Below are 288,358 nucleotides of genomic sequence, written 5' to 3'. Positions count from 1 at the left end.
CTGCAGACATGGGGAAATCTTTGCGAGATCATCCAGATAACAATGACAGCAGGCTCTTCAAACGTGCCAGGCCCAGTGCCCAGGGCCCACAGGCATCTTCTCACCACAGCAACCCCTTGAGGCAGGTATCCAAGCTGACGAGAAACTGAAGTCCAAAGAGACAGGGAGACTGCTCAAAGACACACAGCAGTAAGCATTGGGGCTGGATTTGAACTCCTGTCTGCTTGATTCTTAAGTCAGCAGATTCTCAAGTCTCATTTATCTTGACCCCAAGCTGTGCTGCAAACAGGGCTGACTGAGAAGGGACACAGGTGTTTCCCACAGCACATGGGAGATAGCTAGGGGTTGGCATACCATGTCCTCAGTGTGCCCTGATTAGGAGACAGAGGTTGAGAAGTCCACTTGGGGGGCAGGGATGGATAGAGCCAGAGTGGTACAAGGCCCACTGGATAGGCAGAGGTCCAGCTGCAGAGAGAACTGAAGGGGAAAAAATGGGAAGAAAAGGCCCTATGGCCCAGGCTGGGTCAGAAAGCCTGTGATCCGGGGCTCAGCTGTACCTCTTTCTAGCTGTGTGCCACTGGGCGCGTTACCTCCCCTCTCCGTGCCTCTGCTTCCACATCTGCACAGCAAGAAGATTATGGAGGACCAGCACGTCTGTCCAAAAGTGCCTGGAGGGGGTCTGGCTGGAAGACAGGCTCAGACAAACCTGTGCCCGCTCCCTTCCTTCCCCTCCATGTCCATCCTCCCTCCCTCCCTTTCTTCTCTCCCTTTACCTCCCTTCCTTTATTTTCTCTCTCTCCAACCCCCTTTTTGGAAACTCCTTTTCAGAGGCTTTGCAGAGACCCAGTCCTTTTCCAGTGTGATCTGAGTGCTCCCAGTGGAGCACTGATTCTGAGGCCACCTTTCGAGGGTCCTGGGGGGTGGGGTGGTGCCCTGGGGGCCCCTCCCAGGTGTTCTGGCAGCCACAGAGGCCGCCTTCCAGCAGGGCCAGAAAAAGCAGGGCTCCCAATCCCCCACAGACTAAACCTAGCAACAGCCAGGGTTCCTATGGCAACCCACAATTTATTTTTAGTCATACTTTAACATTAACATGATGTGAGGGGATCTGAGACTTATATTACTCGCTTTTAAACAGTGCCCAAAAAAGGGGGGGAAGAAAAAGGAAAGAGAAAAAGAAAAAAAGTCTCTTTGGAAGGAGGCATGGACCACTGGGGGAGGGGAGCAGGGACAACAAATCCCCGGTGGTATCTGCAGGGAACTGATCTTGGGGAAAAGCAGGAGCTCTTTTCTCTAGTGTAGCCAACTTGGCTTCAGGGTGCTCGGCCACAAAGGGAAGAGGGGCTGTGACCGGGATCAGCCTAACCCACACAGAACAGCGGCAGCCCTCCCTTCCTCAGCTTCATGGCTAGAGTTGGAGAAGATGAACACAAAATAGTGCAGTCATTTTGTGAAGGACCGCGGAACTTCCTAGTGAACAGGGAAAGGGAGGGATGGAGAAGAAAAGAAAGAAAAAAGGAAGGGAGGGAGGGAGGGAAGAAAAAGAAGGAAGGAAGAAAGGAAGGAAGGAAGGAAGGAAAGACAGAAGGAAGGAAAGACGCAAGGAAGAAAGGAAGGATCAACCGTGAAGCCAAGTAACCATGTGACCTCGGATGCCAGCCTCTGGGATTCCAGCCAGACCTCGGGGACTCAGAAGGAAGGAAGAGCTGGCGTCTGCCTACCAGCAAGAGCACACAGCGATCCTAAGAGCAGTGCCTAGAAGAAGGCAGGGCATAGGCAGGCAGAGAGCAGGGGGTGGGTCCAGATGGAGGTGGTGGAGAGGACACTGGACACTGGCTGTAAAAGATGTGTCAGCCCCTGATCTGTGCCCAGCCCCATAGCAGGCATCGGGGCTGGGGAGATGTGGGGTCCAGTCCCATCTGGAGAAACTCGCATTTGGAGGAAGATGATGTGGAGACAAATAAGAGGCAGCGTGGAAGATGCCGTGCGAGGCAGGTTATGCACAGAAAGGAAGAAGCATCTGAGCTGGCTCTGGGTTTTCAGCTATTTCGCTTGGGCTTTTTTCTAGCCAGTGAGGGCTGCTTATTCCCTTGGTCCTAGATGGCATTCCCCTGGCCAGAGGTCTGGCCACTTAAAATACTGCATCCCTGGCCAGTGTGATTGGCCCAAGGAATGGGCACATGATCCAAGCACAACCAATCAGAGCCTTCCCTGGGACTGAGCTACAGGTACCAGAAGACAGTGGCTCTCCCTCCCCTGGGTAGCTGAGCAGGGGATTCTGAGGGCCTCAGTCTTGGCCTCCTGGAGGCGGCACAGCAGCAGGAGGAGAAACAAGGCCATTGGCAAAGAGAAGCAGAGACAGACAGAATGCTGGTTGGCCAGCATCCACGTGCTTCCTTTGCTGCTGGGCCCTTTGACGGGAGCCTCCCGTTTTCTTTCAAGACGATTTGAGTTTGGCTTCTGTCCCTGACAATAGAACCAACCTGGCTAATTCAAATGGTCACTGTGATTTTCCTCACAGGAGGGGACAGTAGCATCTTCTGAAGGCGAAAGAAAGAAAGGCTCCTTCCTGCACCTGCTATGAATCAACACCACGAAGTGACTTGCAGATCATTTTTAGAGCTAATGTTCACGGCCTTCTTAGAAATTCAATATTAGTGCAATATTACCCACAAGAAGCCTGGGGCACAGAGAGGCAAATGACTTGCCTAAGGGCACAGCCCCAGCAATGCCAGGCAGCGGCTGGTCCCCAGGTCATCCTGACACCTGGCGGAGCTACACCATCTTTCCTTCCCAACCCTGGAGTAGCGGCCCCAGGACAGGTTGTCTGGGTGTAGACTGTTATTCCCAAAGCATGAACCTTGGACAGTGCACATGGGAAGCACCTGGTGCTGATTAAAAATAGGTCCCTGGGCTCAAGATCTCTCTCCAGCCTCCATTCTGACCCCCTATCACTGCCACCCCTGCCCCAGCAGCCTGTGTCCCAGCCAAGCTGTTCCCTAAACACTCCTTCAGCTCTCTGGTTACCAAGCCTTTGCTGGTGCCCACCCTCTTTGTCCACCAACTGGGCTGACCTGTCACCTTCCTCATCTCAGTTTTCTGTGACCCTCAACACCCCCCTCCCCGACAAAAACATGCACAAAGCTGGCCCCTAACCCTGGCAGCATCCATGCCTTCCTGCCCTGGTTTCATACAACGCCCCTCCCCAGCCCCCTGACCTGGCCTTATTCTTGTGCCTCTGGGTCTCGGAATGTTGCCTGTCCTCAGCCCCACTCCCTCTCACACAGCTGCAAATTCCAAAATAGCAGATCCTACCACAGAGCCTGGCAGACAACAAGCATCTCTGCACGGCTGGGCTGCCTCTGACTCTGTCTCTCAGAAAGGGCTGAAATCCTCTACTTTTAATGCTATGTCTTTTAAAGGGTTAACTTCATTCACTTTTTTTTTTTTTAATGTAGGAAGCAGCTTTGCATGGGGCTAAGGGCGCAGAATAACCAGGCCTCTGGCTGGTGTGGCTTCTGTGACCCCTGGGCAAATGACCCTCCCTCTCTGTCCCTCAGTTCTCTCATTATCGGGTCGTGGTGAGGATAAAGTGAAGTGGTACCTGTCAAATGTCAGCTTTCATCGCCATCACTTCATGGGAGCTGAGACAAGGGCAGTAACACCCAGAATTCCCACAGGAACACAACTTTAGACATTATCTCATTTCATCCTCTAGATAAATATAAACAGCAGAAGCTTTACTATCATTTCACAGTTGGCGGATCTAAGGAACAGAGAGGTCAAATGACTTGTCCAAGGCCGCACAGCATGCAAGGGGAAGAGCGGCGATTTGAACATATTTGTGGCTGAGCACAAACTTTGACGTTATGCAGATGTAATCTCAGATTCTGGCTGTGTTCCTCCCTAGCTTTGTGATTAAAACAACTTGTTTCACTTAATTGAGATTAACTGAGATTTGCCACAGGGGGATTATTAGCTACAACTTGAGTGTAAATCCCGGTTCAGTAATAGTTGTTTTCCACCACAACGTGCTACCTCTCAGCTGCCAGGCACGCAGGAACAGATGGCTCTCCTACTCATGGAAACCCCTAAGTCCTGGGGTTTTCCAATCTTCCTTCCCAGGACCCTGACCCCATGGGCAAGAAGGTAGACCAGGAAGGACTGACTTTGCCTTTCTGAGCTCCTGTGTCCTCATCTGTAGGGTGTGGATGGCAGCGGCGCCCTCCTGGCAGGGATGTGGTGTGGCTCATGAGATGACCTCACAGTGCACTGAGTGAGACTCTGAAGGTGCAGGTAACACGCGCGGTGCCTGGAGACACAGCCCAGAGGTGCTGGGCTCTGCAAGGGGAGAAGGAAAGAGATGGGCAGGGAACAGAGAGAAAGGAAATGCAGGGAGAGGGCCAGAGAGAACGAGGGCCAGGGTGGAAAGGCTGCAGTGCTGGCTCAAAGTCCCTTTCAGGAGGGCACTCCAACATTGTATAGCATATGTATTTCTGTGAGTAAACCCCTCCTGATCTCTCACTCCTAATGTTTAGGAAATGTCCCTCACTCACAAATGTTCAACCAGCTTGGAACTGAGGGGGCTTCTTCCTCTGCTTCCTGTTAAATTGGGTCATTCTCAGAAATCCTCCTTCCTCCCTAGCAGCAAGGGACAAACTCCATATTTGGGGATCTTTTTCTCCTCACCTTCCCTTCCCTTTCCCTCCCTCCCTCCTTCCTTCCATCTCTCCCTCCTTCCCTCCTTCCTTCCCTCCTTTCCTCCTTTCTCTCCTTCCTTCCCTCTTTTCTTCCTTCTCTCACTTCCTTCCAGCCTCCCTCCTTCCTTCCTTTTTTCCATCTCTCCCTCCCTCTTTCCTTCCATCCATCCCTCCTTCCCTTCATTTCCCCCTCCTTTTCCTTCTTCCTTCCACTTTCTCTTCTTCCTTTCATCCTTCCCTTCCTCTCTTCCTCATTCCTTTCTCCTCCTTTCCCTCCTTCCTTCCATCTTTCCCTCCTTCTTCTTCCCTTTAACAGGAAAGAGAGAAGAAAATGTACTGGCTGAAGATTTTCAAAATATTTCCAGAAAAATTTTATCTCCATTTGACAGATGGAAGAGACTCACAGACACAGTGAGGATTGTGACCAGGTCAGCCTGTATTCTTAACTACAAAGCTCTCCTGCCTCCCTGGACAGGATGGGTCAAGGTTGTTGACCCTAAAGGGACATATAGGGCCAAAGCGGTGATGACATCCCCTCCCGCTCTCCAAACTCCCTGCAAGAACCCCAGAGTCCCCATGCTGCCTAGTCACGTGGCCACAGGGAAAGATGATCTTGACAGAGTCATTCACTTCTTTTCCTTTAAAGGAAATGCCCAGTAAACAACCTTTCTGCTTTGAATCGAGCCCAGATGGTGGGATTTTAGGCATTCAAGAGGGGGATGTCTTCAGGCCAGGGTGACGCTGAGAAGTTTCCCCAGTCACTGTCCAGGATGACAGCCTGCCCTTAAATGAACACAGTTAACCCACCGCCTTCCCTCAGAAAAACAGGACCAATGGGGCTTGGCCTCTTGGCTGGCTCCTGTTGTTCTGACGGACACAGGTGGGATGGGCTGGGGCAGGGCAGGAGAGAAAGCAGATCTCTGACCCAGGGTGAGTGTTTCCAGCAGGGCTTGGACTGTAGTACACCTGCCTCGAATAGTTCCCTCAGCAAGGAGATTTTCAGCCAAAATCAGAAAAACTTTTCCATCTGGACAATATCAGATTCTTGTCTAGCTCAGACTCAATGTAAACGAGGTGGTGGGGAGTGGAAGGGAGCACTGGGTGATGGGTAGTCTCAATCCCACCCCACCCCCAGCACCACGAGAGCACCTCCCCATGTGGAGCCTCAGAGTCCCGGCTGTGTGGTGAGCTGAGTAGACCAGATGCTCCAGAAAGACTCTTCCCAGCTCTCCCCATTAGGATGCCTGTGGTGTGAGGGGGGCAGTCTCCTGTGTGCATGGGTGGGTCCGGGGGAGGGGACATCTACTGCCTCCTGATCACTGAAGTCAAAAAATCTGAGGCCTCAAAGAAGACTGGAACATGTAGGTTTGATAGGCCATCTGAAGAAAACCTACCGTTAAGGATTTTAGGAGCCAGGTCGTCCTGGGTTCAAATCTCAGCTCCAACACTAAGATGCTGTGTGACCTTGGGTCATCAGGTCTGAGTCTCAGTTTCCACGTCCCCCCATGGTTTGTTCATGCCCTCCAATGGACAGGGCTCTGATATGACATGTGTGGGCCCTAGGCCATTGTCTCCATGGCCCCTTATTCCAGAAAAAATTATTAAAAATTATGAATGCATTGATATAGAGATGAATATATCCAGAGTACATTATATTAAGCTTTTCTTATGATTTTACAGTAAATCAAAACATTTTGCGGGCCCTACAATCTGGTGAGCTCTAAGTACTGTACAGTGCTGGGTGAGTAAGCCACCCCCAGCGCCCTGCCATGTTCCAAGCTCAGCTGTGAAAGTTCACATCCACTGTTGAATCCAGTCTAGCAGACCTGGGAGGACCTCTCTCCTGCTATATATTTTTGGGGAAACCTTGTTGAAATCAGCATGTCCCACAGCAGGCTGAACTTGAAGGCTGGGAATTTCTGAGAGTGTGGATGGGGGCTGGATTAGGGAAGGAGGGTCAGGAGCCTGCTGGTCTTGAGCTCAGTCAGATCCAGGAAGCCGGGCAGTTTGAGTTCCTGAGAAGGAAGAGTCTGACTCAGGCACATGTAGAGATGGGCTAAGGACCTGGGGTCCTGCACTTTCTGGGGTGATACCAGCTCACTCCATGTTATTTGCTGATAACCCCCCATGGGCCAGGTCTATAACACACCAAGTGCCATGTGTGTACAATCTCATTTAATGCAGGTGAGATTATTATCTCAATTTCCACATGGGGAGACTGAGGCTTAGAAGGGGCTTACCTTCTCCTTCTAACTTATCTCCCTAGCTTCTCCTGGCCCCTGATCCATCCTCTGGGCCTTTGCACATGCCATTCCCACTACTGGGAACTCCCTCACTGGTCCCTACCATACCCCTCCTTCAAGGCCCAGGTCAAGCCCCGCCTTCTCCAGGAAGGCTTCCCTGACTGCTTCTGCTCCTTGTGACCATCCTGTCCTCTGAACTCCCTGAACATTTTCCATCAGTATATTTATTTAACCCACTAAATATTGACTGTGCATCCACCCTGGGCCAGGCCCAGGGCATGTGGTTGAACTCAAGACACAAAGGCAACTTAGTATAAGCTGGACTGGAAGGAGCTCCCACCCTGTCCCATTGTGGGAGAGGGGCATCCACAGCTTGTGATGTGACAGTGCAGACAGTACAGTCCAGCACTTAGTGGCAGAAGACCCTGAGGCTGTTTACGAGAGGAGAGAGAGCCCCCAACTTGTGAAGGAGTGGACGTTGGAGCTGGGGATGGAGGATTAATCAGCATTCACCTGGCCTGGGGCAAGGAAGCCCACCCAGCGGAGGAAGGGGCATGGCTCTTTGTGAAGGGCACACTGACCTTTATTCTGTTCTGACTCCCTGAGCTCAAGCCAGCCTCAGCCCCTTTGCTCTTGCTGTTTCCAAGCCTAAAATGCCCTCCCTCCAGAGCCTCCCATGGCTGGAATCTGGTCCTGGTCCAGCCAGCATGTCCTCAAAGAGGCCTTCCCCAGCCACCCACTCCAGTACCTCTTCTGTCCTGCATCCCTCTCTGGCCACCCCTCTACTTGAGTTCTTAGCACACATCACTCTCTGAAATTGTTTCTTTATTTGCAGGTTTCGCCTGTCTCCCCAGAGAATGCCAACTCCACGGGGGCAGGAGAGACCTTGTCCATTCACTGTTGTACCACCTGGAACAAATACTGGCACAGGGTACATGCTCCATCGATATTTATGGCAGAAGGAAAGAAGAAAGGAGGGGGAAGGGAGGGAAGATGGCAGCGAGGGAGGGGAGGGAGTAAGTGGTGGATGAAGACAATGCATCAGATAGGATAAGAAAGGTAACCTAAGGTATACTCGAGCTGTGTAATCTGAGGAGCTATTTTCAAAGAGGTGGCCAGAGTGCAGGGAAATCAGCATGGCTTAGTGCAAGCCCAGAACTGGGCACTAGGGAAGCCGGTCATACCCTGGGCTGTGGGCAATGTTGCCTGGGTGGAAGCCAGCCTGTAGAGGCCCTATAGGGACACAGCTGCAGCAACAGCGCCCTGGCCCCTGCCATACTCTTGTCATCTGGACCCAGTTAGAAGCCTCTGTGCAATGGAGCTGCTATAGAGGCCATGTAGGTGGCTTCCAGGGGCTCAGGTAAGGGAGCTGAGTGGAAAGTGAGCCCAGAGCCACACAGTGAGAGGAGAGGTCAAGGAGGTCATCTGCAGAGACCACAGGGCCTGAACCCTGTTGTTCAGTTAGAACCCAGCTCAGGGCTGCACCAGGACGGGGGACACCTCCCTCCCCGGCCATCAAGGCTCTGATGTTGGTGGGAAAAGGTTGTTTCAGCGGGTCCTATCTAGTTCCAGTGTTGTTAAGATGTCACTGAGTGTCATCTGAAAATAGAATGCGCCTGGGCCTGCCATGGAAACACTGTTGCAGGAGGAGGCGTGGCTTCCCGTGGCTGTGCGGGCAGCCCGCCTGTGGTTGAAAGCGGCTTTCGTCTGAATGCCGGTTCGGCCACCAAGATAGTGCGGGCGTTTTCCAAGAGCACCCACGTGCCCGGCACTGGGTTAAGCTCATTCCAGACATCATCACATTATTTTATTCTCACTTTAACTCTCTGTGGGTGGCCTCTTCTTCTCCCCATTTTACAGGTGGAAAGCCGAGGGTCAGGTGGGAGTAACTGCTCAAGACCACATATAGGTCAGGCATGGTGGCTCATGCCTGTAACCCAGCAGTATGGGAGGCCAAGGCAGGTGGATCACTTGAGGTCAGGAGTTCGAGACCAATCTGGCCAACAGGGTGAAACCCCATCTCTACTAAAAATACAAAAATTAGCCAGGCATGGTGGCGCATGCCTGTAATTCTAGCTACTGGGGAGGCTGAGGCAGGAGAATTGCTTGAACCTAGGAGGTAGAGGTTGCAGCAAGCCAAGATTGCACCATTGCACTCCAGCCTGGGCGAAGAAGGGAAACTCCATCTTTAAAAAAAAAACCTACATCTAATAGGTGATGGGGCTGGTATTGGGATCTGTTGCCAGAAGCAGGTTTCATGAGTTCTCAAAGGAGAGAATGTCCAGGAAACCAATCAACCTAAGAAGCATTCCCTCCATCCATCCCTCCATTCCGTGCAATAATCAGTTATAAGGAAAGCCAGTGTTTTCCGAGTGGCTACTGTGTGCCTAGCCCTGAGTTGCTTTCTCACACACTTTCTCAGCTCATCCTTGTAGTAACATTGGAAAGTAGGAACAGTTCCTACCTCCACTTTCAGTTGTGAAACTGAAGCTCAGAGAGCCCAAGCAGCTTGCCCAAAGTCACACAGCAAGGAGGAGGTAGGACAGGCACTTGAAGGCCAGAATTCCTCACACTCCCCAACCAGGCCCAGTACTAGCCGGTGTCGATACACACATGGAGGATGTCTAGGCCCTTCCCTGGATGTGTTCCAGGGTGGTGGAAAGTGGCCTTGAGAATTTGGTGGCCTTTTTCTTAGAAAAGTATTTGAGAAAACCCAGGCCCACCTGCCCCTTTTGACAAGCTTCCAAAGATGCAGAGCCAAGTGGTGATGTTTGCAGAGAGGTGGAGTGTCCCAGCCCGGCTCTGCTGGCCCCACTTCCCCGTACCGGTGCGATGGGGCAGCTCATCCAACCTCTTGGAATGCCTCACCTTCCCCTTAATGGGGAGAAGGTACTTCTGGGGAAGGTGCTGCAGACAGGAGCCTGGCCTCGCTATAGCTTCCCAAGGACAGCAGGTGGAAGAGGCCATTTCCTTCCCTGCTCAGCTGTCGGGAACTGAACTGTGTTGTCCCCACATTTACACGTTGGAGTCCTAACCCCCAGGATTCCCAAATGGATCTCCATATTTGGAGATAGGCTCTTCACAGAGGCCACCAAGTTAACATGAGGTCTTTAGGGTGGACTAGGTCCCAATATGACTGGTGTTCTGATAAAAAGAGGAAATGCGGACACTGAGAGACAGACACAGGGAGATGTGAAGATGAAGGCCAAGATCGGGTGACATGTCCACAGGCCAAGGAACGCCAATTGCCAGCAAACCGCCAGAAGCTCAGGGAGAGGCATGGGACAGGTCTCACTGCCTCAGAAGGAAGCAGTTATGGCCGCACCCTGATCCCGGGCGTCTGGCCTCCGGAGCAGTGAGATGATGCACGTGTGCAGTTTCGGGCCTTCACTGTGTCATGTGCTGCTACAGCAGCCCTCAGAAACTCATACTTCTCCACAAGCACTCAGCAGGAGTGAGCTGCCTTCTCTGCGAGGGGGAGGCCTTCTTTGCCAGCAATCTGGGTTTTCCCACCCCATGTTTGAATGTTCCCTGGCAGACCACAGGAGGCAAGGAGATCCCAGAGACGGCAAGTCTTCCAGGCCAGACGGAGCCTGTGGCAGTCTCCAGCATCCTCATTCAGTCTTTCTGCCAACCTTAGAGGGATTGGTGATCGCCCCATTTTACAGATGGGGAAGCACGAAGAGAGTTCTTTGTCTAGGGTGTGGCAGAGCTGGGATTCAGGTCCAATTCCCTCCTCTTCCAGGCCCAAGATAGAACCACCATGCTCTCCTGCTTTCCAGAGGGCAGGACAGTGGCAATCCCGGCAGAGCTGTCTTTGCGCCCTGGGAAGTCACCTTAGCTGGTGCACTGAGTCCTCCTAAAGCACTCTCAGAGCCAGGTACTGACTGAGAAAAGCCACCAGCTGCCATCAGTGTAGCAGGGCCCACGAGGCTCAGGCTGGCTGCCTGCCTCATCCCTCGATTTCACTTCCTGCAGAGCCCCTGGGCCACAAGCAGCATGTCCCTATCCCTCTGCAGAGAGAGAGGTCTTAAGAGAAGTGCTGTGTCTTCAGTAGGCTCTGCATCCTTTATTTCTCCCATTCTGTCCTTGCCGGCTCTTTCCCCCAACCCAGCCCCAGGTGGGTAGTCAGCCACCAAGTCTGATGTCCATAGAGCTGGGTTCAAATCCTGTTTTTGCCTCTGCTAGCTGAGTCATTGCCACTCCAAGTCCTCATTACCTAGCTAAGCCATTGCCACTCTGAGTCCTCATTACCTTATTGGTACAACAGGGGTAATAAGAGCACCCACTTTATAGGGCTGTTGAGGGGAGCAAATGAAATAACACTCATATTGAGCTTAGCACGGCGCATCTTATCCTCATCTGTCCAGCGGGGGATGAAAACCCTCACCTACAAGAGCTGTTGGAAGACTTGAATGAGGAAACACGTATGTTGCTGCCTGGTCACTGGTTGAAATTTACAAAGAAACCAAGAGTATCTCCCGCTGCCAAGCTGCTCCCCAGCTTTCATGGAGCGGATCAAATGAAACAATGTAGGTGAAAGCCCCAGCACATGGCAGGTGCTCAGCCAGCGTCTGAACCTGAACAAATAAGCCGAGTGTTTGCCTAAGATCGTGTGTACCTATGTGAGCGCAGCTCGTGTCAGTTCACCCGCCCATGCTGCTTAGTGTGCATTTACTCAGGCAATCGATTAGGAAAGGGATCTCTCAGGGATGGTGTGGGGCCTCCCAGGCCCTGTCTTGCAGAGGCAAGACCTATTTGCCAGCAGCAGTCCCAATACAAACCTCAAAGGAGCCCTTTGGCGTGCTTCAGGGCTGGGTATACAAAGCTTGTGGTGTTTTCTTTGCTTGTTTATTTGGCTTATAACCTCCTGGGATATCCATCTGCTGGCTCTGTTCCCCCCACTCCACCTGCACATGATGGGCGGGGACAGGGGAGGAGGTTGTCATCAACTTATCTCTGTCCCCGCTTTTCTGGAATCCCTTGAGAAGGTAGCCAGTCTCCTGTCTGATGGGATCTGGGAGCGGGAAGTTTCTTTATTTAATAGAAGGGAATCTTGAGGCCCGTGAAAGGGAGTCACAGCTAATGAGAAAACGAGGCAGCATGCAAGCCCAGGGCTTTTGATCCCACAAGAGAGAACATGGCTGGACAGAAAGAAGAACTTACTGACTGACCCGAGGCAAAATGTTAACAGAGATCTCTAGGGAAGTCACAGTGGGATGCCTTTGTGGTTGGAGACAGTTTTCTCACTGAGGCTGAGAATACTAAGAAAACCACATCTGGGAGGGGAGGCAACTTGCCAGGGTCCCAGAGCCACTGGACTGTGGTAGCAGAGTCTTTGAAGGCAGGTTTCTCCTGGACAGCAGCTAAGAGTGTAGACTTCCCTGGGGTGTGACGCTGCTGGGGGTAGCCTATGCTGGCCAGGGGCTCTCCTTTCTGTTCCCCAGGTGGTTAAGTGTGGGCATGTGTGCTTAGCTGGTGGAACCCGGGTGGGTTGGCCTCACATCCAGGTTCACCTGGCATTGGGTCTCCATAGCCAGCCCCTTCCCAGTAGCCTTTAATGCTGTTCCTGGAGCTCTCGTGCTTGCTTTTGAGCCCATCCCTTTTCTGTCTAATTCCATGGACCAAACCATGACCTGAAGTCCACTTTCTCCCCTGTCAGTGCTGGTGGGAGGTCACCACCATCTTGTCAGTGTGAGTGATGCCCACCTTCCCCTCATTCTTGCTGCCTGTGATGTAAATCCATTTTAACCAGCTCATGGCAGACCAGCAGAGGGTTCACTGACTTCTTCTCTATCGCAAGGGCAGAAGAGGGTGAAGGTAACTAACACAGTGCTTGGCACAAGTGAGCGCTCAATAGCCATCTGGCCTCTGCCACCCTCTATGTCTTCCTCTCCTGCCTTTCTCTCCTGGGCTCCCTGGGCTTCTGTCTCACTGGCCTCCCCACTGTTGCTAGGCAACACCAAGCTTGTCCCTACCCCAGGGCCTTTGCGCTGTGTTTCCTCCGCCTGGTACACACTTCCAAGCTCCTCAGAGCTTCAACTTTGCTGTCTCCTTCTTGTCACTTAGGACTCAGCTAAAATGTCACCTCAAATCACCTTCCCTGACCTCCTCAGCATCCTCACTTAGACCTTGGGCTAGGTCACAGGTGGCAGCCCTGGTGGCTGTCTATCACATCACCCTGTTTTATTTTCTTTGTGCCATGTATTGCTTTCTGAAATTATTCATGTTTGTCATCTCTTTCCTCCCCCTAAATGTTTAGCTCCAGGATGACGGAGGCCTTGACTCTCATATCTACTGCTATGACCCCATATGAGGAACCGTGCCTGGTATGCTGGAGGCAATCTCTAAGTATTAGCTGGGCACACAGATGAGCAAATGCAGATGTTCTGAGCATACAATGTCAAGTCTGAAGTAGCTGGCCTTGCTAGTAAGACATTTTTTTGAAATCTTATGGTTTACCTTTAAATGTCATATGAATTTTGCATGGTCATGCATTATATCCATGTTTGTTTTAACTTTTAGACATGAGTTGAGGAAAATGAATGCTCTTGGAGGATGCATTTCGCTTCTCCTATATTCCTGTGAACTCTTGCACTGTGTTGGAGAATCACAGACCTGGCCCACATGCTGGCGAAGTGAACAGACTCTAAACATGACACATTATAGGGAAACGATCCTTCCTGCCCACTGCCCGTGGGATGTAGATTGGACCAGCCATTTAGGAGAGCAGTTTGGCAGCATCCAATAAAATGGAAAAGGTACATATTCAAAAACTGTGGTAGATTACAAAAAATCACCCCAATACCTCCACTCCCAGTGTTCATACCCTTTGCAATGTGACTTACCACTCTTGCTATCAAGAAGTGAGTTTTCCAGCCTAAGCAATATAGTGAGACCTCCTCTCTTAAAAAAAAAAATATTAAAAAGTAGCCAAGTGTGGCAGCAGGCACCTGTAGTCCCATCTACTCTGGAGGCTGGGGTGGGAGGATTACTTGAGCCCAGGAGGCAGAGACTGTAGTGGATTTTATTTTCCCACCTGTTAAATCTGAGTGGTCTCAACGTGCTTTGACTGATAGAATGGAGCATGAGTGATGGTGAGCCAATTCTAAGTCTAGACTGCAAGAAGCCCTGAGTAATTTCACTCTCTCTCAGGCCCCTGCCCCCACCACAGGAATGAACCCAAACCAATCTGGTTGAGGAAGAGGGGCCATATAAAACAGAGATGAGTTTCTCAGCTAAGGCCATCCAAGACCAGCCAGCCCCCAGCTGACCCGTCAGCCAGCCCTGAACACATAAGTAACACTCAGCTATGATCAGTTAAGCTGAGGTCAGATCAGCAGAACTACCCAACCAACCAGTTGACTGATGAGAATAAATGATTGTTGTTTTAAGCCATTAACTCTTGAGTTGTTTATCACACAGCGTTGTTGTGGCAATAGATAACTGATACAAAAACTTGATGGTTCCATTCCTTGGAATCAGCCTTGAGAAACACACATATATCAGCAAAAAAAGCAAGGACAAGGCTGTTTTCTGCACCATTGCAACAACGAAACACCACAAGCAAACTTAAGTATCCAGCAGTAGGAAAATTGATTCATTAACTATGATTCATCCTTACAATGGAATTCTAAGCAACAAAAAGAACAAGGCAGTTCAACATGTACTGACACGGCAAGACCTCTAAGAGAGTTTGACGATTGGGAAAAGCAAGCCGAAGAATGATTTGTACAGCATTTTATCATGCATGTAAGAGCACACCCATAAAAATGCACACTGGATATTTGTGATTGGGGGACATGTCTGAAATATAAAGAAGGGGCCAGGCTTGGTAGTTCACGCCTGTAATCCCGTCACTTTGGGAGGCTGAGGCAGGTGGATCGCTTGAGCTTAGGAGTTCAAGACTAGCCTGGGCAACATGGCAAAACCCCATCTCCAAAAAAAAAAAAAAAAGCCCCGCAAAAATTAGTTGGACGTGGTGGCATGCATTTGTGGTCCCAGCTACTTGGGAGGCTGAGGTGGGAGGATCACTTGAGCCTGGGAGCTTGGGGTTGCAGTGAGCTGTGATCCCACCACTGCACTCCAGCCTGGGCCATAGAGCAAGACCCTGTCTCAAAAAATAAAAATAAAGAAGAATCTCTGAGAAGAAACAAGCGGTCATAAAGGGATCCCTCAGTGCAGTCATAGGAGTCTCAAGTCTTACATAAGACATTTTTCCTATTCTTCCAAGATGAATGCATTTATGTATATTACTCATGTAATAAACCATTCCAGTTTTAAACGTTAGGAGAGGTAGGCATAGTGGCACGTGATCCTCTAATTCCCTCCCCAGTTTCCAAGGTCTTCTCATGGGAATGTCAAGGCCTTGGTTCAAGACTCCCCACATTTCATTTTCAAAATCCCATAAGAGATTCAAGCTTGTGAAAAGATACTTAACATTATCAATCTCCAGAGAAATGCAAATTGAAATCACAGTAAGATACCACCCCCTACTAACCACATGGCTAAAATTTAAAAGAGTTCCAATATCAAGCGATGGCCAGGATATGGAATAGCTAGAACCCTTAGACATTGCTGATGGGAATGTAAAATGGTACAACCTCTTTGGGAAAAGGTCTGGGAGTTCTTTATAAAACTAAACATATATTTATAATATGCACCAGTAACTCCACTGATATTTACTCTCCTGGTACTCACTCAAGAGAAATGAGAGCGTATGTTCACCCAAAGACTGGGAACAACCTAAAATGGTTATTAGAAAATGAATGGATAAATTAATTGTGTAGTGTCCACATAAATTCAATACAACTTGGCACTAAAAAGGTATGTACCCACCCAGGCATGGAGTCCCGGGCAGGTGGCTCACCTGAGGTCAGGAGTTTGAGACCAGCCTGGCCAACCCAGTGAAATCCTGTCTCTACTAAGAATACAAAAATTAGCTGGGTGTGGTGGTGTGCACCTGTGATCCCAGCTACTCGGAAGGCTGAGGCAGGAGAATTGCTTGAGAGGCAGCATTTGCAGTGAACTGAGATTGCACCACTGCACTCCAGATTGGGTGACAGAGTAAGACTCTGTCTCAAAAAAAAAAAAAAAAAAACGAAAAAAAGGAATGGACCCATGATACACTTAACAATGTAGGTGAATCTCAGAAACATTTCGTCACATGAAGGTTTCTGATGCAAAAGAGTCCATCCCAGGTGATTTCATTTATATAAAATTTTAGAAAAGGTGAAATCAACACATAGCAACAGAAGGCAGGTTAGTGATCCATTAGGGCAGTGTAGATATTGACAGATGGGGCAAGAAGAAACTTTACTGGAGATATTCTAAATCTTGAAGGGGGTGATTTTTTGATTTTATGGGTTCTGTAGGTTTTTAGTAGGTTTATCCGTACTGTGAATTTTATTATACATAGATTATATCTCAATAAAGCTGAGGGCATGCAAAGGACCTTACTCCTTCCAGCCAGCTCCATGGGTCCCAGCACGGCTGCCTCCTTAACTGCTTGCAAAACAGAAACCGGCACTCTCTCCTCTCTCCTTTCTCAGGCTCCTGGGCCAGTCTCCCAAGACAGTGAGTAATTAGCGGCAAAACAGTCTTGGATGTGAAGCCAAAAACAACAGCAGTGTCACATCAGATGCTGAGACATCTCCAGCTAAGAGCTGAGCTCAGCCCCCACACACCCCCTCCGCCCCCAGCCGCAGCCACCAGCAGAAGGAAAACAGCCCGGTGCGGTGCGGCTGAGCACAACCAGGACTGCCTTTCTCCACCCTGTGTCCGCCATTCTGGTCTCATGCCGCAGAAGGCATTGCTGGATGATTGCTATCGTGGCTCATACTAACAATAAATAGGTCCTCCCAGGGGACCCACCACCCAACCCCCTTGTGCTGGGAACAACAGAAGGCCCTTTCCATATTCGACTTCATTCTCCCCTCCTGGAGAGTGGCTCCCCTCAAGGAACAGCCACTGTCCCCAAGTTACAGGTGAGGAAGCCGAGGCTCTGAAACAGGACTGCACCAAGTAACCTGCCTGCCTCCCGCCCCAGCCCATGGAGGTCTGGAGTTCTCCTTTACAGGAATGCCCTCCACCCCCAGCCCAGTTCATTCCAACAGCCTCCAAGCTCCCCCTTCTCCATCTCTCCCTGTGGTCTGAGCCCTGTTTCCCCTGTGTGGAAGGGGAACTGGGTGGGGTACAGCAGCTCTGTTCTCTCACGAAAAAAGTCCCTCTTAAGGGCAGAGGTCCTAGAGGAAGAAGGAAAGGCTGTGTGGATTAACGGCCCCCTGGAGGACTGTCTTGGGAGATGGGTGTCTGGGAGTCCAGAGGCACATCCTGCCCTCTCTCAGGGGCCCCTGGTGTGGGGTGGGGTCTCGATGTGAGTGGCTGGTGCAGACTGTGGTTTTCCTGCTAAGTCACGAGGGCTACTGGGGCCATAGCCTCCAGATCCTGCTTACAACTGTTCTACTCAGCCTCCAGTCCAAGCCGCTGAGCACAGATCTCACGGCCCTGCACATTCTGGGCCATGCCTCCTGACATCTGAGATGAGAATGAGCCCTCCAAGAGGTCCCATATGATGTGCGGCTGTGACCAGCATTGTCTGGAGGCCGTTGACCTAGTGGTAAGTGACCAGCAGTGGGAATCTGAACAGGTCTCCTGTGTGTTCCTGAGCAACTTGCTCAACCTCACCAATCTCTGAAAATGGGCCCAATAATAGGAGCTGGGGTTGGTTGAGAGTACTCCACAGAACCACACGTGCCTTTCATGGCTCACGCTGGTCCTTCTGCCTGGACTTACTTTCCACTTGTCAGGTGCTTCTTTACCCCAGCAAGGCTCAATCAAGTGTGTTCTCTGGGAAGCTGCAGACCTCTGACCCCAGGCTGCTGGGTCATACCCAGTCTGGCTCCCATGGCCCTCCCAGGCTGTCTAGTGTGAGCAGTGTTGTGGCTGGGAACACACCTTTACCATGTTGAGCCGCTCTGAGGTTTAAATGCGTTACTACTAATTAGGATCTTAGAACGACTCCTGGTGCAGAGTGAGTACTCAGGAAAATGTGATGTCTCCTTATTTCCTTAGCAACTTTTGTCCTAGGTGAAAGGTGTCTGCCCTCCCCACCGGCCTGCAAGCTCTTCCAGGGCAGGGTGGAGCTTGCTTCCTGTCTGCATCCTGGAGGGTCCTGTGACACACATTAGGTATCCTCTCTCGAGGGAAGAGGGGCTTGCCTTTGGGACAGGGATCATGAAACTTGTGATTTAGCCAGTGTCATTTTTGTGTGTCAGTGTAACTCTGGCTTGGCTTAGCTCTGTCAAACTCAGGGGGATAAGAAGAGCAGAGCATGAACCTGAAAACACACCCCAACCCCACATCATTTCTGTTTCCAGGACACACACGGGACAGGCTGGAATAAATACTGGTGGTTGATCACAGGAAGGCTGGGCTGAGCTCAGGAGAGCGAGCGTGCACGCATACACAGCCAGCTGATTTATTGTGGCCCAAGCGAAGCACTGAACAGAGCGAGGCCATTTATCTACTTGGTTGGAGGAGAGGTCAAGAGAGAGAAGTCAGAGATTAAGCTAAATAGTTCAGTGCCTTTGTTAACTCCTGGGTGTCTCTGCGCCTGTGCTCCCAGGGAATGCTGTCATAAGCTCCGCAGGGAAGACCGGACTCCTTCCTGGGGAGACAGCCTGGCCCCAGGGAGCAGCAGTGGCCAAGGACATTCTCAGCCTCTTGGGGTTGCCAAAAGGGAGCACAAGTAGGAGGAGGGAGGCTGGGAGCTGGGAAGAACACCCCATCAGGGAAGACCTGCTGCCAATGCGGGGCTGCAGTCCCCATCTCTCCCGCCACCCAGCCCCGGTCGGGAGACACCACAGATAGGCTTGCCTTCTCCCCGCCTTCATTCAGGGCTCTGCTCAAGCAGCGCATTTGCAATGAGGCCTTCCTGCGGCAACCTAGTGAAACACCCCCATCACATGGGTCCTAGTTAAATACCCCACACCTCCATCACACTCTATCCCTTTCCCCGCTTTAGTTTTCGTCCTGGTACTCAGCACCCTGACATATCTATGCATTTGTTTACTTATGGTTGGGCCTGTTTTTGAATGAACTGCTGTCTCTGGTGTAAAGTCCAACGTGTGGCAGATTGTGGGTGCTCCGTAAATAGCCACTCAGGGAATGACGAGTTGTTGCTAATAGTTCACGACTGCAGAAAATGTGCCTAGATAAGCTTTGCCGATCTAACTGTACATGACATCTCGACAGTCCTATGGTGTTCATACTGTCTTTAGGCTCAGAGAGGTGAAGTGGTTTACCCATGGCCACACAGCTGGAACCAAATTCAAACCCACCCAGCACAGGGCCTGAGTTCTCAGCCACACAACCAAGAAAGGACATGGCCATGGACCTGTTTAGAGAAGGATTAGTCATGCCCCAGCCCACGGCATCCGGATCTGAAAAGAAATACAAAAAGCAAAGTATGGAAATATTTTTTTCTTGCAGTGATATGACTTGAATGATTAAAGAGGATATTCTAAATATCAAAAGCAAATTCAACCTAAAACGAATTTACTACTGTTTATTGAAAACTGCCGTGTACCAGGCATCGACTAACAGCTTCCCGTCCATGACCTGGTTTAATCTTCCTGATAACCCCTAGCACACTCTGTTATTATTACCATTGTAATAACAGCACGGCAGAACAAGCCTTAGCTTTTTTCCTAGGGGCACTGTATCAGTCAGGGTTCTCTAGAGGGACAGAACTAATGGAATAGATATACATATAAAGGGGAGTTTATTAAGTATTAACTCACATGATCACAAGGTCCCACAATAGGCCATCTGCAGCCTGAGGGCCAGTCCAGGTTCCAAAACTTGGAGTCCAGTGTTCGAGGGCAGGAAGCATCCAGCACGGGAGAAAGACGTAGGCTGGGAGGCCAGGCCAGTCTCTCTTTTCACATTTTTCTGCCTGCTTATATTCTAGCTGCACTGGCAGCTGAATAGATTGTGCCCACCCAGATGAAGGGCGGGTCTGCCTCTCCCAGCCCACTGGTTCCAATGTTCATCTCCTTTGGCAGCACCCTCACAGACATACCCAGGATCAATACTTTGCATCCTTGAATCCAATCAAGTTGACACTCAGTATTAACCATCACAGCCTCTAAGTTAGTGAGCAGCCCATCTCATTCCAAAGTCTGGGTCATCTCCTCTTTAACCTGCTGCTTTCATGCCTCGTTCTATTAGACATAAAGTTGTAAGCTCCCAAACTCTACCATGAATTTGGCAAAGGGAGAGTCGGAGTCTGGCTTATCTTTTTATTCTCAGTGCAGCGCTGGCTATAGGTGGGTGCTCGGTGAGGGCTTGCAGATTGGCTGGATGAATTAATGAAGGAGAGATGTGAGTGAAAGAGGCAGTGGTTCTCAGCTTGATCTAAAGCCATTGTCTCTAGAACACTGAGGCCTAGACCCCTAGGACGCTCTCAAGAACGCTGCCTCAGAAGCCTATGTGCGACTCATTAAATGTTCATATTCCTGGACTCCGTGGCAGCCCCTGGTCAGAAGACCTGAAGCCTAGAAAACTGCATTGCCAGGAGCTTCTGATGTTCGCTAAAGTCTGAGACCCTAAGCTCAGCTCAACTATCCCCACTGAACTGAGGCCCCTTACACACGGAGCTCTGGATGCTGCCGATGGGCATCTGTCTGCTGCATGAATCAAGGCCAGCTGGAGGCGGCCCAGGGAAAAGTGAGAGAGATTACCAAGGGTGAGGAAGATGACTTATTAGGAAAGATGGAAGGAACCGAGGGGGCAGCATTTGCATGAGGAAAAACAGGAGCCACCCATAAATCTTGAGGGCCAGACGGCCGCTGAGGGGGTGAGAGGCATTATACATCCTGGTGCACGGGCATTACGGGGCCTTATGGGGGCAGGGATTATACGTGAGAAACTTGAACTCTGTGCCAGGGAGACATTTATAACAGATGACTTAAACTTCTAGCCCATTATGATTTTGCAACAAGATTCATCAGCTCAGGGCCTGGAAGACCTTTACAGAACATCTAATCCACTTGTATTCAAACTTTTAAAAGGGTTTTAGAAGCAACAGATTTCTTTGTTCAAATGGAATTTTATGCATGATCCAAACATATAAGACAAATTAAAATGAAAACATTCAGCCCACCATTCCCCTGGGGCATCTCCAGAGAATCCCAGGGTCCCAAGGAACCCAGTGTGAGAGCCATTGATCCTCATTAGTGGATCCTCATTTGGATTCCTTTATTGAGTGTTTATCAAAGTTTTTTAAAGCAAATTAATGATTTCTTCCTGCACCCCAGGGAATTACCTTGCACATTCCCCAGGGTGCCGTGGTCTCATTTGAGGCTCCTGGTCTATGCTATCCTTAGGCTGGGGCACCTGTCTGAAGCCACTGCTTCTGATCTTGGTAACCATCATTCGTTCTTCAGATCCAGGCAGTCACCTCACTTCTTCCAAGAAGCCTCCTCTGCTCCAGGGCACCCTGAGTATCTTCCGGCCCTGGTCTCTCTCTCGTAATCATTTAATAGAATGTTTTAAATCAATTGTTGCATCTGTCCCCCTGTCTATACCGTGTGCCTTTCAGGAGGATGAGGCCAGAGACGGTTTTATGTGTGACCCAGCACCCACTGGTCAGGAGCTAACGCCCTTTGTTGACCATTAGGTGACTAGCACAGGACTTGGTACCTCATGGGTGATCTAAACGCTAGTCCACTGGTTTTCACACTTGAGCAGGCAGCAGAATCACCAGGGGTTCCTTACAACACAGATTGCCAGGTTTCACCCCAGGGTTTCTGACACACTAGGTGTTATGGGCTAAATTGCATCCCCCCAAAACTTGCATGTTGAAGCCCTAACCTCCAGTACCTCAGAATGTGATTGTATTTGGAGATAGGATCTTTAAAGAAGTAAATAAGGTAAAATGAAGTCAGTGGGGTGGGCCCTAATCCAATATGACTTGTGTCCTTATAAGAAGAGGAGATCAGGACACAGTGAGCCAACAGACACAGAAGGATGACAGTGTGAAACACAGCAGGAAGGCGGCCGTCTGCAAGCCACGCAGAGAGGCCTCAGAAGAAACCAACCCGGGGCCAGGTGCAGTGGCTCACACCTGTAATCCCAGTACTTTGGAAGCCCAAGGCAGACAGATCACAAGATCAGGAGATCGAGACCATCCTTGCCAATATGGTGAAATCCCATCTCTACTAAAACACAACACACACACACACACACACACACACACACACACACACACACACACACCTAGCTGGGTGTGGTGGCACCTACCAATAATCCCAGCTACTCGGGAGGCTGAGGCAGGGGAATTACTTGAACCTGGGAGGCAGAGGTTGCAGTGAGTTGAAATCGTGCCAGTACACTTCAGCCTGGTGACAAAGCCAGACTCTGTTGAAAGAAAGAAAGAAGGAAAGAAGAAGGAAGGAAGGAAGGAAGGAAGGAAGGAAGGAAGGAAGGAAGGAAGGAAGGAAGGAAGGAAGGAAAGAAGGAAAGAAGTGAAGCCAACCTGGGCAGCACCTTGATCTCATACTTTAGGCCTCCAGAACGAAGAGAAAAGAAGTCTCTGTTGTTTAAGCCAACCAAACTGTGGGACTTTGTTATGGCAGCCTTAGCAAATTATTACAGTGGGTCTGGCATGGGGCTGGAATGTTGCATTTCTGACAAGCATATGGATGATACTGATGCTGCTGGTGTGGGGCCCACACTCTGAGAACCGCTACTCTGGCCTCTGAGTGATGGGGAAGGAGGGGCTGAAGAATGAGGGAGGCCTGGAGGGGTAGAGGGGAAGGTTTCTGGCCACTAATGCTTCCCGGGCATTTCCTGGGCTCCAGGGAGTGAGCTCTCCCCGGTGGGAGTGAGCCCTGGTATAGGCTGAGGTGTTCTGAGCTGTTATTCTCTCTGCTCTTGGCTGGGGACACTGGGAAGGAAGGGTTGGGAGTGGAGGTCTCCCCAGATATCAGATCTCCCTACTGGGGACTCTGGGACCCAGTCACAGGGAAGTCCGCTTGCTCAGTCCCTTCTCAGAAAGCAAAGCAGTGCTGGGCAAGCAGAGACGGGAGGAAGCTGGTAGGTTGATGGAGTCAGCTCATGCTGAAAGAAAAGACATAATTTTTTCTCCCAAAGCTTGGAGTCTACTCATAGGGTGTTACCTTGGTCAGTCAAGGAAAAGACTCTCACCCAACTGTCTATGACCATCAGATTCTGCCTCATGAGAGACAAAAAGAACCAAAGCAAGCATCATTTGTGTTGGCTGGATTCCCCTGTCTCGGAAGCATGGTTCAAATCCTCTCCCATCAAGGAAGCCCCTCTCCAGTTCAGCATGTGAGACCTCCACGTTTTTCAGTTCACAAAGCTTATCTGGTCTCACACACCAGATGACACAAGCCAGGACTGTCTTGGTTGTAAGTAGCAGAAGCCCCCTCCAGCTAACTTTAGCCCAAATGGGCCTCTATTGGCTCCCAAGACTGAAAAGCCCAAGGGCAGAGCTGGCCTCACGGGCTCTACCATGTTGTGGGGAAGGACCTCTCTGTGTGTGGCTCTGCTCTCTGTGGGACTCCAGTCTCAGGAGGCCCTCCCCACAGGGGCAAGATGACCAGCAACCCGAGACCCCATTGTGCCGGCTCAGCCACACCAGCAGACAGAGCCCTCTTCCCCAGCCTCCAGGGCGTGGCCCTCCGAGTGGCCAAGCCTGGGTCATGGAGCAGAGGAGGGCTCCTCCAAAGGGAGGAGAAGCTGGTGGGCAGAAACATAAAGACACACTCTCCAGGGACTTTATCAGGCTTCCTGGCTCCCCTCCTCTTTGCTGTGTGACCTTGGACCCGTCACTTCCCGTCCTGAACCTCAATTTTTTCATTAGCAAAATGGGAATGACCTCCTGCCTGTGAGGAATGCTTGAAAGCATTCAATGAGTTCAGATGCACAAACTGCCTAGTGTGGCACCCAGCATGCAGGAGGTGTCAGGCCTCTGCCCCGCTCCCTGCTGTGTGCACCCATACCCAGGCAGGGACACTCTCAGCATGTGGACGAGCTGCTTCTTAAGCAGCGATTTAATTACACACTTCCCTCCTTGCAGGCATCTCCGCCTGCGGACTGTCCCAGCTGCCTTCTCTCTTAGCGCTCTCCTGAGACTATGAAGCTCTAAGTGGACGCCCCTAGAGACAGGTGATGGCAATGACTATTTATTCAACACACGTTCCCTGAGCCCCATTAGGAGCTCCAAAGAGTTCTGGGCACTGTGGATGCAGCAAGAACAAGGCTGACCCGGGCCCTGCCCTCATGGGGTTTGCACTCATCTGCAGATGTGCCTGGCACCGTGCCACCTATGTACAGGGCATCTTCTTCATCCTCCTAGCAAACATGAAGTTAACGTCATCTCATTGGCTCCTTCAAGTTTCCTTGTGCTCATTTCACAGAGAAGGAAATTGAGGCTCAGGGGAGCGAAATCCGCTCGTGTAAGTTGATCATTCAGCAAGTGAGAGGCAGAAACGAGACATTGCTTCACTCTTCCTTCCCGGATGAAGCCTAAGTCAGGCTCCACGCAGAACTCAGTGACAGTTAATTACAGTGACAGCTCCTATAAAAATCAAACAGGCCACCTTCCAGGAAGCTAGAAGAGAGGAAAAATAAAAAGACATCCATGTGCAAAGGCAGCCTGGGGTCTGGGAAGAGCCATGCTGAGTCCATACATGGAAATCCACATCCATCAGGATGGGCAGCCCCAGAAGCAGGCGAGAAGCCCCCAGCAGGCACCCAGTGTCGGGAGGAACAGAGCAATGCAAACTGCAACCAAGAAGCCAAGAGCAGACAGGCCATGCTGAAACAATTGGCTGAGCTGCCATCAGGCCCAAAGCTGCCCTTTGCAAAAGGCCTGAGGTCCAGGGGAAGGCCGCACTCTCCCTAACCCAGCCCACCAGCAGTCTGGTCCATAAGGCGGACTGGGCAAGGTCATTCCACAGCTCCAATCCCTGCATAGGTTTGCAAGGACTGAAGAGCTAACTGGCTAGTCTAAGGCAGAGACTAGCAGTGAGCAGTGACTTTGTAACCCAGTAGAGCATTCCTGGCTGTAGGACTTGGAGCAATTGACTTTGTCTCTGAGACTCAGTGTTCTCATCTGCAAAGTGGGGATGACTAATACCTGCCTTAGAGAATAAGGAATAAATGAGGCAATGGTGCAGCCACTCTACACATTATACCACACAATCCATACATTTAGGGGTTCCTGTTCTCAGCTGCACACAAAGAAACTGAGGCTCAGACAGGCCAGTCCCTGGCACAGTCACACAGCTGGTCAATGGCAGATAGATTTGGAAGCCCAGTCTGTCTGAGTCCATAGCCCAGCTCTGCCCACCTCACCTAACACACAGCAGGTCTTCGCAATGTGCCAGATGCTTTCTCTGCACAACTCTATTCCGGCAGTTTCCAGTTTAATCCTGCACATGTCCTGCTGGGGTATTAGTTCTGAAAGTGTTGGCTGTGTTTGCTTCCTGGTTTGCTGTGGAAGACTTGGGAATTCAAATATACTTGTGAAATCCAAACAGATGCATTTATTAATGGCCCACAATAATGCAGAGCCTATTTGCTGAACAAACAGACAATACAAGGCCTTCCTCCGGGCACAGAAGAAACAAAAGGCTCTTTCTAGTTGTCAGAGGCTGGGCAGCAGCTCAGCTCTTGGAGGAGATGACAGGCATCCTTGATGGATAGCCGTGGCTCGTGAATCTGTGCAAGACACAGGATCTGGATAGAAAAGTTCTCATCGTACTTCCCACCCACCACACTCTCTAAAGCCACTCACACACTCTGTTGGCTTATGCTGCTCAGGTGTGAGGGCATCAGAGGGCCAGTGTGTGCAGCAGCCTTACAGCTGGCAAGGCCTGGAGAGTGAGGGTACTGGGGATCAGAGACAGGCTGGAGCACCAACTCCCCTTCCCAGACATAGTACAGGCGGCTCCACGGAACCAATCCCCTCATCTCCTGCAAGTAAGGGACTGCACGTTAAGTCCCAGGAGGGAAGCAGAGATAGAGCTGACCTGAGCCCAGCTTTTGAGAAACACAAGGCTGATGTGCTGCCTCAGTTTCCCCTGAGTGACCAATTTTGGGGATGCCTAAAGCACAAGTTACAGAAAGATCAGGCCTTCAGCAAGTTCAGGGTTTTTGGCCATGCGGCTTCTATTTCCCCCTGGTCGTTTCTGGCAAACACTCCAAGCCTGGTTCCATTTGCAAGGGGTATTGTGTTGCCAACACAGTTTGGAAATAATGGCATTTACCTTCCCAGACTGCAGTGGGAGGAATTTAAGCAGCTAGACTCCAGCTTAACCCTTGAAGGTTCCCTGGTGTCCCTGCAGACCTGGGTTCAAATCCCAGCTCTGCCTCTTCCTTCCAGATGAACTGTGGGCGGTTTACGCCCCATTGCTGAGCCTCCACGTCCGAATCTGTAGCATGGAGATTGTGATAACAGTGCCTTGGTGGGGGACAGGTAACATAATGTGCAAAGGGCCTGGAGCAGGGCAGTCATCAGATAAACACAGCTCTTTAGGACCACTGCCAAGGCCTGCCTTTAGGGAAAAGCATACCCGTGTCTCAGGCAGACAGCAAGAACTTGGATTGAAGACCCCCACGTTTTGACACTATCCTGACCTCGCCCCAGAAATTGACTCATATATTTGATGATCTCCTGGATGTTCCTACTTGGTGGCTTAATAAGCAACTCACACTTCATACCCACAAGGTTGATTTCTTGATTTTGCCCTCTCCCCTTCCAAACCTGCCCCTCTTTTACCCCCTCCCCATCTCAGGAAAGAGTGCCTGCTCTGCCTGTTACTCTGGCCAAAAATCTTGAGATCATCTTTGATTTTCCTCGGCCACCCTGTATCTAATTCTCCCCAGCTCTACCTTCAACATGGAGTCAGAACTCAGCTACTTTCCACCACCTTTTCATCCCCGCCACGCTGCCCAAGCCCCCTTGACTTTCTGGGGGATGGTTGAAAAGCCTCCCGACTGGTCTTTCTGCTTCCTCCCGAGACTACATTTAGCGTATTCTCTGCAGAGGAGCTGGAGGGATCTGTATTAGTTTCTTGTAGCTGCTGTAACAAATTAACACAAACTTGATGGTCTTAAACAACACACATTTATTCTCTTACAGTTCTGGAGGCTCAAAGCCCAAAATCAGATTCCCTGAAAAAGGCAAGGCCTCAGCAGGGCTGGTTCCTTCCAGTGGCTTCATAGAGAGTCCAGTCCTTGCCCTGCCTAGCTTCTGGAGATCACCTGCCTTGGCTCACATCTCTCCGCGTCTTGCCACTCCATCACCTCCCCTCCTCCTCTGGACCAGCGTCTCCTTTGCTTCCCTCTTGTAAGGACACCTGTGGTTACATCAGTGGGTAATCTTCCCATCTCAAGGACTTTGACCTTCATCACATCTGCAAAGCTCTTTTAGCCATATTCACGGTCTGGAGATTAGCTGTGGACATGTTAGGGGTGCATTTTTCGGCCTACCCCAAGATCCCTTTAAAGTGTACTTTGGATCCTGTCTCTCCGTTGCTCATCCCCCACCCCAGAAGTCCCCATCTCAGAGTAAAAGCTAGGACCTGACAAGATCAAGGCCTTCTGTGATCTGGATCCCACACCTCTCTGACTTTAAATCCTGCCCCCCTGCCCTCACTCACTCTGCTTGGGTTGAGCCAGCCTCCTTGCTGTGCCTCATTCATGCCAGATACACTCCCAGCGCAGGGTCTTTGCACTGGCTCTTCCCTGTGTCCAAAATGCACTTCCCCCAGATGCCTTCATGGTTCAGTGCCCCTATCACTCCAGCCTCTACTTAAGTGACATCAAAAGGACTTCCTAGGCCTTTCTGTATAAAATAAAACCCCCTGGGCTGGGCACGGTGGCTCATGCCTATGATCCCAGCACTTTTGGAGGCCAAGGCAGGCAGATCACCTGAGGTCGGGGGTCACCTGACCAACATGGAGAAACCCTGTCTCTACTAAAAATACAAAATTAGCAAGGCGTGGTGGTGCATGCCTGTAATCCCAGCTGCTCAGGAGGCTGAAGCAGGAGAATCACTTGAACCTGGGAGGTGGAGGTTGTGGTGAGTCAAGATCGTGCCATTGCACTCCAGCTTGGGCAATAAGAGTGAAACTTCATCTCAAAAAAAATAAAAGCCCCTGTAGCCCCCATTCCTCTTTGTCCCCACATTCTGCTTTAACTTTTGTTTTGAATCTTTGTCACCATCTGAGATAGGTTTATTGGCTATTAGCCTCCCTACGAGGATGTAAGTTTTTTAAGAGCAGGAATTTTTTTTCATTGCTGTATTCCCAGTGGTGAAACCAGTGTCTGGCATGTAGTAGGTACGCCAATAAATACTTGTAGATGGATGCACCCGTGTGACCCAGACTCAAGCTCTGAGAGGATTGAACTCTAGCCATTGTATACCGTGTTGATCCCAGAGCTCCTGCAGCACTTTGGCTGGAAGACCTCATCCAAAGGTGAAAATGCAGTTGTCAATAGGATTTGGAATGTTACCGCCCCCATCTTGCTCCGCTGCTGGTTCCTGGAGGGGCTCAACCCCAGACCAAGCATAGAGCTAACAGTTGCAGAGGGCCCATGTGCCAGGACCAGTCTATGCCCTGCACGTGAATTAACTCATTTACTCCTCAGCACAGCTCTGGAAGGCAGGCACTACTGCGGTCATCCTCATGTTAGAGATGGCGAAAATTGAAGCAAGGGCAGTCGCGCTGTGGGCTAAGGGCACACAATGCTGTGCTTTCCCCAGGGGTAGGCTCAAGCCTGGTCCCTCCCTGAATTCCCACCAAGAATCCAGGAAAGGGCAGAGGGTGGGTGTTTAGAACCTCAGAACAGCCGAGAGGAAAGGAACTTGCATGTCCATTCAGCCCAACCACCCCTCCCAGGCACCAGGCTGCCCTGCAAAGGCTCAGGGCCCCAGGTCAGGTAGGAAAGGTTGAGAGGCTGGGCTCTGAGGCACTGGTCTCCAGGAGGTGCTTGGGCAGCCATGGGGATGTGATGAGATGGAGACAGGGGAGCACAGACCTCTTCTCTGGCAGGGATTGGAAGGGTTGAGAGGGATCCTTCTATAGATTCCTCTGGTTGGAGGTTAGACCCCACCCAGCCTAGATCTTCAAGACGAGAGCCTTGATAACCCATAGGGGCTTTCTGAGGGGACTAGGGACAGCAGGTGAACAATGGGGCTTTGTTTTGTGGCTGGGTGTCCAAGTGGGGGCTGCAGCCCAAATGCCAACCACAGCATAGGAGAGGCTGTGGCAGCCACCAGAAGGGCCCTGCCTTCCACGACACACGGAACACAGTCTGCTCAATATGTTGAATGGATAAAGAGTTGGGGTTGGAACGCATGACGTGTCGTCTCCTGCCCAGACATCTGTGTGCTAAACCTGAATTCACAGTGGGCTCAACCACCCCATCAGCAGTCGGCATCCTCTTCAGAGCCTCCCGGTTTTGCCAAGGACAATGCTATGGGTGTCAGGTAGGTTCCATCTGTCTGCATCTGGTGGGCAGCCAGTCGCACTCGTAAAACTTCTCAGCACCTGCCTAACCCTTGAGAATCTGAGCCAGATCAGCGTGACAAAGTAGAGGTTGCAAAGTGGACAAGGTCTCAGCTGATTTTGGTGGCTTTGGGAGGTTAGTGGGTTAATGGCTTTGTGAGAGTAGTGGGGACCTGCTCGCTGCATGGTGGCCCCATCATATCTGATGAAAACACGATGAATGAGTGAATGAATAAATGATACACCCAAGAAGAACATTCCGTATCATACTCAAATAGTGCCTATTCTCCCCGATATACTCCTCTCTGTGGCTAAGACCTTCCAACATATGTCCTCAAAGGTTAGTCTACCTCTAGCTCAAAACCTCCACTTCAGTTAAGCGGTAATCTCCTTGTTCATGATGATAAGAACCACCTATTATTCATAGCCAACCTTCCAAACCCTGTACCGAGCATTTACTAACCAGCATACTCAGTCACGTCGACAGTAGGTATTGCTAATCTTACTTCACAGATAAGGAAGCTGACATAATGAGAGGGAAAGCCTGAGGACACTCAGCTTGGAAGTGACAGACCCAGGAGATGAGTGAGACTGGTCCTTCCAGCTCCAGATGTTGCACTGTTCAGCACTCTGATCGGGCACTGCAAACCAGAGGCCTGGCCACGGCTTGCCCATGAACTCATGTGCTCATTTATCTGGCTGGTAATGGTCCACACATGCATGCTGTGTGCACGTGTGCACACACCTACACACACACCCCTCAGGAGCATAAGCTCCGTGGTAATAAGAACTTGGCATATCCTGTTGCTGGTACATGACTCAAATAGGTGCTTGTTACTGACTGAATGCCCGTGCCCCTCCCTGAAACTCATGCTGAAGCCCTAACACCCGTCATGAGTGTCTTTGGAGACAAGGCCTTTACTAAGTAGGTAAGGTTGAGTGAGTTCATGAGGGTGGGGTCCTGATCCAATAGGATTAGTGTCTTAATCAGCAGAGACACCAGAGAGCTCACTGCTCTCCCTCCACGCATGCACAGAGAAGAGGCCAAGTGAGGACACAGCCAGAAGGTGGCCATCTGCAGGCCAGGAAGGGAGCCCTCACCAGAGCCCAGCCCAGATCTTGACCCAAGACTTCAGCCTGCAGAACTGTGAAAAAATACATTTCTGTTGTTTAAGCCACCCAGTCCGTGGTGCTTGGTGGTGACAGCCGGAGCTGACTAATCAGTGCTCAATACATTTTTGTTGCGCTGAACAGATCTAGTTTGGTGCGTACTATTTTTAAAAAGAGCATTTTTGTAGCTAGAAAAGAAGAGTTGTAATGTTCCACCGCAAAGACAAGATCAGTGTTGGAGATGACGGCTCTCCTTAATACCTTGATATGACCACTACACATTGTACAAGTGTATCAAAATGTCACACGTACCCGAAATATGCACAACTATTCTACGCCAATAAAAAAATTTAAGAGGGTTTTGAAGGTTCCCACAGCCCTTCCTCCTCAGCATCCCTCATTCTCCTGCCCTGAGCCTGCAGATACCCTGGGTTTGTGGGGGCCCTGGGTTTGTAGCTGTGCTCTGAGCTGGGCTCAAGCTTTAGTATCAGGCCAGGTCCGAGTCAGGGTTAGATCTATGTACGTTTCTGGGTAGGTTGGGAGGAACAAGTGGCCCCTCTCATGCCCTCAAAGGCTCCCCCAAGGTGGGAGTTTCCAGGTATGTATGTTGGGGAACAGCTCTCTTCTGAGCCTGGGAGGCTTTCCCTACCTTGCAGCCGCTGGCAGCTCCCGGCCTTCAGCTCACTCCGCAGGGACAGGGTCTCGCAACCCCCACATGATCTGTGGGGACAGGTTCTCTGGGGACCCGCTCGCTGCATGGTGGCCCTGGTAAAGGGCCCAGCTCCAGCAGCACCCCTGGGCCTCAGAAACAGCAAGATGAGGGGAAGATGCTGAGCACTTCACCAGCCCCCAAAGGCCCACTCAGTGTGCAGCCTGGAGAGTGAGGAAATCCAAGAGGGTAACTAGAGTGGCTGCAATGCCCAGGGGAGAGACCCGCCTCTCTGCCACCTGGCCCTCGGAGTCCAGCTGCCACTCACCATCCGACTGCAAAGCACAGGTGGGCAGCAGTGGCCCTGCCGTGGCGCCAACAGGACAGTGGCCTTTCCAGCTCAGGTGGGGGATGTGAGAGTGCAGAGAATGGGGTCCTGTCCCAGCATGGTCACCAGCACACCTGAGTCAGGAAGCTTGCTTTGCCTGGATGAGCCTTGTTTTTCCCTTGGAGAGATGGTCCAAGATGAGGGATGGCAGAAGCACAAATATTGACCAGGTGCCTACTAGGTGCCCATGTTCATTCCTGGGCTAATCATCACAGCTGGTATCGCTTGAGCTCTTGTAGGGCTAGGCACTCCATACATTACAAGGGCCATACAGTATCTCACTTAATCCTCACAAAATGGCTACGGGCAGGAATTACTACCCGTGTTCAATGAATGAGGAAAGTGAGACTCAGAGAAGTCATATGACGCCCCAAGATCACACAGCTGATGAGATACAGGTTTGGGATGCAGCCAGGGCTCCCAAACACAGTTCCATATTGCCCAATGGACAGTAACAAAGATCTCAAATTTCTGGAGGGCTTACATGTGTCAGGAAATCTTTTAAGCATTTTGCATTCGTCATCCTATTTCATTCTCCTCATAGCCCTTTAAAGTAGGTACTTCCATTATCACCATTTTATAGATGAGGAAACTGAGGTACAAAGAGATTAAGTGACTTGCCCAAGGTTTGGTCGCAGCAGGATTTGAAGCCAGGCAGTGGGGCCCCAGGGTCCTAAAACCACTGGCTCTCAGCTCAGAGCTCCTGTGACCCCCACAGTGAGCCCCAAATTGTATAGCATTAAGTTCCTAGTCCAAGTTCACCCAGAGGGCCAAGAGCAAGGCTGGGATTCGCATCCAACTGTTTCTTGCTGTATTCTTACCATAATAATTGCCATTCCGATTCAATGAGTGCTTGCTACCTGTCAGGTTCTTAACGAAGAGTGTTACCTGTATCCTCACATTGAAGTGTCACAGCCACCTCAGGAAGGAGAGTGTCTCAGCCAGGACAGGCCCAGCTATGCCGTGACAACCAATAACCCTTCAGGATTTTAATAGCTTCACATTTTAAAGCTTGTATTTATTTGCTTATTTACTTCTTTGCTGACGATACATATTTTACCTAAGGGGCTTCACTCAGAGGCCCAGATTGAGGCCCCATTTATGTGCAGATTTACCAGGACACACAAAGAGAGCAGTCAATTCAAGCAGTTAAATGTTCCCCTGAAGTGTCACATGTCACTTTAGCTCACAGCTCATTGGCCACAGCTAGTCATGTGGCCCCAATGAATCACAGGGAGGCCAGCAGGTGCAATCCTACCATGTACACAGGAGGCAGAGTGCCCCACAAGCAGACTACCCCAATATTATTCCCGTTCTATGGAAGAGGAAAGCAAAGCTCGCCACTGATAAGTTACAGAGCCCAGAGCCAAACCAGCCAAGAGCCCACTGTCTTCCAACCACACAGAGCCCCTGAGACACAAAGCAGACCCCCCATGGTAAAAACACATTTAGCCCGTAGTCTACAATAGTGTTCCCACTCATTATCTCATGCAACTCACTCAGCCCTGGTGCAGAGGTCAGAAGAATCTTCCCAGTCAGAAGAATCTTCAGCTGCAGAGGAAACCGAAGTTCAGAGAAAGGCAGTCACTTGATGAAAGCCATCCAGATTTGGAAGGGTGGGGCAAGGACGAGAAGATGGTTCTCCTGACTCTGCCACCTCTTGCTTGAGGTAGCCCTCCTGCCATCCCAGTTCAGGGCAAGGAAGAGAAACTCACACTACTTTTCTTTTCTCCCCTCCCAAGGTGGGAATTGAAAAGAACAGAGTTGGCATTTTTATACTAAGAGAAGTTGGAGAGAGAAGCCAGGCACAGACCAGGGTCAAAGAGACTGACCATGTCTCAAAGGTCCCTACTCATGGCCAGGAACTGCTGAGAATCCAACCTTCATAAGCTCATCAACAAGCCTTTGCAGCCCCAGCATCTTATCCAGTCTTCACAACAGGCAGGTGCCATAGACATAATCATTTGACCTATTTTACAGATGAAGAAACTGAGGCTTAGAGCCTAACAGAGAGCCTGACACAGGAGACTCATCAAAATTTTGTGAGCAGGGGGCTGGCTGGATAAGAGGGTCTGAGAGCTTAGTTCACAGGTCCCCAGCTCATAAGGACAGGAATTGGTCTCAGCCCTGGCCAGTTTTCTCAGACTCTAGGTTTACTGAATGTGGTGAGGGTGGGGAGGGGGCAAAAATCCCAGCTCTGCTACTCTCTTGCTGTACCCTTGAGCAAATGACTTCTCACCTCAAGTTTCTCACCTGCAAAACAGAGGTAAGAAGAGATTCCATAGGGTTGTCATGGGAATTAGTTAATATCTGAGAAGCACAGCCTGGCAAGGAGGAAGTGCTCCCTGAAGGTCAATTCTTCTTGCTCTTGTGGTTATCAAGTTTCCAGTTTGAAAAGGAAAACACTTCAAACATCAAAGAATAAGATATATAAACCAACAGTGATGGCAATCTATGGGCCAGAAACAACAGACAGGAAATATAAGAAGATCAACTGGCTGACAATTACAAACAAGCACGGTAAGAATCTCTCTCCAAGTCTCTCTTTTTAAAATTAATTAACTAATTAATCTTTAAGTTGACAGATAAAGAATGCATGTACTTATGGTGTACAACATGATGTTTTGATGTATGTATACCTTATTCTCCAAATCTTTTAAAGCACACATAATTATAAATGTATGTCTTAGTCCATTTGGGCTGCTGTCACAAAATATCATCCATTGGGTACTTTATAAACAACAGAAATTTATTTCTCTCAGGTATGGAGGCTGGGAAGTCCAAAATCAAGGTGGATTGGATTCTGGTCCTTCCATTTCCCAGCTGTGTGACTGTGATCTAGTTATTTAGCCTCTCAGCCTCCATCGAATCACTTGTAAGATGAGGAAAAAATTCACCCCTCTCTAAGATTATCATTAGAGAATCATTAGTTTTCAGAAGCAGAATTCTAAGTTAGCAGGCAGTCACAATTTTAAGGCTCTTGGTATCTACTGCCAAAATATTTGAATTGGAGTACAGCTCTTCACCAATCCCAGCAGCATTGCCACCGCTACAGTCTGAAGGTTTGTGTTTTATAAGATTCAGTGTTTTATGAGGGTTCCTGGTTCGTAGATGGCTGTCTTTTCCCTGTGTCATCACATGGAAGAAGGGGCAAGGGAGCTCTCTAGGGCCTTTTTCATAGGGACACTAATTCTATTCATTAGGGCTTCACCCTCATCATCTAATCGCCTCCCAAAGGCCCCACCTCCAAATACCATCATCTTAGGGCTATAGCAGCGGCAATGTTGCTGGGATTGGTGAAGAGTTGCGCTCCAAACATTTTGGAAATAGATATCAAGAGCCTTAAAATTGTGACTGCCTGCTCACCTGCAATCACACTTCTGGTAACTAATGATACTGTAATGATAATCTTAGAGAGGGGTGATTTTTTTTCCCATTTTACACGTCTGACTGCAAAGCCGTGCTCTGCACAGCTACATTTTATGATGAGTTTACAGAAATATAAGGGTTCAGCATCCTGATTTGCAGCGACACAATTGCTCTATGGAAAATTCCAAAGTATCTGTGAAAAAGCAACTTGAACTAACAGGTGACTTTAGCAAGGTCACAGCATACAAAGTCAATACAGAAAAATCAATTTAACTTCTATACTCCATAAATGAACGATTGGAATTTGAAAAATTGTTTTAAGTTCAATTTATAAAGCATCAAAAACACATGAAATACTTAGAGATAAATCGAATACAATATGTGCAAGGTCTTCATACTGACCACCATCAAACTATAAATCACTGAGAGATATCAAAGAAGACCTAAACAGAGAGATATACCGTGTTCATGGACTGAAAGACAACATAGATGAGATGTTAATTCTCCTTGAATTAATCCAAAAATTCAATACGACAGCATTTAAAATCCAAATAGGCCTTTTTGGGTAGAAATTCAGAAGTTAAGATTCATATAAAAAGGCAAAGGAACTAGAATAGCCAAAATGACTTTGAAAAAGAACAAAATTGGAGGACTGTGTTACTTGATTTTAGGACCTCTTACAGAGCTGCAGTAATCAAGATAACATGGGGCTAGCAAAGGGATGGACCCATAGATCAATGGAACATATTAGAATCCAGAAGCAGATCTGCAGATATATGGCCATTTTTTTTTTTTTTTTTTTTTTTTGAGATGGAGTCTAGCTCTGTCACCCAGGCTGGAGTACAGCAGCACCATCTTGGCTCACTGCAACCTCTGCGTCCTGGGTTCAAGCAATTTTCCTGCCTCAGCCCCCCGAGTAGCAGGGACTACAAGTGCATACCACCATGCCCAGCTAATTTTTGTATTTTTAGTAGAGACCAGGTTTCATCATGTTGGCCAGGCTGGTCTCGAACTGCTGACCTCAGGTGATACACCTGCCTTGGCCTCCCAAAATGCTGGGATTGCAGATGTGAGTCACTGCGACTGGCTGGCCAATTGATTTTTGACAAAGGTCCAAAGTCAATTCAGTGAAGAAAGAATAGCCTTTTCAGCAAATCATGTTGAAACAGCTACACATACAAATGCAAAAAAAAAAAAAAAAAAAAGCACCTCAACTCCTATCTCATACTATATATTAAAAACACTTGAAATTGAGCATAGATCTAAATATATAAAACCTAAAACTATAAAACTTCTTGAAGAAAATACAGGAGAACAATCTTTGTGACTGGATTAAGCAAAGATTTCCTAGGGCATAAAAAGCACAAAGTAGAAAAGAAATAAATTGATAAATAGGACTTTATCAAACTGTAAACTTTTGCTCTTCAAAAGATATTATTAAGATGCCTGTAATCCCAGCACTCTGGGAGTCCAAGGCTGATAGACTGCTTGAACCCAGGAGTTCGAGACCCACCTGGGCAACATGGTGAAACCTTGTTTCTACAAAAAATTAGCCTGCTGTGGTGGTGAGTGCTTTAGTTTCAACTATTCGGGAGGCTGAGGTGGGAGGATTGCTGGAGCCCTGGAAGTTAAGCCTGCAGTGAGCCAAGATTGCTTCACTGCACTCCAGTCGGGGCAACAGGGTGAGACCTGGTCTCAAAAAGAAAAAGATAATATTAAGAGAATGAAAAGACAAGTCGCAGGCTGAAGAAAATAGTTGCAAAACACAGATTTGATAAAATACTTGTATCCCAAATATATAAATTACTCCCGCAATTCAGTAATGAGAAAATAAACAATCCAACTTTTAAAATGGGCAAAAGAGTTGAATATAACCTTCACCAAAAAAGAGATGTGGATTAGGACATGAAAAATACTTGACATCATTAATTGTTAGGTAAATGCATATTAAAACTACAATGAGATAACACTACCTACTATTAGAATGGCTAAAAAATTATTTAGATGCTGAGAATGCTAAGTGTTGGTGAAAATGGGGAGCAATTGGAACTCTCATTACATTGCTGATACAGGGCTTTGAAAGCAGTTTGGCAGTGTCTTACCAAATTGAGTATCCACTTACCCATATGACCCAGCAATGCCACTCCTAGAAATGAAAATCTGTCCACACAAAGACCCACATGCAAATATAGCAGCTTAATCCAAATGATTCAGGACATAGGCATAGGCGAGGACTTCATGACAAAAACACCAAAAGCATTGGCAATGAGAGCCAAAATAGACAAATGGGATCTAATTAAACTCCAGGGCTTCTGCACAGAAAAGAAACACCAGTAGAGTGAACTGGCAACCAACAGAATGGGAAAAAACTTTTGCAGTCTACCCATCTGACAAAGAGCTCATATCCAGAATCTACAAAGAACTAAAACAGATTAACAAGAAAAGAACTAACAAATCCATTCAAAAGTGGGCAAAGGATATAAATAGACACTTTTCAAAAGAAGACATACATGAGGCCAACAAACATGAAAAAATGCTCATCATCACTGGTCATTAGAGAAATGCAAATCAAAACCACATTGAGATACCACCTCACGCCAGTTAGAATGGTGATCATTAAAAAATCTGGAGACAACAGATGCTGGAGAGGATGTGGAGAAATAGGAACACTTTTACATTGTTGGTGGGAGTGTAAATTGTTCAACCATTGTGAAAGACAGTGTGGCGATTCCTCAAAGACCTAGAAATAGAAATTCCATTTGACCCAGCAATCCCATTTGAGTATATACCCAAAGGATTATAAATAGTTTTATTATAAAGACACACACACACATATGTTCGTTGTGGAACTGTTTACAATAGCAAAGACCTGGAACCAACGCAAATGCCCATTGATGATAAACTGGACAAGGAAAATGTGGCACATATACACCATGGAATACTATGCAGCCACAAAAAATGATGAGTTCGTGTCCTTTGTAGGGACATGGATGAATCTAGAAACTATTATTCTCAGCAAACTGACTCAAGAACAGAAAATCAAAGACCACATGTTCTAGCTCATAAGCGGGCGTTGAACAATGAGAACGCATGGACACGAGGGGAGCATCACACACTGGGGTCTGTTCTGGGGGGCCAGGGGAGGGACAGCAGGGGGTGGGAAGATAGGGAGGGATAACATGGGGAGAAATGCCAGATATAGGTGATAAGGGGATGAAGGCAGCAAACCACATTGCCATGTATGTACCTATGCAACAATCCTGCATAATCTGCACATGTACCCCAGAACCTAAAGTACAATAAAAAGAAAAGAAAAGAAAATATAGTACATATACACCATGGAATACTATGCAGCTATAAAAAAGAATGAAATCATGTCTTTTGCAACAACATGGATACAGCTGGAGGTCATTAAAAAAAAACAACTAGAAACAACCCCAACATCCATGATTTAAGATCTGTCCACACAATGGAATACTGCTTAGCCATAATAGAAATAAATTATTAATACACACAAACAACATGGATGAATCTCAAAGGTATTATACTAGTGAAAGAAAGAAGCCAGGCATAGGCCAGGTGCAGTGGCTCATGCCTGAAATCCCAGCACTTTAGGAGGCTGAGGCAGGTGAATCACTTGAAAAGGCCAAGTTTGAGACCAGCCTGGGCAACACGGATAAACCCCGTCTCTACTCAAAATACAAAGATTAGCCAGGTGTGGTGGCATGTGCCTGCAATCCCAGCTACTGAGGTAGTTGAGGCATGAGAATTGCTTGAACCTGTGAGGCAGTGGCTGCAGGGAGCCGAGATCGCACCACTGCCCTCCAGCCTGGGTGCCAGGGCGAGACTCCATCTTAAAAATAATAATTTTTGAAAAAGAAAAGAAAGAAAGAAGCCAGACACAAAAGGCCACATTTAGTGTGATTCCATTTATTCAGCTTTCTGGAAAAGGCAAAGCTATAGAAATCAGGTCAGCAATTGCCAAGGGTCGGGGCTGGGAAAGGATGAACTGCAAAGGGGCAGAATGGAACTTTCTATGGTGATGGAGATACTCTACATCTTAATCATAGTGGCAGTTACACAACTGTTTACATTTGTGAAACTCATAAAATGGTACAATTAAAAAGTGTGAATTTTATTTTACTTAAGCCATGCCTCAGTAAAACTGAAAAAACAACAGATGAGGTTGGCCAAACAAAACATTTATTTGACAACAAAAATTTATTGAGCATCTATTATGTGCCATCAACAAAATGGACAAGGGTTCTCCTCCCATAGAGCTTCTGTCCTTCTGTAATGTGTGTGAATGTGAGCCTCAGTCAGTACAATTACTGATTTCATGGGTTGAAGTCCCTCTAATTTGTCTGTTTTTGTTTGCTTTCTGGCATCTTTAAACAGTTGTTTTCAAATTTTGTCCACAGTTTATAATTGTTGTCTGTCAGAGGATTAGTCTGATACAATCTATTCCACTAAGACTAGAACTAGTACTCGGGTGAGATGAGGACATTGGTGCTGAGAAAACTGTGATGACTTTGGCAATGCGACAAATAATTCCAAAAATAAGGCACCTATGATTCCAGAGTAATGTTAATATTCAGCTATTCTAGTATTTCATAACACAACTGCAATCCTGATTACATACCGGGTTGTTAGGAAATGGAAGATAATCAGGGTGTTCCACGTTTTAATAAACATGTACATATGCATTCATTCATTCATTCATTCATTCATTCATTCATTCATTTATTTATTATTTCACTCAACAAACATGAGCTTGGACAGGGCCAGGGTAAAATGACAATTTACAGCTCCTTGTTCAAAAATCATGAAAAAAGCACCGTTAAACGTTCTTTCTTCATGGTCTCTCTCTTGATTTCTTATGATGCTACTCATTTCCTATTTGATGTTCTAAGTAAAAAATAAATAACATTTTTTATTATTGGCATGAATTTACTGTTCAGCTTTCTATTGTGAAATTCCAGTTTTAAATGCAAAAGAGTGAGCATTTAACACACAATCAAAATCACTGGAATTAGTTTGTATTATGTGGCTCAACCCCGGCCGGGGGGGTGGGTGTCTCAAGTGGCCACAAGAGACAAACAGGCCAGACACAAGGCTGAAAGGAGGAGCAGAGGCGCTCGCCCGCGCACACACACACACACACACACAGACAAACACATGAACACACACACATACACATACGCATACCCATGCACATGAACGCACACACAAGTAGATGCACGCACACATGCACACACATACACAAACACGTGAACACGCACACGCATGCACGCATACCCATACTCATGCACACACATGCATACGCACACACACACACATGCACATGCACACACAAGCAGATGCGTGCATGCGCGCACACACACATGCACATACACACATACATACGCACATGCACACACAAACATGTGAACACGTACACACACGCATGCACACACATGCACATGCACGCACACACAAGCAGATGCATACACACATACACATATGCACACACATGCACATGCACACACATACACATAAACACGTGAACACGCACACACATGCACGCACACCCATACTCATGCACACACACATGCATACGCACACACGCGCACACATGCATATGCACACACCAGCAGATGCACACACACATGCACATACACACATACACACGCACACACACACCTACACATAAACATGTGAACACGCACACGCACGCACATGAACGCACACGCATGCACACACACAAACAAATGCACGCACACAAACACACAGGCACACACATGCACACACACATACACTCATGCAGACATGCACACACATACACATGCGAGTGCACACACACACATGGACATGCACACACAAGCACACACATACACACATGTACACGTGCACACATGCATGTGCACACACAGGCACACATACACATACACATGCGCACGCACATACACATGCACACACATATACATACATGTGCACACGCGCACACACACCTACAAACATGCACATATGCACACACATAAACACAAATATACATATGCACACACATACACACATGCACACACACATGCACAAACACACATACACATATATACACATGCAAATACACACACGTGCCTGACACACACAGCCCTGACACAGAGCCAGCTGCTGGATCATTCCTTGGTAGAAGGATACTCTGTGGTATGGGGGATACTAGCAGAGAGAGGACAGAAGTTCCCAAGTGCCTGGGGACTTACCCTGCAACATGGGACATGTATGCTTGTTTGGGTCTGAGGGCAGCTGGGTTCAACCTCAGCCAGTGACTGGACTGACAAGACCTGCCCTGGCTAGGGCAGGGTCTGCGGAAGCTGAGCCAAGCATGCCTCTTCCCACAGCCTGTTCTTCAACCCATGGCAGACAGGGATCCTCGGGCATCTTTAAAGCTCCAGGCCAACATGCCCTGGGCACCTGGATCAGGGAAGGGTGAAAGGCTGGACCTTGTTGAGACACAGCCTGCACTGGCCACGCACCAGATGCACTGTGGTGCTTAACCCTGGGCCATGCCCTACTGAAAGATGCCACGAAGTGTGCAGGCCTACCCCCAATCCTCTGCATGCCTGCTGGGTGAAGGGCAGCAGCAGCATAGGGCAGGGGCAGGAGGGTGGAGGCAGAGGGATGGGTATCTGACCCACCCGGGGAGGTGACGGAAGGTAGGACTGTGAGAGCTGAGGCTCCAAGTCCCTAAAGCATGCTCAGTGGTCCCATCATACTTCACTTACGAAACACAAATTCAAAGAAAATAATTATGAAAAATTTCAAGACAGTGATGGTGACAGCACACATGATGACCAAGGCCCCATCTTTCTAGGGCCATATGTGATGGCACGGGTCAAAAGGCCAGTTGAAGCCAACCCTGGTGATGCCCACCCAGAGATGAATCAGACACAATTCCTGCCCTCTATGTAATCAGGCAACAAGCATGTGTCAGGCACTTAGGCTAGGCATCGGGGACAGAGAAGAAACCACTAGAAAAGGTGTTCCTACTCTTGAAAGCTCACAGCCTGGCTACAAGGCAGGCTGACTTCTGCTTGGTAGCCAGAAACAATGGGAGTCCAGGGGCAGGGGCTTCCAGCCCAGGGGTCCAGGGAGGGTCCAGAAAAAAGCGGAATTCATGCGGGGATCTGGATGACGGGATCTGGGTGAAGACACGGTGCAAGAACAAACAGTCCAGGCAAAAATTGGGTGTGCCAAAGCCCCAGTCTGGAGGGGACTCGGCATTTTGAGATACTGAAAGGAATGCCTCATTATTCAGAGTGATAGGCACTGTGCCATCCCACAGAAACGTCCACTCTGATTTTTTTTTAACTGTAATCTCAGCCTCCTATTTATTACCATGACATGAAGTGCAGTCGCCTGATGACCCACCTAGGATACATTGTATCTGTAAGCCTGGTAGGCGGTTATTAGAGAAAGTACAAGTGGTCCCTGACTCTCCCTGGTTTCATTTATAGCATGGTCTGTCCGCTTAAAGAGAACACATGGTCCCCCCACAGTGGCTCTGCTTGCCAGGTTTGGTCAGGGGCCCTGCTGCCCACCAGATGCCCACGTTAGGGACCAGGATTCTGCCTTCACTCCTGGTCTCCCCCCACCACTCTTCACACCAGTTGGGCTGAAGCCTAGTCCTCCTCCCCCCACTACCTCTGTGTGGCTGCTGCAAAGACCAGAAATTCTCCTGTGATGATAGTGACACCTTTAAATACTTCACATGACAATGAGGCTTGTGGCTTGTACGGGACACCTGAGCACTTCTCGTAACTGTCTGTGCTGTCTTCCTTTTTTGCAGCTTGGCTCGAACCTGGCGCTGAAACATGGATTCAGCTTTTGTACTTTTTGCAGGTTGTGTAACAACAGTACAGTGTGAACAGAATAAAATAAATGCTTGCAAACTAAAAAGAAGACAAAAGAACCTCATGGCCAGCCCTCCCAGTTCAGGGCAGGTGGAAAGACAGCCCTCTGCCCAGAAGCACCTTTTCAAGCCCCAGAGCTCCCAGTCCTTGGACCAGTGGGGGTCACGTGCCCATCACTGAACTGATCAATCATGTGGCCAGCGGTAGTCAATATATTGACTGGCAGGGAGTAGGGTGGGTTCCACTCAGAGCAAGAGGATGGACAATTCGGGAGCTATGGTTTCCTAAAATGAAATTAGAAGGCTAGTTCCAAAAAAGGGATGGATGGAGCAGCTAGAACACCCCTCAAAAGTCTGCTATCGGCCAGGTGCTGTGGCTCACACCTATAATCCCAACACTTTGGGAGGCCATGGCGGGTAGATCACCTGAGGTCAGGAGTTTGAGACTAGCCTAGCCAACATGGTAAAACTCCATCTCTATTTAAAAAAAAATGCAAACATTAGCTGGACATGGTGGCAGGCACCTATAATCCCAGCTAATTGGAAGGCTGAGGCAGGAGAATTGCTTGAACGTGGGAGGCTGAGGTTGCACTGAGCCGAGATTGTGCCATTGCACTCTAGCCTGGGAGACAAGAGAGAGACTCCATCTCAAAAAAAGAAAAGAAAACAAAGTCTGCTACCCCTGCCCTTTCCTACTGCTCATTTTCAGCCACACGGCTGCTGTAGTGGAGAGAACAGGGCTAGTCTGAAACAGAGCTGAGTGCCAGTTCTGATTTCTCTCCTCTACTGTCTGTGGGCCTCTGGGCCACACCTCCCTGAGCATCAGACTCCTCCTTTATAAAATATGTCGGTGAGAGTACACAGCAAGCTGTGAAGATTAAATGCATAGAAAGTGCCTGAATTGTGGTAAGTGCTCAATCAATGCTAATTAGCAGCTACACAAACAGTGTCTTGCACCCACACAAACACACAGCCTTTGAAAATGCTGATTCACTTTTCTGGAATGCACTTCTCTCTCTTATCAGCACATCGTCCCAAACCCCATTCTTCCACACCCCACCCACCCTCAGTGCCTCCTCTGTGCACTGTTATAGCAGGGTGGTTAAAAACATGCATTTGGGCTGGGTGCAGTGGCTCACGCCTATAATCCCAGCACTTTGGGAGGATTATAGGTGGGTGGATCACCTGAGGTCAGAAGTTCAAGACGAGCCTGGCCAACATGGAAAAACCCCATGTCTACTAAAAATACAAAAGAATAGCTAGGTGTGGTGGTAGGTGCCTGTCATCCCAGGTACTTGGGAGGCTGAGGAAGGAGAATTGCTTGAACCTGGGAGGCGGAGGTTGTGGTGAGCTGAGATCGAGCCATTACACTCCAGCCTGGGTGAAAGGGTGAGACTCTGTCTCAAAAAAACAAAACAAACAAACAAACAAATAAAACCATGCATTTGGAGTCAGACAGCACTGAGTTCAAATCCACATAACCTCTTTGAGCGCCAAGTTTTTCTTTTGTAAAATGGGCACCACGGTACTCACCTCACGAGGCTGTTAGGAGAATTAAGTGAGCACTCAGGCAAAGCGCCCAGCACATAGGATAGGTGCTCAATGAGGACGAGCCTGTGCCACTATGCGTCCCACCATTCTGTAAGTACCTTTCATATGCCAGCCTCTCAGGCTAGAATGGGAGCTTCTAGATGACAGGGGCTCTGCTGGAGTCACAGCTTCGTTTCACTTTCAACCATGACCCTACTACCTTCACGCCCAAGCAGGGGCTGATGGCAACCAGGCACCCTGGAAATGCTTACAGGATGCTTGGCTGAAAGCTGCCTCTTGCTGCAGGAAGACTGCCTGCCTTCTGTGAAGAGGGTAAGGTAGGCCAGTTTCTTCCTTCCAACTCATCCCTTTCTCACTTGCCAGCTGCTGTGCCTGTTCTGCACTTGGACGGGGATGATAGGGGGGACGGGGAGGAGGTAAAAGAGGGCAGGAGAGGTTCCACTTGATGGGGGCTGTCTTACCCTGTCCTCTGCTCGAAAGCATAAAGCTGACTCTTGTGGGTGCTTTCGTGAGCTCTTCAGAGACCCCCCACTGCTAGGACCTCAAGGTAGGTGATGTCATCTATTGTCATCAGTGCTTCCTCTATCCACAGCCTTTCAGAATCAGTTGACCCATCCAGCTTCCGGCTGCTAAGAGCTCACCTTTTTCCGGGGAGGGGGTCTTTTACACAGACCTCTTGCCCTGTGGCCCCCATCTAATCCATGGGAAATGTCCATGTTTGCCTTCCCCAAAACACTCGAGAAGGTGGCCAATCCCAATGCAGCTGCAAGCTCTTTCATGTCTGCTGTTGGGGAAGTCAGCAAAATCACCAAGACAGTATTATCTTGTAGATTTTCCAAGTGAGAGCCAGACACTGCCCACTACGGAATCCCTTGACTGCATGGGACAGGGATGAAGCCCTCCAGGCGGTCTACTGAAATTCCTCTCTCTTGACCTAAAGTAAAAGAAAAACCACTCTTGGGGTAGGATGGGGCTCCTGCCCCCAGCTCCTCTTCCAGGCTTCATTCCCTCCCTTTTTCAGCCTCAACATGAGTGAGAGGCTGAAGAGTCAGGTCATCAGAGCCTGGCTAGATCATTTCACAAGTGCCCAGGGGAATTCATCTCAGCACGTCATTTAGATTCTGATACTTGTGTCATGGAGCTTCATCGAAAATTTTCAGTTTCACTTCTTATTACTTGAATGAATAAAGGACTTGAATGCATTTTTAAGGATCAGTAGGCTGAATTTCCCCACCCAACCCCCACCAAGACGTCTGTGTTTCTCCACCCATAGGTTAGAAAACACTAAAGGAGTTCCCAGCCCTTAAAATCGGTAAACAGACTCCGGAATCAAACAGATCTATAGGTGACTTCTGGCTTCTTCTCTTAACGGTTGTGTGATTTTTAGATATCTTACAGCTCTGTGCCTCAGTTTCCACTTCTGTAAAATGAGATGCTAATCGCGTGTGCTTGACATGTTCCATGACAATTACCTGAGGAATACATGGCAAGCACTGGCCTGGTGTCCACCGACGGCTCACTGTTGGCTCCTGCTGCGGTGCCAGTGGGTCCACCCTGAGCCTGCCTGCTGAGTGGGCATCAACAGACCCAGCTCCTCTGGACCCTCCTTCAGCACTCTGCGCATACAGTGAAGCCAGATACAGGTTTGAAGGGCTTATGCACTAGCAGTTCTAACCCTCACCACTTTCCTGGGGGGTCACTAGCCAGCTCCCGCCTCTTGACATTCACTCAATGTCTCATCAATACTTTGTCCTTCTAGTAAAAATGGCAGCACCATCCCTAGTGTTTTCATTAAGTCTCTGTTGATTGTGAGGCTTCATCAAGTTGAATATTCGTCATTTTTGAGGCTTCTCAGCACCTTGTCCACCACCTCAGTTTGGGAACCTCCTTACACTGTGCATGCTCCTGGAAGCTCCAGGTCCACCATGCCTCCCCCAAATCTAAATGGGGATCTACTCTCCCTCTCACCACTCCCTGTTGAGCAGGGCGTGTGAAGTACGTCTACATAGAGCTTGGCATTCAAAACGCCAAGTGCCAGAGGCACACCCATAGTCAGGACAAAAGTGCCTAGGCCACCCTCTTCCTGATAAGGACAAGAACTAAGCAGTGTCCATGCCTCTCATCTCCACACTCCCCCATGCTACCTCCTCTGTATCATCAGGGTTGGGAATCTGAAAACTTTCTCTCCCAGTTTCCCTTGTAATGACCTTTTATTAGGGTCGGCCAATGGGACACATTCACAGGAAATTAGAAGGTAGAAGAAGGGAGAAATAATTTCTTTCAGGTTTCTGGCAATTGGTTTCAGCATCAGCAGCAAACAGCTGAGCATAACCACAGGGGGCTCCCAGCAGCATCGATGTAGTGTCAGCTGCATCTGCAGGAGTATGGCCCTGGGATTCCTACCCAGCTACAGTAATGAAGTTTTAACAGCAGGAGCAATGGCCCCTCCAGCAGCTCAGTGGGGCACATGCGCTCTCAGGCTCCAGCCCAGGGAGTGGAGGCAGCTTCCTGTCCTGTAGAAAACAGCCTTACTCTTCCTTGTGTGTCTTCTCTCTGTTGCCTACCAGCCTTTCCAACATCTTTGTAACTAATTCCTTTGTATTAAATACCTACTGTTTGATATATCTAGAAATACCTAGAGTGGTTTCTGATTCTGACTGTTACTGTGTTTCTTGGTTCTTGATCCTCACCTAGATCTATTTTGTTCTGCCCATTTATCAAGCCTGAGTCTACAGCCTCGCATATTCTATGAGCCCTGATATGCCTTCTATGTCCCCTTTCTCTTTAAAAGTCAGTTTCTGTGGCTTCCAATCAAGAACCCTCACTCTAAACGATTAATTTGATTTTAGCTTATGGGTTTACAATTTTAGCTTCCAGGTTTATAAGCATTTGCTAAATAAAATAATAGTTAATATTTCCTGAGGCTTTTCTGTGTGTCTGGCACTATGCTCAATCATATCTGTTTTTTAATTTATTCCTCACAATAATTAGGTGAGGTAGATATTATTACCAGCACCATTTTGCATACATAAAATGGAGGTTGCTGCAAAATGAAGTCATTTGATTTAACTTTTCTACAGCTTGGAACTGGTAAACCAAGATTTGAACTAAATTCAGCCAATGAAAGATCTCTCACTTTTAACTAATACAGTCTATTGCCTGGTAACACATTAAATATGCACTTCAATTATAAGATGCATTCTAATTTCAGAAACATAAACTCCCACACCATTCTAAAATACAGTATATACATACTAGTTTTCACTCTGGGAATTTGCTGGTGGGGCACTGCTGGCAAAAAAGATGGAGTAATTTTCAAGCTTAGAAGCCAAGTTTCTCCCAAGCCAAAAATACTTCCATTAAATTCCTGTCATAGTGCCTGAAATCCCCACCATTCCATCTCCTTGCATTAGGGCATTTTATCCTCAGAAGTCCCTTGTGAAAGTGTGAATATGTTACTTGATAAGACAGTCAAAAGCATATTGTCTTCAATTGTCCAAAATATTCCCCCAGGAATTTCTTCTCCAGGTAATAAATCTTAGCCCTGTTCCCCATAAAGATAGCACAATTCAGTCTGGACCAATCATAGCATTCCATTCCCTGGCCACCAACTGGTCCCGAGAAGGACATGTGACCAAAAGTGGGCCAATCAGAGATCTTCTCTGTGATTTTTATCTGACAAGATTCGCTGGAGAAACTCTTCTTATCCCTTAGGCCATGGACCTGGAAGGTTGTGAAGCCACAGAGCCCAGAGCTAGAGCCAGAGCCAGCAAGAACGGCCAAGTGCAGAGTAGAGAGTGGCACATGAGGCCCTCAGGCCTGCTCCATTCCTGGCCTTTCCTCACATTGGCTATGAGAAGCCAATAATATCCCTGTTTTTGGCCTAATCCCATTTGAGTTTGGCTTCTGTTTCTTGCAAACAATCTTACAACAGTTGGCTCCTACTGACACAAGCTCCTGAAATGGCAGAACATTGGACAGATAAGTTTAGGGAAGAGGGAAGGTATCAGGCACAGGCTTGAGGGGGACAGGGCTGAAGTTCAGACAAGACCAGGGACAAACCAAGGAGCCTCTCCACAGGCTTTTGTCTGTGAGAACCTCAAATCCAAACAGCAAGAATTTCCATCAGCTAAAAGCAACTCCTCGACCAGTAGGTGTGATAAATGTGCAGGGCAGCATTCTTAAATGTCTTCCCCTCTTCCTATTTCATGTGGAACAGGCATTTGTTGCAAGTCTCTTTCCTTTGAGAACAAGCCCTGGAGTGAGGGCACCTGGTCCAGCTCAGTTGCATGCCCTGGATCCAACCACTTCCCCTCTTCAGGACCCACCGGAAAAACAGGCATAATGGCTGCTTCCTTGCAGGGTCATTCCAGGGTGAAGCAAAATAGCACACCGGTAGTGTTACACCCCAGGAGACTCTCAATATGTGGAGGCCATTTGGAGAGAAGATTTCTCTCTAGGAAAACTATCCCAGACACACAGAATCAGGGCAGGGAGCAGGAAAGTGCACAGGCTGAGCTGAGATAGGTTCAGCCCAGCACCAGAGAGCTGGGAGGTGTGTATTTTCTCATGTTCTGTATGCCTGATGCTCTGGCATCCGTGGCCCCACTGAGTAAAGAGTGACTGCCCTTCCCAGGGCTAGCCAGTTTTTAGATATAGCAAACAAGTGTGCCTTCCTTGCAAGTATGCCTTCCAAATGCATATCAATCAATTTAGCCCAACTGGTCTTTATTTTTTTTTCCAACTACCTCCTTTATCAGATTCTTCCCATATCAAGCCCCCTCTTTCCATATCCCCCTGCCCTAATCAATCCAGGGCCAGGTATCAGACTATGAGGGGCAGTCCCTATACCTGGGAGCCCGCTTAAATTATTCAAACCGGCCAGTCCTAAACCAACTTAACCTGCCTCACCCATTTTTTTCCCATGGAAACCACAATCAAGACTTTTGGCCAACCCCTCCCCTCACTCTTTTTTCCTCTTGCCGGACCCTGGCCCTTACCCATGTGGCCCTGCGTGGCGTGCGATGCCTCTTGTTTCTAGGGACCTGTGAGTATAAACACTTTGCTCTTCGTGACAGTTGTTTCTGTGTCTGTGGGTCTTACCATACCTAATTTAAACAAATCCTGGGTACATTTTTAAACAGAAGGTCTGAGTTCAAATCCCACCTGCCCCGCTGTTCACCTGCGGTGGTACTAAGCCAAGCGTTTTCTCTCTCTGAGCCTCAGTTACTGCATTGAGAAAAAATAAGAGCAGGAATGATAACCACTCCATGTGGCTCTTGGGAGGAATCATGGAAACCACAAACAAAAGAAACCCCACACACTCTAAGCTTGAAACCGCTGTGTCCATATGAGCTGGTATTATGTAAGACTTCACCAGGAATAGGGAGCAGCCCTCACAGAGCACAAGGAGCAGGGGGAGGCTTCAGGTTAAGGTGATAGACAGAGATGGCCCCATAGATAGAGATGGTCAAGGTCATAGATAGAGATGGCCCCAAAGATAGAGATGGTTAAGGCCATAAATAGAGATGGCCCCATAGACAGAGATGGTCAAGGTCATAAACAGATGGTCAAGGTCGTAGATAGAGATGGCCCCATAGAGATGGTCAAGATCATAGATAGATATGGCCCCATAGATAGAGATGGTCAAGGTCATAGATAGAGATGGCCCCATAGACAGAGATGGTTAAGGCCATAGATTGAGATGGCCCCATAGACAGAGATGGTCCAGGTCATAGACAGAGATGGCCCCATAGACAGAGATGGTTAAGGCCATAGATTGAGATGACCCCATAGACAGAGATGGTCCAGGTCATAGACAGAGATGGCCCCATAGATAGAAACATTTAAGGCCATAGACAGAGGTGGCCCCAGCAGGAACACACCCCTGGTTCCTTCACTACCAGGAAGCAGAGCAGCCACCGAGGAAGGGAAGAGAGTTCCCAGCCACTCAGAGAGGACCACAGACAGGGAGGCAACAGCCCCAGAGTGGGCCCCAGTCTGTTCACCAAATTCTTCTTACCTGCTCTGGCCTGGCTGAAGAGCTTACAAAGGGAGGGGGCTCAGGGAGAGAAAATAAAATCAGGCTCCAGAAGGGGTATCTCAAATCCCAGGATGCAACAGCCAAAGAGAAATGCAGACACTTAGCTTTGAGCATTCCTGGCTCCTCTCTGCTAATGCTGTAAAAAATTGCTGTTGTAGATTCAGACAATTTATAATATCCAGTGTGGAGGAAGGGGCAGAGAGATAGGTACTCCTGGGTCCTGCTGGAAATTGTGTAAGTTAATATTCCTTAAAGTGGCAGTTCTGCATTGAGTATCAAAAGTCCAAAAAGGACATGTTATTCTTTGGCCAGCAATTCCACTCTTAGAATTTATCTTAAGGATTTACTCAGACAAGTGCAGTAAGATGTATATACAAGGATATTCATCACAGTGTTGTTTATAACAGCAAAATACTGGAAATGATCTAAATATCCATCAATAAGGTATTGTCTAAATAAAGTGTTACATCCCTACTATGGAATGCCATGACTTCTAAAACAGATGTTGCAGATTTACATTTGTTGACAATGAAAAGATACCTGTCATATGTTGTTGAATGAATGAAAAAATGGGTTGCAAAACATATAGCATGGGCATGTTTCTGTCAAATTCTACATGTCTATAAATCTGCATGTAAATATGCAGACTGGAGGGATGGTACCAAAATGAAGACTGGTTGTCTCTGGATGGTGATCAGGGGGCATTTTTGCTTTCCTCTTTATACTTTTGTACTGTAACAAGATACAGACCATTCCATTCAGCACAGTTCCTAGAAAGGGGTTTCTCAGCCTTGAGATTGGAGAACTCTTCCTCGCAGGAGACTGCCCTGTGCATATTGTAGGGTGATTAGCAGCATCCCTGATTTCTACTTGCAAAGACCAGTGGCACTTCCCTAAATCCAGCCCCCATTGTGACAAAAAAAAAGTTTCTGGACACTGCCAAATGTCCCCTAGAATACAAGATCATCCCTGATTGAGAACTGCTGTTCTAGAGTAAGGGAAAGGCAGACTAGATGACAGGGCTGCTCCCAGGAAAAGACTTGAAAGAAAGATTGGACCACATTGCCTTGTAACTAACGAAGAAAGAGCCTGGGACAATCTGGGGAATGGGACTGAGCGAGATGGCAGAGGGCCAGATGGCACTTGAATCTATTATTCCTCAAGTCTTTGGTGGAGTTCACAATCCTGAGCAAGACGAGTGTACTGTGAAAATTGTGATGAGGCTAAACCAAGATGGCAGACTTGGGTGAGGAACAGCCCAGTGGGGATCAGTAGGAACTGTGTGGAAGCTGGCAGCATCCAGGGGGGCTTCAGACACACTTGGGCTGTGCCCCAGAGGCTTGAGGCTGCTGAGGCAGAGCCGGAACAGCACGCTCAGCCTTCACTGACTCCATGCCTCGCTCCCTCTTAGTTGTCATGTGTGATTGTTGTCTCCATCCAAAACAGGGCTGTCTGGAGTTTGTCAGGGCTTTGTGCCACAGTGGGCCTCTGAAAAATAAAAATTACTAACATTTATTTAAGATTGTAACCACATGCCAGGCACTGTTCACTATTCGGAGCCTTTTTTTTTTCCTTTTTTTTTGAGACAGAGTCTCACTCTGTTGCCTAGGCTGGAGTGCAATGGCGGGATCTCGGCTCACTGCAACCTCCACCTCCCAGGTTCAAGTGATTCTCCTGCCTCAGCCTCCTGAGTAGGTGCGACTAATTTTTGTATTTTTAATAGAGACAGGGTTTCACCATATTGATCAGGCTGGTCTCGAACTCCTGACCTCGTGATCCGCCCACCTTGACCTCCCAAAGTGCTAGGATTACAGGTGTGAGCCACCACACCTGGCCTCAGAGACCTTTTAAGGCTGTTACTTGTATTATCCTCACAGCAACTGTGTGAGATATCATGACAATTCCCAGGTTACAGATGGGGAAACTGAGGCATGGACAGTTAATTCAGCCGCAGCCCCCTAACTTGTATGAGTGAGAACTGACTTTCAATCTGGCTCCAGAGCCTGTGGTCTTTACCACTCCACTATTCTGCATCTGAGGAAGGGCCATGGGGCACCAGAGCCAGAGTGATGACATGCCCAACCACTGTGCTGGACTGCCTCTTCAGTGCCAACACCTGCCCCTTGCAATAGAAGGTGCTTTACATACACTATTTTCATTCCTCACAGCAGCCATATGAGACAAGCACTATGACTACTACGCTCATTTCACAGATGGGGAAACTGAGGCTGGGTTCCTTGTCCTTCGTGCTAAGTTAGTGGCCCTTTGATTCCCATGTTGCAATTGCTCGTGCATCTGTATGCCACCTGGTGGCAGGAGCTGTGCCTGACTCTCCTCTCACGCTTGGTGCCCAGCCTGGAAGTACCACACTGCAGTCTGTGTTCATCACTTTTTTGTGTGCCCAACATGTGAGCCCCTTCCTGGGTTTGAAGAAACAGTCACTATGTAAGTCCTATTGAGCTCCTCCTCTCTCTACAGAAACCAAACTGGCCAGACATATGTTTTCCTGGCCCCTACAATAGCTAGCCTGTCCAATGACTCCATCTGGGACACGAACATGTATGCGGGACAGACTGAAGCAGAAATCCTTCCTATTTCATTTCATCATAAAGTTGGTGGCATCTGGGACCTTGAGTGCTGGGCTGCAACCGAATGGAGTTGCAAGTTCAGTGGACCAGTGGCCAGTGGCAGCCAGGATAGCAGTAGCAGTGTTCCAATCAGACCTGAGGATGACCTCTCTGTGGGTCCTCGGCCCAACAGCCTCTTCTTCAGTCCTTCTTCAAGCTGCCAAGCCAGGATCCTTGCAATAAAGCTTTTTTTTTTTTTTTTTTTTGCACAAGTAAGTCCAGATTGATTTCTGTTATTTGCAACTAAGATCCTAATACTAATCAAAAGTGAAACAAAGAAGAGAGTCCGGGTGTGGCGGCTCACACCTCGTAATCCCAGCACTTTGGGAAGCTGAGGCAGACAGATCTCAAGGTCAGCAATTCGACATCAGCCTGGCCAAGATGATGAAACCCTGTCTCAACTAAAAATAAAAGAAAATTAGCCAGGTGTGGTGGCACATGCCTGTAGTCCCAGCTACCTGAGAGGCTGAGGCAGAAGAATCACCTGAACCCAGGAGGTGGAGGTTGCAGTGAGCTGAGATCATGCCACTACAGTCCAGCCTGGGTGACAGAGTAAGACTCCATCTCAAAAAAAAAAAAAAAGAAGAAGAGAGGGCAGGAAGAAAGGAGATAATGCAGGAGAGCAGGAGGAGGGAAGCCATGCATCATTTTCACCCTGTAAGAATCACTAGGTCAAGTAAACTGTCACCAGCGGTTTCTACTCTTGCCGCTTGAAGCATCGGATGGTCTGAGTGGAAGCACTCACTTGTGCAAACTCCCCAACCAGCTGCAGATGTGGCTATCAGACGAAGGAGATAAGGGAAAAGATCACCTTTAGGGGACTGAGCCGAAGCCACTATCAGGAAACCCTATTCCTAATGAAACCCCACTCTGAGCCAATCTAACTATAGAAATAGCCTGAGATTATTTTATTCTAATTGCTCCTGCAATTCAGGTATTGAGACCTCCCTTGTTCAATGCACTAAAGGCGAAATTGGCCTAAGCACCTTTAATTCCACACCCTGTAGAGTCCAGGATCCCAAGGTTACAGTGGATGAGTCAGCTGGGAATGAGTCATGTGATACTAAATATGGCCACACCAGCCCAGAAGATGTCCCAAAAAGGCAACCAGTACTGACACCTTGGGGCCAGACAGTACAGGCCAGGAAGATAAAAAGGGCTCTGTTCTCTCCTTTCTGGTTCCACCCTTATCATCCCTTTCCCTTGGGACCTTCTCTGCCCTTAGCAAGGAGTGGTCAAGGAAGCCTCAATTTTTGTGATTGTTAGGTTCATCCTGGCCTCTAAAGTTCCCCTCTTTGCCCTGGCCCTTCATTACTATGGGCAGAGCCCATCCAGATATAGAGCCTGTCAAAAATCTTGTATTTCTGCAGGAAGAATCCTTAATGTGGACAGGATGAATAGAGCCCTCATAGACACCTAGGTATGCCTCCCTAAATAAAATTGTTAGTTTTGCCTGCTTTTTTAAAATAGTTTTAAAAATGGATTCATACTATATTCTTTTATGCCTTACTCCATTTTGCTCAACATTCTATTTTTAAGAATCAAGGTTGTGAGTAGTTGTAGTTCATTCATTTGCATTGTATGAATACACTACAATTTATCCATTTTACTCTCAGTGAATATTTGGGTGGTTTCGTATTAGGGCATTACAAATAATGCTATCTACACCTGTGTATTCTTAGAGCCTGTTTTATAGGAATTTAACACAGCTACATCAGTTTTGCCTTGCTCAGCACTTCTATAGTATTTCATTTTCTATCTTCTTAATGATTTTTAATCATTCTATAGTCTTATGTTTTAAATGTGACCCTTATAAATAGCATATAGTTAGGTTTTGTATTTACTCCCCAAGTCTGAGTGTTAATCCTTTAAGAGAATAATTTAGTCCATTTACATTTAATATAATTATTAATAGTTCTTTTTTTCTGCCTATAACTGTTTCATTTTCTCTTATGTACTAACTTCTTTTGGATTTTTTTCTTCTAATTTGGAAGTCATTTACCTTTTTAGTGCTTACCCATGCATCCTTGACTTATCAGTGTCTAATTGATTTGCATTTTTATCTTCCTCACGAATAGTAGAAGGACTTTAGAACATGTTAGCACCATTTGTCCCCCTCCTAACTTTGTATTATAATTGCTGTGTATTTTAATTCTGCATATATTTTTAGGGCTCCATTGGTGTTCATTTAGACTTACCACTTTCTTTGTTATTCATTCCTTCTTTCATTTCCTTTTTCTTTTGCTAATGTTAAGGTTAGTTTACCTTTTGAAAACAACTTAATTGAACTGTCATTTACATACCATAAAATTCACCCACTTAAAGTGTACAATTCAGTCGATTTTAGTGTGCAACCATCACTACAGCCAATTTTAGTAAATTTAATTACCTCCAAAAAAATTTGTACCCATTAGCTGTTACCTCCTATTCCCTTCCATTCCCCATCCCAGGCCTAAGCAACCACTAATACACTTTCTGTTTCTATAGGTTGGCCTACTCTGGACTATCATATGAATGGAATCATATAATATGTGAACTTTGATGATGGACTTCTTTTACTTAGCAAAACCATTTCAAGGTACATTCATGTTGTAGCATGTATCAGGACTTCATTTCTTTTTTTAAAAAAATAATAAACTTTATTTTTAGAGCAGTTTTGGGTTCACAGAAAAATGGAGCAGAAAGTATAGAGATTCTCATTTAGTTCCTGTTCTCGGATTTCTATACACTACCTGTTCTCACCCGTGCAAAATTTTCCTTACTAGTGACATCCCACACCACCATGGTGTATTTGTTACAATTTATGAACCTACACATCATTATCACCCAAAGTTCATAGTTTATATTAGGATTCACTCTTGAAGTTATACATTCAATAGGTTTTGACAAATGTAAAATGACATGTATCTACCATTTTATTATACATAGAAGTTTCAACTGCCCTAAAAAAAAAAAAAAAAAAAAAAAAAAAACTTCTGTCCTTTGCTATTCCTCCATCCATCTCCATGGGCCCCTGGCAGTCACTAATCTTCTTATGGCCTCTATAACCTTGTTATTTCCAGAATGTCATGTAGTTGGAGCCATGTAACATATAACCTTTTCGGATTGGTTTATTTTGCTTGGTAATATGCATTTAAGCTTTTTTCATGTCTTTTCATGACTTGATAGTTCAAATATTTCTAGTGTTTAGTAAGTATCCCACTGTCTAGATATATAGCAGTTTTTATATCCATTTACCTCCCAAAGGACTCTAGGTTGCTTCCTAGTTTTAGCAATTATGAACAAAACTACCATAAACTTCCTCGTGCAGGTTTTGGATGGGCATAACTTTTCAGTTCATTTGAGGTTGTACCAAAAAGTATGACTGCTGAATTGTATGGTAAGAGTATATTTATTTCTGTGAAAAACTGCAAAATTTTGTCTTCCAAAAATGGCTGTACCATTTTGTTTTCCCTCCAGTAATGAATGAGAGTTCCTGTTGCTCCACATCCTCACCAGATTTTGGTATTGTCAGTGTTTTGCATTTTGACCATTCTACTAGGTTTGCAGTGGTAGTATTGTTGTCTTAATTTGCATTTTTGTAATGACATGATGTGGAGCACCTTTTCATATGCTTACTTGCTATCTATATATCTTCTTTGTTGAGATGTCTATTCAGGTCTTTTGCCCATTTTTAAATTGGGGTGCTTATTTTTGATTGTTAAGTTTCAAGATTTCTTTGTATGTTTAGTCATTTATCAGATGTGTTTTGCAAACATTTTCTTCTAGTCTGTGGCTTGTCTTCTCATTCTCTTGGCATTATCTTTTGGAGAGTAGATGTTTTTAATTTTAATACAGTTCAGCTTATTTCTCTCATGAATTATATATATTTTTGGTGTTGTACCTAAAAGTCATTGCCATGCTGAAAGTCACCTAAATTTTTCTCCTATGTTATCCTCTGAGAGTTTTATAGTTTTGTGTTTTATATTTACATTTGTGATCCTTTTAAAGTAGTTTTTGTGGGAGATGTAAGACTTATGTCTACATTCATTTTGTAGCATGTGGATGTTCAGTTGCTCCAGCACAATTTGTGGAAATGACTATCTTTGCTCCATTGTCTTGCCTTTGCTCCTTTGTCAAGTATCAGTTGACACTATTTATGTGCGTCTATTTCTGGGCATTCTAATCTGTTTCATTGACCTATTTGCCTAATCTTTCACCAATATCACACTGCATTGATTGCTGTAGCTTTATCACAAGTCTTAAGGTCAAATAGTGTCAGTCCTCTTACTGAGTTCTTCTTTTTCAATATTGAGTTGGCTATTCTGGGTCTTTTGCCTCTCCATATAAACTTGAGAATCAGTTTGTCAATATCCACCAAATAATTTTCTGAGATTTTGACTGGGGTTGCATTGAATCTATAGATTAAATTGGGGAGAACTGACATCTTGACAATATTATGTCTTTTTATCCATGAACTTGGGGTATCTTTTCTTTTATTTACTTCTTTGATACCTTTCATCAGAGTTTTGTAATTTTTCTCATATAGATTTTGTACATATTTTATTAGATTTATATCTAAATATTTTATTTTTCTTGGGGCTAATGCATATATTAATTTTTAAAATTTCAAATTCCACCTTGTTTTTTGCTCAATATAAGAAAACACTGGACTTTTATATATTAACTTGGTATCTTGCAGCCTTGGTACAATTACTTATTAGTTTCAGGAGTTTTTTGTCAATTTTGGGGGGGGAATTTTCTGTATAAATGATCACATCATCTATAAACTAAGATAATTTTATTTCTTCCTGCCCAGTGCATATGCCTTTTATTTCCTTTTTGTCTTATTGAATTAGGTAGGACTTCCAGTATGAAATTGAAAAGGAGAGGGGATACTCTTGCCTTGTTCCTCATCTTATAAGAAAAGTGTCTAGTTTCTTACCATTAAGTATGATATTAGGTGCTCTTTTATCAATTTCAGTAAGTTTCTCTCTATTCCTAGTTTTCTGAGAGTTTTTATCATGAATGGGTGTTTAATTTTGTCAAATGCTTTTTCTACACTTATTGATGTGATCATGTGATATTCCTCTTTGCCTGTTGATTATTTTTTGAAAGTTGAACCAGCCTTGAATACCTAGGGTAAATTCCACTTGGTGGTGGTTTATAAATTTGTTTTTATGCATTTTAATTCAATTTGCTAAAGTTTTGTTGAGAATTTTTGCATGTATGTTCATGAGATATGCTAGTCTGTAGGTTTTTTTTTTGTTGTTGTTGTTGTTTTTGAGAAGGAGTTTTGCTCTTGTTACCCAGGCTGGAGTGCAATGGCGCGATCTCGGCTCACCACAACCTCCGCCTCCTGGATTCAGGCAATTCTCCTGCCTCAGCCTCCTGAGTAGCTGGGATTACAGACACGTGTCACCATGCCCAGCTAATTTTTGTATTTTTAGTAGAGACGGGGTTTCATCATGTTAACCAGGATGGTCTCGATCTCTTGACCTCGTGATCCACCTGCCTCAGCCTCCCAAAGTGCTGGGATTACAGGCATGAGCCACCACGCCCGGCCCGCTAGTCTGTAGTTTTCTTTTAATGTCTGTCTGGTTTTGGTATTAAGGTCATGCTGATCACATAGGATGAGTGAGGGAGTTAGGAAGTATTCTATCTAGCTGTATCTTCTGAAAGAGATGGTAGAGAATTTGTATAATTCATTCCTTAAATGTTTGTAAGGAATTCCTGTAAATTGTGGCAGATTATATCTTTCAAGGAATTGGTCATTTCATTTAGGTTATCAAATTTGTTGGCATAGTTTTTCATAATACTCTTTTATTATCTTTCAAATGTCTATGGAATCTGGAGTAATGTCCTCTCCTGCATTTCTGATATTAATAATTTGTATCTTCTATCTTTTTTTCTCAGTTAGCCTGGCTAGAGGTCTATAAACCTCATTGATCTTTTCAAAGAACCAGCTTTTGGTTTTGATTTTCTTTATCGATTTTGTATTTTTAATTTTATTGATTTCTACTAGAATTTTTGTCATTTCTTTTGTTTACTTTGGATTTAATATGCTCTTCTTTTTCAAGTTTTTTAAAGTGGAAGCTTTAATTATTAATTTTAGATTTTCTTTTCTAGTATATGTATTCAATGTGATAAATTTTCTTCTAAGCCTTGTTTTTACTGTATTCCACAAGATTTTGTAAGTTATATATTCATTTTCATTTAGTTCAAAATACTTTTTAAATTTCTCCTGAGAACCAGGCACGGTGGCTCATGCCTACAATCCCAGCACTTTGGGAGGCCAGAGGGGGCATATCACTTGAACCCAGGAGCTTGAGACCAGACTGGTGTTCTGTGAGCTTTATGTATTCGTTGTTTAGTGTCTGGCATTAATTTGGGGGAAATTCTTAGTTATTATTGCTTCAAATATTGCTTCTGTTCCTGTCTCTTTCTTCTCCTAATATTCCCACTACATGTATCTTACACCCTTTTGTAAGTTCTTCATAGTCTTATTGTTGGTTAGTGTGTTCTGGGTGGGTGGGGGGTGGGGGTTGGTCTTTGTTTTCTCTTTGCCTTTCAGTTTTGATAGTCTCTGCTGTCCTACCCTCAGTGCAGAGATTCTGTCCTCAGCCGCATGCAGTCTACTGATGAGCCCACTGAAACCATTCTTCATTTCTATTACACTGTTTTTGATGCCAGTCATTTCTTTTTTATTCTTTCTTGGAATTCCATCATTCTGCTTACATCATCCATCTGTTCTTATATGCCTTTTATCTTTTTCTTTAGAACGCTTAGTATAATAATCATATTTTTTAAAAATCTTTGTCTTATAATTCTAATATTCCAGGCTTATTTAACTCTTGTCCTGATGTTAGTCCAGTCTCTTCGAAATTTGTTTTTGCTTTTTAGTATGTCTTGTAATTTCTTGTTGAAAGGTGGATGTGATGTACTGGGTGAAAGTACCTGCAGTAAATCGGCCTTTAATAACACAGTGGTAAGGTGTGGGGGAGGGGAGGCATTCTATATAGTTCAATAATTAGGTCTCAATCTTTTCTTTTTTTTTTTTTTCACTCTCGTTTTCCAGGCTGGAGTACAGTGGCATGATCTCGGCTCATTGTCACCTCTACCTCCCAGCTTCAAGCAATTCTCCTGCCTTGGCTTCCCAAGTAGCTAGGATTACAGGCATGTGCCACCACACCTGGCTAATTTTGTGTTTTTAGTAGAGACAGGGTTTCACCATGCTGGCCAGGCTGGTTTCAAGCTCCTGACCTCAGGTGATCCACCCACCTCAGCCTCCCAAAATGCTGGGATTACAGGTGTGAGCCACTGTGCCTGGCCTAGGTCTCAATCTTTTAATGAACCTGTACCCCTGGATTGTGAGCTTCAACGCCTCTCAGTTTTGTTTTGTTTTTTCCCTCTATGTGTGACAGGATGGCTAAGGCTGGCTGGAATTGGGTATTTCTCTTTCCCCAGGTCAATAAGGCTCTGATATATCCCAGCAGATTAGAGTCTGGTAAAATACTTTCTTCTGCAGCCAGCCCTTGTTGAGAAGAATGGAACTCTCTGGGGCAGTGGTTTCCCAACCTTTTTGGCACCTAGCATAGGCTTTGTGGAAGATAATTTTTCCACAGACAGGGTTGGGCAGGGATGATTTCGGGATAAACTGTTCCACCTCAGATCATCAGGCATTCAGTTCTCATAAGAAGCACGCAACCTGGGTCCCTTGCATGAGCAATTCACAATAGGGTTCACACTCCTATGAGAATCTAATGGCACCACCCATCTGACAAGAGACAGAGCTCAGGCCATACTGCTCGCTCACCTGCCACTCACCGCCTGCTGTATGGCTTGGTTCCTAACAGGCTGTGGACCTGTACTGGTCCACAGCCCAGAGGTTGGGGACCCCTGCTCTGGAATATTTCAGAGTGGTTCATTTTGCCCTCCCCTGCTGGAAGCATGAGGGGATTTTTCTCTGATTTTTCACTGTGAGGACCTAGTAGAGCTCCTGGAGATAAAACTCACAAAAGTGTGGTGGTCCCTGTATGACTGGGTCCCCTGGAGTTTTAACTGTCATACTAAGCCTCCAGCAATTCACCAGTTACAGTTCAGGTTTTCCTGTGCTGGCACTGGCTCTTGTGGAGGTTTCTATTCATGGGTTTCTGCTCTGGTTAAGTTGCTATTCTCTATGTTCACCTACCTGTCTCTTCAGTTTGGGGGCAGCAGTTTGCCCAGTGACCTCACTTTTCTTACAGATCCAAGAGTTATTTTTCAGTTTGTTCAGCTTTTTACTTGTTAAGACAGAGTGGCAACTTCTAAGTTCCTTATGTAATGGACTGGAAACCAGAAGTTCCCTTCCTTCTTTTTATGGCCAAACAATATTCCATTGTATGGATATACTACATTTTTAGCCATTCATCTATTGCTGGACATATGGCTTGTTTCTACCTTTTGGCTATTATGAATAATGCTGCTATATATATGTGTACACGTTTTTGGGAGAACATATATTTTCATTACGTGGGCATATGCCTAGGAGTGGAATTGCTGGGTCATGTGGTAATTCTATGTTTAATTTTTAAGGTATTACCAAGCTTTTTCCGAAGTGGCTGTGCCATTTTGCTTTCCTACTAGCAGTGTATGAGAGTTCCAGTTTCTCTACATCTTGACCAACATGTTATTCTTTTACTTTATTTTGACCATTCTTGTAGGTATGAAGAGGTATTGAATGGTTTAGATTTGCTGATAAAATTGTACATATTTTCTTGTGTTTATTGATCACTTACATATCTTCCTTGCAGAAATGTCTATTCAGATCCTTTGTTCATTTTTTAATAAAGTTATTTTTATTATTGAGTTGCAAGAGTTTTTAATATATTTTAGATATACATTTTTATGAGATATATATATGATATATGAATATTTTCTCCTATCCTGTGGGTTGTCTTCTTTCTTTTTTGATAGTATTCTTTGAAGCACAAAATATTTTCATTTTTATGAAATCCAATTTACCTGTTTTTTCTTTTGCTGCTCATCTTTCATTTCTGATCTTCCATCTGGGATTACTTCCTTCTGAAGAATACCTTTAGTGAGTGTCTACTTGACCAATTATCTGGGGGGTGTTTGGTCAAAAATTCCACTTATTTTACTTCCATTTCTAAAGGATATTACCCTGGGTGTAGAATACTAAGTTAGGGTTTTGGGGTATTTTTCCCAGTATATCAATGATGTTATTTTTCTGTTTTCTAATTTCCACTGTTGCTATAGAGAAGTCAGCTGTTCTGTCACTCCTTTGAAAATACTATCCCTTTTCTCTAGCTTCCTTTAAGATCGTTTTCTTTGTGGTTTTCTTCAGATTCACTATGATGTACCTAAATAGGGATTTTTTTGTGTGTGTGTAGCCTACTTGGGGTTCTTGAATTCATGAATACTGAAACTGGTATATTTCAACAGACCTGAAAATTCTCAACAATCATCTCTTTATATTTCTCTTTCCTTTTAGAACTCCACTCCAATTACAACAGTAAGATGTTCTCACTGTATTTTCTCATTCATTCTTAAATATACTTAATCTTTTTGTCTCTCAGAATGCATTCTGGATACTTTCTTCTTATCTGCCTTCCAGTTTATTAATTTTCTCTTCAGATGTATCTAATGTACCATTAAACTGACTGTGAGTTCTTAATTTTTTGTTTTTTAAGTTTATTTTGTTTGTTAAATTTACAATATTGTTTCTCATAGTTTATTGTCACCCAGTATTTTTTAAGCATACTACACATGTTCCTTATAGTCGGTGTCTAACAATTCTAATAACTAAAGTTTTTGTGTATGTTTCTGTTGTTCTCACTCTGGTTTCTTATTTCCTGAAGTACCTGACTATTTTCCACTGTGTGCAAGACATTTGATTTGAAAATTATTTGTAAGAATGATTTGTTACCTAAAATAATGCTATTTTTCTGCAGAAAGGATTTTTGTTTGCTTTTACCAAGAGTCTGAGAACTCTACCAGCATGGAACCATCTTAATTCAAGTTCAAAGTTTATGGTTTTCTGGATGACCCAGGTGACAAGAACCTATAAGTCTATGGGAGTTCATTCACTTATGCTTCATCATAACTTTCAGAGTGGCCATTTGAGATTCCCAGCTGAAAGAGAAGAGAGAGGAACAGTTATCACAAGCCCCACTTTTGGTAGGCTTTGGGCCTTCTATTTTTTCCTGAGGTGACCAAGACCATAGCTGTTTCTTCTGGATTAGTAAATGTCCTTAGAGAAAATGCAGCTGTGCATAGTAGGCTCACTTCTCTGGGTTCTCATTTTTTACTAGATTTTAGTTAGCTAATTCTTTATTCTCTTAGTAGCTCTTTGATAATTTAAGATGTTATTTTCCATCATCCGTTTTTGGTGGTTTGGTCCTAATTCACTGCCCTCCTATATAGTGTTTCATGCAAGTTCACAGCAATTCTATTGGGTGAAAAAGCAAAAAAAGCTTTTTTATCTGAGGAATGTGAGCCCCCTTTAAATTATCAGGCCCAGGGAGGCATTGGAATGAGACAGCAGTCACATCCCACCCCTCCCTTGAACTAAGTAATCATCTCCTTAAGCCACTTGCTATTTGGACTCTAGACGCACTAACGCCCCAAAAAACTATAAATTAACCTAACGATGTTGCACATGGACATTATAACTCGTATACTATATGGCCTATACTAATATATAGCCAATTATTAATCAGTGTCATTTCTGCTAACCTACGAGAATTCCCGAGAAACATCTTTTGTAATCCCTGCCTCTCTTGATTCATCTTTTCTTCTTTTACAGCTGGGGCCTCTCGTTTATTCGCTGGAGTACTTCCCAAGGTAACTTGGCAGTGTTTTCTGGGTTGCAGTCCTCAAATTTAGCCCAAATAAAATCTCTACTTATATTAATTTTGCCCAAATTTCTTCCTTTAGGTTGACATGGGTACATAGAATTACTTACATCTTGTTGATATAGGAACTGAGGCTCAGAATGGAGAAATGACTTGCCCCAGATTGCACAGAGGATGTGCTAGAGCATGAACTGGACATCAATTAGCCAAAGTCCCATTAAGCACCTCCTTCACAAAACAGGTGCCAACAATATCTGCAAAACAGGAACAATGGATGCCCTTCTGTACCACATATCTGGGTGGATTGACTGACATTACAGTTTTGAAAGAATTTTCCAATGTGAAAAATTCTCTGCACACTGCAGAGATGAGTACAATGAAATTTATTCAGCAATGACAGTGTCCTTTTATAGAAGTGGGTTTGACACTCGCTGGGATCTACATTTTTAGTTTAGGAGTTGAAATTGGGTTTAAAGCCACCTCCTTATTCATTGTATTCATACCTTTAGCATGTAATTAACGTCTACTCTGGGCAGACCTGTGCACAGAGATCTCCTGTCTCAGGGAGAATTGGACCAGACTGTATGACATGGTGTGATCAGTGCCTGGAGAGGTGCTGGGAGCAGTAGTTGGACAGCAGTGGTAGTAAACAAAACAACTAACATTTATTGGGCAGTTACCATGTACCAAGCATTGACTGCTCTGCATTAGATACACACACGCGCACACACACACACACACACACACACACACACACACGGTCCTCAAACGAGGTATGAGGGGGTATACTGGTCACTTACCAGCTTGTGAGACCTTGGATAAGTTATTTTACATTTTTGAACAATGAGACTAACCATAGCCCCTACCTCCTAAGTGTGTCAATATAAAGATCTTGATAAAGGCAGCTATTGTATACTAGCCCTGTGGTCTGATGAAAACCCCAAGGCTCAGAGAGTTTAATCCACCTGCCCACCTTCCATGGCTGATGAGCAAACACTACTGAGTACTTGCTGTGTGTGGGCCACGGTGCTACGGGCTGGCCGTAATCAGAGCAAACATGGCCCCTTTCTCAGATGACTGAAACAGCCCGGTATCCAACTCAAAAGGCTGTGACTTTACCCCCAGCAAGGGCAGCAGAGCATGGACAGGTCATGGCTTCCCTAGGGAAGTTCCTCCAGCTGGTTTGCAAAGCACAAAGAGGGGTTTTGCAGATGGAAAAGCTGAGCAGGACTGTTTCAGGCAGGGAGAACAAAGCATGCTGAAAAGGAGAGCACAGACCTTTTTCTTTCTTGCTCTGTCTGGGAGGAGCACATCCTTCACCTGCATTTTCCATCCAAGTGCTGACGCAGCATCCTTGTTACAAGGAAGTAGGTCACATTTCCAGTCCCTCAAAAGGAAACTGCTACCTCCATTGTGATGGAGTGTGAAACAGCCACCTCCGCTGCCTCCCCCACGTGCCTGTGGTCCTGGCTCCCTGGAGTCTGCTATTCCCAGAACAGCTTTCCTCTTCCTGACCGCTGAGTGAGCCTCCCAGGGGAATTCATCAGCAGCCCCTGAGATGGCCCTGATAGAGGTGGGGGTGTGGTGGGGAGAGTCTGAGGCTGGTGTGGGTGCCACAGCCCGCCCTCTGACACAGCTGACTTGTACCAACAGGGGAGTGGCTTTTCCCAAGGGAAAAAAAGGTCAGGTAGTGAACATTGCAAGGAAGTGGGGTCTCAAGCCCTACCTTGCCTATGATCTACTCACACGGAGCGAGCTTTGGAGCCTTCCGTTAGAGGACTGCAGAGACTCAGAGGACATCTCTGTATGAGAGAAAGCCTAGGCCTGGGCAACAGATCACACCAAAGACCTGTGGCCATGGGCTTCCTGTTGCCTGCACCTGCTTTCTGGAGCTGTCAAGGAAATTATTGAGCCCAGGCGCAAGCCACACAGCCAGGTGTTAGATTCGAGCTAAGAATGTTGAGTTCTCTGGGAAAGCATGTGATGTGGTAGAAACAGTGACAATTTGGAGACAGATGAGTATCATGAGCAGAGCTGTCTGAAAAGGGCCCCAGAATTTCATTCCATGTTATCTAAGCAATGAGCAACAGGAGAATCTGCCTGTTTCCATAGATTAATGGCCCCCTCTTCCCACCACCATGTCAGGGGAACTATAATATCCCACTGGCCCCTGGGTGCTGGCAGTCAGCATCCCCAAATGACCTCTGCAAACAGCCATCTCCCCAACACCACTCTGCCTGGATCCAAGCAGCCTGTGATTCTCCAGGGACTGAGCCACTGTCTCATGTTTGCCCTTTCAAAGGGAGACTCCAAGGAGAAAAGGAGGGGAGCATTGGGAGATTCCTGGCTCAGAAGGCTTCAGACTGGGCCACTTCCCACCCTCAGTCCTCAGGGCCCCTCCACTCCTGCCTCTGTGGGGAGGGAATGAAGCCCTGGGTGTGGACAGTGCCCTCCAGGAAGGGCTCCACTGGACAAGGCCCTTCCAGCTGTTGTTTTATCCAAGTTTTTCCTGTATTAGTTTCCTACATCTGCCGCAACCAAATACCACAAACTCGGTGGCTTCAAACAACCGAAATCTATTATGTCACAGTTTGGAGGTCAGAACTTCAAAACTGAGGCATCGGCAGGGCCAGGTTCCCTCCAGAGGTTCTGAGGTGGCCTCGACTCGGGCATCTCTCCCAGCCTCTGGTGGCTGCCAGCAGGTCTTGGTTTTCTTGGCTTGCTGCTGAGTTCCTCTGCTCTCTGCCCCCATCTTCACATCACCGCTCCTCTTCGTGTTTGTCTTCTCCGCTGCATGTCTCTTTTAAAGACACTTGTCCCTAGATTCAGGGTTCACTGGACAACACAAGATGATCTCATCTCGAGGTCCTTAACTTAAATACATTGACAAAGAGGCCTTTTTCTCTATTTTTGTTTTTGAGATGGAGTCTTACTCTGTCACTCAGGCTGGAGTGCAGTGGAGCAATCTCAGCTCACTGCAACCTCCGCCTCCCAGGTTCAAGCGATTCTCCTGCCTCAGCCTCCTGAGTATCTGGGATTACAGGTGCCCACCACCACGCCCAGCTAATTTTTGAATTTTTAGTAGAGATGAGGTTTCACCATGTTGGCCAGGCTGGTCTTGAACTCTTGACTTCAGGTGATCCACTGGCGTCAGCTTCCCAAAGTCCTGGGATTACAGATGTGAGCCACCTGGTGCCCAGCCCAAAGATGCCTTTTTCAAGTAAGCGTTCACTTGTAGGTTCCAGGACTAGGATATGGACTGGGTGGCCACCATTTGACCCACTACAAGCCCCTTCCAGTTTCTCCAGAAGATGTAATGCGTCCTGTTTCACTCTCCAGAGAGATGAACCTTATGTGTCAGGTACTTCTATGCTGACTATCTCAATGTTTCTTCCAGCAGCTCACCAAGCTGAGTGTTCCTATTCCCTCTTTCCAGATGAGGAAATAGAGGATTGGGGATGTTAAGTACTTGTCCAAGGCCACACAGATAAAACCTAAAAGTTATCACCAGGTCATGAAACGCCAGGTCTACCTGTGTCATACAAAGGAGTCCCTTCTGGGTCTTTCCTGTTGCACGCCAGGGCTCAAGACGAATTCTACAGCATCGCAGGGGATGGGTTAAGATACCTTCTTGGAGAGAGGGGCACTCATGAGCCAATAGTCAGTGAAAGGTAAGAACACAGGGAGCCCCCCAAAACCTCCCACCAGTCCTCAGAGAGGAGTACCAGGGCCAGGGAGCTGAGGACAGAGGTCAGAGTGCTGGTGTTGAGAGAGCAGAGGGCAAAGCTCTCCCGGTGAAGGGCCTGGTGGGGAGTGTGCATTTTCTCAGGGTGTGGTGGTCAGCCATTGCAGGGTTGAGAGCCAGTGAATAAGAAGATCTATACCTTTTATTTATTTATTTTTATTTTATTTTATTTTTGAGATGGAGTCTCGCTCTGTTGCCCAGGCTGGAGTCCAGTGGCACAGTCTTGGCTCACTGCAACCTCCACCTCCCGAGTTCAAGCAATTCTCCTATCTCAGCCTACCAAGAAGTTGGGATTACAGACACGTGCCACCACGCCCAGCTAATTTTTGTATTTTTAGTAGAGATGGGGTGAAAAATTTTGTATTTTTCACCATTTTGGCCAAGCTGGTCTCGAACTCCTGACCTCAAGTGATCCACCTGCCTCGGCCTCCCAAGTGCTGTGATTACAGGCATGAGCCAGCACACCTGGCCTCCCATACCTTTTAAAAGCTCACCGTGTGAGGAAATATTAGACAAGCCCAAATTGAGGGATGTGCTGTGAAATTAGTGGACTGTACTCAAAATGCCAAGGTCGTGACAGGTGAAGACAGCTGAAGGTACTGCTCCCAGGTACAGGAGACTGAAGAGGCAGGAGGACAGAAGGTGATGCGTGAGCCAGAGGCTCCTGGGAGACAGGCAGCAGTGAACAGGGCTGTAGAACCACTGCCGGGACCGCGTCAGGAGCGCTGCTTTTGATCACTGTGCTGCGGTCTTGTGAGTATTTAAGGGCAACGGGGCATCATGTTTGCAACTGACTCCAATGTTCTAGAAAAAATATGTCTGTAGATAGAAAGAGACAAGCAAATGTGGAGAGTACAGGGAAGGCTGTGTGGGAAGCCTTTGTACTATTGCCATTTTTCTGTAAATCTAGGATTTGTGTTAAAAGAAAAAGGTGAGGCTGCTGTGTGGAGAGCTGACTGTACTAGGGGCGAGAGTGAGAGCAGGGAGTGTGGGGAGGGGTCTGTGCAGCAGAGAGCCGGGACCATGGTAGGGTGGACCGTCACAGTGGCAGTGGAGGTGGGGAAGGGTGAGATCAGAGATACGTGCTGAGGCTGGAGCCATCAGGACCTCCTGGTGGGTTGGATTTGGGGGCTGGGGGGAGAGACAATAATCCAGATCTTTTAACTGGGTACAAAAAAAAAAAAAAAAAGAAAGGATGAGTAGGACCTGCTATTCGATAGCACAACAGGGTGACTACAGCCAATAGTAACTTAACTGTACATTTTAGAACAAGTTAGAGTGCAATTGAATTGTAACTCAAAGGATAAACGCTTGAGGAGATGAATACCCTGTTCCCGATGATGTGATTATTTCACAGTGCATGTCTATATCAAAACATCTCATGCACCCCATCAATATATATACCTACTGTGTACTCAAACACAAAAAAAGATCTTACAGCTGAACAAAGACCCTTTCCGCAGATGGGAGGGACTGGGGTTGGGGGTGCCATTTAGAGTAATATCAAAAATCTGTGATCAGCAATGGCAAGGGTGCCTGGTTTCAAATGCCATCTCCAGAGCTGATGTCATGGAATGGTGTTTAACGCTGGGGAAGAGGACAAGCCCATCCAGGGAGTCGATGCAGGGAAAACAAGAGGCAATGGAGTCTCCTATATTTAGAAGTCTCTTGAGAGAAGAAAGAGGGGTTCATTTTAAGCCCTAGGGGTGAGCAATTTACAATGACAATTTGTTAAGTGCTCCCTGAGTAGCGGGGCAGTGAGCAGGGCATTTTCAACTTAGTATCTTTTCCTTTTCTCCCAATAGCCTTGTGAGATGAGCCTCAATATCCCCATTTAAAGATGATGCTACTAAGGCTCAGGGAGGTGAGGTGACTTGCCCAAGGCCACACAGCCAGCAAGCGGCAGAGTTGGGCTTTGAACCCTGTCCATCCCCTGCTAGAGAACCTGCCTGGGAGTTCCTGTTTTCCATCACGTCTTACTCTGCTTCCCCATAGGACTGAGGTCTCACCTCTTTGAAAGGAAGCCACACAGCTGTTTTTTCCTGACAGCTGTGAGGCTACTTTCCAAGGGAGGGAGTCTTTTGTTGCCAATCCATCCCCTTCCAGGAAAGAGTCCCTGAACTGCAGGATTCCACCCACCCTTGCTCCTCTGACACGCAAAACTAGACCTGGCCGCTCCCAGGGCAAGCCCTTTGGCTCCCTGCATTCTCTGTTCCTCCTCCTCTGATAACAGCTCCCAAGAGGGTGAGGCCCAGCATCCTGGGGTCCTGGTCCATTCCCTGGACGGATGCAAATTTTCACTCCTAAACTTGTGTCATTTTGTTCACTTGTGTCAATGGCTGTGAGTCATTGAGAACCTACTGTGTACCAGGCTTTCTCTGTACATTGAGTCTGATTTCCCCAAGACCAGGTAAAATTGATATTTCCATCCTCACTTTCAAAACAGAGAGCCTGTGGCTCAGAGGATTGAAGGGGCCTTTCTGAGGTCACAAGGCTGGGAAGTACCTAAGGCCAGGATTCAGCCCACAGCACAGAGCTGCCACACCGGTGCTCAGTAATGACTTCTTCAATGGACTCAAGTTCTCCGGAGCTTCTGACCACAAAGTTCCATCCAGCTTGTGAGCCTCAGGGTCATGAACACAGGCCAAGCCAAAAGGCAAAAAGGTTTTGCTTCCCTGGATCCAGCCCCTGCTATAGGCCCTGGCTTTCCAACATCCATGCCTTCTGCCTGCTCTCTCTCTTCTAGCACAGCCTTACCCTGCCACACCCAGCCCAGCCCAAGCCAGACCCGGCCTGCAAAACACTCTGTTTCTCATCCCACCTTGAGTCTGCTTCTCTTCTGGGCAGCCCCAGTCTGGAAGGAGGAAAAAGTGGGAGGTAAGGGCCAGGTGCAGCTGGGCCAGAAAAACAAAGAGAACTCCTTCTCGGAGGGCTGGAAGGCTTGGCAGCCTGACTGCCTTGGGGCCAGATGAATTCCTCTGCACACTGCACAGCCTAGGAGAACAGGCCCGTATGTCCAATTCCACAGCTGGGTATGGAGAGTCCACCACATCAGCCAGGACTGTCTAACTGCTGTGACCAACGGCCCCTCGTCTCAGTGGCTTAGCACAATAAAGCGTGTTTACATTTTGGTTTTGTTTACCCTTGTCCATGATGTCTGGCAATTACTTTAAAATACTCCAGCAAACAATTTTAAATGGGGTCAGAGTGGTAAATTAAAGAAGACTTGGAAAAATGTTGATAATTTTTGGAAACTGAATGATAGCTAAGATGAGTTACATTAGTGTGCTCTCTGCTTCTTTTGTATATTTGAAGCCTTTACATATGTTTATTTCTCCCTGATACAAAGTCCAATGATCGTGTCCCTGGCTTGTGACTCTCATGGGTGGTTTTCCTCCAGTAGTTGCCCTGAGACACAGACCCCTTCTGTCTTTCTACCTAGGCTCTTCTACCATCTTGTGATTCCAAGGTTGTCCTGGTGTCATCCTAACAGCCGACTGGGAGAAGAAAGAGAAGATGGCATAGTCACTACTTAACCCCTCATCCTGACAGTGCCCAAATCCCTCTGCTCACACTGCATTGGTGAAAACTACTCATGTGGAAAGCAAGGGGTGCTGGGAAATGTAGTTCCTGGCTAGGCAGGCGTCTACCAGACTCACAACCAGACAGATGTATAAGGGGAACTTGACCCTATATTGGTCAGTTGATCTTCTCAGCTTCATCCCCTGTGTGTTGGATGTGGTCATGTCAAGGATGGTGCACTAGGGAAGTGGCCTGGGCTCCTGTGAGGAGATGAGAAAGGGGTTGAACTTGTGAGTTGCCTATACAAGGCTTCCCAAACTTGTTCCATTATATACTTATGAACAGTCTTGGCTCACAGAGAGAGGGAGGATGATGGGAAGTAGGAAGCCCTCACCAGAGCTCTCTGGGCATCTGTCCTTCAACATACTGGTACCCCAACCCCCAGCCCGGCCCCGCTACCTCCTTCTCAAAAGCAGTAAATGAATCATTTTACAAAATGTGACCATTAGGGAGAAATGGGCACAGGGCACAAGTGGTCCTCTCTGAGTCATTTCTTATGACTGTGAATCTGCAATTATCTCAAAATTTTTCAATAAAAAAGGTGGAGAGTAGCACAAACAAGACCCTGGAGGACCCCAAGGCACTGGAGAGTGCCCTAGGATGAACCAAGGGCCTCTTTCTCCAGTCCCTGCCTTGCCTCCCAGGTCCCCTTTGGAGAATAGTTGCTGCAAAGTCCAGATGGGCCTAGCTACTCCGCTGCCCTGCTTAACTCTGTGGCTTACAGGATGGTGTCCAGTCTCTGTCAGAATGCCTCGTGGCCTGACTCTTCCCAAGCCATCTCTCCATACCTAGCCTCTTCCCTCCACACCTGTGCCCCATCAATCACTCAAAGCCTAGCTGTTATCCAAACCCACTGTGCTTCCTTCCCCTTGGTCCCTACCATGTGCTGTCCCTTTGAGCCCCACTCCACACATGGAAAATTCCCATACATGTTCCAAGACACCCCTGCCCTGCAAGTTACCTCCTCTAGGCTCTATGTTCACCTTCAATCCCAGCATCCAATTGTCTACCTCAGTTTGTGGGTCTTTCTCTCTTGCCTCACTGTAAGCTCCTTGGGTGTAGACACTGTGACCAACTCATTTTGATGTCTGTAGTTCTCAGCATAAGGCCTGGGAAGTACTAGTTCTCACTAAAATGTTAATGATTGGCTAAACAGAGAAATGAACGAATGAATCAGTGAGGGAATGGAGAAGACAGCACTATGTCTTCTGCTTGTCTAGTAGGGTTATTGGCAAGTTTAAAATGGTCCTCAGAGGGTATCCTGGGATCACTCTCAGCTGCTGCTACCACCAAGCTCCTGTCCCACCAGCTACCCACACTTCACTTAACCCAACGGGTCCTTCTGGACTCTGGCCAGGCATTGCAGTGTGGTGGGAAAACAAGGGGACCTGCCACTGGAGAGACACTAGCTCAGAGCCTAACTCTGCCAATTCCTCGGAAGAGTTATGAAGTGTCAAGGCTCTTTGAAAAGTTTCCTTCTCTGCAAGATGGACACAGTCACTGCTCCTCTCAGGGCTGATATGAGGATTACAGGAAGTGTGTATGGAGGAACACCTGGTTCGGCCCTACGAATGTTTGCTCCCATCTGATGAAGCCCCTCCCCTTGCCCATTAGTGACCTTTCTTTCCCATCAACTCTTTGGTGGATGAATGGTGAGCACTGAACAGCCCATGGCTCTTAGTCTGGGATCTCCAGATGGATTATTAAAGCCTTAAAAGCAAGGGTCAATGGGGATTATTTCCTCTGTCCCCTAGAGGACTCAGCTCAGCAGGAAGCATGTATTAGGTTCAAGCAGGAAATCAAGGCATCATTATGATCATCTTTTCCTTGCCGGGAGAAATACCCTGGAGGGTCACTGTGACAAGATGACCAGCTGCCATTTTTAAGTACCTACTATGTGCTTTGCATTTTACATTTATTTTTATATTTAACCCTAACTATACAACAATTTAAAAGAGATACTCTCATTATCCTCATTTTAAAATTATTAATATTTATTTTCTACTAGATAATCACATGCTTCAAAAATTAAAGGAACACAGTGAGAAGTCTCATCCTGTTCCTATTACCCTCCTTTAAAGAATGATTTTTATTAGTTTCTAGTGTATTTCCCCAGAGTCCATTTATGTAAATACCAGAATATGTTCTTCAATCCCCCTTGTCTGGCTGGGCATGGTTGCTGACACCTGTAATCCCAGCACTTTGGGAGGCAGAGGCAGGAGGATCGCTTGAGCCCAAGAGTTTGAGACCAACCTGGGTGACACAGAAAGACCTTGTCTCCAGAAAAAAATTCAAAAATCAGCCAGGCATGGTGGTGCACACCTGGGTGCACACCTGGGGGCCTGAGGTCAGAGGATCATTTGAGCCCAGGAGGTCAAGGCTGCAGTGAGCTGTGATCATGCCACTACACTCCAGCCTGGGCAACACAGCAAGACCCTGTCTCAAAAAAAGTCCCCCTTTTTCTTATATAAAGGGGATACACTGTCCTACACTTTGCTCTTTTCCTTCTACAGCTTAAAAGTCTTTCTGTTTCAATACACAGAGACTGTCCTGACTTTGTCCCACTGTCTGGGGGTAATTTTAGGCTGTAAGAATGAAAGATCAAAGAGGCAAAAGTACTTGCTCACAGTACCTCAGACAGGAAGTGAAAAGGACTTGCTCCCAGGTCCCCAGGTTCTCTCTCTCCCCCTCTCTCTCCCTCTCTCAGTAGAAACAGGGTTTCTCATTCTGTCACCCAGGCTGGTGTGCAGTGGCATGATCATAGCTCACTTATAACGTGGAACTCCTGACTTCAAGTGATCCTCCCACCTCAGCTTTTCCAGTAGCCAGGACTATAACTGCCGCTAGACCTGGCTAATTTTTTAAAAACTTTTTCTGTGGAGACAAGGTCTGGCTGTCTCCCAGGCCAGACTTGAACTCCTGGGCTCAGGGGATCCTCCTCGGCCTCCTGAAGTGCTGGAATTTTAAGTGTAAGCCACTGTGCCCAGTGTTATTTTTCTTTTTTCTTTTTACACCTAGAGAAGCTTCCCTGGGTCTCTCTGGAAAACACAGTGCAGAAGAGTTATAAAGTGTTGTGGCTCTTTGAAAAGGAACTGCTTCACAGGTCAGCTTCCCTGGCTAAGGAGGCTGGCTCTAGGCACTTGGAAATACCTGAGGAGGTGAAATACCTGGATCCCAGCATTAGCTGGGTGGTCCAGAACGCTGGTCCTAGAGAGGAGGCCTGGGTTCTAGTCCTGGCCCTGCCACTGAGTGGCATATGACACCAGCCATGAGATCAAATTTCTCTCAGCCTCAGCTTCCCCATCTGTAAAATAGGAATGACAGTTGTATTAGGGTTTTCCAGAGAAGCAGAGTCAATAAGAGGTAATGGATAGAGATGTAGCTTTATTTTCAGGAATTGGCTCATATGGTTGTGGGGGCTGGTAAGTCCAAAATCTGTAGGGCAGCCCAGCAGGCTGGAAACTCAGAGAAGATTCCCTTACCACAGTTGAGGGAATATCGTTTCTTCTTCAGGAAACCTCGGTGTTTGCTCTTAAGGCCTTCAGCGGACTAGGTGAGGCCTACCCACATTATCAAGGGTAATATTTTTACTTAAGGTCAACTGATTATGTTCATCAGGTCTCACTCTGGAGCACAATGGCACGATCATAGCCCACTGTAGCCTCGAACTCCTGACTTCACAGCAATATCTAGACTAGCAGTGGACCAAACCACTGCGCACAGTAGCCTAGCCAAGGTGACAAAACCGTCACAGCAGTCATACCCCACAGGGAAGTTGTGGGAAGAGGGCTGGGCACAGCATGGAAATGAATGTAGTCAATGCAATTGAGTGGTATCTGCCATATTATTCATTGCGCTACTGGGGGGTGTTTCTGTGTTTGAGGGGGCATGAGAGCAGTTACGCAGGACCCCCTGAGCCAGGCCCTGGAGGGACAGAGATGATGAGGTCTGGTACGAGCCCTTGAAGAGCTCAGAGCAGGGGCTGAGAAGAAGAAACGCAGACACGCAGACCATAGACTGTGTCAACATGGAGATAATGCCTCTGACTGGACAGCGCACAGAAGCCTGGGGAAGCCCAACTCGTGAGAGGTGAGCCTGGGATGGCTTCTCAGAGAAGGGCACAAAAATGATTTCTTTTAAATTATTTTAAAAATAAATAAAGCAGGATTAGCCAGGTGAAGAAAGTAGGAAGGGCAAAAGAACAGAGGAATATTCCAGGCAGACCAGCAAGCGCTAAGCCTTGGAGATCTGAGAGAGGCAGGGAACTGGTGTGAGGAGGGGGCCAGGTGCTGCGGCTGGAGAGAGCAGAGGGTCCTGGTCATTCGGGCGTGGGAGGCAGGCCAAGGAGCCGGCCTTCCTCTCCACAGTAACACAACTTGCACAAGCACTCACTATGTGCTAGGCACGGCACTGAACAGGCCTCACTCTATAGGAGGTCGGGCTGTTAGCATCCCTGTCAGGTAATTGCAAAGCTGGAAGTTTGGGCTAAGATTCAAGTCCATACCACTGGCTCCAAAGATGAAGCAGGTGACAGGGGGCTGGGGGTGAACACGGGGGTGCGGGGATGGCTGTGCAGGGTCTAGATTGGTTTGTTGAATTCCAGGCAAGGGCAACAACCAAGGGAGAGGGCTCAGGAGCACTTGGAGATGTGAATGCTGGAGACGGAAATTCACACACGCCATCAGCAGTAGAAGTTGGCCACGCTCTCAGCAATTTTAACCCAGCATGTGCCAGCCTAAATCCTCCCCAAATCCCTGCAGAAGGGGTATAATCATTTTCATTCTGAGATGAAGAGACTGAGGTTCTCAGCCAAACCCCTGGCTATAAAGGAGGCTGGGAATGCAGAAGGCCTCAGGCTGTCTGCGTGACCATCCTGAGTAGAATCAGGGCTCTGTAGGCAAGGACAACTTGGCAAATGGATATCCTGTTGGAAATTGACAGCACCTGCTCCATGGAGGCTGAGAGGTCAGATATTAGCCCAAATGACACAGTGATAAATTTCTACTGGGATTTAAACTCTGTCCAGTATCATGTGCACAACCCTTCCCCGGACTCAACTGCCTTCCAGGAACAGCTCTTCACTCCTTGGCATTGCACTAAAGCCGATCATTCACTCAGGCATCCCAGCTCTTTCATTCCTTCACCCTCAGCACTGCCTGCCTGCACTGGGCTCCGGCCGTCTGCCCTTGATTCTGTGAGCACTTCCTGCCATGGGCTGTCCCACCACAACGACTCTAAAGCTCCCTTGGCCACAGTCCCTGCATGCCCAAAACTCTGATGCCTGTTTTTATCTGTCATTCTTTCCAAGTTCTCTGTTCTCCAGCCCTTCCTCCCCCGCCCCTCTTTCCCCAGAGGTTTCCTCAGCCCCAAAGGCCACAGAGAATGAATGACATCATCTGAGCTCAGACCTCACTGGGCCCAATTATCAGCCTATAAGTGGAAGCGCCCTACATTTTCCCACAGGAAAGTGCCCTTCCACACTCCGACTCCCTGCTTCTGGGATCGTGGCAGAGTCCACAGCTCCAGCCTAAAGAAAATCAAGTCCCTTCCCCATGGAGACGCTGTTCATGTCTCTTTTCTATCCACTGGGCTTTCTCAGCTCCCAAACTGGGCATGAGGCAGCTTTCTATAGAGGAGAGGCAGCACCATGGGATCATTAAAAACAGCAGTGTGGAAGCCTTTGGACCTACCTACATTGACATCCAGCTCCTCCTCCTGCCACATCTGTGACCTTGGCCAAGTGACTTTAGGGCTCTGGGATTCTATTGTCTCATTTTAAACTGGGAAAAAATAACAGTATCATCTCATTAAGTGTTTGCAACACTCCTCTGAGATATACATATTGGTCCCATTGTAAGATGAGTAACTGTATTAATCTGTTCTCATGCTGCAAATAAAGACATACCAGAGACTGGGTGATTTATAAAGGAAAAAGCTTTAATTGACTCATGTTCCACATGGCTGGGCAGGCCTCACAATCATGGTGGAGGGTGAATGAGGAGCAGTCACGTCTTACATGGCAGCAGGCAAGAGAGAGAGAGCCTATGCAGGGGAACTCCCCTTTATAAAATCATCTGATTTTGTGACACTTATTCACTATCACTAGAACAACACAGGAAAGACCCACCCTCATGATTCAATTACCCCTCCCACTGGGTCCCCCTGCACCCCACAACACATGGGAATCATGGGAGCTACAATTCAAAATGAGATTTGGGTCGGGACACAGCCAAACCATATCAGTAACGAAGGACAAAGAGTTAGACAATTGCACAAAGCCACAGTTTGTCCATGGTGGCACCAGGGCCTGGATTAGAACCCTGGCATCAGGAGAGTTCTGAAATGCCAAGGAGTGTGTGGAAGCTCATTCACTGGTGAAAGTGGGAGGGTGAGGGGGGAAGATACTTAGGTTCCAGAATTGGCTTGGGGCACAAAGTAAGTTACTTTGTTGGAGACCCAGCTTTTCCAGCTGTAAAATGGGGATGAAAGTCCTTGCTTCAGATCCAGGAGGTAAAGCTTCCTGGATCTCCACCATTCCTGCATTGCAGTTCACAGTTTTCAGCTCCCCTGTATTATTTACTAATGATTTTGTTTCTTCTTTAAACAGACTAAGATTTATTATTCAAATATATGTATTGAAATGAAACTTTCTATCACTACCATAAAAAGAAGACCAGGCACATTCACCATAAATAGAAGGTAACCATGAAAATAAATACAGTGAAGCCAAAAGTGGGGCTCTGCGGCTGCAAGAGTGTTAACGACCTGATTTCACTGACCTGCTGCCCTGCCCTGCCCTGGGTTCACTTCCCACCCCTTCCTGACTCCTGGTTGGTGCTTGGAAATGGAAACGTTAGCTCCCCTCTCCCAGCCCTGTCCCTCCCAGAACAAGCAACTCACGGGAAGAAGCTGGCCTTCTTCCTTCAAAGGGCAGAGCAGCCACAGCAGCAACTGCCAGTTACACTCAGATGCCACCCCTGTCATCACTTACGGCCTTGAAAGAGGGCTTAGGTTTACTGTTGACCATAACTAAACGTGGCATGTTGTCCCCAGCAACTGTCCTGAGACTTCTCACACTGGAGCTAAATGGCTGCCATGGGTGCCAGGAACCTGCTGTGCTCTAAGACATCTTTGGCTCCCCATGGCCCAGAGGAACAAATCCACCTCAGCTCCCCAACCACATCCTCATTGTCCTGGCAGTATATTCTCAAGCCACATTTCCCCCCTAAATGTGAACCTTCCCTTGACTATCCTATAGGCTGAATGCCGTTAGGCGAGGCACTCAAACTCTCTGAGTCCCAAGAGGGCACAGTCCCTTCTTTCATTGGCTCCTCCTGAGACCCTAACCAGAGAAGGTCGCCAGGCAGCAGGGTCCCTGCTTCCCATGGGGCGGTGTTCCCTCTGGCAATGTTAATTTGTAGTTTTTCAGCCCGCATTGATTTCCCCAGGTAGGCCCTCTCTGCTCAGAGTGCTTGTCCTCCACCAGCTGGCTCCATGATCTCCCTCATGCTCAGCTCTCAGCTCAGGGTCACCCACTCCGGGAAGTCTTCCCTGACCTCACACTGGCTCAGGTCCCTGTTACTGCGCCAAAAACAAGTGTCCCCTTCAGAACACCACTTTGATTATTTGAACTGCAGTCCCTGCCCCTAAGCTCCATGTAGCCCAGAGCTATGCCACTTCTATTGTTCCTGTAGCCCAAGCACCTCCTCCAGAGCCTGGCACAGGATCAGAGCCCCAAAATGGATCCTGTCGTTAGAATGTTGGGATTCATCAGCCTGGGGAGAATAGGTGGTGCATCCACCTCTCTTACTCCTGCTGGTGTCCAGATGGTGTGTGTCCTTCTCCTTCTTCTTCTTCCTTGAGACAGAGTCTCACTTATGTTACCCAGGCTGGAGTGCAGTGGTATGAACCTCTGCCTCCCGGGTTCAAGCAATTCTGCTGTCTCAGCATCCTGAGTAGCTGAGATTACAAGCACTTGCCGCCAGACACAGATAATTTTTGTATTTTTAGTAGAGACAGGGTTTCGCCATGTTTGCCAGGCTGGTCTCAAACTCCTGATCTCAGATGATCCATCCACCTTGGCCTCTCAAAGTGCTGGGATTACAAGGATGAGCCACTATGCCCAGCCCTTCACCTTCTCTTCCAGTACACTCCCCTATCCCATCTTGTCCCATTTGCAAAGTTTTTCTCTTTGGATCCTCACAGCCTCGATGTGAGACAACAGAGCAGATTTTCATTGGATTTTTCGACACAGAAACTGAAGCCCAAGAAGCAAACATGACTTGCCTGGGCCCCCAAAGCTGAGAAGTGGCCAGGCCTTGAAGCAAACTAGAGCCCCTATTTTGCAGCTCAGTCCTAGTTTAGGTGTCCAGCAGTGGCACAGTCATGCCTCACTGCAGCTTCCACCTCCTGGGCTCAAGCCATCCTCCCACTTCAGCCTACTGAATAGCTGAGATCATGGCACAGGTCACTGCGCCCAGCTAGTTTTTCATTGTTTGTAGATCTCCCTATGTTGCCCAGGCTCGTCTTGAACTGCTGGACTTAAGTGATCCTCCCACTTCGGCCTCCCAAAGTGCTGGAATTACAGGTGTGAGCTACCATACCTGGCCTGTATTACCTTCTTTTAATTGTATTTGTATAGCACCTGCATGATTAAACAAAGTGGCTTTTTTTTTTTTTTTTTTAGAGATGGGGTCTCTTTCTGTTGCCCAGGCTAGAGTGCAGTGGCTATTCACAGGCACGATCCCACTACTGATCAGCACGGGAGTTTTGACCTGCTCCATTTCCGACCTGGGCCGGTTCACCCGTCCTTAGGCACCCTGGTGGTTCCCTGCTCCCGGGAGGTCACCGTACTGATGCCGAACTTAGTGCGGACACTGATCGGCATAGCGCACTACAGCCCAGAACTCCTGAGCTCAAGTGATCCTCCCACCTCAGCCTCCGGAGTAGCTGGGACTACAGACAATTTTAATGCAAACTGAAACAAACGTAACTTCTAGTCATAGTAGAAACTTTTAACAGTACAGAGAAACTTTTGAATCACTGGGTTTCTCATCACCAAAAGATAAGGTTAGCATGAGAATGTACTTTCTTCCAGTCTTTTTCTATGCAGGCAGTTGTGTTTTTCAAGTATCTTCTTTTTTCTCTTATGGTTGCTCTGTTTGTCTTCTTAAAGTCACCATCTTAAATCATTTTAAAAGTATGTAAGTTTGAGCCTCTGATTGCCCTAGTATCTCATGGAACTGAGATACACATCCTTTTAACTTGTTCTCTTTTCTGACTCTCCCTTATGGTGATCATTTTCCTTGTGTAGATTATCATTTTTTATTGTAACCTCATCTTTTCCCCGGGCTGTGACTTCTATGAGACTCTCATGCACACTGGGTTGGGAAATGTTTTGAAAATCATCTTCCTCTTTGCTCCTGCTGGTGTCCTGAGCTTTTACTAGTTAAGACCAATTTTTACAGTATTTTCTTGGTTCAGGCCTCCTGTAATAGTTGGGTAGTGTACATTCAAACTCCATTCACTCACATGGTATAGGCCTGTGATTTCAAGTTCCCAAAGTATAGTTTTAAATTCCCATTGAGAGCCCAAAGTTAAGATGACATTTTGGATGATGTTTCTCTAGCCCCTCCTTCCATAGAGGGCTATGGCAGGATAGGTGATATGGTTTGGCTGTGTCCCCATCCAAATCTCGTCTTGAATTGTAGCTCCTATAATTCCCAGATGTCGTGGGACCCAGTGAGAGGTAATTGAATCATGGGGACAGGTTTTTCCCCTGCTGTTCTCATGATAGTGAGTAAGTCTCATGAGATCTGACGGTTTTATAAAGGGCAGTTCCCCTGCACACACTCTCTTGCCTGCCACCCCATGTAAGATGTGACTTTGCTCCCCCTTCATCTTACAGCGTGATTGTGAGGCCCATTAAACCTCTTTTTCTTTATAAATTACCCAGTCTCAGGTATTTCTTCATATCAGTATGAAAATGGACTAATACAATAGGTGAGATTCTGCTGTGACAATAAACAAGCCCAAACTCTTAGTGGCTTAACACAGCAACCAGGTTGTATTTCTTCCTTACACTCCATGTCCACCAGGGATCAATTGAGAACTCTGTACCCTACATCCTCCCTCAGGGAACAAAGCTGAAGGAGTAACCACTCTCTTGAACATTCCAAGTCTGGACAACCTGCACAGGCATTGACACGCTCTGAAATATTCAGTCAGGAAATCTGCCTGCTGAGGTCTTCGCTTCCTTCAGGCGTCTCACTTCTACCTGGCTACCACAGCACGTCAGAACCACATCTCCACTGTCCCTATGGGGGATTTCCTTTACTTACTTTCAATTCAGCTACATGTTTTTAATACTTTTGTTTGATCCAGCTCTTCTAGATGTTTCCATCAGATATAGCGAGGAAGGAGAAGTATCAACTCAGTTTGTCATGCTGCCAGGATCGGAAAACTTTACATTGTTTCTTCAAATTGGGAACATGCTGTTTTGTAACCCTTTTCATTTGCCAATATGTATATTCTTCAGAAGCATCTTTTGTGTTGGTTTGGTTTGGTTTGGCTTGATTTGGTTTGGTTTTTTGAGATGGGGTCTCCCTCCATCACCTAGGCTGGAGCACAGTGGCGCTATCTCGACTCACTGCAACCTCTGCCTCCCAGGCTCAAGTGACCTTCCCACCTCAACCTCCCAAGTAGCTAGGACTACAGGCATGTGCCACCAACCCTGGCTAATTTTTGTATTTTTTTGTAGAGACAAGGTTTCACCACGTTGCCCAGGCTGGTCTCAAACTCTTGAGCTCAAGCAATCTGCCTGCCTCATGAATTGCTACTCTGTAATCTATCAATGAATCCTCCGTACGTTATTTATCCAATCCCCTCATTGTGCATTTGGGTTGTTTCCAGTTCCCCTCTATTGACATTAAGGACACAATGAATATCCTTATATGCAGGGATGACTTTCAAAATATGTAGCAACTCTTATGCTCTGGGCTCAGTTAGAATGGGCAGGGGTCACAAATAACTTGTTTGCTACCCTATGTTCCCACTGCATGGACATTTATCTTTGCACACATCTTGTGATTTCCCTGGGTAGATTTTAAGAGGTAGAATTGCTGAGTGGCCCAAGAAATAAGGAAATATTGTAAGACTTTTAATATCTACTTTTTTCTCTTTTTTTCTTGAGAGAGGGTGTCACTCTACTGCCCAGGCTGGAGTGCAATGGCACAATCATAGTGCACTGCAGCTTTGAGCTCCTGGGCTCAAGTGATCCTCCTGCCTCAGCCTCCAAGTACCTGGGATTACAGACTTGAGCCACAATAGCTGGCTAACATCTAGTTCTAAATGGCTCCAACTTAATTCTCACTTTAAAGAATCACCTTTTCTATTCTCGTGGGTGCTCATCTAGTAAGGAGTCAAGAAGGCACTAGAATGCAATTTCTCACCAGAGACTCCCTTCCCTGGTCAGCAGAGTTCATAGTTCCCTGCTGGAGGTTGATAGTGCTGATGGCTTCACAGGGTGTCCAAGGTTCCTGGAAGACCTGGAAGCCAGAAGAAGAGAAGGTGTGGGGGTATAGCTCAGGGGTAGAGCATCAGACTGCAGAAGGGAAGTTGGAGACACAAGGGTCCATGGGTAAAGCACAGCCCTGCCTCTTCAGGGAGGCGTTGGGAGGCTCATGGTCTGGAGGGGATTCAAGCTGCAGACATGTCAGTGTCCTCAAAGACCTGCCCTGGGCCAAAAGCATTGTCCCAATGTCTGGGCTCAGATCTGCTCCACTTCCTGCTGCATGGTCTTGAGTAAGTCTGTCCTGGCTGAGCCTCAGTTTTCTCATCTGTCGTGTAGGATGATGGTATGTGTGTCTCCTCCCAGGGTTGTGGAGGGCCATACAGTAAACAAGATCATGTGCATATTTCTCAGGCCAGGTGCAGGGCATCACACTAAAGGAATGACAGAAGGCTAGGCATGGTGGCTCATGTCTGTATACCCAGCAGTTTGGGAGGCTGAGGCGGGTGGATCACCTGAGGTCAGGAGTTTGAGACCAGCCTGGCCAACATGGTGAAACCCCGTCTCTACTAAAAACACAAAAATTAACCAGGATGGTGGCAGGTGCCTGTAATCTTTGCTACTCAGGAGGCTGAGGCGGGAGAATCTCTTGAACCTGGGAGGTGGAGGTTGCAGTGAGCCGAGATTGCACCCCTGCACTCCAGCCTGGGCAATAGAGCAAAATTCAGTCTCAAAAAAAAAGGAAAATAAATGACAGGGATGAGGCAGAGAACAGTGGCAGCAGCTCTTCAGGTGTGTGAAGATAGATCTGAGAGCCCCTCACCCTTTCCTTCCACAGGCTGGGAGTCCCAGTTCCTCCAGTGGTTCTTCAGGAGGGAAGGAGGCCAGAAAACCAGGAATGATCTTACCCGGAAGGGGAGGAGGCCATCTCGTGCGCTCTGGGGACTCAGCACCTCATATTCCTCCTGAAGGCCCTTTCCTTACTGTGGCCTCCAAGGCCCCTCACCTCTGGCCCCAAGACCCCTCTAACCCCGTCTCCTAGCAGTCTGTATGACCTACACCACACCAGTCTCCTTGCCACACTTTGAGCACACCAAGCAGTCTCCAGGCTCCAGGTCCTTGCACTTGCTGTGATCCTGCCTAGAATGTTCTTCCTGGGCCTTTAAAAATTCAGTTCCTCGCTTCATTCAGGCCTCGGCTCAAATATCACATCTTCAGAGAGGCCTTTTCTGGCCACCCCATCTAAACTAGCAGCCTGTCTCTGCTACAGGGGTTTTTCTGCCCACTGTCCCCAACCCTCAGACTGCACAGCAGTCAGGTAAGTTGGGCCCTCAGCCCCTCTGTTAGCACTTATCCTTCCCTAAAATTCTTTCATGCATTTGTTTATGTGCTTGTTAATTGTCTGTTGCCTCACACATAAAATATAAGCCCCACGAAGGCAAAAGCTTTGCTTTGTTCACTGCAGTCCCCACAGCCCATAGAGCAGCAGTGGATGCCCAACAAATACTGGCTCCCCTTCAGAGGAGCACATTCCTTTCATTCATCCCTAGTTTGGCCATTTCATAGCAGTGAGACCTTGGAAAAGTCACTTCTCCCTGACTCTCAGTGCAGGGGTTTGGCTCAGGGGTAGACCATCAGAAGGGATGCAGAATGTGGCTCACACCCCTTCTCTGCAAGAGTGTCACCACTGCAGCATGCCTGGTGCTGGGTACAGCAAGTCCTGCTTCCCTTGCCTTCAGTGCAGATCCTCTAGGAACAGGTGACACGTGTCACCTCAATGCTTTTGCTTAGCTCGAGGAGGGAACCTGTTGAAAGGAGCTTCTCACCATCACCCCACCCTGCTCCCCAGCTGGGCTTTTTGCGCGGGTTCCTATAGACCTCATGAATAATTGATGATGCGTGGGTCCCTTTCCAATCTTCTCATAGTCCCTAGGGAAGAAAAGAAGTCTTTCTGTCTTGTTTTGATCCTTTGACTTGGCCTCCCTGCCTGCCGGTGAGTCACCCTGTCTTCATTCTGCAGCTGATCTCAGCGGGTGCCCCGAGGCCTCCCCTTGAAACCCTAGAAGCGGGGCCAGGAAAAGAGCCTCCCCAGAGTGTGGGCGGCCAGGCCTCAGGTGCAGCATGCCCAAGCTGGCCTGGCATTCTGGAAGCAATTCCTGCTCACCTGCAGACACCAGGCAGAACCCCTGTTCCCTCCTGGGCATCCTCAGACCCAGCCCTGAGACTAAGCCAGGAGGGTACACATGTGCCCAAGGATGGACCGTCTATGCCCCCATAGGGAGCCACACACAGTTCATGTGTACTGATCACGGATTGTCATCATTCTGGATGCTTCACACGTCTTGTCTCCTTCCTTCCTCCAGCTCCCTCGAGAAGCAGGATGGTTGGTATCATTACACAGCTGAGGAGGCAACAGAGAGGTGAAGTAACTTGCCTAAAGTCACACAGCTATCAAGTGGCAGACCTGTCTGGCAGGGAGACACATTGCACATTCGGGAGAGCTTCTGGGATTGCCTACTCTGTTGGGCCAGGACCTAGAGTCATGCTCGACTAGCAAGGGCCCACCACACCACCACCCCCAGGACACAGAAGAGACATTGCAGGAATGACCCCCACACACCATGGCCCACACTTCACCCACCTCCACTTAGGAGCATTTATTCACCCCCACCTTTGGTCAATGATCACACACTTGGCTGATCACTCCCCTAAGATGAGCACTCTCCTGGGAGTCAAAACCCCTGAATTCTGCCGTCAGCTCTGGCCCTGAGTTGCTGTGTGACTTGGGCAAGTCACGATTTTCCTGTTTCCTTGCTCGTACAAGGATAGATTTTGATGTTCTCTCCTGGGAAATTCAGGTTCTAAAAGCAACGATTCCCATGGGGTGATTTTTATTTTTGTTGTTGTTGTTGTTTTTGAGATGGAGTCTCTCTCTTTGCCCAGGCTGGAGTGCAGTGGCACGATCACAGCTCATACAACCTCTGCCTCCAGGGTTCCAGTGATTCTTCTGCCTCAGCCTCTCAAGTAGCTGGGATTACAGGTGCATGCCACGACGCCTGACTACTTTCTGTATTTTTAGTAGAGATGGGGTTCACCATGTTGGCCAGGCTTGTCTTGAACTCCTGAACTCAGGTGATCTGCCTGCCTCAGCCTCACAAAGTGCTTGGACTACAGGTGTGAACCACCATGCCCAGCCACCACAGGATGATATTTAAAGCATTGGGGTAGTTGCACGTCTCCTCCCTGGTCAGGTTAGCCCGGCTCTAGGGTGTGTGTGGACTCAGGAGACTCCATCCTCACCTCTGATACCCGCTTCATCTTCCAACCTGTGGGCACAGGGAGAAGGCTCCATATTCCTGTGGCCTTGGGGGCACAAGGCTTTTGTTGCCCCCTGTCCTTGGGGCAGTCAGGGAAATTGACTTACCCCACTCCACAGTGGACTTGTGACTGGCCTGGCCACCTCCAGTGCCTATGCCCCAGCTGAGCTGACCCGCTCCAGAGAGGGCCTGTGACCCTGGACGAACCATCGAGGGAAACTCAAGGCTTTGCTGGGAGTGCTGCAGAGAGCTGCCTATTCTTCCCGCTCTATTTGAATGAAGGAAGATGTAGCTCTGGATTCTGCTGGCAGACTGTCTTGGAACCACAGAGGGAAGGTCAGCCCAATAATTAAGCCCTGGCTGAAGAAGCCAACTCCTGAAATAGGTGGAGAGAAACTGAGAATTCCCGGAGGATGCTGCCTTGGACTGCATCCACCTGAGATTTTACTCTGTCACTTGCAACCAAAGAACCCTGATACTGACTGATATGGTTTGGATTTGTGTCCCTGCCTAAATCTCACCTTAAATTGTAATCCTCAGTGTTGGAGGAGGGGCCTGGTGTGCGATGATTGGATCATGAGGGTGGACTCCCCTTTGCTGTTCTCATGATAGTGAGTGAGTTCTCATGAGATCTGGTTGTTTAAAGGTGTGTGACACCTCCCCCTTCCCTCTCTTCCTCCTGCTCCGGCCCTGTGATGATGCACCTCCTTCCTCTTCACTTTCTGCCATGATTGTAAGTTTCCTGAGGCCTCCCCAGCCATGCTTCCTCCCCAGCCTGCAGAACCACGAGCCAATTACATCTCTTTTCTTTATGAATTCCCAGTTTCAGGTATTTCTTTATAGCAGTGTGAGAACAGACTCAGACACTGACATGCAGATGAATCAATGAAGTTTATTCCAGAGCTCAACACCACCATCTTACACATGGTAGGGCTCCTGATTTGAAGAACAGGTGAGCTGAGGCTGGTTAAGATCCCACAATATGCCCAGGACACAGTTTGGTACTGCCAGGTAGGAACGTGAAGTGCCCAGAGTCAGGAAGTGCTGAGCTGACTTTCCACAGAAGCACGGGAAGTGGGTTTTCCTATTTTGTTTGGTCCAGAGGCCTATTCATATCTAAAGATGGTCTCTTTTTCCCTTCCAGACTGGTTACCAAGTCTACTTTCTCCACATGGTTAGGATGCCTGATAGGCTTCTGTTGGGGAGGGCACCAGCAGCCTCCCAGGGGCTGTGACCCAAGCCCCCAGCATGGGCCTCCCCACTGAGAACCCTCAAGGGCCCACTCCCACATCAAAGCTTGCCATTTCTTCCCAAGGGATGCTCTGAGGAGTCCCAGCCCTGCCCTCTCCCCTCCCGATTTCCACAGACCTTCTCCTGCCACTTCTTTTCTCTCTGGGGCCACGTGGCCACCCAACAAGGCTCTGATCTCCAGGGCTGTTTCTCCCAGGAGTGCTCTGATTGGCCACTCCTCTCTCAGTCATACCCCTAAGCCTCCCTTCTGAGGCACCGTTAGGAACAGAGGCACATTCAGGCATGTGACATGGCAGCAGAGTGCCAGTCACAAGGTGATGCCTGGAGTGGAAGCCGGGCAGAGAGGGAACCTCCCAGACACCTGCCATGCACCAGGCAGGTGGAAACCACGAGGAACAGGGCAACAATGGAATCACCACGCAGGGCTCACAGCCCAGCAACCGCAAACTCTCATTACCCCACGCGTACAGTTGGCTGCGGTCATGTTTAACCATCCTCCACACACGCCAACCTCAGGGTCCTGTGAGTCCAAGTAACTAACTCCATATAAACACCAGGAAAAGGGCTGGAAGGATCACACCAAACTGTTAGCAGTGGTTACCCCTGGAGAGGGAGGCTGTTCAAAGCGACTTTAGCGTCATCTATGGTGTCTGCCTCTCTTCCGGAACTCCCTTTCCCATCACAGAGAATTTATTCTTATTTTATTCATGCTCTTAAAAGTTAATTTTGAAAAAAGAGCAAATATGAAAACATCATTAAATAATGAAACGAAAATTGTGCATTTTTCTGGGAGGAGCATGCCCAGGGTGCTGACTGCTTGTCTCAAGGCAAAGAGTGGGAAGTGATGAAGGGGAAGCACACCAAGCTCTGAAGAGGGACACAGGGTCCCATCCCTACCTCTAATCACCTCTCTGGGAGGTGGTGCAGCCACACAGGCCTTGCCCCCAGGGCTTGGGAATTTCCTGGAAGCCTGAAGCATCATGAGAAAAGGCATCTTCTCACGGCCTTCCTTCAGGCAGAAAGAGTTGAGTGGATGTATTTTAATTAGCATTTTTATCATTTTTCTGTATTTTATAAAATCCAATGTGTGGTGGGGGAGCGGGAGCAGTGTGAGGCTTCAGAGAGGAGAGGCCAGGGTTTCATGGAGTTTGATACCCAGGAGAGAAATGTTTTCTGGACAAACCCAGCCTCAAGGCCAAACAAGCCTTTGGAAAACAATTTTTAAAAATATTATGTATACTCCTGTGTTTCAATGACACAAGTAACACATGGAAAGGTTCTCTTAACAATTTGAACCATCCTGATGAAGTGGAGGTCCCTGCCCCACACTCCCCATCCAGTCCCCTCTGAAGGTTGACCATCATACTCCATGCTAACATCCTCACAGAACTTTCTCAAAGCCTTGATAGACATGAACCAACTCAAATAGGAAATCTTGGGTTGCCTCTGTTTCTTAAGTACATGCTGCAAACATTCTCTTACAACTTCTTTTTCTCTTAACAAGTCTGAGAAATCTAAGTCGGTTCACACAGATTTTTCGTTTTTTTAAATAACACAATGTGCCATACATTATTTAACTATTTAATGCATTGATTATTTGAAACAAAATGCTTTCACCAATTTACAAATAAAAGAAGCCTCTGTGCCTCCACCACACATGTGTCCCTCACCTCTGTTTTTTCACCTGTAAAATGAAGGCATTTTGCCTAAATGATCTCTCTTTGTGGTTTTTTGCCCAGGCTGTGATTGTAAACCTTTTCTCTGCTCCATAAAGATATCCTCGTTGAGGGTCCCCCTGCTGCATCTGGTTTCCTCTGGGACCCTGGCTTTCCCGGATCTGTCTGTGAGTCAGCCGAGGGTCCCTTCTTTCCTAGTCCTGCCCCCTCTGCCCTGACTTCCAGGCTCACTCCAGCAACAGTATCAAGCCTGTGACAGGAGAACACAGGCGCGCCCTCGGAGCTCCCGCAGCCACCTTAAAATAGCAGCTTTGTCTCACTCCATGCTCCTCTGACGCAGCCACACTTGGTCCTGTCTGGAACTGTCTGGAAATGGAAACAATGGGCCCAGCGCACCATCCCCATCACCAACTCTCATAACACGGGGGCCTGGTGCAGAGGACAAATCTTCTGCCCTGATATCCGTCCTGATCAATGCCAACGGGTGGGGGACTTGGGCAGAAGAGTGAGGCTGGAACAGGCCTGACTGCACGCTCTCCCACCTCCAGCAGCGGATGGCCAATGCTCTTCTTGTCCTTCTGCCCACCCTCCAACAGGGCTGTCTAACCAAGGCACTGAGTTTGGGTTTGACTCAGCACAGCTCTATTTCCTACGAGATAATAATATACTCTATGAGCCCATTTAGTGACACAAAAACCCTATGAGGTAGATTCTGCTGTCATCCCTACATGGCAGATAAAAACACCGAAACAAGTGCCCCAGGTAAACACATCTATTTAGGGGCAGAGCCAGGCCCAGGCCCAGGCAGCCTGCACTCCAATTCACTGTTCTATACGTTCTCCATCACACTTTGGAGGGGATGGAAAGGACTTTTCAAATTGAAAGTGGTGGCAATAAAAGGACTTACCCAGGGGGTCCATGTGGTACAATCAAAGAGCCATTTATGAAGCCTGGGTTCCAACTGCAGCTTTTTCTCACCCCAGGGCCTTTGCATATGCACTTCCCATACCTGGAACATTCTTCCCAGCCTACTCACCCTTCTGCCTATCCTCCCTTTGCCTAACTTTTCCAAGGCTAACCTCCTTTTATCTTTTATGTGAGGTATCAGCCAGTCACTCGCTCACTCGTTTCATTTATTCATTCACTCACTCACAGGGGATGTATTATGCCCCTTCTATGTGCCTGGCATTGTGTTATTGACAAGACAGACACAGTTCCTGCCCTAGAGAGGCTTATGGACCACAGCAGAGCAGGAAGTGCTCAGCCAAGAGACTGGCACATAGTAGGTCTTCAGTAAACAAAAGGCAGACTTGGAAGAGTTATGGTGATGCACAGCTGAGGACATGGAAGTGGGAGGTCTCTGTTCCTGGGGTAGCACTCCTGTCACCTCCTCAAATCCTGCCCCATGCTTCTGGGCACTGCCTTTCCAAGATGGTGAGAATGGAAACTGCCTTCCCCTCCCCAAGCCGTTTCACAGAAAAATTGCTGCAAAACTTACCAGCCCATCAATAGGACCCAGGCTGCTCTGAGGCCTCCATGCTGCAGTTGTCATGGCAGCCAAGTGGGTTCTCACCTACCCCAGCATCCTATTCATTTTGTTGATTCCCTCCAAATTCCCTGATGCTACTCTGTGCCAAGCCCCATGTCAGGTCTCAGAGATACAGAGGAAATTAGAAGCCATCCTGAATCCAGACAGAGCTCAGTAGGAAGGAGTCTCAAAGAAGACCAGTGGACTTGACTCCCATGAGCATGCATACACACACGAGCACGCACTCACACACACAAGCATGCAGACATACACCCACATGAGCATGCACACACACACACACACACACAAGAGCATGCACATACACACACACAAGCATGCACACATACACCAGCATTCAGACATATACCCACACGGGCATGCACACACACACACACGAGCATGCACATATACACACACACAAGCATGCACATATACACAAGCATGCAGACATACACCGACACGGGTATGCACACACACATGAGCATGCATGTACACGCACAAGCATGCACTCACACACACAAGCATGCACACATACACAAGCATGCACACATACACCCACATGAGCATGCACCCACACACGAGCATGCACACACACAAGCATGCACACACACACACTTGAGCAGGCATACATACACACACATGAGCATACACTACAAATCTGCACACCCCCGGCCATGCACACATGCACACTCCAGACCCCCGTGCACAAGCAAATGGAAAATCAAGGCATTCACAAGCTTGTAGAGGGAACAGACAAACAGATTATGAAACAACGCTCTGATGGGGATCTCAAGGGGCAGTGGGGTGCGCCTCAGCAGTAACTGTTGTTTGCCAGCTGTATTAGTTATCTACCGCCACATAACAAGTTACCCCAAACTTAGCAGTGCAAAACAACAGCCATCTGACATCTCACGTGGTTCTAAGGGTCAGAAATCCAGAAACACTCATCTGGGTGGGTTTGGCTCACAGTCTCTCGGAGCAGGGTGGCAGTCAAGCTCTCTGCCAAGGCCACAGCCACTGCAGGGGCTGAGGATCTGCTCCCAGGCACACTAGTGTAGCTATTGGCTGGAAGCTTCAGCTTCTGGTCACATGGGCCTCTCTGCAGGGCAGCTCAAGACATGGCCTCCCCCAGAGTAAAGAACCCAAGGGAAAGAGAGAGCACATAAGTTAGCAAGAGAGCAGCCAATATGGAAACCACAGTGCTTACAACCTCATCTCAAAAGCAAACACCATCACTTCTGTCCCATGCTGTTGGTCACACAAACCAACCCAGTGCAAAGTGAGAGGCAGCAAGGCAAGGCTGGGCATTGCAGCAGATGGGATCATTGGGAACCATCCAGGAAGCCAACAACTACACTAACTAATAACCTTTGCCCCTTCTCTCTTGCCAATAAAATCCCAATTTGATCTCTCTAGCTCCAAAGAGAGAATCTGATTGATTTGAGTGAATCATGTGATCCCATATTCCTTACCTAGAATTAGTTTAGAATGTGCTGAGGACCCAATCCTGGCCATGGGAACCTGAGGGGAAGTCTGCAGAGGGGCTCCTGAGAAAGTTTTTCCTCCCCACTACAGGAAACAAAGTACCACCCCTCTCTGGATGTCATTTTCAGATTTGTCTGGAGCTGTGGCAGCCATTTTGTCATCATGAGGGGAGTCATCACCAACAACCTAGATGGCAAAGAAGGAAGATCTCGTTGTGCCTGAATCGACAAAACCTGAAACTGTCCTACCTCCAGGTTGCTTATTAAATGAAATAATCAACTTCTCATTGCTTAAGCTTTTTGTAGTTGAGGAGTCTGTTACACACTGCCAAAAACACCAATAGAAACAGGCACCTCCCTGTTTGGGATTGGGAAGTCAGAGAAGGCTTTGAGAAGAGTCACCTTTAGGTTGGGCCTTGGTGAATAATTAGGAGCTCACCAAGTCAACTAGGGTGGAAAGCACTGCAGAGAGTAGGAAGAGCATGACAAAGTCCCAGAGGTCTGGAAGAATAGGGGCCGCTAATTCTGGAGTATAAGACATATGAGTGTGAGCAGCAGTGGGAAGAGGCGATGCGGGAGGGTGAGTAGGGTCTGGGTCATAGGGGACCACCAGGCAGGCAGGCTACAGTGGTCAGACTTTATCCAGAAGGTGATGCAAGCCACAAAGAAGGATGTGCTCAAGTGCTCTGGAAGGGCCCCTCTGGAGTCAGCATGGAGATGCAGGAGAAGCCAGAGGCAGAGATAAAGCAGGGCCCGGGTCTGCCACATGTGTGGACCTGTCCCAGGCCAGTAGTGTGGCTAGCTCCAAGAGGGGAACACCAGGCAGCACCCAGGACCCAGCTGGATGCACCTGTCCCACCACCCAAGAGACTCAAAGGAGGAATTTCGCATCACACTTTAAAATCATCATCCACTGGCTTCCCATCACACTGAGAGTAAAGGCCAAAGTCTCCCCCTGGCCTCAAAGGCCCCGTGTCATGTTTCCTCTGCCATCACCAGATCCTAGTACTACCTCATGGCACGATAGTGGGCACAGAGGAATGTCTGTTCAGCTTATGCCCACACCTTTGTCTTCATGTGGAACCTGAGGCCACTCAGAGAAGAAATCAGCCTCATCGGCAGGAAGATACCCATCAGTTTTCCCAACTCGCTGTTATGTCTAAACTGACTCCTGATAAGCAACTTAGAGTGCAGAGACTGTGACTTTTCCATGCACAGGGTCTGAGTGCAGTCCTATAGATAGGTTTTTAACAAGCACTTCCTGGTCATCCAAATCAATGATGATGATGATGACTGGTCTGACAATCATCAAACAGCTAGTGACTGTGGAAATACAGAAATCTAAGGTGGGGACCTAACCTTGCACAATTTATAATCGCAACAGACAAGCCACACAAAATGCTGATGATAACAGCACAGGACAAAGGAAAGGGCACAGGCTCTGGAGTCAGACAGGCTTTCATTTCAAATCCAGCTCCACCGTTTGCTGCTGTGTGACCTGGAAAAACCCTCAACCTCTCTGTGCCTCTTTGTTCTCACCTACAGATGAAGATAGTCACTCTTACCTCAAAGGACTGTAAAAGTGTGGCTCAGCACACAGTAGGTCCTCCACAAATGATCATCAAGATTTCAATTATAATCCTAATGACAACAGTTATGTTGTAAAAGAGAAAGCTTATCTTTTGGAGTGCCAGTTCCCAACCTTTTTGGCATGAGGGACTGGTTTTGTGGATGACAATTGGTACATGGACAGGGCAAGGAGGGCAGGAAGTGGTTTTGGGATGATTCAACAAGTGCATTACATGTATTGTGCACTTTCTATTATTACACTGTAATATATAATGAAATAATTACACAATTCACCATCATGTAGATTAGTGGGAGCCCTGAGCTTGTCTTCCTGCAACTAAACAGTCCCATCTGGGGGTGATGAGAGAAAGTGACAGATCATAAGACATTAGATTTTCATAAGGAGGGCGCAACCCAGATCCCTCACATGCGCAGTTCACAGTAGGGTTTGTGCTCCTATTAGAATGTGATGTCACCACTGATCTGACAGGAGGCGGAGTTTAAGGGGTAATGCAAGCAATGGGAAGCAACTATAAATACAGATGAAGCTTCCCTCATCACTCACTCACCCACTGTTCACCTCCTGCTATGCAGCCTGGTTTCTAACAGGTCACTGACCCATACCAGTCCATGGTCCCAGGATTGGGGCCCCCTGTTTTAGAGATACATATTATAATAGTTACAAGTAAAACTGATGAAACAAGAGTGGCCAGAAGTTGAAGACTTAACTGCGAGATCAGTGCCTTGGACTTCAAATCATATTATTCTCTAGTTTTTTATTTGTTTTTGAAATTTTTCATCATGAAAAGTATCTTAGGCCAGGTGTGATGGCTTATGTCTGGAATCTCAGCACTCTGGGAGGCTGAGGTGGGAGGACTGCTTGAGTTCAGGAGTCTGAGACCACCCTGAACAACATAGCAAGACCTCCTCTCTATTAAAATTTTTTAAAAATTAGCCAAACATGCTGTGTGCACCTGCAGTCCCAGCTACTCAGGAGGCTGAGATGGGAGGATTGCTTGAGCCTGGGAGAGAGAAACTGCAGTGAGCTTGATCATGCCACTGCCCTTCAGCCTGGATGACAGAGTGAGAACCTATCTCACCAAAAAAAAAAAAAAGAATATATTAGCCAGGTGCAGTTGCACACACCTGCAGTCCCAGCTACTTCAGAGGCTGAGGCAGGAGAATTACCTGAAGCCAGGAGTTCAAGGCTACAGTGTGTGAGGATCGTGTCTGTGATTGGTCACTGTACTCCAGCCTGGGCAACATAGCCAGACCTTATCTTAAAAAAAAAAAAAAGCATACTTAAAAAGTTATTCAAAGAACATATAAGAAAGATACTCTAATTTCCCTGTTTTTCAGATGAAGAATATGAATCTCAGAGAGGTTAAGTTACTTGTCCAAAGTCACAAATCTCATGTGGCAACAGAGTTCAAATTCATATCCAGGTCAACAGGACTCTGGAACCCAGACTCTCTCCACAACACCGGTCATCAGGAAATGAATTACAAGACAACCAAAAATCTGTGCAAATCTTCACTGAAAGATTATGCAGTCAAACAACTGAAACAAGGAACTGTTTTTAAAGGCCCAAACTGAAATGTAAATTGAAGGAAAACTTACTTCTTTCAATCATCCATTTGGGAGGAAAAAGGAAACCCTGCTCCTCTTTACCCATCTTCTTTGGTGCCTCTTTTTGTCTAAGGATGAGAGTTTGAGAGGGTGGTAACAAACAACAATAGCAATAAATGTGTCTCCTATCACGCCACAAGGCCGGTCACTCTCCTTGCATTTCCCAGAGGCTCCCTGCACAGGCCTGGACACTCCACAAAAGGCTGCCATTTTAAGACTGGTGGGGGTGGGAGGGGTGCACCCCACCATGGTTCACTGGAGCCCCACACTCTGGGTTCAAATCCAGCTTGCCCCTTCCAGCTGTGTGACCTTAACAAGTCACTCTCCCGCTGGGACTCTTGCAGGGTCCTGAGCACTGTGCTGGACAAATAGGGATCACCGAGGAAGGGTTTCCCCCCACACTACCACTGCTCCTCCCTCTCGCAGAAGCAAGCCTCGCTGAGTAACATTAAGCATCAATCCAGCACTCTGTGTGAAACCATCGTAAGTTGTGAATGAGTGGAATTGACTTACTAAAGCTGCGGCTGAATCATTCCCTGCATCTTCCCGCATCTGCGGGGGCTCCCGGCGCAGAAGGCAGATGAATGGGCAGGGCGTGCGTCCCTGACAGCGGCAGCTCCAGCGTCTTCAGGTGCCGCACGCCTCCAGATGGCTTCCCTTTCATGTGGAGTGCATGGCGGGAACTCACCTGTGTGCCTGGGGCATGTTCTTTGGAAGGTGGAGTGCCCAGCAGGATGTTGGGAATGGGGGCAGAGGTCCTAGCCATGGGCGTCTCAAATAGATCAGCTGTCTGACCCCTCATTCCACACGAGGAAGCAGCTGATTGAGAAACAAATCAGAATCTAAAGGTTTTGCCATTCATCCAAGACTCCCTCTGTCTGTCTGTCTGTCTATATGTCTGCCTGAGGATGGTTTGAAGGGCGGTGACAAAGCCCTCTAGTGGTGAGTCAGCCCGCTTCTCAGGGACGGCCCCCTGAGCACACGAGGAATAAGAAGGCAGTGAGTGCCCCCATCTGGCGGGAGTCAGCAATGTAGGACTCATGATAAAAGATCCCGGAAGAGTGACAACAGCCCCACCGTGACACCATAACAGGTTTAATGAGCACCTACTGTGAGCCAGGCTCTTTTCATATGCTATCTCATATAATCCTCATAATCACTCCCACAAGGCTCCATTTTACAGAAGAGAAAACTGAGTCTCCAAGGGGTTTACTGCTCTGGCCAATGTCACTCAGTTATTCCACAACACAATCACAAACTCAGGGTCCAGGCTTTATTTGCCAGATGGAGAAAGAGGGAAGAAAAGAATGAAAACAACATTTGTTGAGCATCATCTGTGTCCCACTTCTATGGACTGAAATGGTGGCCCCCCAAAATTCATGTTGAATCCGTAACGCTCCATGTGATGGCATTTGGAGACGGGCCTTTGGAAGGTAAGCAGGGTTAGATGACGTCATGGGGTGGGGCCCTTGAGATGGAATTAACGCCCTTATAAGAAGAGATATCAGAGAGCTTCCTCTCTAGTTCTCCATCTTGTGAGGACACAGCAAGGTGGCTGTCTGCAAGTAAGGAAGAGGGTCCTCACAGGGATCTGAATTAGCCAGCACCCCCAACGTGAACTTCTAGCCTCCAGAACTTTGAGAAATAAATGCCTGTTGCTCCAGCCATGCAGTCTACGGTATTTTGTTATGGCAGCCTAAGCTGATAAGACAGCAGATAACATGGACCTCATGGTAACAGCAGCCCTCACTTATCAAGTGCTTACTGCGTGCCATGCATGCAATGTCTAAGGGCATTACCCAGACCACTGGTTTTCATTAATCCTCACAATAAGTCTGCAAAGACATTGCAATACATATCCTGATTTTAAAATGAGACACAGGAAAGATGAGTAGCCCACCCAGGAGCCAGAGCCTGTGTGTGTAGGGGGCAGATCCGGCAGACAGAAATTATGGGCACTGCTAAGTGTGATCATGTGGTGTACCAGTTCAGGTCCACCAGGAAGTGAATGTCAAGATAGGATTCAATGTGCAAGAGATGTATTGGTGGAAATGCCTATGTAGGACAGAGGGAGCAGGAGGAGGCAGGGAGAGCTTGGGTGCTGTGTACTTCTAACACCTGGGAAAGGAGAGCAAGAAGGAAGGACCAAGGAGGAAGACTGCCAGACAGCAGCAGAGTTCTGGAAGTCATGGCCAGGCTGATGAGAATTTCCCAAGTCAAGGCGCCCATGGAAGAATCCACATAAGGCAGGAATGGCCTGGCTCCAGTATTCCCACTACGTTCAGTTCTGGCTGCATTAAGTGTGACAGCAGAGTAGACCACTGGGGGGAAAGGTATGGCCACTGAACTGTCTCGCAAATGTGCTTCCCACAGGGAGTCCTCTTGAAGGGAGAGCTGAACAGAGCATCTCAGTGGCTGTGATGCTTGGTTGTAGGTGGCATCCACCAGACCACTTAGACACTCCATGGTACCCTATACCTACTGTGATTGAGGTCATGTGTGGGGCAATTCTTTGAGACCATGTGAATATTCTATATTCCCAACAACCTATCTGTCTACTGGTTTTAGCATTCACTGATATGGTCTTTGTTTGAGCCAATTACGGGTTGCAAAATGATTTTCTGATTATTTCATGGCTTTTAAACGTATTAGTTGACGTTGTTCTGTAGGACAGAACTCTCTTCCACCTTCTTTAGCATCACTATAAGCTCATGGGGCTTTTCATTTAATGTGATAACCCTTTTCCATAACTCTTCTTTTGCTATTTCAGTTGTTCCTGAGTTGACCATTGGAGCCCCTTCCAACAGACCCTGTGTCCTGTTCGTCCGTTTATGAAGAGTTTGTCCACGTCAGTCTTTGAGCCCTTCCTTTTGCTCCAGACTCACCTTGTATGTTCCCTGTCCATTTATTTGAGGAGTTAGTGAGGGATGGTCTTTAGAAACCAAGACTTGGGAAGAGGTGTCCTCACTGCCATTTTAGTTCAATTTTAGTTATTAGTTTACAACGATTGTTCCAAATCAAATTCAACACCACAGGTTTCTCCCATGCTTTCCCTACGCCATATTTGCACCTCTCCTCTTCCATCGTGAGAACTCTGGCTGACAGTAACATCTGTGTATTCACTCCACTCCACAGTGCAAATGAATAACTACACCAATGCCACTACCAACAACAACTGCTCTACTAAGTTCATGATTGAGTGGAGGTTATTCCATCCATAAAATAAAGCCCACTAGGAGTGTGCAGTCAAAGTCCTGGAATTCCTCCACTGTCTGTGTGGTTGCCATCAATTTTACAGGCAGGTTCATTTATTTCTATTTGTATTCAAGTTTAGGGTTGCTTTTCCCATCATTTTGTTTCTCTTTCTTTCTTTCTTTTCTTTAAGATGGAGTCTCACTCTGTTGCTCAGACTGGAGTGCAGTGGCTCAATCTCAGCTCACTGAATCCTCTCCCTCCTGAGTTCAAGCAATTATTCTGTCTCGGCCTCCCGAGTAGCTGGGATTCCAGGCGTGTGCCATCACGCCAGGCTAATATTTGTATTTTTAGTAGAGATGGGGTTTCACCATGTTGGCCAGGTTGGTCTCGAACTCCTGACCTCAGGTGATTTGTCCGCCTCAGCCTCCCAAAGGGCTGGGATTACACGCATGGGCCACCGCATGCGGTCTCCCATTATTTTTATTTAATTTTTGTTATTCGGTAAATCATTTATACGGCTCAAAACTCAAAAATTATAAAAAGAAAGTGACTCTTCCATCTCTATCCTTTTCTCCCCATTTATTACTTTCATAGGTAATCATTTCCATTATTGCTGGACTTACTCTTCCCATATTCCATTTTTACAAATTGTAATGGTTTTATTAAAAAACAACATTGGAACTTCGTTGCACTTAATACATTTTGGAAACAACTCCATTCGGCTCATAGAAACCTTCCTCAATCTATTTTTTTTTAATTAAATTTGAATTACCCAAGTAAACACAACTCTTGCCTTTGCTTTACAGTTGAACATTGCATGCAAGGCTAAAGGCCTCTCAGTGCCCTCCAGCCTCCTAACCCTTCTACAGCCTCCCAGAGCTTGCTCTTCTCTGCCAGACCTTTCCCCATGCAGGTATAAACTCCTGTTTATTCTTGGAGGTTTTCTGGCATAGATGGTATCACATTGCAAAATCATTCTGGGCCAGGTGCAGTGGCTCACACCTGTAATCCTAGCACTTTGGGAGGCCGAGGCAGGTGGATCACCTGAGGTCAGGAGTTGAAGACCAGCCTGACCAATGTGATAAAACCCCGTCTCTACTAAAAATACAAAAATTAGCCTGGCATAGTAGGGGGCGCCTGTAATCCCAGCTACTCTGGAGGCTGAGGCAGGAGAATTGCTTGAACCCAGGAGGCAGAGGTTGCAGTAAGCCAAGATCGCACCATGCACTCCAGCCTGGGTGACAGAGCAAGACTTCATCTCAAAAAAAGATGTATGTATGTATATATACACATATATACATACATACATGTATACATGTATTTAAGGCTATATGTATATGTATACATGTACACATATACATACAGCCTTAATGTATTATTTATCTTGATAAGAGTCTTAGGGGGCACCCCCTTTAAATTTTGCATCTGAGACAAATACCTCACTCAGCTCACCTTAGTCCTGGCCCGCCTTGTGCAGTTATTTAACTCTTCTATGCCTCAGTTTCCCCATCTGTGAAATGGGAGAAATAACAGCACCTCCCTGACAATGTAAGTAAACTAAGATATGTGTAAAGCTTCAATCAGAGCCCAGCAGATGCTGGTTAAGGATTGTATATCATTATGAGGACTGTCATGCCAGGCACATAGAGCACACGGTTCACACAGGACAACGTATAAAAGCCACGATAGTTTGCATGCTTAAGCGTTAGTTCAGACCTCTTATAATCATTGCATCAAACAAGAATTTGCCATAATTCTTCAAGAAGTACAATGTAACCTCGTGCTTCTTCTTGTCCCACAATCGTGTGTTTCCAATGTAATCTCACAGTTGTTTTATGAAGGATAAAAAGTTCTTCACTCCAGTCATCCAGCATTCTTGCAAATCCCCATTCATTGCTGGCCATGATTACATCTCACCTCTTCCTGCAAGCTCTCCGCTGCTCGGGGATCCCTGTCCAGACCTGAGTTACAAATTAAATGTGTCTCAGTCATCTGTCAACATGCCCTTCATTGCCTGCTTCCCTCTCACATTCAGTCTAATTCACAAAGACATTTACACAAACGTTCTTTCCGCTACTTAGGTCTCCTGCCAGTGCGAAAATCTAAAAGTAATGCTCAGGCAGTCCTGCCTCCCTCCATACTTACCACCTTTTAACTCAGTCATCCATCTTTCAATTCTTCATTCGATTTGTTACATTGTCTGCCTGTGCTAGCTTGCTTTAAAATACAGCTTAATCACTTTGGGAGGCCGAGGCAGGTGGATCACGAGGTCAAGAAATCGAGACCATCCTGGTCAACATGGTGAAACCCCGTCTCTACTAAAGATACAAAAAATTAGCTGGGCACGGTGGTGCATGCCTGTAATCCCAGCTACTCAGGAGGCTGAGGCAGGAGAATTGCCTGAACCCAGGAGGCGGAGGTTGCAGTGAGCCGAGATCGCGCCATTGCACTCCAGCCTGGGTAACAAGAGCGAAACTCTGTCTCAAAAAAAAAAAAAAAAATACAAAAATCAGCCGGGCATGGTCATGGGCGCCTGTAATCCCAGCTACTCTGGAGGGTGAGGCAGGAGAATCGCTTGAACCCAGGAGGCAGAGGTTGCAGTGAGTTGAGATCACGCCACTGTACTCCAGCCTGGGTGACAGAGTGAGACTCTGTCTCAAAAAAACAAAAATAAATAAATAAAACACAGCTTAATGATTAATCTTTCTCTTATTAAATTGTTCCTTTTCCCTTCTTACTGTAACGTATTCTTTTCTTCCATTTCCCATACCTTTTCTACTTGCTTTCCATTCTGTATCTTGATGTTCTATGCCTGATTCTATTCTCTGGTCTCCTGGCCTGTTCAAATCAAAGCAACACATATTGATCTCCATTTCTGTTTAGGACTTCCCAGTTATCCCCCGTTCCATTTAATGCATCCATTTGTAAAGCCTGTATCTTCCTGGATCCACTTTCCTTTTGGTTAACTTCACAATGAGGGCCATTGCCACAGCCACAGTCACTGCCGCCCCTGGCTCCAGGCCCAGACAACTCCTCTACTTCGGCCTTCATCCCCAGCTCCTCCTGCACACCTCAGTGCCTGCAGGAACCTTCACATCTGTCCTGAACTCTGCTAGGAAAAGAAGACGGCCCTGGGGCAGATACCAGTGAACAGAGGGACCTCTAGACCCTGGCATACGAAGAAGACATGCCAACAGCTTCTTAATCACAATGAGAGTACATTTATCGATTTCCTCTTGTGTCCAAGATCCATTTAGAAGAATGCTTTTGAGGTTGTTGTTGTTTTCCATTTCTCAGTAGTTGTCTTTTTTTTTTTTTTTTTTGCTCTTTAACTTAAACTGTGGCATTCATGCCTTGATTTCATTGCTTTGTGGTAAATGGACATGGACAATATATTTTCTGTCTTTTGTATTTAATTTGACTTTTCTTAGTGGCTTCAGATAGCGTTCACCTTTGCACTTGGTCCACAGGCGCCATAAAGATTTATTCTTTACTTGCAAATACAAAATTGAATGTGTGTCCCTTAACTCCACCTTATAGTGCCAATGGTAACAGCCACCATCCACTGAGGGCTTGCTGTGTACGTGGATCTGTGCTGAGCCCTTTCCATGAATTTCTCTCATTCAGTCCCCAAGACCCTGCAAGAAATGCCTTTTGTGATTCTCTTTTTACTGATAAGGAAACTGAGGCTCAGAGAGGTGCAATAACTTGTCGACAGTCACATAACCAGAGACATGGGGCTGGGATTTCAATTTAGCTCCAATTCCCAAGCTTGGGCTAGTTTATAATTAAAGTCTTCCATATCAGGGGCTCTTTGCTGGAGATTCACGGAGCTCATGGGGGTGTCATAAACATCCCAGTTGTGTGCAAAAGACAGACCTGCAGATGTACACGGGGCAGAGGAGGCTCCATTGAGCTCACTCACTGCTCTAAAGTGGCCAAGAACATTGCTCCGTGTTTGGATTCATTTCTTGTTTATTAGATCTAGCAAAGAATGGGATGGAAGTTTAGCACACCCCTCCCCTCTTGGCTTTATTTCCATGTCTTTCTAAGGCTTTGTCTATTTTGTTGTACTCTTTTTCAGCACGCAGAGGCCTGTGACTGACTCCCAGCATCAATGTAAATTATACCTCCTTCTCAGCATAAAATGACTCTTCCCAACTAAATAACTATGTTTTCGAATCTAGGTGTAGCCCTTGCTGGCTATGTAACCTGGGGCCATACATTTCCCTTTCTCTGAAACTTGGTTCTCTAGTAAGGTTTCCCATTCCTGACACTGAGGCCCAGGTCAGACTTAGCAGAAACCATCTAAGCCCATGAGGCTAGAAACACGTGTCTACACCTAAGTTCCTGTTTCCTCCCAGCGGAAATATTTTCTCTCCCCAAATTAAACCAGGGAGCTGGCTCTGCGCTTCTTTACACCTGGGATATTTGAAGCAAGAATTTTCCTTCTTAAACCTGAGTCTCCTGAGGAGAGCAGGATTTGAAGAAGAAAGTAAAAGAAAGAAGCAGCCCTGGCTGAGTGCCTGTAATCCCAGCATTTTGGGAGGCTGAGGTGGGCGAATTGCCTGAGGTCTGAGTTCATGACAAGCCTGGCCAACATGGTAAAACCCCATCTCTACTAAAAATACAAAAATCAGCCAGGCGTGGTGGCAGGAGCCTGTAATCCCAGCTACTTGGGAGGCTGAGGCAGGAGAATCACTTGAACCCGGGAGGCAGAGGTTGCAATAAGCCAAGATCATGCCATTGCTCTCCAGCCTGGACGACAAGAGCAAAACTCCATCTCAAAAAAAAAGAGAGAGAGAGAAAGAGAAAGCAGTCCTGGCACAAAGAGCTGGTAGCTGGCCTTCTGCTTCCAGCCAGGCTGTGCTACTCCATCCTGAACACACACAGTTTCACAGAATAGCAACGTCAGACGAGCACACTGTGAAGGAGAGAAAATAGAGCCAAAAAAGGACCACTCCTTAATCATGCCCTGCAGAGACAAAAACAAAGACCCTGGGCAATGCCCTAAACAGCATGTATTCCCCTCCTGCCCAAGCTGAGCAATAGGGTTCTCCCCCACCCCCCCACCCCGCCTCCTAGATAAAAAGTATTACTAGACTCTGAATTACCCCTGCTTCCTGACAGCAGCCCATCCAGAGCAAAACTCCACCTCTTTGACTGCTCTCCCAAATCCCCTAACACAGCCCAAGATCTAACAAACCCCTCCTAACGGTTCAGAGTTTCTGTGTGTTTGAAAGATGGTATCAAGGCTGGAGTACACATTTGGCACACAGAAGGTGCTCAATCAAAATGGTTGCCATTTACATGAGGGGGCGGGACAGGAAGAGAAATCAGACAGAAAGCTCAAACAAGTTTATTTCAGGGAAGATAAAATAGTACTTATCAATAATTCAAAACCTCAGACCTACTGTTATCTAGCAGTAGCTTGAATGAAGAGGGAATTAACTACTAGTGCTTCCAAAATAACAAAACAATGAGAATAAGAATTGCTGGGTGGGTGGCTCAGAGCTGTAATCCCAGCATTTTAGGAGGTCGAGGTGGGCGAATCACTTGAGGCCAGGAGTTCAAGACCAGCCTGGCCAACAAGGTGAAACCCTGTCTCTACTAAAAATAAAAAAAAATTTAGCCAGGCATGGTGGCACATGCCTGTGATCCCAGCTACTCAGGAGGCTGAGGCAGGAGAATCACTTGAACCCACCAGGTAGAGGCTGCGGTGAGCTGAGATTGCGCACTGCCCCATTGCCCGAGCAGCAGAGCAAGACTCCGGCTCAAAAAAAAAAATCACAACATCTCTTTCTCCTCTTGACCCTTATTTGGACGCTTACTGTGTGCTCTACACTTTCTATGCCTCATCTGTAATCCTCTCAAGAACCCAGCAGGTGAAGTAATCATTTGAGGGTTTTAATAGGTACAAAATGAAAAGAACCTTGTTCTAGAATTTCCAGAAAGATGGAGTAAGCATGTTTTTCCCTCTTCTTCCCACTAAATACAAAAACACACCTAGACATTTGATATAAAACAAACGTAGGAAGACTGGAAGGTGAAGAGAAGAAGGCAGACCAGCTGGGATGCTAGGGCCCATGTTAACAGCATGGTGGTGAGTTCCCTGGGTTGTATTGTTTTGCTTCACATATTCCATACTGAATACCACGCAAGCCAGCAACCCAGAAATGTCAACGGGTAGACTGAAGAAGCCCCACGAAGAGCCTGCGCTCTCTAACTAGAAGATCAGGCAAGGAGCAGCTTGGCAACACAGGAAATGTTTAGCTAATAACCACTCTGCTCCAGCCCAGCTCCACAGAAAACACTGCCCATGCCAGCAAAGGCCACAGGGAGGGCCTGGATTTCCGCCCTGGCCAAGCCATAGCAAGCCTCCTCTACTTCAGGTCGAGGGTGCTGTTGGAGAGACCCAGAAGGAAGCTGGTGGTCCTGAGGCCTCCTCCACTGTGTCAGTGGAGACTACAGGGGGAGCCTGGACTCCAGCCCACCCTTGTTTCTGCTCCCTGCTGAGGCAGTGTCAGAGGAGACCTGTTCCGAGAGTCAGGACTTTTACCACCACTCCGCAATGATAAGACCACCCCACATACACAGTGGCAGTGGAGGCCACATGGGAGACTGGAATTCCCACCCCTGCCCAGCAGTAACAAGAAGCCTCCTGAATCAGGCAGAAACATAAGCCAAGTAGAAAACCTGGACTTCCGCCCTTACTGGGCAGTAATGAGGAAGACGCCCCCTATATCCTCTCCAACAATGTCAGAAAATCCTGCTAAAACCTAAGATTTAAGTAAGATCCAGAGTCTTATGATACCCAAAATGTCCAAGTTTCAATCAAAAATCACTTATCAGGCTGGGCACAGTGGCTCGCACCTATAATCCCAGCACTTTGGGAGGCCAAGGCAGGTGGATCATTTGAGGTCAGAAGTTCGAGATCAGCTTGGCCTACATGGTGAAACCCCATCTCTACTAAAAATAAAATAAATTAGTTAGTCATGGTGGCGCATGACTGTAGTCCCTCCTACCTACTCAGTAGGCGGAGGCAGGAGAATCGCTTGAACCCAGGAGGTGGAAGTTGCAGCAAGCTAAGATTGCATCACTGCACTCCAGCCTGGGGGACAGAGCAAGACTCTGTCTCAAAAAAGTCAGCCGTGTGTGGTGGCACATGCCTATAATCCCAGCTACTTGGGAGGCTGAGGCAGGTTGATAATTCAGCTTCTGAACCTGGGAGTCAGAGGTTGCCATGAACTGAGATCACGCCACTGCACTCCAGCCTGGGCAATAGAGTGAGACTCTGTCTCAAAAAATAAAAATAATAATAATAACTTATCATACCAAGAATCAGAAAGATTTTAAATAAAATTAGAAAAGACAATCATCAAGATGACACAGAGTTTGGAATTATCTAACAGGGATCTTAAAGCAGAAATCATAAAAGTGTTTCAACAAACAATTAAGAACACATTTAAAATGAAGGATAAAATAGAAAGTTTTAGCAAAAAAAATTGAAGATATAAAGAACCAAGTAAAAATTTTGGAACTGAAAAAGTACAATAACCAAAATTAAGAACTCAATGGGTATCTCAACACCAGAATGGATATAATAAAGGAAAGGATTCGTAAACTTGATGATGGACCAATAGGGAAAAAATAAATTGTAAAAAACATGAACAGAGTGTCAGGTCCATGTGCAATTGTATCAGAAGATCAAACACTCATATTACTGGAGTTCTGGAGGGAAAGGAGAAAGAAAAGGAAAGGAAAGAAAAGGATAAAGAGGGTGGTGCTGAAAAAGGATTTGAAAATGTTCCAACTTCAGCTAAAAAAAAAAGTCTACAGATTTAGGAAATTGAGAAAACCCCAAATAGGATCAATTCAAAGAAATCCACAAAAAGACACAAAAATTTCTGAAAGCTAAAGACAAAGTCTTAAACACAGCCAAAGAGAAGCAGCACACTCCCAATGAGGGGGGTGGGGTGGGGAGGAATTCAAATGACAACTTATTTATCACCAGCTACCCGGAGACCGGAAAGAAGTGACAAACATTTTTCAGATGCCAAAACTGCCAACCTAGAATTGTAAATCCAGCAAAAAAAAAAAAAAAAATCCTTCAGGAATGAAGGAGAAATCAAGACATTCTCAGATGAAGGAATACCAGGAGAATTTGTTGCCAGTAGACCTGCCCCAAAAGAATGACTGAAAGAAGCTTTCTAAACATAGGAAATGACAAAAGACAGAATCTTGGAACATCAGGAAGAAAAATGAAAGTGTAGAAACAGCAAACATATTGGCAAATACAACAGACTTTCCTTCCTCTCTTGGGTTTTCTGAATTATGCTTGACTATGAAACTTTATAACACTGTCTAATATAATTCTCAATGTATGAAGAGGAAATATTCAAATATTATAAACAGAAGGAGAGAGGACATAAAGGGAGATAATGTTTTTATACTTCATTTGAACTTATAAAATGTTGACACCAGCAGACACTGATAAGCTTTGAATATATAATACCTGGAGCAACCACTAAAATAAGCTAATCAAAATTATACACTCAAAAACATTATAGACATTCTTTTCAACACATGGGGCTGAGACAACTGGATAACCACATGTAAAAGAATGAAATAGCACTCTTACCTCATACCACATACAAAATAACTCAAGATGAATCAAATCCCTAAATATAAGGGGTAAAACTATAAAACTCAGAAAAAAACACAGAAATAAGTTTTTATGAGCTTGAATTTGGCAATGGATTCTTAGATAAAACACCAAAAGCAGCAACAAAAGAAGTAGATAAATTGGACTTCATCAAAATTTAAGACTTTTATGCTTCCTAGGACACTATTAAGAAAGTGAAAAAACAACTATAGAATGTGAGAAAATATTTGCAAATCATAATCTGCTAAGAGATTTATAACTAGAATAAAAAGGAACCCTTACACACAACACCAAGAGGACAAACAATCCAATTCAAAAATGGGAAAAGGGCCAAATAAACCCTTCTCCAAAGAAGGTACATAAATGGCCAGCAAGCACATGAAAAGATGCTCAACATAATTAGTCATTAGGGAAATGCAAATTAAAATCACACTAAGATACCACTTCATACCCATTAGGATGGCCATATCAAAAAAAAAGGAAACAGTAAGTGTTTGCAAGGAATGGAGAAATTGGAACCCTCATACATTGCTGGTGGAAATGTCACATGATACATCCACTGTGGAAAACTATTTGATGGTTCCTCAATACATTAATTAATGAATGACCACATGACTCAACAGGTCCACTCATAAAGAACTGAAAATAGGTATTCAAACTAAACTTAGACACAGATATTCATAGTGGCACTATTCACAATTGCCAATTGGAAACAACCCAAATGGCCGTCAACCTGTGAGCGACTATTCACAGTGTTGTATCCACTCAATGGAATATCACCACACACCTATTACAACAGCTGAAATTTAAAATAGTGGCAATGTCAAATACCGGTGAGGATGTAGAGAAATTTGATTTCTCATACATTGCTAGTGGGAATGGAAAATGGTGTAGCCATTCTGGAAAACAGTTGGCAGTTTCTTAAATAGGTACAAAACTTACCAGACTCTAAAGATATTTCAGTATTCTTGAACTGAAAGATTCTAATGGAAATTGAGACTGAAGAAGTAGTTAAAAATCTGGGGATATTGAGCAGAAATTTCACAAAGACCTTCCCTCTCCTAGGGAGGTGAAGTAGACGACAGCAAGCTATGGAAATTTACTCCAAGGAAAAAGATAGTGACATCTGGCTGCGCCTACCTCACTTTTTGCTCTGACCTGAGCTGGCTGCCTATACCTGAAGACTGAAGGAGCAGAGACCCATTAGGCAGCAAGCAGGAAGCAACCAGATTTGACTACCACCACCGTCAGCTCTCTGGAAGATCTGCAGCTCTTTCTCCCCGAAGCTTTGTAAGGCCTTCCAGACTCCATCCCCCTTACTAAGGCCCTTTCCTGCCCACTCCCTGGCATCTGTCTCTTTATGCTTCCCCTTACACCCTGCTCTGAACGTCCACTCCTTGGCTTCTTTCCAACAGGCATGGCCAGGCACAGAGTCCTGGGGGGGGGGCTCTTGTCTTCAGTCCATGTGCTTCCAGGTGGCTCCAGTCCAGCATGCACTGGACCCAAAGGAACTGCTGGCACCTTTGCCTGGCCAGATTCTGGAAGTGAGGCCACTGCCTCAGTTCTCTCATTTGGCTGTGCCCTCATGGGGGGGCTCCAGCCCACCATGGCTCCCAGTGTTTTCCAGAGCACAGACAGGATCCAGCGGCTTTGGCTCCACCTACTCCCTCCACCCCCTCCCTGCACTGGCGCCCTCCAGGGTCTGTAGCTCAACGAATGTGGGGTGGATTGGAGGACAAAGAAGAAAGTGTCAGTGTCCCTGCTGGCTGATCCCTACTTTCTACAAGCAGTTGTCTTGAAGGCCAACTCCTTTTTGGTCTCCAAGAGGGAAGGAGAGAACCAGAGAAGAGAAAGAGAAATGTATCACCCAAAAAACTCTCTTCAAAGAAATCCTCACCTCAGTGATGTTATGTTTTCTCTGGTGTGAACTAAGAGTTCCAAGCCTCTTTTACCCCAGGGATTTAGTTCTGCTCTAAGCCCTAGGCATACACATCGTGGGCATATTTATCTGACCAAGTCACTCCTCTCCTTCAAAATCCTGTAAAGTCAGCCAGGCACAATGGCTCACACCTGTAATCCTAGCACTTTGGGAGGCCAAGGCAGGCGGATTGCCTGAGCTCAGGAGTTTGAGACTAGCCTGGCCAACATGGCAAAACCCCATCGCTACTAAAAATACAAAAAATTCACCAGGCGTGGTGGTGCGTGCCTGTAATCCCAGCTACTCAGGAGGCTAAGACAGGAGAACTGCTTGAACCTGGGAGGCGGAGGTTGCAGTGAGCCAAAATTGTGCCTCTGCACTCCAGTCTGGATGACAAAGCAAGACTCTGTCTCAAAAAAAAAAAAAAAAAAAATCCTCTAAAGGCTTTTCAGGGACCTTAGGACAAAATCCAAAGCACTGAATAGAGCATACTGCCGCTACATCCCTGCCTTATCTTACACCACGCTCCTCCTCTTACACCAAGGAATGGCCTTCTCACCATTCCTCGAATGGCCACCTCAGGACCTTTGCATATGCTGCTCCTTTGATCTGCCCCCCAATCCCATAATTAGGTCAGTCACACCCATCAGTTCTTAACTTAAGCATGACCTTCTCAGGGCAGCCAGCAGGCTGGACTGGCCTCCTGCCACTTCACAGCACCCATCACAGGCTGTGACCACAAGTTTATAAACAGCCAGGGACATACGTGAGTGAACTCTGCAGGCAGACTGCTTTGGTTCGAATCCTGGTTCTGCCACTTACCAGCTTTCATGAATCATTGAATCTCTCTGTATTTCATTCCCTTGTCTGCAAAATGGGAACAAAAATAGTACCTACCTGATAGCCTTTCTCTGAGGATTGAGTGGTTACATGTAGAGGCTTAGAAATATGTGAAAGGGCAAGTGCAACATAGTATCTGTTTAAATAAGCAAATAAGTCTGGGTGCAGTGATTTATGTCTGTAATCCTAACACTTTAGATCACCGGGGGCCAAGAGTTTGAGACCAGCCTGGGTGACAAAGGACCTGTTTCTAAAAACTAAAATAAATAAGCAAATTAATAAAAATGCGTATGTGACACTGATGGTAGGTTATATAGTAAAATAAATAAAAAGGCTGGAAGATATTTTTTAATGTCCCCGAATCATCAAATAAAAGCTAACATTTGTGTCCCCAGGCAAGGAATCCTAACTGGTGACCAAAGAACTCAGGACCAGTTTTACACAGGAAGCATTTGTCAACCTGAGCAGCTGAGAGGCTGAATTGCCCTTTTGACAGCCTCAAAGTGCTAGGTGAGCACAATTTAGAATTAGGGACCGTCAAGGGATGAGATCTTTGTAAACCACCTCCACCTTTTGGGCTGGGACTCTGGCAGGCTGCCTTCTGGCAATAAGGGTAAATCAGAAGGAAGCCAGCCATGGAATATAGACTGAAGTTTGGTTTTATAGCATTAACCATGAAACTTAGGCCATAGGGTCCCCAACCCTTTCTGAGGGAAGATAATGTCATTAGGCCTCAAACTATTTCAATAAATGCTTTTTCAATAAAGTATCCAGAAAAAGAAGATAGAAAAGGATAACACAAAATGAATTAGAAACAGCAGAAACAACAGACATTAGAAACAGACCTACAGAAGTTGGAATTCTCAGAAAAACTGTGAAACAGTGTATTTTATCAACTTCAACATGCCGTTAATTATAAGAGACAGCATCATTTCATGTTCCATCAAAAAAGAAAAACAGGCTGCCCATCAGCCACATTAGTCTCTCATTACTTTGAAATTTGTTTCATCCATGACAAGATTTTTGACAAATTCTCCTGCCTCCAGTTGCACAGCTTGGTGAATGACGGGCAATACTGAAGCATGGCTTCAGTATCAAAACATAATACAAGGTTTCCAGCCAAAATGGAGTAACAGGGTCTAGATTTACCCTCCCTTCTGAAATAACTAAAAACTGAGACCAAATATACTTATAAACAATAATAGTCAAGACATTAGACTTCAGAAAATAAAGGTCAAAGACTCAGAAGGACAAGAAACAAATGAGGGGAGCCCTGTGGTTGTCCAACCACAGCACAGGCTAGAGAAACCCTGGCAGCCTCCCTGAGTTATAGAGAAGAGGCTGGGAGTACAGGGAGAGTCAAGGTAACAAGAGTTTTCAGGGCACAGAGTTGAGGAGGAGAAAGATTCACATGTGCACAAGGAAAGGACTCAATGCCAGGGAAAGAACTACCTTTGAAGATTACAGCCAAAAGCTCAAAAAACTCACACATGACTGGGAATAGTGCTTCTTTCCAATGGTAAGAATGGTATGGTCATAACTCATAACTCACAGGGCATCAGCCAGATTTCTAAGAAGGATCTTGCCTCAATAGTGGGGAAAAGTTAACCCTAGATGAAATGCAGCTCTCACGGCCTAAATATACAGAGAAGATCTGAAAGGATAAGCCATTTCCAAATAGCTTTACTGAACAAGCTGGAGAATATTTATATGATTATAAAAATATCTAGCACCCAACAAGGTAAAATTCACCATATCTAGAATCCAGCCCATTCTCAGCATCTCCACTGCTCATACCTGGTCTGGGCCACCATCATCTCTTAGCTGGACGATTGCAGTAACCTCTTAGCAGGCCGCCCCCTTCTATCCTTGCCTCTAGCAATCAGCATGGGCAGAAATGAAAAATAATATCAAAAGCCCGGTCACTCAGCCGACAAAGGTTTTGCTCACACTTTCAGCGCAGGTCTGCAGAGGGGCTCTGTTCCTCATTGTCCCTCCAAGACCCATCTGGAGCACTGCCAGGTGCAGAATAGAGGCAAAGTTGCCCATTGGGTCCTCCTGCCTGAAGGGGAAGCACTTTGCTTCTCTTCACATTTCAATGGCCAAGCAAGTCACGGGACCCACTCAGAGTGGTAGCAGGTAGAAGACTACCATCCAAGCCCATGCCCAGGAGAGCTGGCATCTATCCTTCTAGACAGAGTCAGCTCCCCAAAACAGAAGTTGGATCACCCTGCTACTCTCGCTCCAGTTCCCTCAGAGTCAAAGCCAGTGTTTCCACGATTCCTGCAAAGCTCCATGTGCCCTGGTCTCCTGGTGCTTCTCTGTCTCTGTATGTCCTGCTTCTCTTTCCTTTTCTCACTCCACTCCAGCCACACTGACCTCCTTTTCCTTCCTCAGATCTGCCAGCCACACTCTCACCTTTGAGCCTTTGCACTGACTGCTCCTGCCTTCTGGAAGGCTCTTCCCCCAGGCACCTGCACGGGCTCCCTCCCTTACCTCCTCCTAGTCTTTACTCAAATGTCACCTTCCCTGAAGACCTCCCACCCTATTTTAAGCTGCCTCCTATTGTCCCCACCCCAGTCACCCCGTCCCCCTTATCCCTGCATCATGTTTGTTTCATTCATAGCAGTATTGTGTTCATCACCTTCTACCAGGCTGTCCAATTTCCTTAGGTGTATTTATTGCTTATTGCCTGACTTCCCTGCTAGAATGTGAGTGCCACAAGAAAATGAATCTTCACCTGTTTAGTTCACTGATGCATCCCCAGCAGCTCACGCACAGTGCCTGGCACACGGCAGGCGCTCTGTCAAGACTTGTTGATCTGGTGAACATATTAACTAGGCTCCCTGCCCTTTTGGATCATGTTCTGAAGCACTTTCTAGATTAGGAAAGGCTAAACCAGAATCTTTATAGTCAACAGAACAAACACGGGGTAACAAAGCAGTTAGATTCCCCAGGGAATGCGAGGCATGGAAAGCACTGGGGAGCAGTTATTAAACATTAACTGTTGCTCCTTACGGGAGGCGGTGCCTTGGTGGCCATGGCAGCCTGCCACCTTGTGGCTAACAAGGGAAATGCACCCAAGCAGCTCAAAGGTAGGTAACCTCCATCTTTCAAGCACCCTTAGTCTCTCTGCAGGTATCTCCAGGCTTCTGGGAACAAGATGAGAGTCACCAGGCTTGGATGCCTCAGACACCACTGGAGTATGTGCCCATTGACATAAAACATAACCCAGAACTCTTTTGTGATCAACATGATCTTTCATATGTGCACACGTCCATCTATCCATTCATTCGCCCATCCATCCATTCAACAAAGATTTGCTGAGCACACCAGGGACCAGATACTGTGGGACAGAAGGGTCCCTGCCCTTCTTGTGGAAAAGATAGCCATACACATATTCAACAACTATTCACCAAGAGTCTGCTGGCATGCTGCTGGCATTGGGTGATAAAAATTAATGAGACAGACTGGACTGCCTTCAAGGGAAGTTCTAGTTGGGAGAGAAACAAGAAAAGGAAGCTGGGCATGGTGGCTCAGGCCTGTAATCCCAGCACTTTGGGAGATCGAGGCGGGCAGATCATGAGGTCAGGAGATCGAGACCATCCTGGCCAACATAGTGAAACCCCATCTCTACTAAAAATACAAAAATTCACTGGGCATGATGGCACATGACTGTAATATCAGCTCCTTGGGAGGCTGAGGCAGGAGAATCACTTGAACCTGGGAGGCGGAGGTTACGGTGAGCTGAGGTCGTGCCACTGCACTCCAGCCTGATGACACAGTGAGACTCCATCAAAAAGAAAGAAAAAAAAAAGAAAGAAAGAAAGAAAGAAAGAAAGAAAGAAAGAAAGAAAGAAAGAAAGGAAGGAAGAGAGAGAGAAAGAGAGAAAGAAAGAAAGGATGACAACAGCAATAAGTACTGTGAAGGAAATACACTGGGAGGTGGGGAAGCTACGTTAGGGAAGGCCTCAGAAGAGGTGACATTTAAAAGAAAGTTTGAAGGATTGAGAGTTGGGGGAAAAGCGTTCCAGGAGGAGAGAACAGCATGTGCAAAGAGATGTGTGTTTTAAGAATGGAGAGAACGACTGGGCGTGGTGGCTCACACCTGTAATCCCAGCACTTTGGGAGGTTGAGGCAGGTGGATCACCTGAGGTCAGGAGTTGGAGACCAGCTTGCCAACATGGCAAAACCCCATCTCCACTAAAAATACAAAAATTAGCCAAGTGTGGTGGTGGGCACCTGTAGTCCAAACTCAGGAGGCTGAGGCAGGAGAATTGCTTGAACCTGGAAGGCAGAGGTTGCAGTGAGCCAAGATTGTGCCACTGCACTCCAGCCTGGGCAACAGAGAGATACTCAGTCTCAAAAAAAAAAAAAAAGCAGAATAGACAGAGGAGTGTGCTGGGAAGCAGGATGTTATGAGGTCAACAGGTCACCAGAGGCCAGATCTTCTATGGCATTGGGGGTTGGGTGTGAGGACCTTCTCTTTATTCTAAGTGCAATAGGAAGTCACTGGAGCATTCTAAACAATGGTGGGGTAGGGGTGGGGAATAGGATCTGACTTGCCTTTTCAAAAGACCCATCTGGCTAGTGATAAAGGGCAATTTAGAGGACAGGGACTGGTGTCTTCCTAGTTTTGTATCCACTCCCACCTACATCATGGAGGAGAGTGGACAACAGCCCCTGTCCTCAAGGGAAATTTTGCTTCAATGAAAAGAACATAAGTCAAGCAGCCAGACAAATCTGAGCTCAAATCCCAGCTCCACAATTTTCCTGTGCTACAACCATGGGCAACTTCTCTAAGCTTCAATTTTCTCACTGAAATGGGAAAAATACTATGTGCTCTGCAGACTTCTTGGGCATATTAGATACAGAAACTGACATAAACTATGTGGTGCCATATTCAGTGATTGGTTAGTGCTCAAGGAAAGTTACATTACAACACACACATCCCTTTGCAAAGTGGGGAAAAGAGAGAGAGAGATGCACAATTTATAAATGCAAAGTAGAAACACGTGACAGGAGTACTGAACAAACCAGCTGTGGAAACCTTAATGCCAGCCTGGAGCTCATGAGCATGTGTGAGTGGTAGGAGCCAGCGAGGGCTTCTGAGCAGGGGAGGATCCAAAGAGCTTCCCTTTAGGAGGATACAATTGGCAGCCAGGAAGAGGGAGAAGATGGGACGGAGGTAGCTGAGTTCTCTTTCTCCCTGTCCTGAACCATAACATCACTCAACCTCCTCCCCACCTCCAAGGCTCTTCTACCCTGCAACCCAGGCACCTGGAATTTTGCCACAAGGTCTGCTTTCTTATAGCCTGTGGTCTATTTCACAGGACCACGTGTGCCATTTCACAGGACCACATGTGCCAGGCCACTGAGCATTAGAAAGCATGGCCACATTAATTATGACCCTGCAATGCCAGCCAATCAGACAGCAGTCATGGAAGAAATATCTTTCCAAGCCCAACTTCTTCCCAGAGGCTGTGGATGGAGAGAGGAAAAGGAGCAGGCTTCAGCTCCCTGGGCCTGGCTATCTGTCCTGGGGACTTGGGATTTGGGAGAAGTGCAGCCTGCCAGCCAGGCAGACAGCAAAATCAAGAAAAGAGCAGAAGCTGATTCAGATCAGTGGACTCAATGCCCCTTGAACAAGTGGCCCTGATCACAAAGAAACCTGCCATGTGGAACTCTGCGGTCGGTTGGCTCCAGCATTGATTTTCTATGGTCTACAGCTCTCGAGCCTGAAAAATGCACTTTTAGAACAGGAATTTAGAGGAATGAAGTCAGCTAAGGTGGAAGACTTACCTTCTTTTCTACCCTCTACACTCCACACCTCAATCGGGGGAAGTGCCAGGGCTCCCGGAGCAGCATGAAACAGGGAAATGGTGTGCAGAGGTCTGGGGAATGGGCAGGGGCGACAGCAAGCCCAGCCCTGGAGGTTCAGTTAATGTCTCTGAGGACTTACATCAGAGTTCATGAGACGGAGACGAGTTCATTCAGCCCACAGCATGTCTTTGGGGCCTCTTTGCTAATTCTGTGCCAAGGGTGGGGGATTTGAGACAAATAAGGCCATTCCGGCTCCTTGGGAGCTTGGAGTCTGGCAAAGGAGTTGGATTTTTTTTTTTTTTTTTTTGAGACGGAGTTTCACTCTTGCTACCCAGGCTGGAGTGCAATGGCGCCATCTCGGCTCACCGCAACCTCCGCCTCCTGGGTTCAGGCAATTCTCCTGCCTCAGCCTCCTGAGTAGCTGGGATTACAGGCACGCGCCACCATGCCCAGCTAATTTGTTGTATTTTTAGTAGAGATGGGGTTTCACCATGTTGACCAGGATGGTCTCAATCTGTTGACCTCGTGATCCACCCACCTCAGCCTCCCAAAGTGCTGGGATTACAGGCTTGAGCCACCACACCCGGCCAGGAGTTGGATATTAAGAAAACAATCACAGCCCAGAATGACAGCTGGGACAAAGCACAGTGGCAGCCGGGGGGAAGACAATTACATTCCTGGGAGTCAGGGCTTCCTAGAGGAAGTGATGCCAGTGACATTCAGTATGGGCTTTGAAGGCTGAATGAGAGAGTTCACCAGCAGACAAAGTGGGAAAATGAGCTGCTCATGGCAAGGCATGTTGGTGACGTTACTAGAAAGGGTCCTGATTAAGACCTCAAGGGAGGGTTCTGGACCTCGTGCAAGAAATAACTGGGGGCAAGTCCATAGACTAAAGTGAAAGCCATTTACTAAGAAAGTAAAGGAATAAAGAATGGCTACTCTGTAGGCAGAGCAGCACTCTAAGTATACTTATAGTTTTTTCTTGATCGTGTCCTAAACAAGGGGTGACTTATTCATGAATTTTCCAGGAAATAGGGCAGGGATTTCTGGAACTGAGGGACCCTCCCCTCTTTAGACCATTATAGGGAAACTTCCAGACATTGCCATGGCATTCGCAGACTGTCATGGCGCTGGTGGGAATGTCTCTTAGCATGCTAATGGATTATAACTAATGTATAATGAGCAGGGAGGACAACCAGAGATCTCTTTCATTGCCATCTTGGTTTTGGTGGGTTTTGGCCAGCTTTATTATTATTGCATTCTATTTTATCAGCAAGGTCTTCATGACCTGTGTCTTGTGCCGACCTCCTATCTCATCCTGTGACTAAGAAAGCCTTAAACTCCTACGAATGCAGCCCAGTAGGTTTCAGCCTCATTTTACCCAGCCCCTATACAAGTTGGACTCACTCTGGTTCAAACACCTCTGACAGTGGAAAAAAATGGAATCTATTTTCTTCCAGAGATGACAAGTGATGTCTACTTTTGGGACATGGAGAAAGGGAGGTGACTGGTGGGAGGTGAACCTGGACACACAGCCAGGGGCTATAAAGAGGGTCTAGATCAGAAAAGAGCCAATGCAGTTGAGGGCAGCACTCAGATTAAAGTCAGCTTTGGGATTTGGATGGGTAAAGTATTCATCCAGAATAAATACGGATACAGGTTAGAGGGCGATGTTTGCTTGTCAGTTTGGCCAGTAGCAAAATAATAAAAAAATGCCTGGGGCTTTAAACATGTGATCTAATTTAGATGCTCTCAGAACAAGCCTGCAGGTCTTATCCTCATCTTACAGATAAAGAGATTGGGGCACAGAGAGGTCAAGTGGCTTGCCCAAGATCACACACCTGGCAAGTGGCCGAGCAAACGCTGGACACCAATTCCCAGCTGAACACAAAGTCTGGAGTCAGGATGGCTGCAGATGCCTGCTCCAGACCAGCTTTGTGGCCTTACACTCTTTCGCTTCGCTCAGATTCCGTTTCCCACCAGCAAATGAAAAGGATGGCATCCAACTTGCAGGGCTGTTATCATAAATAAGATCGTGTATATAAAGCACCATAACCCAGGACCAGCCCCATCAGCAAACCTCAAGAAGTGTAATTGCGGTGACAACCCATTCTTAGGATTTGAATTCCAAGTGGGAATTCTCTTCCATTCAAGTTCTCCCTTAGGTTTGGGATCCCTGATGAACTTGAATTTGCAGAAGTGTTCTGTGTTTGTGACAAGGAACTAGTCCAGTTCCAGTGAACTGTAGTGACCATCTGGGTTGGGCTTCTTCTCAGCAGATCATCTTCGGTTCTCCCAAGCAGAGCCTAAATGGAGCTTTCCAGCCCAAGCAGCCAGCCTAGACTGCCTCACTAGCCCACAATTCAGTTCTCCGCAAACGATGGTGGCCACTCAGAAAAGCGCAAGGTGTCTAGGAGGTAAATGGGAGCTAGAGAGAGGCAAGAAGAAAAAAACCAATAACCTCATTTTAAAATGGGCAGAGGACTTGACAGGCACTTCTCCAAAGAAGATATACAAATGGCTGACAAGCATATGAAAGGATGCTCAGGATCACTAATCATTAGAGAAATGTAAATCGAAACCACAGTGAGATTTCATTTCATATCCATTAGAATGGTTATTATCAAAAAGAAAGGAATGAATAAACAAATAAAAACAGGCCGGGCCCAGTGGCTCAAGCCTGTAAACCCACCACTTTGGGAGACAAATGCAGGAAAATCACTTGAGGCCGGGAGTCCCAAATCAGCCTGGTCAACACAGTGAGATGCTGTCTCTCCAAAAGAAACATTTAAAAATTAGCCAGATGTGGTGGTGGGTACCTATAGTCCCAGGTACCGGGGAGGCTGAAGCAGATGATTCCTTGAGCCCAGGAGACAGAGGCCACAGTGAGCCATGATCAAATCACTGCACTCCAGCCTGGGTGACAGAATGAGACCCTGTCTCTTAAAAAACGAATCAAGGCTGGGCACGGTGTCTCATGACTGTAATCCCAGCACTTTGGGAAGCTGAGGTGGGTGGAAAACCTGAGGTCAAGAGTTCAAGACCAGCCTGACCGGCCGGGCACAGTGGCTCACGCCTATAATCCCAGCACTTTGGGAGGCCGAGGCAGGTGGATCACGAGGTCAAGAGATTGAGACCATCCTGGTCAACATGGTGAAACCCCGTCTCTACTAAAAATACAGAAATTAGCTGGGCATGGTGGCACGTGCCAGTAGTCCCAGCTACTCGAGAAGCTGAGGCAGGAGAATCACTTGAACCCAGGAGGCGGGGTTTACAGTGAGCTGAGATTACGCCACTGCACTCCAGCCTGGGAGACAGAGTGAGACTGTGTTAAACAAAACAAATCAAAATCACAAAAAACACGTAATAGCAAGTGTTGACAAGGATATGGAGAAACCGGAAACTTTGTGCATTGCTGAGGAAATGTAAAATGGCACAGCCCCTGTGGAAGACAGTTTAGGGGCTCCTGAAAAAAAAATGAAACGTAAAATTACCATATGATCCAGCAATTCCATTTCTTGGTATATCCACAAAAGAATTGAAAGCAGGGATTTGAACAGATGTTTTTATACCAATGTTCACAGCAGCATTATTCAGAACAGCCAAAAGATGAAAACAACCCAAGTGACTATTGACAGTTGGATAAAGAAAAGGTGCCATATATATATAATGGAATATTATTCAGCCATAAAAAGGAAGAAAATTCTGACACATGCTATGTGGGAAGTAGAAAAGTTCCTTTTTAAAGTTTCCTTTCTTGCTAACTTTGTTCAGCCCTATCCTATGTAGCTGTTAGACATGCCATGTTTACAGGTACATAGTACAGTCTATGTCCTTGTACTTTAACCAAGATATCTGTGCTGGACGTGTTCACAGGCATGTCCCAACTCTCCACTGTTTTTGCCTGTTTAGAAAAGTTTTAAGTTGTTAGCCAATCAGGTTTTAGTTTAAATTGTGAGGTCTGGCGCCAGCCAGCAGAGATCAGACACAGCAGTAAGCACAACCCCAAATGCATAAGGGATCAATTTGTGTGTTTTCCTTTGTTCATTGTACTCCCATGGCATGATGGCTAGCGAGGGTCTCCTTCCTGCAGTTCAGGAAGTGAAAAATGCGTTGCTGAAGGACCCTTTGTCTCAGTGCTAAGTTTTCTTTGCAGCACTGAGCATCTATTTCCAAGATGCTACAACATGGACGAGCCTTGAGGACATTATGCTAAGTGAAATGAGCCAGACAAAAAACAAAGAAACAAACAAACCGCTGTGTGTTTCCATTCTTATGAAGTACCTAGAGTAGTCAGATTCAAAGAGATAGAGTGTAGAATGATGGTTGCCAAGGCCTGGAGAAGGTGGTGGAGAGCCACTGCTTAAGAGGGACAGAACTCGAGTTTACAAAGATGAAAAGTTCTGGAGAGGGTTAGTGGTAATGGTGGCACAACGTGAGTGTACTTAATACCACTGAACTGTATGTTTTAAAAATGGTTGAAATGTTAAATTTTATGTTACATATTTTTTACTACAATCAAAAAGACAAAGGAAAGATATGGAAAGATGCAGGGATAGCATCTTCTGCTGTGGGTGGTTGTGGGAGGAACTTTGTCTTCCCCAGAACAGGCCTGCCAGGGCAGAAGAGATGGGCACACTCAGGAGGACCCACCTCTGCCACTCAGGGTGTGGCTGGAGGCAGGTCTCTTTGCTTCTCTGGAAAAACCCAGGAAGCTGATTCACAGATAGCCTCTAGCTTCTGCTTTATTACGCTCATCTCCTAAAAAGGCAATGAACAAGGTAGCAGGGACAGACAAGCAACCATCACTTCTTTGGACATTTCCAATGAGACCTCAGGACCCTTTGACTTGGGAACTGTACTTCAGAAGAATGTGCCTTACAGGAATTTTATCAGTGAGGGTTCTGGCACCAAACAGATGTCACCCTCAAGCTGGGTCCATGACGACAATTTAGTAAAGGGTCAATGTATACAGATGTGGGCGGGGCTAAGGGAGAGCCCAGGATGGCGCAATACCCAGGGCTTGCAACAGCAAGATTGTCACAGTCCTGAGCAGAAAAGTGGCTTCAGGAACCCTGAGAGAGACCACGTGAGGAAGGGCACCTTTGGTAAAAACCACCAGGGAGGAGGGGCTTGGGGATTAAATACACAGACCTCCCTCTCTCCTGCCCTCAATATCCTCCCAGGGCCTCCTACCCGCCAAGCCCAACAGGAAGACCAGGACAGTGAAATCCACACAGGCCAGCCTTTGGGGCCCGAGCAGGATGGTAAAGTCTGGCATGGAAGTCAGAGGAGCAAATGGAGGGGCGGATCCAAAGTGAATCAGCACGAAATCATCCATGTGGCCTGGCCAGGGTAGCTGAGAGCAGTCCTCCCCTGGATAAGCCCACCCTCTTCCAAATGCTGATCCAGGACGGGAGTGGGGAAGAACTCTGTCGTGGCATGGAGGTGAGTCATCCGGTTTGTTGAAAAGAGCCCCCTTACTGGCTGTGAGAACACTGGCTAGGGGCCTAAACCTCCTGTCCAGGCATTATATATTCATTATTTATCCATTCATTCAGCCAACATCTCCTGAAAGTGACTAAGTGCCCAGCCAGTGCTAGGAGGCACTAGATGAAGAAAGAAGGAGCTGCCCCAGCCACGGTGGCTTCAACGAGTGAGATCCACCTGGAGCCAGGCAGTGATGGGCTCCATCCACCTACTCCCCGACTCTAGCTAGCGGCCGCCTTCTGCCGCGACCTCTGTAAAATGGGTCAACCACCTTTTCCTCCTAGAGTTGGCCTGAGGATGCAAAGACAACATTTCTGAAAAGCAGGGTCCGCGGCACCTGCTGAGCAGTAAATGCTCCGCAACTGGGAACCTATGGCCTTGCTATCAATCGCCCAGGTGCCCCTCACACATCGTCACCACCCTTTTACCACGTTTTGTTGCATTCATGGCGATTACATTTTACCTACGTGCATTTGTTGCAGTTTTTCTCTCTCTCACTCCCCATGTCCCAGACTGTGAGCCTGGGCGAACCTGGTCACTGGCCTCTTGCTCTTCCTGAATCATCAGGGCTTGGGCTGGGTTTAGGATTGCCAGCACTCCTAACATGGACTGCACTGCGGAATGGCTTGCTGGGAGGCAGTACTACTAGGCCCATATTACAGATGAAAAGACCCAGCCCAGAGAGGTTAAGCAACTCACCGAAGGGCGCAGAGTGGAAAAGCGGCAGAGCCGGGATTCGAACCCGGGAGTCCGGCTCTCCAATCTGGCGGTGGCTGCGGCTGCCTGAGCAAACGTGCGGGAATGAATTGACACATCAGTCAATGAACGGGCGGCGGGTGCAGGCCTGTCCCCTCCCCCGGCGCGGCGGCTCAGCACCCGGACAAAGGCCGGGCGGGGGCCGGACGTGGCCCGCGGGGTCCTCGCGCGGGGGGCGGGCACCCGGGCCGGGCCCTTTAAGGGGGGCGGGCCGGCGGCGCGGGGGGCGGTGCGGGGGGCGGGCCGGGGGCGGGCGGCAGCGGCTGGGCCGGGCTGGAGTGCGCGCCGAGCGAAGGGCGGCGGCAGCGGCGGCGGCGGCTCGTGCTCTGTCCCGGTGGCGATCGCGCTCGGTTCCAGGCTCCCGGCCCGCGGCGGCGCTCCCCTAGTGCTCCCATCACTCCGCGTCCCCCGCACCCGCGCTCGGCCCGCGGCGGGCGGAGGAGCGGCCATGCCGCCGCGGCGCAGCATCGTGGAGGTGAAGGTGCTGGACGTGCAGAAGCGGCGGGTGCCCAACAAGCATTATGTGAGTGCGGCGCAGCCCCCACGCCCCCTGGAGCCCGCGCCCCGCCGGGGGCGACCGAGGGCCCCCGGCTCGGAAAACTTCTGCCTCCAGCGCTTCCCGTCCCCTCCTCCCCTGCTCTCCCCTCGGCCCTGCAGCGGCGCTGCCCGGGTCCCTCCCGACTCCTCCCCCCTGCCTCCCCTCCCCGCTTTGCCCCGTTCTCCTCTTCATCCTTTCCTCCCGCCTCGCCCCCCACTCGCCTCTCTGCGGCTCCTCTACCCCTTTCTGTCACCTCCGTGCCCCCCACCCCACTCCCGTCCTGCTCATGAGTGGAAAAGTCTGGCCCCAGCCGGTGAGGGGGCAGAGACAGAAAGCAGGAGAGAGAGAAGTGCCTGTTCCCAGGCCGCCCGCCCTGCCACTCCTTGTCCAGAGGCGCGCAGACAGGCAGTGCCCAGCCACAGGTAGCCCCTTTAGGGATCGCCGAGTTTGACTCCGTTCTTTTGCAAGAGCCAGCCTGGGCGATGGAGGAGATCTCTCGGCATGGATCATTTGAGTGGCTGCACCTTTAAAGGGTTAAAAACGTCCCCTGCCCCCTCTCTTCAGGAACTTCTGTTAAAAAATGTATGAAAGTTTTCTCCTGGCATCTCCCTCTGGAACATGGGAATCTTGTTTGAGCTGGCAAGGACTTGAGAAAATGGGACAGTAGCGTTATTTTGCAGGTGAGAAGGCTGAGGCTCAGAGGTTGCAGGTCCTAGAACACAGAACCGTATTTGGGCTTCCCTCCCTCTAGAAGGGGGGCCTGGGACTGACGGTGACCTGCAGGTGGAAAGTGGCTTCCGCAGCAACCTAGGGAACACTTCTGCAGATTCAGGAGGCCCTGGGACCACCTCTTCAGGTTCTGGGTGGAGATAAAGGGGATGTGGGGTGATGGGCCCACTTGAGGCCTTAGGGAGGGCCTCATTACAGCAGGAAGGGGGCTATAGTGTCTCTGGCGGTGAGAAGTGGGCAGTGGCTGAGCCTGGCTGCAGAGAAGTTAACCAGGAAGGGAAAAAGAGTAAGAGGGAGGGAAAAAATCCTAACAAAGAAGTATAGAACAATGAATAGAAAAGGGCGTTGGCTGGCTGAATTAAGCTCTTTGACCTCCCTGGAAGTCATCTTCCAATCTTTTTTTTTTAAAGAACTAACTCTTACACAGTAGATCCACATGCCTTCCATGAATAGCCTGTGAAATTCTGAAAGGAGATAGCCGGGAACCCACTCCGAACTCTCCACAAGAAAGGGTGTGCTGTGTGATTCTGTATTGTTATTGGCTGGGCAGCCAGTTGTTCAGCCCTTAGCCAGGCGGTGGGAAGCTATTTCCTGAACCTGTGGCATCTTTAAATAGAGTGATTCCAGAGCTGAGCGAAATTGTCTTTTTTTTCTTCCTTTTTTGATTTTTTTGTTAACTGTTTTCAAATGCTGCCAAATCTTAGTTTCTTGTTTGAGCCTGTTAGTGCGTAACTGAGTTTGCCTCTTGGGCATGAAGACAGATTTTACCAACATGGCAACAGGAGGAAGCCTGGAATTCTCCATGCCACCTCCCACCAGGTCTGTGAGCTGGCAAAATAAGAATAGATACCGCCACTGAGGCCTGGCCATCGTGATCCACATGCCCTCTCTGGCCACTCCATATCAGCCTTGAGGATCTTAAGCCCATTTGACAGATGAGGAAACCAGGGCTTAGCAGGGTGAGGTCCCACGCCGAAGGTCACAGCCAGGAGCCAAGCAGGGATGTAGATCCAGGTCCGTTGGATGCCGAAAAGACCACACCACTTCCTAGATTCAGTACCCCCATAATTCTAGCAAAGTCCTCTGAAAAACGGAAATCTCTCATATCATGTAATCTGGAAGCTTTTCATTCTCTGCTCTGTCAGCTCCATCGTTGCCAGTTTTTTGAAGATTTTGCAGCTTTGAGAAGCATCTTTTGAAGCTTTCATCCACTTTTTAGGAGCCCCCTGAGACAAGTTTCTATGTTAAAACATAGATTGGGGTTAGGATCTTGGCTTCCCAGCTGTGTCGCCTCTCAGGCTCAGTTTTTCATCTGTGTAATGGGGATGGTATTGTCCATTTCCTGGGGGAGCAGCCACGTGGCAGGCAGGGTGGAGTTCCCTCACCATTAGCTCCCTGCCTGCCTGTCCCGAGGTATCTTGTCACTGATTGGGAACATGCCGAAGTCACATGCTGGGGGGACTCACCAAGACCTTGTTTTTCTGCATGTGGGTTTAGTCACTCATGTGATTCAAGGGGCCTTCTCCCTTCTAGTCCAGCCTTCCGTGTTCATCAGATGAGGAGGGGCAATGGGCTGAACTGAAGCTCGAGTCATCCACAGGAACATTACTGCCATGATGGCACGGGGGCTGAACCCAACAGATGCCTGTGGCGGGCGACCCCCACTGCTGTTCCTAAGCTCCACCCCAGCCCCACACACACTCTGGAAAGAGTGGGCATGAAGGCAGCTGTTGGCGGGCCTGGACTTTGACTCCCATTTGGTATCCCTTTTTCTGAAGCCACCCTGGAGGGACAGCATCAGCTGGGGAGTTGAACGGTCCTACTGTGTGACCTTGGACTGGTTAGTTTGCCCCTCTGAGCTCTAGCTTCTGTGTAAATACTGCTACATCCCTCAAGGGCAGAGTTTCTCAGCCTCAACAGCTTTGCCACTGTGGGCTGGTCATTCTTTGTTATAGGGCTGTCCTGTGGATTGTAAGATGTTTAGCAGATCCCTGGCTTCTACCCGATAGTCATCCCCCTTCCCAGCTGTGACACCCAAAAGCTCTCCAGGCATTGATTGCTGCATGTCTTCCTGGGGGACAGCATCACACACATCCTACCCTAGTCACTACACCATAGAATACACAAGTCAGTTTTTGAGAGTCCCCTTCACTACACCCCCTAATTTCCCACTACCCCTTCCCCATTTGCAGCCATCTCGGCCACCACATGCTCATCACCCACTTGCCTGTGATGAACAAGGTCATGGGTGCTTTAGATGTCATTGGAGAACTGCACCCGGAGTTCAGGATTGCCCATCAGGGCTGGGCCACCTGCTCCATCTGAAATGGTACCTTCTCCAAGATCAGAATGGTGTCCTCTCCAGCCCCAGCCTCAGTCACCCACAGGCAGAGCCATCATCCATGGGCCCAGGGACAGAGCCACAGGCCAGGTCTGGAGAATGCAGGGCCAGAAGTTCCAGGGGTCTCTGAGATCCTGGCAGGTTGATGACAGTTATCCATAATATTGTTTGGAGAGGGTTTCCCTGGAGCCACCACCCTCTGTTGGAAGCAGGGAGATGAAGGTCTGGGGGGCTGCTGCCTTTCTCTGCTGGCATCTTTCCTGCACTAGAACCCGAGGGCTTGGGGATGAATGGAGAGGGGGCTTCTGAGGATGACATCCTGGGATACCCTCCCCAGCTAGGTTGTCTTCAGCTTGAGGGGAGGAAGAAGAGCTCCTGGTAGAATTTGTGGGTTTTATTTGGATCACCCCATTTCCCACACTGGAGAGGGATGTAGAGAAGCATTAGTCTCAGCAGCAGGGGCCTGGAGATGCTGGCCAGCTCTGTCTCAATATCTTTAAATGTTAAGAAGAGCAAGATGGTTATAGTATTTATGGCAGCAAGAATAACAGTGGCTCAATAACCTGAGCAGGGCACTGGGTCAGGCTCTCTAGGTGTGTTTAGGCATCACAGCAGCCCTTTCAAATAGGTACGTATATAATTGTTTTTTGAGACGGGGTCTCCTTCTGTCACTCAGGCTGGAGTGGTGCAATCCCAGCTCCCTGCAGCCTCCGCCTCCTGGGTTCCAGCAATTTTCCTGCCTCAGCCTGCCGGATTGCTGGGATTACAGGCGTTCACCACCACGCCCAGCTAATTTTTGTATTTTTAGTAGAGTTGGGGTTTTGCTTGTTGGCCATGCTGGTCTCGAATTCCTGACCTCGGATGATCTGCCCACCTTGGCCTCCCAAAGTGCTGGGATTACAGGAGTGAGCCACCTTGCCCAGCTCAAATAGGTATATTGTCAATATAATAATAAAGTATTTGGCACATAGAAAAGATACATAGAATAAAATAAACGTCTATATCTGGATACCTTCCAAGTCTTCAGATCTCTATATTTTGTCATATTGGTTTCAAAATTTTTTTATTTTTAAGAAATAAAGCATCGCAGATGCAAAGCCCCTGTGCACAGTGCTGCCCCTCCCCCATAAACCACATCCTGCATTTGATGTTGATCATTCCCATGCGCTTGTGAAAAATAGACTAATGGGATATTTTCTTTAACAGCTTTCTTGAAGTGTAATTTACATACTATAAAATTCATCCATCGTTAAGTGTGCAATTCACTGATTCTTAAATTTATAGAGCTGTGCAACTATCAGCACAATCCAGTTTTATAACATTTCCATCATCCCCAAAAAGATCCCTCCCCTACACCCATTTTTGATCAGTCCCCTTCCCACCCCAGCCCATGGACCTTTTAATGTCTTTTCCTTTTTGCCATTCCCTAAAATCTTGTATTGTCGTGAATGTTTTAAAACTATAAAAAAGCATTACACAGCCAGGCGTGGTGGCTAATGCCTATAATCCTAGCACTTTGGGAGGCAAGGCAGGCAGATCGTGAGGTCAGGAGTTCGAGACCAGCCTGACCAACATGGTGAAAAGCCGCCTCTACTTAAAATACAAAAATTAGTCAGGTGTGGGGGCGCACGCCTGTAATCACATCTACTCAGGAGGCTGAGGCAGGAGAATAGCTTGAACCCGGGAGGCGGAGACTGCAGTGAGCCAAGATTGCGTCACTGCACTCCAGACTGGGCAACAGAGTGAGACTCCGTCTCAAAAAAGAAAAAAAAGCATTATACTTTTGATATCTATGTCAATCCAGGTAACTCCAGTTCATTTTAACTGTTGTTTACTATGGCATTGATGAATATGCCCCTATTTTTTCAAGCTCCTGCTGGGAACTGTTAGGGTGTTTCCAGCAGTCGACTGTCTTACAGCTGCCTTCTTGCACAGGGATCCACAGTAGAATTGCTGGGCCTTGTGGTTTGTGCGTTTTCAGCTTTTCATTTACATCCCCAGGGTTCCCTTTGCTCTCTCTTCTTGCTGACACTCCGCATCATCAGACTGCTTTGCCAATCTGATAGGGGCAAAAGTGGCCCTTGTTCACACCAGCAAGGTTGAGCAGCTTTTCATACCTTTAACATCCATTTCAGTTTCCTCTTCTGTGAATTACCAGTTTTTATCCTTCACCTCTTTTTAAATATATTGGGCTATTTGTCTTTTATTGATTGATGGGATTTATTTATATATTTGGGATACTAATCCTTTGGGTAATTACGTTAGTTTTCTGTTTTCCCCTTGAGGAGACTGCAGGTTCAGAGAGGTGGAAGCATGTGCCTGAGGTCACACAACAAGGAGTGGCTACGTGGGAATTGGGCTAGATGCCCTTTTGTCTGGGAGAGACATGGGGCGACCCTGTGATCCCACCATGGAACTGAGTGATCTTGGGTGGGTCACTTAGGCTTATGGGCCCTGGTTTCCTCTTATATGAAATACTGGGGCCCTCCAGGCCCTTCTCTGATCTCACCACGCCTGGCTGTGTAATGCTTTTCAGCCCTGACTGAAGAAGTGCAGGCTGCCGCCAGCCCTCAGTCATTCTCACTCCAGGAAGCTCTGGGTGGATTGCACCCCTGGAGTGATGGCTCTGCAGGCTCTGTGCTGCCAGTTCTGAAACCTCCCTCCTTGATTTGCCAGGCTCCAGAAGCCTGGGGGTCACTGTACTGAGCAGCTGAGTTTGGAAGAGTAGATCATGCCCTTAGTAGGCATTGCTGGCACTCTCAGTCCCATCGGGGCCTCCGGCAGGTGAGCCCAATGGTCTAGGACAAACCACGGATCTGCTGCCCAAATTAGCTGCATTCTCTTCTCCAGCCACCAGTTCGGCCCCTCCTCCTATCCCTGGCACCCATTTTGCGGGAACACACAGGGCAGGGCCGCAAAGTGTAGTGGCAGGAATTTGGGTGTTAGACCCAAACATCTGGGTTCAAGTCTGCATGGCCCTGGGCAGCTCGCTGAATGCCCCCCTTCATTTTTACATTTGTAAGATAGGTGCAGTGACTTCCTTCGAAGATGATTGTGCAGGCTTTTGGTGATGTATGCACGGAATCTGTACTCCAGCCCTGCTGCTGGAAAGAATGCCAGCTGCTAGCACATGTCTTACCAACCCACCATTACCTTTATGATGAAAAGACCTGGCTTTGAATTCTCTTCAAGAGCTCCTGAGCAGGGCAACCTTGAACTGTGTTAGGATCTGTAAAATGGGAATAGACATAGTACCTAGCGCACAATGCTGAGCCTCATGGGTATAAAAAGCACTCAGTAAATCTCTTGAACCTGGGAGGTGGAGGTTGCAGTGAGCTGAGATTGCACCGTTTCACTCCAGCCTGGGTGACAAAGGGAGACTCTGTCGGCTAAAATCAAATGAAATGAAGATACTCAGTAAATGGTAGTCATGAAAAGGACAACTGGTGATGATAATAGTCAGATCTAAATCTCTGCAGGCTTTCCCGCCTGCTTCCCCAAGGGTACACTACACAGTTTTCATGGTCTTTCATTCAAGAGGCATTTTGGGGGATGCCTGCCCCAGGCTGGGCCTGTGGCAGAGCCATTCCTACCTATTGTGCAGGGGGTTCTTGTCCTCTACTGTGTCTGTGTCACAAGAGGTAGGGCCCTCTTAAGGCCCCTTGGGTAGGTTTTTCTTTAATGACTATTGCTTTCTTTTGATTGGGAAAAAGTAGGTGCTTGTCATACAGGCAAGCTATATATGCCAAGTGAGTGGCAAGCAAAGGGCATTTCTGTGTTGATGTTCTGCTCTGCTAGAGACTTGGTCAACCATTTTCCCCCATCCTGTCCTCCACCCTATAGGTGCAGTGCACAAGCCCCTCAGCCCACCTGGCCGGTCGTCCTCAATGGGAGCAGCTGCAGCCTGCTCTGGTACACTCTGTGTATGGCAGGTGTCTCAAGGTCAAAGGAGGTGGAGCAGTCATATCTTCAAACTCTTTAAATGTCACTTTAGGCCGGGCATGATGGCTCATGCCTATAATCCCAGCACTTTGGGAGGCTGAGGCAGGCAGACCATCTGAGGTCGGGAGTTCGAGACCAGCCTGACCAACATGGAGAAACCCATCTCTACTAAAAATACTAACATTAGCTGGGCATGGTGGCACGTGCCTGTAATTCCAGCTACTTGGGAGGCTGAGGCAGGAGAATTGCTTGAACCTGGGAGGCGGAGGTTGCGGTGAGCCGAGATCGTGCCATTGCACTCCAGCCTAGGCAACAAGCAGAAAACTCTGTCTCAAAAAAAAATTTTTTTCATTGTAGTTCAGACTTTGAATCAGTGCCATTCTGTGCCTCTAGTGAGCTGAGAAAGTACATCAGACAACTTGGGTTCAAATCTCTGCTCTGCCACCTACCAACTGTGTGACCTCAGACAAGCCTCTGTGCCTCGGTTTCCTTATCTATAAAATAGGAATAAAAATAGTTCTAATTTCATAGGGCTAATAACGTGAGAATTAAAGGGGCCTAGCATTTAATTGAGGTTTGATAGTAGTAAACTGTATTAGAAGTGTACAAACCTAGTATCATTTATGATCATAAAAGGTGGGTAACCACTTAAAAGTGCATCAGTAGAGAATGAGATAAAATGTGCTATATGCATGTGCTGGAATACCATCAAGATGGTAAAACTATTCCATCTTCTATCACAAGAATATTAAATAACTAAAGCTGGTTTGCAAAATAACATTCTCAGGCTGATTTTCACCTGATTACAAACGAAGGATGAAAATATGAGTCTGTGTAAGCTCAGAAATACAGCTGATAAAATGTCATTCCTTTTTTTTTTTTTTTTTGCTCATCTATGCTTTTCTGTTTTCCGAATGTTCTGCAAAGGACACATATTCTTGTTTGTAGTAAAAATAAAAAAACAGCAAATGCTCATTTTTAAAAAGAAGCTGTGCCAAGCTGGGGCAGCTCCAGCCAGATCCCCACATCCTGCTGCCCTGTGCTGTCCCAAAGGATTCTCCTGTCCTCCTGCCTCAGAGGCTCTTTCCCAACTCCTGCCGCAGAGGGAGGTCTCTGGATGTGGCTTTCCAGTCTGTGAGCTAGAGAAATAGAAAGCGATGAGTTTAAAATACCACGAGAGAAAGCCTGGGCAGATGCTTTCCTGGTTAAAATGCTCCTTGCTCAGCAAGCTCAGGCCCTTCCCCATCGTGCTTACAGCTGAATAGGGCTAGGAAGAATTGCAGATTTAAGTTCTGCAGATCTGGCATGGTCTGTAGTCTGAGGTCACAGGGCACCAGAAACGTCATCCAGGTTAGAGGTGTGCCCTACAGCCCACTTCCCTGGGCGTTCCATGTGTCCTCTTGCCTCCCCCTGGAGGTCCTGGCAGGTTGGCAAGCAGCCCAGTTACCATATTGCCAAAAAGGAAGGCTGGAGGGAACGTGCCATTGCCTCCATGACACTCACGTCCTGCTTGCGAATTGTGCATCCTTTTTTCCTCGGAGAGAGCTGTGGTAGAGGGACGTCAGGGGAGCAGTCTTGCTTTGCATGACTCAGTTTTCCCCATCCCATTAGCAATGAAGCCAGCTGTGGGTCCGTGCAGCTGCAGGAAAGGAAACTGCTGCCCTGAGCAGCCTGTTAGTCTGGTGAGTTCAACCAGTGAGTTGTGAGCACCCACACGTGTCCAAAAGAGAAGACGAGGTTTATTGAGAAGGCCATAAGGCTTCTGCAGTCTGGGCCTGGGTTCTAATTTGATTCTGTCATTCACTCACTGTTGGCCCTGAGCCTTCTCTGGGCAATAGGGGGCTTTGTTGGGGAGATCCAATGAACTTTTATGCAGAATGCCTGAGGAGGGGTGCTGCTGGCCTGGGTAATGCTCAGAACCTGAGGCTCTGTGGTCCCTATCCTAGAGCCCTTGTCAGGGGGGTCAGCTGGCCCCTGGGTGAAGCTGGCATCCTTTGCCACTGATGTGACATGGGAACCGGCTGACATGAAGGACTCAGGAGGCTCCATGCCTCCAGCAGTGGGCCGGGGTCCAGGCTTGTGTGGCTGCCTCCTCAGGACTCTGCCTCTGCAGAAGCCTGCAAACCTGAGCTCTGCCACAAGCCATCGGACTCTGCTCCATTCTCCAAACTGCAGTACTTTCTCCTCCCTTATTTGCTGACCTAGATGCACGCCTGCAGGTGGGGGTGACTCTCAGCCCAGGTCCTTCTTCAAATGGTAAAGGGAGGAGGGGCTGTGGGCAGAGCTCACCTGCCTGCTTCTGCAGCCCTGTCTCAGGCTGTCCCAGGGCTGAGGGTAGCCAGAGTTACCAAATGAAAATGCAGGCTGCCGGCCAGGAGCAGTGGCTCACGTCTGTAATCCCAGTACTTTGGGAGGCCGAGGTTGGTGGATCATGAGTTCAGGAGTTCAAGACAAGCCTGGCCAGTATGGTGAAACCCCATCTCTACTAATAATACAAAAATTAGCCGGGCGTGGTGGCAGTCACCTGTAGTCCCAGCTACTCAGGAGGCTGAGGCAGGAGAATCGCTTGAATCTGGGAGGTGGAGGTTGCAGTGAGCTGAGATCGTGCCACTGCACTCCAGCCTGGGCAACAGAGTGAGACTCCGTCTCCAAAAAGAAAATGCAGGATGCTCAGTTCTATTTCAATTTCAAATAAACATGCAATATTTGGGGCATATTATGAGAAACAATTATTCATTGTTTATCTGAAATTCAGATTTTACTGGGCATCCTATTCTTTATCTGGCAAGGCTTCCAGAACTACCACTTTGAAAATACAACAGCAACCACCAAGAAAGCTTCATTTTATGGGCTGGGCTTGGTAGTTCATGCCTGTAATCCCAGCATCTTGGGAGGCTAAGGCGGGAGGATCATTTGAGCCCAGGAGTTCGACACCAGCCTGGGGAGCATAGTGAGACCTCATCGCTACTAAAAATCAACAAAATTAGCCAGGTGTGATGGTTCTTGCCTATAATCCCAGCTACTTGGGAGGCTGAGGCAGGAAGATTGCTTGAGCCCAGGAGATAGAGGCTGCAGTGAGTCATATTTGCGCCACTACACTCCAGCCTGGGCGACAGAGATAACAAACATGTGGATAGGCAAAATGGGGATTGAGACCTCAAGAAGGTTAGTGTCCTGACAGGTAGACAGATGGGTGCCCTGGGCTATGGGGGACCTGGTCCTGGGGAAGGCAGCACCACAGAGGTGACCTGAGGACAGTCACAAAGCATGAGAGGGATGCCACCAAGTGGGCCAGGGTGAAGGTAGTACAGGCAGAGAGAACAGGAGGGTAAAGAAATGGAAACCCTGGCACATGAAGTGCTTGAAAAAGCAGGAGAGGTTTGAGTGATGGAGATGAAGCTTATGGGCAGGTGGGGGCCGGAAGGATCTGGGGGCTCCTGGCTAGCCTGAGAACCACAGGAGAGAAGGCATGGGCCCCCCTCAGGAAGACCATAGCCCCAGTACAGCACATGAAGGCTGAGGCCAGGCTGGGGACCAGAGGCAGCTCAGGATACAAGTCACTGGAGTAGCAGAAGGAGCTGCTTTGTGCTCAGAAGCAGTTCCCCAGCTTGAGGGATGGGTAGGAGAGCCCTTCACAGGAGAATGCAGGAAGCAGAGCACAGAGACCCGGGAGCCCCTGTCCAAATGGGGAGCCATGTACAGACAGTGGAGATGGAGGGAGAGAAAGAGGAGGGAGGGAGAAGGGTTATTAGAGGGGACTGTGCAAGCCAATACTAATTCTGCATTTCCAGGGTGATTAAATAACTCCAGATTTGTTTTGTTTTCAAGATTCAATAGTAACTTTTATTATTAACAGTATAGAAGAACTATCATTTATCTGAGTGCTTACTGTGTGCTTGAGGCTTTTCATGCTTTATGTCTTTGAATCCACACAGCAGCTCTGAGAGATAAGGAGTATTAGGATTCTAGGATTGCACGTGACAGAAACACGCAGGGCTAACTTAAGCCAAGCAGACTGTATTGAGTTAGTCTCTTAAGTTAGACGTGGCTAACTTAAGCCAAACTCCAGTTGGTGGGGCTGGCAGAATCAAGGGAAAAGCTCAGCACCCAGTCTCGAAAAGAACGTGGGCAGCTGGAGCCATCCAGGGTGTGGGAACTCCAGTAGGTATTAGGACATCACCAGGCAGGCAGCTGATCCACCCATTTTCAGACCTTTTAGCCACTCAAGAGTCCAGTTCCAGAAGGAGAGACTGACTGGCCCAACCAGATTAACTGACCCTATAGGCCAGGTGTGAGTGGGATAGTAAGATCGATGGCCCCACTGGAACTGCAGGTAGTGAGAGGGATAGCTGTGGAAAGAGATTCAGGACACTGTTGCTGGGAGAAGGGAGCATGGAGCTTGGGCAGGCAAAAACAATGCATGTCTGCTACACGTTTGCTGTTATTGGCCCATTTCACAAATGTGGAAACTGAGGCTTAGAAAGGTGAAGCAGTTTGTCAGGATCAGGCTTGGCTCCCCTGCCTATCATTGACTCTTTATGAGGGGACAGTCTCCTTTCCACCCCCCATCTCAGTCCTGAAGGAAAAAGTTGCCTTTAAGCACACAAGCATGGTCTTTTCTGTTTTGCTTCATTAAGCAGAATTGCCTGGCCGCCCCCCCCACCGCCGCCTGCTGTGCTGGCAAAGAAAGCTAGAACCCATGCGGTGGCGTCACCATTTCCTCCTCCTCAGCCAAGGTGTGAATCAGCAGCCTGTGGCTTCAGGCTACTCTTGGCTTCCGGGCAGTTCCACAGATGTGGTTTATTGTCTGCCCTGGGCCAGCTTTGGCCCAGAGCCAGAGAGAGGCTAAGATGATTAGGCACAGGCTTGTCCTCACAGAGGTCACCGTCTGTTCAGAATGCATCTCCATAGGATAAGGGCTGTGATGGGGCCTGGAGTACCTGTTCCTATTGGGACAGAGAGGTACACTCTCAGGTGGGTTCAAAGCAAAGGGGTGTTCAGGGCCTGGGAAAGCTGAGTAGCAGCGGGGTTCTTTATGTGGGTGGAATTCAGAGGGTCCTTGAGAGTGGAAGGAGAATAATTACATCTTAATTTTCACTAAGCTCCTGAAATTTAGCATTGCCTTCTATTGTGAATGAAGGCAACAACCCGTGGTGATAATAGTAATACATGCGACTTTGTCACCAATAGCGGGACTTGGGCGCCAGATGGCCTGGGTTGGACCTGGCTCTGCTATGGGTGATCTTGAGCCAGTGACTGAACCTCTCTGTCCTTCAGTTTCCTCTTCTACAGAATGAGACTAACGAGAGTACCCACTGTGGATTATTCATATAGAGGGTTTAGAGCCCTTCCTGGCATGTAAAAGTGCTGAATAAATTACCTGTTATTATCTATAACATCATCATCGTTATCATCATTTATCTAACTAGTGATGTGCATTTGTAATTAGCAACCCCAAATGACGTGACACAGGCCATCTGGAATGACCACATATTAAGAAACAGACTCTAATTAAGGATGTACTCCTTAAAATTTACAGCTGCTTTCCCCCAAGATTTATATATTTGGATATTCAGCAGTATGGTAATTTAAACAATGTTCAAAGTAGCCTGGATGTTTATCATTGGAGCCATGATTAAATAAATGATATACAGAGCCTTACAATGGACTATAAAGGCATCTTTAAAAGTGGTTTGTCCAAAGGATGTTTGATGAAATGGGGAAATCCCTGCCATCTCATCCAAATGAAAAAAAACAAATCCTATGTATAGTGTGATCTTAATTTTGAAAAATCTTCCTATGCATAGAAAAAGGGTCTGAGAAGAAGTATGCCCAAAGCTTCATCTCTGATGGTGGAAACGGATAGTTTTTAAGACCTCGGACTCTGCGGTCAGCCCGTTTTATTCACAGATTGAAGAAGTTACCCAACCTCCTTGGGCCTTACCTTCCTCCATTGCAGAACGAAAACGATAGGATAGCGCGACCTCACAGAATTGCTACGAGAGCGCACGTTAAGCACAGTCTAGACTCTTAAATGTTGTTAGTGATTATGGCAAATTGTCTACATTTTATTTATTATCCAAGTGTTCTCTAGAGGGGAGAGGACAGTGTAGGATGGCTTATAAGTCCACACGGGGCTCAAATTGGGACGGGGCAGGGATTAGTCTCTACCAGATTAGGAGCCCAAAAAGGGAGGGGTCCAGGAGTGGCCAGGGGTACCCACAGAATCTGACCCACAGAAATCGAACAACATATGATTTCATGCAGGAATCCCTTCTCCTCCCCTGTGACACCCCTGAAAGGTGGCTGTCCCCAGGATCTGAGAGGATGCTCTCTTTACATTCCTATCCTAAGTTCTCTTCTTCTACAGACCCCAAGTTCTGTGGGAAGGGGGGATGAGGCTGGACTCGGCTGGGTTATTGTCAAAAGAGTTCGGGGTGTTCAGGGGCTGGGAAAGCCGACTAGCAGTGGGGTTCTTTACATGGGTGGAATTCAGAGGGTCCTTGAATGTGGAAGGGGAAGAATGACATCTTATTTTTCACTAACCTCCAACTGGAATTTAGCATTGCCTTCTATTGTGAATGAAGGCAGCAACCCGCAGTGATATTAGTGTACACATATTCACAATTTTGTCTTTTGAAACATTTTGATAACTATAATTCAGTGTCATTCGTTTCATTTGGAGTCTATGTGTTTTAGTCATTTTAAATCATTCTGAGAAGGGGTCTATGGATTTCCTCAGATACCAGAGAGATTCTCAGAGATCCTAAACCAGCCTGTTTGGCCTGCTTCTGAGCAAGCCTTTCGTTACCTCACTAGCGTACCCAGCTTTAATGCTGAGACCCCAGTACACCAATCCCATCATCACATATACACATTGAGTTCATCATCGTCTAGGGTGTGACCCCCATTTTGTGTTCAGAGCCTTGCCTAGAATAAATGCTCAGCCCAAGTGTGTTTCTTGACCGAAGCTGTTAACTGCTTGGGCCCTACCTGTCCCAAAGTCCCGTGATTCTAAGGCAACAGCCACTGACATTTTTGGTGCTGAGACAGAATCACATTCCATGTGATGAAACCCTGATGGCCCAGGCCGAGCAGTCAGTGTGTCATAGTGGTTAAGCGACAGGCTTTGGAGGCAGCCAGGCCTGAGTACAAACCCTGGCTTTGTCACTTTCTAGTTACGTGATTTGGGCTGAGTTACTTAACTTCTCAGAACCTCAGTATCTTCCTCTCTGAATGAGTGGGAAGGAGGGTCATCACCGAGCCTAACAGACACTGAAGTGAAGAGTACTGAGTTTTAGTCTAGTTGGGTGGACGCAGATGAGATTCTGTAGCTCCTGGGATGCTACTAAGTTGAACCATATGAAATTGTCAACATTTAGCCTATACAAATGGCACTTTCACTTGGTTCATCCTAATGTTTTGGGATTGATTTAGGCCTGTGAAACTCACTCTGCTTACCTGGAAAGGGGTTATAAGCCATCACTGTCCCAGGGGTGTTACAGACACAATCCCATTTACACTTTACAGCAGCCCCCAAGAGATAGGTTATCAGCACCCCGCTTTTACAGATGGGAAAACTGAGCTTCCTAAATAGCTTCTGTAGGACCCCAGTTAAGTCTAGTCGGGATTGCACCCAGGTCTGTCCAGCCCAGGGTCTGCCGCTTCCACCATTGCTGTCTTGAGATTCGGTTTCTGATTGCATGTGTCATGGCCTTGCCTCACAGCTGGGAGGGCCCTGGACATTTTCTTGGAACCCCCTGCCTGGGACCTGGTGGCTGCCTCCTGAGACTTCCCGTGATGCTGCCTGTCAGAGCCCCCATTTCTAGCCCTGAGTGGGAGCTTGGATTTGAACTGTCTTGACTTCTGCAGTTTTCTGCTCCTACATTTTTGGCTTTGTCTGTGGGGCTGAAAGGTGAATGGAGGACAAGTATTAATTCTCCTTCTGCACTTTGGGAGGGATGTTCTTCCTGAGCTCTCCTGCCCACTTGTTAAATCCAAGTTCTGGTACCCAGACTCTGGATCCAACCACAGCATCCCCAGGTCTGGCCCTTGCCCACAGCCCCATCAAGGCAGGGCCAAAATGGCTGCTGGAGGTAGGAGGCCAGACCTGCCGGGAGGCAGGCTGGCAGAAACCCAGGCAGGTGATTGTGTTGGAGGATGTGCGGGATTGCTACTTTGCCATCTCGATCACATGCCTCTTGAAGACAGCTTTGATGATGCTACTGCCTTGCACATAGTGGGTGCTCTTGTTGGTGGCTCCATTCACTCTGGGCAGCTCTGTCAACACGAGAGAGGTCCTCACTTGAAATCTTTCACCCAGGTCTGTTTTCTGCATTGCCCAGGCTCCTCTGAGGCCTGGCAGCCTTGAAGATCTCAACAAGCCCTAAGTGCTTGCCCTGGAGATTTTCCTAGAAAGCCAGCCTTCAGGTTGGTTCCTGCTGAGCCTGGGCTCCAGCTGCCAGCACCTCTGCTTGCCATTGGAAAGTTCCCCACGCCGCCTCGGGCCAGATGTGTGCGAGTAGCAGTGCGTGAGCTGGCAGCCAGAGGCCTGGGCTGGAGCTGCACGCCTGGATCAGGGAGTGTTTCCACCACCCAGCGTCTCAGTCGGCAAGAGTGGAGGTGCCTGGCCCGGCCAGTCCTGGAAATAGTTACTGCTGCCCATGCCACTGGATAAGATTCCATCAGTTAGGGGAGCAAAATGGGCCCAGAGGTTGGGCAGCTCTGTGTGTGTGTATGTGGCGTGTGTGGTATGTGTATGTGGTGTGTGTATTTTGTGTGTGTGTGTGTGGTGTATGTGTTGTGTGTGTGTGAGTTTTGTGTGTATGTGGTATGTATTGTATGTGTGTGGGGGTGTTTGTGGTGTGTGTATGTGTTTGTGTGTGGTATGTGTGCAGTGTGTATGTGGTATGTATTGTGTGTGTGTGGTGTGTGTGTGGTGTATGTGTTGTGTGTGTGTGTGCAGTGTGTATGTGGTGTGTATTGTATGTGTGTGGGGGGTTTGTGTTGTGTGTGTGTGTTGTGTGTGCAGTGTGTATGTGGTGTGTATTGTATGTGTGTGTGGTGTGTATGTGTTGTGTGTGTGTGTTTTGTGTGTATGTGGTATGTATTGTATGTGTGGGGGGTGTGTGTGTGTGGTGTATGTGTTGTGTGTGTGTGTGGTGTATGTGTTGTTTGTGTGTGTTTGTGTGTGTGCGGTGTGTATGTGGTGTATATTGTATGTGTGGGGGGTGTTTGTGGTGTGTGTATGTGTTGTGTGTGTGTGTGTTTGTGTGTGTGCGGTGTGTATGTGGTGTGTATTGTATGTGTGTGTTGTGTGTGTGTTTTGTGTGTATGTGGTGTGTGTTGTGTGTGTGTGCGGTGTGTATGTGGTATGTATTGTGTGTGTGTGTGTTTTGTGTGTATGTGGTGTGTATTGTATGTGTGGGTGTGTGTGTGTGGTGTGTGTATGTGTTGTGTGTATGTGTTTTGTGTGTGTGCAGTGTGTGTGGGGTGTGCGCATGCGCATACCTGGTTTTTACAGCTTGACATTCCTGCTTTTCCTCTTAACATATCTCACTTTGCAAGATTTGAGTTGGCCCAAGGGAGATGGCTACTCAGTTGGCTCCAGTGTCTAATCTGCATAATGGGTTATTAGTGATGGCCCTGGAAGCTGTCTGTGACCAGATGGTGTCCCAAGCACCTGTCATGCATTAGTGCCTTTAGCCCTCAGCCAACCCTCTAACGGAGGTACTGTTCCCTCCATTTTCCAGGTGAAGAAATGGAAGCTCGGAGCTGTGAGGTAACTTGTAAAGTCACAGCAGCTTCAGGCTGTAGAGGCAAGATTCAGAGCCAGGTATTCTAAAGCCAGCGCCTGTGTGCTTTTTTGTTTGTTTGTTGTTTTTTTGAGACAGGGTCCCCCTCTGTGGCCTAGGCTGGAGTGCAGTGGTGCGATCTCAGCTCACTGCCACCTCCGCCTCCTGGGTTCAGTTGATTCTCCTGCCTCAGCCTCCTGAGTAGCTGAGACTACAGGTGCACCCCACCACCACAGGCTGGTTAATTTTTGCATTTTTAGTAGAGACAGGGTTTCACCATATTAGTCAGGCTGGTCTCGAACTCCTGACCTTGGGTGATCTGCCCGCCTTGGCCTCCCACCATGGTGGGAATACAGGCATGAGCCACCATGCCTGGTCGTCCCCCCCCCCTTTTTTTTAAATGACATTGAAGAGTGATTTTCATTTTTTAATTTACGTTTAGGCAGTAAAGTTCCCTTTTTTGGTGTAACATCTTATGATGTGTATGTTCCTGTAACCACCACTACAGAGCAATTCCAACACCCCAAAGAATTCCCCCAGACTTTCCTGTCTCTGAAATGCAATGAGATGAGGCATCCCATTGGAGTTTGAACTGCTCCTGGGGTATTCTCTTTTTCTCTATTACCTCTCCAGAGAAGTCCCAGGGTGGAACGGGGACTTCTCCTTTTGGGTTGGGTCCCATGCCTGCCTGCTTTCTCTCTGTAACAAAGCTGGCTGTTTCTGGCACCCTTGGCAGTAGAGCCATTCATTCAGCCATTTCACAAGCATTGTTACTCTCTGGATGCAGAGAGCCTTGAGTGAGGTCACCTTGGTTTTTGACTGTGTGACCTGGTTTTGGCTTTTTGTCTCTTTCTCCACACATTTCCTGAGAGCTCATTGTCGGCAGGCACTGGGGAGACCATGCTGAATAGATGACAAACCTGGCCCTGCCCCTGAGGGCCCCCAGGCCAGTGGGGGTGCAGTAATGCAAACCGAACAGCACCCGTAGAGGAGCAGGCTCTGAGAGAGGGTGGCCCCAGCCCTGTGGGAACTCAGAGAACGGGAGCTAGACTGAGACTCGCTTCTAAGGAGAGGTGACCTCTAGGCTGATGCTGGAGCAATGAAGAGGAGTAAGCAAGGAAGGGAGAGGAAATGTTCCCACCAGAGGCAGTGGCAGGCATTGAGTCCTGGAGGCAAGGGAAAGCCAGCCAAGATGGAGCAGAGGAGGGGCAGAGTGCAGAGGCTCCTAAGCCCCTCACTGCCTGTGCCATGTGTTTTCTTTCTTGATTGAGGCCCTTTGAGCAGAGCCTGGTGCACAGTAGGTCTCCGTGTATATGCTGAATGAATGAATAAACTGAAGAGTTTGAGGCGGGGGAGAGAGATCAGATTCTCACTTTGGAGGCTGCTCCTCTGCCCCTGCTCCTGCCCCCATTTCCCCTGTTGGCCCACCTCTGCACCCAGGGAAAGGCAGAGCCCTCATCTCAACCAGCCACCCCAGCCTTCACTGCGTACCCTGTGGACAGAGCATGGTGGGAGCACAGCCCTGAAGCTGGAGTGTCTTATCTGACGCGAGACACCACAGCACTTGTATTTGGGCCCTAATCCAAGCATTCACTTAATTGAAAAAACTAGGGGAACAAAATATTGGCACTGTGCCACCTCCAGTATGTCACTTGCTACAGAGGCTGAGCTTGGTGATTCCTGGTGCTGACGTGGGGACTAGAAAGCTCTGGCCTGGGGCCAGGAGAGCCAAGACCTGGGGATGCTGGGAGAAGAGACCGAGGAGGCTTCGGAGCCTGGCACGGCTGGAATTTGATCTCACGTCACCCACTTCCCAGCCTCAACCTGAGGCACAACATGGCTCTGTGCCTTGGTTTCCTCCTCTCCCCCTTCGGCACTTCTGGCGGTGATGCTGCCCTGGGGTGTGGGGAAATCAAACTTCGGGTGTTGCAGTTCCAAAAAGAGGTTGGAGGTGCTGACCTCTATAGGCCAGATGTTGGGCACAAAGCTGGGGAGAGTTGACAAATCAGAACCAAAGGGAACCCAGGTCTCCCGAAGAGTGGCAGAGTCAGCTTTCCCATTAGTCAAGGCTGCGGAGTTCCATCTGACTGCCCTGCTCTCTCCTCACTCTCCATCTCTCCTCTGCCCTGTTTCTCTCCCTCCCCAGCCCCCGTGAGGACCATACTCATCACCTTGGGCCTACATGACCAAGATGGCATATTCCCAGAGCGGGCCATCTGCAACCCAGCCGGTCACTAACTCCCAAGCTCTTCCCAGGATCTGCCACCTGGAAACCAAACCAATATAGGAGCTTGATGGAGAGAATCCACACCCCCTCTTACAGTTGCCTTCTGAAACTGGAGTCTGTGGATTCCTGGGGACCTTTGGACCATAGTCCTGAACTCTTCTCTGCAGGAAATGAGTTCACCTGGATCTTGAAGCCAGCACACTGCCTGTGCTTTGGTGTTTAAGCTTGCTCTAGCTGCAGAGCAGGATGGCTTTGGCAATCACGGTCTAATGATTTGTAGCCTGTGAGCAGAAGCCCTAGCCCCTCCATGCACTGTGAGAGACAGCACATTTCCTTCCTTCATCTCCATGGGGTTCTGCTGTTTGGTGCGTATGAGAAACAGCAGTCTGGAGCAGAGGGCCCGCGTTCTCAGCACCTCCCAGAGGGAGTCCTGGCTTCTGGTTCCAGCTATTCTCTCTGCTGGCTACATGGCCATGGGCAAGTCCCTTTCCCCTCTGGCCTCATATCCCTAACTGTAGAATGAAGGATAGTCTAGAAGAGGGTTTTCAAATATTTTAAAGTCCTGGAGCCCTTTGCTGTCTGCCTGAAGCAGGCAAAACAGGGCTGTGACCAGTGAAGGAGCCCAGGCCCTGGATAGAGGCCGCTCTGGTGGTGATTTGGCTGCAGGCTGCTGGGTTACACCCTGCAGTGTGCATGTGTGTGTCTGTGAGCCAAAACTGGTGCTGCGCTCTGGAAACCGGGGTGGACGGCCCAGAAGCCCACCCACAGGGCCTCTCCAGGGTCCTGGGACTTCTTGGAGGCTAGTTTCACTGCTGGCTTGAGTCACTTCCAAGAGCCCTTCAGATTAAAGCTCCCTGGGAAGTCTTGTATGCAAGAGGCCCAGAGAGGCACAAGGAACCTGCAAGGAAATTCAGACACTGCCATGGAGGCAGAAAGAGTCCACAGCTGAGAGTGCAGCCCTAAGCAAGTCACTGCACCTCTCAGCCGGCCATTCTCTATCTTCATTTGTAAAATAGAGGTGTTGATCTAGACCAGGGATGCCGAGTAGGTAGCACCTATCTCACTAGCCCTCAGCCCCTGCCCAATCCTAGCAGACATTGCTAATGGACCACAGAGCTCTGTCTCGTAGATGCTCCTTTCTCACAGCCCTTGTAAGGAAACAGCCCTAGCCCCATTCAGTCACCCAATTTGTTCCTGGCTATTCATCAGTTTCGTAGAGGGCTCTGCCTTCAGAAAGGTTCTAGCTGTCGATCTATAAAAAAACAAAACTTGGCTACATGTGGTGGCTCACACCTGTAATTCCAGCACTTTGGGAGGCTGAGGCAGGTGAATCGCTTGAGGCTAGGAGTTCGAGACCACTCTAATCAGCATAGTGAGATCCCATCTCTACAGAATTTTTTTTTAATTAGCTAGGTATGATGGTGCATGCCTGTAATCCCACCTACTCGGGAGGCTGAGGCTGGAGAATCACTTCAGCCTGGGAATTCAAGGCTGCTGTGATTATGCCACTGTACTCCAGCCTGGATGACAGAGTGAGCAAGACCCTGTCTCAAACAAACAAAAAAGATACAGTGAGAATGGCAAGAAATTCCACTAACACACTGCCATCCTTCTCTATCCTACCAGCACCATCATGTTTTTGACATATCCTCAGACTCCCTACAGTATATATTCCTAATACAGTACTGTTCTTCAAGTTGACTCAAATTTTTACTTAAATTACTTTTAAATGGAAATTTTAGCTATCTACTATACACGGGGAAAACCAGTAGTAGCACTTGCTAAAAATAGAAGGAAATGAAATTCAAAAGAAAGAGAAAATCAATGTGTTAAGTTCCTCCTGGCTAGTGTCGCCTGTTCTGAGGTCTTCTGTTCCTTCTTTGAGAAAGGAGACCAGCCAGGCGCAGTGGCTCACATCTGTAATCCTAGCACTTTGGGAGGCCAAGGCAGGTGGATTGTCTGAGCTCAGGAGTTTCAGACCAGCCCAAGCAACATGGCAAAACCCCTTCTCTACTAAAAATACAAAAAATGAGCTGGGTGTGGTGATGCATGCCTGTAATCCCAGCTACTCGGGAGGCTGAAGCACGAGAATTGCTTGAACCTGGGAGGTGAAGGTTGCAGTGAGCCGAGGTCATGCCACTTCACTCCAGCCTGGGTGAGAGAGAGATCTCTCAACAAAAAAAAAAAGGAAGGAGGGAGGGAAGGAAGGAGATCAAAGAAGTATCAAAAAGGGTGTCAAAAAAAGAAGAAACTTTGGCCACTGTATCCCAGGACCAAAATATAATGACTTTGTCACAGGAGCAGTCCGGCAGCCCCACCTCTCCTAATTAATGCCGGCTTGGAATTTCAGCTGCATTCTTTGACAACCCTAGAAACCCCCCAAATAGATTTGCAAAGCAAAGTAAGACTGGAGGACATTCCCCCATACCTCGGGGATTTTACTAGTAGGGCAAAAACATCTTATGTTTTTGAGTTCGCATGGTGAAAACTTAGGAACTCACAGAGCTCTGGAGCCAGGGGAAGCAGGGTGGCAGCTGTCTCACATCATCCTACCCTGGGGACCGCATATCCATGGAGTTCTGGGGCCTTTCCAAGAGCTACAGCCCTGTGCAGGGATCTGGGCCAGTGGGTTGACAGGGATGAGGATGTCAGCTAACCCAGAGGTGCTGGGAGCTTGCAGAGGTACCTTTGCCTGTTTATGGCCTGGCCCGGTTGTTTTTCAAGGGCCTCTAAGCTTGATACTGGCTTAAATATTTTTATATTTTATCAATACATAATATTCGTACATTTTTATGGGACATTTATGATATTTTGTTGCATGCATAGAGTATGTAATGATCAAATCAGGGCATTTGGGGTGTCCGTCCCCCCGAATATTTTTCATTTCTGTGTGTGGAGAGCATTTCAAGTCCTCTCTTCTAGCTATTTTGAAATATACAAGACATTTGTTAACTGTAGTCAATCTACTCTGCTACTGAATGTTAGCACTTCATTCATCGAAGAGCTGACCCCTTGGCTGTTACTGCTTGGAAATGGGGCCCAAATTCCTGCATGCGTAATGGGGGCCCTCTGGACACTGGGAGTCCCCATCCCCTTAGACTGGAGTTAGACCCCGCAAGGAAGTGAGAGTGAAGGGTTGGGCAACATTCAGTGAACATCTGCCCTCAAGTCCATCATGCGCAGAGATTCTGACCAGGGTGGATTCCATTTCTGGAGTTTTAACCTGCAAGGTGGGATGGATCTTATCTCTGTTTTTCAGAGAACAGAGAGGCTGTAAGAGGCCAATGACTTAACCTCACTCCCATAGTAAGTTCTGGGTTGGGGCCCATCTGTTGGCTCTAGCCAGTGAGCCTGGGCATCCCTCTGCCATCAGCCAGAATGGTACCAGGGAGGGGCTCCTTGATGGCCCTAGGACTGAGCCAGGGTAACGGAGAAGATGCTGGCCTGGGGTTCAAGACAAGAAAGTGCCCACAGACAGGTTTCTTTCAGTGCTCCTAGAAAGTGGCAACTCTTTTCTGATTATAAAATAAAGTGTAAAGAAGCTGGAAAATACAAGCATCAAGAACAGAATTTTTAAAATCCCCCATATTCCTACCACCCCAAAGCAAGCCACTGACATATGTATGCTTGGTCACGTGTCATTTAATGACAGGGATAGTTCTGAGAAATGTATCACTGGGCATTTTCATCATATGAATATCATAGTGTGTACTTATACAAACCTAGATGGTATAGTCTACTACACACCTAGGCTCTGTGGTATAGCCCATGGCTCCTGGGCTACAAACGTGTACATGTGTTACTTTACTGAGTGCTGTAGGCAATTGTAACACAGTGGTGAGTATTTGAGTAGAATACACAAATACCACTGTGTTACATGGAAAAGATTTTGTAAAAATTCCGTGTTATAATCTTATGGAACCACGGTTGTATATGCAGTTCATCATTGGAAAACATTGTTAGGTGGTACATAACTGTGTGTGTGTGTTTGTGTGTCTATACACATTTAGATACAGTACAGTCAATCCCCTTTTTTTTCTTTTTTATTTTTTTTTGAGACAGAGTTTCACTCTTGTTGCCCAGGCTGGAGTGCAATGGCGTGATCTCGGCTCACTGCAACCTCCGCCTTCCGGATTCAAGTGATTCTTCTGCCTCAGCCTCCCAAATAGCTGAGATTACAGGTGTGCACCACCATGTCTGGCTAATTTTTGTATTATTAGTAGAGATGGGGTTTCACCATGTTGGCTAGGCTGGTCTTGAACCCCTGACCTCACGTGATCACCCGCCTCGGCCTCCCAAAGTGCTGGGATTACAGGCGTGAGCCATCACACCCGGCTAGTCATTCCTCATTATTCATGGATTCCATGTTTGTGGATTTGCCCACTTGCTAAAATTTATTTGTAACCCAAAAGCAATACTTGAAGCACTTTTGCGGGCATTTTTGGACGTGGACATGTGCAGAGTGGTGAAGAATTTGAGTCAACATGCACGTTCCCAGCTGAGGCTGAATGAGGGACTCTCCCCCATCATTTCAGCTCCCATACTCTGAACAATAATCCTTGCCCTAGTCTACTTTGTGCTGCATTTGTACATTTTCGCGCTTTTTGTTTATTTTGCTGTTTAGTATGGCCCACAAATGCAGTGCTGACATGCTGTCTGGTGATGCTAAACGCAAGATGGCTGTGATGTGCCTATGGAGAAGCTTCATTCAGGCACGAGTTGTAGTGCTATTGACTGCGAGTTCAACGTTGGTGAATTAACCGTGCATATTAAATAAGCTTGTTTTTGTTTTTGTTTTGAGACAGAGTCTCTGTCACCCAGGCTGAAGTGTAATAGCATGATCTTGGTTCACTACAACCTCCGCCTCCTGGTTCAAGTGATTCTTCTGCCTCAACCTCTCGAGTAGCTGGGATTGCAGGTGCCCACCACCACACTCGGCTAATTTTTGCATTTTTAGTAGAGAATGGGGCTTCACCATGTTGGCCAGGCTGGTCTCAAACCCCCAACCTCAGGTGACCCTCCCACCTCAGCGTCCCATAGTGCTAGGACTATAGGTATAATCTAGAATTACCAGCCACTGCACCCAGCCTAAATAAAGTACCTTTAAACCAAAATACACGTGCAACAAAGTTATGTATTTATTACTTGACAAAAACAAAACATAGGCTCGAAAGACCCTAACCCTTTATTTCTCCTGGGGTATTTGCTAAATCAGTGTTCTCAGTGACTTTCCAGAATGTAGCACCGCGAACAATGAGCGTCAGCTGTGTTTGTGTGTACGCAATGGCTGTCTGCGTATATAAACACCCACACACATTTATATACAGTCGATATCACTATAGAATTTTTTTGAGATTAAGATTACATTGTTTTAGCTTGTTCTTTTTACCTAAGATAATGTCTGAACTTTTCCCCTGTAATTGATGGAATTGTTTTAGTTGCACGAAAACCCTCATTATGCCAAAAGGGGAATTAGCTGGAAGGCTAAGGCCCCTGTTGTGAGTCATAGAAGCCTCCGGTGGGCGGGCAGGCCTGGGAAGCAGGAACTGGAGTGCTGCCCAAAGCCAAGCCAGGCTCTCCCCATGGCTCTTTTACCCGTGGCTCTTCTCCCCGCACCTCTCTTTCATTTGTCCTCTCTGCAGACCTAATGTTTGGAGCATGGTTCCAAGGTTGCAGCTCTTCTGGATGGAGCTGGCATGCTCAGGGCTAATCCCAGATTTCTGGGACCCCTGATTGGCCACGCTTGGATCACATGACTGGCCCTGGGGGTCAGGCTGAACAGGTGTTTACAGCTGGGCATGGTAGCTCACACCTGTAACCCTAGCACTTTGTGAGACGGAGGTGGTTGGATCACCTGAGACCAGGAGTTTGAAACCAACCTGGCCAAGATGGTGAAACCCTGTCTCTACTAAAATACAAAAATTAGGCAGGCATGGTGGTGGGTGCCTGTAATGCCAGCTACTCGGGAAGCCAAAGAATGAGAATCACTTGAACTCCGGAGGTGGAGATTGCTTTGAGTCGAGATCACACCACTCCACTTCAACCTGAGAGTGAGACTCCATCTCAAAACAAACGAAAAAAAAGGTGGTTACTTCTCAAGTGGGGCATTGACCAGGGGGTTTGATTTTCTTTCTTGCCTTTTCAAAGTGGTCCAAATTTAAGAAAAGTGGCTTTTGGAGGCCCTGGGATGGGTTAATCCTCAGAGGAAGGGGTTTATTCTGGCTCAGTCCACAAAAACCTAACATCATCTATGAGTAGTGTCACTCTTCCTCGTACAGCTCCTGGCAAGGTCAGGCTGACCTGGGACCCCCTGGGACAGTTCTCAACCTTAAGTGGAGGAAGAAAGCCAGGGAAGATGAAGTCTGGGCACTAATCAGCCTCTCGGTATGTGGCAGTTAGCATTTGGGCCAGATAATGGCTCCCTTCCATTCAGACTAAGGCCCTGGGTGGGATGGGGGTGTCAGGGCCTTCTCTACAGGCACCCATGCAGAGGGACAGAGCCCTGACTCTCCGGCAGCTAGGAAACCTGTGCCACAGCCTCAGGCAAGGTGTGACTGCATTCCCAGGACTATGGCGGCCATCCCCCTGCACCCCTGTGGGACCCAGAGAACAGAGGACAGGTGGAGAAGGCAGAGCCCAGGTAGATGGGTGTGGGATGGAGAGAGGTGGGACAGGCTGTGGGAAGTTCATTTGTAGGGAGAAGGAGCAGGGACAAGGGCTTCCTCAGTTTTGTGACCCTGTGCTCACAATGATCCTGCTGCATGAGGAAACTGAATCATGGGGGTTAAGATACTTTCCCAAGTGCGCAAAGCTAGTTGAGAAGGAAGCAGGATGTAAATACAGGTTGTCGTAACCCTAGAACTCCCCAACCTCCCAGGACAGTAGGAGGATGTTCTGGTCACTTGGACAGTTAGGAGGGTGAGCAGACATCTCCCTGCTGGCCCATGCTCCAGCTGCAGCCAAGCCAGGGTACAGCATGGCAGGATTAGAGGTGATCTAGGTTGGAGTCTCTGCTCTGCATGTCATAGCTGTGTGACCGTAGGCACTGTACTTCTGAGCCTCCGCCCCTTGCTAGGAAAACATGGGAAGTGTTAGCCTGGGATGCTGGCTTGGGGATTTGGGAGAGACCAAGTTCAGCCATTTACCCACCTCTGCAAAAGGATCCTGGCCGTGGCTCAGCACACCCTACCCCAATGCCCCCCACCATCCCTTCTCTACCAGTTCAGCTTCTCACTGACTTAGAAGAAGTGAGAAAACCCAGGACTTCTGGTCCTGGTGAAACTGGGTTTGCAATCAGGTTGGAGAGTCTGGACTTGGTTAGGTCACACAGGCCCTACTACTGAGATTGTGTAAGAAGAGATTTAGAGGGTGCGTGATTCCGGCTCAAGACCTGTCTGGAAACAGAAGGAAATCTCCGTGACCCTCTAACTCCAGTTGTGGTTTCTGTGCTTCCCTGTTCCTTGAGAAGAGGGAAGGAGTCCCAGCTGCTGCCCAAAACATGCTGCTCCCGAAGGGTGGGGGTGTTTGCCAATTGTGGTGAAGCAGCACAGGGGATAGAGAGAAAAAGCAAGGGGACAGGACCACCTCAGCAACATGGCCAGGGTCCGTTTCTACAGACCAAAGGCCTGCCAAGGAGAGGCACTCCCCTCTGTGAGGGCTTGGCCTTCTGGCATCTCATTTTCTTCCCGATTTATTCACGAAGCATAGATTTTTCCACCCTGCCCAGTGCTGGGTATACACCAGTGCGTTAACAAGACAGGCCAGGTCCTTGCTCATGTGAAACTGACAACCCAGCAGGAAATCAGACACTTGGACAATTTCAGTAAAGTGTAATTGGCTTTGTGATGGGAAAGTGGGTACTAAGGAGACCTATAGCAGGGGTACCCGACCTCATACTGGTGGGCAGAGAGCAGTCAGAGAGGGCTTTCTGGAGGCAGTAGCATCTGAGCTGTGCCCTACTGGTTGACTTGTAGAACATTCCCCATTCCAGATCTGTCTGCTTCCTTATGATGTCATTCATCTTGTTCCTCTACCCCCTATATTTCTTGTAAATTAGAACCTAAGTCAAGAGCTTGAGTTCAGGTTAAACATTTTTGGCAACAGTACCAACAGCAGGTTGTGTATACTTCATATGGCATCACCTCTAGGGCCACACAGTAACTGATTGTCCCTCTATCAGTGATGCTAGGTTTGGTCACCTGGTTACAGTTGTACAGAGTTAGACATTTTGCCCCTGGCTGGGAAAGTAATCATGGGGTTATCCTTTGACACCGTGTGAGTATCCTGTTCAACAGCCTTTTACCCAGTGGTTCAGCACCCACTGAGGATCTTCCCACAGTGGCTGTGGCATTTTGCTTCTCCACCAGCAATGCAGGAGGGGTCCAGTTGCCACACATTTTCATCAGCACTTGTTACTGTCGGTATTTTTTAATGTTAGCCATTCTGATAGATGAGTAGTGGCATCTCCTCCTGGTTTCACTTTGCCTGGCTATTGACAGTGACCATTATTTCATGTGCTTCCTTACCATCCATGTGTCCTCTTGGATGAAGTGTCTGTTCAAGCCTTTTGTCCATGTTGTAATCCCATTGGTTGTTTCCTTACAACCAGGACTTGAAGAAATGTATTCTGCATGTAAGTTGTTTCTCAGATGTTCAGCTCATATTTTGAAGACTGTACCGTGGAGAAAGTTTTAGTGTCATTTCTAGGGCACTTGACATGCAGTATGTAAATCTCTGCAGGAAACCTGCTTTTAAAAAAAATGGTTTGTTTGCTGGGCACGGTGGCTCACACCTGTAATCCCAGCACTTTGGGAGGCTGAGGCGGGAGGATCATGAGGTCAAGAGATCGAGACCATCCTGGCCAACATGGTGAAACCTTGTCTCTACTAAAAAATACAAAAATTAGCTGGGCGTGGTGGCTCATGCCTGTAGTCCCAGCTACTCAGGAGGCTGAGACAGGAGAATTGCTTGAACCTGGGAGGCGAAGGTTGCAGTGAGCCAAGATTGCACCACTGCAGTCCAGCCTGGCGACAGAGCGAGACTCCATCTAAAAAAAAAAAAAGGTTTGTTTTATATTGTGGTAACACATAAGTAAAACTTACCACTTCATCCATTTTGTAACGTACAGTTCACTGGCATTAAGTGCACTCACATTGTTAGGCAACCATCACCACCATCCATCACTGGAACTTTTTTTATCTCCCTAGACTGAAACCCTGCACCCATTAGACAACAACTCCCAGCCAGGCACGGTGGCTTATGTCTGTAATCCCAGTACATTGGGAGACCGAGGCAGGAAGATCACTTGAGCCAGGAGTTCAATACCAGCCTAGGCAACAAAGTGAGACCCTGTCTCTACAAAAAATATAATGAAATTAAGCAGGCATGATGGCACGTGCCTGTAGTCCCAGCTACTTGGGAGGCTGAGGTGGGAGGATCACTTGAGTCCAGGAGTTTGAGGTTGCAGTGAGCTATGATCACAGAGCTCATCTCAAAAATAAATGAAAAATAACAACTCCCCAATTCCCCCCATTCCGACAACCACCTTCTCTTTCTGTCTCTATGAATTTGACTCCGCCAGGTCTCCTGTAATCATACCATATTTGTTCTATTGTGACTGGTTTATTTCACATAGCCTAATATCCTCAAGGTTTCTTTATAGGGTAGCATGTGCCAGAATTTTCTTTCTTTTTAGAGCTAAATGATGTCCCATTTTATTTATAAACCACATTTTCTTTATGCATCCATCCATCAATGGACACTTGGGTTCTTTCCATCTTTGGGCTCTTGTGAATAGCACTACTGAGAGGAAGTCTTTAATTCCTTAGCCCCAAGCTGCTATGTATTACCTGGGTTGGGGATGTAGTAAAGTAAAGGTCTAGTGTGTTAGGATTGCATTGGTTGCAAGTAACAGACACTAACTCAGATTGGTGTGAACAAGAAAAGGACTGTTTTGGCTTGCATCTGGGAAATGTCCCGGATTCCAGCTGGATCCAGGGGTTCAAATGCTACCACGGGGTCTGAGCCCTCCTCTCTCCCTCTGGCACTGCTTTCTTCTGTATGACAGGTGCTTTCCATGGGAAACTCCTGGTGCAGAGTTCTCCCAGCAGCCATTGAGCAGGCAAAAGGGTCTCTTCCCTGATAATGCCGTCAAAAGTCCCAGAATGGGGTCTCATCAGTCATGTGCCCATCCTGAATCAATTGTTCATTGGCAGGGCTGTGGTTGGCTGGGCCTGGGAGGGAGACATGAAGACTACAGGAGGGATCCTCCATGGGAAATCAGAATTTTGTTACCAAAAGGAGGGGAAAGGTACTGGACAAGCAAGAACATGGGCTGACTGCTATGGGGGAAGCTAACCTTGCATTTCTAGCGCATGCCAGGCATTGGCCCCATCTCCATTAGCTATTGTGGCTTACCCATAAAGGGAGATTACTGTACTCGTTTTAGAGAGAAGGGTGGGTGGCCGGAGAGGTGAGTGCCTTGTGAGTCTCTCTAGTGGCAGAGTTGGCTCTGAGACCCGGGGTGCGTGCTCTCTCACCAGCCCCCAAACCCAGGCAGGGACAAAGCTCTGCACTAGGACATCTCTCATTAAAAAATTAGGTCTCTGCCTAAAAATGCAGACATCACATTGTGTTCAGGGGCTGATTCCAATAAACCAATTAGGCTTGCTGCAGAGTCCTTGTACTGTATGTTCAGAACTTTAAAAATTGTAAACAAGAGATCAAGAATGAATTGTGTAAGCAGAATTTTTTTTCCATTTATGGGAGTGTGCTTTTTGTTGGTTTTCAGAAAAAAAATCAATTATTTGACAGTTTTTACAATTTTTCCTTGTTTTTTTTAATCGCTGTTGGCAGTGTCCTTGACAGTCACTCAAACCTTACTTAAGCATCCCTGTGGCAGGGGCCATTGGTATGGTAGTTTCCTTTTCTGGGCCTTAGTTCACCCATCTGGAAGGTGCGGCCCTTTGATGAGCTGCATTCTGTGGTCCCCTCCAGCTCTAACTTCCTGTCAGTGGTGCAAAAGGTGCCTTACTGGTGTCCCTGCCCCTCTTTAAGCCGTTTCCACACAGCAGCTGGAGGGATACGCATGGATATTTTTAAACACGTACCCTGGATCCTGTCGCACACCTCCCCCACCCCTTCAGACTCTTCAGTAGAATAAAATCCATACACTTCTCTGTGGCCTGCGAACCCCTCATCATCAGCTGCTGCCTCCTCCCCGACTCAGCCCCTTCCTCCCGCAGCGCTGTCAGCCATCATAGTCTCCGTTCCCCACACAGGCGAGCATTTTTCTGCCACCGCATCTTCCTTCCCACTTCTCTTTCTGCCTGTACACCCTTTCCTCAGCTCTCAACGAGCTCCTCACCCTTCACAGTTCTCGGTTCAAAGGTTGCCTCCCCAGATAGGCCTTCCCTTCCAAGACCCCCATATCTAAGTAGCCAGTCCCCCACCTACCTCCCTCATGCAGACTTTGGGGTCCTGCCCAGCACGTTTGCAGGTTTGCTGGTTTATTGCCCGTCTTTCCACTTAACAAGGGCAGGGTCTGAGTCTGCCTTGCTCCCCATTGTAACTCAGCACCTAGCAGAGGGCCTGGCATGCAGTAGGTGCTTAATAGATGTTGGAGAGTGAATGAATGAATGGAAACCATTCAAAATTTCCATGCTGGAGTCTTGATGAAGCAGGGTGGAAAGCTAAGAAACAGATGTGAAGGCTGTTTGTTAAATGAACCACGACTGTTCAGGATTTTTTTTCCATCACAAAGTCGCCTTTCTGAGATGGTAACTGACTCTTAACTCCCAAAGGATGCCTTGCCCTCTTCCCTGGCTCTGTCAGTTACCTAGGAACAGGGAGCACAAACAAGGAAGAAGGGTGGGCTGGATGCCCAAGTCCTTGGTGTCAAAGTACCCTGTTTTTATGAGCAGGGATGGGGTAGGCATTGGATGGTCTGAGAGCAAGGTGCTGAGATTTCGTGAACATTTTCTCTTTCCCTGGCAAGGTGCTCAGAGTTTTGCCTCTTGTGATAATCACAACTCTGTATGCTTGATGACCCCATTTTACCAGATAAGAAAGCTGGGGCTCCAGGAGTTAGGAAATTATATGAGTCCAGAGCTTCTTGACTTTAGAGCCAAAGATCCCCCCTGTCTGCTATGCTTTGGAATAAAATCCATGTTGAGTTTGACGAGGCCATGCCTGATGAGCTCCTTAGCTTGGCATTCAAGGTTACCTCCAATCTTGTACTGATTTATCTTCATATTTTTCATCTCTTCTCACCTGGAGAATCTTCCCGTATAAATCCTTGATGTTCACACTGGTGTCTGGCCCCAGCCCCTAAAGTTGCTCTATATTTTTCTGTTTAGAATGTGAGTGTTCTCCTGGGAACTCATTTGAAAAGAGACTCTGGCTAAAACCACTGTGGAGACCGCTGCCAGGCATAGTGTGACTTCACCCTGAGCTGGTCTTTGTTCCACCCTCATTCCCCTCCACCCACAGCCACTGCCTTCCTCCCCTGCTATTTAAATCCTATATGTCCATCAGGGTACACTGTGGTGAAGGCTTCAGAAATCTCTCTCCTGCCCCCTTCCTCTATCAACCTGGACTGGATTACGTGGGTCAGAAACCCAACTTGAACTGGCTGCAAAAGTTGTTCAAGAGAGTGGATGTGGCCCAAGATGTAATTATTGGCCCAGGAAACTGTACAGTCCAGGAATAAATTTAGCGTCAGGCACAGCTGGATGTAAGCTTAGACTGTGTCATTGGGATGGTGGCTCCTTTCTCAGGCAGGCTCCCCTGCACCCCTCAGTGAGAAGAGGTAGCCCCCAGCAGCTCCACATCCTGACAGCCTGACAGTCTCAGGAGGAAAGCTTGGTTTTCTTGAGAGTTGGAGCAAAAGTCCCAGGGCAGGCTGGGGGCAGTAGCTCACTCCTGTAATCCCAGCACTTTGGGAGGCTGAGGCAGGCAGATCACTGAAGTCAGGAGTTCGAGACCAGCCTGATCAACATGGCAAAATCTGGTCTCTACTAAAAATACAAAAATTAGCTGAGCATGGTGGCACTCACCTATAATCCTAGCTACTTGGGAGGCTAAAGCACGAGAATCTCTTGAACCCAGGAGGCGGAGGTTGCAGTGAGCCGAGATCATCCCACTGCACTCCAGCCTGGGCCACAGAGCAAGACTCCATCTCCAAAAAAAAAAAAGTCCCAGGGCGGACTCCTACTAGCTCTGATTGGCCCAGCTCAAGTCACATTTTCTCCCTTCAACCAATCACCATGAACGGAGAATGTATCCCCTCTGTATCCAAGGGAGTGAGCTGAAGGTAGGGAAAGAGGATCCTAGGAGTCAGTCATCTTCACTTACGTATGCATTGTCTCTCCTGCTAACTCTCAGCTCATGGAGGACAGGGACCTTCCCTGCAAACCCCAGGGCTTCTGACAGCCCTGAGCGTCTTGTGTTTCTGTGACATTTCTGTTTCCAAACAGTTTTCACATATGCATGTATTTCAATTGTCACAACTACCCTGCAGCAACAGATAGTTAATGCAGTCCAAGAATGGGTCATAGGTGTGCTAACCCCTTAGCCCCTAGATGTCAGCCTGGTGTGTCAGGGCCACCGAAGACCCAGCCAGGCACCTCTGACCTCTAATAGTCACCTCAGTTTGCCCAGATTTGTTATCAGTGTCTTGTTTTCTGTGTGTGCTGTGATGTGTGACAAAGATTGAAGTGCAGCCCAATGGTTTATAAAATGGTCCTTTGTCCTTAATTTCATCAGTGCCCCACATCTATCCTGGGAGGCAGAGGAAGCAGGTGCTCTTAGCCCCATTCACAAGAGAAACTGGGACTCGGGAAAAAATAACTTGGCCCAGGTCCTCGTTGGTGGAGACAGCATGATGGGCTGGCCTGTGGAAAATATAAGATGGCCAAGAGCTGCACGTCTTTGTGACATCTCCTGATGAAACTCAAGGTTTTAGGAATGACTGGCAAGATAGCCAGCCTGTGTCTCACTGAAATGACCGGGTAGTGAGAAATCCTGGCAGTGCTGAAAACAGTAGCTTCTCCTGGTGCCATTGCATCCCCATACTTGCTGTCATTCATCCTTTGCACAACTCTGTTGGGGGTTATTACACCCATTTTATTGAGGAGGGAGTTGAGGCTTATAGCAAGCAGCTTGTCCAGCCAGTCATTGGCAGAGCTAAGGCTGAAACCCACATCTTTCTGACTCTGAGTCTTGTGCTCCCCCTGGTTCCAGAGATTGGGAGGCTGCCTTGATGTTTACGCCCATCTCCTCTGTTGCTCCTGCAGGTCTACATCATCCGGGTCACGTGGTCCAGTGGCTCCACCGAGGCCATTTACCGGCGCTACAGCAAGTTCTTTGACCTCCAGGTAAGGATTTGAGGTCTCTGGTGAGCTGCATGGTGGGCAAGAGTTTAACTGGACATACGTTCTTCTACAGCTTTAGAGTCCAGAATTTTTTTATTTCCCAGACTTAAAAATAACATCCATGGCCAGGCGCGGTGGTTCATGCCTGTAGTCCCAGCACTTTGGGAAGCCAAGATGGAAGGATCACTTGAGGTTAGGAGTTCTAGACCAGCCTGGCCAACATGGTGAAATGCCATTTCTACTAAAAATACAAAATAAGCCAAGTCTGGTAGTGCGTGCCTGTAATCCTAGCTACTAGGGAGGCTGAGACAGGAGAATCACTTGAACCTGGGAGGCAGAGGTTGCAGTGAGCTATCATGCCATTGCACTCCAGTCTGGGCAAGAAAAAAACTCTGTCTCAAAAAAAAAAAAAAAGAAAAAGAAAATGACATCCATTACTTTGGGACACAAATAATGTGCTTTGTTGCTTTATGCTTTGATATTTCATATTTCCCCCAAAAGAGAAAGGGTACCTGTTGACTGCTCCAGAATGGAGGGTAACCTGGAAATCATTTCCAAATGGCTTTGGCATGCAGCGTTTGAACTTAAGTTTTGAACAATAATTGTGTTTGCTGGTAAGCTGGGTTTTTTGTTGAATGTGTCTATACTTTCGGGGTTGTTCAGCTCTGAAGACAGACCTGAATCTCCTGCCTCACCTTGGCTTCTCCCCACAGGCCTTTGCCCTCCCTACACTCTCCTGTGCCTTCCTGGCTCACTCATGGCTCAGGTAACCCTTACTGCCCTTCAGGACTCTTACTCCCAGGGAAGCCTTCCCTGACTTTGTTCTCTGGCCAGTGAGGGCCACCCATTCTGTGCCCAAATGAATGAATGAATGAATGAACACCATATACACCACCAGGCTTACAGGGAGCCAGGCAGAATGTGAACAGCTTGGTATGAGCCCATCCCTACTAGAGTAAAACAAGTCTAACTGATGGGTCAGTGGTTTCTTCTTGACATCGCTAACAGCAAGTAACACAGCAAGTGTGAGAAGTAGTCATGGTTCCTCCTGGGAGCGTATGATGGAGTTCTTTAGAAAACCCTCCGGAGGCCTTGGGAACTTGCCTGGCTTTCTGAACAGGTGTCTCCTCCCAGCCTCCTGGTAAGGGGCCGTGTCACCTCTCAGGCCAACACACGTCTCCATCCTGAGATGACAAGCTTCTTTTCAGTCAGAATGATTCTGTTACAAGTGACAGAAACCCAACTCAAGCCAGTTGAAGCAAACAGGAGGTTTTTTGGCAGGTGGAACTGAACATCCTGGGAGAATAAGTCTCCCAGGCTTCAGGCACATCTTAATCCAAGGTTTTTGTGGTGTCACCTGATCTGGCTTCTTCCTCTTATTCCAATTCCTACTTCCATGGTGTCGGCTTTATCCTCGAATCCCACATGATTGCACAATGATACAATAGCTCTGGGCTCACACCCAGCAGGAAAGGGTCAAAGTCACTTGTCAGAAGTCCCAGCAAACACATTATTGTGTGTCATAGGCTCAACTCAATGCCAATCAACATGAGTGAGAAATGTGCCAGCCAATGGCTTGCCGCAGTCCCTGCTCCACCCTAGAAGTCAATGAGGGTGGAGACTGAGACCCAGAGAGATGTAGTTTCACAAACTGCTGTGATCAGAGGTGAAGTCGACATTTCTGGGCCGTCAGAAGACCGCCTCTGTCCTTTGTACATCATCCTGTCTTTTCGCCTCACAGCTTCTCTCAGAAGGTTGGCATCCTCTGCTCCTGACAGTGTGGAATAGAGAATTTTCAGAGCTTGTGTTTCATTATTTTGTAGGTAGAGGGGAAATAATATGTTCCTAACTGGTTTCCCAAAACGCCTACATAACAAACTGCCAAGACTCATTGCATAATATAAAGCAAGTGAGACACGAGTTACCTAATTATTTAAAATGTAGTGAACTCATCAGTGATGTTTTGTGTTCAGTATGCAATCATATCAAACAGAATTGTAAACAAATTATATTTTTGCTTCTGCTCTGCAGCAAACAACGTAAATAAACAAAGCAGCTATATGTTAAAGATGCCAAGATACCGACCAAAGTGAACTTGACAGGAGGGAACCTGGGGGCAGGGGAAGAAAGATCTAAGCCTGGGGGAGAGGAAGGAAGGGTCACCATGGTGATACCATGGGCAGTCCTGGCTGAGAATGAATGAGATAAAAATGATTTATGCAGATTCATTATAGTAGATCTTCAAAGAGTGAGTGTTGGGTAAACATTTTTGCAAGTTGCTGGACTGACTTTTCATGCAGTGAGGGTCCAGATAGGGAGGGCTACCTGTATTTCGCTTTCAGGCCTCTTGCCTGCCTGACACCTCCAAGGAGCAGAAGAGAAGGTAGGAAACAATAACACATGATTGTTATCCTAGGAATTATTTACATCCACAGAGCAAAGCCCACTAAGCTAGCTTAGGCACAAAGAGAGGGGTGGGGTTGGATATATGGGAAGAGGCAGGTGTGTTCCCTGAAACTCAGAGCAGAAAATGCAGCCAGGCTTGCAAGGGCCAGGAACCAGCTGGCAGTTTCTGGGCCATCTGTCCTTGTGGCCTCAGGATCTCCCGTCAAGCCTGTTCTGGACTACTTCCTCCAGTTGCCCACTTGCCCACATTCCCCAGGAGCATCCGCCAGTGAGCACCTTCCATCCGAAGTTGCAGTGATCTTCCCTGTTGTCAAAGCACTAGCGTTTCTGGATGCTGATTCCAGTCTCCAGCAGCGAGAATCTGACTGTCCCAGGGGTCCTGGATCATAGTTCACTGCCAAGCCTGTCAGCTGTTGCCGGGGAGGTAGGGACGTGGAGTCATCTGGAAAAGATCTGATGAGAAGTGGAGTGGGAAGGAGGCCCTAGAACTGCTTATGTAAATGTTGTTCATTGCTGACATGTCGAGGCCTGTGGACCAGGCTCCGTGCAAGTTAGACTGGGTTCTCTGAGTTCCCTATTCCAGCATAGCCTAAGGCTTAAGACCTTAGCTTTCAGTCAAACAGACCTGGTTGCAAATCTCAGTTTTGCCTGTTTAGGGCTCAGCTTGGGGCCACCTCTGTATATTTCTGAGCCTCAGCCTCCTCAACTGCATAGTAGAAATGAAAGTGCCTTTCTCCTGCATTTTTGTGCCAGTTAAGCAGGACGTGCCTGGCTCAGCAAGCATGTTATCAGCTGTCCTCTGCACTGGTGTGACTTGCCCAAGCTGATACCCTTTGGGAATACTTGAGCCAGGGTTTGATCACGGGTCTTCCTGGCTCAAAGCCAATGCTCCTTCCACTCTCCTGTTCTGACTCAACTTTCTTATTTCTACCAGAACTTTAAGGCTCTCCTCCATGCTTAGCATAATGGGTAATAACTGGGGAGTTACCGCATCAGCCTTTCCTCCTGTAACAAAGTTGTCTAAGGCCGGGCTACATCCAGAGTCACAGATGGGGGACTGGAGTGGGAAAGTCATGGAATTCCAGAGGGTCCTGCTCATCCTGGAAGCATCCTGGAACTGGCCTCCTCCTCCCCCACACACCACAGCGGGGAAAACTGGAAGAGGTTAGCACAGGATCACACCAGCCCTCGCGGGCCTGCAACACCCTAGAGTTAGATGATTTCATGATTCCACCCTCCCCTCCCTCCTGTCTGGCAAGCAGCCTTAGTTTTTTCAGAAGTAACTTGGCCCAAACAGCGTGGGGAGAGCCAAGCCTTGGTGGAGGAGCAGCAAGGCCAGTGCAGGGTAATGGAAAAAGCAGAGGACTCAGTCAGGAGACCTGGGGCCCAGCCACCCCCCAGCTGTGTGGTCTTGGGAACACCCATTAACCCCTCTGTGCCTGAGAGCCCTCATTGGTGACATGGAGTGATAACAATAGAAACAGCTGGCATTTCTGGAGCACTGAATGTGGGCCCCATCCTACTAAACATCTAGAGGTAGTGACTCATTCAGTCCTCCAGACAAGCTTATTCAGTTATACAAATGAAGAAACCCAGGCTCAGAGAGGTTAAGTCACTTGCCTGAAGTCACGTAGCTAGTGAGCCTCAGAGTTCAAATTGGAAACTGGGCAATCGACCCCAGTATCCACACTTTTAGCCTCTCTGCTGTCTGGGGCTCCTCTCTGTAGTGGCTACTTCACAAGGTTCTCGTGAGTTAAAATTGATCATCTGTGTCCAGAAGAGGCAAATGCATAGACAGAAAGCAGGTTCCTGGTTTCCAGAGGCTAGGGGAAAATAGGGAGATACTGGTAATGGGTACTAGGTACCTTTCAGGGCTGATGAAGATGTTCTAGAATTATTTAGTGGTCACAGAGGCATAACCTTATGAATATACTGAAAACCACTGCATTGTACACTTTAAAAGGTGACTTTTATGGTATGTGAAGTATATCTCAGGGTTTTTAAAAAGGGATGGTGAGTGCCAGAGCAGTTTCTAGGCTGTCGAACACCAAGCAGATGTCAGCTCTTAGGATTATTGATGGGCATGGGTGCTGCTAGGACTTGGCATTAAGATTAAAGGAGGAGATGATGCCAGTCAATAGAGTGGTGAAGATCCTGGGCCTTCAGATTAAACAGGGCTGAGCTTTGATCCAACTTCTTCCACTTGCTGGCCACGAGATCTTGTTTTCATCAGAACTCTTTTAGGTACAAATGCCAGAAGCCCAGTCAAGATGGATTATTAAAACAGAGCATTGATTAGCTGAATGTAACTGAGAAGTCTAAGGAGATTGGCTTCAGGTGTGGCTGGATCTAGGGCCACACTGTCAATGAGGACTTGGCTTTCTTCACTTCTTGGTTTTCTTTGTGCCCAGGCCAGGTGGTGTCCAGTCTGGTGGCAGCCACAGCACCAGGCTGCATCCCACAGATCAGCACAGTGACTTCAGGGAAAGAGAGAACACCCAGTGAAGCAAAAGTCTCATTGGTTCATTTTGGGTCATGACCAGCCTATTCAGGACCAGCCTGGGGACTAAAAGTGGAATCAGTGTCCTGCCAATTTCATGGAGACTAACAGAGCAGTGGGAGATTCCCTGGAGGACATCATGGAAATAGCCTGTAGGTGATAGAAAACAATATGCCCCCTCCAATGGGTACAGGACATTCAGGCAGAGAAAACAGTCTGCAGAGAGGCCACTCAGGAGTTGGGGCATGACCCAGGCTCCCTGTGGGAAAAGAGACTCACAGTCACCGAGTGCAATGGTTCACACCTGCAGTCCCACCACTTTGGGAGACTGAGGCAGTCAGATCACTTAAGCCCAGAAATTTAAGACCAGCCTGGTCAACAAAACAAGATCCCATCTCTACAAAAAATGTAGAAATTAGCTAGATGTGAGGTACGCACCTGTAGTCCTAGCTGCTCGGGAGGCTGAGGTGGGAGGATCCCTTGAGCCTGGCAGGTTGAGGCTGCAGTGAGCTGAGATTGCGCCTATGCACTCTAGCCTAGGTGACAGAGTGAGACCCTGTCTCAAAAAAGAGAGAGAGAGAAAGAGAGACCCAGTCTCACAGTCACCAGTGAAAAGGTCCTTTTGAAAAAAAAAAATAGAGAATGGGTCTCATCTTGTCACTCAGGCTGGAGTGCAGTGGTGCCATCACACCTTTTTGCAGCTTCAAACTCCTAGGTTCAAGTGATCCTCCCACCTTAGCCAACTGAGTAGCTGAGACTACAGGCATGTGCCACCATGCCTAACTAATTTTTAAAAATATTTTGTAGAGATGGAGTCTTGCTTTGTTGCCCAGACTGGTCTTAAACTCCAGGACTCAAGCTACCCACACTCCTCAGCCTCCCAAAGTGCTGAGATTACAGGTCTGAACTACCATGCCTGGCTGGAAGGTCCCCTTTGTGAAGATTCACCTTCCAACTTGGTTTCCTGACTTGCTTACCTTAGAAAGGCCCAATAGTCTTGCCTGGCACTATTACTTGACATCTGACCACGCATCTCATTCACCTGAGGGTGCAGGAGATGGGATAGAGCCCTGAGCTTGAAATAAGAATACCTAGTGTCAGGTATTCTTCACTCTATCTTACCAGCTGTGCTGCCATGGGAAGGTCACCCAGCCTCTCTGAGCCCCCATTTCTGCCCTAACTTGGGCCTACCCAGAAGAGTCCATCAGAGTGTAACAGAGGAGGCTGGCAACCAGGCAGAGCACTGGGGATGACGGGAGTGCCCACAGAGCTGAGGGCAGTGCCTAGCGGAAATGTGGTTGGGTTGAGCCACATAGTAACAATATCAGCAGTCATTAACTGGAAGGTGCCAGATGCCCATCTTATATGCCATCTCCTTCAGTCCTCACGAGCATGAGGTCAGTACTGTATCCATTTCACAGATGAGGAAACTGAAGCTCAGAAAGGCAGAGTCACATGGCCAGAAAGCAGCATGGCCGGGATTCAAGCCCAGATGTGGCTGGATCTGAAACTTGCGCTTCAAACTTCCCTGCCTCCGTGGGCTCCCGGATTATCTCTGAATCTGTCTATTCAAAGATAGATTTACCCACATAGAGTCCTGCCCACCGCTGACCCTTCTTAATGCCCACTTGGCTCCTCCCTCTAAGATACAGGCAGCATCTATCCCACAGAGGCCAGCTCTGACCAAAACATGAGCACATTGCAAACAGATCTCAGACCAGTCAGGGGTGCGCTTTACACCATGCTGTGCAACCTTTGCCTTCTGAGTTTCCCCACTGGTTCATTGTGTCACCCAGGCCAAGAGTCATGGTCATCACTGGAGCCAGGGCTTCCGTCACCAAAGGCACAGTTAAACATTGCTGACCCAGACCTCGTGCTGCCATAAGGGACCCAGATGGATCTCTGCTTTCCATAAGCCTCCAGTGTAGTGGGAATAAGCAAGCACATGTTGTTTCAGATAGAGTAAACCCAGGTCCTCAGAAAGGGACCTCCCTCCTAGCTAAGGAGCTCAAGCAGGGCTCGATTCCTGGAGGAGGTGACATCTGAGCAGGGTCTTCACAATGAATAAGGAGTTGCCCCTCCTCCGAGTCGGGGAGAGCATTGCATGCAGAGGACACCTCATATACAAAGGTGCAGAGGTGTGATAGAGCAGGAACCTTAGCTAGGCGTCTTCCAGAACTCTGACATTGGCAGGGGGCACAGAGCCAGCTGAGTCACTCTGCCCGTTAGGGAGCCCTTGGGAGAAGTGCCAGCCACATCTGTAAGAAGAAATACTCCGTACTGGGAAGTTCATGCTGCAGGGATCCAGAGAAGCCTTTCCGGCTGCCCTCCTGCTCTGCGCGCTGTGCTGCAGGGTTGCTGATAGGCACAGGGGCTTGCAGCTCAAGTACTTCTTAGATGCATCAAATCAGGTGGAGGCTGCACCTCCAACTATGCCTTTGTCTCTCCGGAAACTGTCCCAAGTCATGCAGCAAAAACCACTTGTTTCCAGTTTCCACTGAGCTAGGACTGACTTGTTCCCTTCTTTTTTTTTTTTTTTTTTTTTTTTTTTTTTTCCTTTTTGTGAAGTGCAGTGGCACAATCTCGGCTGCAAGCTCTGCCTCCCGGGTTCAAACAATTCCCCCACCTCAGCCTCCCGAGTAGTTGGGATTATAGGCACAAACCACCACGTCCAGCTAATGTTTGTATTTTTAGTATTGCCATGTTGGTCAAGCTAGTACTGAACTCCTAACCTCAAGCAATTCACACCAGCCTTGGCCTCCCACAGTGCTGGGATTACAGGTGTGAACCACCGCACCCGGCCTTGACCTGTCCCCTTCTAAGATCCTGGTCCTTCCACCCCACCCTCTTGGGACTTTGACAGCCCCAAATGTACTTTATAGGACGGTCTGCTCAGAAGTCCCCATGCTCCACCACAGAGGCCAAAGGGAAGGGAGTGTTTTCTTCCAGCTTTTCTGAGGACAGGTCTAGGGATGGCAGAATTGAAGAGTTTTCACTCCCTAGGCAGGCCTTGCCTGGCCGGGAAGCCTTCCCAGCAAGATCCCAGCCAACATTTGGCCCAAGCCTCCACCAAACGTATTCCTCCTAATACTGCTGTTACTCCATCCTGAGACACACTTTTTCCACAGACATTATCTTCTGAAATTGGAGTATGCCTCCAACATGTTGTGCATACTTAAATGGAATAGTTTTCCCTTCCCACTAAAAGCTATTACCATATGGAAGGTGTGTCGCTGGGAAAATACAGTAGTTGCCTTTTTCCACACAGTTAGCAATTCTTATTTCTAAAATAGAAAGAGGCATGATTATCTTGGGCAGTTGCAGCTAAGCTGAGGTCCAGGCCCTGTTGCTGCCACCTGGTATGTAATTTTTCCTTTCCCAGACAGTGGCTCACCAAACCGGTTAACCACTTTTTCGCATTCGTTTTTTTCATTCATTCATTCCTTCATGTATTTACTCATTCTTCACACAGCTATCTAACAGGTGCCTGCCATGTACCAGTGAGGAGGTAGTGGGGCAGAAGACAGGGCAAACAGACTAGTAGGGAGGTGGAACTGAGAAAATACAAGCATGGATGTAGCGGGAGCACTAAGTACGGAGAGAAGTAGGCAGGAGGTGGTAGCAGCCTCCGTGCGGCGTGTCCATCAGGACACCAGGCATACTGACAGTTAGATCAGCTCATGGCAGGGGCAGAATCCTCAAAGACAACAAGCCACAGATGGTGACGAGGCCCAGCCTGCAACTGCACATGATGGTCCCAGGTTTCTCTCCACTTCCTGCCCGGGCTCCTCGGGGACTTGGGGCTTTTGTGATGTTTAGGGGGTAAACCCCTCCCAAGTTCGGCCTTGACGGCTGCTGCTAACACAAACCACGTGCGGTTGCAGCTTCCTTGGCGTTTTCTTTGGACAACGTGTCTCACATTCCCTCTACCGCAAGCTGATGTCTTGAAAACTGCTGATGGAGTGTTCTCTCTTTCTTCTTGGAAGCCTGTGATGTGGCAACGTGATGTGACTCCTTCTCCCTTCCTGCTCCCCAAATGACTCACCTTCCTCTTTGGTTCCCAGTCCTCCTCCCCCTGAGCACCACCACTTTTGTTGTCTGGCAGGGAGTGGGGTGGTGGGTTTTCCCATTACCAAGGATGACATTGGTGAGACTTTGAGGGGTGTGCTTCCTCCACTCCTGGTGCTGCACACAGCCCTGGCCTGGTCCCTTGGAGAACCTCCTTCAAGGCCTTCGGGTGCCTAGTGTTACAGTTTTCTGCATAGACGCAGTTGGTGGCCAGTAAACCTGGGCACACCAAGACCAGCTCGGCAAGGAAAGCTTACAAGGCTCTAATCTCCTCCCACCTTCTTACCCTGAGTCCTAGTCTTTGCAACTGGCAAACTTACAGATGGCCATTGACACTGACACAGTGACGAAGAAAATGAGAGAAAACTGAATGTGGCTTACTAGGAGGATGATTGTCATAGTCCAGCCCTGCACTGTCCGGGATGGTATCCACGTGTCACATGAGGGTATTTAAATGTAAATTCAAGTCAATTAAAGAAAATTTTTAAATCAAGCTTCTGAGTTGCCGGAGCAGCATTTCTCGTGCCCAATAGCTACCTGGGGGCACCACGCATGGTGGCTCATGCCTGTAATCCCAGCATTTTGGGAGGCCAAGGTAGGCGGATTACCTGGGGTCAGGAGTTCTAGACCAGCCTGACCAACATGAAGAAACCGCAGTCTATACTAAAAATACAAAATTAGCCAGGCATGGTGGTGCATGCCTTTAGTCCCAGCTACTAGAGATGTTGAGGCAGGAGAACTGCTTGAACCCAGGAGGCGGAAGTTGCGGTGAGCCAAGATCGCGCCATTGCACTCCAGCCTGAGAAACAATGAGCGAAACTCCGTCTCAAAAAAAAAAAAAATAGCTACCTGGGGGCTGGTGGCCCCTGGGTTGGACAGCAAGATGTAGAACACCTCCATTATGGCAGAAAGTTCCAGCAGACACCCCCACTCCAGCCACGGGGTCACCTGGGCAGTCCCGAGAGTTTTTTGCCAACCTTAAAACACAGCCTCACAATCTAATATTATTCAGCCTTAAAAAACAAGGAAATTTGGCCACATGCTACGACAAGGATGGGGCTTGAAGATCTTATGCTAAGCGAAATATGCCAGTGCCAAAAGGGCAAATATTGTGTGATCCACTTATTGGAGGTAGCTAGAGCAGTCAGATTCATAGAGACGTTCTGCAGAGTTGTGGTTGCCAGGGCCCAGGAGGAGGGAGGTGGGAGGAGTCACAGTTTCATGGCAGAGCCCAGGGGGAGGGAGGTAGCGGGAGTCACAGTTTCTCGGTTTTGGATGGTGAAAAGGTTCCAGGTGGTGGTGATGTTTGCACAACATTGTGAATATGCTTAATGCCACTGAACTGTACACTTAACTGTGGTGGAAATGGTAAATCTTATGTTGTATGTATTTAACGTAATTTTTAAAAACCATACAGCCTCACAGACCACTAAAAGTTATCCCCAAATAACTTTCAAAATAACATTCAATATGGGCAGAGTGCAAGGAGGGGGAATTTCTTGCTGAGCATCTGGTGCGCTCCCCAGAGTTTCCACACGGCACTCATTTGCCCAGCCCTGCTGCAGAGCAGGCTGTGTCCCTCATCCTGCAGATGGCCAAACAGGCCTGGGGGATGAAATGTCTGGCCAAGGACACACAGCTGGCATCAGGATTGAACCCCAGGGCTGTTGGGTCCCCAGCAGTCATGTCTGAGGTTAGACGCTGCAGCATTTAAACCCAGATCTGCGTCCTCTGATAAATAAATAACACAAAGGGAAGCCCTTCCACTCCTTGGGCCCTGCTGATCTGGGTAAAACCAAGTCAGGACAAAGGGCGAGAGAGCAGCTTCCTAAGACCAGGCAGTACTGACCTCCCTGAGGACTGAAAACACAACAGTGCCAGGGACTCATTGGCTGACATGTACATTCAGGCGGGGACTGCAAAGGAACTCGGAGATTGGAAATAGTCGTGTTAAGGTGGACGGATTACTGGTGCATTCTTTAAAAAAAAAAAGTTCCCCTTAACGATGTTTCATTGTCTTGACAAATAAAATTGAGAAGGGAAAAAGTAGATAGTGTTAGGCAAAAACCTATAAATCTCTAAAATACTCCACAGCTGAGACTGATTAATGGCTCTGCTTTTGAAAAGAGCATGCTGTCCACATGTGCACAGAATATTAAACTCAACCTCATCTCAAGCTGACTCTAGTGTTCAGATGACACTCTGCAGCTGCTTCAAAGAGTGGTCTTAGGCAAAAAGAATGGAATTTAGACAAAGATGCTCGGACTCACTGGACCACCACTTAGCTGTGTGACTTCAGACAAGTTCACTGACCTCTCTGCTCCTCAGTTTCCTTATCTGTGACAAGGGGATTGTAACGTTTATTTCACAGGGTTACTGTGAAGGTCACATGAAATTGTATGTGAGAGGACGTGTTCACTGTGAACTGTTATAGAAATGTTGGTTGTGATTACTAATTATTTAATATTAGTAATATGAATATTATTCCTCAGAGTTACTTAGCAAGCATCTCCTGAAGTTGCCTCCCAAACCATTCACTTACTTGCATTCATTGGTTCAGTCCTTTTTTTTTTTTTAAATTAATAAACTTCTGTTTTTAAAGAAGTTTTAGGTTCTCAGAAAAATTGACTGGAAAGTATAGGGCATACCCCCTTGTCCTCCCCACTCACAACGTCCCCCTAGCAACATCCGGTTCAACCAGTTTTTATTGAGTACCTACTATGTGCTGGCATTGAAGAGCTCTTGGATTCGCAAAAGAAAGGCTGCCTTTTCCAGCAAGGCCCCAGTGTGGCCTCACCTGTCTCTGAATGACAGTGGACCAAGCATTTCCACCTCACCAGGCAACACTGAGCAGGGGATAATGACTAGAAACCACAAATAAAACCACATGGTTAAAATACTGGCAAGAATGTAGAGAAAAGGGAACACTTATAAGTAGTTGGTGGGAACATAAACTGGTATCGCCACCATGGGAAACAATGTAGAGGTTCCTCAAAACACTGTAACGAGACCTACCATGTGATCCAGCAGTCCCACCACTGGGCATTTATCCACAGGAAAGAAAATCAATATTTCTAAGAGATAATACATCCCATGTTTATTGCAGCTCTAGTCACAACAGCCAAGGTGTGGAATCAACCTAAGTGCCCATCGGCAGATGAATGAATAAAAAAAATCGTGGTCTGGGCCGGGCGAGGTGGCTTATGCCTCTAATCCTAGCACTTTGGGAGGCCGAGGTGGGTGGATCACCTGAGGTCAGGAGTTCGAGATTACCCTGACCAACATGGTGAAACCCCATCTCTACTAAAAATACAAAAATTAGCCAGGCTTGGTGGTGCATGCCTGTAGTATCACATACTGAGGAGGCTGAGGCAGGAGAACCACTTGAACCTAGGAGACGAAGGTTGCAGTAAGCTGAGATTGAGCCATTGCACTCCAGCCTGGGCGATAAGAGTGAAACTCTCTGTCAAAAAAAAAAAAAGAAAGAAGAAAATGTGGTATGCTTACACAATTGAATACTATTCAGCCATCAAAAAGAAGGAAATCTTGTCATTTGCACCAACATAGATGCAACTGGAGGACATTATGATAAGTGAAATAAGCCAGGAACAGAAGTTCTCACTTACATGTAGAAGCTAAAAAAGTTGATCTCATAAAAGTAAAAAGTAGGACAAAGGATACTAGAGGCTGAGAAGTGGGGAGATAGAGATTTGTGAAAGGATACAAAGTCACAGCCATATAGGAGGAATAAGTTCCAGTGTTTGGGGCTTTTTATTTTGTTTTGTTTTTGAGACGGAGTTTAGCTCTTGTTGCCCAGGCTAGAGTGCAATGGCGTGATCTTGGCTCACTGTAACCTTCACCTCCCGGGTTCAAGTGATTCTCCTGCCTTAGCCTCCCTAGTAGCTGTGATTACAGGAACCCACCACCATGCCCAGCTATTTTTTTTTTGTATTTTTGTAGAGACAGGGTTTCACTATGTTAGCCAGGTTGGTCTCGAACTCCTGACCTCAGGTGATGCACCAACCTCAGCCTCCCCAAAGTGTTGGAATTACAGGCGTGAGCCACCATACCAGGCCATTTCTACTGTTGGATAGCACTGTGGGATGCCTGTAGTTAACAATAGTGTATTATATAGTTTCAAATAACTAGAAAGAACACATTGAATATTTCTTTTTTTTTTTTTTTGAGACGGAGTTTCGCTCTTGTTACCCAGGCTGGAGTGCAATGGCGTGATCTCGGCTTACTGCAACCTCCGCCTCCTGGGTTCAAGCAATTCTCCTGTCTCAGCCTCCCGAGTAGCTGGGACTACAGGCGCACACCACCATGCCCAGCTAATTTTTGTATTTTTAGTAGAGACGGGTTTTCACCATGTTTGCCAGGATGGTCTCGATCTCTTGACCTGGTGATCCACCCGCCTTGGCCTCCCAAACTGCTGGGATTATAGGCGTGAGCCACCGTGCCCCGCCAACATTGAATATTTCTAACACAAATAAATGATACATGTTGGAGATGATGGATATGCTAAATATGCTGATGTGATCACTACATATTATGTGAATCACAACATTACTAATGTACCCCATGAATATATACAATTATTATGTGTCAATTAAAAATTAAGTTTTAAAAATTAAAAAGAAACTAGAAAGTGAAAACCCAGGTGAGGCATGGTGTCTCACGCCTGTAATCCCAACACTGGAAGGCCAAGGTATGTGGATCACTTGAGGTCAGGAGTTCAAAACCAACCTGGCCAACATGGTGAAACCATGTTATAGTCTCTACTAACTATAAAGTTAGCCGCGCATAGCAGTGTGCACCTATAATCCCAGCTACTTGGGAGGCTGAGGCAAGAGGATTGCTTGAACCTGGGAGGTGGAGGTTGTAGTGAGCCGAGACCGTGATCGTTGCACTCCAGCGTGGGCAAAAAAAGGGAAACTTAGTCTCAAAGAAAGAAAAAAGTGATAACCCAAAGGGAACAAAAGGAAGGCAGTAATTAAGATAAGAGATTGACAGCCTGAGCAACATGGCAAAAGCCATCTCTACAAAATACAAAAAAAGAAGCCTGGCATGGTGGCACACACCTATAGTCCCAACTACTCTGGATGCTGAGATGGGAGGATCACCAGAGCCTGGGGAGATCGAGACTGCAGTGAGCTGTGACTGTGCCACTGCACTCCAGCCTGGCTGACAGAGCAAACCCTGTCTCCAAAAAGAAGAAATTGAGAACAGAAAAACAATAAAGAAAAATAGTGAAACTAAAAGTAAGTTCTTTGAAATGATAAAGATTAATAAACTTCTAGCTAGAGACCAAGGAGAAAAAGAGAGAAGACGGAAAAAGAAAACCCACAGTTTAAAAGTTTAAAGACTTTTGGGTCAAGGCCGTGCGTCCCAGCAGCTTCCAGTATGCCCAGCCAAGCTGAGGCTGACCCACCTGCCCAGGGCGCCCTGTAGAACAGCACCGAAGAGGCTGGGAGCTCCAGCCTGGAAAAGCAGCCCTGTCCTTTTTAATTGTCTTCACAGCATTTCAGAGGGGGGTGATTTGATGATAAAGAAGCAAGTGGTCTTCAGCCTCTGGTCCCTCCTATTTGTTGGCTACAGGCCGTGAGTTTCCTGGGCAGTCATGTCTTCCTTAGAGGAATGATCTGAGGATGTAATGAGGGAATGTTTCTAAAGAACCTAGCCCATGTCTAGCAGACGGTGGGTGTTCAATATATGTATCTCTCGCCTCTCCCACTTCAGGTCCTCCCCTCCTCCCCAAATGCCTACACGATAGCTGCACATATTTCTCCTGGACTTTTCAGTTCTTCTTTTATTACAGGAGAGGGATGGATCTTGAGTGCCAGAGTGACTTTCCCATGAGCAGGCTTTTCAGTTTTCACATTCCAACCATAACTCCTCGAGGCTTGAGACTGCCTCCCCATCTGCTTTGATTCCTTGACCCAAGTACTAAACAGGGTAGTTAAGATGGTGCTCACACAAATAACCTCACTGTACAACAATTGTCGTAGCTCACTCAGGCCACATGTCCAGCAGAGGTCACTGGGGTCTTTGGACCTCATCCCATGACTGTGGCCAGCAGAGCAGCCAGGCTCGAGTGGAGCATGGTGAGTCCCCGTGGAAGAGGGAAATAGCAAGTGGGGAAGCATACACCAATCATCATCTTCCACCCCGAAGTGACACATGTCTCCAGCTCACATGGAACTGGCCACATCCCACTTCAAGGGACTGGGGAAAGTACAAATCTACCATGTACTCAGAAAAAGAACCAGAAATACTTGACAACAGCATTAATGACTTCCGCAGCCCACTTTTAATCCATAAAATAATGCTGCATGTTGGTGTCCTTATGGCAGGCTTAAAGATGAGGACCTAAAGGGTTATGTCACTTTCCTAAGATTATATGGGGAGTAAGTAGCAGATCCTTGTGATTTTGTGTGCCAAATCAGATATTTCACATTAAGTCCTTGAAGTGTCAGAGATACATTTATGGTACTATGTACCATAAATGTTTTGTTTTGGGGAGTCTGCCCTCCTGCTCCTCTTCCCCCACAGCAGCCTACGCCTCCCTCTCTTTTTTTTTTTTTTTTTTTTGAGATGGAGTTTCACTCTTGTTACCCAGGCTGGAGTGCAATGGCGCAATCTCGGCTCACCGCAACCTCCGCCGCCTGGGTTCAGGCAATTCTCCTGCCTCAGCCTCCCCAATAGCTGGGATTACAGGCACGCACCACCATACCCAGCTAATTTTTTGTATTTTTAGTAGAGACGGGGTTTCATCATGTTGACCAGGATGGTCTCGATCTCTTGACCTCGTGATCCACCTCCTCGGCCTCCCAAAGTGCTGGGATTACAGGCTTGAGCCACCACACCCGGCCCACCTCCCTCTCTTTACACCACCTTGTAATGATCAGTTTCTTCCCAGCCCTCTCTCTAGACTACGAATCTTTTCCTTGCTGTACCCTGTACCTCTAGCACAGAGCCAGGCCCAAAGCTGTCTGTTGAGCCAACGTGGGGAATTCTTTCTGGGTCAGAGGAATACAGTGCTCTCATAAGCGTAAACCTAACCACATTGATTGAATGTTAGTGATTTATTCCTTACCTCAACCCAGCAATTCTTAAAAAACAGGATGACCTGCTGTCCATGAAATCCTGGTGGCCCTGAGACTATTGTTCACGTTTCAGATCCTGTGGATAGAGAACCCCAGGAAAGCCAGGAATGGTCTCTCCTAAGTCTGAACCTTCACAAATCTGGCAGCTGTCGACATAAACATTGTTTTATGGAGTTTCTAGATCCAGTTGAAATTGCCTTTTCCGTTAGTTTGGGTTTCTGGAAAGCTGAATGAAGTGACCTTTTTGGTCGCATCATATATTTCACATCATTCCTTTAAAAGGTCCGAGATGTTGTTTATTGTACTATGAAAGGTTTCTGTTTTTGGTGTTCTCCCCCCTATTTAGATGCAGATGTTGGACAAATTTCCCATGGAAGGAGGACAGAAGGACCCTAAGCAGCGGATCATTCCCTTTCTGCCAGGTAGGTGAGATGGGTACTCTCAGTCTGTGACACTGAGGACTCCCAGGCCCTTGGGACACTTTATCAGTTTGTCTTCCTTTATCAGGGGACACCATCCCACTGACCAGAATCTCAGCCATTTGTAGAAATTAACCCTTTTATGCCACAGGTTGCAATTTTTTTAAATTTTTGCATGAGTGAAAAATCAGACCTTAGTGGTGAACTTGAGCAGTAGGATATAAATAACTTCCACACACTTAGCGTTCCAATAATGGAACACTAAGCATAAGTAGGTTAATTACTAAGTACCTGGGTTTTGGCATTAGATGCTACACCATTTACTAGCTATGAATGACCTTGGGAAGACCCTTTACTTCTGGGATCCTCAGTTGCTCCCATCTCTAAAATGGGAATAATTCAAGCTCAGTAAGTTTTTTTGTTTGTTTGTTTTTTGTTTTTTTTTAAGACAGGGTTTCACCATGTTGGTCAGGCTGGTCTTGAACTCCCAACCTCAGGTGATGTGCCCGCCTTGGCCTCCAAAGTGCTTGGATTACAGGCGTGAGCCACCACGCCCGACCTCCATAAGTTTTTGTAGTGAGTGCTTTCTGTTTCTATAGCTATGGTATTTGTTTTCTATTCTTGCATAACAAATTGCCACCAATTTAACAGCTTAAAACACCCATGTATGACCTCACAGATCTGTGAGCCAAAAGTGCTGGCAGGGTTTTCAGCCCAACTGGGTTCTGCTCAAGGTCTCATGAGGCTAAAGGCAAGATGTCAGCTGAGCAAACTCTTATCTGGAGGACTTAGAGAAAAGTCTACTTCCAGCCTCCACATAGATTGTTGGCAGAGCTCAGCTCTTCATGGCTACAGGACCAAGATCTGTTTCCTTGCTGGCTGTCACCCTCTCAGCTTCTAAAAGGTTCCCTCATCCCTCATCACAGGAGCCCTCCATCTCCCAGCCAAGAGTGGGGCAGCAAATCTGACTTGGGTTCGGATCCCTCTGACTTCGCCTTCTGCCACCAGTCAGAGAAAGTGTCTGCTTTTAAGGACTCATACGATTATTACCTGACTAATCCAGGATAATCTCCCTCTTTTAACATGTAAGGCGTATAATAGCTCGTCACATACACAAGCTTTGGGGATTAGGGCGGCACATCCTTGGGGGATATTTTAGAAAGTTTATGAACCTATCTCATACAGCTTACCAGGTACCACACCAGCTGCTGTGCAGTGTTTAATGCAATTATGCATAGTCTCTGTTCCCAAGGCAGTCAGTCTCCATCCCCCCAAATTTCTTACCAAAGAATAGTGTCATGGCTTCAGCTCAAAGAGAGGGGTTACCCTGGCCGGGCACAGTGGCTCACACTTGTAATCCCAGCACTTTGGGAGGCCGAAGTGGGTGGATCACGAAGTCAGGAGTTCAAGACCAGCCTGGCCAACATAGTGAAACCTCGTGGCTACTGAAAATATAAAAATTAGCTGGGCGTGGTGGCGGGTGCCTGTAATCCCAGCTACTCGGGAGGCTGAGGCAGGAGAATTGTTTGAACCCGGAGGCAGAGGTTGCAGTGAGCCAAGATCTCGCCATTGCACTCCGGCCTGGGCCACAGGGCGAGACTTTGTCTCAAAAAAAGAGAGGGGTTACTCAAACCAGCATTACTGCTTCAAGTATAATAATAGCTCCCTGTTGCGGGCTAGTCACTGAGTGCTTTACATTCATTACCTCGTTTGGTCCTCAGAGCAGCCCTGCATTGCAGGCATTACTGAGCCCATTTCACAGATGAGTAAATTGAGGCTCAGGGAACCTATAGGCCCTTGCACAGATGGCAAAACTGGGACTCAGACACAGTATGGCTGGCTCCAGAATTCATGCCTGGAGTCAGACAACCTGGATTCCAATCCCAGCATGCCCCCCTCACCAACTCCATCACCTTGGGTAGATGACTTCATTTGCAAATTGGAGATCATAATGGTACTAAAATAATGAAGTTGTTATGATGATTATGTAAATGCCTAGCAGGTCACTAACAGCCATCGGGTACTTTGATGATTTTTATGTACCGAAAATCAGCCACCTGACAGTCACCCTAAGTCATAGATATTCAGAGCTGGGCAGGCCCTTGAGATATTTTTTCAAGGCCAGGCGCACACCTGTAATCCTAGCTCTTTGGGAGGCCGAGGCAGGTGGATCACCTGAAGTTAGGGGTTTGAGACAAAGCTGGCGAACATGGCGAAACCCCTTCTCTACTAAAAATACAAAAATTAGCTGGGCATGGTGGTGGGCACCTATAATCCCAGCTACTCAGGAGGCTGAGGCTTGAACCCCGGGGGGTGGAGGTTATTGTGAGCCGAGATCGTGCCACTTCAGCCTGGACGAAAGAGCGAAACTCCATCTCAGAAATTTTTATAAAACATCTATTTTCAGACAAGGGAACAGGTCCAGAGATGGTGGGGGACTCTCTGGGTCACACAAGTCCAGTCTCCCAACCCCCTAGTCCAGGACATAGTGGGTTCTTCAGGTATTGCCATCATTTAGAGACAGGGCACATATGTTTGCCAGGCCACCTCTGCTGGGAGAATCCTTCACCTAAAAAAGCTAACATTTGTAGTTCCTCCACTGGCAAAGTGTACAACCATGCTGGAATTTTCTTTCCTGCTGGAAAAAAACCCAGTTCGCCAGCTGCAACAGCCAAATGTCAGCACTCCAAAGCGTATGCTTCAGAGTCAAACAGACCAGCCTATGACCTCAAGCAAGCAACATCCCCCTCTGAGCATCTGTTAAAAACGGGACAGTGACCCCCTACTTCACAAGATCCAGTTCCTGGCACATAGTAGATTCTTGGTAAAGGCAGAAACAGGGTCCTGGGACATGCTTTTGGAATCTCTTGGTTTCACATGTTAGAGACCTCCTTAAATGACCATTCTGGATATTCAAGGTAAACTGGACTCCAAATATGGTTTTTTTTAAAAAAAATCAAGAAAGGAAAGGAAAGCAGTGATTTCTAACTCTTTACTGGATAAAAGGCAAAACCAGCTCTGGAAAACTACCCAAGACAGAGAAGAACTTGAGGCGACCCTCTCCCAAGCTCTTAAACGCCTTCATGGTTACGTAATCCTTCTCCACCAAAGAATTAATCAAAATGCCCTTCCCAGGGACTTGGTCCCTGCTCAAGGCACCCACTTGCGGCTTGGAGAGGTCCCGCTGGGCCCCAGGACCCCCGACCACCCCTTCTGAGACGCCTCTTAGCTTTTCCTCGAGGCCGAGGGTGAGGCCGAGGCAGGGAAGCACAGAGAAGCGCCCCCTCTTCTAGGGTCAGTTTTCTGCCAAGACTGCCGCGTCAGCAGAACAAAAGCAAGTCTCATGTTAGCACAAAGACGGGGGAGGGGAGAGCAGCCTGCACAGTTTTCCATCCCAGCAGGAGCTGGGGAAGCCAACTTGGCAGAGGATGCTGCCTGAAAAATAGGAATTACAGTCTGGCCTTCCTCCTCGGTGGAAAACAAAAGCCAACCGTTCCCAGCAAAGGCCGCGCTCGCCTCTGAACACCCTTTCCACTCCAGGAAGGCAGCCGGCTCCCCTGCTTCCCTGAGATGCTCTCAGAAACACTCACGTCAGGCACAGGCCAGGGCTGCTGCCCATGGGTCCTCACCAGGGAGGCTCAGGCCAAGGCGGTGCTGGCTCCCATGCCTACCACTGGCCACACAGTTCTGCCCCACAGCCAGGACCTGAGCCACAACTCGGGCTCTGCTATGGATAAATGACAAATTAGCCCATAGGAGGCAGGTTTAAGAAAGCTGGGAGTGCATGAGTCATCTAAAGTCTAAAAAAAATAATAAGGAATTGCCCATTTGCAAGCACCTACTAAGGGCCACCCCTGTGCTGGGTATCATGGAGACGCCTTCTAAGAGCTAGGGGCTGCTGTCGTATTTCACAGATGAGGAGACTGAGGCTCCGGAAGGTAAATGCATTTCCCAAAGCAGCGCTGTCTGGGATTGGCCAGGGCCTCACTGACTGCAGAGCCTCTCCAATAGGCCCCACTGCTGCCACAGGGCATCCTGCCCTCATTGCTGGCAGGGCACCAGACATGCACCCAGAGATTCCCATCTCACTGAGGTCACACAGGTACAGGAGTGACACTTTTGTCCTTGTGTCACCCCCCAGGAAATGCTGAGTGCACCCGAGTCTTCTGTTCCCTCTCAGCTCCAGTAGATCAAGCCTTGTATGGATCCTTACCTTTGGTCTCTAGTCGGTGGCAGCCTCAGGACAAGCCTGTGCCTATTGCCATGGGCCAGTGCTGTCCCATGAGGTTGGAGATATTTTGAGCCTGCTCACGACCTTTTCAGTAAGATGCCTGTACACCCACCCTCCACCCTTCCCCTGTTTTACAGAGGAAAAATTTACAGAAAGGGACCAAAATATTTTGACTAGGGACCCCTCTCCCATTTTCAGATAAATTCGAGTGCAGGGAGCATTTGCTGGGTAGGATTTCTCTTCATAGGCACACATTCTTTGTTTTTTCCTGAAGGCTCAGGACATTCCTGGGGCTCTATATTGCAAGTAGTTCCACCTACGAGGACAATAAAATGGAGATGGGGAATATTTGATTGTCACAATGACTGGAGGTGGGTAGGGTTGGGAAGGCTACCAGCTTCATCTGGATTTGGACCAAGGATGCTAAACACCCTATAGGGCAGGGCCAGTCCAGGGAAGCATTGCCCCACCCAAACTCCAGCAGGGTCCCCCTCCCCTGCTTTTGGGAAACACCAGCTGTCGGCACCAGGAGGGCAGGGCATAGCTGTCTTGCTCCCCACTAGCCCCAAAGCATGGCACAGAAAGGGCTCACAGAGACTGTACCTGGTCAGTGAATAAGATCATAGGCTCCAAGGAAATCCAGTTGCAAAACCCCTCCCACTTCACTGCCTCATTTACTTTTTTTGCTAATGACATGAAAATTTGCTGATTCTAAAAGCAATAAATGTTTACGGGAGGAACTGAGGAGAAAGTGTAAAGAAGAAAACCAGAATTCTCTTCTATTCCTCAGACAAAAGCACTTCGAACTTTGTGAAGCTGATTCATCTAGAGTTTGTTTTTTTGTGACAGAGTTTTGCTCTTGTCTCCCAGGCTGGAGTGCAGTGGCAGGATCTTGGCTCACTGCAACCTCTACCTCCCAGGTTCAAGCGATTCTCCTGCCTCAGTCTCCTAGTAGCTGGGATTATAGGCATGTGCCACCACGCCCAGCTAATTTTTGTATTTTTAGCAGAGATGGGGTTTCACCACATTGGCCAGGCTGGTGTCAAACCTCTGACCTCAGGTGATCCGCCCACCTCAACCTCCCAAAGTGTAGGGATTACAGGCGTGAGCCACCCTGCCCAGCCTAGATATTTTTTTAATTGGTGAAAATGAGAGAGAAAAAAAGACTTTATCTCTTTTTTTTATTTGCCATGTCTACCTAGTTTCCAAATAGTGTCCTTTGGCACCAGAGAAAGTTGTCCAATTATTTCAAATGTTGGAGTAGCCATATGGTCTTTTTGGGTGCAAATCTCCTTTACCATTTTGCATTGCAAATCTTTAAAAGTCAGTAGGGTTGTTTTTCAGCATCCCTTCCAGTTCTGTCATATTATGAAAACTCTTACTGTACTAACCGTTCTTTGGTTTTGTTTTGTTTTGAAAAGGAGCCTCACTTACTCTGTCACCCAGGCTGGAGTGCTGTGGCGTGATCTCAGATCACTGCAATCTCCACATCCTGGGCTCAAGTGATTCTCCGGCCTCAGCCTCCCGAGTAGCTGGGACTACAGGCATGCATTATCATGCCTGGCTGATTGATTTTTTTTTTTTTTTTTTTGGTATTTTTAGTAGACACAGGGTTTCACCATGTTGGCCAGATTGGTCTCAAACTCCTGACCTCAAGTGATCCACCTGCCTCGGCCTCACAAAGTGCTGGGATTACAGGCACGAGCCACCGTGCCCAGCCCTTACTAGCCTTTTCTATGCCATCCTATCCCTGCTCACCCAAGCTTGATCTGTGGAGACAGCCATCTCACCAGAAACCATCTTAGATCAAAAGTAATCTCTCCTCACCTTGCCAGGCTCTTGACCCAAATTCATCTTTTTAACCAACATCCTAGGACCAGAAAATATAGAGAGCTCTTAGTAGGTCTCCATGCTCTGCTCTCTAGAGCAGCTGTGGTCCTCCCACACCTTCCCCTTGACCTACCCATAGATTCCCCCTAGTCACTTTGCATGAGCTTGGTAGAGGTGCTTATCTCCATCCCCCATGTCTTTGGCCCTTCTTTATGTCTTCTTTCTGATTTCCCCCACCTCCGACTGTGGGAAATCCAGAATGGTGAGCCAGGTGGCCTTAATCTTTAGTTTGTATGTTTCACCTCCATCTCCCAAAGAGAGGATATTCTATCTAGACTCTTGAGAGCCCACTGATTTGCTTTAAACAAACGTCACCCATGATATATCAATGTCTTGGATATTTCCAGAGATCTTCAGTGGCATCATGTGTATACCCATGTTTTCCTGTGACTCACATTCTCCACCCATGTGTCATACCGGTGGTTCATAGCCCCATGCCCCAGAGTTTCAGATGTCATAAAGCAGGTAGTGGACTCTCAGTTAATACTGGGTGAAATAGGAGGACTCAAAACCCTTCTCTTACAAACACTAATTGGGGAAGGAACTGGAGGGATTTGTCATCTTTGTAGGTGGAAGCCACATTCATACATTTATCAAACATTAGTGTCACAAAATGGACTGAGATGCAGTCAGTTCCTATTTGTGCAGCGCATATGACAGGACTGGTAGAAAGGGAGGGAGGGAGGAAGGAAGGATGAAGGGAGAGAGGGAGGGAGGGAGAAAGGGAAGGAGGGAAGAAAGGAAGGAAAGAAGAAGGGAGGGAAGGAGGGAGGGAGGAATGTGCTGTAAATTAAAAAGAAGTGCTTTTTAAAAATTAAAGTTAAATTTTAAATTTAATTAAATAATTTATATTAAATTATGTATTATATATAATAAATATTAAATAATTAACTTGATAAATTTAAATTCTTTTAAATTAAAATTTAATTTAATAAATTTAAAAGAAGTGCTATAAAAATAAATAATGTGTGCAGTCAGAAAGAGCCAAGAACTCTTAACCCATATGAGGGGGTGGTGGGGTTGCATGGGCTGTGTGCAGGCAGACGGGAGGGCTCAGAATGGCAGAGCATGGGTGTTTAGGGAACATGAGGAGAAAGCAGAAGGTGAATGAAGAAAGGGGAGAAGGAGACTGAACTATTGCTGAGGGCATGTCTGCTTACCCACTGTCCTCTCACCCAATCAGTATCCTGGAGTTGGACAGGACCTCACATCCTTGGGTCCAACCTTCTTTCTTCATCGGATAGGAGTGGCTTCCTTCCACAATTGTTTTCAGCCTCCCTTATCTCACCAAAACGTATACCATGGGTCCAATTCCCCCAAGCTCTTGAGCTAAAGCTGTGAACAGGGGTTAGGGGACCTAACATGGGCTTATCCAAGCCCCACAGAAGCCCAGCAGGAGTACCTTGATCACAGCCAGGAATGTTAGCACCACTCAGACCTGCCTTAGAAACAGCCATGTCCACACCCTCTCAGGTTGCCCTGACAACACTGTCTTTGCTCTCATCTTCTGCAGGTAAGATTCTCTTCAGACGAAGCCACATCCGGGACGTGGCTGTCAAACGCCTGATACCAATTGATGAATACTGTAAGGTAAGGCTGGGAAATGCCCACACAGTCTTCCCTGTAGGTGTATTCTGTTTTCTTTTTCTGACTACAAGATGCTCATTGATAAAAATTTATGCAATTCAATGGAATGTAAAGAAATCGGGGGGAAGGTCATTAAACCAAGAGACAACAGTTATTAAGGGATTTATATATTTCCTTTCCACCTTTTCTTTATGTGCATTTCTTAATGATGTTGAGAGCATTCAATATGTGTTATTTTGTCTCTCTTTCTCTTTTGCCCTAATTCTTTTTTTTTTTTTTTTTTTAGACAGATTTTCGCTCTTGTTACCCAGGCTGGAGTGCAATGGCGGGATCTCGGCTTACCGCAACCTCCGCCTCCTGGGTTCAAGCAATTCTCCTGCCTCAGCCTCCCGAGTAGCTGGGACTACAGGCGCATGCCACCATGCCCAGCTAATTTTTGTATTTTCAGTAGAGATGGGGTTTCACCATGTTGACCAGGATGGTCTCCATCTCTTGACCTTGTGATCCACCCCCCTTGGCCTCCGAAAGTGCTGGGATTATAGGCATGAGCCACCATGCCCGGCCTACCCTAATTCTTATATGAGACTTTCTCTGCTATTAAAACATCCTCTTGGCCAGGCATGGTGGCTCACGCCTGTAATCTCAGCACTTTGGGAGGCCAAAGCAGGCAGATCACCTGAGGTCAGGAGTTTGAGACCAGCTTGGCCATCATGTTGAAACCCCGTCTCTACTAAAAATACAAACATTAGCCAGGTGTGGTGGCACATACCTATAGTCCTAGCTACCTGAGAGGTTGAGGCAGAAGAATCGATTTAACCTGGGAGACGGAGGTTGCAGTGAGATGAGATTACACCACTGCATTCCCACATGGGCAACAGAGCGAGACTCCGTCTCAAAAAAAAAAAAATCCTTTTAAGCCTACTTTTAATGACCGTATAGTATTCCATTATACATGCATGCTTCAAAAGATATTTAACCAACCCCTCTTGTTTGATGGTACAGCAGCTTCCTGTCCCTTGAATGTTCTAAAAAACAAGGGACCTGCCTTTTGGTTATATTTCATTTGTCTTGAGACTATAGTCAGAACGAGGCATGTTTTTATTTTGTTTAGCAGCTTTTCTTATCTTTGGTATTTATTTCTCCAACTTAAAACCACTAGCGATTCTGATAGGAGAGGGGTAGGAATAGCAAGAAATGTTTCTTAAATGGAGCGGTGAACAAACTCCCCCTCAAATCAGGCACAAAGCAAGTATGTTTACCCTTACACGTCTGTTCTACATTTTACTGGGGGACTAGTCAGTGTAAGCACACAAAAAAGAAAGAAAAGCCATTCAGATTGGGAAGGAAGGAATAGAACTCTTAACTCACAGATGACATGATTCTCTATGTAGAAAATCATAAGAGATCCATCAGAAAAATGCTGGAACAAATAACTGAGTTTAGTAAGATCAGGATAAAAGCTCAGTATACAGCAAATGGTTGTATTTCTATATCTTAGGAACAAATAATCCAGAAACGAAATAAAGAAAACAGACCAACTCCCAGTAGCAACACAAAGAATGAAATGCTTAGAAATAAATTTAACAGAGGAAGTGCAGGATTTATATAATGAAACTACAAAACATTTTAATAAAATTAAAGAAGATCTAAATTAATGGAGAGACATTCCATACTTGTGGGTTGAAAGACTCAGTATTGTTAAAATGGAACTCCTCCCAGAATGAATCTACATATTCAATACAATCCCTGTCAAAATCTTTTTTGTAGGTTTTTTAATAGAAATTGACAAGCAAATCCTAAAGTGTATGTAGAAATATAAAGGACCCAGAACAGTCAAAACACTTTTGAAAAAGAACGTTAGAGGAGCCATACTACCCATTTTCAAAACTCCCTACAAGGTACAGTAATCAGGATAACACGGGACTGACAAAAATAGGCACACAGGTCAGCAGGACAACACTGAGTCCAGAAATAAAATCTTACAAAATGTTTGAGCAGTTGATTTTCCACAAAGGTGCCGAGACAATTCGATGGGAAAAGAATTGTCCTTTTTTTTTTTTTTTTTTTTTTTGAGATGGAGTCTCGCTCTGTTGCCCAGGCTGGAGTGCAGTGGCACAATCTCAGCTCACTGCAGCCTCCGCCTCCTGGGTTCAAGCGAGTCTCCTGCGTCAGCCTCCTTTGTAGCTGGGATTACAGGCACCCACCACGAGGCCTGGCAATTTTTTTTTTTTTTTTTTTTTAGTAGAGATGGGTTTCACTATACGTTGCCCAGGTTGGTCTTAAACTTCTGACCTCAAATGATCCACCCACCTTGGCATCCCAAAGTGCTGGGATTACAGGCGTGAGCCACTATGCCAGGCCAAAAAGGATAGTCTTTTAACACACAGCTGGGACAGTCAGCTGTTGCATTAGTTTCCTGGAGCTGCATAGCAAAATACCACAGACTGTGGCTTACAACATCATTTATTTTCTCACAGTTCTGGGGGCTGGAAGTCTAGGCAGCCTCTCTTCTTGGTTTATAGATGAGATGGCTCTTCTCCCTGTGTCTTTACAAGGTCTTTTCTGTAGCTATCTATGTCCTGATCTCCTCTTCCTGTAAAGACACAGTTATATTGGATTAAGGCACGCCCCTAATGACTTCATTTTACTTTAAATTACCTCTTTAAAGAGCCTGTTTCCAAATATATTCACATTCTGGGGGATTAGGGGTTAGGACTTTAATATATGAATGGGGGGTGGGGAGCAAAACAATATAGCCCACAACAGCTATACACATGAAAAAAATGAAGTTAGACACTAATACCATGCATGAAAATCAACTCAAAGTGGATTATAATCCTAAATATAAGAGCTAAAACTGTAAAACTAATGGAAGAAAACATAGGAGAAAGTTATCACAACCTTGAGTTGGGCAGTTTTTAGCTATGACCCCAAAAGTGTGAGCCTTAAAAAAAAAAAACTGAACTTAATTAAATGGTCTTACAGACTTCTATATCTCAAAAGGTACCGTTAACAAAATGGCCAGGCACAGTGACTCACACCTATAATTCTAGCACTTTGGGAGGCCGAGGCAGACAGATCACTTGAGGTCAGGAGTTCGAAACCAGCCTGGCCAACATGGTGAAACCTTGACTCTACTAAAAATACAAAAATTAGTTGGGCATAATGGCACATACTTATAATTCCAGGTACTTGGGAAGCTGAGATGGAAGGACAGCTTGAATCCAGGAGTTGGAGATTGCAGTGAGCCAAGATTGTGGCACTGCACTCCATCCAGCCTGGATAACAGAGTGAGACTCCATCTCAAAAAAAAAAAAGGGGGTCACCTTGCCCAGCCAGGAAGTTCCAGTTCATACCTTCCCCAGAATCTGTTCTCCCTCAGCCCAAATCAGCCTGTTTTGCCTCTTCCCTAGCCCACATGACTTCTCTCCAGAGTCAGACTTTCCTCACACCCAGGGCTTCACCAACTCCTAGACTTTTGGTTTTGAAAAGGAAATTTAAAATCTGGGAGTAATACAGGATAGCAGCAGCTGTCTGCATCTGCCTGATGCTTGAAATGGTACAGAGATAATCAATTCACCTGTACTAACCACAGGGAGGAAACTGCTTATATTAAATGAGCCACATGGAAGTTACTACCCCCACTATTAATTAAATGTAAGAAATAGAGCGGATATTTGGAGTTTGGGTTGGCCAGATTCCCTGGGCTCAGCTTCAAAGCAACTGCCCTCCTGGAGAGAGATGAAACAATCCCTTTCTTTTATAGACTACATAGGCTGTTACATGACATTTGGGTATCTGTTACTGACGTTGTGAACGGACTTAAACCAATTTGATCTATCACAACTAGCTTTATTTTAGTAGAAATTGAAGGTCTCTAACAGATAGAGATAGATGAGGGCTACAGATGATATCACAACGCTAGCTACCAGGTGTATTTTGCAATGGAAGAAACTTTCTGCTTTACCAGACCTATTGTAAAGTTACAGTAATTAACATAGTGCAGTATTAGCACAAGGGATAGACAAACCCTTGAAACAAATAGAAAACCCAGAAACAGATCTGTGTGTATTTGGATAGACACTGTGATATTGACAAAGGCAGCCTTGCAGATCATTCCTCAACAAATGGGTATCCACATGGGAAGAAAAAATAAAAAGGATAACTAACCCCTGCCTCACACCACACATGAAATCATTTCCAAGAAAATTAAAGACGTAACTGTAAGAGGCAATGTTACAGAAGGTTTTAGGAGATAACACAGGAAAATATATTTATAATCTCTAGGTGTAGGATTTCTAAAGATACAAAAAGCATACAAAGCACAAAAAGATTGATTTATTTGAACACATTAAATATAAGAACTTCTGTTCATCGAGAAAGATACAATGAAAATATGAGTCAGCTGAATCCTGCCATGCATACAAGCATTTATTATCAAGCTGCCTCATAAATAGTTACTCAGATTTTTCTGGAAGCTCCTTGAAATACCAGCTGTCTGTCTGATACCTCTTTGCATGAATGATTTCTCGAGGCAGATGCAGCCACATTCTAGAAGCAGGATCAGCTCATCCTAACCGTGGTCTGACAGTAAAATCCTCAAGAAGACTCTGAACCCCAAATCCTAGACCCAGGGCCTTGTTCTGAAGGAGGTACAGTACTGGGCTCACCAGGTTCTGTTCATGCAAGGGCCAGAGTGTCTGAGAATATTTCTAGGATCATTTCACCAGTAGAAAAAAAAATTCTTTCTAACAACATTAGGTTAATGAATAAAGGCCTAACTTCATTGATCCACTATGAAGACAGCTAAAGCCCTGAAGCAGCCTTTTCTGAAGGACTTCTAATTAGAGTCTTTCACTTGCATCAGTGTTCATTCCCAATGAGGGGACTTCAGGTACTAACTAACCTTGGAAACCACTATATTCTTGTACCTGGGGCAGTATAAAAAGCCAACAGGTTTAACTGGTGTCTGTCAAGCAGCTAGCGTATGATGGAAACCGTTCAGCCACTTTGTACAGTGTAGCTTAAATCTAACACACACACAAACGTACACACATGTGAGTGTGCGTCCCCCTGCTGTAGTATTTTAAACCATGGGCAACATAACAGCAGTACTTACCAGGCTCCAGTCATTTGAGACTTCCCTTCTGGAGTTCCGTCATACTCTACCCACCTGTATTATTATTAATATTTTTCTTCAACTCGCTTTTTGAACTTCAGATTATAAGACTGATGTGCTGCTTACTGTGCTAAGAGGGCTTCCTCACTTTTTGAACTTCTGAAAACACATATCTTAGAGGAAACTTTATATCTGAACCATAACATAAAACTTATCAGCTGGGCACAGTGGCTCATGCCTGTAATCCCAACGCTTTGGAAAGCTGAGGCAGGTGGATCACTTGAGCCCAGGAGTTTGAGACCAGCCTGGGCAACATGGCGAAACCCCATTTCTACTAAAAATACAAAAATTAGCCAAGCATGGTGATGCACACCTGTAATCCCAGCTACTCAGGAGGCTGAGGTGGGAGGATCTCGAGCCCAGGAGGTGGAGGCTGCAGTGAGCTGAGATCCCACCCTGCACTGCAGCCTGAGCGACAGAGCCACACCATCTCAAAAACAAACAAAACAAAACAAAAAAATGGGTATCACGTGCCTGCCATAAAAGTAAAAATAAAAACAATGAAACAACAACAGAAAATGTTTTTAAATCTAGCTAGCTGCTGTTGCCTGCCTACCAGAGGCTCTGCAGAACCCATCCTGCTCTCAGGAAGCAAGTTAGACAAGTGTTCCTTCTCTGGGGCATTCTTGTTTAAATTAAAGAGGGTTGAAAGAGAACTGAAAAAACCTGAATCTTCTCATAAACCAAGGCATTGTGATTTAACATGGGCATCTGGCTGCCTCTGAAATTGTCTTTGGAAACCACTATATTCTTGTACCTGGGGCAGTGTAGAGAGCCAACAGGGTTAACTGGTGTCTGCCAAGCAGCTAGTGTATGATGGAAACCGTTCAGCCACTTCCTCATTCTACAGCACAGCCCTCCAAGATGGGTGTTCTGTAGCTCCAGTTTACAGATGAGCAGACTGGGGCTCAGAGAGGCAGTGGGACTTGGCCAGAATCTCGCAGCCAGGAAGTGACGAGGCTGGAATCAGGAGCTGTTTCTGCCTGACCTTTATTGTTACCCTCTGCAAGCAGGACTTGCTCTCCTCTCTCGTGCCTGCATCAGCCACATCTGTCCGAAGCGCCGGAATTCCTTCCAGAACAGGACTGAGTTTGCTGGAGCTGTGGTTCTTTGTCACTACTGACGGAACCTAGGACAGTCCTGGAAGCAGAAGTGGAATGGTTTCTCGGCCACAGGTCACTTTTCACTGGTAGTCAAGGCCATCCCAAATGAAACGGGCCATCATCAAAGCATCCAGCCCTGCCTTTTATTACTAACTTGACTTCTTTTATGGTTTGGGGGTTTGGTTTGGCTTTTACTTCCGAGGAATAGCTCAAAACCAGAAGAGAACTTGGCATCATCGGGAGGTTTCCATGGGCATCGTTGTCCCTTCCCCTTCTGGTCCATTTGGGGCCTCTGCCCATCCTGGGAGGCCCCCTCCAGACAGAGACAGTGACCACCTCCAGGCATGGTGCCCCACACCCACCCAGCTCTCCTCTAACAGAGACACACGGCCAGCTCCGGGCTGTTTCCTCATGTTATTTAGGGTCTCCCCAGCACTGTCTAGACACAGAGGGAAGGTGGAGGAGGAGGAACAGCTGCCACCCTGCTGCCTTTTGTGGATTTAAGGTACAGGTTTGCAGTCGGCCTTTCCTGAACTCTCAAGTCCAACCCACCTCACCAGAGCCTCCATTTCCCCATTTCTTAAATGGGCCAGCCTTCCCAGGGTTACATAAAGTGACACAGATGAACACATTTCAGGAGCCACCCAGTGCTGAGCCAAGGTCGGGGGAGTGCTGTTATTGCAGTCTTGGGGGGAGCCACAAGATATTTGCACACAAAGCAGCCAGGACACACCACAGTCCAGCATATAATCAGCTCCTTCATGATGTGGCTCCAACTGCAAGGGCTGCAGGATTTCAGAGGAGAAATAGGCCCATGGGGAGCGAGGAGCAGACAGCAGCTCATCCTGGCCAAGAGAATGACCACTCACTGCTCTAACCAGAAAATGAAGGAGGACCAGAAACAGGAGGTTGGGGAGGGAAGGCCTGTCCTGTCTCTGGGACTTCCTGCTTCAGCTCTGGAAACAGTCGGTCCTTAATGATTTGCTGCAGAGCAGGAGCTACTTAAAGGCTAATGTTAAAAATCAGTGACCCTTTTAGTCACCCTTCAGAAGGATGGAAGGATGGACAGTGACCAGGGAAGGTGCCCTGTTAAGCCATCCACATCCCTCAAGATGTGTTTTTCCATTTTGAGTCTGGAGCAGATCGCACCTTGGGGGAGCTGGCTTAAAGTTGGAGCCTGACTCAAAGTCATGTAGGATTGGCAATCCAAGTGTCCATCGACAGGTGAATGATAAGCAAAAGGTGGTTTTACAATGGAATATTACTCAGCCTTTAAAAGGAAGTGTTGACGCCTGCTACAAGCATGAACCTTGAATGGATGAGCATGCTGAACGACAGCAGCCAGACACAAAAAGATAAACACTGTATGATTCCACTTACATGAGCTACCTGGAATCATCAATCCCTAGAGATAGAAGGTAGAATGGTGGTCCCCAGGGGAAGGGTGGAAGGGTAGTTGTTATTTAATGGGTACAGAGTTTCAGTTTTGCAAGAAGAAAAGTTTCTGTGGATGGATGGCGGTGCTGGTAGCACAGCAGTGTGAATGTGTTAAATGCACTGTAACAGCACACTTGAAAATGGTTAAGATGGTAAACTTTTTTACTGTGTGTACTTACCACAATTTAATTTTTTTAATGGGAGAAATAACATGTAGGGTCAAAATATCCCCGAAGCCCAGTAAAAGGTACCACACTGGAGACTCTGTTCATCTCTCCATTGGTCCATGAGAGCCCAGGACTGCTGCAGGGTTGATCACTTTGGGAGCTGGGTGGTGAGCTGTTAAGGGCTGATTATATAGAAAATGCAAGACACATTCTCTTCTAGCCCAGACTCCAAACTCAGGCTCAGCATGGTGAGAAGGCACAGGAGAGGCACCAGGAAACTGAGGCTCTCTAGGAGAGAAGAGTCCAGCCTTATGCAGAGCATGCACTGCCTGGGTGGCCTAGCTGAGAGAATCACCTGTGCAATTCATGCATATGCACGTGTGCTGTCTGCACAGGTGTTTGCAACAGAATGTATGCATGAACCACCTGAACCACCCTCAGATCTGCATCCTCATTACCCTGGTCCAGGACCTGGGCCAAACAAGGCTTAAGTAAATATTTGTTAAACTGAGCTGTTTGTTTATGATGGCCATGTCTGAGTTTCAGATCCCTTAATGAGCAGAGTGTACCCTGTACTTCTCTTGTATTTGGCACAGAAACTAGCAAAGTACTGGGCACAAAGAAATTGCTCATGGAGGCTGGGCATGGTGGCTCACGCCTGTAATCCCAGTACTTTGGGAAGCCGAGGCAGGCAGATCTCCTGCGATTGGGTTCAAGACTAGACTGACCAACATGGTGAAACCCTGTCTCTACTAAAAATACAAAATTAGCCAGGCGTGGTGGTGCATGCCTATAATCCCAGCTACTCGGGAGGCTGAGGCAGAAGAATTGCTTGAACCCGGGAGGCGGAGGTTGCGGTGAGCCGGGATCGCACCACTATACTCCAGCCTAGGTAACAGAGCGAGACTCCGTTTCAAAAAAGAAAAAAGAAAGAAAGAAAATGCTCATTGAAACATTGAATGAATACCTGCTAGTAGATAAACCAGCTTTGTAGAGGGCTACTTTGTGCCCTCCACCTACCCTCTGTCCAACCTATTGCCAGACACACTCGAGGCTCTGTGACACAGCCAGTGAGTCACTGGGGCAGATTAATGTGGACTTTGGCTAATGGAAGATCTATTTCAACCCCTCATTAACTTGGAGACTTTGAACCTCTCTCCAAATCATAAAACAGTCCCTTCACTTTAATGCTTCAGATTCGTGAGTTAAGACATGTATGTGAGCATGTTGGAAATAACCTAAAGATTCACCAGTAGACAACTAGTTGAATAAAGTGTGATACAGCTATAGATAGACATCCAATATCCAGTATGGATATTATAGAAGAATAATGATATGTGTCAGGTGCCTGTAATCCCGGTACTTTGGGAGGCTGAAGTGGGTTGATCACTTGAGGCTGGGATTTCGAGACCAGCCTGGTCAACATGGTGAAACCCCGTCTCTACTAAAAATACAAAAAAAAATTAGCCGGGCATGGTAGCACATGCCTGTAATCCCAGCTACTTGGTAGGCTGAGGCACAAGAATTGCTTGAACCCGGGAAGCAGAGGTTGTGGTGAGCCGAGATCGCGCCATTGCACTCCAGCCTGGGTAACAAGAGCAAAACTCCGTCTCAAAAAAAAAAAAAAAAGAATAATGAAATGTCATGAAGTTGACAATTTATAGCTCAGTGAAAGCATCAGTTTACAAAATAGCATGTACAGTATGGTCTGATTTTGCCTAAATGTGGACATACTACTTAAACAAATATACTGTGACGTGTGTGTGTGTGTGTGTGTGTGTGTGTTTTCCCCAAACCAGCAGTATCACCAGGGAACTTTTTTAGAAATGCATATTCTCAGGCCCCTCCACAGAACTACTACATCAGAAACTCGGGTGGGGCTCCACGATCTGTGTTTTAACAAGCCCTCCAAGTGATTCTGGTGCCTCCCTGGGTTTGAGAGCACTGGTGTATAGCATTCCTAACACCCCTCTTTTTCCTTTGCTTTTTGGTTGTGTGTGTGTGTGTGTGTGTGTGTGTGTGTGTCTATCTGTTGGAGACAGAGTCTTCCTCTGTCACCTAGGCTGGAGTGCAGTGGCATGATCTCCACTCGCTATAACCTCCGCCTCCCAGATTCATACAATTCTCTTGCCTCAGCCTCCCAAATAGCTGGGATTACAGGTGTGCACCACCACGCCCAGCCCTCTCGCCTCCTTTGCACTCACCTGCCTCTCTCTTCTCCAGGCCCTCATCCAGCTGCCCCCCTACATCTCTCAGTGTGATGAGGTACTGCAGTTCTTTGAGACAAGACCTGAAGACCTGAATCCCCCTAAAGAGTAAGTTTGTTTGTGGGCTTCCCCAGATGGAGCCCCACAGCCCTCCTCCTGCCAGGCCAGCCACCCCCAAGTAAAGCGAATTGCAGCCCAAAGTGGCTTTCATCAGCCAAGCCCCTGTGAGGCCACACTTCGCGTAGCCTTCAGAGTTACTGTAAGTGGATCGTAAGTGTCCCGTTTGACAGGTGAAGGCAACTGGCTGAGTGCCACTCCTGTCATTTCATAATACTCTGCACCTGCCCTCAGCACTTATCAAGGTGTGTCAGAACTGGGCAGACTGAGCCTGCGAGGCAGGGGCTGAGCCGTAGATTCATCTAGCTTCTGTCCACAGAGGTGGGTGTACTCAGGAACTGCCGGGGGTGTGAATGCAGGAGCAAACCAAACCGACGATGATCCCATTGCCAGCAAGTGACAGGGCCAGGATTTCATCCTGCTCAGCCAGGCTCCAAAGCTGTCCCAAATGTCCACCACAGCCCTGCCTCCCTGTCGCTTCTCCCTACAGTGGACAGGCCACATGCCCAGATGCCTGGGCACACCACATAAAACCCAAGCACTACCTGCCTACCTGCACTTAAACACCAACACCCTGGCTGGCCTGAAACACTGACATACGCATGGTGCTTTGGGGAAAGCAGGAAGGGATCTGGCTAATGGAGAAATGGCAGTGGGGAAAAGAGACCTGCCCACGGTGTGGGAGTGTCCTGGGGTCACAGGAGCAAGAGTGGGCAGAGTTTGGGGTCCGTCCGGGCTCGTTCGAGAAGGGCTAAAAAGTGCCAGCCAGGCTCTGTTCCAGAAGTAGGCACAGCCACTCTTAGCCCTGTGCTCGCTGGATGCCCCAGGCAGCAGCCATAACCAAGGCTGAGTTTGCGGAACAGCCAGCATGGCGGGCAGTGTGTTGAGCACCTACATGTATCGAGAGAGAAAGACATGTGCTGCCTTTGGAAATGATCTGCTGGAGTCACAAAAATTTTTTAAATAGACTCGTGAGGGGAAAGCATCATAGTGTTTTAACAAGTGAAGTCAGGTCATTTATAATTTATACATACACACAGTGACCTCCAAAATCAAGTTCTCAGGCCACAGATCTCCGAGTGCACCACTCAGGATGGATGGTTTGCTAGCACACAGCTGAGTAGACCTAAGTTCCTGCAAAAATATATTCCAGTATGCACCATTTCCTGTGATGAGCACGGATCAAGTAAATACAGCTTCTCACAGTGAGTGCACAGAAGCGCGTGGTTTTGGAGTCAAGGGAGACATTCTGTAAGAGGCAACAATAACCCTTTGAATCACACATCACAAGGGAATGTCGTGCCAACGCAGGAGCCAAGACATGGTTTCATAAATTTAAAAATAATCATAAAGATACAGAATATAAATCTGATCATTTGGGATGTTAAGCTCATGCTGGCTAATGTTTTCATTCTTAGTGTCTTTGGCGTTGGTATCTGGTGAGCGTTTCCCAACTTGTATTGCCATCAGGAAATATGGGGAAACATTCTCAGACCACCTTTGTCTACGGTCCTCCCGGGTTTGCAGGAGTGAACTGCCATTCAGGCTCTTAGCCTCTGGCTTCAATGATAATTTCTGCACAAGGTGAATCAAAGGATACAGAGCTCATTGTGTTCCCTTTCCACTTCATTTTCTCACAAAACTGCCAGATAAAAACTGTCATTCCCTCATGCTTGTAATCCTAGCACTTTGGGAGACTGAGCCAGGAGGATTGCTTGAGCACAGGAGAGACTAGCTTGAGCAACATAGTGAGACCCTGTCTCTACTAAAAATCAAAAAAATTAGCCAGGCATGGTTGCATAGTGCCTAGTCCCAGCTACTCGGAGGCTGAGATGGGAGAATTGCTCCAGCCAAGGAGGTCAAGGCTGCAGTGAGCAGTGATCGCTGCCACTATAGTCCAGCCTGGGCAGCAGAGGAGACTCTGTCTCAAAAACAAAAACAGAAAACCTGTCATTCCTCACTTACAGATGAGGCAGCTGAGGTTAAGAATGATAAAAGAGACTTTTAACAAAATAATAATGAAAGAGAGGCACAGTTTGGAAGAGGTGAAGATGAATTTTCCCTGTGTCAGTCTGAGTCTGAACCTAAGCTCAGTCCCACACAAGAGGCTTACTTAATAGAAAAGAACTTGAGTTTGGAATCTAGTACGCCCAGTTTCAAATCCCGCCTCTACCACTCCTGAGCTGTGTGGTGTGAGCCTCCCTCGCTTTGCTTCTGGGCTTCCACACTTGCTCCATTGTGAAATGGGAGTAGCTGTACTTTTTAGGGTGATGGCGAGGACTGAGTGACTGTCACAGGGAAAAATTCTAAGGCCATGCCAGCTGCTCAGGAGGTGGCAGCTCATGGTGCTGCCCCTCTCAGAATGTCCAGACGTTGCTGTCTTTATTCCAGCACTGTCTCTTAAGAGTTGATCAAGATGCCCAGCCTGATACATCCTCGGCAGGAAGAGTTGCCTGACTACTGTCTTAGTTTGTTCCACCTGCTATGACAAAAATACCACAGACTGGTGGCTTAAACAACAAAAATGTATTTCTCACTTTCTGGAGGCTGGAAGTCCATGATCAAGGTGCCAGCTATTTCAGTGCCTGGTGAAGGCCACTTCCTGGTTTGCAGATGTGTCCCCACATGATAGAGATAAAAAGAGAGAGAGAGAAAGTCAGCTCTCTTATGTCTCCTCTTTTTTTTTTTTTTTTTTTTTAATTTTTTGTAGAGACAGGGTCTGGCTATGTTGCCCAAGCTAGTCTGACACTCCTGGGCTCAAGTGATCCTCTTACCTTCATGTCTCTTCTCATAAAGGCACTAATCCCATCCTGGGGCTCCATCTTTATGACCTAATTACCCACCAAGGCTCCATCTCCAAGCACCATCACACTGGGGTTTAGGGTTTCCACATATAAACTCATTTGTAGGAGCCACTTTCAAACTGGGTGAGCTTGAGCAGGTCTTTCCACCCCTTGCCTCAGTCTCCTCTTATGTAAGATGGGCCTGATGACACCTCCCTCACAGCATTGCTTGGGGAATCAAATGAGATGTAGAGGAAAGCACTTGGGACGTGCTCTACAGACCTGATTGCCCAAGGGCAGGGAAAGGAGAAAACATCAGCCGTGAGAGTAGTATTGAGTTCCATGGACCCCTGGATTCAATGATAGCCAGATTTTTTTCTCCCTTATCTCAGTGTCCCAGAGACTTTAACTTTGGGGGGCATGATGGACCACTCAGAGATTCCAGCAAAAGCTTTCTTCCCTTTTCCTGAAACAGCACCTGCAGTTTCAGGAGGTCCTCATTTGTGCAGAATCTTGTACATGGACCTGAAGCGAAGCAGCCCAGCCCTGGCAGCCCTTCCAAATGTTAGTGCTAGGATGGCTTTGGCCTCTCCCTGGCGAAGGTGGTTTCAGTGGCCCCAGTCTCGGAGCAAGCATCAGACCAACTTACACATATAGAGGGGAGAGGGCCAGGCCAGGGGCAGCTGCCTTGCTTGGGAGGAGTCTGGTCATCTTCAGGAAGGTAGGACACTCTGGGACACGGGGCGGGAGCCAGCCCTTAAGAGGAGGTGGGAAGTCCCGGAGGCTGCATGGTGGCTTTGTTGCACTCTCTGGCTTCCTCTCTTTGGTGGCAGAGGCAGCCCCGCTAGCTTGCTGGCTGGGCTTGTAGAAACAGCGCAGGACAGGATTTCCCAGCCCATGCAGCATCCAGCCAAGGCCACTGGCTTTGTTCTCCATTCAGCAGCAGATGAGGAGGGCCTGCTGACTTCCACAGCGGTGGGAAAGGCAGTGGGAAAGGTGGCGTGAACATGCGGGTACACAGGCACCCATGCATACACAAATAGAACATCCACTAAAAATACAAAACATAGCCTAGGCTGTACCAAAGAAAGTGCCAAGTAGCAGCTGAGCTAAGCTAGCAAGCATCATGCTGGAGTATATGTGTCTGGTTCTGAGCCTTCCTGGAAAGAAAGGGAAAGTTCAAATCTCTTTGTCCCTTCCCAGTTGTGTGACCTCGGACAAATGACTTGACTTCTCTGAGCTTATTTCCTTATCAGTAAAGTGGGTGCCACTACCCTGGCTCACAGCTTTGTTGTGAGGACTAAGCAAGATTCAGCCCATAAAGGATGGTGTCTGGCTCAGGACAGGTGCTTACCTAGTGATGCCTTCCTGTCTTTAAGCCAGGATTTGAAAAGGAAGTAAGGTGGGGAGGTTGCCAAGGGCCCAAGAGCCACAGCAGGCAGTCTCAGCTGGGCCCTGGTTGTTGGTTTAGGGATAGTGAACTTGAGCGTTATACTCAGTGGAGTTGTTCTCTTGGTCAGGATCCTGAAGCTCATCCCATGTTAGGGCTTGAGATGGATTTTGGGGGTCTTTCCTAAACAGCTGGTGCTATTGGAGGAGGGTTTTGGCTGCCATAAATAGGAAAACTTGGGAACACCCCAAGCATGTCACACCAAGAAGATGACGCACCTGCTTGAGCGAACTTATGCCAAAGCTGCCTGAACGCTAGAGTCTCCTGCCATCCCCATTCCTCTGCTCTGCCTGAGACAATAGAAGCAGGGGTGTGTGGCCAGTAAGAGCCCAATACTTAAGCCTAGACCACGGCTCAGCTCACAGGCCTGGACGGCAACTCCCGCGGCTGGTGCTTTCTGTGGAAGCAGCCTGGAGGAGCCTTGGTTAGTGCATCTTGGAACAGCAGCCCAGGGGGGAACTTCAGTCACTAGACGGTCCAGGTGGTGGTCAGGAGAGTGGGCTCCAGCCAGACTTCCTGGGTTCCAGTCTTGGGCCTCAGACCTCACCTCTCTGGGCCTCAGTATCTCCATCTGCAAAATAGAGTAATCTTCAGAGGGAAGTGTGAGGATGTAGTGAGTCAGCCCAGATGTAGCTTTCTGACCAGAACCCAGTGAGTGCCAGTGAAGGTGGGCTAGGACATACACTCTGATCCTCACCCTCTCCTTACGGGCGCTGTGAAGGTCAACCACAGGGATATAATGCCTGGAGGGAGGACATCACCACCGCCCCAGCCCAACCGGACCAGACTCTGCTGTGCCTCCCAGACATACGGGAGGAGTGAAGCCCCTGGCTCTTGGGCTTGGCTTAGCTCCCTCCTGCTCTCTCCCAGGTTGCTCCAAACCATTATTACTTGGTGGTTAAAAAGCCAGACATTGAATAGATGCTTCTCCAAAGAAAATGCACAAATAGCCAATAAGCATGAGATGAGACTTGCATCATTATCCATCAGGAAATGCAAATCCAAGCTCAGTGAAATATCACTAGATGTAATTCACATCCACTAGAACGGCTGTAATCAAGAGGACAAATAGGCTGGGCATGCTGGCTCGTACCTGTATTCCTAGCACTTTGGGAGGCCAAAGCAGGTAGATCACTTGAGGTCAGGAGTTTGAGACCTGCCTGGTCGACATGGTGAAACCCCATCTCTACTACAAATACAAAAATTAGCCAGATGTGGTAGGCGCCTGTAATCTCAGCTACATGGGAGCCTGAGGCAGGAGAATCATTTGAACCCAGGAGGTGGAGGTTGCAGTGAGCTGAAATCATGCCACTGCACTCCAGCCTGGGAAACAGAGCGAAACTCCATCTAAAAATTTAAATTAAAAAAAGAAGAGAGCTAACAAGTGTTTTCAAGGATATGAAGAAGATGGAACCTTCCTACAATGCTGGTGGAAATATAAAATGGTGCCGTTGCTGTGGACATCTGTGTGGCAGTTCCTCAAAAGTTAAACCTGGAGTTACCATAAGACCTAGCAATTCCACTCTTAAGTATACAACCAAGAGAAATAAAAATATATGTCCATACAAAAACTTGTACACAGATGTTCACAGAAGCATTATTCGTAATAGCCAAAGAGTGGAAACAACCCGATGTCCAGCAACTTAGTAATGGGCAAACAAACTGTGGTCTCTCCACGCAGTGGAATATTACTTAGCAACAAAAAGGAGTGAAGTGCTGATACATGCTACAACACGGACGAACCTCAAAGACATTACGCCAAATGAAAGAAGCCAGACACAAAAGGCCACACGTTATATGATTCTATTTATATGAAATGTCCAGAACAGGCAAATAAGAGACAGTAAGCAGATTTGTGGTTGCTAAGCTCTGGAGGAGGGAGAATGGGAAGTGACTACCAATGGGTACAGGGCTTCTTTTTGGAGTGACGAAAGTGATCTGGAATTAGGGGTAATGGTTGGACAACCTTGTGAATATACTGAAAACAAGCAAATTGTATACTTTTAAAGGATGAGTTTTTGTTTGTTTTGTTTTGTTTTTGTGACAGAGTCTCACTCTGTCTTCCAGGCTGGAGTGCAATGGCATGATCTCAGCTCACTGCAACCTCCGCCTCCCAGGTTCAAGCGATTCTCCTGCCTCAGCCTCCCAACTAGCTGGGATTTCAGGCACGTGCCACCACACTCGGCTAATTTTTGCATTTTTAGTAGAGATGGGGTTTCTCCATGTTGGTCAGGCTGGTCTCAAACTCCTGACCTCTGGTGACTCGCCCACCCTGGGCCTCCCAAAGTGCTAGGATTACAGGTGTGACCAACCACTTCCAGCCTAAAAGATGAATTTATGGTTTGTCAATAATATCTCAGTTTTTTAAAAGTTAGTCAGAGCTGGGTTCAAATTCTAGCTGTGCTACATGCGAGCTGTGTGACCTTGAGCAAATTACTTAGCCTCTCTGTTCCTCATCTGTAAAATGGTAATAAGAATAATACCTGCTGGGCACAGCAGCTCACGCCTGTAATCCCAGCACTTTGGGAGGCCAAGGCAGGCTGATCACCTGAGGTCAGGAGTTTGAGATCAGCCTGACCAACCTGGAGAAACCCCATCTCTACTAAAAATACGAATTTAGCTGAGCGCAATGGCACATGCCTATAATCCTAGCTACTTGGGAGGCTAAGGCAGGAGAATAGCTTGAACCCAGGAGGCAGAGGTTGTGGTGAGCCAAGATTGCACCATTGCACTCCAGCCTGGGCCACAAGAACAAAACTCTGTCTCAATCATCATCGTCATCATCATCATAATAATGATACTTATTTCCGGGGGTCCTCGTGAGTGTTGAGTGAGTAAACTGCAAGTGCTAGCAGGGTGCTGGCACCAGGTCTAGTAGCATTTCATAATATTAGCTAATGCAACTGTTGCCACAATGTCCATCCCAGCCCAACCACTGGAAACATTATTCATGAGATAACTTACTTTAAAAGTGCTTTGTAAGCCCTAATTTGTAATGCTGCATTTGTGATGCAGTTGTTCCCCGCCCCCACCCCCACCCCCAGGTTGGAATCTTGCTCTGTCTTGGCTCACTACACCTCCGCCTCCTAGGTTCAAGCAATTCTCCTGCCTCAGCCTCCCGAGTAGCTGGTACCAGAGGCGTGCACCACAACACCCAGATAATTTTTGTATTTTTAGCAGAGACGGGGTTTCACCATGTTGGCCAGGCTGGTCTCTAATTCCTGACTTCAGGTGATCCACCCACCTCAGCCTCCCAAAGTGCTGGGATTACAGGCGTGAGTCACTGCACCTGACTGATACAGTTGCATTTATAAACTCTGTCATAGTCAACAAATGTAAGGGAGTCACTATTCATCATTCCCCGTGAATTCTAGCACATGGTAGTGTCTCCCGTCTCTACTAGGGAGGTGCACTGTATTCACTGCTGTCCAGACTTCTGCCCAGTTTTAGTGTGTTGCCTGCACACTTAGTCTCAAGCACTTTCTGCCCCATGTCTATTGCTTCCGGTACCCCAAGAAATGGGGCCGGGACCTCTGCTGTGCCTGATGAAGTAGACATCAGGCTCATTGCAGCATGGGGACCTAATTCCTATTTTCAAACTGTGCATCTCTCTTCAGCTCCTCTCCAGAACTTCCAGTTTACAAATAAGTGGAGACACTGGTCCTCAGGGCATCAGAGCACTTATCAGGCAAAGGGGCAGAATTAAGAGAACTTCTTTCTCTTTGAAGAAGTCAGCATCCCTCTAGTTGGCCTGGATTTTATTCATTCACTGATGATGTTGTGGGGGGTGGAGAATTCAGTTTTCTAGCAGAATAACTCATGTTAATACATGGCAAATACTGACTCATTACTCTTTCCCACCCCCTTTCTTTCCTGTACAGGGAGCACGTCGGGAAAAAGAAATCTGGTAAGAATATTCTCTATTTTCTTCGCTTTATTCATTGTATAGCAAACTCCAGCTGAGCACCTACTGTGTGGCAGGTCCTGTGTTCTATGCTGGGGATACAGTGATGGGGATGGATGGGTGGTGGGTAGGAGGGAGGGAGGGAGGGGAGGGAAGGGAAGAAGGGATGGGTAAATTGATGGATGGATGGATGGATGAATGGATGGATGGATGAATGGATGGATGGATGGATGAATGGATGGATGGATGGATGGATGGATGGATGGATGGATGGATGGATGTTTGATTGATTGGGTGATACCCCATCCCATTTCCCAAAAATAGTATTTGAGGTTGTTTCATCTTATACGCCAAAAAACTGCCAAGTGGTTGAGACTTGGAGTCTTTTCCAGGGAATGCCTTCATGGAAATGGGGAGACAGATTTCTTCCTAGCTATGATATCAGGAGGTAAATGCCTTTGTTCCACTTTATACAGAGTAATATGGTAGCTGAGAGCTGAGAGCATTCTTTGCAGGTGTGATAAGGGGTCGGAAAGAAGTCCAATGTGGACTTCAGAACTTCCAGAATTCAGCGCTCTTTAATTTCCTAGGATTCCAGGTTTGAGGAGGTTGATGAGGATCAGGGGTGCAAGCAGAGATCCTAGAAGTGAAAAAGAATGCACCCTTTCATGGGCCTCAGTTTCCTCCTAGGTCTTGATGAAGGAGCTGGAGCTTTCCATAGAGTGAAGGGCATCCCGGGCTGAGAGGATGGCCAGGCACAGGCTGGGAGGGAAGAATGTGTGGTAGATTTGGGCCATATCCATTTGACATCCTCGGCACCAGGCCCAGCTCCCGTTTTGGGCAATGACAGATGCAGTATCAAGCAATTCCCAACCCTATTGCCATTCTCCCTACAGTACATTATATTCCTTCCTAATCATCTTTCCATTGCCTGGATGACACAACTCTTCTCTCAGAAGCAATCATAGAGAAAGAGAAAGTGGGATTTGGGAATGCACAGAGGAATGACTGAGCTCTCCCCTGGGGTTTATAAATTTATATAAACAGTGGCCCAACTTCTTCTTCTTGCCACCCAAGGTCATCTGCAAAGGCCCCAGCCATACCTCACCTGGAGCCAATGTGGACTTCACAACTTCCAGAATCCAACACTGTTTAATTTCTTAGGATTCTAGGAGGTTTGAGAGGGTTGATGAGGATCAGGGGTGAAAGCAGAGATCCTAGAAGTGAAAAAGGATGCATCATCTTATGGGCCTCAGTTTCCTCATCTGTAAAATGGGGTTTATCATGGCAGGCTGCCTTGGGGATTATGATAGGATTTATAATCATATTCGTAAGGCACCTAGAACAGTGCCTGGCCATGGTTGGTAATGTATGTTTGATGCTGTTTTTACTGCTACTACTACTATTACTTAAAGTACATGGGTGCCCCTGACCAGCAGTGGTGTATTAGTTCATTCTCACACTGCTATAAAGAAATACCTATGACTGGATAATTTATAAAGAAAAAAGGTTTAATTGGCTCATCGTTCTGCAGGCTTTACAGGAAGCATAGAGGCTTCTGGTCAGCTTCTGGGGAGGCCTCAGGGAGCTCTCCATCATGGTGGAAGGCAAAGGGAGAGCGAGCAGTTCTTAAACGGCAGGAGCAGGACTGAGAGCAAGGGGAGGTGCTACACACTTTTAAACAACCAGATCTCCTGATAACTCCATCTTGAGACAGCACCAAGGGGATGGTGCTGAACTGTTCATAAAGGACCCACCCCCATGATCCAGTCACCTCCCACCAGGCCCCATCTCCAATATTGGAGATTGCAATTCGACATGAGATTTGGTTGGGGACACAGATCCAAACCATATCAAGTAGAAATTCCAAATTAAAAAGCCCCAGTACCTTTGCTGCCCCTGAGTACGGGCCCTATGCTCAACCTGACAGGCCCCACAGTCATTCTCTCTGCCTCAAGGAATGGCGTCGGAATTAACTTCAGCCTTTTCCCAACAGTCTGTTTCTAGCTCTTCTTTCTCGTTTAATAGGTACTGGCCAGAGCCGTGGTATCCTGCTAAAGCTGCAAATAGTTCCTGAGCCCCAGAGATAATTACATGTTTCTTAGAAAAGAGCAGAGAGAAGAGGAGCTGCCGCTCTTGGGCTGGCAGAGTTTCTGGTTTTGAGTGTGTGGAGACTTCCCTAGAAGGAATGAGTGTGGGAGGGGAGAGAAGAGAGGAAAGAGACAGCTCTGGTTTGTGACAAACACAAATGTCCAGTCGGAACGGGCTTGATGAGGGGTCTTGTCTGGAAATGGGGTAAGAAGCTCTAATTTGTGGCGACTGTTGTTGTATCATTCACCTGAAATGATGGGGATGGATTATTTATAATTCAACTGGGTGGAAAATAGCATCTTTCTTCATTCAAACTAAGAGCCCAAGCTGGGATTAGCCGTGTATCTTATTGACCTTTGAACACTTCCTTTATTTTAGAATTGGCCTTTTGGATTGAATTTTAAAAGGATCTAACATTGACAGACTAACTCCTGAGATTTCTGTGCCAAAACTCTGCTTTGGAGAAGGCTTATCTGCCTGTGGCATTTCCCAGTCATGACTGGCTGGCTGGCTCCTACAGACTTTGGCTAATATGGTCTCAAATTCTGCTCATCCTGCAGAAAATGAATCTTCTCACCAAAAGTCAAGAGATCATCCAATTATTTGAGGAGCATCTTTCTTCCTGATTTTTCTAACCCTTACTTAAAAGCATTCTTTGTTTACTGACTCTTTCAGCAAGATTGGCAGTATAGTGAATCTTTGGAAGGAAAATCCCACTTTACCCATCATTTTTAAAATTCAAGACATATTATCATGAAGAAAAAATATGCCCAAATAGAAAACTTCTCTGGTAGATTAGGCACTCTACATCTTAAGAATATTTTATAACACTTAATAATAAAATCAGCCTTCCAATGTTAGACTTTCCTCTTTCTCATCACCTCCTCTCTCGTGTTTCTGACTGGGCCACAGAAGTGATATCCTTGCCTAGGAATCCTTTGATTTCACACTTGGCAACTCCTAGAATTTAGCTTTAGCTGCCTGCCTCAATATTTAGACATTGCAATTATTGTGGCATTATAGAGCTTGGTGGCAATATCACCCTCCACCAGTAGGTGTCTACACTTAACAAGTAAATGGCCTGAAGCCTAATTTGAGACTCATGGTAGATCAAATGAATGAACTTTTTTCATCAGTTTCAGAAAGTTGAGTGGTCTGAGTAAAATGAACCAACTTGCTCTGAAAGAACTGGTGCTGAAACAGCTACTCTATGCATTCTCTGAACCACTTCATGGCAGAGAACTAGTCTAAGCTACTGCCATGGAAAAACAGCAAGGAGATGGTAGTCTTGGACCTGGCCCCAGAGCAAGTCATGGAGGAAATGTCAGCCTGAGCCCTGTGCCAGTCCATGCTCCGCTCCAGCTAACCCAGAGTCCCAGCCCAGAGCTCCCTGCCCTCTTCATTTCCTGGCTCTATGTCTTTCTCACAGCAAATCTCATGATTCCTTGGTTCTGTCGTTCTGTCACTGCTCATAGTTTTGCCAAATCCCACTGGCAGACTGGTTAGGAGAGTTAGTGCAGAAATGCCCGACGCATTCATCAGAGTCCACTCATCAGAGTCACTGTGTGTGGTGCAACTGTGCCACCATCAGGTGTTAAAACTGGGTGGCAAAAGTTGAGCTTTTTGGACAGAGTAACCTGACAACTGGATCTTCACTTAACTGAAGCCCTCTTTCTCCATAGACAAGAAGGAGTCTTCTTTAATTTATAAGATTATAAACTTATAAGGAGGCCTGGAGTCTTGTATAGAGTAGGAAGGGTTTCTAGAAGTCTTCATTTATCTTTTGTTCATTCAACACATTCAATAAATGTGTGTTGCACACCTGTGCTGGATGCTGAATGAACAAGACAGGTACAGTTATTCATTCAATATTTATTTATAAATGTATAATTAATTTATAATTTATTTAAGCACCTACTATGTGCTTAATATTGAATGAGTAACTGTATCTGTACCTGGCAGTGCTCTAGGTTCCCAGGTGGAAACCTTTCTCACAGTCTGGTAGAAAAGACACTTGTATAAACAAAATGAAATGTGAAGGAAGGCATTTGAATGCTCCCTGAGATAGGACGTCATTAAAGCAGAGGGGTTTGTTTGTTTGTTTGTTTGTTTGTTTGTTTGTTTGTTTGGAGAGGAAGTCTCACTCCCTTGCCCAGGCTGGAATGCAGTGGTGTGATCTCGGCTCACTGCAGCCTCCACCTCCTGAGTTCAAGCGATTCTCCTGCCTCAGCCTCCCAAGTAGCTGGGACTACAGGCATGTGCCACCATGTCTGGCTAATTTTTGTATTTTTAGTGGAGACAGGGTTTCAACTCCTGACCTGATGATCCACCTGCCTCTGCCTCCCAAAGTAATGGGATTATAGGTGTGAGCCACCATGCCCAGCAAAGCTGAGTTTTAAACTGGTTCCTTCCTTCATTCAGACACTTACTGAACCCTTGTAAGAAGCCATCCATGTTCTAGGCCAGGGGTTGTCAGATTTTCACTAAGGGGCCAGCTAGTGAATATGTTAGCCTTTATAGGCCACACACAGTCTCTGTCACTGCTGCTAATAATAATCATTCTTTCTCATCCTCTTTCCTCTTCTCCTTCTCTACAGTGCTTAAAAAATATATATAAAGACAGGCCAGGTGTGGTGGCTCACGCCTGTAATCCCAGCACTTTGGGAGGCTGAGGCGGGTGGATTTGTTGAGCCCAGGAGTTCAAGACCAGTCTGGGCAACATGGCAAAACCCCCTCTCTACTTAAAAAAAAAAAAGAAAAGAAAAATGATCAGAGGTGGATTAGACAGGGCCCTGTAGGCCACTGAGGCTTTTCACAAGTTAGGTGAGGACCATCACAGAGACTTGACCTTTGAGAAACATGTTCTGGCACATCTCTTAAAAGGATCACTCTAGCTGCTATATGGAAAACAGACTGCAGCCGAGCATGGTGGCTCAAGCCTGCAATCCCAGCACTTTGGGAGGCTGAGGCAGGTGGATCACTTTAAGTCAGGAGTTCAAGACCAGCCTAGCCAACATGGTGAGACCCCATCTCTACTAAAAACACGAAAATTAGCCAGACATTGTGGCGCATGCCTGTAATCCTAGCTACTCAGAAGGCTGAGGTGAGAGAATCGCCTGAGCCCCAGGGGTGGATATTGCAGTGAGCTGAGATAGTGCCACCGCACTCCAGCCTGGGCAATAGAGCAAGATTCTGTCTCAAAAAAAAAAAAAAAAAGGCAGGGTCGGGTCAAGGCTGGTAGCAGGGACCAGTTAGGAGGCTAAGAATAGGTGGTTCCCGTTGAAATAGGAAGGAGAGGAAGAGACATCCCAGGTAGAGAAAATAGCCTCTGCAAAGGCACCTTTGCTTTGCAGGTGCACCAGGGATAAAGTGGCCAGAAGGCAAGCTGAGCCCATGGTGCTGAGCAGGGAGTGACATGATCAGAGTAGCATTTTTGAGCAAGCATTCTGGCTGCTGTATGGAGGGCAGACTGGAGGGGCAGGACAGAGACCAGTAACAGCATCTGCCTTCCCTCCCTGGGCCCCGGGAAAGCCCCCCTCAGACCCTGGTGCAGAGGGTGTGGCTCCATGAGGACATGGTGAAGCCGGGTGAGGGAGCACTGCAGAGAAAACTGCCTGAGTGAAGCTGTGGCTCTATGAGGAAGTCCTCGCAGCCACTCCCTGACCACACACCAGCTGCCGACTGCCTACCTGGAAGACACGGGCATTTCTCTTTGAGCATTAACCTGGGCAGCAGGTGCAGGCACCAACCTGTCTGTGAAGTGGGTGCTTTTCCTCTTTTCTTTCCAGTATTTTCTCTCAAGCTGAGGCACAGGGAAGCACACTTACCTGGTCCAGCTCACCTGAGGGCCCAAACGGAAGGGCAGCTGCACTCCTGGGGTTTGAGCCCTTGGGCAGACTGTATCCTGAGGTAGACTGGATTGGATTCACAGCGAAGAGTGAGTCCAATGACCAGGACAGGTAGTCAAGAGCCTCTAAAAGCCACCATCCTACATGCATTCATTCATTCACCAGACAGCACCTTCAAGGAGCTAGTAAGTACCAGGTGGTTCAGAGGCAGTCAAGGCCACTGCCCTCAAGAAGCTCATGGTTTGTAGGGCAGCAGGAAGGGGGCATGAAGCAGCCCACTCTCAGGCCACTGCTCATGTGACTGAGCTGGCTTGAGGGAACTGGCGTCTTGTGTCTAGAAAAAGTTGGCCCTGCCACCTGACCTCAGGGGAACTGGAGGATGAGGAGAGGGCTGGCAATAGCAGACAAGCCTTGAGATGCGCAGAGATGTCAGACTGAGCCTGAGCAGGGGGAAGGAGAGCCCGCAGACCTCAGACCACCCTTCTTCCTCCATCATCTTTTCTTTCCTCATTGCTCTGCCCTGACACACAGGAGAGCCTGCAGCCAAGTGGACAGAGTCCAGCTTTGTCTATAGACAACTGTGTGATCCAGAGAAAGTCACTTAACATCTCTGAGCCTGTGTTCCCGCCCACAGAATGCAGGTGGCAGTACACAGCTTGCAGGGCAAATGCATTGAGATGGTTTACATGCTGTCTGTGGCCTGTGATAGGCCCTCCTTAAGGCTGCTTCCTGCCTGATCTTCTGAACCGTCAGCCTGCATCTTTGTTTCTTTCCTGCTCTCTCTTTCTCTGTTCTTGTGCGTTCTCTATGCAGGGTGCAAGTGGCAGGGTTGTCCCCAGCCTAAAGGCCCTCCCATTTCCCTGTTACCATCAGGCAGGAAGCGGGAGGTGGCCAGAACATGGGCACAGAGCCAGGAAGCAGAACCCTTCACCCAGCTACAATGCCCTATTCTGCTTTTTCATATCAAAAATCCAGACTGCATGGTTCTAACAAGGGGCTTCTGTGCTGCTTCTGGTTGCAGATGCTGGAGTGCAGTGGTGTGCTGGTAGATACATAATAACCAGCTCTCCAGTGGGGAAACCCTGCTTTGTAGCATTTGCCAATTTCTGTGGTGTAAATACTCCCACCATGGCCAATTTCGAGCTACCAACAAGACACCACCCAACAGAGTGGGGAGAGATGCACAAAGTCAGTTCTGTGCACTGGCTTTCACACGCTACTCCACAATTGTCTTTTTTTGTTTTTGAGATGGAATCTCACTCTGTCACCCAGGCTGGAGTGCAGTGGTGCAATCTCAGGTCACTGCAACCTCTGCCTCCCGGGTTCAAGCGATTCTCATGCCTCAGTCTCCTGAGTAGCTGGGATTACAAGTGTGCACCACCATGCTCAGCCAATTTTTGTATTTTTAGTAGAAATGGGGTTTTGCTATGTTGGCCACACTGGTCTCAAACTCCTGACATCAGGTGATCCACCCTCCTTGGCTTCCCAAAGTGCTGGGATTACAGGCATGAGCCACCATGCCCCACCCAGAATTATCTTTTTAAAAATGTAACTCTTGTCTTGTTATTCTCTTCTTAAAGCCCTTAATTGACTTGCCTCTTCAAGGTTAAAAGCAATCCAACTTCTTTACTTGGCCCCGAAGATCCTGCCTGATGTGACCTGTGCCTACCTCAGGGACCTCACTCAGAACCACTCTTGCCATGCACTTCCTCGCCTGGCCTCCTCCTAGTCCCGAAGATCCCAAGTCCTTTCCCATCTCAGAGTGTGCCTACTCCACTCTCCCGCATTCTCATCATGATCCCTCCTCCTGCCTCAGGTCTTGCCAGCCACCCCATTTATATAGCATTGTCTTTTCCCTTCATTTTCTGTCCCAACATCCTGGTTGTTTCTAGCAATTTATCATAAACTAATGCTTATATAATTCTATATCTTATCAATTATATATATATGTGTGTCTATCTCTGTGACTAGACTGAGTTACTTGAGGCTGGGAGTCATAGCTGTTTTATTCACCTTTGTACTCCAGAGTATCTGGAATCAACATCAGTAGTGATTTCATAGATTAATAGGCAAGTGATTTTGGATGGATGATGAGATGGTTGATGGATGATGGTGTTTAATTGGATATATCATGAGTGGATAGATGGTAGAATGGCGGGCAGACAGATGAATGTTTGGTTGGATGGACGGATGATGGATGGATAGTCGGTTGGATAATGGCATATGATGGCTGGCTAGTTAGATGTATGGACAGATGGACATATGGATGGAAAAATGGATGGATGGATGGCTAAGTATGAATGAATGAGTTTTTCCACTAGGGTGTCAACATCTTCAGGGCAGGTACCATATCTTAATCAACTCTGAATCCCCAGTTCCTGCACAGAATAGCACTTGGTCAATTTGGGTGGTTGAATAAGCACATGAATAGAAGAATGAATGGATGAAGTCACCCTTGAGATGAGTCCTGTAACTGCTTCTTTTTTATCTGGAATGCCCTCTTGACCCACCCTACGGCTCTGGCTCCTGCTCTTTCATGCATGGGTGGTGGCCAGATGTCATGTCTGTTTCCTATCCACAGGAGGTGACCAAACCTCAGTGGACCCCCTGGTCCTGGAGCAGTATGTGGTGGTGGCCAACTACCAGAAGCAGGAGAGTTCAGAGATCAGCCTCGGCGTGGGGCAGGTGGTGGACATCATCGAGAAGAATGAGTCAGGTGGGGACCTAGACCGCCTCCCTCTCCTACTGCCCTGTCACCAAGCCCCTAGGACAGGAAACATTGGGAAATTCAGAAACGGAAATGGCCAATCCAGGCTGGCCAGTTCCCACAGATCTGGCAGAAGATCTCTTAGAAAGTGGCCCCTGTTTGATCACTGTGCTCGAATATCCCACCTGGTGACCACTCACCAGTATCCTGTTGGGTCAGATGGTACCGATTTGTTCTGACATTCACATTTTATAAACATTCCTTCTGGTTCTAAAGCACTTGCAGACGCAGAGTCCAGCACTCCACTGGAAATGTGCTCCGTTGGTTTGCCTTTGCTTACCCATGAGAGTCTTTAAGAAGGCTCCATCGCTCTGGGCTCTCAATGGGACAGACACATTCCCTGTCCTTAGCCTGCCTGCCCATCACAGGGACCACCGGTCATGGACACTGGCTGGGTCTGGGGCAGAATGTGGTGTGATTGAGACATTTAACCTGGATTTCCATCGGAATTCCACATTTCACAGTGGTTCAGGTGGCTTTGTTCCGGTCCTTTTCTTATCAACAAAATAAAAACTTCTGCTCTAAAGAGTGATTGTAAAGATGAAGTGACATAATATGTAAAGATGCTTAAAGTGCTTAGCACATAGCAGATGCTCAAAAAATGTGGGTTTCCTTCCCCTTTGCCTTCCTTAGCCACAAAGCAGCCATTGAACCCCACTGAAGGCAAAGAGCAGAAAATAAGCAGACCCTCCCTGAGAAAATGCAGTGGAAACCACTGGGTTTGTTGTGGCTAACATGCGACATTAGCTAGTCATATCATTAGTGCGTCAGTCTCTGTGACAGCCCAGTGGCTAGTTGAGATCCAAAGAACAGGGGAAAGACGATGTTTCCAACATCATCTGGATCATGGTGGCATTAGTCATGAGACCAGCACCAGCCAGCCAAACTTCCTTCATTACTCAATATAGGAGTTGCCATCCTTGCTTCACAGCTAATGCAACCATGACTCCAAGTGAGTCAGTCATTCACCCCACATCTCATAACAGGCTGCGGAGCTGGACTTCCAAACCAACTCCAACAGCCCCTAAGGCCATGTGACTTTCCAATTCCTGAGAATGAATGTGTGCAGACTGTGTGATGTGGCTAGGACACACCATGGGGATTTAAAGACAGAAAGACAGGAGCACCCACTGCCCTGGGCCCCCAGCTTGCAGGAAGTAAGGAAAGTTGGGTTACTGGGAAGAAGAGTGGGGGCCAGGAATGAGTGTTGGTATGTCCAGAGAGTAGCAGAAAGAAGGGAGAGGATGAGTGGTACATCTTCAAGTAGCCAACACAATAATGGCATGTATTTTTAATTATATTGTACTTATCCAAGTAATGGATGGATACATTATTCTTAAAACATTAATGATAAAACTAAAATCATTTTTTCCACCAGCATCAACCCTAACCCCCTTTCTAAGCCCCAGATAACCCTTCTATTCATTAGTATGACCCTTTCTTGAAAATATTATATACACACACGTGTGTGTGTGTACATGTGAATATATACACTCACACATACACATGTACTCATTCATGCAGACATACATGCACATATACACAAACACATTGTATTATGTGTGTATTTTTGTGAGCTTTTAAAAAACCCAGTGGTGTTATTGTATACATTTTGATCTGCAACTAACTTTTTTTTAGTTACTTTCTAGCTCCTCTGACTTTTCACATCTGCGTAGTATTCAATGCCTGAGTAAGCCATGTTCATGTATTTGTGTTCATACTCCATTGTGAACAGTGCCACAGTGTGCTTGTCAGTTTCTTAAGGTTAGATTCCAACAAGTGGAACAGCTGACTATAAGATACACATATTTTATTTATTTATTGTGGGGGGAGATGGAGTCTCGCTGTATCATCCAGGCTGGAGTGCAATGGCACGATCTTGGCCCACTGCAACCTCCGTCTCCCTGGTTTGAGCAATTCTCCTATCTCAGCCTCCTGAGTAGCTGTGACTACAGGTGCACACCACCACACCTAGCTACGTTTTGTATTTTTAGTGAAGATGGGGTTTTACCATATTAGTTGGGCTAGTCTTGAACTCCTGACCACACACCTCGGCCTCCCAAACTACTGGGATTACAGGTGAGCCACTGTGCCTAGCCAAGATACACATATTTAAGTCTTATGATACCACCAACTTATCTGCTTCCAAAACAGTGGCTGTTTTGATTTATCCTCCCTCTAGCAATGTGTGAGGCATTAGTAAAAATAGTTTAGAGCTGAGACAGCCTGGGTTTGAAACCTGGCTCTGCTACGTTCTCTCTTTGTGGCTTTGAGAGATTTGCCGAACCTTAGCTTCCCCATCTGTGAAATGGGGGCAGTAATAGTACACACCTCATAAGGCTGTGGTGGAGATCTAGCAAGGTAGGAGTGGACATGCAGCACTCTGGACGGTATTTGACACATCAGTGCTGTCATTTCTATTGTTTTATGACCGTTTCCTTATCTTCATACAAATATTTGCAAGTATGAATCTTTAGAAAATCATAGAGCATATTTTCAAATTTCTGGTTTTCCACAGGTTTAACAGCCCCAGAGTTCCATTTATTCTCACTCACATATACATACAGAACAATCAGCCACCATTACAGGTATTCTGGAACCTGACATCAAGTAAAGCAGAAGGCAGCTTCCATTTCTGGAAGGCGGAGAGCCAGGCCTCTCTGTAAGACCAGCAGTCTTGAGCAAGAGTCTGCTCCTTCCTTCTCTTCTCCTCTGGGGTCTCTAGGGCTTGGAGGTGTATGATCTTGGGGAACAGTTCCCATTTTTCCATTTATTTTATACGGAGCCAGTTGGTCCCTGTATAGTTTCCCATTGATGCTGTGATGATTTACTACAAACTCAGTGGCTTAAAACAGAACTTACTTATTTGTTTGTTTGTTTAAACAGAGTTTCACTCTGTCACTCAGGCTGGCTGGACTGCAGTGACATGATCTCAGCTCACTGCAACCTCTGCCTCCTGGGTTCAAGTGATTCTCCTGCCTCTGCCTCCCTAATAACTGGGATTACAGGCAGGAGCCATCACACCCGGCCAACAGCACGTGTTTACCTAACAGTCTCACTGGCCTAAAATCAAGGAATCGACAGGGCCCCATTGCTTTCTTCAGGTTCCCAGTGCGATCTGTTTCCTTGGCTTTTCCAGATCCTGGAGGCCACCTTGGCTCATGGCCCCTTCTTCCTTCTTCAGTGCCAGCAGTGTTGCACCTCTCTGTGTCTTTCCCCAACAGCCACATCTCCCCGTGACTTCTGCCTCCTTCTTGCATACTTAAGGACCCCTGGGATTATGTTAGGCCCACCCAGAGAATCTAGGATAAAATCCCTACTTTAAGGTCAGCAGATTAGCAGCCTTAATGATTGCCATGTAACCTAATACATTTACAGGTTTGAGGGATTCAGACACAGACATCTTTGTGGGGAGAGGGTCATTATTCTCCCTACCACAGGCCCCATGCAGGCCCTTCTCCTTAGGGAATGCCTGAGCCTCACAGGGTGAGAGGCCTGTGAAGCAGATGCTAAATCTGCATCTCAGATAAGGACAACGCCGTTAGAATCAAACAGCCCTGTGCACAAATCACGGCTCTTCCACAAGCCATGTGAACTTGGATGAGTCTGTTTGCCTCTTTGAGCCTGTTTCCTCACGTGTACAATTGGGATGATAATGTGAAGATTATATTTAATGCAAGTAAAATGATGGGTGCATCACACGTCTTAGGGAAGGTGAACTGCTGTTGTTGTTGTTGTTGTTGTTGTTGTTTTGAGATGGGATCTGGCTCTGTCACCCAGGCTGGAGAGCAGTGGTGCAACCATAGCTCACTGCAGTCTTGACCTCCTGGGCTCAGGTGATCCTCCCATCTCAGCCTCATGAGTAGCTGGGACTACAATCATGCACCACCATGCTTGGCTAATTTTTAAACCTTTTGTAGAGATAGGGTTTTGTCATGTTGCCCAAGCTGGTCTTGAACTCCTAGGCTCAAGCAATCCACCCAAATGCTGGGATTACAGGCATGAGCCGCCATGCCCGGCCTCTTAATTGTTGTCATTTAGGATAACTTTACTCTTCCCTGTCTTGGGTTCAGGAATAAGTCTCTGAACCTGATTTTAGCAGTTAGCAGGTAACATTGGTAGTTGTCTTTTACCAGTAAAATGGTAACTTTAGCCTAACCCAGGAGTTCACTGGTATATTGGCTGAATAGATTATTATGTTCTGACCCCCATGCCTCACACTTGACCCAACTAACACCATTCTGCACTCTCGCTTCCCCAGGTTGGTGGTTCGTCAGCACTGCCGAAGAGCAAGGCTGGGTCCCTGCAACGTGCCTCGAAGGCCAGGATGGGGTGCAGGATGAGTTTTCCCTGCAGCCTGAAGAAGGTAGGAAGGAGCTCGAGCCTCTGCTTGCTGGGGAGGACCTGTAGAGTCATCACCCATATTGGGTTGCCTTTTCACCCAATCTCTTCTTTTGGCCTCTGCCTTGGCATCAGCAGTTCACTAGCTCAGGCTCCATAGCCTGTGAACCGAAAACCAGGCCATGGTATTAGGGCTGAGGAGCAAGCCCACCCTCTCTTAGGGGCCTTTATTAGCAACCTAGGTGAGCCTGGCCAGAGCTCAAGCCCTAACCCTTCCATGGGACCCCGAGAGGGGTCAGATCAGCCTGATCCCCAACAACAGTTCACTATTCCTCCCTAGAATTATTCTGGTGGCCAAGGTGGTAGAGCTGCTTCAGCTCATTTGCAAGACATTTGACCCCATCTATTTAAAGGCCTCTACTTTCTCTGTGGGTTTCAGTGGCCCTGACCAGGTGTCCCCCTCCACTCACCCACACACACACATTCCATTGTTTCCCAGAGAACTTCCTACTACCATGCCAGAAATGCTAAGACCCAACCAACTCCCTTTCCCCACTAGAAACATTCCTAAAACTAGGGCATGAGTTCACCTGCACTAACAAACAGGGGTTTTAGGAGCCTGGCCACAGTGGCTCATGCCTATAATCCCAGCACTTTGAAAGGCCAAGGCAGGCAGATCACCTGAGGTCGGGAGTTCAAGACCAGCCTGATCAACATAGAGAAACTCTGTCTTTACTGAAAATACAAAATTAGCTGGGCGTGGTGACGCATGCCTGTAATCCCAGCTACTCAGGAGGCTGAGGCAGGAGAATCACTTAAATCTGGGAGTCAGAGGTTGCCGTGAGCTGGGATCACACCATTGCACTCCAGCCTGGGCAACAAGAGCAAAACTCTGTCTCAAAAAAAAAAAACCACACACACACAAAAACAAACAAACAAACAAAAATACACCGGGGTTTAGGAATCAGACACACCTGAATTTTAATCTCAGCTGTACTACTTACTGGTTGAGTGATCTTGGGCCAGTAATTTAACCTCTCTAAGCCTCAGCCTCCTCATGTAAAAATGGAAACAATGATATCTATATCATGGGATTTTTGAAAGAAAAAAAAAATGAGATCCACATGCAAAGAACCCAGAACAGTAAATGACCAGAAACAGTTATTATTGTATCAGCAGTACCTGACCTAGAGTTGAGTTTTCTTGGCTTTTAGTTGACTGTTATGAGAAAGCACAGAGCCACATAAAACGTATCTTCATCAGATAAGAGGATGAGGAGAAGGGGGATATTCCTATGCTCAAAATTAGCAAAAAATTGACATCGGGTTTTGCATTGAGTACTATTACAGCCAACGCCCCTCAAAGTAAAACATCTGTTGGTTTGCTCTGCATTTGTCGGGCCCGCCAGGCACTAGCGGGTAACATGGGGTTACCGCCAGAATTAACTCAGATGAAGGAGTTAAATTAATCCCTTAGCAATGTACTGCATGGAAACTAGAGCCCCTGAGACAGTTCGCAAGGACCACTCTGAGAGCGCCTCTGTCAGGTACTCATGACTGTCCCCATTTTACAGAGGAGGAAATGGGGTCTGAGAGGCAAGGAGACTTGTCCAGGGTCACACAGCTGGAAGATGAGAGCAAGACCACATTTTCCTGAGTTTGTACGTTTGTTTTCTTCCCTCAGCCACACATAGGACATTTTTATGTTTTGTTTTGTTTTGTTTTTTGAGATGGAGTCTCGATCTGTTGCCCAGGCTGGAGTGCAGTGGCGTGATCTCAGCTCACTACAACCTCCATCTCCCAGGTTCAAACGATTTTCCTGTCTCAGCCTCTCGAGTAGCTGGGATTATAGGTGTGTACCACCACACCCAGCTAGTTTATGTATTTTTAGTAGAGGCGGCGTTTTGCCACGTTGGCCAGGCTGGCCTCGAACTCCTACCATAGTGCTGGGATTACAGGCGTAAGCCACAGCACCTGGCCTTTTGTTGCTTTTTATTTTTTTTTTTTAATTTTTTATTATTATTATTTTTTATAAAGATGGGATTTCACCATGATGGCCAGGCTGGTTTTGAACTCCTGACCTCAGATGATCCACCCACCTCAGCCTCCTGAAGTGCTAGGATTACAGGTGTGAGCCACCACGCCCGGCCTTGTTGGTTTTTTTTTTTTTTTTTTTTTGAGATGTGGTCTTGCTCTGTCACCCAGGCTGGAGTGCAGTGGCATGATCACGGCTCACTGCAGCCTTGAACTCCTGGGCTCAAGTGATCCTCCCACCTCAGCCTAGCACCTCTTTATAATCATGCTAGGAATGGAATTGTGTCTGCTAGAAGCCTCTTCACCCAAGTTCATGATTAATACTGAGGAACTTGGTCTTCCTAAGATGTCTGGGGCTTGGAATAAACTCAGAAATAATGCTATCCAGGGTGGGGACATGTGCTTGGTGCCACCTTTGCCTCTACACATTGTGGTGCTTTCTTCTTACCTCTGCCCTCTGCCCTTCCCCCAACATGCTGCCGTACAGTCTCATGGAGGTATTGGTCTCTGCCCCGGCCCGTGGGCCGCCGCCGGACTCTGGGGGACTTGTATGCCATCAGCTGGCGTCAAGGTGCCTACCTCGGAGTTTTCTTCCCCGTTTGGTGTCTGGAGCCAGGTCCCTGCACTGCATGAGCCTCCCTGCTCTGGGACTGCCCGTGCCTGTTGCATGTGAGAAACAGTGATCTCGTCTGTCTAGTGTGACATGTATGTTGTTGGCATGTGGGTTTGGGAGGAGCAGGCCTGGGGTATTGTTGGCCTTGGGGCTCTAAAGTGTCTCAGGTTAAAAAATGATGCCTGCAGGTTTCTATAAGGCTGAACCAGTGACTGATTCCTTCATTCAGGCTCATTTGACTTGCAAGGGAAAGAAATCCACATAAACCAAGCTAAGCAAAAGGGGAAGTCTATTGACTTATATCACTAAAAAGCCCAGGGAAGGGCTAGCTTCAAGTAGAGCTGGATCCGGGGGGTTGAAACTGTCCTCAGGACCTGGGAATCTCTCACCACCTCACTGTTTGTTGGCACCATTCTCTCGTGATGACAGCAGTTCCAAGTACTGTTTAGGGACATCACCAAAGAAAGAGCTTCTCTTTCGACACAAGTCCTAGGATTGTTTTCAGCTGACCCACTAGGGTCACTTGCCATCCATGAATCCAGTCACAGTGGCTGGGAGTTGCAACACTTTGGGCAGGCCAGAGTCCCATACCTACTCCTTCCCTCCAGGAGGTGGTGAGCTTGGCCTCACTAAGCCATGGAGACAGAGGCTGGTAGCACCACCAGAGGAAGGGCAAATGCACATGAGGGAGGAAGCCTCTGCAGGCATGCAGTCTGCAAGGTCTTCCAGCCTCTGCTTTGTGTGCAATCACTGAGCATCCCATGGATCTCAGAGAGGGACTCCGGTGATAGGAAATCCATCCGTGCAGCTCAGCTGAAGGGTGTGGGCCCCAGGAGTCCAGGCTCATAGGACTGACTGCACTCATTCTGAGACCCAGGTGGCACCCTTTCCTACCTGGACCAAACAGAATTTCTGTGCACCTAGGGTTGGATTCTTCCCTCCACCTCTTCCAGCCCAGCAGGCCAGCCGGCAGCTTCCGTGAAGGAGGGGAACAGCTGACTGTGCTGAGCACAGGATATGTGCAGCTTCAGTCAGCTCACTCCCTACCGAGCAGGTCAGCAGGCTAGATCAATAAATAAATAAACGCCCTGTGTGTTTTCCGCCTCTCTCTGCACCAGCTGGGCAGGCCGCTGACGGCATGTGGTATTTTCCGAAAGAGATAGCATCTGCAGCAGCATATTAACCATGACACCAGGCCACAGCTGGCTCAGGCACTCACCAGGGGCAGAAATGTAACCAAAACAGAAGCGCCCTCTCCTTGCCTTGCCTGGCTCCCTTGAGGCACAAATCCATTTTCTCCATTTCAGCTGCCATAGCAGATAACATTATGGGTGGGAGCTGTTCCTGGCTCTATGGGACACCCTGCCAGGGTGCGATGATGAGTAACTCGCCCCACTGAGCCCAGGCCCTCCAGGGCTACTGTGGGAGGGGACGCAGCTGGGGGCATCTCTCAGGGAGGAGGGTGAGGCCGTAAGGATGGTCCCACGGCTTCAGTGGTCAGGGGGACTGCAGAGAGTGGGGTAGAAGACATTCCAGTCACAAGAATGGAAGTTCAGGCTTTGAGCATGGCTGAATTCAAAGACTTGAACATAATTAATAAAAAGTGAAGAACAATCACCAGCAAGGTAATGAAAATGGTGAGCCGTGTCCTCCCTGGTTTTGATTTCAGCCTGAAACCCTCCACTGCCAAAGTTCAGCTTCTCCCTGAACTCCACCAGCAAGAGCTGGTAAAGAGCCACAGACAGCTTAACCCCCTCTGTGATCAAGGTGGCTCCCACCGGGGCTTCAGGTCTTGCTCATTTATTGCATATTGACTGATTTGCTAAACATTCCAAGCATCATGCACAGTGCTAGAGACATAGGAATGCATAAGACAGACAAAGCCCTGTCTTCATGGCGTTATATTCTAGCAGAGGAAACAGACACACACCTACGAAACACAATAAATAAGCTGGATAATTCCTGGTATGGGTGGGGGGCAATAAACTGGGATAAGGGGGGTGAGAATGCCCTGGATGGAAGTACTGTATAAGGTGGTGGAGGAAGGTGACCTCAAAGCACAGATTGAAGCAGGTGAGGCTGAGTGTGTGGCTCTGAGGGATTTCAGAAGGATAGAGACCTGCCCTTTGTCCTGTGTTCTGTTGCTACCTGCAGGGCCATCCAGGGCTAGGTCGGGGCCAGCGGTGTGCCCAGAACTCTCTGGAGGAAATCTTCCCTCCAATGAGCAAGGCCATCACAGGGATCACAGCCTCCCAGGCCTCTTGGTGTCCTCTTCTGACCCCAGCTTCCTTTTGCCCCCACAGAGGAGAAGTACACAGTTATCTACCCGTACACAGCTCGGGACCAGGATGAAATGAACCTGGAGAGAGGGGCTGTGGTGGAGGTCATCCAAAAAAACCTGGAAGGCTGGTGGAAGATCAGGTACCCGCCACTGCCTCCTGCTGTCACTGGGTGGGTTTGGGGTCACATGGGCTCCGGCTTCACAGAGGTCAGTAAGTGATTGCATCTGGGTGAAATTTCTGCCTGAACCATAAAAGGATACTTCTCCTCTGTGTTGTTTGGCCTCCCTCCCCTTACCTAAAAGTCCATAATAAGCAAAACCTTCTCCAAACAACTGAACTACAGATAGCAGCAACCCTGTTAAGCAAGGCTGGTTTCTACCTCCAGATGTTTCTCATAATGAGTAGTTGAAGACCTAAGCTTCCCCGTGTAAGTGGCAGCCCCCTCCAGCCCCATTCTGAGCACAAGATGGAGTATAAACGTGTCACGTACTGATAATCTGCCTTCATCTCTCAAAGTCCAGTGGTCAAAGCAGGGCATCTGCATTCCAAACGCCTTTCATAGCTTTCAGCTATGTGATGGAATCAGAGCCTCATAGGCAGGCAGGGTGTCCAGCTCATCCTGCCTTGCCTGGGACTTCCCCAGTTTTATTTATTTATTTATTTACTTACTTACTTACTTATTTATTTATTGAGACTGAGACTCACTGTCATCCAGCCTGGAGTGCAATGGCACAATCTCAGCTCACTGCAACCTCCACCTCCCAGGTTCACACGATTCTCCTTCCTCAGCCTCCCAAGTAGCTGAGATTACAGATGAACACCACCACACCTGGCTAATTTTTTTGTATTTTTAGTAGAGACGGGGTTTCACTATGTTGGCCAGACTGGTCTCAAACTCCTGACCTTGTGATCCACCCAGCTCAGCCTCCCAAAGTGCTGGGATTACAGGCATGAGCCACAACACCCAGCTACTTCTCCAATTTTAGTAATAAAAGTCCTGGGAACCCCTCCTTGATCACCCCCAATAGGCAGAGTGTGACCACAGGAAATTAGGGCAAGAGAGGAAGCCAAGGTTCCTGTGATCTAGTGTCTGCACCATGATTGTCTCAGGACATTTGGGCCATTTCCAGGAAGCTGAGCATGTAGCAATACATTCATTCATTTATTCAACAAACACACACCAAGTATGTCTATTGGGCCCAGTCCTGTTCTGGGAGCTGGGGAGTCAGCAGTGAGCAAGACACAGAAGCGCACACCACCCAGTGAAGACAAACCCATACAGGTGGTTGGCCGTGTGTTGGAGGGATGCATGGGGACTTTGGTATACAGAAGAGGGGCTCCTCAGCTTTGGCGTCAGGAAGGCTTCCTGGGAGAGATCTCAGAATTTAAATTTGAAGAAGGATAATGATAGTAATAGTGCATTAGGCTGTTTTCACACTGCAGATAAAGACATACCCAACATTGGGAAAGAAAAGGTTTGATTGGACTTACAGTTCCACATGGCTGCGGAGGCCTCAGAATCATGGCTGGAGGCAAAAAGCACTTCTTACACAGTGGCAGCAAGAGAAAACGAGGAAGAAGCAAAAGCAGAAACCCCTGATAAACCCATCAGATCTCGTGAGACTTATTCACTCTCTCGAGAATAGCATGAGAAAGCAGCCCTATGATTCAATTACTTCCCCCTGAGTCCCTCCCACAACACATGGGAATTCTGGGAGTTACAATCAAGTTGAGATTTCAGTGGGGACACAGCCAAACCATATTAAATAGCAAACATGGGCCGGGCACAGTGGTTCATGCCTGTAATCCCAGTACTTTAGGAGGTAAGGCAGGAGGATCACTTAGGGCCAGGAATTCAAGACCAGCCCAGGCAACATAGCAAGATCCTGTCTCTACATAAAAATCCTTTAAATTAGCCAGGCATGGTGGTGCATGCCTGTAGTCCCAGCTGCTCAGAAGGCTGAGGCAAGAGGATCACTCAAGCCCAGGAATTTGAGGCTGCAGTGAGCTATGATGGTGCCACTCCAGGCTAGGCAACACAGCAAGACCCCATCTCTAAAATTAAAGACATTAATTTTTTTTAAAGCATAACAAACAGCTAGGCACGGTGGCTCACACCTGTAATCCCAACACTTTGGGAGGCCAAGGTGAGCAGATCACCTGAGGTCAGGCATTTGAGACCAGCCTGACTGACATGGAGTAACCCTGTCTCTACTAAAAATACAAAATTAGCTGGGCATGGTGGCACATGCCTGTAATCCCAGCTACTTGGGAGGTCGAGGCAGGAGAATCACTTGAACCGAGAAGTGGAGGTTGCGCTGAACTGAGATCACACCATTGCACTGCAACCTGGGCAACAAGAGCGAAACTCCATCTCAAAAAAAAAGAAAAGGGATAACATTTATTGAATAGTACATTATCTTGCTACATAATAAATTGTCCCAAAACTTAGTGGCTCTGGAATTCAAGAGTAGCTTAATTAAACTCAAGATCTCTCCCGAGGTTGCAATTAGGAAGTCAGTACGGGCTGCGGTCATCTGGAGATTTGACTGAAGCTGGAAAATGGTAGTCAGGATTTCAGAGCCCACTCAGCACTGTACATCACCTCCCATTTTACGTCTCTGTGTCCCCAAACAATGAATGGTGTCACACTGAGGGTGTGGGTTATATACAGCCTGACATCTTCTAATTAGGATATTCCCTCTGAGCACGTATTTTAAGATTGGTAGACACTAAACTGCAGAGTTCTACCTCCTTTTAAATTTGCTTCCAGTCGAGAAAGACCTTTGTTTTTTTTTTGCATTAAAACCCAGTGTTATTTAGTTCTTGAATTAATTCTTGACAAGAGTTTTGGCCCTGCCTTTGGGTCTATTCAGCTTTCCCCAAAGGTCTGGACACCTGTTTTGTGGGTTCTGGTAAACGTTTAACAACCAGCTCTCCAAGGAAAAGTACTATGAGTTATGGTGTTTGCCAGTTGCCATGGTGCAAATACTGCCACTGTGGTCAATTTCAAGCTATCAGTGTGATGTGACTAAACGTAGAGATTAGGAGAGATGTGCCCGACTGGTTGTCACAGCTGGTGTGACTGACTGCAGCACACCCCTGGTCTACATTGACCCCTCTGGTCATTGCTATTAAACTGAAATCTTGCCAGGCAGGGTGGCTCATGCCTGTAATCCCAACACTTTGGGAGGCTGAGACAGGAAGAACACTTGATTTCAGGAGCCTGAGACCAGCCTGGGCAACACAGCAATACCCCATCTCTACAAGAAATAATAATAAATAAACAGCCTGGCATGATGGTATGTACCTGTAATTCCAGCTACATAGGAGGCTGAGATGGGAGGATCGCTTGAACCCAGGAGTTCAAGGCTGCAGTGAGCCATGATGGAACCACTGCACTCTGGCCTGGATGACAGGGAGACCCTAGCTCAAAAACTGAATCTGTCCTGCAGATTAGGTGATGATGACACTCATTGAATTCCCTTTTGGGAGGACACCAAGCTGTTCTGTCAGGTTCTCAATCTGCAGTTTAGTGACGGCCAGCTGACATTTGGCAAGCCCTTAACCTGCTAATCCCATGTGAAAACATGTTTAATCTCCATGTTAACCAGCGTGAACAGCTCCATCTGTCTATGCCACGCTTTGGCCCTAGAGCTGGGGCTGGTGGGAAGAGGCAGCAAAGCACAGACGTTCCAAGCCCAGCCCTTCTGGCTGGGTGGGACTTGGAGGGTACTGTGAGGGGCAGTTAGTAGAGGCCGGGTTGGAAACGCTAAGGGCTTAGGCTTCATCAAGACGAAGTGCATGGTGTGCCAACCTCTGACCCTGGGCAGTCACAACCTAGTCCTGCTCCCTGGGACCTGTCATGTGATTCCCAGTAGGAGCAAGGCTTCTTCCGTTGGGCCTGGCAAAGTAGTTTGACAGCATTCTTCCTACTCCTCACAGGTACCAGGGCAAAGAAGGCTGGGCCCCTGCCTCCTACCTAAAGAAAAACAGTGGGGAGCCCTTGCCCCCAAAGCCAGGTCCTGGCTCACCCACCCACCTGGGTGCCCTTGACTCGGATGGTGTTTCCCGGCAGCAGAACGCAGTGGGCAGGGAGAAGGAGCTGCTCAGCAGCCAGAAGGATGGGAGGTTTGAAGGCCGCCCGGTGCCTGACAGCGATGCCAAGCAGAGTGAGTGATGCCCACCCAAGCTCCCAATGCTCGGGGCCCCCTGTGTGCCAGCTCTGTGCTTAGGGCTCCTCACATCATCCCTCATCCTCACAGTGGCCCAGCTGCCCACCCCACCATCCTCTAGATAAGAAAACAGAGGCTCAGAAACCCCAGGTAACTTGTTGCAGATCTCTCAGCCCGTGAGTTGCAGAATCTGAGTCAAGAGGCATTGCTGGCCGGGCGCAATGGTTCACACCTATAAACCTAACACTTTGGGAGGCTGAGGTGAGTGGATCACCTGAGGTCAGGAGTTCGAGACCAGCCTGGCCAACATGGTGAAACCCTGTCTCTACCAAAAATACAAAAAGTAGGCGGGTGTGGTGGCGGGCAACTGTAATCCCAGCTACTCAGGAGGCTGAGGCAGGAGAATTGTTTGAACCTGGGAGGTGGAGGTTGCAGTGAGCCAAGATCATACCATTGCACTCTAGCTTGGGTGACAAGAGCGAGACTCCATCTCAAAAAAAAAAAAAAAAAGAGCTGTTGCTTTCCTCCCCTAGGTGACATTCTTTCCACTATCTCACGGTGGTCACACTGGCTACTGTTTTTCAAGCACTTTCTACATGCCAGAAACCTTCTAATCAGTCTCATTGACTCCTCCTAGCTACCTTTGAAGGAATTACTACTTTTTCTGTTTAACAGATTGGGAGTCTGAAGGGTGAGAGGGTGTGCCCAAGGCCCCCAGCTAGCGGCTGTCAGCCACAGGGACTTGAACCTGGCAGTGCTGTGCTCTCTATTCCTCCATGTGGCCTTGTTTCTAAGCCAGAGAAAGAAGAAGACGACCCTATGGGGTTTACTCCAGCACCAATGCCTCTCCCATCTTGCTTTTCAAAGCCTCCTCGTGTATATTTCACTATTTAATGTTCCCAGCACACCTGAGAGTAGAGTTCATTACTGTGGTCAGCCTGGTCACACTGGCTACCATACCATGTCTGCATGGGCACGCTGGTGCCCGGGACTCATGCACACTGCCCATGATCCTGTCTTGGTCATGCAGGGCAGTGGACTCTGTCTGTTAAGAAAGGACTTTGAGCTACCCACAGAGCCACCGCCCCTGGCTGGGCTTCTCCCTGCTATTTTTAAGTGGCAATGAATTTCTTCAGTCCCTCAACCAAGCTTCATACTCTGCTCAGCTGCCCTAAGAAGTCACTGATCATGTTTTCTCATGTGCTGTGGTGGGGGTTCTGGCCAGCCCCGAATTTGTGTGCGATTCTTTTTTTTTTTTTTTTTTTTTGAGACAGAATCTCATTCTGTCACCCAGGCTGGAGTGCAATGGCGTGCTCTCAGCTCACCACAACGTCCACCTCCCAGGTTCAAGCAATTCTCCTACCTCACCCTCCCACGTAGCTGGGATTATAGCTACCCACCACTCCCGGCTAATTTTTGTTTTTTTTAAGTAGAGACGGGATTTCACCATGTTGGTCAGGCTGGTCTCGAACCACTGACCTCGTGATCCTCCCACCTCACCCAAAGTGTTGGGATTACAGGTGTGAGCCACCACATCCAGCTCTGTTTGTGTGATTCTAATCTGTCAATCATGGCCAAGAGGATAGGTGTATTCCCATTAAGACCACAGGAGCATATGAAACTCTGCAACCTCAATGTCTTTGTTAGTATAGGTTCAGGCTGGGCACAGTGGCCCACACCTGTAATCCCAGTGCCTTGGGAGGCTGAGGCTGGAGGACCACTTGAGGCCAGGAGTTTGAGACCAGCCTGGGCAACGTAGTGAGACCCCCTATCTACAAAAAAAAAAAATTGTTTTAACTAGCTGGGCATGGTGGCATGCACCTATGGTCCCAGCTACTAGGGTGGCTGAGGTGGGAGGATCACTTGATCCCAGGAGATTGAGGCTGCAGTGAGCTGTGATTGCACCACTACACTCGAGCCTGGGCAACAGAGCAAGACTGTCTCTCAGAAAATAGATAGATAGATGATAGATAAATTCAGATGCTAAAACAAAGAAACTCCCCCCACCACTGAATATACACATATACACACATCCAGTAACAGTGGCTCAAATAATCTAGGAATGTATTTCTTTTTCACGAAACACTCTGTGTATATGTCAAGAGCCGGTATGGCAGCTCCATGCAATCAAGAGTCTTATCACTCTGCATGTGTCTTGTTGTCCTCATCCATCTCATCCAGAATGGCTCACTACTAGTCCAGCCAATGAAAAGCAGTGGGGGAAAAATGGGGGCACAGCTCAGAAGCTACACACTGTCTACTTTGTCTCACATCCCACTGGCCAGAACTGAGTCATATGGCAATACCTGGCTGCAAGGGTGTCTGGGAAATGAAGTCTTTATGTAGGCAGCTAAATGTCTTGGCCAAAACTCTGTTGCTATTTTTTCCAATAGAAGACAGGTAAATGGGAATTTAAGGGATTAGCAATCTCCTCTACACCCCAACTCCAAACTACCCTTCTGTATGAACCCGTGCTGAACTTGGTCAACATTCTGCCTTTAGCCAGGAGCCTTGGACCACTGCAAAGTGCTCATCCTCCTGGCCCTGAGACCCAGAGCTAGGGCAGCCCCCTCCAGAGTATAAACCCCTGAGTCATCAGCCCAAGTGTGTTTGGTTCAGTGTGTTTGTGTGTTGTTGTGTTTGGGTTGTTCTAGAGCACAAAACCAGGGGCAGTTAACATTTGTTGTACACCTGCCACATGCCAGGAGCTTCCCTGATGTTTCCTTTCATCCTCACCGCTGCCCTGGGTGGCACACACTATGCCAGTTCTACAGATGAGGGCCTCGTGGCTCAGAGAGTCCAGTCATCTGTCCAGTGCCAGTAGCCACAAGCCTCAAAGCTGGATTGGGACCCATCTCTGTGTTATTCTGAAGACTTTGCTTTTAGCCCTTTCTGGAGAAGTTTCTTTACTTGAGGACTCACCACCACCCCCTTTCATTCCTGGATAGAAAAGATCCAGAAAAAACTATATCGAGAGAGTCCTGAGCCAAGCATGAGCCACACATGAGCAGCTCCTTCCTGCCCAGGCTCTTCTTGCAGGAAGGGTTGCAGCAGCCGGCAAACGCCTGTGTTCAATCTTCTGCAGGAGAGAATAGATCTGTCCTGGTGCCCAGCTCAGGAATCTCATCTGTAGCACTCTGCACGTGAGTGTAATAAGCTCTCATTTCTCCATAGGATCACCAAAAATGAGGCAGAGACCCCCTCCTCGCCGGGACATGACCATTGTAAGTCGACCCTCGCTACTGGGGAGTGGCCACTGACTTGAAGGCTGTGAAGGGTGTCCACCAGCCCTTCACACACCCCTCGCCCTTCCAGAAATGCTCTCTTGCCTGTCCACACAACAGCCTTGAGAAACAGCCTATATAAATGCTCGTCCCAATCTCAGGTGGAAAGACTGAGGGGTAGGCAGGTGAAATAGTTTGCCCACAGGGCCAGAGTGCTCTTGTGACAGTTGGGCCTTGGGACCTGCTTTCTGCTCCCTGAGCCCTTCTCTGGGTCTTAGATTGGTCTTCTCAGGTCAAGCAACTTGAGGCCCAAGCTGAGGTGAGACACAAATATCATCTGTGTTCATACTCCATCTGTGTCTGCGTTCATACTTCATTTTGGAAAATTCTAGGTACCTTTTTAGCCAGTACTTTGAAAGATGAGTTATTGGGTTTTGGGGGGTTTTTTGTTATTTTTTTTGAGATGGGGTTTGCGCTATCAGGGTTGTATTTTTTTTTAATGTCTGCCATTTCTCAAACACCTGTTGCGTGCCATGCAGTGTGCTGAGTGCCTCACATCATTAACTCATTTAATACTTGAACAACCTCACCAGGTAGACACTGTTATGCTCACTCTACAGGACAGAAAACAGGCTCTAGAAGGGGGTGATTTGCCCAAGGTCACTTCCACTGTCAGCATTTCCAGCCCAGATGGATCTAACCAACAAACCCAAGTTCCCTCCACAACCCTCACTGCCTCTTGTTTCAGAGAATATGGTCTTGCTCCAAATTCTCATGATTGTAACTACATGCCCCGTGTTTCTTCTCATCTCCCTAAAGCTGATGGGCCAGTGAGATCTTACCGGGGAAATGACAATCTGCGTGGTCCTATTTGTGGTGTCCCTTAGAATCCAACTAGGTCCCCAGCACCCTTGTGAGGATGATTGCATGCCCCAGGCCCTCAGTCTCCCCTGGCCTAGGGTCACGGGAGTGCACTTAGCATTGGAGATAACCCTGTCTGTGATCATACCAGCCTCGAGGCCTCAATCTGCCAAAGCCGCCCATCCCGCCTCAAGTAGAGGAAGAGTATTACACCATCGCCGAGTTCCAGACAACCATCCCAGATGGCATCAGCTTCCAGGCAGGCCTGAAGGTCGAGGTGAGTTGGACTGGTGTTCCTTTGCCTACTTGTGGTTCCTGATTCCAGGCATCACCTCCTCCTTCTCCCCTGTCACCTCCTACTTCACTGGGTGGGTGGAGATTAATAGTTTTATAGTTCACATACCATACAGTTTACCAATTTGAAGTGTAAAATTCAGTGGTTTATGATATTCACAGGGGTGCACAACCCTCACCACGATCTAATTCCAGAACAAAAAGAAACCCCTTACCCATCAACAGTCACCTTCTATTTCCCCTCAATCCTCCCTGCCAGCCCTAAGCAGCCACTAATCACTTCCTGTCTCCATAGAAGTGCCTGCTGTAGACATGCCACATAGATGAAATCCCACAGTATGTGGTCTTGTGTGACTGGCTGTGTGCCTTTCCTTACCACCTCCCACCTCCATTCTTGCTTCTCCTCTTTCCTTTTCTTCCCACTCCCTCTGCTTGCTGGCTTTATTCCCTGGATTCTCTTTCTGTGTTTTTCTTTCCTTTCTTCATGGGGTTGGAGCTTAAAGATAGTTCTTTCTCATATTTCCAAGAAAACCTGTAAGTAAGGGGACGGCAACAAGGGCCAGGGTTTGGAATCCTTTAGCAAAGATGGTTCTTGAGACAGTTTCAAAAGCAGGTGAGCCAATCACACGTATCACCAAGTCTACTCTGTCATGCGTAAGAGTTGGTCAGATTCTCCCCATTCCACCTTCGGAGGCAGAGGTTGAATTGATTCATCTCTCACCTCTTCTGTGTCAGGTGCCTTACCTCCTTGATAACTGATCTTCACAGAAGTCCCACGAAGTCAATACCAGCAGCATGGCATTGGTTCATTGGTTGGTTGGTTTTTCTTTTTTTTTCTGTCAGCATGTTTTATAGATGAGACTCAGAGGCATTAGGTAAATTAATTGCCTATAGTAACACAGCTAGTAAGCAATGGAGTTGGGATGTGAAGCCAAGTCTCTCTGTTGTTTTGTTTTGTTTTGTTTTCCTGCTCCCCCCTGGTCTCTCTGGTTTTAAAGCCCACTCTCTTTTCTTTTCCCTCATTCTTGTGATTTTTTTTTTTTTTTTTTAGATGGAGTCTTGCTCTGTCGCCCAGGCTGAAGTGCCATGGCCCAATCTTGGCTCACTGCAACCTCCGCCTCCCAAGTTTAGATGATTCTCCTGCCTCAGCCTCCCAAGTAGCTGAGATTATAGGTGCCCACCATCACACCCAGCTAATTTTTTTTTTTTTGTATTTTTAGTAGAGATGGGGTTTCATCATGTTGGCCAGGCTAGTCTCAAACTCCTGACCTCAGGTTATCTGTCTACCTCAGCCTCCCAAAGTGCTGGAATTACAGCCATGAGCCACCATGCCCGGCTTCTGATCTCTCATTTGCCTTTACTCATAGTAGCTTGTGGCCTCCCTCTAGTAAACCGAAACGCCCGTTTATCATGATTCAGAACACACATGTTCAGAGCTTCTACCACAATACTTTGCATGGAGTGTAAGCTTGACAAATCTACTGATACATCTAATATTGATTATCCTGTTTTCAGTTTCTCACAGAATTAAGTATTAATGTTGTATTTATGAATGGGCTGACAACAACTTGTATGCCTAGCATGGCCTGTAATTTTTACCAGAGCTATCAAGTGTTGATAAGATGCCAGTCTTCCTCACATAAAGAGCTTACATTTATCAGTGGCCTTTCCTGGAGATTCCAGTGGGACTCATTAAGTGCTGCCTGTCAAGTGCATCCCGCTGGCTCAGTAACCTTCGTTCAAATTTAATCACAGGAGCATTACCAAGTGCACAGCATTTATCAAGTGCTGTTGTATGTACTAGCGCTTGAGGCTCCAAAAATTCTATAAGTGGGTGTTAAATTGTTCTTATCATCTTCCTTCTGTGATGTGGAATCTGAGGCACATGGCTTGCCCCAGGCCTCTCAGGCAGTAAGCGGTAAAGCCAAGATTAGAACCCAGGACTGCAGGCCCAGAGCCCAGACTTTGTGTCCTGGCGCTAAGTCTGTGGCTGGCGTCCCTCTCCCAGAGCCATCTCTGCTCCTGCAATTTCTCACCCCAGACACAGCCCTTCTCCAAGCAGGTTCTCTTCTGAGAGGCGAGATTGGGTGACTCTGAAGCCCACCGCCCCGCCCCCGCCCCCCCGCCCCCCCCCCCGCCCCCCCCGCCTTCGACTCTCCTCCGATCGCTGGACTTTCTACACAACCTGCTGTGTGTTCGTCAGCTCTCCTGAGGCTCAGTTCTGCATGTGTAAAGTGAGGTTACAGTCCCCAGCTGAGGGTGTCTTCCAAGTACAGAGACAGCCTACCAGGGAATTGCAGTGTGCATCTCTGCTGGCTGCATAAACAAATACCAGACTGGGTGACGTGGCTCAAACAACAGCAGTTTATTGTCTCACAGTTTGGGAAGCCAGAAGTTCAAGATCAAGGTGTCAGCAGGTTTCGTTTCTCCTGTGTCCTCTCTCCTTGGCTTCTATATGGACACCTGCCCACTCTTTCTCATGCGATCATCCCTCAGCCTCTGTGTGTTTTCTGATCTCCTCTTCTTATCTGGACATCGGTCATATTGAACTAAGGCCCATGTATTAGGCCATTCTTGGATTGCTATAAATACCTGAGACTGGGTAATTTATAAAGAAAAGAGGTTTACTTGACTCACAGTTTGGCATGCTGTACAGAAAGCATGGTGCCAGCATCTGCTTGGCTTCTGGGGAGGCTCAGGGAGCTTTTACTCATGGCAGAAGGCAAAGCAGGAGTAGGCATGTCACATAGCGAGAGTGGAGCAACAGAGAGTAGGAAGGAGACACCACACACGTTTTAAACAACCAGATCTCAAGAGACCTCATTACCAGGGGAAGGACACCAACCCATTCATGAGGGATCCGCCCCCATGACCCAAACACCTCCCACCAGCTCCTACCGCCAACAGTGGGGATTCCATTTCAACGTGAGACTTGGGTGGGGACATACATCCAAACTCTATCAGCCCACCTTAATGACCCATTTTAACTTTAATCACCTCTTTAAAGGCCCTGTTACCAAATACAGTCACATTTGGAGGTATTGGGGCTTAGGGCTTCAGCATATAAATTTGGGTAGGGGGACACAATTCGGCCCATAATAGCAAGCACACCTTTCGCCTGTGTAAATTCAGCCGTGCAGTGCTGGACAAGAAAGAGACAGAACAAGATCTTAAACATGGGTGATTCCACCCACCATTCCATCCAACAGGCGAGTATCCACAGAGAAGTAGAGACGAGATGAAATTCTATTCTACTCCACCAGCCCCATGTCCCTTGTTTATAAACAGGAGCATCTCTTCGAGCTGAATATAATTCCTGTGTTCAAAGACAGGTATTTTTCAGGCCAAGTGCAGTGGCTCACACCTGTAATCTCAGCACTTTGGGAGGTTGAGGCGGGCAGATCACTTAAGGCCAGGAGTTCGAGAGCAGCCTGACCAACATGGTGAAACCCTATCTCTACTAAAAATACAAAAATTAGCCACGTATGGTGGCACACACCTGTAATCCTAGCTACTTGGGAGACTAAGGCATGAGAATCTCTTGAACCTGGGAGGTGGAGGTTATAGTGAGCTGAGATCATGCCACTGCACTTCAGCCTGTGTGACAGAGCAAGACTCTGTCTCAAAAAAAAAAAAAGGTAGGTATTTTTCATATGTTGTGGCCTCTATAAACACTAGCTAACTTCTTCATCTGAGAAGCTAGTATCCAGGGTAGCTTTGGCTTTTGCGTTCTCTTTAGAATTATAACAGGCACTGCCGGTGCCCTGATCCACCTGAATTCACCTGTGCCTACACACAGGTCCCTGCAAGCTGACAGCTTCCCAGAAGGGGAGAGGAGTCAATGCCCTGGGTAGAGAGGGGCCGGGAGTTAACAGATAAATGCGCACCTCCCCAGAGGGACCATTCTGAGGCACTGGCTTCGTCGTCTCTCTGAGGGTCCCCGGCAGATCAAACCCCATGGCCCAGATCAATAACTTGCTCATAATTGGCCTCCCTCCTTCCCTTCTTTCTCTCTCTACTTCCTTACTTGTATTTCTTAGGACCAACTCAAATTAAGTACCTATACCCGGCCAGGCGTGGTGGCTCACACCTGTAATCCCAGCACTTTGGGAGGCTGAGGCAGGCAGATCATGAGGTCAAGAGATTGAGAACATCCTGGACAACATGGTGAAACCTCGTCTCTACTAAAAATACTAAAATTAGCCGGGCGTGGTGGGGTGCACCTGTAGTCACAGCTAGCTACTCAGGAGGCTGAGACAGGAGAATTACTTGAACCGGGAGGCAGAGGTCACAGTGAGCCAAGATCATGCCATTGCACTCCAGCTTGGTGACAGAGCGAGACTCCATCTCACACACACACACACACACACACACACACACAAGCACCTATACCCCAGTCCACGTCTCATGGAATGCTTTAGGGGGAATTCAGTTAGACAAGAATCTACCCCCAGGTAAAATATTCCTAGAACATGGTAAGATCTCCATTGGTGGTCCCCTTGTACTTGCAGGAGGAGCTGCTAAGTACAAAGTGACAGCTTCTAGAGCTCCAGTTGGGTTCTCCCAAACCATCCCATCTGCTGGCTGTGGCATCGACCCAAGTGCCTTTCTCTATCCTCCCTTGCAGGTGATCGAGAAAAACTTGAGTGGCTGGTGGTACATTCAGATTGAAGATAAGGAAGGGTGGGCCCCGGCAACCTTCATTGACAAGTACAAGAAAACCAGCAATGCCTCGAGACCCAACTTTCTGGCTCCCCTGCCCCACGAGGTGACCCAGCTCCGGTCGGGGGATGCAGCAGCGCTAGAGAACAGCATGGGCAGTGAAGCCACGGGCCCCTCCCGGCCCCTGCCTGAGGCACCACATGGAGCCATGGACTCAGGGTTGCCATGGTCTAAAGACTGGAAGGGCGGTAAGGAGGTCCTGAGAAAGACCTCTTCAGACATGTCTGCGTCAGCAGGCTATGAGGAGATTTCAGACCCCGACATGGAGGAGAAGCCCAGCCTCCCTCCACGGAAAGAATCCATCATCAAGTCGGAAGAGGAGCTGCTGGAGCGGGAGCGGCAGAAGACGCAGCAGCTCCGGGGCCCCGCCCCCAAGCCTCCGGGCATGATTTTGCCGATGGTTCCAGCCAAGCACACCCCTCCAGCCCGGGACAGTAGGAGGCCGGAGCCCAAACCTGACAAAAGCAAACTGCTCCAGCTGAAAAATGACATGGGGCTGGAGTGTGGCCACAAGGTCTTGGCCAAGGAAGTGAAGAAGCCCAACCTGCGACCTGTCTCCAAATCCAAAACTGACCTGCCGGAGGAGAAGCCAGAAGCTACTCCCCAGAATCCCTTCTTGAAGTCCAGACCTCAGGTTAGGCCAAAACCAGCTCCTTGCCCCAAAACAGAGCCACCTCAGGGTGAAGACCAAGTCGACATCTGCAACCTCAGGAGTAAGCTCAGGCCTGCCAAATCCCAGGACAAGTCACTGTTGGATGGGGAGAGCCCCCAGGCAGGAGGGGGTCAAGATGTGGCCTTCAGCCGAAGCTTCCTCCCAGGAGAGGGGCCCGGCCGAACCCAGGAAAGGACAGGCAAACCAGATGGGCTCAATCCAAAAGAGATGTCCTGCAGAGCCTTTCCAAGGCCAGCCAAGACCACCGATCCTGTGTCTAAGAGTGTGCCTGTTCCTCTCCAAGAGGCTCCCCAGCAGAGACCTGTGGTCCCACCCCGGAGACCACCCCCTCCGAAGAAAACCTCTTCGTCAGCCGGGCCTCTCCTAGAGATCAGAGGTCCACAGCGTGAAGCCCACGAAAGCAGGGCCGCTCCCACCCCAGGCCATGCTCTCCAAGTCCCTCCAAAAGCCAAACCTTTTCTCTCCAACTCTTTCGGGGGCGAGGATGATATTCGAAGCAAAGGCAGCCTGGGCCCACGGGGGACCGGCAAGATTGGAGAAAACTGGGAGAAAGCAGCTGTAGCCTCCGTCCCCAGTGCCGATGGCCTGAAGGACTCTTTGTATGTGGCCGTGGCCAGCTTTGAAGGAGACAAAGACACCAGCAGCTTCCAGGAAGGGACGGTGTTTGAAGTCCGGGAGAGGAATAGCAGTGGCTGGTGGTTCTGCCAGGTCCTGAGTGGAGCCCCTTCTTGGGAAGGGTGGATTCCTTCCAACTATCTTAGAAAGAAGCCGTAGCCAACTCCCTTTCTGCCTCGAGGGCCTGCTGGTCCTTGCTGGCTTTACCACATATTTAATACACCTCTTAATTTATCATTCTCCACGCAGCTTCCAAGGCAGACAGACTCTGGGATACCATGGCTTCTTGCCTCCCCTGGGCAGAGAGTTTCAGATTCCTCGAGTGCCCCTGGGTCTGATCCCTCCCATCACAGCATTCCTGGAGGCTCAGCAGCCACAGACCTTGCTTTGTGTCCATGTCAGCATCCCTGCCTTAAGAGAACTCCTGGCCAATGGCATTGCCACCCAGCAGTGGGACCAGGACTCTCCAAGGCCTCCAGGACTGGAGCCCATCACCTGGAGAAACTCCAGCAAGGGTCTCATGGCTTGGACATGGCACCGTGAGGGGCAGCCCACCCAATCCTTGATGACTTGCTCCAACTTCATGTTTCTAAAAGCCCAGAGGCTTTATTCACTCTCCCTAAAATCCCTGGTGCCAGCAAGACCGTTGTCCTGAAGAAGTCCATTCCATTGCCAGTCCCAGGGAAAGTGTCCTCCCCTTGGCCTCAGGCCTGTGCGCCTCTGAGGTTCCACTGGATGCAGCTCCCCCAGGAGTGGGTCTGAAAGTCCGCTTGGCAACCCTGCCTCCCACCTTCTCTATCTTGGGACCATGGTCAGCCCTGAAGGGTGGTTCCAGCCCCGCGCATGCCATACTTTCCTGCTGTAGGCTCCAGTCCCGCTGGGGCTTCTCAATAATAATTCCCTCCCCAGCTTCAAACATTTCATTTTTGCCTACCTAAAGCAAGAATCTCAAAGTCTGTTTGAGTAAGAGGCCCACTCACAAGTCGTGCCCTCGTGAGCACCCTTTTGCTGAGTGACTCGGTGGTGCCAACCACTGTACTTGGCACTTTGCATTCATGTTTTGACCCTCACAACCTCCCTTGTGATATTATATCCCCTTTATAGATAAGGAAACTCAGTCCATGTGAAAGGGACACACCAGCCAGGAAGAAGAGGGAAGATGATTTGAGTCCAGGCCTGCCTGACTTCAATACCTGTGCCTTCCCCTCTATAAAAGGCAAACCAGGCAGGAAAGAGATAGAAGCCGGCTAGGTGCCAGAGCAGGTGGCCAAGTGGCTTCATTGTGGTGGGGGTGAGGGGGCCTTCGTGGCTGCTCCCACACCCACCATCCCTCTGGCCCACAGCAGCTTATACCAAAGGCTGTCCTGGATTCAATAGCTGCGTCTTCATATCAGGAGAATGCCAGGGTCCTGGTGGTTGGCACAGAGCCCTGTTCCCTGCTTCTAAGCTGTTGCCCATGGGGAATAGAGCTGATGGAGCAATGGGAGCTGAGATGGCCTCACAGGCCGGCCTCGAGGGGCTAAGCATAGCATGCAGCAGTCCCATAAGGAGACAGGGCACCCAGGGCCAGGCAGAGCTGCTTCCTGCACCTCTCTGGCATTTGTCTTTTTTTTTTTTCCTTTTTTCATGCACCTACAAGTCTGTTTTCTCCCTGGATGAAGCCCAGGGCAGATGTGGTCATCTATCAAACTGAGGCATGGAGAGGCATGGCTGAGTCACTGCAAAAACAAAATCAGGACCCAGCATTTCTAGCTTCCAGCCCAGAGTAAGAGCAGAGCAGAACTCCTTCCCATTCTACCCAACCGAGGTAGCCCTGCCTCACCCGAGATCTCCAGTTCACAGTGTTCATCTGCTGAGATACTTTTGGACCCACAAACCCAGTGTTTTGGGGGGATGCTCACTGTCTACGTGCAGTGCCAGAGGTTTTCTGGAACAGCCTTCTTCTGTCCCGCCACCCAGCTCTACCCCCTGCCACGTGGGCACTGGCTGCTTCTGCATGAGAAGGAGCTTCCTCTGCTCACCTGTAACATCTTTAGTCCCTTCCTCCAGTCGGCCTGCAAATTCCACTCCCCAGAGAGGCTTGGGCAGGGCCCTGAGGCATCTCTTGCAGGGCCCACTTGCCCCTGTGCCCAGAATCTTGGGGACAGATGGCAGCCAGGGGAAGAAGGGAGGCAGGGAAGGTCTGCCACCACTTGAGGGTCCCCCGCGAGAGGTGGCCCCATGGCAGCTTTCCTGAGTTCTTGATCCACTTTGGTTTAAACAACTTTTGTGACGCTATGTGGGATTTGACTACATTTTTTTTTTTTTTTCAGATAGGGTTTCACCCTGATGGCCAGGCTGGTCTTGAACTCCTGTCTACATTTCAAAAGGCAAAACTCACGGTTGTTTTTTTTGTTGTTGTTGTTTTTTTTCTGATTTGCTCTTTGGCTTTCAGTGACATTTTCAGGTATTTTGTGAGTGCCTACCATGTGCTAGGCACTGAGTAGACAGATGTGTGTGGCTCCATCCCTAGCTGGAAGAGCTTTGAGTTCTGTCTGCTGACTTCACTGAAGGAGTTTCTCTCTTGCCTCATTCCTTCCTCCCAGGGGTCAGCTGGGTAGAAACAGACTTGCCCCACCTTCCTCTGGGCAGAACGTGTTCCTGCAAATGAAAGAATCTGCCTTTCTTTTTTGCTATGATGATAACTATTACTGTGACATGAACTGTAGGTACTGAAGCCACATTCCTCTCTGTTCACTGTGCTCTTGGCGGGTCCTGTCTATGTCCTGAGGACATCTGTGTCCAGCTCCTTTTCCTACAGTGCTAGACACTTCCCCAGGGAGTGGCAGTGGGTTGGTCTGGATGGCCAGTCACTCTCCTCGCTTTCCTCACCTGGGACTTAGGTTTACCCCATCCAGGACTGTGGTCGCTATTCTTTGAACAACTGACAGGACATACGCAGAACTCTCCTGGGGTCATGGCTCTAGAAGGTGTCCAGGCCCATCGTGACAGCTGTGCCAAGCACCGGGCCGGTGACCAGTGCCCAAACACACTCCTTCCTTTAATCCTTGCAGCAATCCTGTGAGGCGGATAGGACCAGCCCTGATCTATAGTGAGAAAATTAAGGTTCAGAGAGAGAGGTCACATGGCCCAGCCTTGTCCAAATAGTGGCCAAGCTGGGACTCAGATCTAGGGTTTGGGTTTCTTTATCCTTTGCCCACGACTTTTCCTCTGCCATTCGCAGGGAAATGTGCGTAGGGCTTCCAGGGAATCAAGTGACCCTCCCTCTGAATTTTGGTGTCTGTTCCCTCCACCTCTTGGTCACACATTTCAGTAGGTCACAGGCCAAATGGCAGCCCAAAAGGTGGGCAAATATTTTTTTTTCCTTCCCTTCACCCCTGCTTACCACCACAATTGTGATGACAATCTACCTTACATCGAAGGGCAAAGGGACAGCTGGTGGTACCTCCAAAAATTTGGAAAATCTGAGTCTTAGGACCACCTCTCGATAAAAGAAGCCTTTGCTCACGTTTCTTTGCTCAGAATCTTTCTTTACCATTTGGTGGTGTATATCCTTGTCTCGGCTGAGACTTGGGAGAGCCGAGCTCCAGCTTAAACCGCTTTTAATGGCCCTTCCCTATCTGGGGACTGTCAGAGCCCATGCCAGGTTACAGTAGTCATTTTAAACCTCTACCAGAGAATCCATTTCCAAGGCAATGTTCTTGGCCTTAAAATATTTGTGCCTGCTGGGGATTTTATTACCAGGTAGAAAATGGGGGAACACCTGTGCCACATTAAAAAGCAGGTGCTGAGTATGCCAGGACTTGGGAAGGACCTTAGGCTGAGGAGTGGACAGTCTGGTATTTAGCCTCTCCCAGGTACCCCTCACAGAGTGGGAAAAAGAAGAAACTGCTCCTGCCTTCCAATAGCTGGCAACTTGGCATCAAGAAAAAAAACATTAGACCGGGTGTGGTGCCTCATGCCTGTAATCCCAGCACTTTAAGAGGCCAAGGCGGTTGGATCACCTGAAGTCAGGAGTTCGAGGCCAGCCTGACCAACATGGAGAAACCTCATCTCTACTTAAAATACAAAATTAGCTCAGTGTGGTGGCGCATGCCTGTAATCACTGCTACTTGGGAGGGTGAGGCAGGAGAATCACTTGAACCCGGGAGGCAGAGGTTGCAGTGAGCCGAGATCGCACCATTGCACTCCAGCCTGGGCAACAAGAGTGAAACTCCGTCTCAAAAAAAGAAAAAAAAAAAAAATTGTAGCTGGGCTCCTGTCCTTTCATTGTGCCCAGGTGTCTTACATGTTGGGTTAAGCTGCCCCCATGGAGGCCGTACCCTTCTCTTTGGACTGTGACAATGGACACCAAACAGCCTGAACCATGCGTGGCAGTCTTATCCCCCAAGGGTTGTCCAGGCCCAATGTGCAGGGCTTTTGTATAGACTGCAGACAGCCATACCTCACCACAGACCAAAGATGACCTCGTGTCAGACTGTGGGCTGATGAGAGGTAGAGCAGCATGCATGGAGGCCTGAGGGTGCAGGGCACCCTCCCTTGGCCTGGAGGAATTGCTCCTAACTAGAATAAGTTTCCACGAGGGTCCCAGGCAGAACCGCTGAGCTAGCCCTGGAGGCTCCACAGTCCTTGCCAGCTCATAAACCTCCTTCAGAGCACCTTTCTACAGAACGGACTGCCCAGCTCCGTAGGGTGACGTCTGGTTTCTGGTGCTATCCTGCCACGTTATCGAGCTCCTCTTCGTGTTTCAACATTCCATCTTCCCGTTTCTATCCTTGACTCAAAAGTAAGCCTTTTTAGCTGCAATCAGGGATGAGGGGCTCGAACTCTTTTGTCCTCAGAGAGGCCAACCACAGTGCCACAGCCAGTAGCCTTCACTTTCAGATGTCCTATTCATGTAAAAAAGCATATGCCCCACCAGGCTTACATCAGCAATAAGCAATTCCAATGTAACAGTGGTGTCCATATTTTACCCCAGCGTGTGCCCTTGTATGCCTTTGTGCCCGTGTAATTGTTGTTAGCACTCCTTTCACTTAGAGGGGTGATGATAAACTATGGTCACCTAGACTACAACCCATATTTCCTGCTTTGGGGAGCTTCCAAGTAACAGGTCATTTCTTATCTCCCTCTGGGAACAGTGGGCACTGCCCACCACCTCGTGTCTGCTTATAGGATGACGCTGGAGACCCCCGTGCTCTACCCTCTTGGCAAATTGGCATTCTGGTGGTGGCTTTTGTTTCCTTTAACACTTTAAATAAACGATACATAGGATATGAGGGGAGGGGTGAGAACAACTAGCTGTAGCATGTATAGGCTATATACTTTACCATTAGACTTTTTTTCCCTTTTTTTTTTAAATAAAAGTGCTTGACTGGTTTCAAGCTTCATTGAGAAGATGCAGTGTCTGTGGATTTTGTTTAGCAAGAGAAAGTGTACATAGCTTTGCGCCCTGGGGTCTTTGGGATCCAGGAACAGAAACGTATGCCAACTGTGTCTGAGCACTGCCAAGAAATATAAGTGACCCCTCTCTGGGCCATAGTGCACCTTCATTCTGTTATCTACAGTGTCCTCAAACCAGGACTCAAACCAAGCTTTCCCCAAAGCTTCCTTTATGTCCAAAGAATGGTGAACCTCTTGCTGCCATTGCCTCCTGATGATCGGGAGTGTTCGGTAGGGGACCAGGCACGATAGCTCACACCCGTAATCCCAGCACTTTCGGAGACCAAGGCAGGCGGATCATCTGAGGTCAGGAGTTTGAGACCAGCCTGGCCAACATGGCAAAACCCATCTCTACTAAAAGTACAAAAATTAGCCAGGCATAGTGATGGGTGCCTGTAACCCCAGCTACTCCCCAGGCTGAGGCAGGACAGTCGTTTGAATCCCAGAGGCAGAGGTTACAGTGAGCCAAGATCACGCCACTGCACTCCAGTCTGGGTGGCAGAGCAAGACTAGTCTTAAAAAAAAAAAAATACTAAGTGGAGGTTGGGAGTCGGGGGGTGGGAAATGCCGCCACATTCGGGCCACAGGACTTCCCAAGCCATCTGGGAGGCAGTGCCAAGGCAAGATCAACCCCAGTGTGGAGTCCCCTTGGTCCCAGATGACTAACAGGACACCATCACCCCACCTTTCTAAGGAAAGAAGAAAACCAGCAGAGTTACTGAACGAAAGAACTTGGAGGGAAGGGATTTACATGCAATATTCATCCTTGCTTAGAGGAAACAATATAATGACCTTCCAGCAGAACTTGCATAGGAATAATGTTTATTAATATATTAAAAATATGTTCATCTGTGTTCCTATTAGTAAGAAAAAGTCAGAGGATGTGGTGTTTCACACCTGTAATCCCAGCACTTTGGGAGGCCAAGGCGGGAGGATCTTTTGAACCCAGGAGTTTGAGACCAGCCTGGGCAACATAGCAAGACTTTTCTTCTACTTAAAGTAAAAAAAAAAAATGTAGCCAGTTGTGGTGGTGCACACCTGCAGTCCAGCAACTTGGGAGGCTGAAGTGGGAGGATTGCTTGAGCCCAGGAGTTCAAGGCTGTAGTGAGCTGTGATCACACCACTACACTCCAGCCTGGATGACAGAGCAAGTCTGTGTCTCAGAAAAAAAAGAAGGAAAAAGTCATGTGTTCCAAGCCCCCATGAGAGCAGATTTACCCAAGTTCTTCCAAACCAAGAGTGCTTAATGATAACAGGACTGGCAATGGTATGGGCTTTCCAGCTGGGTTTGAAGGGGCATCAGCCTCCTGGGATGGGATGGCAACGGGACTATGATCAGGAACCCAACCTGGCTTTCTCTTTGCAGGCTACATGCTCTCTCACTACATTTCTGCCCCACGACCTTCCTTCAGGTCTCACTTGGAAGTGTCACACTCACCTTTCCCTGTCATACTGTTTTTTGTTTTGGTTTGGTTTGGTTTGGTTTGGTTTGGTTGGTTTTTTGGGAGGGAGTTTTACTCTTGTCATCCAGTCTGGAGTGCAATGGTGCAATCTTGGCTCATTGCAACCTCTGCCTTCCAGGCTCAAGCGATTCTTGTGCCTCAGCCTCCCAAGTAGCTGGGATTACAGGCATGTACCACCAGCTAATTTTTGTATTTTTAGTAGAGTCGGGTTTCACCATATTGGCCAGGCTGGTCTTAAACTCCTGACCTCAGGTGATCCACCCACCTTGGCCTCCCAAAGTGCTGGGATTACAGGCATAAGGCACCATGCCCAGCCCTGTCACACTGCTTTAGCCATGCTAAACATGACCCAGCTATCTCACCCTCAGGTACCTGCAAACAGTCCCTCCTCTAAGGTGAGTTTCTGGGTCCAAGAGTCCCATCATGGGGACACGCTTCTCCAGGTCCTTGGTCTTCATCGTCCAAGTATCATTTGGTCCACGTGGGATTCTTCATCATCTTGCAACTCATGCTTCCCAATCAATGGTTCTCAAAATTAATGACCTTAATGATTCACCAGGGAGCTTGTTAAAAGACAGATTTCTCAGCTTCACTCCCTCAAAGTCTAACTCAGCAGGAATCAATATCCTGAAAAATCTATTCTAAGGAAATAATCCACATGCTCCATCCTGAGAAATGGCTGGGTTTTGCACCTTACCTGGTATAGTCTACATGTTCAAAAATGATACTCTGGTACTGATTTCCAGGGCTGTAAGGCATTTTATATACACTGTTTCTTGTCTTTCCTTTCTTTTTTTTTCTTTTTGAGACAGGATCTCTCTGTGTTGCTCAGGCTAGAGTGCAGTGGTGAGACCTCAGCCCACAGCAACCTCCACCTCCTAAATTCAAGTGATTCTCCTGCCTAAGCCTCCCAAGTAGCTGGAATTACCATCAGCCTCCCAAGTAGCTGGGATTACCAGGGTGCAGCACCACACCTGGCTAGTTTTCGTATTTGCAGTAGAGACGGGGTTTCACCATGTTGGCCAAGTTGGTCGAACTCCTGACCTCAAGTAGTATGCCTGTGTCAACCTCCCAAAGTGCTGTACACTATTTTATTCCATCCTCAAAATGCAAAATGTGAAGTAGAGATCAGTGTTTTACATATGAAGGCACTACATTTTGGAAAGATAAAGGTGCTGGACACAGGCTCGCATAGCTAGTGTTTGGTGTATCTGGTACTAAAGCTGGTCCTTTCATGGCAGCTATGTCCCCTCCCCAATGTTAATCAAAGCGCATCTTTCATCCTGATAAAACTACTTCGTGGGATTCCAAATCTTCAAGAAATATTTTCTGTTCCCCAAACTTAGCTCTGTAATTAAGAAAAAGGTCTAACTTTTTTTGAGACAAGAGTCTTGCTCTGTCGCCCGGGCTGGAGTGCAGTGATGCAATCTCGGCTCACTGCAGCCTCTGCCTCCCAGGTTTAAGCAAGTCTCCTGCCTCAGCCTCCCAAGTAGCTGGGATTGCAGGCGTGTGTGCCACCATGCCCAGTTAATTTTTGCCTTTCTAGTGGAGACAGGGTTTCACCATGTTGGCCAGACTGGTCATGAACTCTGGTCTTCAAGTGATTCTCCTACTTGGCCTCCCAAAGTGCTGGGATTGCAGGTGTAAGCCACCACACCCAGCCAGGATCTAACGTTTATTGAGTACATGCTATTAGTTGAGAAGTTTATAGCTGTTATCTCTTTTTCATCTTCACTACAGTTCTTACAGATAGGAAGTATTATATCCATGTTAAGAGTGAGGAAATTAACAGTCTGAGAGATTAATTTACCCATGGTCACAGTTAGTAAGAGGATGAACTTGGACATCTGAACCCAAAGCCCCTTACCATAACAGTCCCCAAATCTATACTCTTCCCACTTAGCATTTCCCCAAGTGTTTTCCACTGCAAATGTCAGTAGGAATTTGGAAATAAGTGTTCTGTGGATACGTTAGTTCGAGAACTACTGTGTTAAATAAAGCCTATTGCAGGACTTTCTTATGCAAGCGTATCAGCTTCTTACGTAAGACTGTGCAATGTGAATGTCTGAGAGGGGGTTTATTTATATTGGGTTTCTCAAATGTATTTGATGGTGATACCATTCGCAGAGCATCTATCAGGAGCACTTTCACATAATAAACTGAAAAATGTCAAATTTTAAATTTCAGCTCTGCTTTGCATTCTACCTGAACCATAACACCTGTAACTTTAGCCACGTCCTTCACCCAAATTCTGTTTGTAACTCACTGCAACAGAGAGCTGCTCATCAACTTTAGGGTTTCCTATTTGCTATTTGTCTACCTTGGAGTTGTCTGAAAGGATTTTCCCATACAAACTGAGTATTTTTTTTTTTTTTTTTTTTGAGACGGAGTCTTGCTCCGTCACCAGGCTGCAGTGCAGTGGCATAATCTCGGCTCACTGCAACCTCCACCTCCTGGATTCAAGTGATTCTTCCACCTCAGCCTCCTAAGTAGCTGGGACCACAGACACATGCCACCATGCCCAGCTAATTTTTGTATTTTTAGCAGAGATGGGGTTTCACCATGTTGGCCAGGGTGGTCTCAATCTCTTGACCTTGTGATCCGCCCACCTCGGCTTCCCAAAATGCTGGGATTACAGGTGTGAGCCACCGCGCCCAGCCATACAAATTGAGTAATTCAAAACCCAAAATTGAAATACTCCAAAATCAGAAGCAATGACCTGATGTTCGCAGGAAATGCTCATTGAAGCATTCAGATTACAGATTTTTGCATTAGGCACACTCACCCAGTGTGTATATTCTGCAAGTATTCTGAAATCTGAAAAAAAAATTGATATCCAGAACACTTCTCATCCTAAGCATTTTTGGATAAGGAATACTCAACTTGTAGTGAGATTGCCACATATAGGAAACTTCAGAAAATAGCCACCAGGTAGGGAATGTTTCTACCTCCTAAACACGTTTTCCTTTAGAGACTTGCAAAATGATGGCAGTGTACAGAAGATACATATTCTATTAATAAGCCCACGTTCGTCTCCTATTAAGATCCAGGAGGCCCAGATGCTATAATAAACTATGTCCTTATTCCCTTTCAGCTGCATGGAACCCGGCCTTCGATACTTCTACATTGCAGTATAGAATAGTGGACTTCAGTTTTCATTGCATACACCTCAGTAAAAATGTTAACATGTGGCTGGGCGCAGTGGCTCATGCCTGTAATCCCAGAACTTTGGGAGACTGAGGTGATCGGAACACTTGAGGTCAGAAGTTTGCAATTAGCTTCGCCAACATAATGAAACTTCATCTCTACTAAAAATACAAAAACATTAGCCAGGTGTGGTGGTGCATGCCTGTAGTCCCAACTACTCAGGAGGCTGAGGCAGGAGAATCATTTGAACCGGGGAGATGGAGGTTGCAGTGGGCCAAGACAGCACCACTGCATTCCAGTGTGGATGACAGAGCAAGACCCCATCTTAAAAATAATTTATACATATATATATATATATATGTTTATGTGTATATATATGTGTGTATATATATGTATATATGTTATATATATATGTACAAAATACATGGATTAATAAATAAATGACATGGACAATATTGTTAGGTGGGAAACTTACAAACACCCCATGCTTGGTTTGTTCCCTTCCATGTGAAGGGAGCTGCAATCAGTCAGGCTCCAGCCCTCTCTCTCCCTAGGAAAGAATGGCTGATATTTAGGGGAGCAGGAACCAGCATGCGCAGCTCAGCCTCTCTCCTCTTCAGGATCAGATGGCGCAGAGACACATATTCCATTTGACCCCTGGCTGTGGGAGAAGGCCAGTGCCTTTCAGGGGTGCCTGTGACTGGGTCAGTGAGCATGTCTTCATTCTCAGATTCAAGCTTGAGACACCATGACTGCCAGGCACCACACCTAAGCCAGATTCTCCCATGCCCGCTCAAGAATAAACCTAACATTTTGTTCTCTATCACTCGGATTCCTCTCTCTCAGTTAATTCTGAACTCAGGTGAGGAGAACAGGGAGCTATTTGTTAGCCTCCTTAAAAACTGTCCACTGTGGATGGAAGCAGTGGCTAACCTGTAATCCCAACACTTTGAGAGGCCAAAGCAGGAGGATCATTTGAGGCCAGTAGTTTAAGATCAGCTTAGGCAATGTAGCGATATCCTATCTCCATAAAAATTAGTCAGTTTCAGCTGGGCGTGATGGCTCACACCTATAATACTACCACTTTCGGAAACTCTTGACTTCACCTGAAGTCAGGAGTTCGAGACCAGAGATGGCCATGGTGAAATCCCATCTCTACTAAAAATACAAAAAGTAGCCAGGCACGGTGCTGCATGCCTGTAATCCTAGCTATTCAGGAGGCTGAAACAGAATTGCTTGAACATGGGAGGCAGAGGTTGCAGTGAGCCAAGATTGCACTACTACACTCCAGCCTGCATGACAGAGCAAGACTCCATCTCAAAAAAAAAAAAAAAAAAGCCAATTACAGTGGTGTGCACCTGTAGTTCCAGATACTCAGGAGGCTGAGACAAGAGGGTCCTTTGAGCCCAGGAGATTGACCCCTCAGTGAGTTATGATTGTACCACTGTACTCCAGCCTCAGTGACAGAGTGAGACCCTGTCTCTAAAATAAAGAAACTGTCTATTGGCTATTGGTTAGGGTAATTTTAGTTGATGTGTTATGTATTATAATAAAATATATATGCAAAATTAAACATGCCTGACTGATATGCTGAAAAATACACAATGAAAAGAGTGAAGGTTCAGTGTGCCCAGTGGCTTGTCTTTTATACTCCCTGGGATTCATGGAATCCACTTTGTAGACCACTGACAAAGGAACAATTCTGGGCTTTAGGGTTAGATTCGGGTTAGAATTCTGGCTCTGATATGCATTTTGCTTCTCTAAAACAATGTCCTCATTTATAAGATGGGGACAGTAGTGTCTTTCTCACAGAATTGTAAAGATTAATGGAAATAATGTATACCTAACACATAGTAGGCCCTTCTAATAGCACATAATAATTATTATTGTTTCTGTGAAGAGTAGAATCTTCAGATTAACAATCTTCAGGCCAGATGCAGTGGCTCATGCCTATAATCCAAGCACTTTGGGAGGCCAAGGCAGGTGGAACACCTGAGATCAGGAGTTTGAGACCAGCATGGCCAACATGGTGAAACCTTGTCTGTACTAAAAATACAAAAATTAGCCAGGCATGGTGGTGGGCACCTGTAATCCCAGCTACTTGGAAGGCTGAGGTAAGAGAATCACTTGAACTCAGGAGGTGGAAGTTGTAGTGAGCCGAGATCATACCACTTCACACCAGCCTGGTCGACAGAGTGAGACTCCATCTCAAAAAAAAAAAAAAAAAAAAAAAAACTTCAGACATTTTTATTGCCTGGTACAGGAGTTGGCAAACTTTTTCATCAAGGGTCAGATAGTAAATATTCAGGGCTTTGCAAACCAAGAGGGAAAACCAGAATGTTATGCAAGTTCTTACATAACTATTGAAAATACAATTGTCTGAAAATGTGCAAACCATTTTAGCTCTGTGAAAAAAAGCAAACACGCATCTGGATGGGTTTAGGCCCAAGGACCATATAGCTTAATGATCGCTGCCTAGTATATATTTATCTTCTATTTTATTATTTTTTTCCCAAAATGGACATCTTTCCAAAGTGTGTTTATGAAACACCCTCCTTCAACATGATCATGAAAAGCTATTCTGTGGCCAAATCTATTTGACAAACACTTGTCTGAATATCCTCCAAATCTCCCTCCTTGAGGGCCACACACTGCCACATTAAAGACTCCAAAGCCTGCAATTAACAAGCTGTTTAACCTAGTTCAATCCAGTTATTTCCAAAATATCTTTGACAACAGAATGCTCTTTCACATGTAACGTTTATGAACATCCCGCAGAACATACTTTGGAATATATGCTGCTGTAGATCCTAAATTTTAAGAATTATTCAGAACTTCACTATATTAAATTTAGTTTACGCCTTACAATGAATAAATATGAGGAATCTGGGTTGGGTGGCGCATGTTAATTACTATCCTCAGCAGGGGAACCAGGCTGTGACAGTTTTAATGTGGTCCCTCCTAGATTCAGATGTTGCCAATGTGACATTGGCCTTTACATATGAAGAGGTAGTGCCTATTTCTCCACATCCTCTCCAGCATCTGTTGTCTCCAGATTTTTTAATGATTGCCATTCTAACTGGAGTGAGTTGGTATCTCAATGTAGTTTTGATTTGCATTTCTCTGATGACCAGTGATGATGAGCATTTTTTCATATGTTTGTTGGTCTCATGTATGTCTTCTTTTGTAAAGTGTCTGTTCATATCCTTTGCCCACTTTTGAATGAGTTTTTTTGTTTTTTCTTGTAAATCTGTTTTAGTTCTTTTTTTTTTAGGCGGAGTTTTGCTCATGTTACCCAGGCTGGAGTGCAATGGCACGATCTTGGCTCACTGCAACCTCCGCCTCCTGGGTTCAGGCAATTCTCCTGCCTCAGCCTCCTGAGCAGCTGGGATTACAGGCACACACCACCATGCCCAGGTAATTTTTTGTATTTTTAGTAGAGATAGGGTTTCACCATGTTGACCAGGATGGTCTCTATCTCGACCTCGTGATCCACCCGCCTCGGCCTCCCAAAGAGCTGGGATTACAGGCTTGAGCCACCAGGCCTGGCCCTTATTTCTTTGTAAATTCTGGATATCAGCTCTTTGTCAGATGGGTAAACTGCAAAAATTTTTTCCCATTCTATTGGTTGCCAATTCACTCTAATGACTGTTTCTTTTGCCGTGCAGAAGCTGTGGAGTTTGATTAGGTCCCATTTGTCTATTTTGGCTTTTGTTGCCAATGCTTTTGGTGTTTTGGTCATGAAGTCCTTGCCTATACCTATGTCCTGAATGGTTTTGCCTAGATTTTCTTCTAGGGTTTTTATGGTGTTAGGTCTTATGTTTAAGTCTTTAAAGCATCTGGAGTTAATTTTAGTGTAAGGTGTCAGGAAGGGGTCCAGTTTCTGTTTTCTGCACATGGCTGGCCAGTTTTCCCAACACCATTTATTAAACAGGGAATCCTTTCCCCATTGTTTGTTTTTGTCAGGTTTGTCAAAGATCGAATGGTTGTAGATATGTTGTGTTGCCTTCGAGGCCTCTGTTCTGTTCCATTGGTCTATATCTCTGTTTTGGTACCAGTACCATGCTGTTTTGATTACTGTAGCCTTGTAGTATAGTTTGAAGTCCAGTAGTGTGATGCCTCCTGCTTTGTTCTTTTTTCTTAGAATTGACTTGGCTATGGAGGCTCTCTTTTGGTTCCATATGAAGTTTAAGGTGGAGAATAGGAACACTTTTACACTGTTGGTGGGAGTGTAAATTAGTTCAACCATTGTGGAAGACAGTGTGGTGATTCCTCAAGGACCTAGAAATAGAAATTCCATTTGACCCAGCAATCCCATTACTGGGTATATATCCAAAGGATTATAAATCATTCTACTATAAGGACACATGCACACGAATATTCATTGCAGTACAGTTTACAATAGCAAAGACCTGGAACCAACCCAAATGCCCATCGATAATAGACTGGACAGGGAAGTGGCACATATACACCATGGAATATTATGCAGCCATCAAAAATGATGAGTTCATATCCTTCGTAGGGAATGGATGAATCTGGAAAACATCATTCTCAGCAAACTGACACAAGAACAGAAAATCAAACACTGCATGTTCTCACTCATAGGCAGGTGATGAACAATGAGAACACATGGACAAAGGGAGGGGAGCACTACACACTGGGGTCTGTTGGGGGGAATAGGGGAGGGACAGCAGAGGGTGGGGAGTTGGGGAGAGATAGCATGGGGAGAAATGCCAGATATAGGTGAAGGGGAGGAAGGCAGCAAATCACACTGCCATGTGTGTACCTATGCAACAATCTTGCATGTTCTTTACATGTACTCTGAAACCTAAAATGCAATAAAAAAATTTTTTAATTAAGAGGTAGGGCCTTTCAGTGGTGATTAGGCCATGAAGGCCCCTGCCTTGTGAGTGGAATTAGTTGCCATCATAAAGGGGCTTGACAGAGGAAGTGGGTTCCAGCTGCTCTTCTGCTCTTCGAGGACACAGCGATCATCCCCCTCTTACCCTTCCACTTTTCACCATGGTGAGGACACAGCAAAAAGGCCATTACCACGTGCCAGGGCCTTGATCATGGTCTTCCTAGGCCCTAGAACTGTGAGAAATAACTCCCTGTTCTTTATCAATTACTCAGTCTGTGGTATTCTGTTATAGACAAACAGACGAAGTCCCAGGCCACTTTAGTGTTTCATTTGGAAAGAACTGAAGATTTGCTGATTTTTTTCCCTGAATTTATCTAGGATCCTAAGAACATTCACTTGGAGCCCTGTGGAAGTCCCTCTTAGAAGAATCAAGATATGGGCAGCTCTTGGGAAGCACATGGGGGCTTCCATGGAGATCTGAGAACCAGGTAATGTCCATGCAGCTGTGAACATGAATTTCCTAAACTACTTTTACTGTATTTTTTTATTGAGGTAAAATATGCATCATATAAAACTTACCATTTCAATCATTTTTAGGTATTCACTTCAGCAGTGTTACATACACATTGTTGAGCAATCCCAAAGTGCTGGGATTACAGGTGTGAGCCACTGCACCTGGCCATTTTTTTTTTTTTTTTTGAGATGGACTTTTGCTCTTGTTGCTCAGGCTGGAGTACAATGGCATGATCTCAGCTCACTGCAAACTCCACATGCCAGGTTCAAGTGATTCTCCTGCCTCAGCCTCCCAAGTAGCTGGGATTAAAGGCATGTGCCACCACACCCAGCTAATTTTGTATTTTTAGTAGAGATGGTGTTTCACCCTGTTGGCCAGGCTGGTCTCTAGCTCCTGACCTCAGGTGATCCACCTGCCTTGGCCTCCCAAAGTGCTGGAATTACAGGCATGAGCCACTGCACCTGGCCCATTTTACTTTCTGGCTCTATGAGTTTGACTACTCTAGGTACCTCATATATGCATCTGTCCTTTTGTGACTGGCTTATTTCCCTCAGCATAATGTCCTCAAGGTCCATCCATTTTGTAGAATGTGTCAGAATTTCCTTCCTTTTTAAGGTTAATATTCCATTGTCATTTTATATCTCTGTGTTAAGCTGTTCTTGCACTGCTATAAAGGAATACATGAAAGTGGGTAATTAATAAAGAAAAGAGGTTTAGTTGGTTCACAGTTCTGCAGGCTGTACAGGAAGCATGGTGCCAGGTATCTGCTCAGCTTCTGGGGAGGCCTCAGGAAGTTTGCAGTCATGGTGGAAGGCAAAGGGGAAGCAGGTATCTCACACGGCAAAAGCGAGAACAAGAGAGAGAGTGGGTGGGAGATGCCACACCATACTTTTAAGCAACCAGATCTCATGAGAACTCATTCACTGAAGGACAGCACCAAGGCATGAGAGATCCTTCCCTTTCTTGCACCTGTCCCTCTTGCCCTTCTGCTTCTGCCATAGGATGACACAGCAAGAAGGCCCTCACCAGAGGTGAGCCCCTTGACCTTGGACTTCCCAGCCTCCACAACTGTGAGAAATAAATCCCTATTCTTTATAAATTACCCCGTGACCCAAACACCTCCCACCAGGCTCCACCTTCAACACTGGGGATTACATCTCAACAAGAGATATAATCAAACTATATCAACCACATTTTGTTCATGTATTCATACATTACTGGATACTCTGGATGCTCTCATCTTTTGGCTACTGTGAATAATCCTGCTATGTACTTAAGTACAAATAACTGTTCTAGTCTCTGCTTCCAGTTCTTTTAGGTATAATTGCCAGACCATATGGTAATTCTATGTTTAATTTTTTTTTAATTCTTTTTTTTTTTTAGAGAGGGGGTTTCACCATGTTGACCAGGTTGGTCTCAAACTCCTGGCCTCAAGTGATCCGCCCACCTCGGCCTCCCAAAGTACTGGGATTACAGGCATGAGCCACCGCAACTGGCCTATGTTTAATTTTTTTGAAGAACCACCTTAGTGTTTTCCACAGCACCTGTACTTTCACTTCAATTTCCCATCACATTTTGGAAGTGAATCAGGAGTAGGTCATGTATTGCAGGAGTGGGACCCTGATAAAAAGGATGAGTGATGCCCCTTCCCTTTCTTACATATGACTTTCTTGCCCTTCCGCTTCTGCCGCAGGATGACACAGCAAAAGGCCCTCACAAGATGCAAACCCCTTGATCTTGGACTTTCCAGCCTCCACAACTGTGAGAAATAAATCCCTATTCCTTATAAAGGACTCAGCCTGTGGTATTCTGTTATAGCAACACAAAATAGACTAAGACAACAGTTTTTCAAATTTGAGTTTGTACCCACCCATCTTAAAGATAATAAAATTTTTATAGGCTCCCAGTATTTAAACTTAAATAATTTTAATTATAACATTAACGTATATTATATACATAAGCCAGACATAAACATGTTGCCTTGTAGCTATTATGCAAATAAAAAATGAAATACTGGGCCAGGAGCAGTGGCTCATGCCTGTAATCCCAGCACTTTGAGAGGCCAAGGGGGGTGGATCACCTGAGGTCAGGAGTTTAAGACCAGGCTGGCCAAGATGGTGAATTCCCTTCTCTACTAAAAATACAAACATTAGCCAGGCTTGGTGGTGAATGTCTGTAGTCCCAGCTACTTGGGAGGCTGAGGCAGGAGAATCGCTTAAACCTGGGAGGCAGAGGTTGCAGTGAGCTGATATCATGCCACTGCACTCCCACCTGGGCGACAGAGCAAGACTCCAACTAAAAAAAAAAAATACTTTTACGGGTTAAGCACAAAACCAACAGAGTTTACCTTAACAACATTAACAGGAGACCTGATGGTGCTTTTTATTTTTAATTCATACATATGAATATACATACATATATATACTGATTTTTTTCAGCTTTGCCAAAATTATATCTCCATGCACACTGACAGGATGGAGGCAACCGCACTGGAGTAGGTTTTTGGAATCAATCTGCCTACATATTCTGAGTATCGTGATGACTCATTTTTCTCTAATGGAAATACTGGGAAAAGCTTTGTTAAAGCAGCACATAGTGGTGTATTTAACACTCATTTGGCACAAATACCTCACTGATGTATGAAGTCGACTTGACTCTTTTCTCAGTAGCTCATGCAATTTGGAGTTCTAGCCTGAGAACCTCATTCACTTGCCAGCATAACTCAGTTGTTGGGGACGATGTTCAGATTCTCCAGAATATGCCTATCCGTCTATTACTTATTTTATTTTGTTTTTATAAATTTATGGGGTACAAGTGTAATTTTATTACATGGATACATTGCATAGTGTTGAATTCAGGGCTTTTACCAGTCTATCGTTTTTTACAATGTCATTGAAATGGAAACTCAGAATTTAAACATTCTCCTAGAGAGGGTCTTTTTCCATTTTTTAAAAATGTATTCTCATAAGGGGGTTTTATATCCAACTTAAGAAACACTTTTGGGCCAGGCATGATGGTGCTTGTCTGTAATCAACGGGCACTAAGGTGGGAGGATCGCTTGAGCCCAGGAGTTCCAGGCTGCAGTGAGCTATGATCATATCACTGCACTTCAGCCTGGGTGACAGAATGAGGCTCCGTCTCTAAAAAGACAGAGAAAGAGAGAAAGGGAGGAAGAGAGGAAAGAAGGAAGGGAGAAAGGGAGGAAAGGAGAGAGGGATGGAGGGAAAGAGGGAGGGGAGGGAAGGGAGAAAGAGAGAGAAGAAAGACAGAGAAAGAGGGAGAGGGAGGGAGGAAGGAAGGAAGAGGCCAAGCATAATGGCTCCCCCCTGTAATCCCAGCACTTTTGGAGGCCATGGTGGGCCAATCACTTGAGGTCAGGAGTTTGAAACCAGCCTGGCGAACAGGGCAAAACCCCGTCTCTACTAAAAATACAAAAATTAGCCAGGCATGGTGGCACACACCTGTAACCCCAGCTACTTGAGAGGCTAAGGCAGGAGAATCTCTTGAACCTGGAAGGCAGAGGTTACAGTGAGCCAAGACTTCACCACTGCACCTCCAACCTGGGGACAGAGCAAGACTCTGTCAAAAAAAAAAAAAGAAGGAAAGTAAGCAAGAAAGAAAGAAGAAAGAAAAAAAGGAAGGAAGGAGGGAGGGAGGGAAAGAAAAGAGAGAGAAACTCTGTCATCCTATTTAATGCTAAACTTTCCTTTAACTGTGCCAGACTCTGGGATGGATAGGCAGGTGATCTCTGGTTGAAAAATCTCTTTGCCACCAGTCTCCCCTCTTCCTGTAGGGGAGTGTGTCCAGAGCCCTATGTGTATTCTGTAAGTCATTCAGAAACTGCTGGGATCACCCAGGGACCTGCCTTCACACTGTGGCTGCCTCCCAGGAGCACACAGCAGCAGTGTGTTAAGAGATACCTAAAGTTGCTCCTGGAAAACTTTATTTTTACCCAAAAATTGGCAATAGGAAAAAAAATGGGGAATAAAGATTTAAGCAATTTAACCAGTAAGTTATTTTTGATATTTTCATATTAAAACAAACAAGAATATGTTATGCATCAGAATTCAACCCTCATCTGAATTTTTAAAATAAAACTGCAGACTTGAAAGAAATGTTGGCTGCAGTGGGCTGCTTTGGGCCAGGCCCCAGGGCCCAGGCCCGAGGGAACTTGAGTAAGTCAAGTTTGAGAAACTAAGTGATTAATCCTGCCACTGGCAAGTAGGACAAACACAATTAGGAGACTTTCTCTTTCCAGGTGTACTCTACTCTGTGGGCTTATTTTCAATCCAAAGCAGATGCCTGTCGGGGATGAGCTGGAGGGAGTCTCAGGAAGAGAGAAACTCAAATACACTCTTTGCTATAAGTAGAGGAAGAAAGGGTTGGTTTGTCACGGCATGTTACTTATAGATGGGACCTGAACAATGAGAACACATGGACGCAGGGAAGGGAACAACACATCCTGGGGCCTGTAGTGGAGGGTGATGGGAGGGAGGGCGACAGGATAAATAGCTTGTGCATGCGGGGCTTACTACCTAGGTGATGGGTTGACAGGTATTGCAAACCACCATGGCACACCTTAACCTATGTAACAAACCTGCATGTCCTGCACATGTATCCCAGAACCTAAAAGTAAATAAAATCAAAATTAAAGGGTTTGTTTGTGAAAGCAAATACTGGCTTGAGCCCAGGAGTCTGAGACTGGGCAACATGGTGAAACCCCATCTCTACAAAAGATACAAAAATCAGCTGGGCATGGTGGTACACACTTGTAGTCCCAGCTACTTAGGAGGCTGAGGCAGGAGAATCACTTAAACCCAAGAGGGAGAGTTTGCAGTGAACTGAGATCATGCCACTGCACTCCAACCTGGGCAACAGAGGGAGACTCTGTTCCAGAATAAATAAATAGGCCAGGCACAGTGGCTCACACCTGTAATCCCAGCACGTTGGGAGGCTGAGGCAGGTGGATCACTTGAGGCCAAAAGTTCCAGACTGCAGTAAGCTATGGAGTTCAAGACCAGCCTGGCCAACATGGTGAAACACCACCTCTACTAAAAATACAAAATTAGCCAGGTATGGTGGCGCACACTTGTAATCCCACCTACTTGGGAGACTGAGGCAGGAGAATCACTTGAACCCTGGAGGCAGAGGTTGCCATAAGCCGAGATCATGTCACTGCCCTCCAGCCTAGGCAAAAAGAGCAAAACCTTGTTTCAAAAATAAGAAAAAAAAGAATGAGGAAAATGAGTCTAGAGCCTGTCTGTACAACCCTGAGACCTCCATCTTTATCCACAAGAGCACAGAAACGACTAACTTATTTCTGGAACCCACTCTGGGACAGGCTTGTTTCTGGGAAGACGAAGAAATGAATGAGAGAAGTCCGCAGTCTAGCCAGGAAGACGCCTACTAATAGCTGCAGGGGACTCGGGAAAGTTGAGAACTTCTGCGCAAAATGTCCAAGGGGTACAGAGCAAAAAGGAAAGTCTGGCTGAGTGTGAAGCGTGTGAAAAGCTGCCTAAAAGGCCAAAATTATGCGACCCAATAGATGAGGACACTGTTTCCCAAACTGGAGCTGTTTGAGCAGCACCATGGAAAATATCGCTATGTCCACAGCCCACCTGTACCAGCATTTATTTAATATTTCCTGTTAAATAGATTAACTCAAAAGGTAAATACATTTCTTTAACAGCAAGCTTTATATCTGTGAAAATAATTGGAAAACTTGTATAGTGTTCCATAATTAGAAGGTAACTGTAAAAGTAAGTGAAATGAAAGTGAAATGGTATCATTGAGTTCCAGCTAAGTATAGCTGCCTATTTAAAAAGTTCTAACTCTGAGGCCTGTTCTCTCTAGAGATTAGCATGTTTAAAGGAGATGTTAAACACAAGCGAACACTAGACTAAGGTTTTATACTTTTTTGTTTTAATAAAACAAAATAATGGCAAGACTACTGAAAATGGTAATAATTTGCACACTGTAACCCAGTGCCATTTCACCTTTCGCACACTTTAAAATCACTGGATTAATTTTAATGCTTTTGTTACATCTAGGGGACCCAGGACAATTTAACCAGAACACAGACATGATGGGAAATGTGACTAGGTGGACGTGGCACTTGGAAACTGGGAGCTGGGGAGCATTGAGTACATTTTCGTAACTGCAAGGTGAAATCTGAACAGGACCACCCCATTTGATCACCCTTTCCTGGATCTAGTGATGCTCAATGAAGTCTGTGGCAGAAATCATTATTTATTTTAACTGAAATTCTTTGATCTTCTTTCCATAACACTACTGAGTTATAGTAAGATGTTTCTGAACCTTTTGTGTGGAAGGAAACAAAAGGGAGAATTCCACATCAAGACTGTTGCTATAGGCCGGGAATGTGGCTCACTCCTGTAATCCCAGCACTTTGGGAGGCTGAGATGGGCGAATCACGAGGTCAGTAGTTCGAGACCAGCCTGGCCAATATGGCAAAACCCTGTCTCTACTGAAAAAAATACAAAAATTAGACAGGTATGGTGGTAGATGCCTGTAATCCCAGCTACTCAGGAGGCTAAGTCCTGAGAATTGCTTGAACCCAAGAGGTGGAGGATGCAGTGAGCCGAGATGGTGTCACTGCACTGCAGCCTGGGCGACAGGGTGAGACTACATCTCAAAATAAAAAAAAATTTCATTTAATTTAAAAATGTTTTAAAGAGATTGTTGCTGTAAAACTCACCACACTGCCCTGTATTCCTGTGTTTATGTGTCTGTTTTCTCCACCAGACTGGAACCCTCCACACAGGCATCTCATGCTACTTTTCTCTGTATCCGGAGTATCCGTTAGAAGACTTAGCACATTATAGTGCTCAGTGTTTGCTGCATGAATGGGCCCACCCAGTAGCGCAGTAAGGGGAAGAAAAAAATATCCTAGTATACTTTCTTTTTTTTTTTTTTTTTTTGAGATGGAGTTTTGCTCTTGTCGCCCAGGCTGGAGTGCAGTGACATGATCTTGGCTCACTGCAACCTCCAACTCCTGGGTTCAAGCAATTTTCCTGCCTCAGCCTCTCTAGCAGCTGGCAATACAGGCCCTCTCGAGCACGCCCAGTTAATTTTTGTATTTTTAGTGGAGACAGGGTTTCACCACATTGGCCAGGGGTTCTAGAACTCCTGATCCTAGGTGATCTGCCCGCCTTGGCCTCACAAAGTGCTGGGATTACAGGTGTGAGCCACCACACCCAGCCCCTAGCACACTTCTGATTTATGTTTTCTAAATGTGAGACAATGTAATATGTTAACTAATTGGAGTTTAGGCAGATCTAAATTTTTGTCCTTAAAGTGAAGACACAGTAGCACCTGCCTCATGGGGTGCTACAACTTGATGTATATAAAGCAACTAGAACACTGCCAGCACATGGTAAACTTCAGTTGATGACAGCCTATCATTATTACTGTTATTGACATAATTTTAATAAAATTGGTTTGCATATAATTAGCTTTTGCTTATATATATATTAATTACATGTATCTGCATACACACACACAGACACACACTTGCATTGTCAAATGCTTATATATGGTGGACATTTGTGATTTTAACTACTCATAATCTATTTTCCTTTCTTCAGGTAGTATTGCCCTCATTTTCCTTTGAAAAACCTCTTTTGAGGAACCAGTACAACCCAGTCTTCTGGCTACAAGTGGCTCAGTCATGAACAGACAACCCAAGCCAAGCCAATGAGACTTGGTGCTTGGAACTTTGTTGGAGATTTTGAGGAAGAGGAGCTCTTTTCTCCTTCTCCTTCTCCTTCTCCTTCTCCTTCTCCTTTTCTCCTTTTCTCCTTCTCCTTCTCCTTCTTCTTCTCCTTCTCCTTCTCCTTCTCCTTCTCCTTCTCTTCCCCCTCCCCCTCCCCCTCCCCCTCCCCCTCCCCCTCCCCCTCCCTCTCCCTCTCCCTCTCCCTCTCTCCTTCTCTTCTCCTCTTCCTCCTCCTTCTCCTCCTTCTCCTTCTTCTTCTTTTGAGACAGAGTTTCACTCTTGTTTCCCAGCTGGAGTACAATGGAGAAAACTTGGCTCACGGCAACCTCTGCCTGCCTTCCTTCCTTTCTTCCTTCCTTCTTTTTTTTTCTTTCTTTTTAACAGAGTCTTGCTCTGTACCCCAGGCTGAAGTATAATGGCGTGGTCTTGACTCACTGCAACCTCTGCCTCCTGGGTTCAAGCAATTCTCCTGCCTCAGCGTCCCGAGCAGCTGGGATTATAGGTTCGAGCCACCATGTCCGGTTAATTTTTTGCATTTTTAGTAGAGATGGGGTTTCACCATGTTGGCCAGGCTGGTCTTGAACTCCTGACCTCAGGTGATTCACCTGCCTCTGCCTCCCAAAGTGCTGGAATTATAACTGTGAGTCACTATACCCGACCTTGGGGAGCTCTTTTCTTTTCTATTCTTTTCTTTTTTATTTGAGATAGAGTTTCACTCTTGTTGCCTAAGCTGAAGTGCAATGGCATGATCTTGGCTTATCACAATCTCCACCTCCTAGGTTCAAACAATTCTCCTGCCTCAGCCTTCCAAGTAGCTGGGATTACAGGCATGCACCACCACGCCCAGCTAATTTTGTATTTTTTGGAGAGATGGGGTTTCACCATGTTGGCCAGGCTGGTCTCAAATCCTGACCTCCAGTGATCCCTCCGCCTCTGCCTCCCAAAGTGCTGGGATTACAGCTGTGAGCCACCACACCAGCCTCGGGGAGTTCTTTTCTACCGTACCTGCTAAGCTGGCTGAATAGAGCCTACAGATGCAAGTAACCATGTTGGTCATCTCACGCGCAGAGCTCACAGGAGAACAAAGCCTAACACAGAGGAAAGCAGAACCAAAATAGAATGTAGGCGACACTGTTCGAAACTCTGCATCCAACTATGCCTGAAGGTGAATCAATGAACCAGTGATTTTCTTCTCTTAAGTGACTTTGGGTTAAGTTTCTGTCACTGGTCACAAGAGAGTCCTAAAAAGCATATGAATTTAGGGAGCATGTGTATTTTTAATTTTTTTTTTTAATCAGGCTGTTAAAGGAAAAACTTCAGCAGAATTAAATTTAAGGGAGTTTAATTGAACAAAGAACGATTCGCCAATCGGGCAGCCCCAGAATCACAGCAGATTCAGAGAGACTCCAGGGATGCCTCATGGTCAGGACAAATTTATAGACAAAAGAAGGGAAGCGACATACAGAAACCAGAAGTGAGGTACAGAAACAGCTGGCTTGGTTACCTGTTGGCGTCTGCCTTATTTTTACACAGTTTAAACACTCAGCAGGGTATGAGTGGTTGAAGTATGGCTGCTGGGATTGGCCAAGACTTAGCTATTGTTACAGGCGCATACTCCTAAGTTAGGTTTTCATCTTGTCTACCCAGTAAGTTAGGTTGCAGTTTGTCCGCAAAGACTCAGATATAGAATTAGAGTCCTTCTCATACCATATTTAGTTTGCTTTAACAAGGCCCATTTACAGATTACCAGTTTCACCAAGTCCATTCAACAATTGGGTATTAAGGGCATTGTGAGGGTGGGTGAGCGACCATAAAGATGAGTAAGACTGTCCCTGCCCTCAAGGTTCACTTCTAGAAGGGAATATAGACAAAGCAACTCCACTTTGCAGTCATGCTGTTACCGGAAAGGGGTCTTGGTCCCCAAAAGAGGGTTTTGGATCTCACACAAGAAAGAATTCAGGGAAGACTAGGCACAGTGGCTCCTGCCTGTAATCCCAGCATTTTGGGAGGCTGAGGCGGGCAGATCATGAGGTCAAGAGATCAAGACCATCCTGGCCAACATGGTAAAATCCCATCTCTACTAAAAATACAAAAATTAGCTGACCGTGGTGGCGCACACCCCTGTAGTCCCAGCTTCTCAGGAGGCTGAGTTAGAAGAATGGCTTGAGCCTGGCAGGTGGAGGTTGCAGTGACCCAAGAATGTACCACTGCATTCCAGCCTGGCCACAGAGCAAGAGAAAGAGAGAGAGAGAGAGAGAGAGAGAGAGAGAAAGAGAGAGAGAGAGAGAGAGGGAGGGAGGGAGGGAGGGAGGGAGGGAGGGAGGGAGGGAGGGAGGAAAAAAAGAAGAAAAGGAAAAGAGAAAGGGAAAGAGGAAATTTCTAGCTGAGGAACAAAAAAAGAGACAGAGAGAAAGAGGGAGGGAGGGGAGGGAGGGAGGGAGGGAGGAAGGAAGGAAGGAAGGAAGGAAGGAAGGAAGGAAGGAAGGAAGGAAGGAAGGAAGGAGAGAAGGAAGGAAGGAAGGAAAGAATTGATTCAGGGCAAGTCCATAGAGCAAAGTGAAAGCAAGTTTATTAGGAAAGTAAAGGAATAAAAGAATGGCTACTGTATAGACAGAGCAGCCCGGAGGGGTTTTGTTTGCCCATTTTTATGGCTATTTCTTGATGATATGCTAAACAAGGGGTGGGTTATTTATGCTTCTCATTTTTAGACCAAATAGGATAACTCCCTCACTTTTCCATGGCATTTGTAAACCATCATGGTGCTGGTGGGAGTGTAGCAGTAAGGACAACCAGAGGTCACTCTCGTCACCATCTTGGTTTTGGTGGGTTTTATCTGGCTTCTTCACTACAACCTGTTTTATCAGCAAGGTTTATGACCTGTATCTTGTGCTGACCTCCTATCTCATCCTGTGACTTAGAATGCCTTAACCATCTGGGAATGAACCCCAGCAGGTCTTAGCCTCACTCTACCCAGCCCCTATTCAAGATGGAGTTGTTCTGGTTCACACACCTCTGACAATATCACAATCCATGTTGCAATTGAGATACTATGCACACAGCAGAAGAACAGAGGTAGGGAAAATCAATTCTGACCCACGGTTGTCTGGGAGAGAAGGGAGTGTAGATGCTTTAACTGTATAGTAATTTGCAGACATTTAACAGTGCTCTCCTGCCTGGATTCTGGAAGCCATTCCAAGAATATCTGTTTCCATTATATTTTAATCACCCATGGGTCATGTATTCCTTTAATGAATGCCTGATGTCACCATGCAGAATGAAATGTGCTTTACTTCCTGCTTGGAATGTGTACAGGCCTACCTCATGGACCCCTAGAAGTTGGCTTCCAAAAGCAGTCCAGGTATAGTGAGGGAGAGGAATGCGGGGAACAGAAGCCCTATCCCTTACATACCTGTACAGGGAGTATACAACTCAGTTTGGGCCCTGGCCTCCTGTTATCAGAGGGTGTGTAATTTTAGCCGGCTGGGGCTATAAGGTAAAAATTTCATGTCTGCCACTGTTTGCTTTTGAAAGGTCTACCCACCTATGGCTCTCATGCATGAAATGCCTCATACAGCTTTGCTGCTTATAAGCAATTACTCCTCACGTGCCAGGGATCCACCTAAGTCCCCCGCCTTTTTTTTTTTTTTTTTTTTTTTTTTGAGATAGTATCTCCCTCTGGCCCCCAGGCTGGAGTGCAGTAGTGCAATCTTGGCTCACCACAACCTCCACCTCTCAAGTTCAAGCAATTTTCCTGTCTAAGCCTTCTCCTAAGTGATTCTCTTATCTAAGCCTGTAACAGGGATTACAGGTGCCCGCCACCATGCCTGGCTAATTTTTGTATTTTTAGTAGAGACAGGATTTCACCATATTGGCCAGGCTGGTCTCGAGCTCCTGACCTCGAGTGATCTGCCCACCTCAGCCTCCAGTGCTGGGATTACAGGAGTGAGCCACCTCCGCCAGCCCTAAATCTTTTAATATAGCACAGGAGGAAGCTTCCTTAAGTGTCAACACTGGGTGATTAAGAAACAAAGATAAATAAAACTTTCCCTACCCTCAAGGGAAAGAAACTCAACTGAAGCTTACAGGAAATCAAATTAAAATTTACTGACTTACAAAACTGAAAATTCCAGTGGGTAGATTCAAGCATTGCTGGATTTGGCTCAGATTATCTAGGGGCTTACATACTTCCTCTTTCTCAGCTATACTTTCCTCTATGTTAGTTTCCCACTTGGGTAGGATCTCACCAAATGGAAAACAGCCCCAATTTTTCCCCTTATGGGGACTCCAAGCAGCTGCAAGTTTACTTCCTCCAAAATTCATGGGCAGAAGAAAAGATTCTTCTAAACAATTGGTTGGCCTGGCCGGGTGGCTCACGCCTGTAATCCCAGCACTTTGGGAGGCCAAGGCAGGTGGATCAGTTAAGGTCAGGAATTTGAGACCAGACTGGCCAACATGGCGAAACCCTGTCTCTACTAAAAATACAAAAATTAGCTGGTCGTAGTGACAGGTGCCTATAATCCCAGCTACTCCAGAGGCTGAGGCAAGAGAATCACTTGGATCCAAGAGACAGAGGTTGGAGTGAGTCAAGATGGAGCCACTGCACTCCAGCATGGGTGACAGCATGAGACCTCATCTCAAAAAAACAAACAACAACAACAAAAACATTTTCCAGGAGTGTGTAAAAAGAAGGAAAAAAAAAACAATTTATTGGTTATTTAGAGAGTTGCTTTGGGGGTTTATTATTTGGTTTTTAAAGTCCTGGATCTGCCTTTTTTAGCTGAATTGAATCACATGACCATCCTAGAACAATCCCGGGTTTGGAATGCACTAATTGGCTTGAATCTGAGACTTGGGACCACCTTGGAGTGGGGATGAAGTGGGCTCCACCAGAATCATATGGACTAAGAGTCATAGATGGGAGGAACTGGCTCTTCAAAGGGAATTTTGGGCACCACTACTGGAGGAAGAATGAATGAATACTGGGCAGGCACAAACGACACAGACCAAAATCTAATCTTTATTTCACTGTGGAATAAGTCCTTTATTTGGTCACAATACAGAGTGTTCTGTATGGACTCCAAAAAGCTGTATTAAAGAGCAAGACTTTGTAGAGTCTCTTCAATGTTTTTTAAAGGGCACAATACTCTGATTTTTAGGATTGCTTCCAGTTATCCAGAGAAAAGTTTGTCTTATTTGTAGACTAGAGAAAGAAAAGTCACAAGATAGCAGGAACATTCCTTAGGAAGATCCAATTCCATCTGCTTGAATGGTTTGCTTAACCAGCAACTGTCTAAACTATAGTTGGGTCAGACACATTAATTCACACCTGTAATCCCAACACTTTGAGAGGCTGAGGCAGGGCAATCACTTGAAGTCAGGAGTTTGAGACCAGCTTGGCCAACATGGTGAAACCCCATCTCTACTAAAAGTACAAAAATTAGCTGGGCATGGTGGTGGGCGCCTATAATCCCAGGTACTCGGGAGACTGAGACAGGAGAATCACTTGAACCCAGGAGGTGGAGGTTGCAATGAGCAGAGATTATACCATTTCACTTCCAGTTAGGTGACAGAGTGAGACTCCACCTCAAAAAACAAACAAACAAAAAACCATAGTTGGATATCTTGAAAGGTCCTGACTGCCACATCAGGAGGGAGACCCTAGCACAAGTGACCAGAGCTGGATGGTTAATTTCCCCAGCATAAATGAGCAATGTGGAATTCCATCATATGCATCTATCTGTTCTTTGTCATTTCCCTGAGCTTGCCCCTCCCATGGAAATATCAAATCAGGCACTTGAACTTGTCATGCTCCTTGTCATGCTTTTTCAGTAAAAAGCCTCCTTGTCATGCTTTTTCAGTAAGTAGAGATGATGCTCAGTAAGATAGGCTAGGGCTAGGGGAACCAGCCTCTCTCTTTGTTACTTGTTAGCTGTGACACTGCCCTTTCAGAGCCAAAAGCATCCCTACTAACTTAGATTCCTGGCTTGCTGTAATTTGACAAATATTTTTCTAGATAGCTACCAAGTATTCATGTTGGCCACCTGTGGTAGGTTGAACTATTATTGGTCCCAGTTTTTCACCCCTCCATGCATCCAAACCTCTTGCCTGGGACCTTGTGCTCTCTCCTACCAAGTACTTCTTGGCCTCCCCCATCCTTACATCTCCCTTCCTCCACAGTGAGAACCCTTGCCCCCAATAATATCAATGTATCTACTCATTTGCCCAATTGTATAATATACCGAAGATAGTTTTGCCCATTTCAGTACAAAGATCAAAACAAATAAAACAGAATTCAGGGTTCATTTTTACTTTACCCCCAATCCAAACACTGACCAAAACCAAGGGCATATGTATAGTGTCCTCATAAGTTACCTGGATTCGTTCTTTTCCTTCCTTCAGTGTGGTTTATTATTCATCGGAAATGCTGTTAAATCCATTTGTTTTCCTTTGCTGTTAAAGACAGAATGTACATCCCCCATCTGACTTTGAGCTTGGCCATGGGACTTGTTTTGGTCAGTAGGATGTTGCCAGATGTGACACAGCAGCGGACCACACCTGTGTTTGTGCAATCGGCCGTGCCTTCTTTCTTGTACTAGTGCCTTAATCATGAGAGGACTGTATCCTGCCTAGCCCAGTGGTCCAAGGATGATGGCAGACACCCTCTGCTGGGGCAAAATCCAGCTGATATTAATCAGTCTCAGCTGACATGAAGACACATGTGAGAGCATAAATTATTTGGAAATAATTTCAAACAATTTGTTTGAATTTCAACATATTGTTTGCAATTATCGTTAACATTTTGTCCTGTTGATTCCCTTTTTTTTTTTTTTTTTTAGGCTGAGTCTCACTCTGTTGCCCAGGCTGAAGTGCAGTGGTGAGATCTTGGCTCACTGCAACCTCTGCCTCCCAGGTTCAAGCGATTCTCCCACCTCAGCCTCCCTAGTAGCTAAGACTACAGGTCACCACACCCAGCTAATTTTTTGTGTGTGTATTTTTAGCAGAGACGAGGTTTCACAATGTTGACCAGACTCAAGTGACACCCCCCTCCCCCAACCTTGGCCTCCCAAAGTGCTGGGATTACAGGCATGAGCCACTGCACCCGGCTCTATCTGTTCTCTTGTATGTAAATACTGGGGAGGAAACATTTGAGAACAAGTTGCCTAGTCCTGTCTTTTTCCCCTAAATGCATCAGCATGTTTCGCCTAAGAATAAGAGCATTCTCTTTTATTATATAATCACAGGGCAGTTGTTAACTTCAGGAAATTTCATACCAATACAATAAATTTATCTAATCTACCATTTATATTCCAATTTTATCAATTAACCCAATAATGTCCTTTATTGAATTGTGTCTCTTTAATCTCCTGTAATCTGAAACAGTTTCTCAGCTGTTCTTTACTGACATTTAAAAAAAATACAGCCCTCATTTTTATTATAGAATGTCCCTCCACTTGGATTTGACTGATATTTCCTCATGATTCCTTTCAGGCTATGCACCCCCAGTCAGAACGCTGCAGGTGCTGCTGCATCGTTGTCAGGGTATCCCATTTAAAAGCACAAGGTGTCCATCTGCCCCACTTTGGTGATGTTAATTTTGATCATTTGGTCAAGGTGTTGTCCTTTTTTTCTTCTCTACAGTTCCTCTCTTTTCTCTTGCAACAAATAAGCAATCTATGGGAAGATATTTTAAGATAGTCAAACAAATATCAAGCTCTATATTAACATTTCTTTTATATATTTAGCATCCATTGATGATTTTCCCTGAACCAGTCTTTCTTTTTTTTCCTTTGAGACAGGGTCTCACTCTGTCACGCAGGCTGGAGTACAGTGGCACTATTAAAACTGACTGCAGCCTCGACCTCCCGGGCTCAAGTGATCCTCCTGCCTCAGCCTGAGTAGATGAGACTACAGTCATGCACGGTGAAACTCGGCTAAAGCATTTTTATATATATTTTAGAAAAGGTGAGCTCACACTAACACCTTCCATTTTAGCCCATCTCCACTGAGTTCTTGACCTTCCCCCATCCTTAGATCACCCTTCCTCCACAATGAGGACCCTGGCTCCCAATAATATCAATGTATCTACTCATTTGCTCAATCCTATGATATACCTAAGGTCGTGTCTGTGTTGTTTTGCCCATATCAATACAAAAACCAAATCTAATAAAAAGGAATTCGGGGTTTGTTTGCAATTTGCCCCCCAATCCCAACCCTGACCAAAACCAAGAACATATATACAAATAGTGTCCTCAAAAGTTACTTGGATTAGTTCTTTTCTTTCCTTCAATGTGGTTATGTTATTCATTGGAAATGCTGTTAAATTATTTGTTTTAGTTTGCTTTTAGTTTTAGGCGTTTTAGGTCTCCTCATTCTTGTTGATTTAATTTTATTTATTTATTTATTATTTCTTTTTGAGATTGAGTTTCACTCTTGTCACCCAGGCTGGAGTGCAGTGGCGTGATCTTGGCTCACTAACCTCTAGGTTCAAGTGGTTCTCCTGCCTCAGCCTCTGGAGTAGCTGAGACTACAAGCACCCGCCACCATGCCCGGCTACTTTTTTTTTTTTTTGGTAGGGACAGGGTTTCACCATGTTAGCCAGGCTGGTCTTGAACTCCTGACCTCAGGTGATCTGTCTGCCTTGGCCTCCCAAAGTGCTGGGATTACAGGTGTGAGCCTCCAAGCCCAGCCTTAATTTTATTTTTCAATATATAGAATAATAGAATGCTTCCAAAAGAAAAATCTTACAAAAAAAGTATAATCAGCGAACGGGGCCAGGTGCAGCAGCTCACACCTGTAATCTCAGCACTTTGGGAAGCTGAGATGGTTGGATCACTTGAGGTCACGTGTTCGAGACCAGCCTGGCCAACATGATGAAACCCCATCTCTACTAAAAATATAAAAATTAGCCAGGCATGGTGGCACATACCACATCCCAGCTACTCAGGAGGCTGAGGCAGCAGAATCACTTGAACTCAGGAGGTAGAGGTTGCAGTGAGCTGAGATCATGCCACTGCACTACAGCCTGGGTGACAGGGCGAGACCTTGTCTCAAAAAAAAAAAAACAAAAAAAAAACAAAAAGGCACTCCTTCCATATTCCTTCTGCTCATTCACCACCCCCAAACCCCAATAGATTGTAGATAACCAACTTTATTTTTTTCTATTATATACATTCCATGTTTCTTTTAGAAAAGATAAACAGATGTATGTCTGCTTTCATATTTTCCCTCTTTCTAAATATACATTTTGTTTTTTTCATTGAACAAAATAACTTGGGAAGCACTCCACGTCAGTACATGAGACTGTCATCTTTCTTGGTGCAGCTGTAGAGTATCTCTTGTAGGTATCATAGTTTATTCAATCTATTTCCTGTATTTAGATATTTAGGTCATTTTCAGAGTTTTGCAATTGCAAGCAATGCAGCAACAAAAAACCTTTCTGCATTCCTTTTCTTTTTCTTTTTCCTTTTCTTTTCTTTTTTCTTTCTTTTTTTTGAAACAGGTCTCACAATGTTGCTCAAGCTGAGAGCTATGGCACAATCCCAGCTTACTGCAGCCGTGACTTCCTGGGCTCAAGCAATTTTCCTGCCTCAGTCTACCAAGTATCTGGGACTATAGACGTGCACCACTATCCTGGCTAATTTTTGATTATTTGTAGAGATGGGGTCTATGTTGCTCAGGCTTGTCTTCAACTCCGGGACTCAAGCGATCCTCCTGCATCAGCCTCCCAATGTGTTGGGATTATAGGCATGACCACACCTGGCCCCACTTTTGCATATATATGAACCTGGGAGGTGGAGGTTGTAGTGAGCCAAGATTGCACCATTGCACTCCAGCCTGGGCAACAAGAGCAAAACTCCACCTCAAAAAGAAAAAAAATCCATATTTTTCATATGAAGTTAATATCAACTTGTCCATATCACTAAAACAAAATTTGCTGGTATTTTTATTGGGCCCAGTTTTAATATCATAAATGAATTTGGGAGTAAATTGAATCACCCTATCAAAGAACAAGGCATGTTTTACCATTCATTCTAGTCTACTTTTTTTTTTCCCAAGAGGCTAAAAACCCTGGGCTCAAGCAGTCCTCCCACCTCAGCCTTCCAAGTAGCTAGGATTACAGGCACGCACCAGCTTCAAGTTACTTCTTATGTTTCAAAGTTTTCCCATACACATGTTGGGCATTTCTTGTTAACATTATTCCTAAATGTTATATCTTCCTTGTCATCATTGTAAATGATTTTTCCTGCAAGATTGTGCTCTAATTATTGTTTGTATGAAAGCTATTAATTTTTATATATTAATTTTATATACGGTACCTGCAGAATTCTATTACTCTTTGAGCATTATCAATGATTCTCTGGGATTAACCAGGTATGCTATCATACCTTTGGCAACAGAGATCCAATTCTTATGCCTAACTTGACTTTTCTTGTCTAATTGCATTGGCTTATACCTCCAGGACCATGTTAAATAGTAGTGAAACTAGTGAGTTTCCTTGCCTTATTCTGGGTCTTTAGTGTTTGCCCTTAAGTAAGATACTGGCTTCAAGACTAAGGTCTATATGTTTTTATTGTGTCATGGAAATAGGAATCCATTCCTATTCCTCAAGAGTTTTTTTGTTGTTTGGTTTTTGTTTGTTACTTTTTACAAAGGATGCTGAGTTTTGTCAAAGATTTTTGTTTGTTTGTTTTTTGTTTACTGTGTTTTTTTGTCTCAAAACATTTTCTTTTTTTTGTTTGTTTGTTTGTTTTTGCTTTGTTTTTGAGATGGAGTTTTGATCTTGTCACCCAGGCTGTAGTGCAGTGGCTCCATCTTGGCTCACTGCAACCTCTGCCTCCCAGGTTCAATCAATTCTCTTCCTCTGCCTTCCGAATAGCTGGGATTACAGGCACATGCCACCCTTTCTGGCTAATTTTTGTATTTTTAGTAGAGATGGGGTTTCACCACATTAGCCAGGCTGGTCTTATACTCCTGGCCTCAAGTGAGCTGCTCGCCTCAGCCTCCCAAAGTGCTGGAATTACAGGTGTGAGCCACTGTCCCCAGCCAGTTTTGTCAAAGCTTTTTAAGCACATATGGTAATGATCATAGAATTTTTTTCTTAGACATGTAAATATGTTTAATTACATTAATAGATTTTGCAATATTGGACTTTTTTTACATTTTTGTTATTAACTCCACTTGGTCATGGTTTGTTATTTTCTTAATGTGGTATTTGCATCTATTTGCTAACATTTTATTTAACATTATTTATTTATTTTTATTTAAAGGAGGTGATATTTAGTTTAGTGTTTTTTTTCTTTTTTTGAGATGGAGTTTGGCCCTTGTTGCCCAGGCTGAAATGCAATGGCATGATCTTGGCTCACTGCAAACTCTGCCTCCCAGGTTCAAGTGATTCTCTTGCCTCAGCCTCTCAAGTAGGTGGGATTACAGACATGCTCCACCATGCCTGGCTAATTTTATATTTAGTAGAGGTATAGTTTCACCAAGTTGTTTGCTGGTCTCAAACTCCTGACCTCAGGTGATTCACCAGCCTCGGCCTCCCAAAGTGCTGGGATTACAGGCATGAGTCACGGAGCCCAGCCAATATTTAGAGTTTTTTAAAATGATATTGTGTCTTGTCTCTTTATCAGCTTATGATGTCAATGTCAACCTGCTTCATATAATTTAGAAATTTCCCTTTGTTTGGTCAAGGATACAAAAAATAAAGAAAAAGGAAAAAAAGAAATTTACCTTCATTTTCTCTACTCTGGAATAATTTATGTAACAATAGCACTATTTATTTGTTAACAATTTTTATAAAATCCTCTTGTGAAACGATGTGAGCTTGATGTTTTGATGTGGGCTAGTTCCTTGACAACACTTTTCAGTAAGGTCAATTTTGTTCAACTATGTTTTACTAAGATAGTATCCATTTCATTAGGTTTTCAAATTTCTTCACATAGATGTGTGCTGTTGTCTGAATGCTGTGTCCCTCCCCAAATTCCTATGTTGAAATCCTAACCCCTAAGTCGATGGTATTAAGTGGGGCCTGGGAAACGATTAAGTCATAAGGGTGGAGCCCCATGAGTTTAATGTCATCCTAAATAACAGACAGAGAGGGAGACTCTCTAAAAGAAAATCGTATTTGGAAATGGGCATTGCAATGGGAATATATCCGCAATAGTAAACTACATGCATATTGAGGGAGGTAAAGGAAGACAAAGGTTTTTAAAGAAAACATGAGAAGGATTACATAATTGCTTTGAAATAATCCTCTTTTTTTAAAATAAATAAAAAGGAAAAAAAAAAGAAATAATCCTCTTTGGCTAAAAGGATCAATGACAAGGGTGGCATCAGTCCAAGGCTGACAGGCAGTTGCTGGGCAGATGTCCTCGCAGAAGAATTATTTTGTGTAAGGTTGTGGCTTTGTGCAAGGTCATGGGTTTTGCAGTCTTTCATGATAGCTTTTGCTATCAGGCCTTCATGGCCTTCCCGGCTATGTGTTTCAGGATTTTTCTTTCTTTTTTTTTTTTTTTTTTTTTTAACACAGGTGACTCCATTTGATTCTGACAACATTCACAGGGATTAATAACCTTACAAAGTCAGCTCAAAGGAGGTCTGTCACCTCTTTCAGCATTTGAAGGCACAGCTAGAAACACTATCTATGAATCGGAAAACAGGTCCTGACCGGATACCAAATCTGCTTGCTTTGATCTTGGGCTCCCAGCCTTCAAACTGGGTTAAATAAATTTCTGTTGTTTGTAAGCTACCCAGTCTGTGGTATTTTGCTATAGCAGCTTAAATGGACTAAGACAAGGTATGTATGCAAAGAAGTCTTTTTTATTGTGTTGTTGAAACAAAGTCTCACTCTGTTTCCCAAGCTGGAGTGCAATGGCATGATCTCGGCTCACTACAACCTCCACCTCCCAGGTTCAAGCGACTCTCCTGCCTCAGCCTCCCAAGTAGCTGGGACTACAGGTACATGCCACCATGCCCGGCTAATTTTTATATTTTTAGTAGAGACGGGGTTTCACCATGTTAACCAGGGTGGTCTTGAACTCCTGACCTCATGATCTGCCCTCCTCAGCCTCCCAATAATAATAAAGACAAAATAATAATAAATAATAAAGACGAGCGTGCTGGGATTACAGGCATGATGCTACCACGCCCCTCCTCAAAGCAGTCTTCTATAACCATCCAGCTTCCTCTATAGTAATAGTCTCTTTCACTTGCCATTTCTTATTCTGCATAGTTGCACTTTCTCCTTCCCACATTTTTTTAATTAAATTAAATCATGCTTGACTATTTTCTGACTTTATTCAAAGAATCAGTATTTTGATTTCTTTTTATCTGCTGTTTTTCAGTTCTTGGCTTTATTGTTTTTTGTTTTCGTCTTTATTTTCTTCTTTGTGTTTTCTATTGTTTTTTCTACCTTAATTGGAAATATAATTAATTTAAACTCAACTCATTGTTCAATTCTTATTGATATAGGTGTTTTACATAAATTAAAATAAATTTGGCCTAAGGATGCCTCTATACTTAAGTTCTTATAGAACAAACTGCAACCTTAGTACATAAATTAACTAAAAGCCTAACTTAGGAGTATACTTTTGGAGCTAATATCTGAGTCTCAGCCAATTATAGCAGCCAGCTTCAGTCAATCTCAGCAGCCAGCCAATGAGACCATGTTCAAATAAGGCAAATGGCCAGCGGTAATCAATTGGGCTGTCTCTATACCTCCATTTTCTGTCCATAAATGCTGCCTGACCACATTGCAGACTACAGCTCTCTGAACCTGTTTTGGTTTTGAGGGTTGCCTCATTTGTGAATTGTTTTTTGCTCAAATAAACTCTGCTAAATTTACTTTGTCTGAAGTTTTTAACAGATTGACATCAGAAGTGGGATCCAACGTCAACCTCTTTTGGCAGCATGTGGTGGCTCACATCTGTGATCCCAGCTCTTTGGGAGGCTAAGGCAGCGAATCTCTTGAGGGCAAGAGTTTGAGGCCACCTGGCAAACATGGCGAAACCCCAGCTCTACTAAAAATGCAAAACTTAGCTGGTTGTGGTGGTGCACATTGTAATCCCAGCTACATGGGAGGCTGAAGCATGGGAATCACTTGAACCCAGGAGGTGGAGGTTGCAGTGAGCCAAGATTGCTCCACTGCACTCCAGCCTGGGCCACAGATCAAGATTCCGTCTCAAAACAAAAAAAAAAAATTGGGGTTCCCACAACCCCTCTCCTCAAGTTTAATAATTTGCTGGAACAGCTCACACAACTCAGGGATAAACTTTATTTACATATGCCAGTTTATTATAAAAAATATTATGACTGGGTGCTGTGGCTCATGACTGCAATCCCAGCACTTTGGGAGACGAAGGTGGCTGGATCACTTAAGGACAAAAGTTTCAGACCAGCCTGGCCAAAATGGCAAAACTCCGTCTCTACTAAAAATACAAGAATTAAGCCGGGCATGCTGGCATGCATGTGTAATCCCAGCTACTTGGGAGGCTGAGGCACGAGAGTCACTTGAACCTAAATCCAGGAGGCAGAGGTTGCAGTGAGCCGAAATTGCACCACTATACTCTAGCCTGGGCAGCAGAATGAGACTTGTCTCAAAAAAAAAAAAAAAAAAAAAAAAAAAGAGGCCAGGCACGGTGGCTCATGCCTATAATCTAAACACTTTGGGAATCCAAGGAAGGTGGATCACTTGCTGTCAGGAGTTCAAGGCCAGCCTGGCCAACATAGTGAAACCCAACTCTGCTAAAAATACAAAAATCAGCTGAGCATGGTGGTGGGAGTCTGTAATCCTAGCTACTCAGGAGGCTGAGGCAGGAGAATCGCTTGAACCTGGGAGGTAGAGGTTGCAGTGACCTGAGATCATGCCAATACACTCTAGCCTGGGCGACAAGAGCAAACTGTCTTAAAAGAAAAGAAAAGCAATGTAAACCTCCAGCAATCCCCAGGACCACTGAGTGACCAACCAAAAGTGCCCACTGGGCCCCTTGACCTCTCACAGCAACCGAGGTTATAAGTGAGTGCTCACTGAGATTCTGGGCTTCACAAACTTATATTTTGAGCTCTTCAAGTTTATCTGAGCATTTTGGATCTAGACCAGGTTTGGGTCCTATAGAGAGGCCTTCTGTGTTGACTAGGTCAGACAGAAACCAGACTGGGTTCAGTAGAGGGCATGTTACTAGAAAACAGGAAATATTGGATTCCTCTGGATCCAAGGAGTCTAGAACTACTCCATTTGGAATTCAAGCCAATTTCTTTTCTTTTTTTTTTTTGAGATGGAGTCTCACTCTGTTGCCCAGGCTGGAGTGCAGTGGCGAGATCTTGGCTCACCACAGCCTTGGCCTCCCAGGTTCAAGTGATTCTTCTGCCTCAGCCTCCTGAGTAGCTGGGATTACAGGTGCGTCCCACCACACCTGGCTAATTTTTGTATTTTTTAGTAGAGACAAAGTTTTACCATGTTGCTCAGGCTGGTCTTGAACTCCTGACCTCATGATCCGCCTGCCTCAGTCTTCCAAAGTACTGGGATTACAGGCGTGAGCCACCTTAGCCACCAATTTCATGTTTAAGAAGAATGAGCCCAGAACCCATGCTTTTCTAGAGAAATGGGTAAAGTTTAGCAAAGGTAACTTAGGGTTACAGTGGCCAGAGTGGGGAAACCCCTTGCAAAAGGCAAACAGACATGTGTCTTTATAACCACAATAGCTACAGGGACAAAAGGACTTCCTCATACATATTTTAAACCAAATTGAGGGGTGCCAGGCAAAAGAACCCTGTATTCTGAGGTGTCTGCCTTTATCATAAACAGCCAGCAGCTGGGTGCAGTGGCTCACACCTGTAATCCTAGCACTCTGGGAGGCCAAGGAGAGCGGATCACTTGAGGTCAGGAGTTCGAAACCATCCTGGCCAACATGGTGAAACCCCATCTTTACTAAAAATACCAAAAAAAAAAAAAAAAAAAGAAAATTAGCTAGGTGTGGTGGTGGATGCCTGTAATCCCAGCTACTTGTGAGGTTGAGGCAGGAGAATCACTTGAACTCAGGAGGCAGAGGTTGCAATGAGCTGAGATGATGCCACTGTACTCCAGCCTCGGCAACAGAGCAAGACTCCATCTCAAATATATATATAGATAAACAAACAGCCAGGCACTGGAAAAGAAATTATCCATTTCTTACACCAACTATCTGATAGACTCTATCCCTTTAGCCTGCCCTATTTTTCCACTTGAAGAAGCTCCCAAAGCCTTCACCACTGGGACAATCATCAATCTCTCAGAGAGAAAGAGGAAAAATAATATTTCTTTGGTGAAGGTTTCAAATCAAGTCCAAAAGACCCTTGTGTCTGAATTGAGTAGACACTTCCCATGGGAACCTCTCTGTTGACTGAAACTCTTCTCAAATCCCTCTCAGTATGGGTAAAATGGTCAGGAGGTGAAGAAAGAGAGATCCTCAGAGTAAATGCTTACCGGGAAAAAGAAATGGACACTTAGAAGACTAGATGATGGTTTGAGACAGAGTCCAGCTGGCTGAGGTGGATTTCTGGCCTCCTTCCTGCAGTAAAAGTTAGTCTTCAGAGGCTTACAAACTCCTTTAGTAGGATCTCTGATTTTAGGTGGATGGAGGGGAACTCAGAAACCCTCTGTATTTTGCTGTTCAAGGGCCTTCAGCTTGAAGTAATCAATATATCACAAATATGTGTACCCAATATACATATTTGGGGTGGCATTTCCTGAACTCCTTCAATGGCTAGCTTTGTGTACTGAGAAATTTAAGCATAATTGTTAAGAATGTATAAATTAGGCCGGGCACAGTGGTTCATGCCTATTATCCCAGCACTTTGGGAGGCTGAGGCAGGAGGATCACCTGAGGTCAGAAGTTCAAGACCAGCCAAGCCAACATGGCAAAACTCTGTCTCTACTAAAAATACAAAAATTAGTGAGGGGTGGTGGCACACACCTATAATCCCAGCTACTAGGGAGGCTAAGGCAGGAGAATCACTTGAACCTGGGAGATGGAGGCTGCAGTGAGCCAAGATCACAGCACTGCCCTCCAGCCTGGGAGGCAGACTGAGATTCCGTCTCAAAAAAAAAAAAGAAAAGAAAATGAAAAAATTAGCTGGGCATGGTGACATGTGACTGTAGTCCCAGTTACTTAGGAGGCGGAGGTGGGAGGATTGTCTGAGCCTGGGAAGTCAAAGCTACAGTGAGCCATGATCATGCTAGTCATGCTACTGTACTTCAGCCTGGGTGATAGAGCAAGACTCTGTCTCAAAAAAAAAAAAAAACCAACTAGAAATAATAAGGAAAACAACTCTGCTTGCAAGGAAAGTAAGACAAATTTTTGGTATGTAAAGCTATGATGGATGAAAAATGTGTTTTTGTTAAGGGAAAAAGAGAGTATTTTTTTTTCTTTAAGTCGAATGGTTAATTGTTCCAAATGAGAATGGTTAGTTGTTCCAAAGGAGCAAAACCTGAATGGATAAGAAGGTTGTAGGTGTGTGGAAGATGAATCTTGTAATATAAATTTTATGTGTGATCTAGCTGGCTAAGATTAGAAGGGAATTATTTAGAATGTTTTTTCTAAAAAATTGAGCACTAATAGCAAAATTACACTGATGCAAAACTATAATTTGATCCTTTCTGTTACAACAACATTTTCTTGGAGTATTGGCCTCTGCTCTTAATAGAAAATTGTGGCCTAGGTGCAGTGGCTCACACCTATAATCCTGGCACTTTGGGAGGCCAAAGCAGGCAGATCACATGTTCAGGAGATCGAGACCATCCTGGCTAACACGGTGAAACCCTGTCTCTACTAAAAGGCAGGGTGCAGTGGCTCATGCCTGTAATCCCGGCACTTTGGGAGGCGGAGGCAGGCAAATCACAAGGTCAAGCAATCAAGACCATCCTGGCCAACATGGTGAAACCCCATCTCTAAAAAAAAAAAGAAAAGAAAATTGTGAACATATTTTCTTTACCTTTTAGTAATTGGCCTAGGGGAAAAAAGATTCTGTGTTTTATCAAGAAATTTTCCAGTGCTTTATTGCTTTTCTTAGGAGACCGGGCCTCACTCTTTTGCCCAGGCTGAAGTGCAATGGCATAATCACAGTAGTTCAAGGTTGACTGGGCTCAACCAATCCCCATGCCTCACCTTCCCAAGTAACTAGAACTTCAGGTGCTCATCACCACACCTGGCTAATTTTTTATTTTGTAAAGATGTGGTCTCACTATGTTGGCCAGGCTGGTCTTAAACTCCTAGCCTCAACTGATCCTCCCACTTCAGCTTCCCAGGGTATTGGGATTACAGGAGTGAGCCACTGAAACCAGCCTCATGTTGTCCTTTTCTTTTTTTTGAGATGGAGTCTTGCTCTGTCACTCAGGCTGTAGTGCAGAGGTGCGATCTTGGCTCACTGCAACTTCTGCCTCCTGGGTTCAAGTGATTCTCCTGCCTCAGCCTCCTGAGTAGCTGGGTTTAACAGGTGTGCACCACTATGCCCAACTAATTTTTTTGTGTTTTTGGTAGAGATGGGGTTTCACCATGTTGGTCAGGCTGGTTTCGAATTCCTAACCTTGTGATCTGCCCACCTTGGCCTCCCAAAGTTCTGGGATTACAGGCATGAGCCACTGCGCCTGGCCCTCATGTTGTTTTTATTAGGTTTTTGGTCACTTAAATTGATTAAATACAGAAAGGTACATGGCTGTAAAAAAATAAATAAATAAATAAAAAATAATAAACTGATCAGACCAGGCATGGTGACTCACGCCTGTAATCCCAGCACTTTGGGAGGTTGAGGCAGGCAGATCATGAGGTCAGGAGTTTGAGACCAGCCTGACCAACATGGTGAAACACCATTTCTACTAAAAATACAAAAATTTGCTGGGCATGGTGGCGTGTGCCTGTAAGTAGCCTCCCAGCTACTCAGGAGGCTGAGGCAGGAGACTCACTTGAACCCAGGAGGCAAAGTGTTTTATACACTTGAGTTAAGGGTTTTTTTTACAGCCATGTAACTTTCTGTATTTGATTTTGAAGGCTTTTAATTGTCACTTTGGTTAAATGAATTACTATTGTTCACAGTGACCTGTGATCCTATTTTGATCAAATGTTTTAAATCGTTGATATTTTTGATGAAGTCCCCAAAATCAAAAACTAAATGAAGTCTTTTTATTGACCTTGAAATAACTTTGGAATTTTTCAGATGGGTTCTTGGAATATCTCAGAATGATATCTTTCCTTATAAAAAGAGAGAGATTACATAAATTGGGCTTATTTAATATATTAAATTATATAGGAAGAATTGCCAAATGAAAGTAATGCTAAACCTTCTTTGAATTATATTTGTATGGATGTGATTAATGTGTGTTTTAGAAATTCTATGAAATTTATAGAAATCTAATAGTCCTGGTAAAATGTTATTCATAATTCTAGTTATTTTAAAATGTCTGCAAGAGAAGTAATCAAATTTCCTTGTTAATTGTATTAACATTGTAATTAACTTTAATCAGATCTTTAACCATTCATAAATGGTTAATCTTTGTAACTCACAAGTGGTTGTGTACTCTGGTACTTTCCTGAGCAACTATAAGACTAAAATGTTTTATCTTCAAGTAAATTCATAGATAGGACTCTGACAATTACAGGTTTCTGACAACTTGAAGATCATACTGGACGGGTGCAGTGGCTCACGCCTGTAATCCCAGCACTTTGGGAGGCTGAGGTGGGTGGATCACGAGGTCAAGAGATGGAGACCATCCTGGCCTCCAGTGAGGTGAAACATAGTGAAACTCCATCTCCACTGAAATACAAAAATTAGCTGGGCATGCTGGCTGGTGTGCGCCTGTAGTCCCAGCTACTCAGGAGGCTGAGGCAGGAGAATTGCTTGAATCCAGGAGGCGGAGGTTGCGGTGAGCCGAGATGGTGCCATTGCTCTCCAACCTGGCGCCTCTAGCAACAGACTGAGACTGTCTCAAAAAAAAAAAAAAAAAAATTGAAGTCCGGGTGCGGTGGCTCACGCCTGTAATCCCAGCACTTTGGGAGGCCGAGGCAGGTGGATCATGAGGTCAAGAGATCGAGACCAACCTGGCCAACATGGTGAAACCCCATCTCTACTAAAAATACAAAAATTAGCCAGACATGGTGGCACGCGCTTATAGTCTCAGCTACTTGGGAGGCTGAGGTGGAAGGACCACTTGAAACCGGGAGGCGGAGGTTGTAGTGAGCCAAGACTGCACCACTGTGCTCCAGCCTGGCAACAGAGCAAGACTCAATCTCAGGAAAAAAAAAAAAAAAAAAAGATCATACCATTGGACTAAGAATTACCAGAACTCTAATGAAGAAACTGACTGGTTCATAAAACTGCCAAACCAACATCAAGAAGAAGAAGAATTAAATACCAAAGAAATGCTGTGACAGATTTTCATGCCAAGTCAGCCAGAATGAAATTGTTAAGATATGCAATTTGAATGACTCCATAAGATCGATCCAAGTCAAATGACCTATGATAACCTATTTAATAAACAGTGCTACGCAGTTGAATTAAAGAAATAAGATGATGTTTAAGAGGATGTAAATCCAACGTTAAGCGTGGACGCATGAAGAGCCTGGATGGCTGCCTGGTACTTCCTGAGGCCTTAAAGCTTCCATTATTAGGCCAGACATGGTGGCTCATGCCTGTAATCCCAGCACTTTCGGAGGTTGAGGCAGGCAAATTGCTTGAGTCTGGGAGCTCAAGACCAGCCTGGGCAACATGGCAAAACCCCATCTCTACAAATAATACCAAAAAAAAAAAAAAATTAGCTGGATGTGGTGGTACATGCCTGTCGTCCCAGCTACTCAAGGGGCTGAGGTGGGAGAATCATTTGAACCCAGGAGGCTGAAGCTGCAGTGAGCTGAGATCATGCCATGGTACTCCAGCCTGAGTGACAGAATAAGACCCTATTTTATTTATTTATTTTTTTAAATAGAGATTGGGTGTCACCATGTTGGCCAGGCTGTTCTCAAACTCCTGACCTCAGGTGATCCACCCATCTCGGCCTCCCAAAGTGTTTGGATTACAGGCGTGAGCCACAACGCCCAGCCCGTATCTCATTTTTTTTTAATTCCAGTATTAAAAGTTATGCATGCCATAGCTCACCATGGAGTAGAAAAAAATTGATATAAATTACAGAAAAAATATTGATGTGGTAACCAATGTTTGGTTTGTCAAACCCACAATTCTATAAAGACAAAACTTTAGGTTTTGCTTCATTTCTGCTACCTGATGGGCCATTTGAACATTTTCACAGGGATTTTACTCAATTGCCACCTGCAATGGGATATAAGTATATTCTTGTAATAGTCTATGTTCTTTGGCTGAATAGAAGCTTTCCATGGAGGAAGGCCAATACTATAACAGTAGCTAAAAGTTTACTAAAAAATGTGTTTCCCTTATGGGGCATTCTTGGAGAATGCTCCACTGGCAGAGGCACCAATTTTACTTGGAAAGTTATAAAGCAATAAAATAAGGTGTTGAAAACACAATGGCATTACCACTGTTGCTATCACCTTTAGTCTCCTGGAAAGGTTGAAAGGACAAATGGCATCTTGGAACTGAAACTGGCAAAGTTAACTGAATTGACTGGATTGCCTTGGCTGACAGTATTACCATTGGCCTTGATGGCAATCAGATTCCTCCCTCACTGGAAATCACATTCCTCCCTCATAGACGGTAACTTGACCATCTATGAAACAGTCACTGAGCTGGGCACAGTGAGTGGCTCATGCCTGTAATTCCAGCACTTTGGGAGGCCAAGATGGGAGGATCACCTGAGGCCAGGAATTTGAGACAAGCCTGGCCAACATGGTGAAATCCTGTCTTTACTAAAAGTAAAAAATTAGCTGGGTGTCGTGGCATGTGCCTGTAGTTCCAGCTACTTGGGAGGCTTGAACCAGTGGGGTGGAGGTCGCAGTGAGCTGAGATCATGCCACTGCACACAAGCCTGGGCAACAGAGTGAGACTCCGACTCAAAAAAAAAGAAAAAGAAAAAGAAAAAGAAAGAAATGGTCACTGGAAGGCCTATGCCCCTAAGAATAAAACCTCATGTATCTTCTACTTTCATAAACTCTGCTATGGCTTAATACTGTAAGGCTTTAATGCATTATGCCAAAGCATATTTTCACTAGGTTAAAAAAAAAAGGCCTTCATGACCCACCAGCAGATGACAACTAGAACCCTCAGAGTCCAAAGCTCAGAGATTGAGTCTTTTGGAAATAACACCAGAGAAAGACTGTCCTTGAACTCTGTTGGAAGAAACCATAACAAGTTCTCTGCAGCAAAATTTCAGTGCTCTGAGATTTGGATCCACATCTCTCAACCCAAAGGAGCCTCTCAAGGCTGTATACCTGTTGAAGACTTTAAGGTAAGCTGATGTGTGAACTTTTCCCTCCAGAAGCAGAAGGCATTCCAGACGTGGACGCTTTCTGAAGATCATGGATCAAGACGTCTTTGCACCATGAAAGCCTCATCCTCCCCTGACCCCCTCTTCCCTGCTGCCCTAATCCTTTCCCTTTTTCTCCAGGAAAATCCATGGGACCATAACTTGTGGATGGCTTTAGCTAGGGTTTATACTCCAGAAAAAAAAAAAAAAAAGAGCAATTGTTGGGTATATGAAGACAAGTTAGTTTCCATTGAGCAACAATTCCAATAGGGTTCTTGAAGGCTCACTCTTGGTAACAGCAGAGTATTGGGTTTTTGTTTTTGTTTTTTGAGATGGAGTTTCGCTTTTGTTGCCCAGGCTGGATTACAATGATGCGATCTCAGCTCACTGCAACCTCCGCCTCCTGGTGCAAGTGATTCTCCTGCCTCAGCCTCTTGAGTAGTTGGGTGCACCCGCCACCATGTCCAGCTAATTTTGAATTTTTAGTAGAGATGGGGTTTCTCCATGTTGGTCAGGCTGGTCTAAAACTCCCAATATCAGGTAATCCACCCATCCCAGTCTCCCAAAGTGCTGGGATTACAGGCGTGAGCCACTGCACCCAGCCTGATATTGTTGTTGTTGTTGTTTTTTAAGATATTGCCACCAAATACATTAAGGAAATTTCTCAAGAAAAACGAAACATGATATATTTACAGGAGCAAATAACAGTTGGTTTGCAGACATCCTAAATGGTGGATGGCAAGCTTGGCTTTTCCAAGGTTTTCCAATCTTTATCTTCTTCTAGTGGGTCTTCAGGTTACTATGACTTGTGTTAATAGGCTAACAACAAAACTGGATACCTCTTTAAATCAGATTCATTCTACAGTGAACTATGTAGAATGGTTCCTCAATTGCCATTGTGCCCCAACAAGGACTATGACCAAATGAACTCAGATGCCTATATTGTATGAACTTTGACTTGTTTGATTTGGATGCTTGGTTCATAAAGGCTCCTATTAAAGAGTATTCTTCAGTCTTTTGGTATTATTTACCTGACAGTCATCATAATGGTCCCCCAGTACACCATATCCTCATATCTTTTCTTTTCTTTTGAGACAGAATTTAACTCTTGTTGCCCAGGCTAGAGTTCAATGGTGCAATCTCGACTCACTGCAACCTCCACCTCCCAGATTCAAACCATTCTCCTGTCTCAGCCTCCCAAGTAGCTGGGATTACAGGGGTGTGCCATCACACCCAGCTAATTTTTGGATTTTTAGTAGAGACGGGGTTTCTCCATGTTGGTCAGACTGGTCTTAAACTCCTGACCTCAGGTGATTCCCCCGCCTCAGCCTCGCAAAGTGCTGGAATTACAGATGTAAGCCACCATGCCCATCTTAAATGTCATTTTAAATGTCTATGTGAAGCCATCCATTGAGTGTTCATCCATCTCACTTCAATTAGATCAGCAAGAACATCAAGAATTATTCAACTGCTGTGACTTCGTGACTTGTGAATTTCATACTAAAACCAAATAGGTACATTTGCAATGGTGCCAGAGAGTGGCATCAATGCTCTCAAATTTTGAGAGGCTAACCAAAATGGAAGACTTGTTAAACTAAATTTGGCTTGAGGATGCCTCTGTGCTTGAGTCCTTATGGAACAAATTGTAACCTTAGCACGCAAACTAACTACAAGCCTAACAGGGTATACTTTTGTAACAGTAGCTGAGTCTCAGCCAGTCACATCAGCCAAGTGTCAGTCAATCGCAGGTGGGCAACTGATTAGACCATATTCAAATAAAGCTAATGCTGAGCTGTAATCAACAGAGGTGTTCATAAATGCTGCCTGCCCACATTGCAAACTACAAATATTTCAACATGTTCTGGTTTTGAGGGTTGCCTGATTCATTAATCATTCTTTGCTTAAATAAATTCTGCTTTAATGTAATTTGTCTAAAAATTTTAACAGGGCTATGAATTTTCCTTCAATATATGAGTTTTTCTTGGGATATGTGTTTACATATATCACATAGATTTGGATTTGTAGCAATTATTTTTTTTTTCTTGAAACAGAGTCTTACTCTGTTGTCTAGGCTGCAGTGCAGTGGCATGATCTTGGCTCACTGCAACTTCCTCCTCCCAGGTTCAAACAATTCTCCTGCCTCAATCTCCCGAGTAGCTTGGATTACAGGCACCTGCCACCATGCCTGGCTAATTTTTGTATTTTTAGTAGAGACAGGGTTTCACCATATTGGCCAGGCTGGTCTCGTACTCCTGACCTTGTGATCCACCCCACCCCGGCCTCCCAAATCCTACACTAGGATTACAGACATGAGCCACTGCACAGGGCCTGTAGCAAATTCTGTAATTTCTATAATTCCCTACATCCAAGAGTTGTGAAGCATAGGTTTTGAAGTTTTCAGGTAGAACATTATGCCAGCTATCAAATTGTTGAATCTCAGGTGCAAACTCACTCTTCATTGCCTGCTCTGTGAAAATGAAAATGGGCCCTTTAAATATTGTTTATTTCCCAGCTGGCACAATGTTTAGCTTTGACAGTAGAGGGCACTGGAGAGACATTGCAAGAGGTTCATTACTCAGTAGGTTTCCATGGCCTGGGTGGCTTCTCCAGTGCCAGGTTCCTGCGCTGTGTGCAGCCTTTGTAGTGCCTAGCTTTTGTGGCACAAACAAGCTTCTCTAGTGTAGCTCCTTCAGTAGATATGTTGCTCCAGCACCAGGCTTCTGTGGTGGTGGGCAGCTTCTCCAAGGCCCAGATCCTGCAATACGCAGAAGCCTATATCACCTAGCAACCAGCAGTTTCTCCAGGTACTTCGTAGTACCCTGTAGTTTCATAGCAGAATGGCTCCAAGTGGGGTACCTCTTATAAACAGCCTTTCAGCGTTACAGGGCATATCATCAGCAAGTCCTAGAGAGGGGGATTTCCAGCAACTTCCACTGGAACTTCTCTGCCATTCACCAAGCCATGGCCATTTCCCCTCCAGCAATGGGGCGCTGGCTCTCAGCTCTAGAGGGGCCTCTTCCTCAAGTGCACTATCTTCCTCGAGTGCACTATCTCAGCTGTAGGGGTAGTGGCTGTTACTTCTTATCTGCATTCCTCTGTTCTTTAGAGTTCCTTTTTCTCTTCCATAAAATCAATATGATATCTGATATAAAAAGTGGACAAAGACCTTTAAGGAAAAAAAGAACTATAGACGCCAGGCACAGTGGCTCACACCTGTAATCCCAGAAATTTGGAAGGATCACCTGAGGTCAGGAGTTTGAGACCAGCCTGATCAACATGGAGAAACCCCGTCTCTACTAAAAGTACAAAATTAGCTGGGCATGGTGGTGCATGCCTGTAATCCCAGCTACTTGGGAGGTTGAGGCAGGAGAATCGCTTGAACCCTGGAGATGGAGGTTGCAGTGAGCCGAGATTGTGCCACTGCACTCCAGCCTGACAATAGAGCGAGACTCTGTCTCAAAAAACATATATATATAGACAAATGTTCTTCATAAACATAGATGTAGATGCAATAATTTACAAAAAAAGTTATGCGAGCTAAATGATAAGAACTTATGAACACAAAGAAGGAAACAAAAGAAGGAAACAGGCTGACATGGTGGCTTCTGCCTGTAATCCCAACACCTTGGAAGGCTGAGGCAGGCAGATCACCTGAGGTCAGGAATTAGAGAGCAGCCTGGCCAACAAAGAGAAACCCCATCTCTACTAAAAATACAAAAATTAGCCAGGTGTGGTGGTGGGCACCTGTAATCCCAACTACTTGCAAGACTGAGGCAGGAGAATCGCTTGCAACCAGGAGGCGGAGGTTGCAGTGAGCTGGGATCAAGCCATTATACTACAGGGGTGACAAAGCAAGACTTTGTCTCAAAAGAAAAGAAGGAAACAACAGACATAGGTCTACTGGAGGAAGGAGCATGGGAGGGGGGAGAGGAGCAGAAGAGATAACTAGTGAGTACTGGACAACAAACCCCTCTGACCCGTGTTTACCACCTATGTAACAAACTTTCACATGTACCTCCAAACCTAAGATAACAATTTTTTAAACTGACAAATATGCCACAAAAAATCATTCTAAGGCCAGGCATAGTGGCTCATGCCTGTAATCCAAGCATTTTGGAGGCCAAGGCGGGAGGATCACCTGAGGTCGGGAGTTCAAGACCAGCCTGACCAACATGGTGAAACCCCGTCTTTAAAAACAAAACTCATTTTAATACAGAAATAAAAGAGCTGTTTATTCGTCTGAAAAAAAGTTAGCAAATGGAATCCAACCGTGCAAAAAGAAGACAATACAACTTTGAATTTCCCAACTTCAAAACTCACTCTAAAACTACAGTAATTAAGACAGTGTAGCACTCTCATAATCATGATATAAAAGATCAGTGAGATAAAGTTGATAGTCAGAAATAAACTCTAACATTTATGGTCAATTGATTTTTGACAAGGATATCAAGACAATTCAATGGGGAGAGAATGGCCAACCATGATGGCTCACACCTGTGATCCCAGCACTTTGGGAGGCTGAGGTGGGCAGATAGAAGTTTGAGAACAGCCTGGCCAACATGGTGAAACCCTGTCTCTACTAAAAATACAAAAAATTATCTGGGTGCAGTGATATGTGCCTGTAATTCCAGCTACTTTGGAGGTTGAGGCAGGAGAATCACTCCAACCTGGGAGGCAGAGGTTGCAGTGAACCAAGATCACACCATTGCACTACAGCCTGGGTGACAAGAGCAAAACTCTGTCTCAAAAAAAGAAAAAAACAACGGGGGAAAGAATAGCCTTTTCAACAAATTGTGCTGAGATACTGGAAATCTACATGCAAAAGAATGACGTTGGACCCCTACCTTACATGATTTAAAAATATTAAATCAGGCTGGGTGCAGTAGCTCACATCTCTAATCCCAGAACTTTGGGAGGCCAAGGTGGGAGGATTGCTTGAGGCCAGGAATTCAAGACCAGCTTAAGCAAAATAGCAAAACCCCATCTTTATTTCTTTTTTTATTTTTGTTTTTTATTTCATATAAATTTATAAAAAATAAAAATGTTATTTCATGTCATGTATATTTTACCACAATAAAAATATTAATTCAAAATTAATCAAAGACCTAAATATAAGTGCCAAAACTATAAAACTCTTAGAGTGTAACTCTCCATGGCCTTAGACAATGGCTTCTTTATGGTTTTTTTAATTTTTATTTTCTGGACATAAGGTATTGCTTTCTTACCCAAGCTGGAGTGCAATAGCATGATCATGGCTCACTGAAGCTTCAAACTTCCATTCTCAAGTGATCTCCCATTTCAGTTTCCCAAGTAGCTGGGACCACAGGCACACAGCATCATGCCCAGCTAATTCTTTAAATTTTTTTGTACAGATGGGGTCTCACTATATTGTCCAGGCTGGTCTTGAACTCTGGGGCTCAAGCTATCTTGCCTCCCAAAGTGCTGGGAATTCAGGCATGGGCCACTGCACGCAGCAAACAATGGTTTCTTAGATATAAGCCCAAAGCACAAGCAAATAAAGACAAAATAGGTTAAATGGACTTCATTAAAATCAGCTGGTGCAGTGGTGCATCCCTTTAGTCCCAATTCCTCAGGAGGTTGAGATGGAAGTATGGCTTGGGCCCAGGAGTCAGAGTCTAGCCTCAGCAACATAGTGAGATTCCCCATCTCTTAAAAAAAAAAAAAAAAAAGGCAAGCGAACTACATTTGGTGTGTCAAAAGACACTATAAAGAGGGTTGAGCAAGGAGCGTTGGTTCACGCCTATAATCCCAGCACTTTGGGAGGCTGAGGTGGGAGGATCACTTGAGGCCAGAGTTTAAGACCCATCTGGGCAACATAGTGAGACCTTGTCTCTACAAAAAGTAAACAAGATTAGCCAGGCATGGTGGCATGTGGCTGTAGTCCTGGCTACAAGAAAGGATGAGGTGAGAAGATTGCTTGAGCCTGGAAGGTCAAGGCTGCAGTGAGCAGTGATCATGCCATGGCACTCCAGCCTGGGCTACAGAGCAAGATCTGTCTTTTTTTTTTCTTTTCAAGATCTGTCTTTAAAATTAAAACAAAAAAAGAAAAGAAAGTTAAGCAGGGTGTGGTGGCTTACACCTGTAACCCCAGTACTTCAGGAGGCTAAGGCAAGAGGATCACTTGATCTCAGGAGTTCGAGATCAGCCTGATTAACATAACAACACGCTATTGCTACAAAAAGAATATTTTTCTTTTGAGACAAAAATTTTTTTCCACTCTTGTTGCCCAGGCTGGAGTGCAATGGCACGATCTCAGCTCACCGCAGCCTCTGCCTTTCAGGTTCAAGAGATTCTCCTGCCTCAGCCTCCCTAGTAGCTGGGATTACAGGCATGTGACACCACACCGGCTAATTTTGTATTTTTAGTAAAGATGGGTTTTCTCCATATTGGTGAGGCTGGTCTCCAATTCCTGACCTCAGGTGATCTGCCTGCCTTGGCCTCCCAAAGTGCTAGGATTACAGGTGTGAACCACCTCCCCCGGCCCAAAAAGAAATTTTTAAAACTATCTGGGCATGGTGGCATGCACCAGCTACTTGGGAGGCTGAAGTGGGAGGATCACTTGAGCCAGGAGTTCAAGGCTGCAGTGAGCTATGATTGCACAACTGCACTCCAGCCTAGGCAAGAGAGCTACAACTCTGACTTTAAAAAAAAAAAAAAAATTGGCCAGGTGAAAGTGTAGTGGCTCATGCCTGTAATCCCAACACTTTGGGAGGCCAAGGCAGGTAGATCACTTCAGGTCAGGAGTTCAAGACTACCCTAGCCAACATGGTGAAACCCGGTCTCTACTAAAAACACACAAAAATTAGGCCAGGTATGGTAGCTCATGCTTGTAATCCCAGCACTTTGGGAGACTGAGGCAGGCGGATCAACTGAGGTCAGGAGTTTGAGACCAGCCTAGCTAACATGGTAAAACCCCATCTCTACTAAAAATACAAAAATTAGCCAGGTGTGCTGACAAGCACCTGTAGTCCCAGCCACTCGGGAGGCTGAGGCAGGAGAATCACTTGAACCCAGAAGACAGAGGTTGCAGTGATCCCAGATTGTGCCACTGCACTCCATCCTGGGCAACAAAGCGAGATTCCATCTCAAAAAAAAAAAAAAAAATTAGCCAGGTGTGGTGGCAGGCGCCTGTCGTCCCAGCTACTTAGGAGGGTGAGGCAGGAGAATCACCTGGACTCAGGAGGCAGAGGTTGCAGTGAACCAAGACCATGCCATTGCACTCCACCCTGAGTGACAGAGCGAGACTTCATCTAAAAAAAATAAAACTACAATAGAAGAAAACATTTACAAATCATATATGTGCTTAGTAAGTTGTATCCAGAATATATTTTAAATCTCTTACACTGGGCATGGTGGCTCACACCCGTAATCCCAGCACTTTGGAAGGCCAAGGCAGGTGGACCACCTGAGGTCAGGAATTTGAGACCAGCCTGGCCAACATGGAGAAACCCTGTCTCTTCTAAAAACACAAAATTAGTCAGGTGTGATGGCACATATCTGTAATCCCAGCTACTTGGGAGGCTGAGGCAGGAGAATTGTTTGAACCTGGGAGGCGGAGGTTGCGGTGAGCCGAGATAGCACCATTGCACTTCTGCCTGGGTGACAAGAGTGAAACTCTGTTTCCAAAATAAATAAATAAAAATAAAACTCTTACAACTCAATATAAAAAGACAAATTAACTTAAAAATGAGCAAGCATCTGAGTGGACATTTTTCCAAAATAGATATACAAATGCCTATAAGTACATAAGATGCTCAACATTATTAGCCATTAGGGAAATCAAGTCAATACCATGAGATACCCTACACATACACTAAGATGTCTATAATGAAAGATGGACAATAAGTGTTAGCCAGACTGTGGAGAAATTAGGAGTCTCATACATTGCACACATTGTGGGTGGGAATATAAAATGGGGCAGCCACTTTGGAAACAATTTGCCAATTCTTCAGAAAGTTAGACAGGGTTACCATATGACCAAGCAATTCCATTCCTAGGTATAAAAATCCAAGACAATTAAAAACATATGGCTATACAAAAGCTTGTACAGGAATGTTCATAGCAGCTTTATTTTATTCCAATACCCAAAATGTGAAAACAACCCAAACACCCACCAACTGATAAAAGGATAAACAAAATGTGGTACATTCATACAATGGAATATTGTCCATAAAGAATGAAGTTAGTCTCAGCCACTGGGTGTTGAAGGGAGGAGGGGGGTTGAGGTGGGAGGATCGCTTGAGCCTGGAAGGTTGAGGCTGAAGTAAGCTAAGATTGCACTGCTGCATTCCAGCCTGGGTGACAGAGCAAGATCCCATCTCAAAAAAAAAAAAAAAAAAAAAAAAAAAAGAATAAAATACCAATGCATGCTATAATATGGATGAACACTGGAAATATTATGCCTTGTGAAAGAATCCAGTCTACCTGTTCTAAGATTTCACTTATATGAAATATCCAGAATAGACAAATCTAGGGACAGAAAGTAGATTTGTGGGCCAGGTGCGGTGGCTCATGCCTGTAATCCTAGCACTTTCGGAGGCTGAGGTGGGCAGATGGCTTGAGTTCAGGAGTTGGAGTCCAACCTGGGCAACATGGTGAAACCTCACCTCTATTAAAAATACAAAAAATTAGCTTGACATGGTGACGCACACTTGTATAGTCCCAGCTACTCGGGAGGCTGAAGTGGGAGAATCACCTGAACCCGAAGGTTGCAGTGAGCCAAGATTGCGACACTGCACTCCAGCCTGGGTGACAGAGGGAGACACTGAAGAAGAGAGAGGAGAGAGAGAGAGAAAGAAAGAGAGAAAGATTTGTGGTGCTCTAGGGCTGGGGCAAGGTATGGGATGGAATGAAATGGGGAGTGACTGCTAATCGGTACAGGGTTTCTTTTGAGGATGACAAAAATTTGTTTTAAAATTCATTGACTATTGTTATTTAGTCAATATGCTAAAAACCATTGTATTGTACAATGTACATTGCTGAAGGGGTGGAGGTGGATGCGGAAAAGGGAGATGTTGATTCTAGAGTACAAAGTTTCAGTTAGGTGGAATAGGCGTTAGTAACCTACTGCACAGAATAGTGACTATATAATGCATTGCATATTTCCAATCGTTAACAGAGTAGATTTTCAATGTTTTCACCACAGAAAACGATAAGTATGTGAGGTGACGGATATGTTAGCCTATTTTAGTCACTCCACATTGTAAACATATATCTAAACATCACACTGTACCTCATAAATGCAGTTGTCAATTAAAAATAAATTAGTGAAATACACAGTATATAAACTATATCTTATTAATGAATTTTTTTTTTTGAGACAGAGTCTTGCTCTGTCACCCAGGCTGGAGTGCAATGGTGTGATCTCCACTCACCACAACCTCCGCCTCCTGGGTTCAAGCAATTCTCCTGCCTCAGCCTCCAAGAGTAGCTGGAATTACAGGTGTGCACCACCACGCCCAGCTAATTTTTTGTATTTTTAGTAGAGAGAGGGTGCCATCATGTTGGCCAGGCTGGTCTTGAACCCCTGACCTCATGATCCACCCACCTCGGCCTCCCAAAGTGCTGGGATTATAGGCGTGAGCCACCGTGCCCAGCCTATAAATTATATATTAAGTGAGTGTGTGTGCGCACACACACACACATGCATACACACAGAAGAGATTGTTTTGGCCAGGCGTGATGGCTCACACCTTAATTCCAACACTTAGGGAGGCTGAGGTGGGCGGGTCATGAGGTCAGAAGATTGAGACCTTCCAGGCTAACATGGTGAAAAACCATCTCCACTAAAAATACAAAAAAATTATCCGGGCATGGTGGTGTGTGCCTGTAATCCCAGGTACTCGGGAGGCTGAGGCAGGAGAATCATGTGAACCTGGGAGGTGGAGGTTGCAGTGAGCCAAGATTGAGCCATTGCACTCTAGCCCGGGTCTCAGAAAAAAATAAAAACGGATTGTTTTGATAGAAGGTGCTATGCAGTAATTGCTGTTGTTTTGAGACAGTCTCAGGCTAGCGTGATCTCGTCTCACTGCAACCTCCGCCTCCCAGGTTCAAGCAGTTCTCCCACCTCAGCCTCCCTAGTAGCTGTGACTACAGGCATGCACCACCATGCCCGGCTAATTTTTCTCTTTTTAGTGGAGATGGGGGTTTCACCATGTTGGCCAACATGGTCTCCAAATCCTGACCACAAGTGGTCTGCCCGCCTCAGCATCCCAAGGTGTTGGGATTACAGGCACAAGCCACTGTGCCTGGCCTGCAGTTAAGTTTACATGGATGATGCTAGACATGAAATAAAGACTTAATGACGAGCCCCACAGAGTTTGGAGCATTATTTTTGGTCCAATTTTACAGGTGAGGAAACTAAGGTCCACAGAAACTTTTTTTTTGAGACAGGGTCTCTCTCTGTTGCCCAAACTGGGTGCAGTGGCATGATCATAGTTCACTGCATCCTCAACCTCCCTGGGTTCAGGTGATCCTCCCACCTCAGCCCCCTGAGTAGTTGGGACTACAGGCGCTCCCCACCACGCCCGGCTAATTTTAAGTTTTACATAGAGACAGGGTCTCCCTATGTTGCTCAGGCTGGTCTCAAAGTGCTGAGCTCAAGTGAGCTTCCCACCTCAGCCTCCTCAAGTGCTGGGATTACAGGCATGAGCAGAAACTTCAGACCCTATAGCTAGTACGCGATGGAAGCCAGATTCCAATTCAGGAAGTTAATAGCAGAGCTGGGGCCCTGATTGCTACATTATTCTGCCTCCCAGGAACATGTGTCTGTAAGATAAAGGCAGGGTGGAGAACATCCATTGCTGAGAATCTCTCCAAGAGACTGCTCTCTCTTCCTAGTGCCAACTCCTCAGTGCTCATCAGAGAGCCCTCATAATTTGGGTGCCTACCATCTGTTTAATAGACATCGTGGAAGTCTTGGTTTCTGCAATTTCTAGAGTGAAATTCAGGACAAAGCAATCTCTTTGCAAATATTCAGCATGCAGCTTCTCTTCTTCAGGGAAGTGATGAAGTGATGTGTCTGCCAACGTGTATACTTTAGTTGAAAATGATCAGATAGAAGGCTTTGTGATACAGCCCCTGATGTCAAAGCAACCTCTGAAAACTCATAAAAACATTGATTTCATAAGCTCTTTTTGGAATATTCAGGACCACAACTGAGGATAATACTAATTCTTCAGCATGAGTTTAATATAGCAGACTTCTGTATCTCACGATATTTCTATGTTTTAATCTAAGCATAGGTTTTGCTTGTTTGTTTAATGTCTGATTATCAAATGAATACAGAGATCTAAATCTTTGTATAATATTTTGGTCTATTTCTGTGAGCTAGATTCCCAGATGTGGAATAATCCCGAGTCAAAGGATATGAACATTTTTAAGGCTCTTGATCTGTCTGCATTGCCAAATTGCTTTGCAGAAAAGATTGAACCAATTTACACTCCCACCAGCAGTGTATGAGAATATATTTAAATGCAAATCCCAAGCTGCAGAGCATCTCTTTCTTAGGTATTTCAACTTAAAAAAATTTTTTTCGTGCTAAGCAAAAGCTGACCCAGGATGTTAAAAAAAGAAAGTCTGATATAAAAATGGAGCAGATAGTTAAAACAGCCTCTTAGGCAGAAACAAGCTTTAGAAAGGCCTAAGCAAGATGAGAAAAATTTTAAGGCATCAACGCACGAAGCACAATTCTAAAGGGACCATTAACAATTTGGCTGAGATTGGAAAAGTAGCCGCCAAGAATGTTGGGCGTGGTCAAGGTCCCAATAAAGCAGTGTTTCACTCATTTACACTTCACTTTGTCCCAAGGACGATTTAAG

At 46.8% G+C, this 288,358-nt stretch overlaps 2 protein-coding genes across 6 annotated transcripts; one reads left to right on the top strand and one right to left on the bottom strand.

Annotated features, from left to right (window-relative positions):
• Window positions 1-100,211: 100,211 nt before the first annotated feature.
• LOC118151334 (uncharacterized) lies at window positions 100,212-122,557 on the bottom strand. 2 transcript variants are annotated; one of them, XM_054251779.2, is made up of 2 exons: window positions 121,865-122,557; window positions 100,212-100,390 (listed from the first exon to the last, which is right to left on the bottom strand). In XM_054251779.2, exons 1-2 carry the CDS (start codon window positions 122,387-122,389, stop codon window positions 100,343-100,345), a joined length of 573 nt encoding a protein of 190 aa, XP_054107754.1. In that variant the 5' UTR covers window positions 122,390-122,557; the 3' UTR covers window positions 100,212-100,342. The 2 variants fall into 2 exon arrangements, with proteins under 2 accessions (XP_054107754.1, XP_054107757.1); XM_054251782.2 differs by lacking the exon at window positions 100,212-100,390 and adding an exon at window positions 116,899-118,103.
• SH3PXD2B (SH3 and PX domains 2B) lies at window positions 120,845-236,345 on the top strand. Of its 4 annotated transcripts, none has more exons than XM_054251750.2 (14): window positions 120,845-121,123; window positions 155,787-155,867; window positions 172,291-172,366; window positions 179,998-180,074; window positions 190,181-190,272; window positions 198,396-198,421; window positions 206,939-207,073; window positions 211,386-211,490; window positions 213,986-214,069; window positions 216,415-216,532; window positions 220,339-220,565; window positions 223,743-223,792; window positions 224,805-224,930; window positions 229,575-236,345. In XM_054251750.2, exons 1-14 carry the CDS (start codon window positions 120,974-120,976, stop codon window positions 231,114-231,116), a joined length of 2,889 nt encoding a protein of 962 aa, XP_054107725.1. In that variant the 5' UTR covers window positions 120,845-120,973; the 3' UTR covers window positions 231,117-236,345. The 4 variants fall into 4 exon arrangements, with proteins under 4 accessions (XP_054107725.1, XP_017825163.2, XP_035146414.1 ...); XM_035290523.3 differs by lacking the exon at window positions 120,845-121,123 and adding an exon at window positions 122,197-122,444; XM_017969674.4 differs by lacking the exon at window positions 213,986-214,069.
• Window positions 236,346-288,358: the final 52,013 nt, after the last annotated feature.

Source organism: Callithrix jacchus, chromosome 2 (assembly GCF_049354715.1).
Source record: "Callithrix jacchus isolate 240 chromosome 2, calJac240_pri, whole genome shotgun sequence".
NCBI lineage: Eukaryota > Metazoa > Chordata > Mammalia > Primates > Cebidae > Callithrix > Callithrix jacchus.
This window is presented reverse-complemented; position numbering and strand designations above follow the sequence as displayed.

Coding starts and splice junctions, on each gene's coding strand:
- SH3PXD2B (XM_054251750.2), top strand. CDS start 120,974: ATGGAGGGGCGGATCCAAAGTGAATCAGCACGAAATCATCCATGTGGC. Junction 121,124..155,786: donor AACTCTGTCGTGGCATGGAG/GTGAGTCATCCG, acceptor TTGCTCCTGCAG/GTCTACATCATCCGGGTCAC. Junction 198,422..206,938: donor CGTCGGGAAAAAGAAATCTG/GTAAGAATATTC, acceptor TCCTATCCACAG/GAGGTGACCAAACCTCAGTG.
- LOC118151334 (XM_054251779.2), bottom strand. CDS start 122,389: ATGCTGCGCCGCGGCGGCATGGCCGCTCCTCCGCCCGCCGCGGGCCGA. Junction 100,391..121,864: donor TTTCCACTCTGCGCCCTTCG/GTGAGTTGCTTA, acceptor TTTGTAACTCAG/GTCTGGACAGGGATCCCCGA.